Source organism: Cyprinus carpio, chromosome B22, assembly GCF_018340385.1.
Source record: "Cyprinus carpio isolate SPL01 chromosome B22, ASM1834038v1, whole genome shotgun sequence".
NCBI classification, from domain to species: Eukaryota; Metazoa; Chordata; class Actinopteri; order Cypriniformes; family Cyprinidae; genus Cyprinus; species Cyprinus carpio.
In genome coordinates, this window is record NC_056618.1 from 21,538,325 (window position 1) to 21,746,912 (window position 208,588).

At 36.0% G+C, this 208,588-nt stretch overlaps 8 protein-coding genes and 2 long non-coding RNA genes across 17 annotated transcripts in view; 6 read left to right on the top strand and 4 right to left on the bottom strand.

The window, feature by feature from the left end:
- Positions 1-1,586: 1,586 nt before the first annotated feature.
- LOC122141800 (protein phosphatase 1 regulatory subunit 29-like) lies at positions 1,587-127,123 on the bottom strand. Of its 5 annotated transcripts, XM_042749962.1 has the most exons (4): positions 105,096-105,198; positions 60,054-60,277; positions 39,932-40,080; positions 1,587-6,499 (listed from the first exon to the last, which is right to left on the bottom strand). In XM_042749962.1, the coding sequence occupies exon 4, from the start codon at positions 6,182-6,184 to the stop codon at positions 3,389-3,391; it is 2,796 nt and encodes a 931-aa protein (XP_042605896.1). In that variant the 5' UTR covers positions 6,185-6,499; positions 39,932-40,080; positions 60,054-60,277; positions 105,096-105,198; the 3' UTR covers positions 1,587-3,388. The 5 variants fall into 5 exon arrangements, 4 of the variants coding, with proteins under 4 accessions (XP_042605896.1, XP_042605897.1, XP_042605895.1 ...); XM_042749963.1 differs by lacking the exons at positions 39,932-40,080; positions 105,096-105,198 and adding an exon at positions 126,972-127,123; XM_042749961.1 differs by lacking the exon at positions 39,932-40,080.
- A 130-nt stretch (positions 127,124-127,253) lies between these two features.
- On the bottom strand, positions 127,254-142,371 carry mfng (MFNG O-fucosylpeptide 3-beta-N-acetylglucosaminyltransferase). Its single transcript, XM_042749965.1, has 8 exons — positions 141,784-142,371; positions 135,672-135,717; positions 135,488-135,590; positions 134,488-134,641; positions 131,370-131,455; positions 131,040-131,205; positions 129,044-129,129; positions 127,254-127,911 (listed from the first exon to the last, which is right to left on the bottom strand). The coding sequence occupies exons 1-8, from the start codon at positions 142,123-142,125 to the stop codon at positions 127,815-127,817; spliced, it is 1,080 nt and encodes a 359-aa protein (XP_042605899.1). The 5' UTR covers positions 142,126-142,371; the 3' UTR covers positions 127,254-127,814.
- On the top strand, positions 131,059-131,413 carry LOC122141803. Its single transcript, XR_006158114.1, has 2 exons — positions 131,059-131,164; positions 131,250-131,413. It is a non-coding gene; the product is annotated as an uncharacterized LOC122141803 (long non-coding RNA).
- LOC122141802 lies at positions 134,494-138,704 on the top strand. The gene is made up of 3 exons (XR_006158113.1): positions 134,494-134,610; positions 137,406-137,545; positions 137,628-138,704. It is a non-coding gene; the product is annotated as an uncharacterized LOC122141802 (long non-coding RNA).
- Positions 142,372-149,816: 7,445 nt separating the features above from the next.
- On the top strand, positions 149,817-152,927 carry LOC109083481 (amine sulfotransferase-like). Its single transcript, XM_042749189.1, has 6 exons — positions 149,817-150,053; positions 150,276-150,478; positions 150,559-150,685; positions 151,284-151,378; positions 151,500-151,680; positions 152,687-152,927. Exons 1-6 carry the CDS (start codon positions 149,822-149,824, stop codon positions 152,812-152,814), a joined length of 966 nt encoding a protein of 321 aa, XP_042605123.1. The 5' UTR covers positions 149,817-149,821; the 3' UTR covers positions 152,815-152,927.
- Positions 152,928-157,195: 4,268 nt separating this feature from the next.
- LOC109083480 (amine sulfotransferase-like) lies at positions 157,196-161,786 on the top strand. The gene is made up of 6 exons (XM_019098270.2): positions 157,196-157,414; positions 157,622-157,824; positions 157,895-158,021; positions 159,751-159,845; positions 160,472-160,652; positions 161,267-161,786. Exons 1-6 carry the CDS (start codon positions 157,249-157,251, stop codon positions 161,392-161,394), a joined length of 900 nt encoding a protein of 299 aa, XP_018953815.2. The 5' UTR covers positions 157,196-157,248; the 3' UTR covers positions 161,395-161,786.
- Positions 161,787-164,583: 2,797 nt separating this feature from the next.
- On the top strand, positions 164,584-170,250 carry LOC109083479 (amine sulfotransferase-like). 3 transcript variants are annotated; one of them, XM_042749188.1, is made up of 6 exons: positions 164,588-164,842; positions 165,037-165,239; positions 165,319-165,445; positions 167,606-167,709; positions 167,827-168,007; positions 168,210-168,564. In XM_042749188.1, the coding sequence occupies exons 1-6, from the start codon at positions 164,632-164,634 to the stop codon at positions 168,335-168,337; spliced, it is 954 nt and encodes a 317-aa protein (XP_042605122.1). In that variant the 5' UTR covers positions 164,588-164,631; the 3' UTR covers positions 168,338-168,564. The 3 variants fall into 3 exon arrangements, with proteins under 3 accessions (XP_018953812.2, XP_042605122.1, XP_018953814.2); XM_019098269.2 differs by having other exon boundaries at positions 164,590-164,842; positions 167,606-167,700; XM_019098267.2 differs by lacking the exons at positions 167,827-168,007; positions 168,210-168,564 and adding an exon at positions 169,551-170,250 and having other exon boundaries at positions 164,584-164,842; positions 167,606-167,700.
- Positions 170,251-171,155: 905 nt separating this feature from the next.
- On the top strand, positions 171,156-174,031 carry LOC109096668 (ribosomal RNA processing protein 36 homolog). The gene is made up of 8 exons (XM_042749315.1): positions 171,156-171,386; positions 171,715-172,079; positions 172,201-172,336; positions 172,708-172,774; positions 172,883-172,987; positions 173,073-173,147; positions 173,274-173,391; positions 173,623-174,031. The coding sequence occupies exons 2-8, from the start codon at positions 171,770-171,772 to the stop codon at positions 173,799-173,801; spliced, it is 990 nt and encodes a 329-aa protein (XP_042605249.1). The 5' UTR covers positions 171,156-171,386; positions 171,715-171,769; the 3' UTR covers positions 173,802-174,031.
- A 12,211-nt stretch (positions 174,032-186,242) lies between these two features.
- Positions 186,243-189,657, bottom strand: LOC109083478 (transmembrane protein 121-like). Its single transcript, XM_042749713.1, has one exon. The coding sequence runs from the start codon at positions 188,278-188,280 to the stop codon at positions 187,294-187,296; it is 987 nt and encodes a 328-aa protein (XP_042605647.1). The 5' UTR covers positions 188,281-189,657; the 3' UTR covers positions 186,243-187,293.
- Positions 189,658-207,211: 17,554 nt separating this feature from the next.
- The window catches only part of LOC122141717 (ribonuclease P protein subunit p21-like), a 3,541-nt gene continuing 2,164 nt past the window's right edge, over positions 207,212-208,588 (bottom strand). For both annotated transcript variants that reach the window (XM_042749718.1, XM_042749717.1), the window contains exon 5: positions 207,212-207,501. In XM_042749718.1, the coding sequence (XP_042605652.1) occupies positions 207,386-207,501 (116 nt within the window). In that variant the 3' untranslated portion in view covers positions 207,212-207,385. The remainder of the gene's footprint in view (positions 207,502-208,588) is intronic.

Sequence of the window (208,588 nt, forward strand, 5' to 3'; positions counted from 1 at the left end):
ATTTAATTTATTTTGGGAATCATATGCATTGAAACAGATTATTGTGGATCCTACTAGTATTATGCATAAAACTAAAACTGTCTTTGACATTGTATTGGTATCTGATAAGTCTAAGGTTTGTAGAAGTGGTGTTTTGGATGCTGGTATTAGTGATCATTGTATAGTGTATGTAATTAGGAAATCTAGGAGAGAGGCTATAAGGCAACATAATACAGTAAAATTCAGATCTCTTAAAAAAATACATTTTTTACAGAAGAACTTAGTAAGGTTGACTGGACTGAAGTGTTGCAGTGTGATGAGGCGGATATGGCCTGGGATAGGTTTCGGATAAATTTTTTAGAAGTTTTGAGTAAGGTTGCACCTTATAAAGAAATAAGAATTAAGCAAAGGACTGAACCTTGGATGAAGGATAGTATTGTAAAGGCAATTAAGGAGCGTAATGATAGTTTAAAGGTTTTTAAAAGGGATAGAAGTAATGATAATTTTGAGATATTGAAAGGTAAAAGGAATGAGGTAAGAGATAATGTAATAGAGGCAAAAAAAAAAAAAAAAATTTTAAGGATAAGATTAGTGAAATGAAGCAGGATTCTCAAAAATTATGGAGAATATTAAATGACTTAGGGTATCAGGAAAAGACTAAGATAAAATGTTCTAAAATTAGCCTTAATGTAAATGGAAGATTGATATCTGATCAGAAAAAGGTAGCAAATCATTTTAATATATTTTTTACAACAGTTGCAGAAAAATTGGTAAATGAGCTTCCAGCACAAATTGGTATACTTAATGATAAATTAGTTAAGGAGTATTACGCTTAATGCAGAGTTATGCCGGGAGGTTTGTTGTTTACTAAAGTAAATGGAGAGTAACATTTTTAAGAAAATCTTAATCTTAAAGGGATACTATCCCCAAAATGAACATTTTGTCATTAATCACTTACCCCCATGTCGTTCCAAACCCGAAAAAGCTTCGTTCCTCTTAGGAACACAATTTAAGATATTTTGGATGAAAACAGGTAGGCTTGAGACTGTCCCATAGACTGCCAAATAAATAACAGTGTCAAGGTCCAGAAAAGTATGAAAAGTATTGTCAGAATAGTCCATCTGCCATCGGTGGTTCAACTGTAACATTATGAAGCGACGACAATACTTTTTGTACACGAATAATACAAAAATAATGACTTTATTCAACAATTTGTCTCCTCTGTATCACTCCACATCAGCATAGTGCCATTTTGGAGAATCTGAACAGTACGCAGGCAGCTTACGCTCTTCTGTGTCAGTGGCGCCACAAGGATACATTTTCTGCATATATTTACATTTGATTTGAAAGAAAACAGCCCATCAGTGCAGCCTGCCTGACACAGAATAGCGTTTTATTCGTGTATAAAATGTATTTTTGTCGCTTCATAATGTTACGGTTGAACCACTGATGGCAGATGGACTATTCTGACAATGATTTTCATACTTTTCTGGACCTTGACAGTTTAATTTACTTGGCAGTCTATGGGAGGGTCACAGGCCTCCCAGTTTTTATTCAAAGTATCTTAAATTGTGTTCCGGAGAAAAACAAAGCTTGTACGGGTTTGGAACAGCATGTGGGTAGGTTATTAATGACAAAATTTTCATTTTGGGGTGGAGTATCCCTTTAAAAGTAGTAAAGCAACAGGGTTAGATAATATTTCGGTGAAGTTTCTTAAGAATTCAGACAACTTTTTTACTCCAGTGGTTACCCATATTATAAATCTTTCAATTTGTCAAGGTACGGTTCCTGATGAGTTAAAGCAAGCAAGAGTTATTCCCCTTTTAAAGAAAGATAGTAGGTTTGAGTGTAATAATTATAGGCTGGTGTCAATTTTGAGTGCATTATCAAAAGTGATGGAAAAGATTATTTTTAAGCAGACTGAAGACTATCTTCTAAAACATAATATATTGTATGAGTTTCAATCTGGTTTGAGGAGGAAACACTCCACTGAGACAACAATTTATATTTAATGGATTATATAAGGAAAGAAATTGATAAAGGGAAGTTAAGTGGGATGGTACTGATTGTCTGACCATTTCATATGGGGTACTGCAAGGGAGTGTATTATGTCCTTTACCTTTTAATATTATATATTAATGATTTAAAAATAGTCCGTTCAAATAAATTTTTATAATATGCAGATGATGCAGCAATAATTGTGTTTCATGAGAGGAAGGAAAATATTACAAGTGTATTAAGTAGAGAGTCTGAAGAGGTCTCCAAATGGTTTTGCCATAATAAACGATCTTTACATTTGGGGAAAACTTACATTTATTATTTGGCTCAGCTGCTAAATTGAAAAAAATGCTTTAGATTAGAGGTAAAGTTTGGAGATCAAATTATTACACCTAAACGAGAAGTAAAATATTTCGGTTGTGGTTTGGACAGTAATTTGATAGGAGAAAAGATGGCTGCTTTAGCTCATTCAAAAATTTGTAATCAAATAAAATTTTTAGCAAGACAGGCGGCTTTCTTAGATACTGAAATATTAAAAATGTTGGCTGGTGCATTAGTGCAGTCAAACTTTGATTATGCTGCAGTTTTTTGGTATAGCGGTATTTCAAAGAAATTAAAAAATAAATTGCAGACTGCTCAAAATAAGTTGTGCAGGGTTATTTTGAAAGTACATCCACTGATGCATTTGTGAGATGAAAATTATAGGTAATTTGTTTTGTTTTTTTAAGTCGAAAAAAGGGTAACTTTAAAAAAAAAAAACATTTGGTGATGGTGTTTAAGATATTAAAGAAAATGGTTCCAAAGTATCTGTTGGAATATTATGTATTTGTAAGAGAGGTTCACTGTCATTCTACAAGGGTGAGTAGTAATGATATAAATCCTTGTAGGTTTAAGAGTGAAATGGGAAAAAAATTATTATTACTTTTTTTATACTAGCTCGGTTGCTTGGAATAAATTACCTTGATGTATTCAAGAGATACAAGTTGATAGTAATTTTAGAAGGGAAGTTAAAAAATGGTTGTTTTATCATTGATGTTTTGAAGTTTGTGTGGTGAGTTTCTGAACTTGATGTGGATAGCATTCCATTTATGATTTGTCTGTCCATTTTTTCTTTAAATACAGAGGACCACAATGGAAATAAGCCAAATGCTTTTTTGTGTATTTTATCCTTGACAATTTTGAAATGTGTATGAATTAGTCTTTGTGGAATTTTTTGTATTATGTTTTAAATTTTGTCAAATAAAACAAACAAACAAACAAACAAACAAACACCTGCTTAATTCTGTCTCTTTCAGAACACTTGTCTCTGTGGTGGCCTATAGGGACCAAAGCACCTGCTTGATGGAGTCTCAAAAGTCATCGGTTCTATTCTTCACAACCTCTCCTCCTGCTGTCATGTCTCTCACAAGAATCACAGTTTCTGCTGTGCTGACACCCCCTTCCAGTAGTCCAGAATGTCATGGAGATCCTCATCCTTTGCAAACTGCACTTTCTTTCGAAGAGCATGGCCAGCGGCTATGTAGGCCTCCTCACGGGGGCTTTTCTTGTATGGTCGGAAGCGCTCCCAGATTTTAAGCGTGCTCTCAGAGGAGTACTCAGGGCTAGAGGAATACCCTGAGTAATTATGGTGGCGGGGAGAAAGCTGTGAATAGGCAGTGTCCTTCTTGGTGCGAGTGAGAGGCTTTAAAAAGGAGACTTTCTGGGCAGGGGAGTCAGTGGCACCCTCATAGTAGAGGGCGGGGAAGGAGTGTCGGTGCTCTGAGCAGTGGTAGTCTGGGTGCACCTCCAAGTGGTGCTGCTGAGCTGTGCTGCCCCCACCTCCAACCACAACACCACACCCACCCGAACCACCACTGCCACCACCGGCTCCCCCTCCACCCCCGCTGCCACCATCTCCTCTGCCATTACTGACTCCCTGAACCCCTATTAAGGGCAGCCTCTCCAGTGGTTCCCCGCACCGAACAGGGCTGCCTTTCTCAGGATACTTGCATGGCTCTGTGCTTCGAGGGTCAGGGACGTCCACACTGAAGACCCGAGCACTTTTGACAGAGCCACCGGAAGAAACGCTGCAGCGATTTTTAACAGAGTTTATAGGAACAACTGAAGCATCTGCACTGAGTTGTCTCTGCAATGGCCGTGATGCTGTAGCTGGGGGTGGGTCCCTGTAGGGAGGAGAGAGAAACCCACCTCCGCTGATGCCAGGCCGTTCAGAAAGGGGCAAAACAAGAGGAACAGGGGGTGGAGGACGGATTTTAGGGGACGACATGATCTGGCATGACTCTGTGATGGTAGGGGAAAGTGGAATTAGCCCCCTGGCTAAGGAAGGGACACTAGGAGTTGGTGGAGAGGCAGTGTTATCCGCTGTAGTTGCAGTGGCCGCAGCTGCTGCCACAACAGCTACAGAGTCTAGTTTGAGCGCATCAATGCAGTTATTGATAATCTGATTTACCTTGTCCACCTCCTTGGCAATGGTGGAGATCTCTGATGTTGAATCTCGGCCATCGTCATCAGATTCATCTCCTCCATTAAACCCATTTTCATCCCTTGTGATTTCATCCCCACACCTTGTTACAACTCCATCTCTTACTCGCTCCTCTCCTCCTGCTGACATTCTTACATCCATGTAGTTGCCCTTATTGGCAGCCATGGCTTCTGAGAAAGCTGTAGCCATCTTCTCCACTTGTGGAAGGGAAGAAAGTCGAGAAGAGGTGGTGTTGGCTGAACTATGAAGGATGCCCAAGCTGGAGGATGCTGACTGTGACAACTTGCCATGGTGGTGTTGATGATGAGACTGGTCATGGAGTTTCTGCAAGGCCGTAGGATCCTTGGCTGCTGCAGCAGCTGCTTCTGGCCCATAGCGCATCTCTAAGATAGTTTTCTTAACACTAATAGACTTTTCCTTTTCCTCCTGCATTCGACGCCTACGTAAGCAGTAGTACACCAAGCCCAACACAATGACCATCCCAAACAGGCAGCCTAGAATGGTCATAATGTAATGGGTGGTGGTAGAAGGGGTTGCTCGCAAGTCATCAGATCCAAGAGCCCGAGTTGCAAAATACAGACAAGTGTGATTGTACCGCTGGGAATTGCGAATGGAGGCAACACAAAAGGTGTAATTTGTGTGGGGCTTTAGGTTGTTTAGTCTGATAATCTCTTTCTTGTTCCTTAAGTTCATGACCTCTGACACAAAGGTGTGGTTATACTGCACTAGAATATACATCTTACTGTAGGGTTTGGGTATTTGAACCAAGAGGGATGCAGAGGAGAGGGAGACTGTTTGTAACTTAATGGTGGGGCTGTATGTTGGGTCTGTGGTTGATGAAGCTGTGGGCTGGTGATAAGGTCCCATCTGATCATAAATATCTATCCCCATCCCAGAAGAGTCTAAGTCAGGAGGCAGGGCTGTTATGCCACCAACAATCACTCCACCTTCACACATGGATGACAGGATAGAACGGGCATTTCTTCCATGATTACCTCTAGGACTCAGGAGAGGGTAGCCAAAAAGTTCTTTTGGAGTCTCACACTGGAGCCTGTCATAGGTGTGAGTGACGTTGTCAAATGCCTCTAGCCAGATAAGGAAGCCATTCAACTCACAGCCACAATGGAAAGGATTTCCAGCCAGTTCACACACTATTAGCCGTCCACCCAAAACAGTGAAGGTGGAGGAATCCAGCCTTGTTATTTTATTAGAGGAAAGATCAAGACTGCTAAGGCTTGGGCACTCCCAGAAGGCATTGGTTGCAATTACCTCAATAAGGTTATGCTGCAGATACAGGCACTGCATTCGACCCAACCCTCGCAGCATCCCCTCAGTGAGGTTGGTTAGCTTGTTATATCCCAACTGTAAGACCTGTAGATTGGCCTGTCCTGCGAAGGCACCATCCTCAATGTAGGAGATTTCGTTCTTGGTAAGGTTGAGGTCAGTAAGGTTGGTGAAGCGGTTGAGGGAGCTGAAAAAAATAGCTTTGAGCTTGTTCTCATTCAGCCGTAAGTCATGGACGGTGTTGTTAATATGCTGTGGGATTGTCTCATATGGAGGCTGGTTCTGACTGCAGATTGCCAGCCACACATAGCCTTTATCCCCCTCAATTAGCCAGCAGTCACCCCGGACAAAAGAAGGTGCATGGAGGAGGAGAAAAATAGGGAGAAAGAGGATGAGAACGCAGGGTGGAAAAGCACAAGATAAGCTGAATCTGCAGGCCATTTCTGAGCAAAAAAACAGGATTTGTTTTGATCAAGGTGGGAAATGAAAGAAGTTAGGGCTCAAAATAAGAAAAATGATCACAGGAGATGGATGGCCAATAGGATTACAAAGACACAGGTTCTGGGGGGGAAAAGTGTCTTGAGGGCAGTCACAGCTGTTCAGGGACCATAATGCCAAACATAGTCCCCATTTTACGTGGTCCGTGTTATAGGTTTATAGTGTCGCTTGCCACAGCTGTAACTCATAGTCTTTAATTTCTTGACTCCTCTCCTTTTGAATCGCTGAGCAATGCTTTCAATCTGTCAGTCTTTGGATCTGTACAAGAGACAAAAGGTGGGAAGAGAAAATTAAGAAAATTAATGATTATGCTTTAATTATAAACAAAACCAGGTTTAGAAGACCATTTATGTATTCAAATTTCTAAAGCCATGAAACTTTGTCTTTGCTGTGCTAGTTTTATAAGTCAACAATGTTTTATTATGCAAAACCATGCTGGTACAACTAAACAATAAAGGCTCAAAACTGTTCTAAAAGAAAGCATAAATGACAGCATAATTAGGGACCAGACTGTAAAACAGCCATTAGTCTTTGTAAGTCACTGAGGTATTACAGTGCCTCTGAGGATTCATTTAGGATTTCCATTATCCAAACAACACAATTCTACATGTCACTCTTTTGCAGAAAAAAAAAGTTGGTTTCCTTAGTTATAAAAATACATAAAACATCTTGGTAGCACAGCTAAAGTGGCTTGACAAAACAGCAATGTGCGTGTTTATATGTGCTTGTGAGTTACTTGGTATATGTAATTATGCACTGGAAAGTTTAGGAATTAGTAAATAGGAGGTTTAAGCTACAGTTAGTGTCATAGTAGTGTACAGGTAGTGTCATAGTAGTGTTCAGGTACTTTCTAAATGCCACAATACCAATACTGTCCCAGCAACTCCTTCTACAAGTATTACCAATAAAAAACAGCACAATGTTAACAAAACTTTCCATACTTGAAATGTAGTGGTATATTTTGGGTCTTTATAGCAGTTTGACACTATAGATATCAAGCCTCAGGTTAATTTTGTAACTTCAAAGAAATCTGTCTAATAAATCACTGAATGCTCAACAGGCCTCCTGCTAATGTTAATTTATCCATTTCTTTAGACTTCCTGAGACACCGCTCACACAATGTTTAATTCATGCTTTGATTTAAATCACACAGAACAAAATTTTAACAATCCTTTACATTAGACTACAAATATTGTCATGAAATCGTGCATAATAAAACCCAAGCCACACCGCACAGCCACTCAGTCTGGAATTCAAGCATCCAATTTTACAATAGTCACTTCTCATTCCTAAAGCCCTCACAGAAACATAGAACCCATTTCCCCTGGTGCCCATGCTCAAGATTGAAATTGACAGTTCAATTCCTTAACTGACGTCAACTGATTTACCACTGACCCTCAGAGTGTGTCATAACCATGGGATACTCTCGTAACTGTCAATCTTTCAGTCCCACAAGACTGAAATGTGTGTGCAGGTCTTTTTATCTCTGTAGGAACAACATTTGGTAAGGAGTTTTACAACTCTTTTACATCAGCCTCATTAAATACTCACAGATATAAATTACAACCAAGAAAATGCGATAGGAATGTTTGTATGCAATTGGGTGTATTTGTATGGCTATGAATGTATGCATGTAAACATGTTAGTTATGTCAAGGGAAACATGCAGTGCATGCACATATGCAGAAGACTTTTATGCAAATTGAATGTGAAGCGATGTAATTCTAAAGAGAGTATTAATTACCCCGTTGACGAGAAAAAACTTTACATAACACTACTTGAACAACCGTAATTGTGAAAGTTATCCTACAACAGCTGCATAATGTAACTTCAATATGCCAGATGATTGTTGCACATTAAACCAACAAAAGATATTATACCCAGTGGAACATCTCAAACTCTTTCAAACTATTAAATGTTAATATCCCACAATACACTGGGATAAACACGGAGTGATATATTAAATGTTGCTTGCTAAGGTTTTTCAAAATTCCAGCTGTAAGTATTAAATGCTGACATGCAATGAAAGATATTGAATATTTCCATTGTTGTTGACCAGAATTTTAAAGATATCACACTGAAGACCCACTGAAATAATACTGGGGCATGTTGTCACAATGGAATCTGCCAATAAACAGGCTTTTCAGTAATTCCATTTTAAATGGACTTTTGATTCAAAACCTTATAATTATAGTTAAAACTTCTCCTTGATACAACTATTACAGATTAACCATTCAGTTCCTCTCTTTATAGCTTTCGATACAATAACAAAAACCTTCTCATCGGCTCATTTTCATCCTTCTGTTCACTGAGCTCTGTCCCCGTCAGATAAAGATCTAATTAGTTAGTCTACTCGCCAATGCCTAGAGAAAACACTCCACCAGTTATTCTCCTCACTAAGAAAGTCTGTCCAAATACAAGGTCACTTCAATATTACAGCAGAGGAGCATCAAAGCAGCATTTTAACACATAAGATAACTATAATTCACTGCTTCCAGTGATTTAAATAAAGTAATAGTTAAAAGATCTCCTGTAACACTTTATAATAACTTTCATTAATAAAACATTAACAAACATTATGTAATGCTTAACGGATCATAAGTTCATATATATTCACATATCTAGAAATGTGAAATAATGTGCTTGTTAATGTTTACTAATAAAGGTATTAAACATGACCTTATACTTAACATTTAATGTTGAAAATCTACAAATGATTGTAACAGATGTTATACAGTATTTACAAGCTTATTTGTTAATGTACTTTTGAATGCTTACAAATGTCATTAAACTTCAGTTCACATATTAGCTAATGCTCAAGTTTACATTTACAAATGTTGTAAAAAATATAGCTTATAGGCACTAATGATCCGTTAAGCATTATATCAATTTTGTTAACAATTTATGAATGAAGCTTTAAATCATTGTAAACCATCTGTCAAAATCATATGAAGATTTAAAAATCCATGATCATATGAATTGTTTAATGACATTTGTAAGCATTTCAATTTAAATTAAATAATGATCTATTAATCATTTGGCAATGTTTAATTAGTTCTTTAGTTAACATTAAATAAAGCACATTATCTCATATTTCTAGATATGTGAATATATATTAAGTAAAGACTAGTTAAACACTTTATAATGTTTGTTAATGATTTATTAATGAAGGTTATTATAAAGTGTTACCGATCTCCCAAATGTACACAGCAGGTTTGAAAAAGCAACACATTACAATAAACACCATTCTGAGCTTTTCCTGACTGAGTGGGCTTTACAGCGCTACTGGCTTACTTTGTGCACTAGACGAGATAAAATGTGACCAAAAGAGGGGCAAAAAACCTCAAAACTTTAACAGCTTAGTAGCTTTTACAAGCAAATGACTATTAAGTGCCACAGCGTCAAGATATTTTTAGAAAAATCAAGCTACACATGACTAACTTAGTGTTCTTTGCTGGTATACGAGAACATTTTTTAAAAGCTTTAAATTAATCAAAGATGCAAATACATTTTGCATTCAAAATCCACTTAGCTCAAAAATCAAACCTCTGTTCAACTGGAAAATTACACATCTGTGCTTATGCAAAGTTGTATTCGCTATGCGCCTACATTTCTGTCCTCGTTCTTTCTTCCTGCCTTGTCTTTCAGTGGTGGCATTATACGCTAGGTGTTTATCGCTATTGTCCTTTCAAAAGACAAAAACAGCATGTGCTAGCAACAGCAAGGAAACAATTAAGACCCTCTCTTTCTTCCTTTATTCTGCCAAGCTCCAGGGTTTTGTGGAGACCTGAAACCCTTTCTGTTTTCTCACGTCGAGTTATCACACAGCGTATCTAAGGTTTAATTAGGACCAGAGGCTAATGCTAATTACAGCTTGTGAAAGCAGGTGGACCAGACTAAGAGTTACTTTAGAGAGACTTCATCGTCTAAAGATGAACCTCTCAGGGGAAGAGAGAAAGACAATAATAAAGTGAATGAGATCAGATGTACTCGGACCATTACATGCAGAGAGCACACACACACACACAAAAAACTTTCAGCTAAATGCTATGCTAGCCAAAGGTCAAACAAGAGGTGCTATGCATGTTGAGTGATGGGGAAGTTTCCTCAAAATGGCACTTTTCATGACATGAGGCAGCTGAGGCTAAAAATTTCCACCTTACCTGGCGCTTCTTTTGGGATAGTTAAAGCTGTAGCATGTAATTGCTTTATTTTTATTCAAATACTTATTTCTCCAGCTTAATCTGCAGAGACAACTATAAAGTAATCCATGCATTACCCAAAAAGTGTAAACACTGTGGAGTTTTTAAAATATTGTTTGTTTGAGCAGACTAGCCCAGCATAGCAACAGCGAATCAACCAATGGTGTGATTTTTGGGTGGGGCTGCTTGGTTGACCAATGGCAGATGTGCTAGGAAAACATGTTTGAAAACAATCTTCACTTGTCTCATTTTATTTAGGAGAACAGCAATTACACATTCACCAAGTCAAAAAAGTCAAACTTTTTCGCCTCGCATGACCAATTCTAATTTAAAATGATTTTGGCTTGTCACCGCAAATTTCTACCAGAGTGAACCCCTCAAGTAAGTCAGATATGATATCAATATCTAGCAGTATTTATTGCTTATTAATTATTTTAATATACACAATAACCCTCTCATTTAGGGGTTTTAATGCATAACTATCAAAACGTTGCTTTGTTTGTTTGAGCAGACTAACATGGCAACTGTGACTCAACCAGTGGTGTGAGTTTGGGGTGGGGCTTTGTCTTTGTTTAGACCAATAGCAGATGTTTTTGAAAAAAAAAAAAATTGAAAAAAAAAAAAAAAAAACAGTTTGAAGATCTTGCGTTTTGTCCTTGGGGACACATTTTAGTTTTCACCAAAGTCGAATTATTCTAAACTTTGTTGCCTTAAATCGCCATTTGAAATGACTTTGTCTTGTCACAGCGAATTGCTCCCAGTGTGAACGCCAAATCAAAGAGCTATGATATTAATATCTAGCAGTACTTTTTGTACAACAATTGATCATTTTAATGTGTAAAATTCAAAGTGAGCACTGGTTTTGGTTGGTTGATTTCCAGCTGTGGCATTATTCTGAAAATCACCACTATTTGCCATTTCAAGCTCTCTTAATTGCTTGATTTTTCTTTCCCCCTCATAAACCACTGCAGTGTGCACTTGTTAGAATACCAATTTTATCTCCAAACAGCAGCAACATAGACTGCCTGGAGTGGAAAAAAACTTTTCTGAAGGAAGGGGAAAAACATGAAACAATCTTAGAAAGTCTGTTGAATTTCCCTTTCACGTACCAACAAAGAAAACCCCACTGTTTTCCTGCCGACGCACTATATACGCAGCACGCATTCAGAGAAAGTAAAATCAGTTGTTTTGTCTGAGGCAGTCGTCTGAGACATCAAACACCCCTCAGGGTTGTGGGATCACGGAATTACCAGAGTTACGTTTCCCCTGAGAGCAAAACTGACATTGGAGGCCACAGGGGCATTCAAACAGCCAAGAAACAAATTTGTCTGTGTCAAAATGCCCAGATGCTGTCCTGTCGCTCTGACATCCAATGACCTACATGGGACCAAGGCCCCAGAGGGGGCAGCAGCTTTAACTTTCTGAATTATAATTAGTGGCTTCTCAACCTCCAGGTCTTGACTGAGAGGATTGGGTTTTTCAAAGTGCCCTTAAATTCTGCCTCATATTATAACTTAATATGTCTCGCCCTCTTCCTCTATTTCTTTTACAGTATGTCAGCAACATTTATGCCAGTTCGCTTGCCAGAAATTGAGTGCAGGGAGAGGATTTGAAATAATTGCTAAAATTCACTATAGGGTTAGGAAGCATTTTGCACTAACACACAGCGATGTCGCCCTTTCAGCACCACCTCTTTTATCACCTGCCAATTTCCAGAAACTGGGTACAAAAGAAAGTGTCTGAAAATCTCAAAGTAGTTTTTAGAAAAATGCTCAGTGGAATGAGATTCTTAGCCTTCAGTAAATGATTTGCAGTTTTTACAAAATCCATAACTGTCTAAATGCATTGTAAACCTTAAATGTACAATTTAAATAACACAAAAAAGTCAATCTGTAGTATTTAGCCTAAAATAAGCAATTTGGGACCAAATGCTGGTCAAAAACCACTTTTTCTTCAGCATTTCTTCTTCAAAAAAAAAAAATTAAAAATAATGACAAAAAAATCTCATGTGATTTCTCTATCTATACTATCTACTACACCTAACCATGACCATATGTAGGATCTTTTTTTTCCTTGGTGGACCACCCTATCAGGTACCCTGAGGCAGACATTTTAAAGTAACAGAGGTGATAATACAGCATCTCTACTCTCTTTCTCTCTCTTCCCATTCTGCCCTGAGGGAAAAATCTGGTAATAAAAGCCACTGAAGCTGCATACATTAGAAATGGAGAAGGGAACATGCCCGATCATATGCTGTGGAGATGTTTTAACGTATGCTGCACACTATAGAGCAAAATTATGATTTACATTTCACCAGATTATTCTGTCCAAGAGCCAGCTACTTAGATTGGAATATGCCATGTGACTAATATATAAAGTGACTAAAACTCAGTTCGCAGACATTTAGGAGTGGGTAAAACAGTACATTAGCACAATACAAAAAGAAACATTCTGGTCCTGGATGCTGACTGGTCAGGATTTAAACACAAATCACCTTGCTTATATAAAGTCAGCACACATTCAAGCACTGTTCATCTGTCTATATCCTTGCTTCCGGGTAACAGGCCAAAATGCATCCTTGACATCTTTGAAAACTGATGCATTGGATACAGCTACTCTGAACTTCATGCCCTACATGTAGAAATCTGACGTAATTTAGCGACAGGTAAAACGGTGAGGTCTCGTAAATAATCATAAGTGCGTACTTCTGCCCTAGCCTGTGGAAACCTCTTCAACCTCGTCTCTCCTACCCCTGAATGAGTGATACTGCACAAGCATCTGCCGGTGATGATAAAACAGCTCATCAACGGCCTCTTGTCTGGTTTGAGTGAGCATGAGTCACTATTTTACGACAAAGTACGATGAAACAGAAGCTTCATCCACGCGGCCCTTGTAGAAGCGCTCAATCGCACCTAATTTAACAAAAGCGATAATATCACAAACACTCTAAGGACATTGTGAGATGCCAAGAGCATCTGTGCATGTGTTTGGGGTATTCCACATAACTTTTTAAAGTAAGCTTGAGTAGAGTAGTGCCAGTGCTTTAACTCAAATGCTTTAACTAGCTACACCCAAACGATATACAATACAGTACATGGCAATATGTACTGTATATGGATGCAAGTGTTAATCTTGTCAAATAAATTACTGACAAAAACGTTTGCTACACTTTGCTAATGGGTTAATTAACTCATCCAAACATATCCTATACGTATAAGATTAATCAAATATATAAACTTTAATCAAATATTAAATTTTATGCAAAGCATGTGAACTTGGGCAAAGTTGCATGCTATTTAGAATACACAAAAGCCTGTTCACACCAATAACAATAACTGTAGAGACAATTATCCTGTTTTGACATCCACACCAATGATATTAGACGTGCAAGCTGCAGTTTTCTATTGTCTGCCGCTTAAAATGCACAAGATTCTGGTTGCCTGTTGATGTTTTTATTGCTCATCAGCTGCAAAAATAAAAATAAAAAAATTAATAAATGATTGTTAATGACATTGCTTCTCTTTGTGTGGATTCATGATTCTACAATAATCTTTCAAAACAATGTTATTTTTAGTAAATATTAAACGCAATTAAACTAAACTGTTATTTTCTAACTAAAATGAGTCATTTTCTATTTTAAAATTTTCAAAACATTTGCCTAATTTAAAGTATATTTTCAAAAAAGGACTAAAACAAACAAAAATGTCAAAATTATTACTGCTACCCATATACTTTTGGCCATTAAGTGTGATTCAAACATCTGTCTGCATTTCAATCCACAAATCAAAGTCAGCTGACAACCAGTAGACCTCAACAAAACCGCAAAGTGTTCACAACTGAGAAAGAAAGCATGCAAAAAAAAAGTGAGAATGCAGAGAACACTAGCTATACACAAACACACATGCATAAACACACAGTTTCTGCACACAGCAGACAGGATGTAGGTCATGTTTGGCCAAAGGCTGCGTTGGAAGGGTTGATGCACTCATTTGTGCTGGGCGCAGATAGTCTTGTCATGTTTCATCCACTCTTCCCATGAGACAGGCTAACAAAACATTGGGACTCAGAGAGGCAGGACCGGCAAAGAGGAAGTGTTCCGTGAAGGTTATCTGCCACCCGCAAGATTCCTGATCCACTTTGAGCTCTATATCCTTGCCGGGCTTGCATTTCTGTCCATACTAGTTGAGCCACTATAAATTTGGCTGAAGCTGCTTGGCAGTGGTTGTAGACTATGTTGAAACAGCCAATACACCTGACGACTGCAAATTGTGGTAGTTCGATACTAATTTGTGTGGTGGTGTGGCTTAGTAATTAAAGATCTAGAGTGGAAAGTCTGTAGGATTGAATGCCAGAACAAGTGATTCACGAGTTTGTACAAGTGTAGCATTGAGACAAAGTTACCCCAAATTTGACAGGGGGCACTGTGAACATGGTGAAGTTAGTCCGTGAAGGTGCAGTAATTTTTACCATTGCGGACAAAATTGAGTTATTCCAATTGGCATCCATGCAATCATGAGTTTCATGTGAGGGTGAAAAGAATTCCCCATTTGTTGGCCACTTGAATTCACCAAAAATCTAAGTTATGGCCTCCCATACAGAGATATTAAGTCAACTACCAACTAAATATAGACAAGAAAACACAACATGCTCTCACATGAAAAACCCATATGCTAGCCTGAGGATGGGAGGCAATCGTCTGGAGTTGCTGTGAATCTGCAACGAAGCGCTGATTCTTGGTGACAGTCAACATGGGTTCTCCAGCAAGTCGCATTGGTTTGAAGCTAACATGTTAATGCAACCAGATTTTAGAGTGGCAGACCCACAGAGCTGTTGCTTTTTCGCTCTATGAGCTTATTTAAATTCTGTTCCTAACTTTTTATTTTTAACATTTTTTTTATCTTTTTATTTACTGCTACACACACTAAATATTTATGAAGGATCTGAACATTCAATAGTAAATCGACATGCTGGATTTTCATGACTAGTTTTCATGAGACCACATAGTTGTTTTCTTCCATGAAGCACAAAAGCAAACATTTAGCAGAATGATCATGCTGCCATTTTTTCATCAAATATAAAGGAATATTTCAGCCAAAAATGAAAACCTGCTAAAAATGTACTCACCCCCAAGCCATCTATGATGAGTTTGTTTTTTAATTGGAAAAGATTTGGAGAATCTTAGCATTATATCAACTTCTTAACAATGAATCCTCTGTGGTGAATGGGTGCCGTCAAAATGATAGTCCAAACAGCTGATAAAAAAATGAAAATTAAAAGGCCATAATGAAGAACTTGTTTCTTTCAAATTTGTAGCTTTTTGCTCCACAAGACGTTAATTGATAGACTGGAGTTGTGTGGATTATTGTGATGTTTTTATCATCTCTTTGGGCTCTCATTCTGACGGCACCCATTCACTGCAGATGATCCATTAGTGAGTAAGTGATGTAATACTAAATTTCTCCAAACCTGTTCCTATGAAGAAACAAACTACTCTACAACTTGTACAGCCTGAGGATAAGTAATTTGTAAGCATTTTTTTTCATTGGGTAGGAAAGGCTAGTAAAACACTTTTAAACTACTGTACACTTCTTTTCAGCAACAGCAGAGGTTCCCCCTGTCATAGTAGCTCATGATGAATATCTCTGCATATCCCATGATCCTTTGTGACACATCACCTTGTCAGCGGATAAAACAATCAACTGTTTATGAAATTACCCCTCTCTGAAATCCATCGCTGATCATTTTCCGCCTTCAGTCACAAAGATAAAATCATCTCGCGACAGATGTTCACTTTAGATCGCAAATCTACTGAAACTCAAACAGAGCAATGAAGTCTCATGAATAAAAGAGAGTGTAATAAGAAAAAAAAATTGAGCAGGTAAGAATAGGTGAGTGAATGATCACAGAGTGTCGAAATGGAGGCCATCAGTCACAATAATGCTTATTATTTACATGGCTGTCATCTTATCCTCTGTATGACTTACAATGCCAGTGACTTACACTGTTGCCTTCATCTAGAAAAGAAACCACTTTTGACTATCAAGTTGCATTTGTTCTCATCATTCATTGACTTCTAAAACTAAAAAAAAAGATTATAACTACTTTTTGAAGCTTGAAAGCTCTAGTTTTTGCGCTTTGAATTTGCATGCAAAAGACGAAGCAGCACATTTATCTAAATATCTCCTTTTGTGTTTTACATATACAAGAAAGCCAAATGAGTAAAAAAATGGCAAGAATAAATTATGCCTCATTTACGGATTAACTATTCCTTTAATAGGCTTAATAATGGAGGATTTCACAGTTTACTATTCTGTATTATCTACCCTAGTTAAGCCAAGCTACACCGCTAACTGTGTTATACTCTGGCTGCACTGTATATAAACAATACCAAAATAAACCTGACTTAGTACTAAAATACTGAGTACTAAAGTGGCACAGCTGTTTAATGAATTAGACCGAGTGAATATTCAAATAAATTGTTTTTTTAACCAGTTCAATGAAACTTGCTAAAATCAGAAAGCTAGTAGCATCACTACCTTTTGCTAAGCAAATTCTGACAAGGACTTTTCTGACAACATGTGATACTTTTAGAAATTGCTCAGTCAATCCTTTTCCTGAGCTTTAAACTCAAAAACCTCACTACAGGGATCACTCTCACTAATTTCACTGATTAAATAAAAATAAATAAATACAATGACATTTCCCTGCTCTATTCCCTCCCTTTTATTGACATTCTGTAAGGTTTAAACTTCCATGATTCCAAACTCAATGAACTACAAAAGCAAAGGTTTCTCTCCCTATACAACCTTATATAATAAAATCTGTTCTTGCCGTGGGTTAGACATTTTGGCAAAGCATAATAATAACGTATAATATATAATATATTATAATAACGTATTATAAATAGCTATGTCGAGAGAGAGAAAAACTTTTAATAAAATTTGTTGTCAATATTGCAGCATTTTTGGCCTAGTTGAAAATAAAATAAAATAAAATAAAATAAAATAAAATAAAATAAAATAAAATAAAATAAAATAAAATAAAAAAAATAAAAAAAAATAATAAAAATAAAATAAAATAAAATAAAATAAAATAAAATAAAATAAAATAAAAATTAAATAAAATAAAATAAAAAGTGTCAACAGGGTAATCTTCAAAATATATTGCATGTAGGAAATTAAATATTCTATTTTCTTCAGGTGACTAAAAAACAGCAGGAATTTTAATTTGGCTACTGTTTCAAGGTTTGAGAGTGTGCCGTCCACAGTCTCATTAAAGAAGATGAATGAATGAGTGCCGACAGGGTGCTGCGTTGAACAGTAGGTGGGATCGTTCGTGTGGACACATGTTTGCATGTGTGTGCACGCTATAATTTTTCTCAATGTCTGTCAGGCTCAAACATTTCCTCACCCCTAAATCTAAAAAGAGAGGAAAGATCCAGGACAATCTTTTCATTGCATACTCCCTCAAGGCAAAGCTGACATTCACAGCACGCCAGGTGGACTAATCACAAAGAAAACAGTTTATTTTCTGCACACTTCCTTTTAACTTAACTAAGAGTAGCATCTCACACTGGCAAAGTCACGCTAGTCCTCAGCCGAGTCTCTCCAAGAAGTGAGACTGTGAAAATTAAAACACCCACTGACATGAAATATGGGTGACATTTATGTCACAGTGTTACTGTATGAATAAACGTTCCACATCTGAGGTTCCTGTGATGAAATAACTAAATGAAGATTTTAACATTTTCTGAGTGGTGCTTGACTGTGTAAAACTCACTGCCAAGATGCGACAGCCCTTTTCAACACAAAGAGTTTTTTTTTTTTTTTTTGCCTCAGTAAAACACAGTTTGAGGTACAATTCATTTTTGAAGCACAAACTGCAAGATTATGTGCAAAAGCATTGTATAAAACAAAAAGAAGCAATAGCAATAGACATTTATAAGAATGTGGATTTTACTAATTTAAATCGTAAGTATATTATGTGCAACTAGCAACACCAAACAGAAACGCCAAAAAAAAAAAAAAAAAAAAAAAAAAAAAGACAAACACTCTGCCATTGGTCAGACAAACAAAGAGCCCCGCCTCCAGACTCACATCATTGGCTGAGCCACTGTTGCTATGTCAGGCTGGTCAAGAAGAAACAACTGGCACAGAGCCAGTGTTTACAGTTTTAATTGGAAAACAACCAACAAATGGCTGACTTCTAGTTAATTATTGGAAGAAAATAAAAAAAAGTACTCCCTTAATTTAAAGAAATTTGAATTTTATAGTAGTATTGGTCATAAAACAGGACCAGAAGAATGTTAAGCTTAATTTCACATGTAAGAAACTTGTTTGCCATGAAGAAATCCTCACTGCCACATTAGCTTCTTGTTATATTAAGCTATAAAATATTTATCAGATTTTTCTTTAACAAATCCCCAATGTGTTTCAAATTGATACCAGGGGATATCTGGAGTTGTATCTAAAGCTGTGTGAACCAGAAAAAAAATATATTAAAAACAACACAAGATTTCATGACTCATGTGTAAAGCTGACATTATGGATAAACTGATCTGTTGGGGATAAATGCTAATATCTTTAATTTGCTTATTTGCTTATTGACAACAATCTAAAGTACATCAAAAAACCTACAGATGTCCACCATGTTTCATCTTTTCTCTGTTGAAAACTCAGACAGAATAAATCAGGCTCTCAGAAAGGCTCATTTACAGAAATAACCCTGAGCTTTATATGCTAATTAAGAAACAAAGCGCTACTTTAAATGATGCTATCAAGCTAGTTGGAGGAGTGTTTGTGTCTTAACACATATACAATTAACAGACATAGGAACTTAGAATTATTATGATGTTTTTATCAGCTGTTTGGACTCTCATTCTGACGGCACCCATTCACTGCAGAGGGTCCATTGGTGAGCAAGTGATGTTATACTGTACTTCACCAAATCTGCACTCATCTACATTTTGGATAGCCTGAGGCAGAGAAAATTTTTAGCAAATGTTCATGTTTATCTAAACTGTTTGTTTAATAAAATTTTCCTGGGAGAAAAAAAAATGCCTGTAGTTGAAGACGCACCTATTTATGTGTGCGCACGCACCTCAGTCTTTCACTGCATATCCAAGTCTCTCTCTACATCAAATATGTGAGTATTACTCTTTCTCTCACTGTCTCTCTGGCCTGTCTCTTTCTGCATGTACCCTGGCAGGATATTAATGCAAGAGGGGTGAGTCAGAGGCTATCTGGCCAACAGATAACTGAGGCAGAGAGGTGTGGTCTGTAGGGATTGCTTCGGATGTGTTACCCAACACTTTCTCTTGGATTTCCCTCTGAGGTGATTTATCACTGCAAAAATCAACAAATCATCCAGCACTTCCTTAACAAATACGATTATTTACAGATACACCGAATGTCGAAGGAAGCAACATACATAAGCTAGAACACAAAATGACTGACTGAACAACCAAAAAGATTGGTATAGTACTTCAAAATGACCCTGCGGTACAGACGTACACACACACACACAAATTATGAAATAAGCAGAATGCCTTTTCGTTATGTCTTCATCTGGGACTTGATCTTCATGTGAGTACTGGGTAAGTTTTAAGATGACTTGACATAAATGTGTGATTTTCCATTTTTCAAAGAATACATAAAGTTTTGCGTGCTACGTTAACAGATTCTCAAATCTACTCATTGTGTCATGCTGACAATTCCTGTAGATGTTCCAGGGTTTTTCCTGAAACTTATCCAGCCAATATAATTTACATCGATTAAAAGTGCACTCAGCAATTTTTGCTAATTAAAACGGCTTTACACAAAGGAACTAAATGTGCTTTGGAGAAATGTTTAAAATATTGTACATTCACATGATATAAAGACTCCATATATCAAAGTCATCCAGAAAAAGTTATTTTGTTCTACAAGTGTCACCATGTCATGGTCACATGACCGGCCGTTTCATGCAGTTGACAGTTACTACTACCAAAAAAAAAAAAGTGTTATCATGAAGCTTTGGAATCAAGAAAAGCCAGTCTAAAAAAAGATACCAGTATTACCGACTCAAATATCTTTTAGAACAATTTAGTGCATTTTAGTGGCTGTCGTATGAAAACATGACAATAAATGTTCCAAATTCATGAATAACATGGACAGCCTTGTTCCGGTACACAAATGCCTTATCTGTCTGCTACAAAAGCAGAATTTTGGCAGTACTCGGCTTGGGAAAGACAGGCTGCTGTTTACTGAAAGGTTTTGTCTGATGGTGTATAACGGAGTTTGAGAAAAAAACGCTGTCAGACTAACCACTAGTGGATATGTACAAAAATATCAATATCTTCAATACACAAAGAAACTAACATAACCACTTCATTTTCTCTTTTAAACGGTCTTTCGTTTTTAACTTGAACATTTTTCATGCTAATATTCATTCACCCACTTCATACTCACAGCTCTCATTTTCCCCCTCTTTCTTTTCTTTAACTACACTCAATCACTCGATTTAGGTATAAGAGGTATTTTTGTTGACATTTTGAGGTAAAAAGCGCCTGTAGTGGCATCTTCATTTGAGAGCTCTTGTACCATCTCTGAGGGGAACACAACAAGTGTGACAGAAAACTTGAGGAGATGCTTCAAGCTTCTTGCCGTTTCACTCGCTTGAGGTAAGCAGTTTTATGTTTTAGCACCATGTCGTGTTGATTTCATGTCGCATTTTTACTGGTTGTTCAGTAAATGTGGATCGTAACTGCAAACACACTGTGCGATGATCATGCTGAATTTCTGACACTGCCAGAAAATTATTGTATGCTATCTTTGGACTGTGACAACGGCTGTCTTTGAACCTCTCTCACTGTACAACATAGGACCACCGATTAGAAGCCACGATCACAGAAATTGCCACGATTGTGTGTCTCGGGCTTTAGAGCTGAAGAAAATTTGCACAAAATAACAAACATTGTATTCATTGATATAATACACACCAGTGACTAGGGATCTACTAACAAAACTAAATCGGCTCACTTAAATTTTGTGCTGACTTTAAAAGTGGCATGAACAAGTCAACTGGATCAGGCCACCACTCCAGTTTGCGTGAAAAAAAAAAATCAGCATGTAAAAACAAAAAGCAATGAAATACTAAAGTAAAAACAGGGCAGCTTTCTTGCTAGGTTCTGGTGCAGTGCTGAGTCCTGCTTTCATTGTGCCAGCATGATTTATACCTTGCTCAAAGAAGCCGTTCCCGAGAAGGACAACCTTTCTCCTTCAGCATCCAAGAAAAGTGGCAGTGCTACACCCTAGGTGAAGGAGCAGTGGGCCTTCTTGCTCACATTTTGGCACTTGACATTTCAAACCAAGTTTGTTATTTCCGACCCTCGTACTCTAGTCTGCATTATTCAGAATCTTTCTTTTACTTTCCTCTGCCACACTTGTTCTTGCTTTTTGTTCGTCTCCTGGCATTTTAATCGGCAGGTGTTGACATTTCAAAGTGCCACTCCAGGGTGCACCACTGCATGTCATGTAACAGACGGGCATCCGCTTATTTTCTATTAGTTCATTTTTACCTTGTTTTCTTTTAGTTCTCTACCTGACTTTGTACAATCTGTGCTAAACCTTTTAGTTAGCTAGTTTTGGAAACTGCTTGTCTGCTCTAGCTTTTAGGGTTACCTAGAGATTTGGCTTGCAGTATCAGTCATCTGGAACAAAATCTGTCTGCTTCCTTGCTTCTAAGGTAAACTTAAAAAGTGTACAGCAGTGGCTTAGGCCTTCATTTCATCTATTGTGCTGGGACGGTGTAGGAAATGGATTGAGAGTTGCCCTGCTGCTCTCAAAGCACAACAATTACTGACTACAAACACTGAGGAAAGCAAGAGGAATGTGAAAGACTGCTAAAAGTGACAAGGCAAATGGCAGGAGAAATGTGAAGGGTAACAATTAGGGATGGCTTGATACCACTTTTTCAGAACCGATACCAATCCGATACCAATAATTCGGAGTATCTGCCGATACCGATCCGATACCAGTGCAATTTTTTAAAATCAGTGTAGAATTTCTATACCTCAATGTGTAGGTCAATCATCACTCTTTTGTATGTTACACACAATCTACTAAATATAGACAGCTTCATTATAAAGAAAAAAAAATTAATAAAATAAATCATATTCTATGACAAAAATACTGTTATAAACTAGGTTAATGGATAATTAAGTAGCAAAAGTTACTCTAGTTACTAACATTTTCATCTTGGAGAGAGTTTCATCGTCTTGACTGTCATAAACGAATGCGATTTGCAGTTTGAATGGAGGATGACAGATAGCCGCAGTGGAGAGAAGAGTTTATGAGAATTTGACTTAAAAGGGTCATATGATGCAATTTCAAGTTTTCCTTTCTCTTTGGAGTGTTACAAGCAGTTTGTGAATAGATAAGATCCCTAAAGTTGAGAAGACTAAAGTCTCAAACCCAAAGAGATATTCTTTATAAAAGTTAAGTTCCACCCTCCTAAAATGTCTCGTTAAAACACGCCCCCACATGTCTAAGTCACAATGTGGGAAGATTTGCATAAAGTCACCCAAATGTTCATGCAAACAAAGAAGGCGTAACTTTAATTCTCGCTGTTGCCGCCGCTGCCATGTTGTGGAGCCACTGTTTCGTTGTGTAAGCGAAACTACTTTGTTTGGCCTTCCAAAAAAGGACACAATTAGAAATCAGTGGTTAAGTTGTATTTACAGCACTGTTCCAGAACAGTTCAACCCAAATATTCAGATGTGTGCAGCAGCATTTTTATGGAGGACTGTTTCCTGATCCTGGAAGAGAAGACTACAATGCCGGCTGTTCTGACTCACAGTCTGTAAGTACGTTTACATGTGTAAAGGATTTGCCACTGATGATTAGCCACTGATGAGTTTTGAGCAGAGCTTGTTGTTTGTCGTTTCTCTGATCACAAATGCAGACATGGTTTTATGTTTATGCGGCGCGATGCAATGCAATGCAACGCGTAAAAAGACAGTATAAGACATTATAATCTGTAATTATGTCCCCACTGGATGGAACAAATGGCTTGTTTGTAATGGGTTTTATTGTTATTGTCTTATGTGTCGGTGTTCTGAGCAGGACATGCATCACAGTATGGCTAAGAGGCACAATGCAATAGTTTGCTGGCCAATCAGAGCACGCCTCGCTTTTCAGACCGTTAAGCTTTGTAAAAATCGACACGTTTCAGAAAAGTGGGGCATAGAGGAGAAACAATAATGTACAGTATGTGGAACAATGTGTTTTTTTAACCTTAAACCACATAAACACATTTCATTAGACCAAATACACAAAATAACGTTCTTTTTAGCAACATAATATGACTCCTTTAAATATTCACCTGTACACATTAAACTTTGAAAAGACTTCAGAAGACTTAAAAATATAGTGCATGAAAAATGTATTGTGCTTTATATTGTTTATGCGGCTTTTGTGGGGCTTAATAATAACACAGAATAGTATACGCAGTATATTGGATTTGGATCGGTCTCATCTGACTGATAACCAGATCCAGCAGAAAATGGCAGTATCGAAGCGATACCGATACCGAATATCGGATAGGCCCACCCCTGGTAACAAAAGCACCCCTTTGCTGCACCTGGCAACTCTATCTAGCTTTTTTTACAAAACCTTAGCCCTCTGACCCTTGTCTATTCTGCTCTGGACCACTTTCTCTTAGAGACCTCAAACCTTCAGCTTCCTCACAGCAGCTGCTTGAACAATATCTTGGTTGGCCATTTTAATGCGATCTCTATAGCATCCTGCTTGCATCATGCAGCTATACAAAAATAATGTCATCTAATCCTTAAAAATCTGGGGATTTCAGTCCATCAAGACAGAAAATGACAGATAATATTTCATGCATATTATTTCCCAATAATATTCAAGTCTTAGATTTTATACAGCTGGTATTATCTGCTTAAAAGAGCAGGATCAGCTTATTAGGGGCCCTGGTAGATAATGTTTTTTTGTTTTTGTTTTTTTCATTGAAGGCCACATAATAGGCCTTAATACTCTACTCAAATCTGGAACCATTTATAAAAGACATTCATCTAAATCTACATAATGTAGCCAAAATGCTTTTAGGGACAACACTGTGCACACACAGAAGCAAACAATACAAGTAATTAATCTATTCTTCTCACATGACAGTCAGAAACTGAAGGGTACAGTAACTCAGGTTTCGCCAAATTTGGTGGAGGAGCTCCTATTTTGTTACTTTTTGTTGTCCTACATGCTCTCTACATTATGAAGTACTTCAGAGATGATGGGCTTTCCTGGTGAGCTTTTCTTGGCTCCTTAAGGTGTGTTGGCATTTCGGAATCTCTTTTAATTAAAACCGCTGTCATCAAAAGGCAAATCAATAAAACTGAACGCTGAGATGTGGAGGTGTTCCTAATAAAAAAAATAAATAATAAAATTAATTAACAACATGTTCCTCGTAGTTACCTGATTCCCCAGAGCTTTTCATTTTTTGCAACTTCCAGTAGCTGCTATGTACTGCTAATACTGCTAATCAATAAGAAGAAAAGAAAAGAAAAGAAAAGAAAAGACCCATAACCGAAAAGAAAAGAAAAGAAAAGAAAAGAAAAGAAAAGACCCATAACCCTAACAAAGTCATCAAAAAAAAAAAAAAAAACTCAGTGAAGAAAAAAGCAGTAATCCATTGCTGATCTTTCTTTCCTACAGGATCTCTTGACTGCTCTATAAATAATAAAAAAGGCTAGTCACTGGGAGTTGGAAGAGAGTAATAAAAAGATTGGCAACCTCGGGGAAATTTAGAGATGCTGCCAAAACGTGTAGTGCACTATCACCACAAGTAGTTTGTCCAAAAGTTCCTGGGAACCTGCCATCCTAGCACTCACTAAGGCTAAAATTACCACAAATAGGACACATCACGTTTTACTGACAAAAGCAGTAGAATGCAAGAAGAAGGAACCCTTGATGAAGGACATGGTAATGACGGGCTTATGTGATGGGGACATTCCCTTACTTCTATATGCTGCCATTTTACCAAATGTTGAATACATAAAGCAGCAGATGCCAGGCCTTTCATAGTTAAACAAAACGGGGAATTATAAAAACAAGGTTGTAATCAATGCTTAGAACTCTAAACAACCTGTACCCAAGTAGGTAAGTGATTTACAACACTTAAAAACACTAAGTAAACACAGGTAAAGTTCAGTACAAGTTTGATTTAATCCAAGTGTTGGTGTGATACATGCATAAAAAGCAACTGATAGAGGCAATACATATTAGAAGGTTTCATATATATTATGAAGAAAATTCAGCCACATGCAACAGAGATTTAGCAAAGCTAGCAGACCAGTGGACAACCCTGTAGCATAAGGCGAATGTTAGCATCCAGACTCGTCCAAGTTTGGCTCCTTGGTTTTCATTGAGAGTTGTCAATTTCAGGTAACTCAAGGAACTATAAGTGGGACAACAAAGTAGAGCTGAGTTCACCTTGAACAGCAACCACCAATGGAGTGCAAACCGTTATCTGCTGCCAGATACAGTTGGATAAAGAAGTCAATTAGGAATGCCTACAAGTGCAGACACTCGTCAAGCTCCAGTGATTTAATTGCTGTCAGTCGAGCATAGCTTCACCCTTACACTTTTCTCCAGTGCTTCAGCCGTGATGTCTACTCCTTGAGCTAGTACTTTCAAATGTTCATATATGGGGCCCAATGGGATTTCACTGACCTAAGTGGTTCAGTCTACTAGTGTAAAGAACATGTGTACCGTCCACCGTACTGGGAATTGAAAGGCTTGAAAGAGAGTTGTGTTTTCCATTCACATGCAATATGGAAATAATGGAAGCACGCTGGGCTGACGACATCTCGAGTCCTTGTACATGTCTCCTTTATATTTTAAGTCATTATGCTGCAGTCTTGTCCTCAACCTATGAGTCACAGAAAGCTTCATTTCTCTCTTTCACAGCAGGTTGTAGTCTGTCTGTTTTTCCTGTCTACTTCTCCCTTCCTTTTTCATTTGCTGTGTCACCTTTGAATCATGACCTCCAAATCCTGGTGAGTGACTCAGGTTTAACACGAGCTCTGGGCCATGTCGACGTGGCTCAATCACTCTGCGTCATCCGAGAGGACAGATGAGAAGTGGGGCTGTGAGTCAGCCCCCATTGAGCACCATTCACCTCCGCCTGACGAGCATCCTGCCATAGTACCAGTCACTTGCCCATCCGAGGGTCCTCTCTCTAAATCACTCACCTTGCCATCTATAAAACGAACCACACAGCGTGGGGTTTTCATGAACTGGGCCGATAACATCCTTCAGACTTAATCACCGCTCTTGGGGAACCCCACAGTGATACTCGCATCAGGGAGGCAGTGGAGACAAGTCAAAGAAGAGAGAGAATGGTATGTGAAGGAAGGAAGACTGATGACTAGGAAATGGAGGATACCTGGGGAAGTTTGTAACTAAGGGAATGGCTCGTGGGGGAGCTGGTCATCATCCCAAAAGTGAACATAAATCATCCCTTGCAATCAGATGTTGACCGAAAGAGTGAGCAACTGTGTGAAGTTTGGCATGCAGGGAGATTGATTGCTGTCTAACTGCCTAATAGCAACATCTACACCCTTATAAGTGTGTTTTTGACTTGTATGAGTATGTCATAGTGCTGTGATCGAGTGACCCACCTTGCCTTGCATCAGCACTGTACTGTCCTTTTAATGCAAGGGTGCATCCGGGAGTTTGGAAAACATGCCAGGATAGCCTCATGGGAAATATGTGCCTCTATATACTGTACATTTCTGCAAAACTGAAAAAACAAATATCACTGCACCTTCCTTGTACAGTCACTGGGGTGGTAACCATCAAGGGACAACTTTACAACTTAATTATCCCTAAACAGTTCATAGTACCAACTTACTGACACATATTACTTCACTAAGGTACTAATACACACTTTTTTGGGGTAGAAAAAGTACAAACATGTCTCTTTAAAGGTACTTTCCCAGTGACAAGCTGGTATACCCCAGAAGGTACAATTTTCTGTGTATAGTATGATTTTACTATTCCCCAATTTTTTAGTGCTCTTTAAAGAGTTAAATGGACTAATATTCACATCAAAGCTCTGGACAGTCGCTAGTGAAGAGATTGAGACTGTGCGTGTGCCATTAAATTGCATGGGAATGCTAACAAACATCTTTCTCTAGGTATTACATGCCTTTTTCCTCCGTGCCTTAACTCTCAACAAATCACAAATGAAGCTGGAGACTGACGGTTTGAGGAGAAGTATAGCTGCCTCATTTCCATGTACTTGGCTCAAGGGCAGACACGTCACCTGTGGAGTCGGCTCCTAACGGTTTAAGTCACAAACCTTTCTGCTGTACTACAGGACCCCCTTATGCTGTATTATAATACATATCTTATTCTCTGCCGCCTTCAATTTTCCAGTAAGTAACACTCCTCCTCAGAACAGATGAGACCCAAAAACACATTTTGCTCATAATGTGGAAATGTCTGTAGTCCAGATGGTACTCTTTTTTTCCAGTATGCACTGGGCTATATTTCATAACTATGGACTTATCATGGCTTTTCTGACCAGCTTAAATTGTGTTTTTAATAGTCAAAGAAAATATTTCTTTATGAAACCTTGTAAAATCAGGGCAGATGTATTTACATATCATTAATTTATGTATTCAAGCTTTGTTGAATATATCACCAAGATAGTAAGTGTATTCCTTTTCACTCTCTCAGTGGGAAAAGGGCAAGAATTTTTGTACTGGGTATTTCTTATTTGGCATTCAAACTTGCATCACCATTATAATGATGATTGTTATACAACTTGAGTGTTGGTGATGCCCTTTGCAACTGTTCTGAAAACCTCTGGCCATTTCTCTCCTGCGTTAAATTGCAGAGTGCCACGCTAGGCACACCAACACTTTGTATATAAACTTAGTCATCTTTCTTAACAAGGCACAGAGCAAGCAACTTCTCTCACAACTTTACTTGATACCTGTAAGGCACTTTTAAGCCATGATGTCCCAGCTGAAGGCCAAAAATGGTCATCACTGGGAGCTCCAAGCGCAACATGCTCTCAAAACAGCCTACATTTCTAATGCTCTCCTGCCGATGTTGAGTTCAGCTTATGGTAGTCTTGAACTTCACCAAAGTAGGTCACTGTTATCTGACAAATTATTTGAGTGCTGATTGACTGTCCATGGTCCCTAGCCTGCCAGAACACATGCCAGGTGCCTCGGTCACCCTTTGAGTTGCACTCCACTTCAGAAACAGCAGGGAAGTCTTGCTCTGGTTTTGAGGATTCTCGAATCTGGGGTTTTTAGCAAGTAAGTCTCAGCATGGGGTGAAACAACGGTCAAAAACTGTCGCTAGCAAAACTGTTTGACTTTGTAGTCTCCCATCACTTAACTTTCTGCATCACTTTTATCTTTCAAAGTTTAGCTTTGTTCCAAGATTTGTTTGCCTCGTAACTTCTGATCTGAACTTCATCATTATCTCATTGAGCCGCTGGTATTCGCAACCTTAGTAAAAAAAAAAAAAAAAAAAAAAAAAAAAACACAAACAAAACTCTTAAAATAACTGAAAAAAAACCCACTTTCCATCTCACAATAAAAAAAATAAAATAATAATACTTCCATAAATGCGCATATTAATGACACTCAAAGGATACAATGGCACAGATTAGAAAGATGGACTAGGTTCTTTGCATTCTAATGTGATTCACCATTGAATCGCTCTGATGCACACCCAAGTGTGAGATCTTAAAAACTGCCAGCAGCACATATCATCAATCCTGAGACGGATCCTTACAGTGCCCTTAATGTTTATAATGGAATAAACCAGCAGGCTATGGACAGAAAAAAAAAAAAAAGATTTGTTGCAATATAACAAGGCATATGCTGCAAAACAACTCGGATATTGCTGAATCTCTGGTTTCGTTGTCTTATGGTGACATAGCCATACAATCATCGCCATACCCTAATATCTTCATGCAGAACACACTCTGTCTGTCAGGCTTGTTTCTGAAAGATGAGTCAGTGGGATTTCCTTGTTATTATTGTTGCTGATGGCAGCAGAAACATGACGAGAATAGGCAAGTGATTCGCATATCACCCTACAAACTCGGAGGGGGACTATCAGCACCCCAGTTAACAACATTAGGTCATCGCTAACACTGTGATGCAAATATGACAACAGACATGCTTGGCAGATGGAATCTTGTATTGTACTTGTTTTGTAAGTTACTGTTAAAGACGTGTGATGTATTGAGACCTTGTGTGAAGTGTTATATGTTTTTATTGTATGTTAATAAAGTGATTTGTTTTATATCTGTCTCTTTGCTCACCCTGCCTTTGGCACGAACCTGTGTCCCTTAGCTTAGGACTGTTATGTCCCAGTGTATTCCAGGTGGCGTCATCGACTAGGATTTCTCCTATTATTGGTAACTCACAAACTCCTGATCGCTCTTTGCCACACAGGGGTTCCCAGACTTTTTTGTCAGCAAAACCTCTTTTGCCTAATATATTTACTTTACTTTTAAGGTAATAAGTTCATAATTAAGTAACTCAATTGCATGTTCACTGTTCTCTAATGTTGATTAATGGTACCATGACATAATTAAATATTTAAATTTTTAATAAGTGTTTTATTTTGATTGATGTTATTTTAAAATTATTCGTTTAAATTTGATAGTTTTATAATTTAGTAATTAGCTTTTCATTAAACTAATGAACATACTGCAGTTCCTTAGCAAACCCCAATTTGGGAAACCTTGACATAATGTTTAATATACTTCATGTTGTTAATATCAATAAATGGAATACATTTTCTTTTTCTTTGCATTTTTATCAATGTGGTAAAAGATTATGCTATTTAAATCAATGTGATAAATGAGTTAGGTCAAAAGTAATCTAAAAGTAATCAAAAAGTAGTCTGATTAGATTACCTAAAATGTGTAATGTAATGAATTATGTTACTAATTACAATTTTTGTAATGTAATTTGGATACAATAATGAACTACAATATTCAAATAATCTACCAAGCTCTGTATAATCACAGTGATTTTAATTAATTGTTTATTTGGTCACTATATATCTCAGATTTAAACTTCAGTAGCAAAAATGTCAGTATATATTATATATATAATATATATATATATATATATTTTTTTTGTGAATAATTTCGAATTGTCTCTGATAACTTATTCACTCGTATCATCATTTGAAATGTACACAGTGTCTGAATTAAATATTAATATAAATACTTTAATTAAAATATGTTGCCATGTAAATGAAATATGAAATAGTATCTGTTTATTATTAATTAAATGTTGGAAACACATTTAAAACTTTCTTTTTTAAAGGGGTCATTGGATGCCCATTTTCCACAAGTTGGTATGATTCTTAAGGGTCTTAATGAAAAGTCTATAACATATTTTAGCTAAAATGTCTCAGTGGTAGTGTAAAACAACACCCTTTTTACCCTGTCAAAAACAGCTCTGTTTACAGCAAGCCGTTTTGGTACATTTCCCTTTAAATGCTAATGAGCTCGGCTTACATCGCCCCTCTTTTCTGTGGGGTGATGTGCAGTTCTCTGAGAGACTTTAAACTTTAGCTGCATCTGAAACTTGCTAACTACATGTAGCACATTATTCGGAAAGTTGGTTTGCAAAATTTGTAAAAAAAAAAAAAAAAAAAAAAATATACTCACATCGTCTGGAGTTGAAGCTGGATTACTAATGATTTGCTCGAACATAGATGCATTTAGGTAGATTGGGTGCATTCCCTTCAAAAACAAACGTAATCTACTGCATCTTCAGCGGCTTAGATGTCAGGAGTAATTGACGACTGCTACTGTATGTTTATTTTTACATCCAACAACAAAACACCTCAATCACTTAGTCATTCTTGTCTACTTCTGCTCCAATGTCGAAACAGTGGTGGACTGTTGACAGCTCACTAAGAGCAGGCCTAAGGTAAAACGCCAGTGTCAATCAACTATCGTGGGAGGGGCCTGGGTCTGTGTGACGTCACAGTTGCAGGAATCTGAGAACGGCTGGATTTGAGAAAGGGGTTTGGATTTATTGAGATTTAAAAGAAGGGGGAAAAAACACTTGGTGGATTTTTATTATTATAGGGTGGTTATGTACACACTGCCAACACACATTTCAGTTCAAACAACATGTAAAAGTGAATTTTGCATCAGATGACCCCTTTAAAAAGAGAATTAATTGAAAAAAAAAAGGATATTGGTATATTGGCAATCACTAATTGGCATATTAATATTGCTATATCTTTCAGTCCTAAAACATAAAATGTACAGTAGTGGTTAATTTCAATATGATTTATGACTGCTTTCAATAAATGGTGAATAAATGAATCACAAGAGAAAATTAAAACACTTTTGCTAACCTAGCCACAGATTAGCTACCAGTAAAATGTGCAAAACCCATTTGAAACCAATATAGCAAAAAAGCTACAAAGCAAAATCCAATCAGTAAGCAAAAATGTGATTACCTTGAGCTCACAGTGATTGGCTGGTACCAATCTTTCATTTGCATAAAACTCAGCATTTTCTAACTTTTTAATGCTCTGTAGTTTCACTCTGCTTTCAATCCCAATGTACCTAGGCTCCCATTGAGAATGAACTTGAAAGCCTTGCTCACGATCCACTCATGCCGCATGAGTGGACAAGTACAGTATGAGTATGCTGGAAATATGGATTGCAAGATTGGCTTCTGGAACGCTTCAGCAATAACTCCTGCTGTTACAAAGAAAAATCCTTTTAGTTGCGACTTTCAGCTGTTCGTCTTCTGAGGTGAAGCGGGTGAGGTACAGGGTGGGTTTGCTGTTCATGACATTTCTAGACAGTTAAACAGCATTACGGCATGCAATTTGTTCATGACAGCGATCAAAGCAACTCGCCCTCAATAGAAGCTCGAGAAGATAATGAAATTGGGGCAGAGATGCTCCAAGCTAACAGCTACGGACAACAGCAAACCATAGAGAACAAAAGCCTTTGAAATGCATGCTAATAGATATGCTCTGCTGTTTGGGTACAAAATAGACAGCTTTCCATACAAATTAGACAGCGTCCAATCCAAGCCATTCCACCGACAAAGAGATGTCTGATTAGTCAAAGGGAAATGCATATAGGCTTATTTGTTAGCATTGAAGAAGTATATTACATGCTAATTCATCAAAGATATGTACTGTTCATCGTTGTTAGCCAATGTTTTTTTCATTTACACAATAGCTTTGTTAAACAGCCTGTTCTGAAAAAAAAAAATATAACACTACTGACACTACCGATGCAAACTGAATAAGAGCGACTAATCCTCAAGCTAACAAATTGAGCATATCAGTCAAACTGGGTGTTTCTTCTTAAATCTACAATGTAAAATCCTCAGATAGAGAGAATACTAATTATCTTTGCAAGTAATTTTACTTAAATTGGCTACAGAAGTGCATGTTTGCAAACTGAATATCATCAATCTTCTTTACTAGTTAGCATTACAGCTAGTTTTTTACTAGTTAGCATTACAAGCTAATTTGTTAGCTATTCTGGAACTTCAATAGATGTTAAAGCAACTCTAGCAAAACAGTTAATATGGATGTGAATGAACACATTTAGAATACACAAAAGAAAACAAGGTAGCTTTGTTCACAATACAGTATAAAACAGACCACGAAGAAAAAGGATGTTTTTGCTACAATATGATCTTAATACTGCTATGTCATTGAAACCCAGTGTAACGCTGTATATTACAACCTCTTTCTCTCTATCACATCATATTTCCACCATCTGAAATGACTATATACAGGCTGTTGATGAAAATCCTGATTGTACCTATGTTTGAGTTATTACCGCAGCACCTACCCGCCAAAACTCATTTCTCCCAAAGCTCGGAGAGAGGAAAAATATTTGGAGGCCTTCAGGCAAGGATTCTAAGGAAATGGTTTACATGAAAGCCACGCCTGGGTCTGTTTGGGTGTAAGCTGCAGAAGCCTCACAGCCTAATGAACTAGCTAAGCGCGCTAACCCTCTGGCAAGTTCAGCGTTTGGTGTTAGATATTAAGCATGCATCATAACCTTCAGAGAAGCAATAACAGTTCTCTCACTTCCAGTTTAAAATTACCACAAAACTGCTTTTGCAACCTATCTTACTTCCATTTCTGTGTGAAACAGCATCAAAACAATGGTAATAGCAAAGTAAGCTAAGTAGTTCATTAGAATTACAAATCAGTTCTAAGCTGGAAAACTAAGACTAAGAGTCATTGTCTTCCCTATTTTCTGAAATAAATTTCAATCTCAGAACCCTGTATCTCCTGACAGACTTTTATCCACAAACTGTACATTCGAGTTAGCATTGTGGCTAAAGACAGATTGAGGGGCAGAAAGGATCTTAACAAATGTATTTCACATTTCCATTAACACGTTTCATAGAGCATTTGGTTCATAACACAGATACGGGAAAAATGACTTTTAGCACTATCAGCAACCGGAACTAGAGACCAACACATTAGCTAGTGTTTTTAAACAGAAAGACGACTCCAGTGGAGCATTTCACGGCCTTCTGCTCTTTCTAAAATGACACTGAATTGATATGTTTACCCACAAAAACACAGTCCAGATGAGTCCAGACAGCTCTTTTCTTTAAGGTCATTAAGCTTCAAAAAGGATCCAGAAAATCATAAAACATTATAAAATATGATTTCAGCCTAACTTTATGCCATTATTCAGTGAAAATCTTAACATCCTATAACATCCTAGCACACTTTATCACATTCATAGCTCATGATAGAAATAGTAATTTGTAAATTAATCATTGTTTTGATTCAAATCTTTTCAATTATTCAGTTGCTCCAAAACCACCTAAATGATTCAATGATTCAAATTGGGGGAATTTCCCAAAGTAAAATTATTTTGCAATTGAACTTTTTATATTATTGAAACAAAACATAAAACTTTAGAAACTATATAAAATATTTTTTTTTTCTAATTCTTCTGACTCACTGTTAACAGCTCATTGGAGATTATTACCGAGTAATAATTCATTAATTTTTGGGTTAACTGTTCATGCAATATGTTTTTCTACAAACGTGTCATTAAGAGTTCAGGCAGCCAGTGTGTTAATTAATTTTAATTGTGAAATATTATAGGACACAACAGAAAAACACTAAAATACATTCCAAACCACACTCCTGTTTTCCAAACTCCTCCATTTTTTTCCAGTTTTTATATCCTATCGGCCATAAAATGAAAGTAAAAAATGTAATTTCTGACCCAGCCAATCCCAGAGTCCTCATGATGATCGTGACAGAAATCACGTTACGACTCCCCTGTCATCTGTGGGCCACCTGTAGGCCTGCGCCTTATTCATTAAAAATTATTAAGACATCAGTCATAGAGCCATAATAGAGGAATCCACAGCATTATATCAACAGTAGAGCATCTGCTGAGGTTACTGTCATTCAACGTGACAGTGCATGTTTGCATTGCTTGTGCTTATCAAAATACAATTTAAAAAATGTCTGAAGTCATGAAGAATTGTGTTTGATTTGCTTCAAGTCAAAAGTGGGAAGCTATATGCCGAAATACATAAATCTTACTTGATCTCTTTCCTTCCTTAAAGCTGAAGTGTCATTTTTCCTCAATGTAAAAACAGCCCTTTTTTGACTGACCCCTGTAAGATTATTTTGGGTTTGTGTTCCTTTGAAAGGACATTATATTCAGGAAGCTCTGGGAATGGCTTACCTCAAATTTGTTTGATCTCCATCCAGGCATTAGACTGCAAAGACAACAACCGATCTGGCATCGACAACAATGGGATTATGTCATAATGGGAAACAACGTTCTGAATTCAAATTACATCGTTTTATTTTCACTGTCTGTCCTTTCCTCTGCAGGACAAGAAGCTTTTCTCACACTAATAATGTTTTTCACAAAGTGTCCTCTCCTTGGACACGATCTTTGGAAGGCTTATGTTGTGTCGGCTCGAGTTTTCTTTTTGTCATGGATATTTATCACAAACACATTGTATATGATTAGTGTGTGTGCACGTGTCTAGGTAAAAAGCATGCCAGTTTTTTATGTAATCATTGTAACGCACACAGTTCACCTAAAAAAAAAAATGGATTTATTTATTCACCCTCATGTGATTCCAAACCTTCCAAGACTGGCTTCCAAAGAACCATAACAAGTCTACTTCAGAAAATAACTGAAGTGAGTTTAAGAGAACCATGTAAATAAATATATGTAAATAAAACCATATTATAATATATTTTACTTTTTTTTTTTTTTTTTATTTTTTTTTTTTTTTTTTTTTTGAAAAAAGTCAATCACTTGTTTAAAAAATGCTCTGCTACATCAGACATGACTTTTATTCTTTCAACCAAAAAACAAACAGTGTTGCTGTCATGAACTATAAACACAACCATTTTAAAAAAATATTTAAAAAATATATAAATATAATATATATATAGATGAAAAAAAAAAATATTTAAAATATTTAAAACTTTTATTTAAAAATAATTATTGGCAACTTACTGTAAAAAGTACTAAAATTACTAAAATGAGGAGAAAAAAATTATATTAATAAAAACAATAAAAACACAATTATTATAACTAAAAATGACATAAAAATAAAATCTATTTCAAAATAATTATTTATACTATTATAGTACATAATACTGAAATCACATTACTAATGAATCAAACACTTTATATTTATGTCAATCTCTAAAAATAAAATAATAAGATAAAGCAATTTTATGGTGCCTTTATGACATTTTTGTCCTTTTTAGAACTTGTTAGATGCATTACTATAAACTGCACGGAAAAGAGTTGCGTGAAGGACCAACAAATAAGTGTGACTAAATGACAACAATTTTCATTCTAGGGTAAACTATCCCTTAAAGTTTAAGGTATATTTCGGCTAAACTGGTGCAATTGATAAGTACTAAAATCCCACATTATTGTATTCAACTTTGACTAATCTGATATTTTAGAAGCAATGATATTCTTATTATCAAAAAAAATGGGCCAGGTTATATAACATCAAAGCACAGGCGTCTTCGTCTATCAATGTTATTCCTTCCCTCTCTTTGTACGTCCGTAGGTGTAATTTTAGCCATTATAGAAGCTTTCCAAAGGCATTCATGCATTTCAACGCTTCTGATGAAAGTCTCATTTAACATAATAGCCACCTTACATCCGTCTCCATATTGAGTATTCCGCCCACCTTTCTGGTGAAAAATGGCAATTATTGACTATTGGCTGTTTCATTTACGTGAGTCATTAGTATTCCCACACCATATTTCAGACTGTAGCCAATTCTGAATATCAGTGCATCTGTCTTTTTGTTTCTGTGATGTATTCTCTCCTCTCTTTCCACACCACAGCCGTGTCAAGGGAACCCAAGATGCTTCTAATTACAGCAAGACAGCAGCTTCATTAGCCAGGAGTCCTGCTGAAGAGATTTACACTTCAAAGGACAGCAAGAGAGAGCAAGGGACAGAGAGAGAAAGAGAGAGCACTGAGGGGAGGATACTTAGAATGACAGAAGCCAAGAGAACAAGTGCTGAAAGACACCGACTGCACAAGGGATACTAGGGATTGGAACACCGAACATAAGGTGTGAATGTACAGTACAAAGAAAAAAAGAGAATGCAAAGAGCTAAGAAAAAAGAACTGGAATCTGTTTAAAGGGAGAGTTCAAGTTTTGTCACCATTGAACTTACCCTCAGTGCTCAAAGTGGGTCGGAACGCAGTAAAAAATTTATAAATTTTAATCTTTAGCATACAGCCACTTCTCACATGTTGCCAGTAATACTGTGCTACTCAGAATAAAATTGGAAACACTTCAGGCATCACTAATAACTAACAATATTAAAAAAACCATTGACAATGTACAAGAATTCTGGTGCAGAAATAAAACAATCCGCCAAACACTGAAGGCCTCTTGAACATGCCAAAAGATAATGGATCGAAGTTGTCATATGATTGGTTGTATTCTACAGGAATTCTGGGAAATGCATGTGTCGCGTTCTTTAACATTCCGCCAGCTCATGGAAGAAGAAATTTTTACAATTGTGACAATGAGCTCTGTCAGGATCAACTAAACACTGGATTTTCAAAAGTATGCGAAATATGTAAAGTTCACAGGATAGACTCTTTAAAATATGTCTTAGAGTTTTACACACCAGTCTGTTATTGTGGGGACATTTCTACACCCTAAACATAATGCAGCACAAAATGAAATGTGATTGGTTGCTTAACCTGTCAATCATATTCTGGTAGACACGATTAACTGGTAAAAATTTGTTTGACCACTTGAGATTTTGGACTACTGTCTCTACTGCAGTTAAACGCCGTTGACACGCAAGCAGCAGCAAAAAAGAAGTCATTTCGCTATGTGCGCATGCTGTCTGAGATTCAGTTTCTGAGCGCTGTCAGCAAGGCGCACGTATGCGAAGGCAGTGGTCATAGTGTATTATTTTTTTCACTTTATAAGCCAAAATGCCCGTCTTTGCAAGGATCCTCATCAACACTGTAATTTAGGTCTTATTTGAAAGCAAACAGCTGAGAAAGAAAACACGTGTAACAGTATATTGCAGGGTTATTCAAATCTTGCCCTGGAGGGCCAGTGCAGTGCAGAGTTTGAATAACCCTGGTATACTGGATCCAGGTAGCTCTTAAAGTGACAGCAGTCTAATATTCCGGCTGTCTGTCATTCATGTTAATCAAACAACAAGAGAGACAAAAACTCACTACTCTTGACTAAATCACTTTTGTAACTTTACACAGTAGTGTTTTATACATTTTATTACTTTGTATAATGTATATAGCATTTATTTAATTTGTCCTCCAGTAATTTTGTGTCCTATTGTTTGTAATTAGCTTCTTATTCTTATTTAATAGCTGACTGCTTACTTGTCTTCAGTCAGCTTTAGTTTTTTGTTTTTTTTGTTTTAATTTAGGCTAGCATTAGTTTTGTAAGTGTGTGATACTGACACTGGTGTCAAGAATTATGAAATTTCTATAGTATCAAAATTTTTGATATCCTAAAGACCTCATTTAAAGCTAAAATAACTATATTGTGATATATATTGTTACCATGAAATTAAATTACTTATATCATGATATAAGATTTTGGTCATACCGCCCACCCCAACTTGGCAACCTGACAGCAATGAGCAAACAACCAATTTTAACACCTTAGCAACCACCCAAAAATGTCCTAGCAAACAATCACCCTCATCAGCTTCTCTGAAGTGAGCTACAGCCAATATAAACCACGCCCAGCATCCATTAAAAACACCCTAACAACCTCAAACACTAATAAACAATCCGAACACCTTAGCAACCACCTAGAAACAACCTAGCAACCACCATACACTCTAGTATCTCTGTGGCACATTTTAGACAAGCAAACATCACTCACATTGTAAAAATCAAACACGTTTTAGAAGTCTAATAAGACTGAAAATATAGTGTTTACTGAATGTTTTCTTTTAGAAAAAACAAAAACACTATAAAGTTTCTGTCAAGGAAGCAGCTCTGAATTAGTAGAGAAAATGTTCCCTTGTCGAAGCCTGAAAGTGTGGAAATAAGATAAAGGCCCGTGTGCTAACGATCCATTGCCGTGTCATTCCTCCGCTCTTTGTTCCTGCTACACTTTTATTTCTTTCATCCTTCCCTTTTTCAGTTCGCAGCTTCTTTGCAGTGCACTTCTGCCTCTCTTGCCTTCTTTCTGAGTCCTTTGAGATTTAGGAGCTTTTGATCAGATTTGTTAGAGGCCTTTCCTGACGTTCTCTCACTTTTCCCGCCCTCTCTTTTTCTCTGATTCCATGGACACTCCTTGCTCCTTATGTCATTTCTTTTTTCCCCATCTCTCTTTCGTTTCTATTTGCCTGTTCTCTTATTGGTCTTGTGTTTTTATTTCCTGCACCCTTTTCACCAAAGATACTGATGAAATTATTGCATGCATTGTTTCATGTGTGTCTCTATTTCTTCCCTGAGGAATGGATGAAGCACAAGAGAACAAATTTGCTCTTTTTCATGGCAGCTAATAACTATAGAGAATACATTTTGCAATCGTTAAGTAATTGGAAACTCACATGAATCCAATCTACTTTTAAAAATCAGAAATTATAGAAAAAATCTAAATACTTTTTTTTTTTAATCACACCCTACACCTACAATATATATATATATATATATATATATATATATATATATATATATATATATATATATATATATATATATATATATATATAATAAAGTATATGCTTAATCACATTTTGCACACATATTTGGGACACAATGCATTTTTGCTTCGAAAAACAATAGGTAAGTAGTTCATAAATTCTGTCAATAAAATAGTACATAAACACTATAATGGTGTGTGGTCTTGTTGCTTTATAATGAGTCCATGCAGGCTTATCTCTCACTGTGAGGCGGTGTGTGCGTCAACCCACCATTTTCTATGCATCAGCAGAGTGGAAGGAGTGCAATGTAAGGAGCCTTGCTCTTTCCTTCCTCGTCTTATCTATCGCTCACTCTCTCCTCCTTCCAGTCGTGACTGGCACAGCTCCAGCCACCTACCCTCCCAAGAACCGCTCTTTCACTGAGAGGCAGGAACAGAGAACGAGGCGCATAAAGGTCTAAACAAGCACCAGGCCACATATTCAACAGATTCAGAGATGTGAAACATTGCTAAGAGGTTGCTCTTTCTTAGCTCAGGACAGTTATGACTCATTTAACAGGGTCATATCATATTTTCCGTGGTCCTTCTGGGATTAAAAGAACTTGAGGTACTATAAACATTCTGTAACTTGCAGTCCAAATAGAGCATTTCTTGACTTAACTAAGCACAAAAGAAGTATCAGTATCAGATGTACAGAGAGTAGTCTAGTAGAGCACAACACAAAAAATCTTTAAACACAATGAAATCGCCATAACACAATGCATAGAACTAATTTTGTTGTGTTGTACTAATTCGCTGTGTTGTAGCTTGTTTGCATTGTGTGTGGCTTTTTTCTGTCATGTTGAGTTAACTTTGTGTTTTTTTCCATTGTTTGGTGCTAATTTCATTGTGTTGTGGCTTGTTTGCTTTGCGTTGTGTTAATTTCTTTGTGTTGTGGCTTGTTTCTGTTGTGTTGTGCTAATTTTGTTGCTTTGTGGCTTGTTTCTGATGTGTTGTGATTTTTTTTCCATTGTGTTGTAGCTTGTTTCCATTGTGTTGTGCTAATTTCTTTGTGTTGTGCGTTGTTTCTGTTGTGTTGCGACCTGTTTCCGTTGTGTTGTGGCTTGTTTCCGTTGTCTTGTGCTAAATTCATTGTGTTGCATCTTGTTTCCATTGTGTTGTGAAGATTTTGTTGTTTGGTGCACTACTGGGCCACCGCAATTATGCTTATTTGTTAATCAAAATTGGATAGATTGGATTGGATAGATGCTACTATTTAAAAACAAAACCAAACCAAACCAAACAAATTTTAACAACACAAAGCAAAGCAAAGCAAAACAAAACAAAAAGCTGCAATAAGGTTTCCAAAAACGTATCATTGTCATTCCTGGTCTGTGTGTAGCACCTACAGCTCTGCATATTCTGCTTTAGGGATCACAATGTAATAAACGTATGGTTGGAATACATTTTTACCAAGGTTCCTGATCATTTTAAGCTGATTTTAACAGTTTGCGCATCACATTTTGGTACAGGCCATTCTGTGAATGTGTCGAACTTTTCTACGGCTTTGCAAAGAGGCTGTAACAAAAGCTGTTCTGCAGCTGCAAAAACAAACAGCTTAATTCTGAGAGACAAAGAGAGGGTGAAAAACTAAAATAGGATTGTGATTGGCACAAAAATAAATACACAAAATATGTATATAATTTTTGTGAAATGTAATTTTACATGCAGGAAAAGTATAGGTCTATTAAAGCAGAAAAATAAAAAAATTAAAGTGGATAGCATAAGCACAGCTCAAATTAATCTAAGTAGTATTAGAAGAAAATGTTTTCACAGTAAATACTGTGTTCTCTGAACTAGCCTACCTCTTATCATCTCTAAAATACAGCCACTTCATTTGTGCCATTTGGGAGCTGCATTTTATTCTGCTTTCGTTTTTCTTATGTATTTTGCAAGGGATTCCCAATTACACCCAAATGAAGCAGATCCTGAAATGATCATGAATCAGATATATATGCATTCTGACAAAATACCACTAGTGAGAAACTAGGAGACCAGGGAGACCAGAAAACAAGGCTTCGGCGGGTATGCAAAAACACACACGGTGGCTGAACTTGACTTTGTTATTTTAATAGACTCTACCATGGGTCACTGTTGTAATGAGCGCGCTGTAGAATGAAACAAGAATGTAATGTTCGAGCTTTCCATTACAGCCATTCATCTCGTTAACTGTCTCGTCATCATAGTCTAATTTAAGCAAAACACACCAACTCGGATCGCCATGTTGCTTGGTAACTAAAACGTTGCTCTGGCAGATTGCCTCTATAAAAATAATAATTGCTTTGACCTGCGATGAAGCGTAACGAATAGAAAGAAGAGATTGCAAACAAAACTGGCATTAGTATAATCATAATTTATCAAGGATTTTTGCTATTCTAGATATTTTAATTTTATAGATGTCTCCTCTGCTAACCAAACCTGCATTTATTTGATCCAAAATACAGCAAAAACAGTAAAATATTTGTATTATTTAAACAAAAGTTGTATTTGAATATATTTTAAAACGTAATTTATTTCTATGATTTCAAAGCTGAATTTTTAGCAGCATTACTCCACTCACATGATCCTTCGGAAATCATACTAATATTCTGATTTGCTGCTCAAAAAACATTTATTATTTTTATTATGTTGAAAACAGCTGAGTACGATTTATTTTTTTCAGGTTTCTTTGAAGAATAAAACAATTCAGAAGAACAACATTTATCTGAAATGGAAATCTTTTGTAACATTAGAAATGTGTTTATCATCAACATGTAAAATGTGGATCATGTGGCACTGAAGACTGGAGTAATGATGCTGAAAATTTAGCTTTGATCGCAGGAATAAATTATGTTTTAAAATATATTCAAATAGAAAGCAGTTATTTTAAATAGTAAAAATATTTCACAATATTACTGCTTTTGCTGTATTTTGGTTTAAATAAATGCAGGCTTGGTAAGCAGAAGGGTCTTCTTTTTAAAAACATTAAACATCTTAATGTTCAAAAACTTTTGACTCGCCAGTGTGTGTATAATTAGTAATAATTATTCTTATAAAATATTATGATATATCTATATATATATATACACACACACACACATATATCTATATATATATATACACACACACACACACAGCACACACACACATATACACACACATACATATATATATACACATACATACATATATATTATAGATATATATATATATATATATATAAGTAGTATACACATACATACATTATATATTATATATATATATATATACATATATATATATATATATATAACACACACACACACCACACACACCGTTTATATTTAAACGATATATACACATATCTTATTTTGAATATATTTTATTTTAAAGGGGGTCATGAAATGTGAGAAACCAAATTTTGCATCTTTTGGAAATAGAGCGTCTTTGTACCATTAAAGGGATAGTTCACCCAAAAATCAAAATTATGCATTAATGACTCACCCTAAACCCGTGAGACCTCCGTTCATCTTCGAACACAGTATAAGGTAAATTTTAGATTTAGTCCGAGAGCTTTCTGTCCCTCCATTGAGAATGTATGTACGTTATACTGTCCCACGTCCAAAAGGTAATAAAAACACTTCAAAGTAGTCCATGTGACATCAGAGGGTCCTTTAGAATTTTTTGAAGCATCGAAAATACATTTTGGTCCAAAAATATCAAAAAACTACGACTGTATTTCAGCATTGACTTCTCTCCCGGGTCTGTTATCAGCGCGTTCACAGCGAGCATACGGTTCGCGACCGAATCACTAGATGTAAACGGATCTTCTTGAACCAGTTCACCAAATCGAACTGAATCGTTTGAAACGGTTCGCGTCAACAATAAGCATTAATCCCCAAATGACTTAAGCTGTAACTTTTTTAACATGGCTGACACTCCCTCCTGAGTTCAAATAAACCAATATCCCGGAGTATTCATTTACTCAACAACAGTAACACGACTGAACCGATCCAGATAAACGAACGAACCATTTGACTCGTTTCGAGTCAAGAACCGTTTCTGTCGGACGCGGTGCGATTCGAGAACCGAGGAGCTGATTGACACTGCGCATGCGTGAAGCAGACTGACACACAGCGCGCGCTCTGAAACCGAACTGGTTCTTTTTGGTGATTGATTCTGAACTGATCTGTGCTAATGTTTATGAGCGCAGGGTAAACCGAAGGCTTGAATCAAGGGCAATCATCGCCAAATCATTACGTCGAAGCGTCGCAGGCAAAAGAACTGGTGAACCGTTTGTCGTGCAACGGTTTATTGAATAAACTGTCCGAAAGAACCGGTTCGCGGATAAGAACAAACTCTCCCATCGCACTACCGGTGATCCGGAAAACCGTTGCAACCGGTTCTTGCTCGAGAACGAGTCAATGTTTCGTTCGTTATCTGCTCGGTTCAGTCATGTACTGTTTGAGTAAATTGAATTACTCACCATATTGGTTTATTTGAACTCAGGGAGTGTCAGCCATGTTAAAAAAAGTTAACAGCTTACTGTACTTACACGCGAACCGTTCAAACGATTCAGTCGATTGTGGTGAACTGGTTCAAGAAGATCGTTACAATCGATGTGATTCGTTCTGCGAACCGATGTGCTGTGAACGCGCTGATATGACAGACCCGGGAGAGAAGTCATGCTGAATAAAGTCGTATTTTTTGATATTTTTGGACCAAAGATGTATTTTTCGATGCTTCAAAAATTATAACCGGTACCCTCTGATGTCACATGGACTACCTTGAAGATTTTTATTACCCATCAGGTTTTTCTGGGATGTGGACAGTATACCGTACATTACATTCTCAATGGAGGGGACAGAAAGCTCTCGGACTAAATCTAAAATATCTCTTATACACTGTGTTCCGAAGATGAACGGAGGTCTTACGGGTTTGGAACGACATGAGGGTGAGTCATTAATGACATAATTTTGATTTTTGGGTGAACTATCCCTTTAAAACATCCTGCAAGTTTCATAGCTTAAGACGTCCTCCCCATTATAAACGAGCCATTTATTTAATCAAGCTCTAAATACAGCTCGTTCCGGAGCCCATGGTAAGAAAAGTGACGTCACGGTGCGAAGTGACGTTTCCAACCATTTGCATATGCCCGCCTCCAGCACAAGACAACTACCGCTCATTTCGTATCGTTTGTCGCGCCGCGCGCACTCACAAGTGTTCAGTCGACGGACAGCGAGTGGGTCTGTGTACAGGAAAATACAATGCCACGCAGATGTGCTCAAACATATAAGGTTTTATCATTGCAAGAAGCCATCGCTTCGATGCATTCACCCGCTAATAAACAGTTACGCTCATCGCAAATGTTCTGGCTGGGGGTGTTATAATTGATCATAGGTCACTGTCGTTAGCAATCATAACAGTGGGCATAACACTGAAACTTCTTAAAGGGGAACCAACCCTAAAAACAGGACTGTTTGAATATCAAAGGATAGAAACAGGGTGGGAAAATGTCCATAATATTTTAAAAGTTTTTTTTTTTTTTAAATAGTCATCGTAAATACTATTGTCACCTAGGGAACCAATAATAATAAAACAAAAAAACCATGTAGGTCGACCCCTTTAAAAATTATACTAAATCAATCAGTATTAGATAACACACACTATATTATATAATTTTAATATGTAGTTCACATATAGACGATATAGTATATAATATATTATATATATATATCTATAATATATATATATATATACACGACACACACACAACGCAGACACACATATCACCTAATACATATATATATATATATATATATATATGGACATGTTTTTAATGGATCAAATGAGAGGTCTAATTTGTTGGCTAAGACTAGCAGAAAATACTTGCTTACAACAGAAAATGCTTACAATAAATGTATGTTTGTTTATGATGCTCATTTGCATAAAGCTGAAGTCAACTTTGTCGCGTCGCCAACTGTCACTGCACCTTGCCAATGCTCTCTGAAAATGATTGACTTTCAGTTGCTTTGTCACTGAAAATGGCTATAAATGTAAACAATCTAAAAAAAAGAAAAAGTCAGTCCACCTACATAATTATGCATATATTTAAGGGGTGAAATTGAATTGTGTCTGAGTGCTCATAAAAACAGCAACATACCAGCCTGCAGTCTGTGCGCGATGAACCGAATCTGAACTGCCATACAGGCAGCAGACAGCCGTTATTCCGCATCCAGTCAAGCATCTCCACGGCCTCTGGTTTAACATGATTAAGCACTGCATAAAATGGAACAAATCTCGCTGTCTGGCTGACAAGCCCTGCTCGACGTATCATAAACCTGCATTGTTGCATTCATTAACCGCAGCTTGTTATGTGATGTGGAAGAAATCTGCAGGGAGAACAGGCAAAGGATTTTGTCTTATTAAGCAGTGGTTGGATATCCAGCTGCGCAGTTTTAAGACCACTACAATAATTGTAAAGAGGCCTGACAGTGGAGAACTGCTGGCGACTGCAGAATGAACCTGCCGTGAGCTTGGTGCAACCACCTACTGAACCACTCGCAATTAAGCACCACTGAAAGCCAGGAAGTCTTTTGTTCTCAGAGATTTTATGGAGTTTCATTCAAGTATCAAATTAATTTCCTACAATTCCTTAAAAAAAAGATATGAGTCAATTGTGGAAATATACAAGTCTACAGAGCTATAAAACTAATGTGTAATTAATATCAAAATCTTTTGTCCAACCAGAGCACATTATTATGGAGATATAGTTTCTTTTTCTTTAGGAGAATCATCTGAGGACGAAGAGACTTACAGGAGCAGTTCATCTAAATAATAAAAATGGATGAAAATGTACTCATTCTCAGGCCATCCAAGATGTTGATGAGTTTGTCTCTTCATCAGAACAGATTTGGGGAAATTTAGCATTACATCACTTGCTCACCAATGGATCCTCTTGCACTGAATGGGTGCCGTCAGAATGAGACTCCAAACAGCTGATCACAATAATCCACAAAAAAAATCCACACCACTCCAGTCCATCAATTTATGACAAAAATCTGCATTTATAAGAAACAAATCTAATATTAAGATGTGTTTAACTTCAAACTGTTGCTTCCGGCTGAAATATGAGTCCATAATAACACTTTCCCCAGTAGAAAAAGTCTATCCTTGTTGTCCTCTCACATCAGAATCCACCAACATATTTGTTTAGAACAGTTTTAGACTGTTATCTCTCGTAAACTGTGTTTGATCTGTGCATATTTTTCTCCTTTTTCAGGTGAGACGACTTTTTCACTGAAGAAAGCAGCATTATGCATAGAGGACTTGTATTTAAAAAATGAAATGGTTTAATGTTAAAAACATAAAAAATTATAGATTTGTTTCTAACAAACTTCAATTGATGTACTGGAGTCTTGTGGATTACTGTGATTTTTTTTTTATCAGCTGTTTGGACTATCATTCTGACGGCACCCATTCACTGGAGAGGTTCCATGGGTGAGCAAGTAATGTAATTCTAAATTTCTCCAAATCTTCTTTGATGAAGAAACTATAAAAAAAATGTAGTTATTAAATGTATATTGTTTAGAATCTTTTTTTCTGTCAGATTTAAACATTTTGTCCACAAACTGTCTCTTAAGTAAACCTTCACACGTAATGAAGATTAGCCTCATAGCAGCTTTGTTTCTCCTTTATAAAAAAAAAAAAAAAAAAAAAAAAAAAGCCCCTCATTACATTTATTCCACAGGATTTAGAACATTGTGAGAAAGATATAGAAGAAGAAAATTACCACGGACAGGGAAAAGTTGTGTGCATATGTGTGTGTGTGTTTTAAGTGTTGTGTGGCCGTGTGTGTGTGTGTGTGTGTGTTTAAGCTTAGGTGTCTAACTGCTGATGTGTGTGTATGAGATTAGGAGGTAATCAGCCATGGTCCAGGTTTAGCCACAAGACAAGTAATTGGTCCCAGCCGTATCAAATGTCACATACACACTACCACACACACACTACATTCAACACAGATGAAGCAGATGAAGTTGTTTCAGAACATCACCTGACCCCACTGCCCACTTCCTGAGTCTAACCTGAGACACTCACCTGCACATGAAACAACTTAACGCATGACCAACAACTAGATACTGTGACTTGGTAATGCTGTAGCAACTGAAAAATCAAGATAACCAGCTTAAACATGTTTGCAAGTATCATTAAACTTGATGTTAGCTATGCAAAATATGCTAGTGTAAGTTTGTGGCCACAAACTGAAAAGTTATTCTAATTAATAGGTTTTCAAAACTTATTATAAGTAGTATAAAACAGCTCTCAGATAATCTGAATATGCTCGATTACAAGAACAAAATTTTCTTCAAAAAGCCAGTGGCAAGGTTTTAAAATGGCGATAACAACAGCTAGCAGTCTCCTAGCCGGGTTAAATGCTCTTCACCCATGACAGAGTCACCCTGAGCTAATCATTGTGATTCAGCTCGGAAGGAACAGGAACAAAGAATTAATCAGATCACAAATTACGAGCCACAGTCCTGAAATACTTTCATTATTACTCAGCAGTTCTTAACGAAAAATAGCAATACTTTTCTCATTTATGTCCACACTAAAGCAATCTTCCTACTCAGATGGGAGGTTATTCTCTCGAGGCAATTTTCTAAACATATAAATAGTTTTCTTTGTACGCATTGATGAACAATCATCTAAGCTAAAACTGCTAAATAGTATGTGTAAACAAACTCCTTGAAACTTGCTAAGCTTACACAGGATCAGGGGGAAGAAGACAGTAGTAGAGATGCTACAAACTTAGTTTTCAGTAGCATTGCTGCATGTTTTTCAAAACTTATGAGATTTAGCGGTAACAAGCTACTAGACGCAGGTTTAGCATGACAAACTATAGTTTTCTGTCACAGTGTATTGCATTAACCACATTAGCCAAACAGCCATGTACAACACACTCTCGTAAAATGTTTCAAAAATGGATAGAAGCATTTTGTTTATAAAGACAAGAAAGCCGTTTACTGTTAACTACTATTGACCAATGATCAAAATGCTAAATCACAGTTTGCTATCATAGTACGGCAGCTTGTCAGCGAACTACGACTCTGTGTAATGTGATTCATCTGGGATTATGAACACGATATTGCGTAGCTTGTCAGCGAACTACGACTCTGTGTAATAAATGCCGCTCCATCTGAACGCACGTGATGGAGATTTACTACTAATCACAGAACCGGCTTTACTGAGGAGATGCGCATGACAATCACATGCGATTTATCGTGCAGCCCTATATCATAGCATATTGCGCCAATAGCATTAGCCAAACAACCTGAGGTAAAAATCAAACACGCTCTCCTAAAATTGCAATAAATGGCTTTAACAACTGCTTGTTTTAAAGTAAACAGACAAGAAAGATCAATGCCATGGTGTTAGTTTTCTGTCACAATGTATTGCTCTAACAGCACTAGCAAAGCTTGAGGTAATAATCAAACAAACTCTCCTTAAATGTCTCTTAAAATGCAATAAATGGCCATAACAATGGTTTGTTTTAGTGGTAACGGACAAGAAATGTCAATACCAAAAGTTTATGCTATTTGGTGTTAGCTAATATTGAGCAAAATAGATATCTTAGCATATTGCGCCAACAGCATTAGCCAAACAATCTGAGGTAATAATCAAACACGCTCTCCTAAAATTGCAATAAATGGCTTTAACAACTGCTTGTTTTAAAGTAAACAGACAAGAAACATCAATGCCATGGTGTAAGTTTTCTGTCACAACACATTGTGTTAACAACATTAGCCAGACAATCTGAGGTATAAAAAAAAACATTCAAACACACTCTTCTAAAATGTCTTCTAAAAATGCAATAAATGGCTACAAACAAAATAGAACTTTTGGAAATGATGCTGTTTGCTGTTAGCTACTATTGGCCCAAGTAATATTAAAGAATTGAGATTTGTCCATCAGTTTTTAGTTAGCTGCCATAAACTGAGGAGTAGGATCGCATAGTGCAGCTAATGTAGCCAACCGTGTTTAATGGTTAACTTGACTGTAGCTTAACAACTTAGTATAACTTGAAAAGCTACAGTTTTAAAGTAGTTCCTCCAACACTGGATAAAGTTATGCATTTACTCCATGGCCTGTTCCTAAGAAGGAAATTGAAGCATTTAGACCTCATTGACTTTTGTGAAATACCCCATTCTTCTGGCTCCCTGCCTGTCCGTCCGCATTAATGAAGAAGGAGAGCAGAAGAGCACACTGGGATAGCTTTTGGAGGACCAGGCCCATGGGTACATTTGGGTACTTTTTTGCCAGTTTGTTCATGTCTGCCGATCCCACTGGTGCCCATTACTGAGTGAGGATGACAACAACAGACTTCTCTTTCTGGGTGCAAGAGATCATCTAGCATCACACTTTACAACAGAAGTACTCACATACGCACTTAAACACCAAGATACACACACACACACACTTGGTTCTCATGACACAGCCCATTATGTGTGACCTTTTTCATAAAAAGCCTCCTCCGGGAGCTTTTCACTCAAGAAAAGATGCTTCAGGACCAGGTCCATATGCCATATCCTCCTAGTACCCGAGGTCTCTATTCATTCAGAGAGCCTTTAATTGGTTGGTTGGGTCACTCCTCACTCATTCCGAATGTTAAATTAGTCGTTTGTTCGGTGATAACCTATAAAAGTAAGTCGTAAGGGAGCAAAACGTATATCAATTAACGCCTCTCTCCCTACCTTTCACCTTTTCTTCCTCTCCCGGTGGAGTGAAGAGAGAGGTGGATACGCATGCTAATTATTCAGCGTAACGATCGCTCGCTCTAGTTAAGAAGCAAACACACTCAGCATTATTGACAGGGCTTGAAAATGAAAAAAAAAATCAGTCGGTTCACTCCGAGCAGAATCAATATTTTAACGGTTCTGTTCTTGCGTTCCTCTGATATTATTACCGTTCCAAAACCGGTTCGGGTGGATGAAATACCGGTTAATGTTGTTATTTTTTTTTTTATTTCTTTGCCTATAATTTGCCTAATAATAATAATAATAATAATAATAATAATAATAATAATAATAATAATAAAGTACAGCGTTTTCTTCACTCAAAAAAAAGGAAAAAAGAGAGATCTGGTAACCAAATTTCCAATATTAAATGGAACGAAAAAATAACGTTATTACGTTATTAATGGCCATTTCAAATTTTCGATTATATTCGGAACTAAAAAATTGGATTTAGTTTCTGTTCCTGTCACAATTTAGTTCATTTCTGGTTTTCCGGTTTTCGTTTTCGTTCCTTGAACCGGTTCAGAACCCTGGTTATTGATGGCTTGACCAAAGAGGTGACGGGTGTATTTCACAATGACAAATGGTCAATACTCCTTTGAGGACAAATGACAAGAAAACACAGTGAAATGGTATATAGAGGTTTTGCATTATTTACTGTGTGATGTACATCATTTACACATGTGATAACATGGAAAGATGGAAAAAGGTGAACATATAGATGTCAAAAAAATTAATGTTTAGGTATACAGCAAACCATCATTTAGATGCAGTAATGAGGTAGAAATAAACTGAGACGGATCAAATTTTATATTTCTGTGAGTATGATAAACATTATGCAAAGTCCAATACTGTATTTTTCCTTGTGTTTTTATAAACTATAACAATAAAAAATAAACGTATTATTATTGCTACTATTATTATTATTATTGATCATATAGCATTTAGGTTTCAAAACTTTGAATAAATAATAATAATAATAATAGCAGCTGCTAATAGTAATAATAGTTATAGTTTTTTCTAAAAAACTTTCATTATTATTATTATTATTATTGTTGTTATTGTTATATAACAAAAACTAATTACTTCTAGCAGTATTATTATTGACCACTTAAATCGCAAGAAAAAATTGCATTAATAATAATAATAATAAAATCTACAGTTAGTAACAATTATTATTATTATTATTATTATAACAGTTGAAAATGTAAATATTGGCAAACATTGATTATAATTCTCTCACTGGTTAATGGCTGCCATGAAATATGACCATTATAACAATGTCTTTGATGTTTTTTTTTTTTTTTCATAATTTCGCCATAAGTGTTGCAGTTTTAAGACAGAATATCGAAAAAGTCAACAACAACAACAACAAAATAATAATAATAATAAAGAAACGACCTTGCCTCTAGTCCAAATCCCCTGTACTTTATTACAAGTTAGGTCAAAATTCTCATGAATAAAACATAAATATAAAGCGCTATTGAACTTTGTGATGCAGGGGGAAAAAAACAAGCTTGCACAAAAATAATTTATTTGGAATAACAGCAAAATCAAATAATACTTTTTCTTCAAGCATCAAAATGCTTTTAAAATTCAGTTACTGTAGATGCTCAGGATTTGATGTCATATCTTCACCCCAGGCCTGAGGAGGAGGAAAAATGTTTTATTTTTATTTTTTTCTTCACAGCAGATGAGAAGTTGAAGGGGAGAGAGGAGGTTAGGGCCATGGGGAACTAATGATGAGAAATCAGCGTGCAATCTCACCGCCCAGAAATGACCAACTGATGAAAGCCGGAAGAAACATATGACATATAACCGAGATGAGGCGGCCACCCAACACCAACTGTTAATAATTAAATGCATGCAGCATCTGTTCAGTTACTTGCTCTTGTACACATTCTCTGATCTTGTAGATGAAGTCACAATAATCATATTCTAAATATAATCATTATGTAAGCAGATGAATATCAGAAATTCACACATTTCAGACAAAATCTTTTGATCACTGGATCTCGTATGTTCTAGGGCTTCTAACAAACTTTCAATGTGTAAGTGAGAGAAAACATCTCCATTACTAGCCAAGGGCTCAGACGTTATGCTAACAAGTTACAAGCTAAATGCAAGCTACAGTCTTGTTGCAAAAGTTTTTTATCATGTTTGCTTTTGTATTGTGGTGAGGATATGACTGTTGGTCTAAAATTAAGCTAATTTATAACCTCCAGGAGATCTGGGATTACCTCTCTCTCAGATCCAGCCCATGGTTCTACACATTTGAGAGTTAAACAAGGATGTAACTGCCTACAAATAATACATAAACCTGTCCAAAAACAAAGTAGAACACAGTGCCTCTATGCCCTACAAAACTGACTTTATTCATTTAAATATTGAATATATATATTTTTTTATTTGGTTGGTTGGTTGGTTGGTTGGTTGGTTGGATGGATGGATGGATGGATGGATGGATGGATGGAAAGAGAATGACAGAACGATAGAACGATAGAACGATAGATAGATAGATAGATAGATAGATAGATAGATAGATAGATAGATAGATAGATAGATAGATAGATAAAAAAAAAATAAAAAAAAAAAAAAAAGACAAATATATTAGTTATTTATTTTTCTCTCAGCAGCAGTGCAGTCGAGACAAAAAATACAATATTTATACACAAAATATATATCGAATACACTACATATTTTTTGCAAAGGCTCAAGGTTTATGGGGTGGATAAAAGTATCATGTTATTGTTTACAGATCTGCTATTGAATCTATAATATCTTATGGCTTTACAATATGGTTTGGCAATTTGACTGTTAAACTTAGATCACAACTTCAACTTTTGGTAAAGTGTAATTGAATAAGTGTATTGTTGTATGTTTGATCTGCTCTCTGGATTGCATAAGACATTTTTTTTTTTCCTGAGGGACATATTAGAAGAGAAGCTTAACTTAACTTACTCAAGAATGCGAGTACAGAAGATACATGATCATACCCGGATGTGTTCTTGATATCAAGGATGCATTGAATCCTGGTTAATATACTGTAAGCAACAAAATCACAGCATATCTCAATTCTCACAAAGATGTGTTCCGAGTCCTTAGTCCTTCAGAGTTCGTTCTTTCAAGGTATCCTGGCATGACTGGCCTCCACAAGAACGCAAGTCCGTTCTATGCATTCTTGGAATTGAGAAACAGCCTTTTTCTGGCTATTTCTTCCAAATCCACCTGCTTTTATGGCCCCAGTCCATGTTCCTTTCTCCTCACCTCCATCTTTTCATTTTAATCACCTGCCCTCTCGCTCTTTATCATCCTTTTCCTCCTCTCATTTCCTCTCCCATTCAACTACCTTCCATCCACCTGACTCATTCTTTTACTCCCCCATTGTTCACTCCCATTCACTTCTGTAATATTTCTTTCTCATATCTTCTCTTTTTTGCACCCTTTTGTAATTCCAGCAGTGCGACCAGACAGCTGATGAGAACAAAATCAGTGTTGTCAAAACCAGGACCACCCACCAGCTGATCAAACCGGCCTGAAAATAGCCCCCTTAACCCCCCGCAGCAGAAAAAAACGTGCCACTCCACAGCTGCATTGTTGCATGCAGCCTGTCAGAAACGTGCTGTGCCGTCTGTCTCATTATGGTTTTGATGTGCCGCCATTGTGATCATCATCTCCTCCTGTTCTGGCCTCTTTATTGCGGCTGTTTTTTTTTTTTTTTTTTTTTTTTGAGAGTATCGTCTCTACTTTGTTATATTTTCACAGTCTTTCTTAGTCACAGACAAAAACAGACACAAACACATACTGAGAAAAATATGACCAGGACTTTGTGGGGGGTGCCAGTCACACTTGTGAGTGTGCCAGTCGTGACTAGCAGAAGCGAGAGAAAGCCAATTATAGAGTGATACTAATACAGTCCAGGATGATGTGATTCCCTCAGCACAATGTGATTTAAACATGTTCCGAGAACAACATCCGTTATTGTTCCTGGAACAATACCTTTCCTACCTCTCACCCTAACTCAACCCCTAAAATCCAATGACTGGCCAGTGATTTGATTATTGTTATGTCCTATTTGTGTAAATGACGGTAAAGTGTTAGTTCATCGCTATTTGCTCATTATGTTATTACAAATCAGTACTATTGTCATTAATGAAAACTAAATGAGAACACTAACATTACCTGAAATTAAAAAACTACTGGGAAAAGCTGAAACTAAACTGACAACTAAAATACATTTTCATGAATTTGAAACTAACTCAAAAGCCAAATATGGCCAAATATTAATTTTAGATTTTTATTTTAAAAAACACAAAACATTTACAACCCACCTGCATTAAACATGAAAGCACTACTAAATAGCAACAGCAATACACTGTGCTAAAAAAATAAAAATATAATAAAAATAAAAATAAATGAATGAAATAAACAAGTTTGAATGCAATGAAAAAATAAAAATCTCTAAAAAAAAAAACTGGAACTAAATTATAGAGTGCAAACTAATGTAAACAAACTAAAGTTAAAAAAATGCTTGTATATATATATATATATATATATATATATATATATATATATATATATATATATATATATATATATATATATATATATATATATATATATATATATATATATATATATACAAACACACACACACACACAGCTAAAATAAATTACAAAATTAATACCTTTTTAACTATACCACTTAGCACATTAAATCTGACAGCCATAAAATACTAAAACTGTAATAAAATTTAAATAAACTTAAAATAGAAAATTCTAAAAAAAAAAAAAAAAAAAAAAAAAAAAAACTAAATTCAAAGGAAAAATAAAATATAAAACTATAAAAAATCCTGTTTTCAAAACCCTTAAAACATGAAAGGTGATACTGTGCAGAATGTCCAAGCTGTTTGTTTCTATCCAATGAATGTCAATTGTGATGTAAACTGCCAAGCTCTAAAACAGATAAAAAAAGATCTACACACAATAGAAGTTCCATATGATGTGTGCCATATATTCATATGACAACATACAAAACCAAAAATGTAATTACTGAAAATTTTAAATCTTTTCCTATACGCTACACTTAAATGTTTTGTATAAAACTTCATTTGTGGACTACAACAAGCTGTTCTGGGAGGAGTTTATGCAATTACTAATAATCTACACAGTGGGGTAGAAGAGCAACTGACCCCACATCAGTCTTCAATTCTACAATTCCCCTTAAATAAAAGTGACAGTGCAGGGATCAGAGTGCTGGGTAATGTGGTCTCTGCTTGTGGTCATCAAAAGCACAGCTGTAATTTACAGCGACTGTTTACAAAGTCAAGCAGAATTCAAGAGGTCGAGTGGCATCTTCAGCTCAGACCCATCTGGTCATTAATCACTTTGAGTTGATTCGCTCCAACCAAAAAGAATTACTGAGAGCAGCAGGACAACAGTCACGTGTAAGCCACAGATGTCTGAGATGTATTCTACCCCACAGCTGCCACAGAGTGAACTGGATTGATTTTTAACCGTGTTCTGCATTGCTGGTACACAAAATTGTGCTATTTGTGCAGCCTCAGACAGCCCGTTCACACGAGACATATCGGTGTTATTATTTAATTGTCTGCTTATATGCATAGGACATCCTCTGTGAGTGGGAATTAACTATAAAACGTTTAAATATGGGACAAAATACAGCTTGTATCAAAAATAAAGTTCTCTGCATTCACAGAAACTGGTTGTAAAAGACATGACAGATTCAAGGTAGAAATAGCAATCACTAAACTCACACAGACACAGGGTTCCTAGTAAAGATGAAAAAGCAGGCCAGTTTATACGCTAATAACCAAACTCAATGAGAGGTAATTGCGTGTAATACAAATTCATTTACTATGGTTTCAAAAGCACATCATATCTAAGCTAGCTGTTTGCTGTTTTCAATGCAGAGGCTTTTAAACGTATGAGGAAAAAAGGTTGTGAACCACTGGCTTACTCCCTTTAGATGGGAGAAAGAGAGAGACAGGAAGAAGGAAAGCTACTGATGTGTTTCCCCTGAGAAAGCAATGATTTAGAAAAGCCTTCAATTGAAGCAAGGGAAAAAAATAAAAGATATGCAACACTGAGCCAGGAAACACGCAAAAACGATTTGCTCAAGCACATGACAGGTAAGGATATATTACGTTGAACGTGTACTTAAGTGGAAGACCGGTCAAATTTTCCATCCTTTCTGCTTCCTGTCTCCTCATCTCTTCTCTCCCCCTCTATATCCTGCGGCTCAGTGGAGGGAGGACTGTATAATATGCAGCATCACGTAGCAGCAGGCAAAAATCCTGCAGGATTCAATAACAAGAAGCTAATAAGATTAGCAGAACGCTAATGCAGATGAGCCACTGGGGTGGAGAAGCCACAGAAGATTTCCCCATCCCTGGAAACCAATAGAGGATGCCAATTTACACTGATCTGGCACCAGCCTATTCCCTCACACCCCAATGCTGAGCAGCAATAGCAACTCTGGTGCTGTACAAGAAGGTGAAGACCCCACTAAAGGGGAAGTGCAGACATTTGGCTTAAGAAGCGAGGTTAAAGGGGGGAAATGTAAGATGGACGTTTATTGAAGAGAGCGGTTGGCACACAATAGGGTTGCCTACATGCCTGACTGATTTGCTGGAGAGGGGAACTAGCACCTGGCAACTAGTGCTGGCTAACCATTGACTAGAAAGAGATGGAATAGCTTAGCATGGAATCCTAAGGGCCCTGGGTGGAGCTCTGCCCGGTAACTCCCTCTCATTGGTCCCCAGACAGGTGTCTTAGCCAATGATTGAGCAGTCAATGGGAAAATTCCACTGGGACTGGCAGGGTTCCACTCCATCAGGCTTGGCTCGGTTTCTCACACAACAAACAAATGAACAAACAGCAAAGCAAGTAACAACCTACTGCTCTCATTAACAAGTCTCAAAGGAGTTTTGGTTTGAAGAACTGGGCAAGTCTTTATCATGATAGTCAAATTGGTCTTTATCGCTCCAGGGCGAAGTAGCCCTCGGTAAGACGTCCAGGTAACAAATGCCGCCGTGGGCCTAAGGAGTCAGGACAGAAGTAGAGAGAAGAAAGGAATTGGCCGCCAACACAATCCCATACAAGCCTGAATTTATCTTGGATAACTCATTGCACACAAAAAGTCCCAAACAGTCTGTCCGAAAGCTCCTTATCTTCGGTGGAGCTGCCGAAAAATGAAACTAGCATGTATCAGCTGTTCCCATCAGAGCCACACACATATGCTCGACTTGCCAAGCAGTCTCTCTCACGCAGCAACACACACTCAGGAGCACCTCATTGCACAAGAGGCAACATGTCGCCAAGGCAATCTGGGGTGTCGACAAGTAGATTTGACAGGAGCACTGGTGTACGGTAGGAGATGGAGACGATACACAGTGAAGAGAAGCCACTCATACACTCACAGTTACAGTGCTTTCTCTGAGAGTCTCCGTCAGCAGGTCATCACAGTTGAGTGTAACACCCCAAATCTTTACCCGCTAGACCTTGCTCAGTCCTTTGAGATACTCACTAGGAGATAGGGGTTCTTAAAACTGTCCAACATAGCGGTTAGTCTCAGCTTCAAGTACTAGACTCACAGAATATGCATTCTTCAAACAAAACTGGATTGGTCTTTCACAATCTGACAAGATATAATCTGATTGGCTGGATTTCTGCAACTTTTGTGATTAAAGGCACAGGTTTTTCTATCAGTCAGCTTTGAAACCAAATCATGTTTGCAATGTACCAGATTGATTCAACAAGTCCTTCTGGAGAAAGAACTAATTACTGGATTTTCCAAGGCTCACCAGATTACACAAAAGCAAATTAAATTGAGCTTGGTAGCTTTACATGTCAGTTAGGCCATCTCCTTAGGCAGTTCTTGTCTAGAATAAACTGAATGTGAACCAGATTTGGTCAAGACAATCAAATGGCTAAAGCTGGGCTGGTAACTAAAAGGTTGCAAGTTCCTTGCATCCTTGCAAGTGTTGTTCTATCGCTGTTGTGTCTTCAGCACACTCTGGTGCAAGACAAAATGGTGATCGATCACTGATCAACACTTGCAAAGATGCAAGCAACCAACAACCATTTTGTTTTCAGTCCACTTCTTATTCTACGGTCCCTGTAAAAAGTGTACCTTCGGTGGGGATAAAAATCTGATCAGAATGCTTTTCTTTTCACCTATTCTCTCTTGGCTCTTTCCTTAGGGACTAAGTGAATATATTTTCAGCATGCACAATCCACGTTATTGAAACGTGGACTGACTGACGGTTACCCTACAATGACCGGCCCTTTGCTTCTGAACCCTCAGGAGAAGCTACAAACTCTGTCAAACAAAAGAAAATCCCCTGAAGCAACTGGAGCTAAAGACAAGCAAGCAAATAAATCCAGCCTTCTGGAACCACTGTGAATCAAGACAAATGTGAAAGCACTATAACACAGCAGAAAATGAACAAATTTCGGGTTCTCATTTATGTGAAATGTTTCCCACTGCCTTACGCACATACAAGCCATTATTGCAGTCAGTTATGACAGCATAGGTTAATACCTACATTACTTACAATGTGGATATATGAGGTATATTAGTTTTTTTGCTCTTGGTTTAACTGAAGATTCTATTGCCATTGTGCAGGCTGTCATTGGAACAAAAAACACAATGGTTTTTATTGGACATTATATAGCTGGAAAAGATTTTAACACATTTTTCTCTTTATTAAAGGAGAACAGTTCATTGTAACACTACTTCACTACAGTGTGCCGAACACACACAGCACCAACACACCCTTACACACAGACTGTACAGTAACTGTCCCCCCTTGGCTGGCAGACTTTCTCGGTTGAACTTCAGAGTCGGAACAGAAATCACAGCAGGAGAACAGCAGGGACTGTCTGGCGATTTCTGAGAAAGTGTGTATCTGTATGTGTTGAGCATCAGACAAAAAGTTATCACATGACTGCCTGACAAATACAGAGATAATTTCAACGAGAGAGATGAGGCAATACAAAGTATTCCTAGCCAAGCAAATTGCACTGGGAATCGAGTATTAATGATTTGTATAACTTTTTTTAAAGGCTTTTGAACATGACACAGGTAGAACACTCTACTAAAGTACTCAAAATAAAATTAACTTCTAATTATTACTTAAAAATTATTGATCGAAACAGTACACATGTACTTTAGTCATTGAATCTGAACTGTACTTTCATCTCAAACATTGTTATTTTTACACATTTAATATTATATATGCAACAGCACTTTGGATGGGCTGTGGTTTACAATGATGTCCAATATCATTCAAATACAAGCCTCTACGCAAAAGCTAATTATATAAGCAAACATGGTGTAATACAAACCTATGTAGTAGCACATAGTGCTTAATCATTTAAGTCAGACTAAAATGATTAAGCACTATTTGCAATTACATTCAGAATAATATGCAGAGCTGTAGGTGCTACACACAAGAACATCACAATATTTAGCACAACATTTGCACCATTATCATTAGTTCTGATGTTTAAGAGCAATAGCATCTATTCACTTTTTTTAAAGTTACAAGAGGTTTGTGGTATTTAAAAAGTTCTTACCTTTTCACTCTAATAAATCAGCATTCAAGGTTTTAATTTGAATTCCATCTTTATAGGATATTTTGGATGGTTCTGGAGGCTTCTTGTTTCAATAGGACTCTGCTGCCACTTTTCAGATCCAAAGGCCAGTTATGCCACAGTAACAAGCTTTGTTTACTTAGATCTTCACAACCAACCAGGGAAGACCCTGCCTTCAAAACACCCAAATCTTCTGTGAATGTCCACTGGGGGAAAAATGAAGGAAAAGAAAAATAAGATTTTGATTACATTTCAACAATCATACTGCATGCAATATTCCAAGCGATCCCAATTTGTTATCATGCACACACAGACACACTTCATTCTATGGCCTGAAGATTTGACAACAGCATCAAAACTGTTTTTTCTTTTCTTTTTATCCTTAGCATATAAGCGGTGATTTTCCCAGAGTACAAAAGCACACACAATCACGTCTGGCAGTAAACATAAAAAGATTTGAAATTTAGACGGCAGATGAGAACGAGAGATGCTTTCATCTGAATGAATACTTGACGAGTAGCTGTAACATATACAAATGAAAAAAAGCAAAGAGCTAGATTAAATTTACTGTGGCGAAACTGGCCTGTTCATATCAACAAATTGGAAATGCATTTGCACTATTTCCTAGACTGCCTGCCTCTAACAGGCACAGTCCCACTGTAAGGGAGAAAATGGACTGGACTGTTTTACTTTACCTCTGAAATGTCACCGCAATACCAATTAAGAGTTAGATAATTTGAAAACTATTTCAATTAGTGGTGGGCTATATGACCAAAATCAATTGAATTATATCAAGATATGAGTTATGAAATTTATTTCACATTAACAGTATCACGATACAGTTATTTTTGCTTTAGATAAGGTTTTTATGATATCAATATTTTTGATACCAAAGAAATTGTATTAATTCTTGTGGCCAGTGTCAATATCACAAAAAAAAATCTCACTGAAGACAAGTAAACAGTCAGCGATTATATAAGAATAAGAAAATAATTACAAGCAATAGGACACAGAAGAACAAATAAATATCAAATGCTACATACATTGTATAAAGCAGGGTTCCTCAATAGCCACATCTGGCCTATGAGAGAAAAATGTTTGGCCCACACTAATTTCAAATAATGTGGCATGAAAATTCAAACGCTGCATCAGAAAGCGACATTAACTTACATTGTGTGTACACCGGATGTGAGCGGAGCAGCGCAACACAACAAAATACAATAGAACCCATTATAATCAGTGATACTGTCTACACTGGCCGTGACGTCACAGAAAATAAAAACCATTTTTAAAATAGAATCCGTGTCACTGTCGTGGGTGGTTAGGACAAAAACTACATGGAAAAGATACTTTTTATCACAGCACGTTGCATCTGGTTGTCACACACGGTGTTACAGTTGGTGTTGTTGGCAGAATTCGGCCCTTGGCAAAAACTAATTGAGGAAACCTGGTATAAAGTAATGTATAAAAATACTGCATATTCTTCATTGTATGGATTAAATATATATTTCTTTCAGAGTTACGAATGTGATTTAGTTAAGAGCAGAAAGAGATTTTCCCTCTTTTGTTGTTTGATTAACATGAATGACACACAGCGGGAATATTAGACTGCTGTCATCTTAAGAGCTGCCTGGATCTAATTTACTGTTACATATGTTTTCTTTCTCAGCTGTTTGCTTTCACTTAAGACCTAAATTGCTGTGTTTACGATTATACACAAAAATATGAATATTTATCCATTTAAGGCCTATAAAGAGGCAAAAATAACTAACTGTCTCCACATGCGCACATCTCCCTGACAGAAGTCAGAAACAGTCTCCCAAGGCTTATAAGTCTCCCAGAGGCACAAAATATACTAAATAGTTTTCTTTCACTGTCACTCAGCACTTTAAAATCATGTAGCACAATGCAAACATCACATAAGCGTGTAACTGCAATAGAGACAATACTCCAAAATCTCTACCGGTTAACAAAACTTGAAAAAAACTCTAAACAACTCTACACATATGTACTTCACATCACATCCTTTTTCATCAACCAATGTGTCAGGAAGAAACAGAAAGAGATGAAGAGGAAACTATTATTAGAGGGAAAGTGAGAAAAAGAAAGGAAACAGAAATGTGTGATGTAATTTGAATAAGGCAGATATGAAAGGAAATCAGAAAGTCAGATAAGACAGAATGAAAGATGTAAAATAAGAAGTAAAGAAGTACAGTGTGGACAAGCAGTTTGTTTTTCTTTTCAGCATGTGTTATTCTGAAGTGACCACAACTAATTTCCTTTTTGACATCTCGTAGTTTACCAAAAGGATTTATCAGAGCTCTTTACATTGATTTCCACACAGAGATAAAGTCAGTGACAAAAAGAGAGAGCGATAGATAGATAGATAGATAGATAGATAGATAGATAGATAGATAGATAGATAGATAGATAGATAGATAGATAGATAGATAGATAGATAGATAGATAGATAGATAGATAGATAGATAGATAGATGAAAACAAGCAGGGCAGGATGGAGGTGGATGTGAGCGAGCTGAGCATAGATGAAAATTATGTTTCGATCCAGAGTGGCAGCAATCAATGCCGAGCAGAGAGCCATGACCACATGGAGAACGAGCAACGGATGGGGTTTAGAAGAAAACATAAGTCTACGACAGATAGGAAGTGAGTAACTGAATGACAAACAAGATCAAAAAAAGAAACCAAGTACAGTCCGCCTAGACAAAAAGATTATACTTAGAAAAGAAGACCCAAGCTACTAAGGGAGGCATTTCAGGAAGAATTATTACAAGGGTAAAAGACCTGTAAACATCTAACTCAACAGTATAGATACACATAGCAAGATCTCTCTACCATCTCAACTGTTCTCCTAGAATGCAGTGATATTAAATTCAGAGCAAATGGAGTCTAATGTTTCTCATGTTTCTCCCTTGTAATCTCAAATATGCCTTCTGTAGAGCTTCGTGACATCTTAATATCTCAAACTGTGCTCAGATTTGTGACTGTGCTGACTAGCAGAAGGCTTCATATTTATCTCTACAGTGCTGTCGATGGCAATCACCCATACTTGCTATTTACCCTCTGTTATTTTCGATCTCTCTCACTCGCTTTCTGCACTCCCACTTGTCGCACTTGTCTGTTTATTCTTAATTTCCCAGTCCAGTTCCTCTGTCTGTCTCAGAACCCCTCGAGGAAGGACCCAAACATCAAGTTAAAATCTCGGAGGACCAGCTCTATCCTTTTGCGATGACTGTTTGTGTCACAACAACCCCTCCATCTTTCTGTCTTTTTCTGTTTTTACACCAACTGCGGTGCAGTTAAATACCTGTGTTTCCACAAGTCAAATTATTTACCAAATATCTTGCTAAAGATATCTTTATCTCATGAGAACAATTATCCCACTTAGTTTGATGATAGAAACATTACTAAGGTTTCATCAAGATAATTAGCTGTATTTTTTTCTCATGTGGAAGATATAAGCATCCAAGGCCAAAGAGATCTTACATAGCTAGAACAGAAGGAAGTATCTAGATAAATCTAGTAGCATCGGCCGTGCATTGTACAAATGCCTGATTATAAAAGCCCTACTATAGCTAAAGGCTACTTGGAAAAGTTTTCATTTATGCTAAGCAAAGTTCATAGGTGTTATATTTTCAGATCGTTCCTGCATCAATGCTTGAAGGCGAACAACCTTCCTATCTAAGCTTTACCATGTCTTTTATGTCTCCTACACACCTGCCTCCACGTCCGACCCATTCTTGCAAACTTACGGAAGACCAAGGATTACTTTAACGACAGCTAGTGCGTCAAAAACGCCCACTACCCATCAAATCTTGACGTTAGCAATGTAAGTGAATTTTCTCAATGCCAATGAGATTGTATATGAGCCTAATTACAGTATTACGGTAATAAGAGCAGGCGGTGGAGTTGACGATGACTCACAATGAAGTGTTCAACGGGCTGTAGCCACAGGGAAGTAGACAGTATCACTCTAAACAAACATGCTGTGATTGAACATCAATCATTAGAAAAAAAAAAATCACCCCCATTTATGTTCCATCAGAGGACATGAGCAGGAGTGCTATACCGTCACTTCATCGAAACTTCAGGGGCAAATACAGTCTTTGAATATGGGTCATGTCCTGCTGTTTCACCTTGCCGATGAATTACAAGCAGATAGGTATGATTTAAAGCTTTGTTTACCTAAAAATGATTTGTGTATCCCAGATTAAAGCTCAAATGTTTGACTTCTCACTTCTTAGGACGTTTGATTCAAGGAGATTTGATTGAAGAGATGACATGGAACATCTTTGTAGATGCATTTAAGTTTTTCAGTACATTCATCATCATAAAACAACTGTCATATGACCTTCATCATGATGACTTTGAGATGTTTACTGTACGTGCCGGGTATCATGTAGCCTGCAGCAGCTACGGATGTCAAGATGTCTCTCTATTCCTGTTTTTACTCTGTTCCACTAGACGTACTTGATTATCTGTTCTTCACCCAAGAGACATGCATTGTCAAGTGTCATGCCCATTCAAACCGGTGTGTGCCTCCTTAGATATCTGCAGCAAGTGGATTGCATGTGGGATAGAGTGTCTAAGCGTTATCTGGATATACATAAAAACTTTATTTAAAATAAAAAAAAGTACAACATTCAAACTTAGGTCTTTTATTAACTTGTACATGTTTTTAGCTTAGCTACGATGGCATATTGTGTGTTCATAGGAAGCACTGACTATGAACTGGTGTGGAAAAATCAATAAAAGGTCAACATGCAGACTTCCTTACTGCAGTGGCAGATGATTTTTGGTTGCTCTGTTGAAATAAACACCTAGCTAAAAGAGTGAAAGAGTTAAGGTTTGGGGAAAAAAAAAGAGAAACAGCATCCTTGGCAATGCTTATGCAATATAATTTCTGTAGGATTAAGAAGCAGCTTTTCAGGTAATGGACCTCTATGGTATCTGGAATCAAGTTTAGTGTATTTTCTGCTCTGACAGGATTTGCACACCCACAACCTGCGTCTTATACATCGCACATTTGGCAAAGCTAAAATACCATTCTCACTTTTATGGTGCCATATGTCAGTCATGATATGAATTTGAGAGTGCGCCACTCGCCTGCTGTCTCCAGTTCGCACCCAAACCTTGAACGTGGAAGTGAGAATTAACATATACAGAGACAAAAAAAAAAAAATACACAATCATTCATAATCATAAAGGCGCTGAGAACTGGAGTAGAATGGATAAGACCCACAAACAGTTTAAACAAAAAGTCCCACAAACAGTTTTTCTGCTCATGGTGATGCATTAATGTGGAACATTCAGTGAGCTACTGAGATGAAATGATGACTTGCCTGATAAGTTGGTGGAGCTTGCAGGCATCTGCTCAGTGGAGAACCTTGAGATGCAGTGATTCTGTCTAAACTAAAACAAAAATAAGGGAAAAATCAGTCCAGTGTGACAAACTGACAGCAAACTTCTCAGTATAGTCACAACTTGGAACTAACGTTAAAAAAATGGTCTCCGGAATGAGTCCTATCTACATGCTAAAGGAAGTACAACTGATCTGAAAACACTGCATGTTGGGATCATGGGGCGAACGGGGGGAATATAGCAGCTTTGGAGGGCCTAATGACTGTGTGGTTTTCTGGCGGCTGGAAGGGCCTGGATGAAGAATTACTACAAGCTTAAAGTGAGCAACGAGCCGCTACTCAGCTATTATTGCAAGCCAAGAAGCTGTCAATTAACGGCTGATAAAGTGCCATGGCAGCTGCTTCGGACATTTATGTTGGAGGACCACACATGGAAAATAATGTAAAATGCACACACAGTCACAACCTTTTGCTGCATATCCTTAAGGGGACTTCATTCTAATGTTTTTTAATGTAAGCTAATTACAATTAGTAAACTAACTCCAGTATGCTTACTGGGTTGTTTAAATTTTATATTATTAGCCTTGTTACAAATCCTTCAAAGGCAACATATTATTGACATGGAATATCATACTGTAAATCACTGATCTGAAACTCTTCATAAGCAGCTATGTTGTTAGCATGTCGCTAAGCTAACAACACTAAACTCAAATACAAAGCAAACGCTAAAATAGTGGTTTACTTTGAATCTTTTAGAAATACATTCCTCTCGACTTTCTCACTATCTTGGATGTTTTTCATCTCCTCACAGAGCTTGCCTAAAGGTATTATGGGATTGCCTTGTGCTGCTCTAGAATTTGGCCAAAGGAAGGTAGCTTAGAAGGTAGAATATTTTTCCTGCCTATCTTTTGAAACAGCCTTCTTTTATGACTCTTTCTAGATGGGCAACCAACTAGGTTTTGGAAAACAGTTATTATTTAGTCTGTTCATGAATCTTCTAAGACAAATCCCCACTAGGAGGTTTTACTATCCTTGAATTTCAATCTAAACTGGATAGCAAAAGCTGTGCAGTAACAGACACGCATATTTCTACCCTCCACCTCTCTTCACTTTCATCGACTTGACCTCTTTCTTTCCTGCCACAAGTGCTTTGCTTCTCAAATGATTTCCCATAACGGGTTTTATCACAAGTTTGAAAAAAAAAAACACCAAGTTCATTTGCACTCCCGCACCCCAAGAAATCATCCTTTTCAGATCATTATCTCTATTACTCATCACCCACAATGCTGTGCGGCTCTCTTATTTGCATAAAGCAAAGTGCAATCCATTGTTTTCCATTTTGTCACATTACACATTTGCATACGGATTTGCATGGCTGTTTGTTCGAGTTGATGTTGCTCTCTTTTCTGATAACCTTGATTTAATGGGGTTCCTCCGCCATGAGATGGGTCTCGCCTCAATGAATTTAAGACCTTAATCTGGTTGGTTACTTTCATTAGCTATCTTAAGAAAATAAATAGTGAGGAGTAATAACGGCATCTGCAAAACTCCCCTACACAATGATTGCTAAGAATGTAATCAATCCTTATCTAAATGGAACAAGGCTAGCTGATCTGTAATCTGATGGTCATTAAATCGAACAGCCCAATAAAGAATATTCAAAAACTCTGTCAGCTTATGTTAGCATTTCACAGGCTAACACTGATCTTAGTTTCCCCATTCGGAACATTTAGAATGACACAAATGATTCAGACAATGTAAGCTTTGTACTGATTAAGGGTTATTTTTTAATCATTATATATGTCAGACAAAAGATTACTTTATTATCTTAAAGGGATAGTTCACCCAGAAATGAAAACTGTCACAATTTGTTCACACTCATGTCACTCAAAACCTGTATGAAGTTTATTCTGTGGAACAATATATTATATATATATAATATATATAAATTATATATATATATATATATATATATATATAATATAAAAAGAATGACTTTATTTTGAGTGAGCTATGCCTTTAAAAGTAAAGTTTTAACTTTTGAGCTACCAACAGGAATCTACTATTCACACAACAGAGCCCCACCCCCACCCACCCACCCACAAACTCATTCCATTGGTTGAACCAATATTGATAAGTCAGGCTGATTGGGATGCTCAATCAAATACAATGTTTTGATAGCACTGTAACCTCAAATTCACAGTGTTTACACTTTGAGAGAAACAACCTTTACAGCTGTATTTTCATATTAAACTGACATGAGTATTGTAACTAAGAAAATTACAGACTTCAGTTTTAAAAATGTTAAAGATTAAGGGTTACAACCTGTAAAATCTAATTTCCCATATTTGAGAGAAAACACACACACACATATCATCAACATATTTGACACACACACACACACACACACACACACACACACACACACACACACACACACGTTGAATAAGTGAGGATTATGCATTCATTCTCTCTCTATCTTTATTAACAGCTCCCACCAAATGTCATATCCCTGTATTAGGCTCAGGTTGATTAGTATCAGCCACAAGCAGTACAAAAGCAATAAGTTTCCAACTAAAGAGCTGCAGCTAATAAGAGAATATGATGAAATGAGACCGATAAAAAAAGAGAAAGAGACAGAGTGCATCCTGGAGATTTATGAACAACAAAATTGTGGGGTACTTAGTCCCATTATGCATCCATACTGCAGTTCATCCTGCACTTCGCCTATACAGAAAGAATCTTTTGCCTTGACCTTTATCACACACATGAAACTCTCTGTTTGCCTAAAAGGCATCATAGCGAGGAAAATGAGGAATTGGTGGATTAACTGGGTCAAGTGTTTCAGTTAAATTCAAAACAGCATATTACTCTTACATAAAGCTTTCTAGCTCTAAATAAAAAAATAAAATAAAATAAAAAATCAGTTTGAATGTTTTAGATAAAATTCAATGCAAATTTCATGCGCATGGCCACAGGATTTCTCACATATCATTCATATTATTCAAGAGGAATTTAAGAATGGAAGGGTTTAGATCTCCCCAAAGTGTTTAGGCAATTAAAGCTCTTTTAAAAACCAAAATGGTGGAATTTGTATGTTCTAGCCTAGTTGGAAGAGATCTGGGTTGGCAAATGAAAAATCATCCTTGAGATTCCGAAATAAACACCACATTGCATCAGAAGGACCTGCTAGTGGGTGGCCTTCAATGGCAGCATCGCACACTGCTAGTTTCTGAAAAAGATTTCTTCTGGCCTTGTTTGTGTGGTGAGGAATAAAGATTTCATTCCATTAGACAGAATCGCTATACTACTACATGTGGCCTTTTGACAGCTCAACTCACAACAACTCAAAAGCCTCAATATAGTCTGGATCTCTGACGAAAAGTCCACATAATTCTAAAGGTTTAGATATCACTTCAATGCCAGAACCTATAAATAAGACAGAGTATTTCCAGTGAAGTTACAATAAGATTCACAACTGTCTGTCCTAAGGAACAACCTTTTCTGTCTGCTTTTATAAGACCCAGATGGTTCCCCAGAAACTGAAATCAGCAGGTCTTATAAATAACAAAAGTGTATGCATCAGTTGGAATAATCCTGAAGGCTCTTGCCGGGAAATGAGCTCATGTCTGAGAGTGATGTTGGGAGAAGGAATAAGGACCATCTTCGACTGTACTAAGAACAAGTGTACAACTCTGCTAAAGGAACAGGGACCAAGTAGTTGAACATGGGCCTGCTTATCTGTAGGACTGTGTGATTTTAAGGCTTCCAGTTCCACCTAGAGTATCTACGTAACAAGAGAGCCAATGAGATCTGTACATTTTGAAGACAAAGTGAGTCTGGATTGCCTATGCAAAACTCATAAGCATGATGCCACAGTGTTGGGGGCAGGTTCCAGAGCATTGAGGGCAGGGGTATCTAATCCTCCTCCAGGAGGGCCACTGTCCTGCAGAGTTCTGTTCAAAGCCTAATTAAACTTACCTGAACCAGTTAATCAAGGTCTTCGATTTAGAAACTTCTAGGGAGGTAAGTTGGAGCTAAACTCTGCAGGACGTTGGTCCTCCAGGAGCAGAATTGAACACTCATGATCTAAGGGAATTATTCACCCATTCCATCATCTAGAAAACAAAAAATACAAGTCTGATCTCTAGGAAAAGTACCAATACAACTCTCCTCAAACAGCCACACAATTTGAGGTATTATTCTCTATCGTTTGTGCTACCAACATGAATGAGTTACTCACCAAAGTTTAATACTTAGGGTTAAGGTCTGTACAAACACTAGCCTTATATGAGCATTGGTAAGCATGATGCTTGCCTTGGCTTCTGTTCTCTTGGGTGGCTCTCCCAGTCCCTGCAGATCAGCTTCCTGTCAGTGGACGGTTTATTTGCAAGGAAAAGCAAGAGAGAGCAAGAGCTGTCTTTGTGTCTATCTGAGCTCACCCAACAGAATGGTGAGTATGTGTTCCCTACTACATTAGAACAACACCCACCATTAGATCTGCTGTGGGACTGTTCGTGTGTGTTTACGAATAATGAGACAGACAGCAGAAAGGAGTCTGAAGCAATACTCTGTACACTGTCAAAAATCCTCAAGCCTTTCGATGATGTTCTCCACACAAAAGATTTCCTGGCACAAGTCGCTTCATGAAGAACTGAGGCTCTCTCTGGCAGAGTCTGCAAAATAAAATCACACTCAGGTACAACACAAAGAAAAGAAAGTCCCTCTGATCATTTTTGGCAAGTTACAACCCTGCTGAAAAGATCAGTGCAGACTGACATGACTTTCTATTGCTGGTTAGTGCTGGTTTAGCTAGTCCTGTCAAAAGTTGTCAAACAAACTTTCACTAACCTTTTAAGTTATTTTTATGGGTTTTTTTTATTTTTTATTGAGATAGGACAGTAGAGAGATGACAGAAAAGTATTTGGTAGAGAGCGATCATCAAAGGACCTCGAGATGGGAATCGAACTTGGGTCGCCGTGAGCACAGGTTTATGTCAACGCTTTAATTATTAGTGCCGACAACATCCAAAATAGCGTTTGCTGATTTTTTTAATTTATTTTATCTAGAAGGGAGACATAAATTACACTTAATTTTGCAGAACTAATGCATTTTCAAAAATTAGTTTTGTTAAAGGCCCCTCAGATATGCACTGTAGTTGTTTAACAATTCCTGTTGAGTCTCCATCCACCAGTGTAGCTCAGTTCTACAGTTCCCATCAAGGTCACCAGGCTAATTACGGCAGAGTTTGGAGGCTTTGCAGAATGTAAAACTGGCCTGTTCTGTAAACACAACTGTCAAATTGGATCATTTAGCTTGCATGGAGTGTATTTGCCTATTTGCTGCTTTAAGACAACTTTCTGGTACAATACACACATTTTCTGCACCATTTCAATGAGGGTGCCAGTAAGTCAGTGGTGGGAAACCGAACAACAAAATCTAATTTGTTAGCAACCCACAACCCCAACATCCAACTAACAAGGGAAGCTTCTTTTCAGTTCACAGCCTTTGAGTAAAAGCCCTTGGGATTAAACTGTCCTTAAACAAAATGTGGGAGTATAAAATGACGTTTTATAACCCAGAAGGTTATAAGTTGACAATAAACAACTTAAGTGATCGTTAACGTGGGGAAATTAGCTGCTCAGCAGACCATGCTGTTCTCGTCTCGATAGTCCAAGGGAGGATATTTACACAAGGAAAGGCCTATCGCTGACAGGCTAATCTCTCTGTTGATGTGCTCTGCCAGTCAGCAGGGTTATATTCATAAACACTATTATATATTCCCAGCACACTAATTGTTAGGCTTATTACAGTTATCTTCCTGAAGATGAGGGGAGGGTGGAAGAAAGAAGGGAGATAATTGGTGTTTCCAAAGGAGACGGCAAAATGTGAAGAGGTCTTGACCCTCCAGTCCGTCAGGAAAAGATGATTTTGGCTATGTTCAGAGCAGCATGTTAATATGCTGATATTACTATTTCTGGAGTATATAGATTGTATACCTTGCACATTGCATAGAAAGTACAGTGTATAATCTGCAGTCAATACTAAATTAGTAATTCTGATTGAAGGCATTGTTCTGGTTCATTTATTAAAAAATTGGTCCAATTTTGAAGGCTGATAATGAGGTTTGCCATTACTTCATCATTACATATGAATATATTATTTAATGGGTGAAATTAGTACTCTGCGGGAAAGTGCATAGTTGATGGCTACTGACAGATAACTTTCCATACACAATGCAATGGCCTTATGAGACCAGTTAATTAACTTCCACCGAGTCCAAATACAGTAGAGGACCCTTATTATTAGGGGTCAAAGGTCAAATGATCAAACTTGGTAAGTTATTATTGTCATCTAGCATCTCAGGAGATACCATTATCCATAACTCTCATTGCTCTTTAACAAACTCCCAATGTATAAATAATTTGAGTTGCCCAAGCTTCTGGAATACGGACAAACCCCAACATAAGGGGGTAATCAGCCAAAAGCTCATACATACAAAAATAATGTTTTTTTTTTGTTTGTTTGTTTGTTTCGTTTTGTTTTCTATGTCCAGTTGCAATGATATCATCATCAAGTTGATAGCAAACTCTTCCATGAATCCTGTTTTGCAATTCTGGCACAATCAAAAGCAGTTGAAAGAGCAAGATGCCAAGATTCACTACGTAGATGAAAACCAACCAGAATAGGGCAAGTCACCATGGAGACGTAAAGGAAAAATCAAGTCCCAAATACCCACACACACACAATAACGCAAGTATCTTCTCAGCACTCTCTCTGCTAGTGGTCGATTCTCTGTCCTGTTATCTCTGTGATAGGCCTTATTAATCTTTCAGGAATTTATCTGGCACATGTTATAGCAGTCCACACACACACACACACCTAAGCACAAACACAGCTAAGCATGCCAACATGGACAATATTTACAGCAACAAAGATGCTTTCTGAAAGTTCTAGGTGCGCTTTGTACATTGTGTGTCATTCCATCTATCGCCAGAGTCATTAGAGGAATTAAAACAGCCCTGTAGCAACAAAGTGAAATACCACAATAGGAAACGGATCCGAACTGTTCAAGCCAGCAGCTTCTAAAAGAACCTCATCTGATAGTTATAGAAATTTCCAGACACTAGACAGTTTGCGTTTATGTGTGCTTCAGTGTGCTCATGTTGGCTCGGACTGGCAGCCAATCTGTTTAAGCATTCTGAGCTCATCTGTTTTGACTATGGTAAACAGATAAATATTTAACTGGCTTGTTCGCTAACATTGGCCAGACTTGATAGGCACCCATATGAATATATATCTAGATCTGGCTCTTATTCTGTCTGGCTCTTGACTTCCTTGTTGTTCCTTCTTTTTCCCATTTCCTTTGTTTTCATTTTGTCCTTCCTTAATAACTATCTACACTTCTTCTTCCCGTTTCTCTCCCGTTTCTTTCTGTGACTTCCTTCATTTCCTTCCTCCCTGTGTTTTTTCTATCTTCAGGTCCATACTTTCCTTCTCTTCCTGTTTCCCTGGCACCCTTTCTTTGCTTTCCTTTGCCGATCCTTTCTTCCTACTTCCTTACTAATTCTTCCTTGGTTTTCCTTTTGTTGTGTATTTTTTCAAAACTTTGCTTATTTCCCTTTGAAACACTTTCTTACTCTAATAGATCAAGAAAGTCCCCTGGTTGTCCTCTGTAATCACTGCATATCTAATAAGCAATTCTGCATATTTAAGAGCCCCAAATAGTCATGTCATTCATAATACATGAGTACCTTTCTCAGATAATAAGATAAGGTCAAGAAGAGATAATCTCGCAAAAACAGCACAATTAATAAACAGTCATGAAAAGGCAGCTTTACATTCCCCTTTCCCTTCAGTATTTATTATGGAAATGGAAAATTGGGGGATCGGATTGGGTTTCTCAAGTGGACCCTGCAATAAACTCACCTGGCTTTACACTCACAATCATAAGTCTGTGCACCATCTGGACTTAAAAAAAAAAAAAAAAAACCTTCCAGTCTCGATAGTAATTCCGTAATTCCTCAAACCATTTTGCCTGAAGCCACTGTCATATTCTAAATTCCCTTCACACCATTCAGTTTATTTCACTGCCATCACACATACGACTCTCAAAATTATCACTTCAAGTTTCTTCAATCGCTAATTAGCACACTCAAAATATGTGACTGATTCCCCCGTTTACATCTTAACTGAGAAAACTCCATGCAAACAGACAAAAAACTGTTATAGAGACTAAAAGTTAGAAAAATTGAAAAAGACAAATAGAGAGGCAGAAATCGTGACCCTAATGGCTCCACTGGTCTTCCATCTCCCTGGTTTCTTCACCTCACATGCCTCCTTGCTTCCCTCGATACTCTTTTTTTAGTGCTGTTTATAGTTCACTCTTGGCAACTTTTCCACTCTCAGTTTCTCAGTCCACTTTTAATATAATTTTCAGTAACACAAAACACATATCACAACATCACATATAAAAATACACCTCACAAAAACACACAAAAGACACACACAAAATAATCAACCACAACAAAAAAAAAAAAAAAAGAAGCGGTTTTACATTAGTGCTCCAATAAAATATTGCTGAAAATCAAAAGAAAGTGATCTAATACTCTAAAACATGTTTTTAAAACCATATTTCTTTCATTCAACAGTCAAACAATAACTATATGTATCAGTGTTATTAACATTTAGAAATACTATATAATGCAGACCATTTCTTCTGTATAAATCAATACAACATGCTAACTACAGTCTCCATCTGAGTGACATCATACTAATTCCATCTATTACAGCTGAAATGTTAGATTTCTTTAGCGAATGGAATACTGCACCTGCAGTGCAGGCAGTGAGCTGTTTTAAATTACATTTAAATCCTATTTATCAATAGAATTTGGTATAATTCTGACAGGTGCACATTTATAGACATTTATTAGAAGAAAACTCCTCTTGTGGTAACCATGTGCTGCATAAATGGGCTCTTAGAGATAATTGGAGCATTATGAGCTGAAATCTGAGATGGAGAAAAGAGGCAGGTTTTTTCTTTTTTCTTTTTTTTGTTTAGTGAGTATGAATGGAACAAAAAAAAAAAAAAAAAAAAAAATAAATCAGATAGATCATACCCATTAGCAGTTCTTATGGAGAAAAGATTGAAAGTGTAACAGACTACAGGGTTTATAGCAAAATTTATAGCAAATTTACCTATACTTCTGAAACTCTGGGATAAGCAGTTTTCTAGTCTATATATATATATATATATATATATATATATATATATATATATATATATATATATATATATATATATAATTTGACTAGAAAACTGGATGTTGCTTTTGCATTGCAAAAGCAATTACTATTATATTCAGCATGTCGTTATGCAGTGACTGGTAATGTGTTCTGGGGATGGTTGCACATTGTTTGTGATATTACAGCATTTGATATGCAGATCCTAGGGTGTTCAAAAAAGCCATTGTAAGTCTAAATGGTACCTTAACACCCAAAATCACAATATAGGCTAATTTTCATTTGATTGATAATTTTCCACATATTTTGAGGCACTATTCATGCTCATAGCACAAATTGTGTGGGATGAGTTACGTGCCAATTACGTGCAGTTAGTTAAATACACTATGAGTAATAGTTATAGTGGTGCTTGCCTTAGCAAGTACCGCTTATGACTCATTTCCCTAAAATAAATCAAATACATGATACAAGTTTAAGGCTTCAGTATCTGTATGTGTGTTTATGTCATAGTCTCTATGCTTCCCGTTCCAACAGGGACCTGAGGAAAAAGCTGTATTCTTTGTTTTCTGCTTGGCAGTCATTCAAAAATGTGAAATCAATTCCTCCATGAGCAATGCTTTTTGTACCGTTTTTTCCTGAGACATGACCTCTGCTGCCCTTTCTCTCGCTCTCTCATGGCTTGTGTTGTGGCCTTCCTCTGCTCGATTTATTGTGTTGTGACAGGCGGTGTCTCACTCTGTAAGGCAGAACTACTCTGCCTGTGTGCATGAATATTTGTGTATGTACTGGCTGATATCGCTGCACCCGCTAGTTTGTGCATTCCTCGCTGGTTAGCTACAAAGACCTCCTGCTTCTCTACAGCCCATTCTAATGTATAATTAATTACGAAACTAGCATTTAGCTGATGCCTTTATCCAAAGTCCCTTTAAGGCAAGTCAAATACTTAGCACACAAATTGGAAACACCTCCTGAAACCAATTTTCTGTGAATGCAATAAGCATCTACAGCTCTTATCTACTTGAATTGGAAAAGAACGTAATCCCCTTATCAAGTGTCAATAAGATATTTTAAATCAGCAATAAAATCGACAGAAATTGCATCAGATTTAGCTCAAATGATGGTACATTTACAGTACATATACTACAGAGACTGTAACACTGGAACAACCTAGGGTTAAGTGTGTGTTACTATTGAGTGCACCCAGATAATAGGTTTGATTCCCAGGGAACATATGAACTGATAAAAATGTATTGTAATGCATAAAGCTACTTTGGATAAACACTTGCACAAAATGCATAAATACAAGTGCTGTGCCTAAGGTATAGAAGCTGAAACACTTCTAAAATCCCCATGCACACTCTCCACATAATACTTGTATGCATATCATATTTACCAGGTATCTTCTTGGTTCTTGTTCTCCCTCCCAAGCAACTTCTTGCATTGGAGATGTATAGCTTAATCCCAGTTTAATCCTTTTATACATTCTCCAGTCCTAAACTAATACGCCCAGCGGGGTCCCCTCAGTGTGCGGTCCAAGTGGGCAGAAGTTAGATGCCACTATCTCAGTACTTAAGAGCATTACCACTGCCTTGATTTAATTTATCCCTCCCCTTTCCCACCCCACATTCTCCCTCTTGGGCTCTTACAGTCTTTATATGCTCAATCCCTCTGTCTGCTTCCTTTTATATGAACAGCATAATGATAACAGGAACATTTAGTTGAAAAAACATTCAGGTGGCTTAACAAAATATGACTCTCGAAATTGTAACACCATCATGATACAGGAGTAAAACAAATGTAACCACAAGAACACACAAAACAAAACAGGAAATATACTGAATCATAACGAGCTGACTTCTAAATTTTATTCTAAATGCAGCACCACAAGTGGCACAAGTGTTTAAGTGAATGTTTTGTTCAAGCCTTTGTAGAAACTACAAGGACCATCATAATCAGGTGCAGAACTGCTTCCAGGAAAATACAAGATGGTAACAATCAAATGTAGAACTATCAATGTATACATTACCCTTATGAAAATTAACCATGCTTTTACCACAAATTAAACCAAAAAAATCATGGTAACTATAGTTTAATCATGGTAACTACAAATTAACCATGGGTTTGCTACACTAACCATAGTTTAACTATGATATTTGTATTAAACCACACTTTTACTACAATAAAACCACAGGTAATTTCCGTAGCCATTAACAAAATTACAATTGTATTAAAGGGGTCATATGATGTTGCTAAAAATAACATTATTTTGTGTATTTGGTGTAATGAAATGTGTTCATGCGGTGTGACGAGACAAAACCAATAAAACCCATTACAAAACAATTACCCATTACAAACAAGACATTGTTGCATCCAGTGGGGACATAATTAAGGATTATAATGACTTATACTGTCTTTTAACGTGTTGCGATGCATATCACGGTGCGTAAACATAAAAACTTGTCTGCATTTGTGATCGGAGAAACGACAAACAACAAGCGCTACTCTGCACTGCTCAAAACTTGCGTTTGAATTGTCAGTGGCAAATTCTTTAAATATGTAAACGTACTTACAGACTGTGAGTCAGAACAGCCGGCATTGTAGTCTACTCTTCCAGGATCAGGAAACAGTCCATCATAAAATGTGCTACACACATCTGAATATTTGGGTTGAACTTTTCTGGAAAAGTGTTGAAAATACAACTTAACCACTGATTTCTAGTTGTGTCCTCTTTTGGAAGGCCATACAAAGTATTTTTACCTTTGCAATGAAACACACAGCATCTCCATGACATGGTGGCAGCGGCAAAAACAATACTACAATGAAAATAAAAGTTACGCCTTCTGTCTTTGCATGAACATTTGGGCGGCATTATGAAATCTTACCACATCATGACATAGATGTGGGGGGGGGGGGGTGGTGTTTAAACGAGGCGTTTTAGGAGGGCGTGGACAAGTCTTATTACTTTTATAAAAAATATCTCTTTGGGTTTGAGACTTTAGTCTTTGCAACTTTTGGGATCTTATCTATTCACGTACAGCTTGTAACACTCCAAAGAGAAAGGAAAACTTGAAATCGCATTATATGACCCCTTTAAAAGGGCATTCAATCTAGAAAATACAACATACAGTAGCCAACCATCAGGAATAGAACCACTAATCTAGACACTATAAGAACATCAGATTCAGGGACAGACAAATCTTTAATCTAAGATAAAATTTTTTCATTTAGCAGATGTGTTTATCCAAAGCAATTTACAGAAGATAAAAACAAGCAACAACTATAAAGCACCTACTGTATGTAACTATAAATAGCTGTATATCTATATACTGTGTGTAGTTTCTAGACCACAGAGAACCATCGCTCTAGAAACTACAAAAACATTAGAATCAGAAGAACCACCAATCTATATAGACTCTACAAGACAGTTAGAATTAGGCATGGAAGAGCCTTCCACTAGAAGGTCCTTATGGTTTAACAGAAACTATTAACCCATAAGAATCTAGAGTAGAAGCTCTCTAGAAGCAAAACTTTTCGAATCAGAAGAACCAATCAGTCTAGACACTATGAGAACATTAGAATCAGGCCTAAAAGAACCTTCCACCTAGAAACTGTTAGGCCATTACAATCAGAAGTAGAAGAACCATCAGTCTAGACACTAGAAAAGTGAATCAGGTGCAGTTTTATCCAAAGTGCCTTACTTACAGATGAGGAACATCACAATAACTAGAATGTACAAGACTAATTCTCCAGATTCTGAGGGTACTGAAACTACAACAAACCATCACTCTGGAAAATACAAGACCATTAGAATTAAAAGAACCACCAATCAAGACCAGGGATGTCTAAACCTGCTCCTAGAGGGCCATTGCCCTTAAACACACCTGAACCCAGGTGATCAATTGCCTTGTTCAAATACCCACACTTGTGGTCTTTGCACTTGGCCACTTGATTACTTATATGATGTATTTCCTGTATTTGGCCCATGTGTTCAAGTGAGGATGAAGACCACAAGTGTGTGTAGAACTTTTCATGCAAATGCAAAAAATGCAAGAGTTTACATTGCTTTATTTTGATTTTAAATACTTTGCATTTTAAAATCGACTTCTAAATGTCTGTTCAGTAGTCCCTATAACATGACAACTTAATTTGTGGTACTTTAAGTGATAAAAAGCAGTTGCAAATATTGGACAAAATAAATATCACCACTAATCATCTTTGCACCAATAAAACGTGCAACACCAAATTCTATGTAATATCTAATTATTATATTAATATTTAACTTGCATCAAAAAGGTTTCCGTGACCTCTGGTGAGATCTCAGCAAAAAGTCTCACGATTTTTCCAAAACATGATGGTATACATAAAGCCTCGAATAGCACTCCGGAGTTTGGATTTAGGGTTAGGGTTAGGGTTAGGGTTAGGGCACTGCGCTTTGCCGTTTTGAAGACCTGGGACAGTCTTGCACACTTCCTGTCACGCACACATGCTCTCAAGACCGCAAGTGTGGGTATTTGGACAAGGCATATGCAGGACAGTGGTCCTCCAGGACCAAAGTTGCCCATCAATGATCTAGACATCTAGATCAGGGGTGGCAATCTCTGGTGCTGGAGACACAGCCCTGTAGAGTCCAGCTCCAACCCTAATTGAAACTCACCTGTCTGTAGCTTTCTAGTAACCCTTCAGACCTTGATTAGCTTGTTCAGGTGTGTTTGATTAGGGTTGAAGCAAAACTCTGCCGGGCTGCAGCTTTGCCACCCCTGCACTAGATCATTAAAATCAGGCATAGCATAACCTTCCACCTAGAAATTATTAGATCATTAGAATCAAGAACAGATGGACCCTCAGTCTTTTAGTTACAAGAGCATCACAATGAGAGAAAGAAGAATCTTTGATCTAACAGTTTCTAGAGTTTATTTAGTTCTTAGGTCTGAAAACAATGATTGATTGTAGTTCTTGTAGTTTCTAGAATGATACTTCTCCATGGTCCTGAAACTAAATCAGAATAAGATTAAAAACCACCATAATGTACGATCTGCATCAAATATTTAACCAATCTAGTCTTTAATAATGACTTTAATTATAGCTGATAGCTTCATGCAGCATGTTCATCAACTACAAAACTTGAAAGTAGGACTTTTGCCATGACATATTGTGTTTTTGTTGTCTTTCTCTTTCCTTCCTGCCTGTTCTCTCTCTCACCTTTGTGTCCCACATTGCTGTTAACATCTCTGGATCTTGCCAAGCTTGTCAGATATGTTATGGAGGTGTCTCTCCTATCAGTTGAAAAGAGTTGTTTTATCAGTGCTTTAAAAACACATACCCAGAGCTCTTAACACTGAGAGCGATCTCATCTCCAATCTGCACCTTTCTGCACCTCCACGTCAATCATTATTAGCGCTGAATTACCTCATGTCACATATTTCACTTCTCTTTTCTCGCCTTTTCTCACATACTCTCAAAAAGCAGCATTTACACTTAATACCAAGCTGTTTTTAACATGGAACCATGTTCAGTTTAAAATATTCAAGTCCAATTATCCTGATACAGAACATTGGCTGTTGTAGATCAATACGAAAACACTCAAAATCTATTAGATACCAGCAACTAAGGGAATGACAGATCAGACGAGAGACACTTTCCCCCTGATTTTTCTGAACCACTGATTTAAAGTGTAGCTGTGATTAGGAGCACTTTTCCTTTCTTTTCATCTCTTTTCTATTTCTCTTCTTTTCCATCTGTATTTTTCTGCTCTTTTATAGCTACTTCGCTTGGGAGGAGGAAAACCATTCCAGAGTTGCTATGCTCAAAAGCATAGTTATTTATTTTACAGGGATAGTTAAACAAAATATGAAAAATTTACTCACTGTCATGTCACTCCAAACCTGTATGACTTTATTTCTTCAGTGGAAAACAAAAAGAGAAATACTACACAGCCTAGCCGTAATGTGCCGCAGACATGTGCGGTGCTAAGTTTTTCGAAATATTCCTTTTATGGCCGTGTCGGAGCCGTAATGTACCACAGACACCAACAGTTCAAATCCTATCGAAATATCCCATCCGTAATGTGCCGCAGACATGTGCGGTGCTAAGTTTTTCGAAATATTCCTTTTCTCGAACTGCCTGAAGCAACTCACATGAGCGTAAAAACTTTTTTTTCCAAGATATGGGAGTCTTTGAGAAGTTGTCATGTTTCCATTGGGTGTATTTCAATTCGCAATTTCAATTTATGCAACTTGAGGGGTAATGGATATGCAGCTACACAAACAAAAAAAAACATGCAACAAAAACAAAAATGCAAACATACAACAATAATAAAAAAAACAAAAAATAAATATCATTCTTTAAAAAAAAAAAATATATATTTTTTATGTTTATAAATATATTATAATATATATATATATATATTATATATATATATTTTGGGTTGAACTTGAAAGAACATAATGATGAACAAATGACAGAAACTTACATTTTTGGGTTGAACTTTCCCTTCAAAGTGTCTTACTGAAAGAAAATAAGAAAACTAAAACTCAATTCTAATGCTATTATCTTCAAGTGTGTCCAGGTAGTTTTTATAATTAATATTGCCTTACTTTAATGACCATAATTATTATTATATAATCATATTTCCATTAATAAACCTCTAAGGCTCGACTTGCTTTTTATATTTCCAACTATAATCATTTATCTAAAATAAATTACAAACATGTACATGCTTCTGCTGTACCACAAGTGTTCTGATCCACTATGAACCAAATGGCTGACGTAACAGCCGGACTTCCTGCGTGGTCACTTGGAAAATCACAGTCGCACATTCCATTGATTTTTGCAAATGATCTCATCCATGATAAAACACCATCCCGGGTGAGTTATCCAGCTGGTTGTCACATTATTGAACTAGCATCTGAGCCGCACCAGCAACAAGCCTGAGGAACATGACCAAACACTGTCAACAGGGACGATGTGAGTCTGTAACCCCCACTGCTCAAACGGAAAAATAGAGAGTAATAATTTGCTCTGGACATAATGTAGATGCATGACGGGAACCGCTGTAAACATCTAGGGAATGACTGTGCCCAAACACAAACGACAACAACATATAGAGCCTCAGTTTATTTGGGGCAGTCATGGCCTAATGGATAGAGAGTCAGACTTGTAACCAGAAAGTCGCGGGTTCGAGTCTCATGTCCAGCAGGGGGAGTGAATAACCAGCGCTCTCTCCACCTTCAATACCACGACTGAGGTGAGACCCTTGAGCAAGGCACCTGCTCCCTGTGCACCGCAGCATATGGCTGCCCACTGCTCCAGGTGTTTGTTCATGAAGTGTGTGTTCACTTGGATGGATTAAATGCAAAGCACAAATTCAGAGTATGGGACACCATACTTGGCCACACGTCATGTCACATCACTTTCATTTTCACCTTTAACCAGCTTGTGCAAAAGTGCATATTCAATAATTTCACATGACAAACAGATAAAGGAAATGGGTGAGGGTGCCAGACACTGTTTTTCCAGTTTTAGCAGCAGAGAGACTAGGGGGCCGCAGTCACCCACCATTTTGGCTAGAGTCCCGAACAAGAGCTAGGTAGTCAAAGCTATTTGTCAACCTGCTGTTTTGGACAGATGAAGTAAACAACATAACCTTGTGTACATCTGAGGCCCGTCAGTTTATAATCAGCAGGGGAGTGAAAACATGCATGCTGTTAGAAAAACAGGCGCCAGCCTATTAAACAGGTTGTTGACCGTGGCGATGCACCCGAAGAGACTGGCTCTAAACGTTGTGTTACCTAATGTATGCAAATACAATTCTTTGAAATGTTGTAGTTTGCATTGAATATATAATAAAATAAATAAATATTTTAGCTGAAGTTGATGTTTGTGAAATTTCTAGTTTGCATTTTGCATTGCCTAAAGTAAAATAAAATAATATTACAATTTTTTTTTTAAATGAACAAGCTTGAATATTTCAATATTCCACTGCCAATATAATAAATAAATAAATGAATATATAAAATAAGTTTAAATGTTTAGATAAATGATATTTTTTTAAATCATTTTTAGTTTTTATTCTCAAATAGAGTTAGACAGACAGATAGATAATTTTACAATATTTTTTAGAAATGTTAAAATATTTTAGATCTAAAGTGATTCTCTGGAATTCCAATTTATATATTTATATATATATATATATATATATATATATATATTTTTTTTTTTTTTTTTTTTTTTTTTTTTTTTTTTTTTTTACAGATAAATTAATAAATAAACAAACAATTTTCACTACTAATAAAATAAGTAAATGAACAAAATAAGTTTAAATATTTAGATAAATGACACAAACAGCAGATCTTTGTGAAAGCTTCTAGTTTGCATTTTGCCTTGCAATATTTTTTTTTTTTTAAATAACGTTAAAATATTTAAACAAGGTATACACAATCTAGTGTAATTTTGCAAAGTGTAACAATTAAAATAAATTATCTGAAATCCAAGTTATAAAATCTACAAAATATAAAGTAAAAACTGCAATGACAAGAATTTTCTAGACTGTCAGCGAGGACTGAGGTGAAAGTAACGCTACAAATGCTCATTTCCATTTTGTTGGATGGATTAAAATAAACCTCTTGGTCTCCTCTGCAGGAAGTGGAAGAGAAGTCTGCAAATCACCCCACTAACACCTTCGCTTCTTATTAATGGAGCGTAAAATTAAATTTAAGGAGAAGTCCATGAGAAAATCCTTACAGGAAACCACCAGAGGAAACCAGGAAGAGAGAAGAAGCTCAAGAAAAACCAGGAGTTAGAGAGAGTTTCCCTGTGAATGATGATTAGGCAGGATGCTAAAAAAAAAGAAAGGAAATTAAGCACAGATTTGTTATTGTCCTCTCAGAATATCTCCAAATAGCCATAAAGATCACGGGAGCCCCATATACATCATTATTATTACGCTGCATCACTGCGGCCTTAATTAGCACTTAAAGGGACAGTTGCTCAAATTAAACCAGTCATGGATCCAAAATTACACTTGTATGTGTTATTGCTCCACTAGGAAGAAATTAAGGCTGAGGTCCAGTACTTCAGTATCATTCAAATCGTATTTGCAAAATAGTATTCTAAAATGTACATATGTGACATTTATCACAATGTTCCTTATAACGTCTTTGAAAAGCTGATAATCATTTATCAGTGAAGAAATTGCAAAACTGACCTTTTCATTCTATATATGCTGCTTCAGATGCTTATTTTATGTGTGGAGATCAAAATGCTGTTTATGCTAATTTCATTTTGATAAATGTTTCATGGTCTGGGGAGGGAAAAAAATCTTGGTATCTGGATTTGGACTGTGGTCCGATGACCTCGGCTCTATATTCAAAAGTTCACAGACTCTGGGAAATCTTGACATTTGGTGGCTGACACTTGTTTTCTAACAGCCCATATCCATGTGTAAATAAAATTAAAATAAAATTAAAATAAAATTAAAATAAAATTAAATAAAATTAAAATAAAATAAAATAAAATAAAATAAAATAAAATAAAATAAAATAAAATAAAATCTAAAGTGATAATTGCACTGACGAGAAAAGAATAGGTCTAGCGGGAGGATTCACTGAGCACAAATCTGACTCACGGTTTTAGTTATGCTAATTGCCTCTTGTTTCAAGCTGTGCAGCGTAATTACCGTTCATGATAATTGCATAAATTTTAGAAATTAGAAAGGCAATGCAATTAGCTGCAGACACATGTAGGCTATAACTTGTTGCAAATAGTTTGCAAATAAATTTCTTCCTGCAACGTACTGCTTTGATTTTTGTCTTCTTAGTAAGCCACTAAACAACATGCTACATGTGTAGTTTTGTTTGGACACTTGTGTCCCAGGGTTTGTATTTTTGATTAAAAGGAACAGATTTTCACTTTGGTAAATTAAGTTTGTTTTTGTTTTTTTGTTTTTGTTGTTTTTTTTTTGTTTTGTTTTTTTTTAGGCTTGGGGTTGGGTCAAGAGTAAAATAATAAATATTAAAATTAATTGAGACTAAATAACTAAATAAATAATTTAAAAAAAATGTTTTTTTATAATTAGTTTCTGATTGAAGGCCTGGGTCAAGGCTGGGTTAAATAAATAAATAAACAAACAAACAAACAAACAAACAAATAAATGAAAACAAACAAACAAACTAAAAAATAAAAAAATAAATAAATAAAAAATATTAAAATATTAACATATTATCAAATTATAAAATTATAATTTTTGGTAAATATTTATTTTAAATAAATTCTAATATTTTTACAAATATTTAATACAAATATTATATATATATATATTTTTACACACACCATTAAAATTAAAATGCCTGGGAATCAACTGTCAAATTAAAATAAATATAAATAAATTATTTTAAAATAAAAGAAAGTTAGGCTAAAGAACTGTTTGAGTCCAAGTTTGTATTAAATGTTTTGGAATAAAACCACAAACACATAAATTAAATTTCAGCTCAAGGTCTTCGACTACTCCATTCTATTTTTAATAATTGCCATTTCTTTGAGAATATAATTTTGTCATGCCTTTTGTCACGGATAGGCAAGAATTCAAACATAGTTAAATGGATAACAATGCCAGCGCTCTATTTGTCACAGCTTTAGAAGCAGCCAAATTAAATTCCAAGACACCTGATAAAAAGGCATATATTATTAATTTAGATTCAAACGCTAACCTTGTGTTTCTCTTTATATCATAAAAAACAAAAAGAACATTCTGCTGTGCTCCAATTAAAAAATGACATCAGTTCAATAGAATGCAGGCCCACCTAATCTATTCTTAGAGGCAACGTCGACTTCCTCAGCAACACAATAATCTATAGTATAACTCCAGCTATAATAAATACATCAAACCTTGCAACATTCTCACAGTCACTGTGCTTTACGAGATTGAACATAGCGACCATTACCCAACACAGCTGTTAAAATTAATAGGGCTGCTCGGCATCCTCTTGAACGTTTACTCTTTTAAATGTCAGAGTCAGTGCCTGAACGGACAGCGATGCAGTCCAGCCCCATTGACACGGATCAAAAGGTGGGAAAAGGGCAGTACAGTCATTATCACCATGGTGAGGAACTTTCAGTTGGGTTAGAGGCTTCGGACTCGGTTACAATGAGAATGGAAGAGCCACTTGGGACCAGTGACCTGTGAGAGAGGCCTGGACCACTGGAGGATGACTGAACACCTCAGAGAAGAACAACTACACTCTTGAAAAAAAAACATTCCAAAATCAGATTTTCACAGTGAAGCCATAGAAGAACCATTTTGGTTCTCAGGTTCTTAAAATAAAAATTTTTTTCTCAGTGTGAAAAACATTTTAATAATATAAAGAAGAGTTTTCCACTATAAAGAGCCTGTTGTGCAATGAAAAGGTTCCATGGAAGTTATAGGTTCTTCACTGAACCATCAATGTCGATAAGAAATGATATTTTAGGAGTGCATGGCTAGAAAGCAGTGCTGACAAATAGAGAACTCTGCAGTGAATGGGTGCCGTCAGAAAGAGAGTCCAAACAGCTCATAAAAACATCACAATAATCCACAAGTCTCCAATCCATTAAGTGAAAAGCTGTGGGTTTGTAAGAAACAAAACAATCAAGGTATTTTAATTTTAAACCATTTCTTCTGGCCAAAATAAGCCATAACAATGCTTCCTTCAGTGAAAATGTCCATCCTCTGTTGTCCTCACACATCAAAATCCACCAACATATTTGTTTAGAACTGTTTTTGCTTGTAAACGGTGCATGCATATTTCTCTCCTGATTCAGTCAACAAGCAAAAAGGATAGGGAGCTCTTAATAATGGATTTGTTTCATTAATTGACATACTGGAGTTATGTGGATTACTTGTGGAGCATCCAGATATTTTTATCAGCTGTTTGGACTCTGAATGCACCCATTCACTTTTAAGGATCCATTATTGAGCAATTGATGAGATGTTCAATTTCTCCAAATCTGTTAAAATAAAGAACCAAACTCTAAATTTTGAATGGCCTGAGGATAAGTAAATTTGAATTTTTAAGTGAACTATACCTTTAAGAAGGCATCCTAAATGACATCATCTTTATCCAATAACACTCTTGATTCAGTAACCTTGGAATGCAGAAGAAGAACGTTGGCATTTTGGGCAGGGGGCCTTCTGGCTGCTTTCCGTGTCCACACCATGATGGAAATCACAGCTTCTAATTGGACCAGATGGTGAGGAGAATGTAGCCAATTATGGTTGACTGCCTACCCACACACACAGAGAAAGCCACGTCCACATCCGTTCATGGGCGTCCACCTACACGAACATACGTAGGAACAACAACACAGCAGTAAAGGTGTGCATGCCAACTCAGGCTGGAACACAAACATACTGAAATATTTGTACTGTGGGATGTGTAGGAATCTTGATCATGGTCACCCCACACAAACATGATTTGGTCTGGGCCACAGAGTCGTTTCAGCACCACGGATAGCACCAGTGAATTGTGCTACGGGGAAACGGGTGAGCAATTGAATTCAGCACCATGGACAGTTCCTGCCAATACCCACAACTTATTAGCAGCAATGAGGCTTGCCTGAAATGACACTGTTGTAAAAAAAACACTTCTAAATTGTAAAACTTTATGAATTAAGTTAATTAATTAAGATGGAAGAAAGAAACAATCTGAATGATATGCACAACTTGAAAAAAGTTCAACTAAAAACATATGATTGATTACTTTAATAAATACATTCATTGTTTACCTATTTAGCTGTTTTAATATAAATTATTTAAATAATTTTTGATTGGATATTACACATACAATTTAATATTAATAGTATAAAATCAATAAAATGTATAATATATTAAGATTCAAGGGTATGTAAACTTTTGAGTGGGGTCATTTTTATAAATTCAGTTATTATTTTGTCATCCAGTTTTCAAGATCAACATGTGTTATGTGAAATAGCTTATTCAAGACAGTACTAAATAAAAAATAACATGCAATTTTCATGATCCCTTTTATTTTGTTTCAATTATTAACATTTTGCACATTCTGCAAGGGGTATGTAAAAGCAGCAATAAAACTATTGATTGTTACTTATTTTATTATTATATACATAAAATGTATAAAGAATATGCATAATAATATACACCATATACATTACATTTAATTTCATATGACTGAATTATAATTTTTGGTAAATATTTATTTAAAATAAATTCAAATAATAATATATATATATATATATATATATATATATATATATATATATATATATATATATATATATATATATTATATATATATATATATATATATATATATATATATATATATTTTTTTTTTTTTAATCACACTAAAGTATATATACATACACACCATAATAAGCCATACTGAACTTTATAATCTCAAGTTAATATAGGCCTATCTATCTATCTACTGTATCTATCTATCTATCTATCTATCTATCTATCTATACATGCATACATAAATATTTATTTGATCCCCTGCTGATTTTGTAAGTTTGCCCACAAAGAAATGAAGGGTCTGTAATTTTTATGGTAGGTTTATTTTAACGGATAGAGACAGAATATCAACCAAAAAATCCAGAAAAAACACATTATATAAAGGTTAGAAATTGTTTTGCATTTCAGTGAGTGAAATAAGTATTTGATCCCCGAGCAAAACATGACTTAGTACTTGGTGCAGAAACCCTTGTTGGCAAGCACAGAGGCAAAACGTTTCTTGTAGTTGGTCACCAGGTTTGCACACATCTCAGGAGGGATTTTGATCCACTCCTCTTTACAGATCTTCTCTCTAAATCCTTAAGGTTTCTTGGCTGTCATTTGGCAACTTGAAGTTTCAGCTCCCTCCACAGATTTTCTATTGGATTGAGGTCTGGAGACTGGCTAGGCCACACCATAACCTTAATGTGCTTCTTCTTGAGCCACTCCTTTGTTGCCTTGGCAGTATGTTTCGGGTCACTGTCATGCTGGAAGACCCATCCATGACCCATCTTCAGTGTTCTGGATGAGGGAAGGAGGTTCTCATCCAAGATTTTACAGTACATGGCCCCGTCCATTTGCCCCTCTATGCAGTGAAGTCATCCTGTACCCTTACCAGAAAAACAGCGCCAAAGCATAACGTTTTCACCTCCGTGCTTGACTGTAGGGATGGTGTTCTTGGGGTCATAGTCAGCATTTATCCAAACACGGCGAGTCGAGTTAATGCCAAAGAGCTCAATTTTGGTCTCATCTGACCACAGCACGTTCTCCCAAGCCTTCTCTGAATCATTTTGATGTTCTTTGGCAAACTTTAAACAGGTCTGTACATGAGCCGTCTTGAGCAGGGGGACGCTGCAGGATTTCAGTCCATTGTGGCGTAGTGTGTTACCAATGTTTTGCTTGGTGACTGTGGTCCCAACTGCCTTGAGATCATTAACAAGCTCCTCCCGTGTAGTTCGGGGCTGATCCCTCACCTTTCTCATGATCATTCTCACCCCATGAGGCGAGATCTTACACAGAGCTTCAGACCAAGGCCGTTTGATGGTTGTTTCGTATTTCTTCCATTTCTGAATAATCGCACCAACAGTTGTCTCCTTCTCACCAAGCTTCTTGCTGATGGTCTTGTAGCCCATTCAAGCCTTGTGCAGATCTACAATCTCGTCTCTGACATCCTATGACAGTTCTTTGGTCTTGCCCATGGTGGTGGGAGAGGATGGAATGGAAGATTGTGAGGACAGGTGTCTTATACACCTAACGAGCTGACATTAGGAGTAACTTCTTAAAGTGACAGGACTAGAAGATCTGTGTTCCACATGGGCACATAACCCAATCTGTGGGAGCCAGAATTCTTGCTGATTGGTAGGTGATCAAATACTTATTTCACTCAATGAAATGCAAATTAATGTCTAACCTTTATATAATGTGTTTTTCTGGATTTTTGTTTTTGGTTGATTATGTCTCTATCTTTTAAAATAAACCTACCATAAAAATTACAGACCCTTCATCATATAAATATTTTCCCCACTGTATATATAGGCTATACACACACACACACACACACATACACATACAAAGAGCTATTGTTTGAAATCATAAAACTGCAGGGATTTAAAAAGACTCGTCTGTTTGACACAAAAACCTAGAACACCCTTCTCTGACAGTATGAACACGCACACCATGCATGAAACGCCGACATGCTTTTCCTTTTTCTGGGACAACTGCGATAAGCCTAGGTAATAATGCAGCATATGCATCTCTGCACATAAAAGGTGAAATTATGACTGTCTGAAAAAAAGAAATTAAGTTTCATTGTGTGTGTTTTTTCTCCCTGCTATTAGACATTAGCACAGTTTTAATTAATGGCACATGCTATGCCTGGAGGCTGAGAGGAGATTGCAGTGCACTGTCATGAAATTACCTCTCCTCATGTGTGCTTTGAAAGTTAATGAGAGAAACGCTGAGGCTCGGGGCTTCGATGCGGAGGAACAAGGGAGCTTGAGGAATGATGGATCTGCTAACTGTAGCGTCCACAGGAAGTGATAACAGGAAATGGTGTAGCTGATGCATGTAATTTATGTTCAGATTCTTTCTCATACACCAGTTTGGCTCTATGATGCATTCAAATCATTGCTCTGATGGTTTTGGCACCCTGCTCTGCCAGTAGTGTGAGTTTGGGGTGGAACTATCTCTATGATATGAACGACCTATCACGTTTACAAAGAGTTTATCAAAACAGTCTATCCAGTTTCTTTCATTCGAACCTTCAAAAAGCCAGCAATGATACTACTCCGCCATTGTTTTCAACTTTGTAAATGTAACAGCTTCACTGGTTGCACATTTTAGAAGTTCGGAACATTCAGACACAGGAAGTGAGAAAACAAGAAGTGTATTTCATAGCTGAAACATGCATATTGCTGCATAATGGAGAAATATTTAATTTGTTGCTTCAAATCTTGAGATATGCAATAATATTACTATCAACATCATCATCATCATAAAATAAATTTAGTTTTATGTTTTCTGTATTTATTTTTCATGCAATCTTGATTAAGGTACAAAAAAAATCTAAGCATAGATAGTAATTATTATTATAAATAGTATTTTTTTTTTTTTTGGTTTTGATGTTTTTGTTGTTATTCTTGTTTTTAATGAATGAATCAAATATATTTTATATAAATTAATATTTTTTAATATTTTTTTCAGAGTTTGTTCTTATGATCTCAACTTAAAGTAAAAAAGCCATTTTTAAGCAAAAATATAATAATAGATAAACATATTTCTGTATAATAGAGAAATGTTTAACTTACTGCTTCAGGTACATCATTTGATATGCAATGGGAATTATTATTATTATTATTATTATTATTATTATTATTAAATGATTATATTATTTAAATGAACAAATCAGTATGTAGCAAGCAACTAAATATTTAATATTATATTTATACCAAATTTCTAAGCATGATATATATGTATATTGCTGCATAATTAATGGGCAAATTCCTTTTTAGAAACTGTAGTGACTCCTGTGAGTCAACTTCATTGCCAGCCAGATTTAAGACATCTGCATGCTTACAGAATGACGTTTGACAGATGTCAATTACAATGTTCATCTTTTTCTTCTGGTCAGCCAAAAACTATTTATTTGCTTATTATACCCAACAAATACTATACTGAAAAAAGAACTAACTATTACACTGAAAAAAAAAAAATTAACAAGCTGGTAAGTACAGAAAAAAAAGAGACAATCAGTGGTCTGAAGGAAAAGTGTTAAACCACACAAACACACACACACACACAGACAGATGTCTGGAGTCTCTGGCTGGTCTAAGTCATCTCTCTAATTGCCATGAGTCAGCCTGCACCAGGGCTGGACCTTACACCCCCAGACACACACTGAACGAGACACACACACACACACACACACAAGCCTCAGCGTTTCACCCAGCCACTGCGTGCCCTCCATAGTGAACAGACCAGGATCTGTGTGTAAGCCTTTTAGTATGCAGTGAGAGACGGCAAGAGAAAGAGAGAGTGTGTGTATGTGTGTGTGTGTGTGTGGTCAAAGCTGGCCAAGGAGTTTGCATTCGTTAATGAAATTTCAGAGGTGATGTTGACAGTTTACCAGTACATGGATGTGTTTGTGCGATTATGACACCGGGCCTTGTGTTTAGTTTCCTCTACTATCAAAAAATATCAGAATTGGCAAAGAATACAAGAGCGCTAAATGACAAATCTCAAAAACTTCATTCGACAGAACAAAATATTTTGATTTAAATTTAAATTGAAGTACAGATGACAGACAGACAGACAAACAGATAGGATTCTTACAAGTCATTTCCACTAGGTTTTTGGAGCAAAGTTCAACTCATTACCCTTCAATTCTTTAGGCATGTTCGTTCTCTAGCAGCTGTGAGATTTAAACCACAGAACTTCCACACTTTAGACATTTAACCTTTCGGCTACAGCCTCTATTAGTCACAGCCTCATTTGCAAATGTGTCAGATTTTCACACTTTTCAGAGCTTGGAGTCAAATTCCACAAAAAGGGAAGATGTAAATATTTAAAATGAGATTTGTGTGTCTGGGTGAGATGGAGGGCACTGCATTGTTCAATACGAAGACTTAATTTCACGATGAATACAAGGTTTGTACAGTATTGAACACAAAAACAGAATATCCTGCAGAAATGTCACATCACAGAGATAAATGTTAAGGTCTGCAAAATACAATAACTATAATAATAATAATAATAATAATAATAATAATATATAATTATTATTATTATTATTATTATTATATATACACACACACACTAAATGAAAACTCTCTAAACTTAATATTACAATAATTTCCTTATGTCTTGAACTCCAGTGCTTACATTTCATGATAAAAAGTTTAAATTATTTATGTTAAACATTTAAACATATTCATTATTTAATATTAATTTTCTAAGTTAAATATTTATCAAGAAATTAAAGTATTAACTGAAATATTAATTCAATATTATTCAAATAATATTCATATATAAAACTCATAACAGGATCATTTTACATTTAAATCAGTACCTCTAATGAAGCAGGAGGCGGAGTCTGTTTCAAAAAGGTTTGAAATTATTAAGATGCTGTAGCTCAATCTCTCTCTCTCTCTCTCTCTCTGGGTGAGATAATCCACACCTCATTCTCCCCTGCCGCCCACTCTCATTCCTGCGCTGGGGGACCATCTGCTGTTCCCAAACCTCTAGACACTCCACCAGTAAAGAGTCCAAGAGACAGGCAGACAGAAAGACATGATGATTCAACTCCCCTGAGCTTCCAGCCAACATCAGCTTGCGCCACATCTTGCCTCTTTGCAAATCCATAGACAAGTTTCTTGAAAGAAAAATAAGGATTGTAAATATAAGAAAGCCATGGATCATTGGTCTGAACCTCCAGATCACAAATCAGGTGCCAATTTGCAACCTACACAATGCTGTTGAGGAATAACGAACTAGAACTACTAACTCTCAAAAGCTTGGATGTTTCAAAAACAATGTAGATTATCCTGGACCAAACTATGATTTCTGATGAGTCACAGGTGTAGTGAGTATGCATTCTGAATAGCAAATTATTGCCTCGTTTTCATTTGATTCCAATGAATCAAATGCACAAAACGTGTTTATTCTACTTTCTTTACATTGTTATTGTTTAATAAATAGTAAAATTAGTAATACAAATAAATTATACATTCAAAATTATAAAGTAAAATTTAAAAATGTAATAAATTGAACAAAAATAAAACTTATTAGAATGTTAAAATTATATATATATATATATATATATATATATATATATATATATATATATATATATATATATATATATATACCAAATAATTTTAATTAAATTAATTAATGCTTATTTAAAATATTACAATATACAATATTTTATCATTTATTTTAGATATTTAAAAAATAATAATACATTGAAAAAAATACATAAAAAATAAAATAATGATTAAAAATACTGAGACCATATCATGAAATTAAACAGCATCATTTTGACAAACAAGCACACACACACACACACACACACTTTGGACAAGTGATGTTGATGTTGAAACCAGGTGGTCATCCACGGGTGTCTCCATGGCAACATCTCTGGACAGACAGATTCTCCAATTGGTCCTGGCAAGACTGCTCGCCCCCTGCAGACACGTGTGACTGACAGGTGAGAGGGCGAAGTGGAGAAGACTCTTGGCAGAGGAAGCAGCCATAAGTGACCAGTGACAGGTTTAGTGATGAAGACGGTAAACGAGACATGAAGACAATTGAGAGTTGACCACCACGCATTGATGGTCATTACTATTACTATTAATCACACTTAAAGGGATAGTTCACCAAAAAAATGAAAATTCTGTCATTGATTACTCACCCTCATGTCATTCACACCCATAAGGCCTTCGTTTACCTTCGGAACACAAATTAAGATATTTTTAAGATATGAAATCCGAGAGCTTTCTGACCCTGCATAGAAAGCAACACAACTGAAATGTGCAAGGCCCAGAAAGAAAAAACAAAGTTAAAACAGTCCAACAAACATAATTAACTAAACACGAAGCTTATGAATCGATTTCCCACTCCTTGGTTAACTTCAAATTCAAGGACCACCTATATGAAATTTAAGACCAAACCTCTGATGGAAATCACACATTATTTGACATACAGTACGTATAATGTAATATTTAATTTGCTAAATGTCAAATGTACTTTTTTTTTTTTTTGCAATGTTTAACTGTGTGTGTGTGTGTGTGTGTGTGTGTAATGTTGAGGTACCATTGTAGTAGATTTGTGTGTGCGTGAACATCATGGCAACATACAACACAAAGTACTTTACGCGGGAAACACTTAACGTAACGCGTAAATGCGCGTAACTAACATAAATCAAGCAAGCTAATATGCATAGGCCACGAAGTGTTGGCGAAATAAAACAGAAGACCGAAGGGAATAATGTTATTTTTTTTTTTCAGAAAACTTCTTGCGCAAAATAAACTCAAGTACTTTCAAGGACCTGTATCTATGTATGCTTATTTTCAAAAACTTTCCAGGGGCTTGATTTTTTTTTTTTTTTTTTTCAGATTCACAAACTTTCAAGGATTTCAAGGACCTGTGGGAACCCTGTATGAAGCTACATACGAGAATATTTTTTGCGAGACTTTTTTCCACAATTTCTTCTCTTCCATGTCAGCACCACAACGTTTTTGTTTCCCTTGCACACAAAAAGTATTCTCGTAAAAGTCATAAAATTACAGATACCAGTAATGTCACATGGACCGTTTTAATGATGTCCTAACTACCTCTCTGGGCCTTGAACATGTCAGTTGTGTTGTCATCTATGCAGGGTCAGAAAGATCTCGAATTTTCATCAAAAATATCCTATATATGTTCTGCAGATGAATGAAGGTCTTACGGGTTTGGAATGACATGAGGGTGAGAAAAATGACAGAATTTTCATTTTTGGGTGAACTATGCCTTTAGGAACCTTCCAGGATCATTTAAGCTCAGTCAACAGCATTTATGGTATAATGTTAACTAATTAATGTGGCATAATTATTTTTATAAGGTTACAGTGAGGCTCTTACAATGGGAGTGAATGGGCCCAATTTTTTGAGAGCATTTAAAACTTGTTTAATTTGAGCCATAAAACAGTTTAAAAACTATTTTTACAGTTGTTTTATGGCTTACAGTTTTGTAAAGTTGCATATAATTTCGCATAGATAAGGTTAGTAATCTAATCATTTTAAGTAATCTTTTAAGTAATCTAATCATTTTCATTGTTTACATCTTGTGACTATACTATTTAAACTGTATTTATCATATTTTATATATATATATATATATATATATATATATATATATATATATATATATATATATATATATATATATATTTAATATATATATATATATAAAAAATTTCTTTCTAAGAGGTTACAGTGAATCATTTACGATGGAAGTGAATGCGGCCAGTTTTTGGAAGATGTAAAAGTGGAAATGTGAAGTTTATAATTTTATGAAAAGCTTAAACAGTGCTGTTACATTGGCTCTAACTTTACACAGAAAAGGTTGCAAGCAATTTTGCTTCCATTAGAAGTGCCTCACTATACAGTAAACCAAATTTGCAGTCAGACCATATTTAGGTACTAGAACATCAAAAACATTGGCTTTTCCATTTAGTCCAATAAATGGCCACCTAGCAACCACCCAAAACACCCTAGCAACCTACTAACAAACACTTGAAGCAATATTGCACCTTCAAGTGCACTTAGAATTAAGGAAATTCCAGCGAGGAGATCACAATTATCACTTTCCCAGTCCCACCAATTACAACACCTGATGAAAGCACTTCCACCTGCCCATGAATTAACCTCAAGAGCTAATTAGTGAGCTCAAATACCATTACCATCTCAAACGAAGGCACAATGATGGGAAGAGACTTTAAATGGCTTAAATAAATAAATTAGTCATGCGTGGGTCACATCCTGACTCGTTAAGATGTGATTTAATGAGGGTGGGGTGGCCTCAATGAAGGGGGGAGGGCGTTTCTGCCCTCTGATGATTAATTATGGAGATGACGATAATTAAATACCCCCTCTCTGGGATGTGTGTATTATCACATCATGCATCTCGGCTGAAGGGTGGACATCAATGCACGCTCAGTCATTACACACGCTCAGAGGAACGTAGGGAGGAGCTGTTTACATTCTCGAGGACACACACAGAAGAATGTGGACAAATACACAGATGCTCTCATGTCATTCCAAACTAATTATTTACCCAAGCTTCATTACAGACTGAGATTAAAGATGGTATTTTCTGAAATTCATCTGTTCTGTCCTAACTCTTAAATCAAGACTGATGCCAAAGACACCAAATGGCATTTGTTTTTGATCGAAATAGGAAAAAAGTGGGAAAATGAAAGCTGATATGTAATACAATTCAACGACCGCAAATGAGATGTACACAAACTTGCCAAAAAGTTCTTTACACAAAAGAACAAAAAATGAAAACAGAAAGTTGTTCACTCTGAATTTAAAGCTGTCCGTAGAGTTTTAATTTTACAAGTGTGGAGTTAAAAACCTGTCAATCGGCCAAACAGATATGATTATCAATATTGAAATCAAACTAGCTACGATGAGGATATGAATGTCAAAAAAGCTTGTGTGGTTATTTGTTAACTAAAATTATTAATTTTATTTTATTTTTGACTAAAATAAGGCTGCTATAAAATAAAAAATAAATATTCTATGAATGATTTTAAGTTAAAAACTTAAAATCAGAAAAATAAAAGTTTAAGTTTAGGTTCTAAAATGGAATAAAAGATTAAATAAATTAAATATAAAAAAAATTCAGAAGCACTACAATGAAAAATTTAAGGGGAAAATATAAAAATAAAAACAAAATCTAAATAATAATAATAAATAATTATAATTAATATTTATGCTATAATACTATATAAATAGTACTAAAATAACACTACTTGAAACCAATAATTTATTGTTTTTTTTACACTAAAACACCGCTCATACAGGTTATTTAACAAACACAATAAAAAATTAAATAATGACTTTTGTTAAATTCACATAAAGCAGGTTATTCACTTCCACTAGTTAGTGATGAATGAAATAAATTAAATATTTTCTGCATATAGTTAAAATTCACAAAAATATATATCATTAAAAATTTGAGCTCCACAACGAAAGATGCACACAGAGCTGACATGCAATTAAAGACATTAGCCATCATTTAAACAGCACTCTAGAGTTTGAATCTATTCATCAATAAAATCACTTCAGCATACTAGAACATATGCTTAGTAGGCCATACAAGCTATCAGGTATAAAATTAAAAAGGCCTCCTCCAGTGAATCCATTATCTATAATTATCATTACAGCTAAATTTAAAGCCACAGATTTGATCAGCTGTGAGATTGAAACAAATGCTGATTTAGAAGAATGAAAGAAGAAGAAAAAACATGCATTGATTTGACTGGGTCCCTTCTTCCCAAACCTTTCCAACCTTGCATATGTAAAATCACGTTGGTAATTGTGGCCATGTTTATACTGCTTAGAAGAAAATGAAACTGGGGGAAACTGAAACAGAGGAGAGACAGAAGAAGGAAATAGTTCAGTTTTGCGTTTTTTTTATCTTTATTTTAATCTTTTTTTTTAAGCAAGCTGAAGTTTTGCAAGGTACTAAGAGTTTACTAAAACTTTAACTTCTCAGAGAACCAAAAGTAAGAGGGAACTGTGAGAATTGAGAAAAAAAAAAAACCCTCCTTGCCCCAAGCGATCTATTTAAGATTGTTAAAATATTTCTGAGGTGTTAAAAGTTTCACTTTGAGTACTACTTTTGTTTCTGGTGAAATTCACATTACTGTGCTACAAAGTGTGGTGTACAGACATTTTCTACTTCAAAACCAATTTTATTCTGCAAAAAAAAGGATTTGATTTAAGGGACAGAAGCATTAAATTCTGTATTCAGATTGCCTTAACATGCCACATTCAATGCCAAATTGCTATTTAGTCAGAGTAAATTAAAAGCTAAATGTGAGACACTTAATAGTTAGATTTTTTTTTTTTTTCTGAGAGAAATTTCATTTCTTGAATAAACAGTAAATCTTTTTTATTTTTTTTTTATTTTTATTTTTTTAACCACAGGCTATTAGCTTTATAAATTAAATTACATAGCATGTCATTTTAAGTTTGCTAACCAAAAGGACCGTGTTACGTGCAATATTACTTATCTAACAGAAATTGAAGAGTGGTAACTGGCCTCCGGTGTTCCTCAGGGCCATCTCTTGGGTCCTACTGAAATAGTCTGACAGTATGACTCTATTAGACACAAATTAGAGCTAAATTAAAGCTAGGCCTCAGATATGCATGTCTACTGAACGGTACGGGTTATTGCATTGCTCTAGAGTTCATGGTCAGTAATGCTGTAGACTTTGGGTCAGAAGTTTCTTTTTATATGTATGGCTTCTTAAAACTGAACAATGTCTCTATGTAAAGGATGTGAAACATTACATGACAAACAATTTTTTAACTCAGCAGTGTCAAATACAGCATTTTTATGTTGCAAGATGCAAAATAAAATACAACATCAAAAACATAAGATCGTATTAAATTAATTTTAAGATGATTCTCAGATAAGATTTTTTTTCTTTACCTTTTAAATAATCTTGAATGCTTAAAAAAAAAACAGTTCACACAAAACTGAAAATTTCCTTAACTTGCTCACCTTCTGGCCATCCAATTTTGTTTCATCATCCGAACAAATTTGGAAAAATGCTTCAAATGATTAGTTTTTCACTTGAGAAAGTAATATAATGGATAGAGCACTCATATTTTAGCCAAGAGCAACACTTTGACGTAAAAAAAAAAAAAAAAAAAAAGTAATTTTTGTAGGCAATGCTTTTCAGTTTATGAGATGTTAAGTGATGGACTGGAGTTGTGTGGATTACTTGTGGATTATTTTGATGTTTGGACTCTCATTCTGACGGCACCCATTCACTGCAGAGGATCTATTGGCGAGCAAGTGATGTAATGCTTAATTTCTCCAAATCTGTTCCCATGGAGAAACAAACTCATATACATCTTATAAGCCTGAGGGCAAATAAATGTTTAAGCATTTAAAAAAAAAAACAAGAGAAAGAGAAAAAAAACATTAGTAGTTTATAAGCATCATAGTAATGCTTAGCACCAGGGATGCACCGAATTTTCGGCTGCCGAAGATTATCTGCATTTTCAGCTTTTGGCCAAAAAAAGAGGAAAACAGACGAAAATTAGCCAAAAATATATGGCGCAGCGCACCGCCCGGCAGTGTTCAGCGCACAGGTTTCACTCTCTAACTCTCATCACTTTGAAGCAAGATGATACAAAAAAAAACCTGGTTGGGAAGCACTGCTATATGCATATGCCTTAAAAAGATCGTCTCAGTTCCTTCTTCGTCTCTAGTGCTAAGTGAGGAAGAATAAAAGAGTGAGGTCAGTTCTGAACTCATTTGCAACTACCAATAGTATCCTAACTTCAGTGTCATTAATGTTCAGTGACCACGACATCATTGCTAAATCCATAAGATTGTGGTAATTGGCCAAACTTCTTATGCTCCAAAAGACCAGTCAGAACATCACTCAGCCTTAAAAAAGCAGATAAGAAATATTGACCAAAAAGATAAAAAAAAGAAAAAAGAAGGAAACTAACTTCTGCAGAATTGGCTAAAATAATGTTGCAGCCTTTGTTATACAAGAGAGGGAACTGGGCTTTTAACAGTTTTTCCTGTAGTATTTGGGAGGAGAGTAAATAGGCAGAATGAATGGAAATGCATTGGGAATGATCTAGTCTCAGATAAACCGACGTCCAAGAGCGAATGTGCGTCTACACAGCTGCATGTATAAACATCTCACTGCAGGCTGCAGACCACCCTCGGTCCAAATCAGCACTCAGTCACACCTGATTTCCTCAACGCTAAGCATATGCGCAGATACTGGCCCCACACGCATACCTTATCAGCTACAACATATTTCATCCTCTGAGCTGGATGGCTCCACTCTGATGGCCAGAATCCCCACTGGCCCTTAGAACTGTGAACACCTCATTGATTATTTTCACTTTAGATTAAAAGCCATTAATTGCCTCCTCTCACCTGCTCTCCCTTCCCTCAGTCTATCACTATTAGTACAGATGCCAGCTGTCTTAAATGGTCCAGACTAAAGCCTTAAAAATAATGGTTCTAATTAGAACCAAGAGGGCTTTACAGCTTGATTCCATAGCAGGACAAATAAATGTAAATTTATGACGCTATAGGAGAACTTTGTACCGAAAATCTGGTAAAGCAAACAAGGTGCTTCTCTGTTAGTGGATGATGCCAACCTGAGGAGCCTACAATCTAACATCAAGAACTTCTCAAAGAACAAAAACAGACATTTGGTGAAAAATTGCAACAACAAACAACATTCTGAAAGGAAATTAATGTAATAAGCCTAATACTGCATCTAAAGGTACCTAGATTCAACTTAACCTAAGAATTCAAATTTGAAACATTTTACCAAGTTTTTATATGATGCATAAATGTAACATCAATAACCTGTGTAATCTTTAAAGAAACTAACATCCACATTAGGAACCCTATGAAATAAAAAAGGGGACACAACTAGAATTCAATGGTTAAGTTGTATTTACAACATTGTTTCAGAACAGTTCAACCCAAATATTCAGATGTGTACAGCATATTTTATGGAGGACTGTTTCCTGAACCTGGGAAGACTGTGCTCAAAGGTTGTTTCTATAAAGTGGGGCAATTCCAACTTTGCAAGGACAGTTTGGCACTTGTGACTCACAGCCTGTAAGTACATTTTCATAAAGAATTTGCCACTGATGATTCAAACCCGAGATTTAAGCAGTGTAGAGCAGAACTTGTTGTTTGTCATTTTTCTGATCACAAATGCAGACATGGTTTTATGTTTACGCGACAAGATACGTAACTTAACGTAATGCGTAAAAAGAGGGTATAAGTCATTGTGATCAGTAATTATGTCCCCAATGGATGCAACAAATGCCTCGTTTGTAATGGGTTTTATTGGTTTTGTCTCGTCGCACCGGGACACGGCATCACAGAATGGTAAGGGGCGTAACATTTCCGTCACACGCTTGAGGTATTCGGCCAATCACAACCCACTGGATAGCTCACTTTTCAGAACAATGTGCTTTGAAAAAGTCGACGCTTTTCAGAAAGTTGGACCATAGAGGAGCAACAATAATATACAGTATGTGGAAAATAATGTGTTTTTTGAGCCTTAAACCACATAAACACATTGCATTACACCAAATACAGAAAATAATGTTCTTTTTAGCAACATCATATGACACTTAAAAAGGTCTTTAAAGAACCTTTCAATGAACAGTTTTTATAGGAACACTTTAGAACATTTTAATAATCTAAAGAACCATTTTCCACTTTAAAGAGCTCTTCGTTCAATGGAAAGTTTCCATGGATGTTAAAGGTTCTTCATGGAACCATCAATGCCAATAACTCAAGAACCCTAAAGCACAAACATCGTTCTTGATAAGACAAGGATGAAACGATAACACACAAAACCCTTAACACACAGCATTGTAATATCACAGAAATTAATCAAACCCCCAAAATGTCAGAACGGAAACACAGTCATTAATATTCAGGATGTTCATTCAGATTTTGTATTCAAGAGGCTGTAGTGATGGTATTACGAATTAGAGAGGGTCAGTCTGTCTTTATTAGTGGGCATGCTTGGGTCACAGACATATGTATATCAAAGTATGAATTGTGTGTGCGATTTCCTGCATCAAAACCCTTCTACATCTTGCTTGTTCTTTCATGTTTTGTACCTGCCACACTCTATCTGAGCTCAATATGAAATGGATATACCATTGACCAGCCTACCATGCGCCTATAGCTGTCACTACACACCTGCTGGCAATATTGCATTGTGTGTGTATTCAGTAAAACAACACAGAAAGAGTCCCGCAGGCAAACGTGCTGGGGTGGACGTGTGGGCATACATTCTCATTTCATTTAAACACACCGGCTCTCGTAAAGGTGTGCCTTTAAACAAGGAGCCGTGTGACTCACTCCTGGCACCTGTGGATGTGTCTAAAAAAAGGCTGCAGATAAATCAAAACCATGCAAACCGGGCTGCAAATAATGAAGTCACATACTCCGCATATTCAGCCATTTAGTAAATGTCTTTTTCATTCAGAAGTTTTATATTCATTTATTTATGTAGAATATGTGCTTTATGTAGAATACTTAAATTTAGATCGCCTCAAAGGTAAAATGATTTTTCTAAAATTAGTAATATTTTTTTTTTTTTTTTTTTACTGGCTCACGTGAAGGTTTGTCTTCAACCAATCAGCCTCGTGACTTACTCCTGGCACCTGTGGATCTGTCTAAAAAAGGCCGCAGATAAATCAAAAGCCTGCAAACCAGGCTGCAAATAATGAAGTCACATACTCAGCATTGCCATATGGGGCAAATAGGCTTTGGCAGTGAGGGGTCAATTCATCATCTTTAAATTCATCCACTGTGGTTTAACCCAAGAATCAGCTTCTCATCCAACCCGTCATTAAAACTGCTGCAAGCTCAATGTAAAGCCAGTGTAAATTTGAAATAGACCCAGTTTAGTTCTAGTACACATTCTCTGTCTAATTGCACACTATTTAATGTGGAATAGTATTTTTTACTTTTTTTCAAATAATCATCAAAATAACTTGCTCTGCTTCCAGAATAGCTTTCCCTTCTGAGTGACATCACTACTCAACTCCACCCCTTTTTACAATTCAGTCACTTTTAATGGATAAAATGAAACCTCACACAAAATAAATAACTTACATTTACAGTAAAAAAAGGCAGCTGTGCTTGTAAACTTTACAGTAAAAATACAGTAGCAACTTTGAGGTTTTACAGATTGAATTTACAATAATGGTTTAAAAAAAGTGAATAATATTAATATATTACAATTTCTAAAACTGCGAAAATACTGTTCACAAGCAGTTTTTCCACAAGCTGAGGTAAATACCAATTTGCAGAAAGTGTGAAGTGTCATGCATGACACCAACATAATAAAATATAAAACATAACAAAACAAAAAAAATTAACTGTAAGTAGAAATAATTATTTCAATAAAAGTCAAATAACATATGAAATAAAATAAAAAAAATCTTATGTGAATAGTTAGAGAATTCTGGGAAATCAATTTACGGTTTTTCCGCTGTAAATAATAGGATGACGTTGTTCTTTTTCACTTCCAAAAACTAGATTTAACAGTATTTTATTAAATTGAAATACCCATTACGTTCATGAAATGCCCATTAGATCTATTGCAGTTTTTCACTGAACGTACTGTTAACCAGTTACAGTAACTGCAGACTTTTACCTTTAAAATTACCATCATTACTGTTACAGTGTACTTTTATCATGTTTATCATGCAATTGCTTTACAGAAGCAAAATTGGTGTTTCATGTTCACTTTAAAGACCTAATGACAGTCGTTTCCATGCTTAAGTATTCTTACAAAACAGTAGGCAAATGACAGCTAATATCAGATAAAAGCAAAATAATGCGGTTCCAGCCAATTGTTTTACAACCGAACAAAAGCAGTTCTACATATATATTTTTAACTGTAATAGAAAAATACATTGCATTTCATTGTAAATGTTCCTATAGATTACATTTTAGATGCCTAAATATAAATGTTTATATGAACTTTGATACAATATGAAATTTGATATAATACAAAATGAATACATAATATGATGTACAAAAAGTCAAAGCACAAATTGTCAAATTTTGTAGTATACGATCATCCAAACAGCTTCAAAGCTGAAAAAAAAAAAAAAAAAAAAAAAAAAAAAATACCTCGACTAAAAGCCACAAGACTCTTATTTCAATTGCATGTGGTTTTAATGCTCGGAGCTCGCAGATATTCCAGCTGCCGCTGTGTGCTGTAATGAAACAGGTGTGGTTGTAGTGTAGCTCCCTAATCACATTGATTTCTCTCCATGCTGTGGTAAAGAGCTTTCTGAAGCCCTTGCAGAGGGAGCTATTCTGTCTTTTATCAGTATTCCGGTGTAATCGGCGTCTGCTGTTAAAATGACAGCGAGTCAAAGCGGGGACCCCAGGCTTCGGCAGTCGCTGCGTATTTGTGAGGTTATAAATCAAACGATGGCGCTCTCCCCCGTCCCGTATCTTTCCCAGCACCCCCTCTCTGTCGTTTACATCCATCAGTACGTTTTATTTCCAAAGACAAAAAGATGCTCTGGTGAACGCATGCCAAGAAGATTCCCTAAACCGTTCGCTCTTTTATTATTATAAAGACTCGAATGAAATATTGTACAAAAAGTAGACAAGGATAGGGAATCTCATTTTTGCACTACTTCTTCAAGCCTGTAACAGCCAATAAAACAAAAACACATATGCAGAGTTATTAAATGTATAGAAATATCAATAATCTTCAGAAGAAAAAGCTGGAAACACCATCTGAAGTCTATACAGAACACCTGTTTTTGTTTGTACGGTCCTCGTATGGGTTTTATAAATGCCCTGAATCTGGTTTGGGATGCATTTCTAAAACCTAACCATCTTCTGAAACTCTGATAGTGCCAGGGAAGATCTGATAAAGCCGCGTTATCTTCAGCTGAAGGATGCAACACATCTCACTAAACCCCTGCTCACACAGATCAGCATGCAGGTGGCTTTCCAAATGAATCACTTCTCATCAATGGAGGGGATATTGATCAAATAAATTGTAAAAAAAAAAAAATCTCACGGGCTTGGTTTCTTTAGCAGTTTTACACATAAATGATTGAATTCGGAATTGCATTCCTACCTCTGTGGGCTGTTCCGTTGACCACGTATTGCTGCGGAAAAGCAGTTTGTTATCCCTTGCCAGCGCTGAGGACTCAGACCGACGGAGATACGGACTGAGCTGGCGCGCGCGCGCGCGCGCGAGAGAGAGAGAGAGAGAGAGAGAGAGAGAGAGAGAGAGAGAGAGAGAGAGAGAGGAGAGAGAGAGAGAGAGAGAGGGGGGGGGGAGAGAGACTGAGAGAGAGAGAGAGCAGAGAGAGAGAGATCAGAGAGAGAGACCTGCAACTGGATCAGTGTAGCCTGACTCCTCAACGAATGACTCCTCTGAACTGGTTGCTTTTTAGTCAGTCAAACGCAACTAAAGTAATGACTTTACGACTCTTTTTTGTGTGTGTGTGTGTCTGTGTGTGTGTGTGTGTGTGTGTGTGTGTGTGTGTGTGTGTGTGTGTGAAACGAAAACATACAACCCGGTCAATTTAGTCCGATTATCAAACTAATAAATCGACTCTTTTTGTGAATCAAATATAGGTAGCCTACCAGTGCAAGTACAGTTCCCAAGCAAATGACTCTCATGAGTTGGTTCTTTTGATGAATCACTTAAAACAGCGGTTTAATTAACGGAATATGCACGTTGACGGCTGGAACCAAAATCGCGTAGCCTACTCTCTCTCGGGCTTTATCACAATTTTTAACCCTGGGTCATTCTAAACTCTGGGTAAACAGAATACATCATACTGTTCGTTCATCGCTGCTCATAATTTTCCCGGGGTTAACAATTAAACCTGTGTATTTAAAAGATGACACTTGTACACTGCACATAAACTCCAGGTTCCCAGCAAACACAGAACGTTCCCCTAACGTTCCCGTATGGTTCCCATTTGGTTATTTTTTTGGGAACCAAACAAGAACGTTCTAGGAACGTTCCCTGTAGGTTATTTTTAGGTTATATTTTTATAACCTAAAGGGAATGTTCCCGGAACGTTCCCCTAAACTTAAGGGAACGTTCAATTTACGTTAAGAAAACTTTCCTGGATAACCAATAGGGAACGTTCTTGGGAACGCTCTGGGAACCAAAAACTAACGTTCCCAGAACGTAAAATTGTTAGCTGGGTTAACGTTCTTTGCCACTGATTGGATGAACGAAGCGGCACGTGATCCCTTTACGTAAAGGCTCTAGCATTGCTCATTAGTAGGCTACAAAGTTTTTCCTGAATCGACTTTTCGAAAAAGGTAAGAACAAAACACTCCAGTTTATTTGTTTTACATCACAATTTAACACTTTTCCCCTCAAAAGCTAAAACGGCTGTTTATGTGTGCATTGTTTTTCTGGGACTGAATATGAGTTTTTTTTAATCAAAACATTCCAATACTGGATCTTTTCACAATGAACACGTTTGTTAAAAATGAGGATAACCCTGCTCCGGAGATGAGATTCATAACATATCACTTTTGTCCACTAGGAAAAAAAAATGGTTCTATAGGCTATTAACGCGCGTAGTATGAATATAATCCAGACATAGCCCATTACATTTATCATGTGCTGTAACCTATACTGTAGCTATATCAGTGCAGTTCATCCCCTCCTGTGGCCTCTGGATAGCGTCCACTGGATGCTAAGAATCTCACTAGAAATGGCAGGCTATCTGGTGACTTTTAACCTGCTGTTTTCCCTCTTCACATACTGTTTTTGTCTAGAGGATATTGTAGGGAAGTATCCTATTTCGGACTCTTCAGAGCCTGTTCTTTTAAGTGAATCCAATCCATACCAGTACTCCGAATAACAAATGAGCCGGATTCCTTTTAGTAAACACTTTAATTGGTTACTGAATTAATCTGACTAAGGTGTTGTGTTGTAAGGCTCCTGAGACTTAAATTTGTGTAACTATAGTTACTTACTGTTCACATGACAACCTCTAAGTCTAGCTAAATAGGACATTTGCTTTAACAAGTAGGCCTAGAAAATTTACTCATATGAAGAAAAAAAAAGTTAATAAAATGTTCATTTTTCTAAGTATTTTATTTAATAGGCTATATATGTAGGTCAAATTATTGAATTGTATTCATTCTACCTCAAAAGTCTATTTAACCTTTTGCAAAAATTTACATTTATTATAAACCATTACATTTACATTTCTCATTTATTGATCTCACATGTGGCAACCGACTGCTGATAATTTAGACTTTCTTAATATTTATTCTTCAAAAGTACCAAACAAATCATTCATGTAATCTTTAAGGAATTGGAATCCAAAAATCATCAAATTCCCTACGATCCAAATCTCTTAATTCACATAGGCCTACACTTTGACGTTGTGGGAGTGAGAACGGGTTAATATACATACCGAATAAAAGCACAGATGGTGCACAGGATCATAAGAATCCATATCTCAGATTATATATATATATATATATACACATATACACATACACACACACACACACACATACATACATACACACACACACACAACACGTTATTATTGGATTTACTGCAACGGCTTATTTCTTGACCGTAACATCTAAACTGGAGATCCACGAGACGCGCATGTCTCTTAATCCGCATAAATTCATTTTTCATACAGCTTCGGGTTTTTATCCGTTGTCTTTTCCAGCGGCCACCAAGCACATCTGTTTTCTCACTCTGAGCACGTAGCGCGCCTCTGTCAGCGCGTGTCTCTACCCGCGCGAGCAAGCGCGCGCCCACGCGAGCAGGCAGGAGCCTTTGACGTCATAGAGAGGCACTCCGCCAGAGCGCGAGCAGCCACAGCTGCCCGCATGTGTCAAATCAATCTTTCACGTGAATGACTGTGCAGCTCCCCCTCTGGCATCCTGAAACATCCTCAGAGAGATTTCAGGCACTGAATATAGGTGAATGGAGGGTGAGAGAGGCTCATTCACAAAAAGTCTTGCCTAGTGTTTGCCTACACTGGACCTGTTTTAGATTTTAACTTGTTAGAATTCGTTTAGTCGGCATGAGAAGTGAACTAAACAGGATAACCGACCATCTTAAGTGGGAGTACAAATAATGGGGAGTGCATATTCAGTCCGAAAGGCACAGTAAACATCATAGGAAGCTTATTATACATCTTGCTGCCTCACAGCAGCAAGTCAATCACTAAGCAGGTGGTGTTTTGGAAATAAAGGTTACTATAGGAACCTTCTATAGGACTTCCAAGACACCATGCATGTCACATCTATAAATTCAAGAAAACATCAAACATACTGTAACTATTTAAACATATAAGAGACATTAGTGACTGCTTGTCCTTTTACTCTGGATGCAAAAGTAGAAAAATAGTGCTGGAACTACCTTCAAACACATATGCTCACAGATAGCAGAGGAGCTTTGACATATCTGGCTTGATGGATTTACAAACTTTCTACAGGATCAGTGCTACTGATGCAGGGACTCACAGGATAGCTTCTATAAAGATAGAAGCTCCCTCAAGATCAGCAACATATGCTTTTAGGAGAATGATTTGCAGCTGTAGGAAGCATAACTGAGCTTTCTTTTGCATCTCTGCGACTTGGGTTAGATTTGAGATTCTGTTGGAGCTGGAGTTTAAATGGATAATTCACCTAAAAATGAAAATTCTGTCATCATTGCTCACTCTAATGTCAATTCAAATCTTTACTAAGCACAAAAGAAGATATTCTGAAGGACGCTGGAGCCCAAACAATATTGTATGCCATTGGTGTTCTTTATATAGATAATACAAGTTTGGAGCAAAATGATGGTGAAAAGTATTTTCTTTTTTGAGTAAACTATCTCTATTAAAGGTCAAAAGGTGTCTTCAAAGGTTAAGAAAAACAAACATTCTAGACAGAAAGGATTGAGAAAGTACGAGAACCTCTCGTTCATTCAAAACATTGTCTATTCAACTTATATCAATTTCAGCACCATGGACAGTGCCACAGCAGTAATGCTTAAGGACATCTATTGGCCAAAAGAGTTAAAGACACAGGGGCTCCACAGCTCTAAGGACATCAAGAAAAATCACAAAATACCATTCTTAAAGCATCTTGGTTTATTGGCTTTAGATCTGACTATCCCAACCAAACCAACTCCAGTCTCTTCCTTAAAGACATACACCAGCATTCACTTCAACAGAACTGTCAAAATTACTTCCAGTTCCAATTTACCCAAACACAAAATCTACTCCTCATACTCAGCCTAACCAACCTTGAGGTCTAGGAGCTTGTTTTACTTTAACTTGCCTCTGTCTGCAGCCATTTTACCAGTCTGACAGTCTCTTCATGCAAAATATTTTTAAGCTGTTACATCTGACTGCATGTTTTTTTTTCCTATTATAGAGATCTTAAAGAGCCCTGTCAGCCTCTGTTTTTTTTTTTTTAGTTTTACCATGTTAATCCTCAAACCGATCTCCTCAGTTGTTGCCTCACTACCCTGCTCCACAAAATAGGGCCAAGCACAGACAAATGATCCCCTCTTTAAGACAAATAGCCACTCTTTTAAGACCGATAGTGTGGAGGAAGGAGAGTCCCATCCATATACTTCATAGCATCGACCCCAGTTTAAGTTGATTGGGGTTGATCTGGGTTTGGCGAGCCGCTCTTTGCCCCTTGGCTCAACAGTCATTTATCCCAATGGCACCACTAGCATGCAAGGAAGAAACTTGTTGATGGTAAAATCCCACTGCTTCTCGGTAGGAACGTAGTTAGATGGTAAATGCTTAACTCTAATAAAGATCATATAACCTGTCAGATCTTAAGAGTTGTAGATAATTGGACTTTAAATTTTGGCGGGTCCTTTCGAGGGGTTCTCCATCTGCCAAGCAACTCCCATTGAGATGAAAGGATAGCTTTCTCCCTCACTTGCTTGGGAAAATTGTTGGCTTACATAATCTCACTTAAACCATCTCCCTCCCTTTTCCTTTCTAGTCTAGAAACTAATGATTCCTTCTTAAAGCAATTAAGATATTTGGGGAGGGTATGTTAAGTAAAATCGCACATGATATGCAATGCTATTTAAGAAATCAAAAGCACGTCTAGTTTATCCTAACAAAAGCCCAAACTGGATCCTCAGGTGTGATTAGAACTGACAAGAGAGATATTTAACAGTAATGTTAATTCTCTGTATTAAAACTACTTTTTACACATTGAATCATAAAACTCATGCGTTTATCTTTAGTCTACCTTTGTCTTACATGAATCATACACCATGGCAACAAGAATCTAAATTTGGAATATTGGACATTTCTGTTTTCTTGTAATTGTTTCTTGTTAATAAACCCCTGGCCTTCGTTTTGAATCTCCCCAGGGCTTGGTGTATTGGCTGCAGTTGTGCTATTACTGCACAACTTAATGGCCCAGGATCTATTTTTATCCCTCCGTCAGGGATCCTTTCGAACTTGATTATCTAAAGATGCATGGGCAGTCATTGATTCAATTTATCTACCACTTAAAACTGAGGGAAGCAGGCTCTTTCATGGGGCAATGAGAATGTTTAAAGCCTTTGGTGACCTTTGCAGACATGGTCATGTTGCTCAGCATGAGTGACAAATGAAGTGTCAGCATGAAGGTAAAGATAGAGTCATTTAAAGGAATGGATGTTCTTCTTGTCTGGGGTGGAACAGGTGGGCATTGCAACTCTTTCAGATTGTTTCAGGAAACAAAGACCTTTACACTTAATTTGAAATATGCATATTAAATAACCTCCTACTTTGACCTAATCGAAACCAGTAGTTAGGGCTGCACGATTAATCGAATGTGATTGGCATGCATATCTTGTCAGTAAAGTCAGTTCTGTGATTAGTTGTAAACCTCTGGCCTTCGAATGGAGATTAACTACTGATGCATGACAATTGCAGCTTCTACCTAATCGCAATTTATGGCCTTTGTGATTTAATTTTGATTAATCGTGCAGCCCTACCAGTATTAAATTAATAACATACATGCAGACATAAATTTAAAAAAAGTATCATCACATTTCATTAACCCTTAATTGTCCCTTAATGAGGGTTTACTCCAAACTTTTACAGAGCGATTGCTTAAGGAAATATACATTTTTTATATGATAAACTATATATCTTTTTTTTCTTTTTTTTTTGCTTCAACTATGCATTTATGCTGTATTTTTGTGGATATTTGGTAGTTTTTTACCTATTTACTGCACAATTACTTAACTATGCCATGAATCACTTTAATGATGACCTTAATTAAATCTAAATTTAAATCTAAAATAGTATTTGGAAATTGCTCTATGTGTTAGGGATAGAATACTCCCATCTGTCTGTGGAAAAACTTTGGGAATTATAGTTAAAGAAAGAAAGTGCAATGACCACATATCAAGCAGAGGTCAATAGGGACTCACAACTTTATGATATATATTTTGTGAATATATATTTAAACATTCTAAAATACATTCAAACTCTGTATTTTTGTTGTTGTCTGATATATTTTGAATTGTTTTCTTTTGCAAATGATTATACATAAATTTGCAAAAATGTTACAAGTAACCACTAAAAGACATGACTGTAATCACATACTATTTATTTCAGCAAATTATTTATCACAGATGATTTATTTTTTAGAACAAGAGATTAATTTTGAAAAGTAAATAAAACCGACACAATACCAAACAAAACAACAGCACCAATAAACAGTAATGAACAGGAGTAAAGAGTTCACAGAACAATAAAACTCTCTCTCTCTCTCTCTCTCTCTCTCTCTCTCTCTCTGTGTGTGTGTGCGTGGTGTGGTGTGTTATGTCTACCCCTTCACAATGTTGTGCATGTCTGATTTTATTTGCCAAAATCTAAAAAATGCCCCAGACACCTGCATGTGTGTGTGAGAGAGAGAGAGAGAGAGAGAGAGAGAGAGAGTGAACATGCTTGTTCCATGTTGCCTTTGTGCTCTAGTATTAGTCTTTCATTTATGTATGGACATTTTTCAGATTTATGCCAGTTTTGTTGATTTTATTTGCCAATTTCTATAAAAATGCTCTCTGTTGAAGTCTTACACGTGTGTGTGTGTGTGTGTGTGTGTGTGTGTGTGTGTGTGTGTGTATGAGATAGAAGGTTCATTCCACTTTGTGTTTATGGTCTAGGACCAGACCTTTATTTAAATGTAGAAAGATTTATACTGGATTTATTTGTTTATTTTTGACAAATGAAATGATTAAAAAAAAAATAATGTTTTAAATTTTCCCATTCATTTTCAATGTAGGGTCAGTCGGAACCCAAGGACCTTAAACTGTATTTTTTTTATTTTATTATTTTTTATTTTTATTTTTTTACACACCGTTAGAACAACCAAATCAAGCCCAGATTGTGTGCATGGTAAAACAGATTTAGGAAAAGTCACAGAGTCTCATGCCCCTGAGATGAAGGGAACACTTTTTAAAAATGAAGTAATCTTTCAATGGGGTCAGCTGGACCCCAAGGACTGATTAAGGGTTAAATAGGCTATATTTTTATAATTGTCCATTTTAGTAGTCTAAATGCAGTTTACAAAATTTATAAAACCTAAACAAACCCAGAATCTTGCATACAGTAAATACTAGGGTTGGGAATCGTTAGAAATATTCCGGTTCCGCCTAACGGTTCCATTTCCATTAAAATCATTAAACAACTATTAAAAAAATAGTGGTAAGAAAAAAAGAAAAGAAAACTCACCTACTCAATGCTCAATAATGTTTATTATTTACTGTCAACTTAATTTAAAGGTTGGCAATGTCTAAATTCAACATATATTACAATATACAGCTCTCAACTCTTCATAAGTAGGGTTGGGTATCGTTAGAAATTTTCCAGTTCCGATTCCAGTTCCATTTAAATTAACTATTATGTTTTTTTACTAATTTACCTTCATTTAATGTAGTGTTGCTGGAAGGTAGTAAGTAATGTTGAGTAATGCTAGTCCATCAATCAGCATGTGCTTCAAAGTTGATGTTTTTTACACTATCAATAACATTTTGTTTTTCAAGCAGGAATAAGCTGGTTTGCCAATTAGTCCCTTGAGGGCTAAGACACTTGCTCATTTCCCCAAATTAATGAAATAAACTGTTATACTTATAACCATGTATACACACACACTCCATAAAGCCCCTATTTTACAAATAATAATGCAGTCGGTAGATGGTGTGATGCAGTGGTTTCCACATTTATAAACATTTAAAATGCATGAAAATAAATATTTTCTATCACTCTGTTTATCACTTTTGAAATGACCTGTACACTAAATAATCTAACCCTCATACTTGCATAACAATATCAGTTTATTTATTTAGTGGTCCAAGTTGAAGTCATTATGTATATTAATGACAATATGTGACAAATGTAATGTAATTTAGTGGCGGCAGGTGCTGCATGCTGCTGGTACATGCATAGTCAGACAAAACGACGTGCACAGCTATCAAAGGCGCGAGTGCGCGTACAGTGGTGGAAAACGATGTGTTCAGCAGTTAAAGACGCTGCGCGGCGCCTCTGTGGAGTGCGCATCATGGAAACAATGTGCTCAGTCAGTAATTAAAGAGGCAGGGCAGCATTTCTGTTATTTGGATTGTGATATTCTTTACAGGAAACACCGGCGCAAGGCTGCTCACACATCTTGGTCATGTGTCGCACCAGAACCGAAACTTAGAAATTGCTCAAGGTTCCGGTTCTTTTCAAAAAACAGAACTGGTTCTGAATAAGAACCGGTTCTCGGTTCCCAACCCTACGAAATTCACTGAGAAAACTCAAATAACCAAAGCAATACAACATTTGCAGAAATATTTTTCCGTTTTAAATGTCCTAATTTACATAAAGAGCGAGAAAGACAGGCGGCGTGCATTGCTCCCTTTCCTTTGTTTCTCTCTCTCATTCTCTCCAACACACCCTCACGCTCACACACGGAAATGCTTGCAGCCACAAAAAAAAAAAAAAAAAAATCTACCCACATAATGGAGGTCTGAAGTCAGGCTCTGTTTTGAGCCTGATCTGTTTACCATTTAACTATTCGTTTGCATAAAAAAACCAAAAGACTGCTATAAAGTGTTGAGGATAAAGGCAGGCAGAAATGAGATAGGTCTAATCTTATTTCAGCTTTGACTAAAAGACTGATAGGACGTAAGAGAAAATAAGGAGAATTCTGCATGATGTGTCTAGCGCTCCGAATTGAGGAGGATATCACTTATGGATGTACATTAAATATTGACAGCAAGCAAACAGATGCACCAAAATGGACATGCATGTTTGTGAAGACACTTATGCTGCAGCAATTTGCATATCTGCAGACAAGACCTTTCATTTTCAGAGTGATGGTGAGATGCTTGTGCCCCCTCAGATTTCTGAGTCAAGTGGATCCAATCAAACCTTATCTTTCTGTTACATCAAGTTGGGATTTGAAACCCGGTTTTCTTGCATGCTAAATGAATACAATATTACTACACAAATAGGTCTTACACTTACATAAAGAATTACTAAAGGGATTTCTGTTTTGGTCATATCTTATCTCATCTAGGTCACTAAGTGAGCCGTGTCACTTGCAAAGATTGGCAAATCCACCAACTAGTAATTTTTCACACATTGAGAGTCTTGAGAACTTATAAAAATGGCTTTACAATCCTGGTGGACTCAACAAAACATATGCACCTTACCTCCCAGAAGTAGTGTTGATGTCTGAATTTGAGATTAGTGAGACAGTTGATAAAGGCATGATAGAAAAACTTGAATAATACTGATCCCAGATGCACCAGTTTACACTATAAATCTGTATCAGGGGATAAATATATACCAACCCTACTAAAAACAGCCACCCTGATGTATGAGGATATTAGTTGGACATTGTGTTGAAGTGTTATGGCATGTATGGCTCTCTAATACAAAATAAAACTGAAGAGGAGAAGCATTGTCCTTGAGGGAAAAAGTTTTACCTCCAAAATACACTGTTAAAGTCGGTGAACTCACAGTTCTTATTGAAGTTACAGTCCCTCCAGTGTTGTAAGTCTCACACACACTGACAGTGTCGCCACTAGTAATCAAAGACTCAGAGAGCTCCATTCAAAGGATTATGGGCTTGTAATTTTCACATTTGCTCAGTGCCACTGGACAAGCCACTAAACAGGGTATATCATCTATTGAGCTGTGAGCAGGTAAAGGGGCTTATGCTCTGAAAATTGCTATTTGCCTCCATCCTCCGAGACCAAATGGGGATTAATTGAGTCTAATTAAAGCACATCTCCACTGCAAGCACTAATGTGGTCAATATCTATCCAGTAAGAGAATGTCCTCAATTATCCCAGCTTCACAATTATCATCATCATTACAGCAGTGTCATTTTACGCCAGTATTTTAGAGTTATCTTTTCAAGACCTGTTTCCTGTGAGAAAACGAGAAAGAATTTTATTCCACCATTGCATGTCCCTCAATGCCATTTCCCTTTTCTCATTTGTCAGTTTTCCTCTCTCCTTCGTTCCCTCCAACTTTCAGACAAGGCCTTGTCGGCAGGTGATGGATTGCAAGAGTCTCTCGGTTATCTCAGGAGTCACAGGTAATCTGGAATATGCCAGATGAGACCCAGGTTTGCCAAATGAGCCATTGCAAACACACATATGCACGGAGACACAAATACATTTACTATTGATTCAACAAACCAAATGCCCCATCACTCAACTGATTAAATACAGCCCTATCCAAGATACCACTCTCAACACCAGTCTCCCTCTGCACCCACTCTTAGGTGATGCAATACTGCATGGATGGTTGGGAAATATTCCACCAAAAGTTCTGCACTAAGGGAGCACAGCATGAGCACTTGTGAGCACCCTTTTGAATCAGAAAATAACAAATGGGATACCCTACAAACTTAAGGACTTGTGAAAACGAAGGCTACAGCATTGCATTAAGTATGCTGTTTGGGACAATGTAATGCCCTCTAGTCAAAAAACCAATGGACAGGCACTTGAATTTACAGCAGGCAATAATTAATCTATTCACCTGGACAAAGACACTTTATGGAAAGTGAGACTTTGCTTTTTTTGAAGAAGGTGGGTTAGCAAGATGGGAATTAGCTTATGGGTCATAGAAAGCTGTGATAAAAATGACTGCAACAAATACATGTTGGACCTTCAATGTAGTGAAATTGGACAATTTTTATTTGTTTAAACAGTTATCTGAAACAACTTACAGTACACTTTTACTACAAGGGCAATTGTCCAACCTGGGGCACCTTGCTCAAAGGCACAATGGCTGTAAATCATGAATCACCACTTTGCAGTTTAAACCCATTAGTTTCGGATTACCAGTCTGGCATTTTCCCTTCCTGACATTCGAGAATAATTAATAACCCAAGTTCTTAAAAAATGAGTCTTACGGTCACCACAACTCAAGTCATACTGCTAATCCTCAACATCTGGGACAGAGACAGACCCGCTGGGGGCAAATTGCTACAGGTTTAGCTAGCACAATCAACAGAAGAAGTTTAGGCCAGCACGTACACTGGCTCCTGTTGACTGAACCATGACACTGGCTAAAGAAAACTTACAGATTGAAACCAGTGGGCAAGAACCACCTATAGCTTAAAGCGACACTAACTTGGTCTCCTTGGAAAAAAATTTGAATCATCAGTTGCAGAAGTTCCCAGCCAAAAAAAATAAAAACATGTAGTAGGAGGTTCTGAAAGGCAAAGCAAACAATTCTTTACTGTCAATGGCATTTTTTACCTTCCAAACTAGCCAAGGCAGTATGGTTCAGTGAATTGAGGTGGAATGAGAGAATGAGAGGAGTAGTTCTGAGTTTTAGTGGCTCATTGTAGATTTTTGTGGCAGATAAAATGTGTTTTAATTTGCCAAGTGCTAGAGGGGCTGTTGATAACTCAGATGCAGGAGAAAGCACCAAAAGGCGGGATTGCTTTCTCTCTCTCTCTCTCTCACTAGCTTTCGTTCTTCGCTCACATTGGCGCTCCTGCATGTTTCCATGGTAACGGAGCACAGCAGCGATGCAAGGCGAGTCACATGCCAAAACTGAATGAGATACAAATACAATACAAATACAAATTCTTTCTATCTATCCAACCTGTCCATCTATGTCTCGCATGAACACCTCAGCCATAAATTGAGTGTGACAGATAAACAGTGCAAATAAAATGATGCATGCAAAAACTGGAAACGGAAATGTAATCAGAACTTCAAATTCTGAAAACCAGCATAGTTTTGCATTTGCATCCTATAAATAGAGTATCAGAATCTATCGTACCAATTTGTACTAGGTATTGACTTGATCCAAATGAGATCATCACGTTACCCAGAAGGTGAAGGCTCGGATCAGAGGAGGATGATGCACGTAGTGTTTAGAAGTTCTAAAGTATATTGGAACATTCACAATCTCTCCGGCCGACCGAACAGATTCTACAAAAAGCCACAGTCGGAAAATGAGATGTCAAGTGTGATTAATCTTCACACCATGAGAGGAAGAGAAATGTGGGAATTCTGGGGTGAAGAACAAGAAAGATCTGGAATATCAATGAACGAGCTTGACATTCATCCATACTTTTTGCTGTGAGGTTCTGAGACCTTAAGGATGTGTGTGGCATTCAGGTTAATGCACACATTTGTATCTTTTACGGTTGTAGACTGCTTCTGTTCTAGAACATGTAGAGATTGCCTAGTGAAGCTGTTCTTGTACGGTAGGATAAAACCAGTTTTTATGTCTCTGCTTGTCAAGGGAATTTGGGCTCAAAATGAGGACCTCAAATCAGCTTTAAATGAATTTAAAACTAAAAATGACAATTGACCATTCGGAAAGACCCCCCGGACCAAAGAACACACTGACAACACGCCAACAGACAAGACAGAGCAGGCTACTTTTTGTATGAAACAAAGTCTCAGCTTTTGTCATTTTGTAAGAAATTCAAACAATAAATACCATTTGTGGTCCATTAATATGTCATGATAGATCACTCTGGTGCCTCAGTTCAAACGGCACTTGAACTGATTACCTCTTCCTCTTTTACTAGTTATAGCACAAAATAAACATTAATGAACATCAGAAGGTATAATGTTTCAACCGCGGAAAGACGTCAATACACCATTTTTCAATTTCAAGTCCACCAACGTTAATCTACTCTCCGGTCTGGTTTGTTTATCAGACAAAAATGGCAGATTTGGCTAGGGCTGTGTAATTAATCGCATGTGATTGTCATGCGCATCTTGTCAGTAAAGCCAGTCCCATGATTAGTAGTAAATTACCATCACCTGCTTTCAGATTGAGCAGCATTCACTACACAGAGCCTTTGTTCACTGACAAGCTAGGCGATTCATCTGCGATTATGAACGTGATATTGCCTAATTGTCAGTGAACTATGGCTCTAGTAAATAGTAAATGTAGTAAATGCTGCTCCATCTGAAAGCAAGTGATGGAGATTTACTACTAGGCTTTACTGATGAGATGCGCATGACAATCATATGCGATTAATTGCACAGCCCTAGATTTGGCGTTATGATTGGTCAGATTGCCTGTCAATCAAACTCCTATGCGACTAGTCAGTCAATCATACACCAAACCTGGGTCCTGGTTTTTGTGCAGTGACAGTGGTCATTTTATATTTGATTTTAATACACTAATATAAAGCTAAATCGCGGAGTTTGTGAAATGGGTGCTTGAAAGAAAACCTAATAATACTAATTGCCAAAGAGTATGGATCAATCTTTGGGGGTCAAAAAGTATTTTTTCACAAAATTTTTCTCCAAGATGAGTGTTTTGTGTTTTAAGCATAACGATTTGTTAGCTTAGCATCTGATACCTGTTGGTCCTTCGTGTCACAGCTTTTATGTTGTAAATGTCTCTTCCTCATACAAAGCTATAGCAAGGATTACTTTCATTGTCCTTTTAGTGCCGTTGAAACTTGAAGTAGTAGTCACTATGGACTCTCATGGGTTAAAAAAAAACCCCTATGCATGAAAAATATCTGCATTTGTTTTCCACAGAACAAACAGCAGCATACAGATTTGTAACAACACAGAGGTGACAGAATTTCCTTTTGTGCTTGCTCACAGAACTCACACATAACGAATATTATATTGTGCGAACATAAACAGGGTCAAGTGTTCATAATGCAGTGACTTGAAATCTCCTTGTGCAGATCCCCACTTAGTCACTGGCCTGAGAGCAGTGTGTAATTATCATTCACACTTAAATGATTTGTTAATTGAGACAGACTTGAGATCTGACATGGAGGACCAACAGGGAAAGTAGTGCTATGTTAACAAACTGTTGCGCCTTAATTTGCAATACTAACACAAACCACTAATCTGAGAGAAAACATTGCAACAGTTCTGCTAGGCCCCTGAAGAATGAACCACATGCTATGGCAAATAATTCAGCACACACACGGTTCTGAACAATCTGTTTCACAAGAATAGCAATACTAGCATTATTTTAGCCTGAACCACAATGCAGTCACTTCGTCACAAGTCAAAATTAACGCTAATGAATTCAACCCAAATGAAAGCTGTTTTGTACATATGTGCTCCAGTTCTTACTGTACACAATTCATCAGAACAAATTATTATATCTAAACCTCAGATTTGTTTTGTTTTGTTTTTTATCTTTAAAGAATCAAAGTTTTGAAATATCTCCAATTACAGCAGTAAAATGGCCTGCAAATGCCGTTTCATATCTCTGTAAGTGTCTTTCATCCAACCAAGGCCATCCATCACAAGCAGCATATGTTTTGACAGATATGGTTATGTCACACCTGGGGAACGATGTGCTGATGGTGATTCAATGTGTTGGAGGTCAGATTTCTTACTGATGTTTTATGTCAGCCGGTCATCGAGGTTAAAAGCTTTGTCAACGAAGGGAATTACGGCGTGCTAACCGGCCATCCCAAACGTACCTTTGAATCAAGCTGTCACATTTTCCAGGAGAAGGCCAAAAGCAAAGAGCTGATTCCTGACACTTAAGCAAAATGCAACTGACAGGTCTGTAAACACATTACTTTTAGTGTCATGGTCCATTAGCAGGAAGCAAGGACTTGAGATATGGATCCTCTTGCTGATTGTACATTCCAAGTGGTCTAGTTTGGCTTATCATGCAGTTGAAATCCATCTACATATCGTTTTATTTTTAACAAATACATGGATTTTAAGATAATCATTATATTTTTAGTGATGATGTGCTGCACCCTGGTGGTTAGTAGAGGTACTGCAGGCTCTGTACTGAGAGATGACTCACTGTTTTGTTTTATGACGATGGGATCTCCCCTTCCTCCCCTCTCACCATCTGTCTGGGAATTCTTCCTTCCTGAAATTCACCTAAACTGCTTCCCTCCATCCTTTCCCCCTCAGCCTCATCTTCTCCTTTAGCTGCAATTGTTGCTAACGTTCCCTATTAATCTACAGTGCCAAGTTATGGCGTGCCAAGTTATGGCGTGAGCGTCAAATCCTGAGCTTCAGGGTTAAAACCACAGTATTGACCCTACAGGGACAGGGACAAAGACAGCATGAACCGAGTCACTGTGAGTCCCCTTGAAGAGACAGAAGAAAATACATTATGACAGCCATGTGTTTGTGTGACATCCATGCCAAAAAATAAAAATAAAAATCAGTCCTTTTGCTCTCACAGAGTCGTATTTTTTGTTTCTGAGGCCTAAGATTCCCGCTTTGGAGGACTACTTCTACATCACGGTTTGTCCAGAATTAATTGGAACAAGGGTTAGAGGGTCAGTGCTGAAGAAATGACCTCTGCTTCTTCTATCTGGCTTGAGAAAACAGGAAAAGTCCCATTTCAGGCAACAGAAAGAGTTTCAGAGTGAAGGTGATTGGCAGTCCTGCACTTGCTATCTCTCTGTGGAGGGCTATCAGATGGAACAGGAGCTATTCTGTTCTCTAGAAGAGCACAAAAAGCCTCTGGATGGGTTTATAGAGGCAATACGGTCAGGCTTTGTTGTTGTTGTTGTTGCACAAGGTCCCCAATTTAACTTTCCCCTTAGAAAAAAACAACAAAAACTCACAGTAGAGTTATACACATCCACACTTACACACATATCGGTTTTTATTACATCATTCTTCTAACAAAAGAACATGTGATCATTAAGTAACCAGTCGAGAGTCATTACACACAATCTCACACTGATTCGGCTTAATAAACCAATAAGTCATGTGATCACCTTAAAGAGTGCTCTTTAATCAAGAAAATGTCATTAACAGGTTTAAGAAAAACTTGGTTTGAAATCGATCTGCAGTCTGACATTTTATTTATTGGGTCTCATCTATTAAACATGAGCAGAACAAATTTGCGTAAATCGGTTGTAAATAGACGCAATTAAATTTAATAGCAATTTACGCAAAATTAGTTTTACGAATTACACAGAAATCTGTTTAGCATGTTTCACGAATGAGGTGCAATGTGTGCATATATAATGGTTTTGGCATCAATAAAAAAAGAATTTCACAACTTCATGTTATTACACAATTTTTTTTGTGTGTGTTGTTGCTTTATTTGGTTTTAAACCCTTAAAATGTGTTTTATAAAGTGGTAAATATTATAAATAAATAAATAAATAAATAAATAAATAAATAAATAAATAAATCAGATATATATATATATATATATATATATAATATATATATACACCCCGCCATATATAGATATAAATATTAATTTATTATATTTAGTATTAGTATATATTACTAAACATTATAAATCACATGTACATATTTATAACAATTTATATTGCATTACAACTGCAATTAAAAAAAAGCTAAAACGCTAAACCTAAAAAGATTTTATGAGTGAAATATAGATTAAAATATTTAAAGATTAAATAATAATATATGCAATAAGTTCTGTTTAATTTAAGAAATAATAATTAAATTTTTAAATAACATTTATAATTGCATTTATTTTCATTAATTGAAAATCTGAACTTAACATATTTTATACATTTAATGTGAATTTAAATATTTATAAACTAAATAAAAACATGTAATAAAAGATAGTATAAATAATAAAATGTAAAAACCGATTTCATTTCACATGTAATTTATATCCTATTTTTACATATCAAACAAATCAAATTTTATTTGTTTTTATCAATTAACTGGAAAAATATTATTTATAAAGTAAATATACATATAAATCTTCATTTATAAATATTATGAAACATTTGTTTTATTTTTCCTTGTAAATAATTTTAATTAACATTTTTGCTATTAATGAAAAATCTTAACACAACACAAAGTCTCACGAAAGGCTCACCTAAACCCAACACAAATGCCCTGAGGATGTGTATATTTTTAAGATATGTGCTCACAATTCAAAAAAGTTCAACATAAGCTGATTATAAACAGAAACATTGAGGGTTTTTTTTTTTTTTTTTTTTCACTCTCATAGAAAGGTCTGGTTCGAAGTCGGCGCGTGTCTCTGGGACTGTGAGTGCCGTTGAGAGGAGGGCGGTTCCAGAGATGAACCCTCAGCATGCTCTCAGAGAGTGAGGGCCACTCCACGGCTCTCTACTCTGCCTCTCACTGCCCCCTCCATTATCAACATCAACTGATGGCCACTACGCCACAAACGGCCCCTCACATAAAGGAGAGCTTGTGTCTTCATTGAGATCGCATTGATTTACCTATTGATTGTTTTGTAGGGGGCTGCTGGGGTTCATGCAGGTTCAAGGCAAGATGGCTATTGATTCCCAAGAGCTGCAGCACCACACAGCTTGTCCGTGTGAAGCGTGGCATTGCTAAGGTGCTTTCAATACAACCATGCTTAAGATACCAGGCTTTTTAAAGCAAGTTTAAACAACAAATAACCAATGTGGTCGCTTTAATATCTCAACTATTTCTCCAAGCCAGCGACAAAGCAGAGATACCTGATCTTTCTCTCGAGAAACAGAACTTGGAAATCTAATGTATTTAATGTATCTAGAGTTTGGGAAGAATCTCAAAAATCTCTCAAAACACCAAAGTCTGCAAAAAATCTGAGACGTTGTTATAAACGTAATTATATTTCTCCTGAAGACTTTCAAATTTAGACAAACTTTATTGAAATCTCATGAGCTCCGGAAGAGCAATAAAACTCAGATATGATCAAGATTCTGGTATGTCAACATGTTCATCAAATTTCAGTTGTCATGGCAACAGCAGTCTAGTCATGTACCATAAGCACCAGTAATAAAAGATGAATCTCAAGAAGGAATTAATTTCAACCCCAAATCATAAACTATTATTATTATTATTATTATTATTATTATTATTATTATTATTATTATTATTTAAATTAATAATTTAAAACTAAATTTAAAAGAAAAATGGAAATTAATTATTTGGATTATAACATTTTTATGAATTTACTTTACCATTTTATAATTATTAGATTTTTAGGACCATTCAATTATTTGGACAGTAACTTTTTAAGAATATTGAAAATCGGGAGAGAAAAAAAAAAAACTTTACAGCCTAAATAATGTATGAAAATACAAAATTTAAAATAAAAATGATAATTTATTTGAATTATAATGTTTTAATTAATACTGACAATGTAATTTACAATTTAAATAATAACAATAATAATAATAATAGTGAAAATTATTGGATTATTGGAAATTTTGAAATAATTTAGTTTTTTTTAAACCATTAAATTATATTGATTGTAAATTTTCATGAATATGTATTATTATTATTATTATTTTTTTTTTTTTTTTTTTTTTTTTTTTTTTGAACAATTGTTTTTATTAAGCAGACATTCCAGTACAATACAAATTATGAGACACCAATCTAGACTGCGGCCATACCCTCCACCCACCAACCCACCAGGCAGACCCACCCTGAGAAAAACAAGATACTGCAAAAGTTCAAAGTGCAATACTCAAGCACAAAAAAAATAAAAAAATAAATAAATAATTAAATAAAATAGATAACCAAATTAAAATCCAAATTATACACAAATTCAAAATAAATTATACATCAAAAAGAAGATACAAAAGATTTAACAATGTCAAAGATAACACTCCAGGTTTTCAAAAGTTTTTGTCGTTGCTCTCATGAATAAGACGAGCTGTAGATGTTCCATAGAAACAATGTCAAGCAAAGATAAGCCCCATACATGTCTGGTCATTGAATGGGGAGGAACCCAGGACCTAACAACTGACATTTTTTTTGCAGCAGTAAGAGCAGCTAAAAAGTAAGTTTCTCTGTTGTGGAGACAGTGACAATGTTGAAAAATTATTTAAAACAGAAAAGAAATCTGGAGTCAAAACCACAAATCCCTTTCTAATAGGAATGCTATATCATGAGCAAGCTGAGACCAGAAAGAAGAAAGTGCAGAGCATTCCCAAAAAAAATGTAAATATGTACCGAGTACCCCTTGTGGACATAAATTGCAATTTGGGGAAGGTGACACATGCATATAGAAACGTTTTAAAGGGGAACAGATAGAGTGTCTGTGTAATAATTTCCAATGGATCATCTGATGATTTGGATTTTTTCGAGGATGATATGATCGTCTCCCAGATTTTGTCGATCAGAAAATAAAAGTTTGTAAGTCACCACTGATGTCCTTAGACCGATATTATTATTATTTATTATCTGATTATTATTATTAGTTATTATTTATTATTATTATTAAAGTTAAATTATTAAATAAAAAAAAAAACAAATAAAAAAAAATTAATAATAATTTAAAAAATAAACCATTCAATAAATAAATAATAATAATGTTAACATATATAATCAATTTGACATTATTAACATTATTAAAAACAATATTGGATTATTATTAGAAATTATTAAATAATAATTTACATTTTTAACCATTCAATTATTTTGTTGTAACATTATACATTTTAATGAATATTGAAAATGTAAAAATGTATTAATAATAATAATAATAATAATAATAATAATAATAATAAATGTTTTTGAAAATGATTAAATTAATATTTATAAACACATTAATTGGAATTGCAGCATGGGTTAAAATGAAAGGTGTGCTTCACAAAATAACACACACAACACAAAAAATATAAAAATATATTACACATATAAAAATTTCTTATAAAAAAAAATTATTTCTTTTTTTAAACTTAAGTTATGGCCCAGACATCTTTTGGCAGTTTCCTTCTCAAATAAACATGCGCATGGATGTAGCCTATTGAGAACTCAAGCTTTCAGTGCTAAGTACACAAACACACATAAATACTGTTATCAAGCTGTAGGGCGTTCATTGACCAGCACACACGACATCAAAACGCTGCACCCACTGAACCCACCTGCCCACATACACAGGCCTGTCAGAGCAGAGCCATTATCCAAGGGGCTAAACTGAAAGGAAACAGGCAGCCGCAGAGCGTGTGAACCCGTGGAGTATAATTACACAATCACCCTCATCCTCTTTCCCTCTGTCACCTCTGCTTTCTCTCCTCAACCTGATAGAGCCACTCGGAATGAGCAATTCCCTACAGCTGGATGTCTTTACACAACAGTCTTTGAAAAAGAGGGGTTAACGTTAGCCTGGTGAGTATAGTCACGTTCGCCCCTGCTGGTAAAATTCGTAGCTACACCATAACAGAATTTAGTAAAAAATAATAATAATAATAATAATAATAAAAATGATTGATCCCAAAGCAGCACTCATATAAATATAAATAAATATATATATATGATTGTCTTTTCTGAAATAAAGAGCATAACATTATTTATATATTATTATAATTGTATATTAAATAAATATATATTATTTTACCTTGAAAAAAAAAAATTGACACTTAAATATATTCTGCAATACACATAATGTAATATAATAGTTAAAATAAACAATTTTAATAGGGCATTTAAAAGCTGGACTTTCTTGTGGTACTGTGGTGGCATTATAAACCTACCTGTGTCTGACTACAAGATGAATACGAGTATGTGGGGGCTTTTATTATCTCCAGCTGCTTTTATGGCCACACAGATCAGGCGATGAGCAGACGGCAGAAAATGAGATTGCAAATCTTCTTCTCTGGTTGGCTTGATTTTGTCTACTGAATGTCACAGGTAGGCATAAAGACTTGTGGGGCTGAAAGAAAACTTCCCAAATTTGTGGTGTAAAACAAGTAAAAGGGGTCATTTAATACTATACTGTAATACTTTGAGGTAGAAAGTTCATCGGAACTTGATGAAAAAACGACTATGACATTTTTCATTTATATGTACACATACTGTATGCTTAACAGATCAATGGCATGCATTTATGCAAAGATGTCTATAGTAATAGTTATATATATAGCACACTCATCTCAAGGTTGACAGGTTTGAGCATAATGTTGCCAATAAAATAGAAGATATAGAATGAAAAAATTAATTCAAAATATATAAATTTACATAAAATATAAGGCAAATTGATAGTTATATATTTTTATAATATTCTAATTTGTTTTATATTTTATATAAATAAAAACATATCAAGCATGATTATCAGATAAGCAAAAAATCTTGTGGGGTTCATGTCAGTGCTTCTGTAATTGAAGCAAAAATGTATGTTTACTCAGATTTGGCTGCTGATAACGTCACATGTAAAGAAAAATAAATAAACACTAAATAACTAAAAAGTATTTGCACTAGTAGATTTAGACTATCCACCAGTTAAAGAAAACATGAAGATGGCAAGAAAAAAATTAAGTTACTAGTCAAACACTCAATCAATCAATCAATCATCAACAAACTTATTAAAATGCTTAATAAATAACATTCAATCAGTTTTCCAAAGGTCCATCCACACGATCAAAGTGCACTCAAAAGTTCGTCAAAAACTTTTCAACACTAAACAAGTCAAGCCAAGTACATACTCAACTAATCCAACATATAAACAAATACAGGCCAATATTTCAAAGTTTTCAGCTTCTCCAGCCCAAACATGAGCAGTTCAAAGGGTAATAATCAGCCACCAGCAGACATAACACAAAGAATCAAACTTACTCAGGGAAGATGTTGTGATTGGTAAGGCCTTAAATTTTATAATCCACACTGGAATTATGCTAGTTTGTTTGGTGTACCGAACTCTCAGTTTGTTAACAATGACCACCTCCCACTTGATTGCTTGATTCATTTGATTGGCAGGTGGTCTTAAAGGGCCAGAACCAACAGTCTGTCAAGACCATCTTAAAGGGGCAGTGCATGATAATCTGTCTAATTTAGAAAAACACATACAAATCCATCACAATACATATATTTGAGTTAGGAAATAATTCAGATTAATTATGCAGGAAAATACCTTTTATTTATCTAAAACTGTACAAAATCTCAAAACATATTTTATTGGATATCCACTTAAGTGCTTGGTATAAATCATACAGTACAAATATATTACAGTAATCAAAATGCTACAGTGCAAATACAAAAATTCGAGTGATAATAGAAAGAAACAAATTTGATTACTGTTTCGAAATCTTTTGATTTGAAATTTTTCAAAACAAATTCATCAAGTTAAGTGATTTAAAAGCATTTTACACTTACAAACAAATAGTGCATTGACAGAGATGTGTTATTTAATAATTACAAATATATTAAGTATTCAAGGAATCAGATGATCATATAATAACTAAAATGTGCAGCATGTAGACAGAAGTTACACTTCCAATTTTAATAACAATGTTGGCTCAGTTAAAGGTTGAGGTTTCTCAGTTTCCTCGTTTGACCAACATGCAGTGCTTTCGGCTATTGTTGGCTTCTTGGACTTTACAAAACGCCAGTGTTTTGTAAGGACACTATCCATTGAAAATCTCACATTATACATGATTATTGTCCATTTAGCCTATTGCATCAAGGGAGAACATGTTGATCCCATGACAAGGCGCTTTTGAGGGCTACAGGGCACCAACTTGTTGTAGGATACAGAAGACAATGGACTGTCCTGAACCTGAAAAAAAAAAAACAGAACAACATTAGCTAAAAACATCTTAAAGGAATAGTTCTCCCAAAAATAAAAATTCTGTCATTAATTACTCACCCTCATGTCAGTCCAAACCTGTAAGACATTTCGTTAATCTTCAGAACACAATTTAAGATATTTTTGATGAAATCCAAGAGCTCTCTGCCCCTACATAAACAGCAAGGGTCCTCCCACAATCAAGGCACAGAAATGTAGTAAGGACTTTGTTAAAATAGTCCATGTGACATCAGTGGTTCAACCGTAATTTTACGAAGCTATGAGAATACTTTCTGTACGCAAAGAAAAAAAAAATGACTTTCTTAAAATTACAGGGTCAGAAACCCTTGTATTTCATCAAAAATATCTTAATTTGTGTTCTGAAGATTAACGAAGGTCTTGGGGGTTCGGAATGACATGAGGGTGAGTAATTAATGACAGAATTTTCATTTTTGGGTGAACTAACCCTTTAAATGCATCATGTTTTTAAAGAAAGAAAAAAAATGTTTAAAAAAGGAAAGGATTAGTTTGTCTTATGAGTTATGCTTCAAGCTATGGTTGAAGTTTGAGAAATCTTAAGCAGGAACCGAACTTTACTTGGTCTCAAAAACAAGTAAGGATTATCTCTTGAGGAAAACGCAAAACCTTTTAGCCTGTGAAGAGTTTGGCAATACATACAGACAAATGTATTCAGATTAAGCAGATTAAGATGTACAAGGAAGTGCTTTTAAACTGCCCGTAAGAGATGTCTGCTCACGAAGTGTGTAAGCATGGATTTGTGGTGATAACAGAAAAAGCTTGGATGCTTAATGCTAGCACAGGCAGAAAGATGTGTGAGAAGATACCGAACTCACTGTGGTAAGCATATTTTACAGATAAACATACAAATATTAGCATGAAATTAGATTTCAGGGACTTTAGTAGAAGGATAACATGCTTTTACATCAGTTAAAGCGGCTTTATCTTACTTTAACTTCAATTTGACTGATAATTTGTCTTGAATGAACAAAGGAAAGTAGAGTTAGCAGCAGTATGCGTCATGTTTTAATCATAAATTACAAATCTGTATCCACAGGGCCTGTGGGAGTGTGAAGGTGTGTGTATAGGTGTGTGTATGACTAACCTGGACGGATCTTCATCTTTGGTAAAAACTCCTTTTAGCTCAACACTGTTCATTTTATTCTCGAACCATCCATAGCTGAGAGTCACCTTTGGTGTTAGAGGTCGAGAAACAAACAGGAAGAATAGAGAACATGCTGTTAGAATTGAAAAGTAGTCTGATTTTAACTAACCATCTAATTTTGGCCCAAAATGTATTTTGACAGCTAAATGTATTAACATCCAGTTCTATGAGATAAAATATTAGCCTTCAGTTCTTTGAGGAAAAATATTGGCATCTAGTTGTTGTTGTTGTTGTTGTTGTTTTTAATTAGCATCCAGTTCTTTGAGGTAAAATACTAGCCTTCAGTTCTCTGTAAAATATTAGCATCCAGTTCTTTCTGGTAAATTATTAACGCTCAGTTCTTTGTGATAAAATATTAGCATCCAGTTTTTTTTGTTTGTTTTGTTTGTGGTAAAATATGATCATCTAGATTTTTCTGATAATATATTAGCATCCTGTTCTTTGAGGCAGAATATTAGCATCCAGTTCTTTGAGGTAAGGTATAGCATACAGTTCTCTGTGGTAAAATAGATTTTGTGGTATTATATTAGCATCCTGTTCTTTGTGGCAAAATATTAACACTCAGTTCTTTGTAGTAAAACATTAACATCTAGTAATTTTTTTTGTGGTAAAATATTAGCATCCAGTTTTGGAAGTAAAATATTAGCCTCCTGTTCTTTGATAAGTTAAAAATTTTACTGTCAGTTCTTTGAGCTAAAATATTAATATCAGTTGTTTGAGTAATCTTTAGCATACTGTGGAAAGAAAAGAAAACTTTTAAATTTTAATTTTAATAGTTTTTGTCTGTGACAAAGTTGCAAAATATGCTTTTGTGATTGTTGTTGTGATTGCTTGCCTGAGTGATTGTTAGCACTTTGCTAGGTGGATGCTAAGGTATTCTATAGTAGATGTTTCTAGGGCATTGCTAGGTGGTTGCTAGGGTAGTCTAAGTGATTGCTAGGTGGTTCAAAAAATACTTAAATGATTCTGATCATTTCTTTTCAACATTTAGCATGATTCGAGCTGTGGTAAAGTTGCTATATGCTAAGGTGTTGTGAATGCTTGCCTGAGTGCTTGATAAAGTATTGCTAGTAAGTTTCTTACTAGCCTAAGTCAAAAGATACTTTTGTCAAAAGATTGAAAAATTAAACACTTTAATACTTAAAGGGTTAGTTCACCCAAATATTAAAATTATGTCATTAATGACTCACCCTCATGTCGTTCCAAACCTGTAAGACCTCCGTTCATCTTCATAACACAGTTTAAGATATTTTAGATTTAGTCCGAGAGCTTTCTGTCCCTCCATTGAAAATGTATGTACGGTATACTGTCCACGTCCAGAAAGGTAATAAAAACATCTTCAAAGTAGTCCATGTGACATCAGAGGGTCCGTTGGAATTTATTGAAGTACGTTTTCATACATTTTGTTCCAAAAATAACAAAAATTACGACTTTATTCTGCTTTTTCTTCTCTTCCGGGTCTGTTGTGAACGCGACTGCCGTGACTGTTGACGTACGACGCTGCTGACGTGTTTTCTGGTGTGCCCAATAACAAAGAAAACACGTCAGCAGCGTCGTACGTCAGCGGCGTCACTACAGTGTTGTGAACGCGCTCACAACAGACCCGAAAGAGAAGAAAAAGCAGAATAGAGTCGTACTTTTTGTTATTTTTGGACCAAAATGTATTTTTCGATGCTTCTATAAATTCCAACGGACCCTCTGATGTCACATGGACTACTTTGAAGATGTTTTATTACCTTTCTGGACGTGGACAGTATACCGTACATACATTCTCAATGGAGGGACAGAAAGCTCCAGGACTAAATCTAAAATATCTTATACTGTGTTCCGAAGATGAACGGAGCTCTCACGGGTTTGGAACGACATGAGGGTGAGTCATTAATGACATAATTTTTCATTTTTGGGTGAACTATCCCTTTAAATACAAACATCTCACCTGTTTTGGGATATCGCTAGGGGCAAGAAGAAGTAGGTTTTCCAGATGAGAGTGGAACATGTTGCTATGGACCATTGAGATTCCCAGACGCCTCTCAACTATAAAGCCTACTGTACAATCATCAGGTAACATGATCACAGCGGAGGTCTGCTCGAACCTGGAACCACTGCAAATAGAGACATGCGACTAACACATATACTCTCAATTTAGACTCACTGCTGTCTAGGAGAAACAATTGAGGTACCTTTCGTGAACAAGGCACAAGTACCAACATATGCATGAAATGGCCTCAAAATCAAAGTCAAACACACACGCTGAATCAGGCCTCACCTTGCCCATTGTGCCATCTTTTCTGCCAGCTTCCTGCTCAGACAGAAACCAGCCCCTCCTGTAGCGAACCAGAAATGGACGTCCCTCTAAAACAAAACAGAGGGAAAAGCCAACCAGTCAGCTTCCAAATCAGCTCTATAAATTCTGCACATACATGAAAATTTCAAGAAAATATCTTGCATTTGCATGTCTTATCACTACAGTTCCTTATGAATAAAGAATCAAGCCTCTAAAACAATCTTAAGTTCTAGTGGTGCAATCGGTCAGTGTGTGAAAGTTGTACAGCAGAACATGTGGAGACTCGCTGAGGTTTTGAGTATAAAGCCTCACCTAAAGAAGGTATTTAAGCGAAAAGACTTGCAGATGAACCTCAAAGCAGATTTCTCAGAAAACTTTGAGCAAAGCGTAAAAAATATACAGTAATTCTTACATTTCATACATTTGAATCAAAAAAATACTTATGGGAAAATTATGTTGTGTAGAGTAATTATGTAATTTCATATATTTTAACTAAAATATTCATTTATAATATCAATACTGTATATAATGTAAAGTGTCACTTATTTTGTTCCCGAATAATTTAGTGCTCATGAATGAATCAGTTTATTTAATGATTCATTGGCTCATTCATAAAAAACGGTCACCTCTTTTGTTCATTCATGATTCAGTGTTTTTGAAAGATGTTGTTTCATCAGCTCATTCATATAGACAGTCACTGTTTTGTTTCTTAATTATTCAGCGTTTTAAATGAATGTGTTGCGTGAATGATTCAATGATTCTATTATAAATATTATACGCTTGTCTTCATTACTGAATGAATCTATGCTTTTGAATGAATCGGTTGATTCATAGACATTTGTCGCCATCCATAAATACCCACTACTAAACTGTTGTATAAAATGTATTTCATTCCATTTTAATGTTCTTTCCTTAAATTCAAATTTAAATCACTTTCAACCATGACTTTCTCTCCCTCTGTAAGCTTTTCACTCCTCTTCATATCTTGGCTTTCCTAAAATTGTGAGCAGGTTTGTTTTCCTCTGGGATTCTGTGGAGCATCATAAGCGACAGGGGCATAAATCTGAGCATGTCCATCTACTCGTCCCCCCATTCGTTTATCCCTCATTTCATTCCTCCATGTGGCCATTACCCTCAAGGTAACACGCAGCCCTTTTCTGTCCTCTCATCCTTTTAACCGCAGGCCTATTCCTCCCCTGCAGGGAGCTGTGGCCTGTCCAGCCTGACATATAAATGTGGACATAAACAACACAGAGGACACGCAGAGAGCCAGACAGGACAGATCAGGATGTGTTCCCCAGAACAAAACAGCAGTTTAGATTCAGCAGTGCTTTGAGTGTCCAACTGAGAAAGATTAAGCACACAAAATAAAGTGGTAGAGAGTAACACCAGAACTAAAAAAGGGGGGAAATGTAATTTATTTATTTTTAATTAAAATGTTTTCAAATAATATATTTGAACGTGTTAATTAGATTAATTAATTACGGTGAAAAATAAAGTGTTAAAATTATTAACGCATTCAACGCACTTGTCCCGCCCCAGACCTACGTGGGTAATCTTACATTTCATACACTTGATTTATGACAGATATGAGGCAGGGCAACAGCTCACTTCGTGATGGAGCCTAAAATTCAAGATATGGGTAAAAAATGCCCCTGTTTGAGTTTTCGTCTCATAATTATATCAAATAGTTAAGCAATATAACAACAAAATATTTATTGTTAAAGTTACTTTTTGTAATGTCTGTTTGATGCTTTACACAAAAATGGCTTTAATTTATCTTTTGGGTTAAATTTGCAACTAATTAGATTAATTAATCACCTATATATATATATATACTTTTGAACAGTATGGAGATGTGCCCTTCAGAGGCTACATATATATTTGCTACAGAGAATATATATATATATATACTTTTGAACAGTATGGAGATGTGCCCTTCAGAGGCTACAGAGAAAAGTTACATGTTTCCGAGAAGACAAAATAAGTTCAATTTAACCTGATCTTCAAATTTAAAAAGTTTTCACCCCCGGCTCTTAATGCATGGTTTTTCCTTCTGGATCATCAGTGAGCATTTGAACCTTCTGTAATAGTTACATATGAGTCCCTCAGTTGCCCTCAGTGTGAAAAGATGCATCTCAAAATCACCATTATTGTTGGAAAGGGTTCAAATACACAAAAATGCTGGAAAACCAAAGAATTTGTGGGACCTGGATTATGTTTCTGAAGAACAGCAGGCAGTTTAACTGTTCAGGACAAACAAGGGACTCATGAACAACTATCACAAAAAAAAAAAAAAAAACGGTGTGGATCATTCAGGTAACAACACAGTATTAAGAATCAAGGGGATGTAAACTTTTGAATGGGGTCATTTTTATAAATTCAACTATTTTCTCTTGTGAACTATATGTAAACATAATTTATGTGAAATATCTTATTCAGGTCAGTAATAAATAAACAATAACATGTTGTATGATCCCTCTAATTTTGGTAGATTTGCAGAATCGGAAAGGGGGGTGTAAACTTTTGACCTCAACTGTAAATATGAAGCAGACATATTGTTTTTGGCAGGTTTTGTGTCCTTATCATCAGACAAAGAAACAAACAAATATACAAAATTACATGCAGAGACAGAAACAAAAAGGAACTGAAGGACCTTTCTTTCCAATGAACAGAGGTAGAGTCCGGCAGGGCGGCAGAAATGAAAAGACAGGTTTCATTTTTATTACCCAGGTGCCTCTGTGACCCAAGAGATTAGCAGAGCAGAGAAACATAGAGAAAGAAAGGATGAGGAAAGCTGAACTGAATGGCTTGTCTGTTTCTGCAGACCTCACACAAACACACACTACTGAGGGAGCAGCTCCAAAGACAGCATGACTACAAAAACACACACTCAAATGACTGCCATCACACATTGTACATGATTGGATTAATTCCCCCAACAGTATTGACAGTTTTTCTCTCAGGTTATACGTTAAAAGACCAGACAGGATTGTCCAGATCAATAAGCAATAAAGCTCTAATCACTGATTGATCCCTGAAGGAAAAGGCTCTTTTGCTTCACGTTCATGGCAGAAAAAATATCAATAAAACAACTGACCGTCTTATTTCCCTCCAGCAGCTCCTGGGCCCTCATTGGGCGATCCAGGCTTGGTTTTCCCACATAGATATCGCTGTCCGCTGGGAAGGCCCTCAGGAGAGACAGAAGGGCTCCAGGGTTCAGGTAGTTATCATCATCAACATGACACAACCACCTATGGAAATAAATAATAAAATCACAAGATGATTTAAAAGTTTAGACATTTCTAGAAAAGAAAGTAGACATTTCTCTCTCTATAGATATGTTTTCCTATCTGTAAGTCAAGTATACCCAGAGTTTCAGAGTTTCGCACTCAAGTTCACAGAGACTGAGACGACAGAAAGCGCATCCTATTTTACAAAAGCACAATGTTTTGTTGTTATTGTGAGTGCACACAAATAAATGTAGAGTCTTTACAGATTCGAAAGATGTATTACTCTTATCTGTATGACCCAAAACTGGTGGAGAATTTTAGGAGCTACGCATATTCAGCATTTTTTAGATGGACAAATATGACTGCTGCACTCATGCAAAGTTAAAAGAGTTTAAACTTTTAGAAAACACGTTGCGAATTTGGTTCGATTTTATTCCATTTCACTGTGTCTCATATGTTTTTAATGCAATCTGTGTGATCGGCGCTTCAGCTCTATGTATTAAGCAATACTTGATGCTGTTTTGTTCATAATTGTTTATGCAATTTACGAAATTATGTTTGATTTATATATATTAATTTAGACGTTGTGTATGTTTTTTATAGACAGTTTTTAAATTGCATTGACAATGTATATGATATTAAATAAAAAAAACATATTTTGTATTTATTGTTTAAATTTTTTCTTAGTATTTAAATGTTAAGTAAATATAAGTATTAAAACAGGTTAAAGGTTGTGAATTTCTTAAAATAAAATAAATAAAATATTAAAAACAAAAGCCAACATACACAATACATGTGATTAGAAAAAAATCTGTACCTGCATATGAAAAAAAAATAAAGTTCACATTATGTTATAGGGCGACTCACTTTTTTTCAGAAGCCATGAAGTGGTCGTACTCGGCTGCCATCTTGCAGGATAAAGCTTGATGGCTGTGCTCCGGCGGGCAGTCGGTAACGATCATGTTAAATCCTGAGAGCAAAGACACATGCATTGAGCTCAGGGCAAAGATTCATAAGCTCAGATCAATCCTGCAGTAGAAAGATGATATACCTTCAGAGGAGATGTCTTCATCTGGACTGTCTGTAAAGATGTATGTCTGTAGAAGTGAAACATAAACACAAATTCATGAGGCAAAATTGGCATATTAATTGTGGAATGGTGCAATGAGAGCCTGGTGGTCTTATGAGGAAAGAAACATCCAAACTCCCATCATGCACCGCTGTGAGACAACAGCTGGTGCACCAGGAGGTCTCAGAGCATCTGTGTTCCCGGGTTTTGCCATGAGAACTCTGGTTTGTAATTACCAATGTTGTCTCAAAGTGGGACAACAAAACTGCTGTTTGTGTGAAAGTGTCTAAAAACTACCACTGAGATGGGTTGGCAAAAAATTTAGAAACATTAAAAATATTATAAAATAATTATGTAAATGATTGTATGAGGTATGTTTGAAGCCACCTAGAGTAGCCAGATGAACATTAAAATAACCAAAGCAATCTGTCATGAGCCAATAATATTCGTAATAGGCCTATACAGTGTCAGAATGTAGATTAGCCTATATATAAGGAAGTTGTGGCCTAGTGGTTAGAGAGTTTGACTCCTAACCCTTAGGTTGTGGGTTTGAGTCTCGGGCAGGCAATACCACGACTGAGGTGCCCTTGAGCAAGGCACCGAACCCCCAACTGCTCCCTGGGCGCCGCAGCATTAATGGCTGCCCACTGCTCCGGGTGTGTGTTCACCGTGTGTGTGTGTGTGTGTTCACTTTGGATGGGTTAAAAACAGAGCACGAATTCTGAGAATGGGTCACCATACTTGGCTGTGTCACGTCACTTTATATAATATAATTAATGAAGGTTTTCAGTGTCGTTTGTAACCACAAAACCAAATTTATATATTAAAAAAATGGTCCCTCAACCAACTGAGAGGAGCAGATTTGGGAGCCATTTCCTGCTAGACAGCGACATCCTATCTGTGGTCAGCCGCGACCATATTCCTCTACTCATCCGTTTTCTCTCTCTCTCACACACACACACACACACACCTCACCCCTGCTAGAGCCTTTAATGTTCCCCATGATGCAGTGAAGATGTCACTCTGAAAATTTAGCTTCATTACGACGTCTAGGTGCTGCAGACGGCTCATATCGTAAGTCTACGTGCCGCTCCACCCTTGAGTACAAGCGGAATAATCGAAGCGCGCGGATCAATGCCACGGCCATCAAAGCCAATGGGCCAGAGCGAGAGGAAACAGCCCACTCAAACCCCGAGCTCCTTCATAAATCATAAGGGTGGATCTTTAGCACTCATTTCGGATAAAGTGAAGCAGCTGATGACAGCGGCTTATAAAACACCATCTGGAGATGTGAAACGGCAGCACAACTTTCCATTAGCAGCATAATGAAGTAAAACTCGTAGACTAGGCACCTACGTTTTGTAGGCTATTCTCAGCTTGAGAGGGAAAGAAATAAGCACAAATGGGATGAATGGGATAAGAAAAAGAATCTCGGAAAATGGCTAATAATGTGATGGACGTTAAAAGCAGATGCATCCAAAACATTTTCTGATTATTATAGGCTATCAAAGCCTCATATAGACATACTACTTCACGAAAACATACAAAAAAACAATATTAGTCTTTAAAAGTCTTTGCTCAGATGTCTGGTGTTTTTTCTTTCTAACATTTGTTAAAAGTGCCGGACTTGTTGTTTCACACTTTGTTCCTGTTTCCATAGCTTAAGACTTCCTCTGTTAAGATAGACTTCCGTTTTGTCATTGTTTCAAAATGCAGTCTGCGGCTGTCGCTTCCTCTTATTGGCACAGAGGCAAAGGGCACACAAACAGAAGCACCAAAACTGACAAGCACAAACAACATCCTGTGCTTAAAAACCCGCTGTTGGAGCTTGAAATGTAATTTGAACAACCCTAATCGTAAGCATTAAACACTGGTAAATAACTCTCATGGTTTGCTGTACTTTCCAAAGAAATCTAATTTATAACTTCTGCCCGACAGATCAAATGTAATGGAAGACAAAACTCAAAGACTTACACCGAACGAGAGACTGAAGCCACATCAACAGACTAGAATATCATAGAGACACCCCCTAGCGACCACCTACTATAAGAATTACACAGTTATAAACTTGAATATGACTTTTTTTATTTTCTCAGAATTTCGAGTTAAATGTGTTTAGAAAATCTGAAATTATGAGTTTATATCTCGCAGTTTTGAAAAGAATCAAAAAGTCAAAATCGTCAGATATAAAAGAGAAAAGTCAGAAATTATAAGATAAAAAGAACATCAACAAAAAAACAACTGCAAAATATAAACTCAAAAGGCAGAATTCTGGGGATTGTATTTCACAATTTTGGCCTTTTTTTAGAATTGCAAGTTCTTGTCATTCTGAACGCACGTTTTTGCAATAATTTGCTGTCAATTGACCCTTCGCAGGGAGCTTGATTGACAGGTGATCTGACCAATCACAATGTACCAGAAGTAACATACTTGGTCCTGTCTGACGGAGTTTTGTCAGTTTCCTCTTTACTCCATGATGTATTTTTTACTGTATAAGAACATGATGTGTGGCATAAGAGTGGCATGGCTTGTCGGACATAGCAACAGTAACAAAGGAGGGTAGGTTTTTTTGCGAAGGTTCAGTTGTGAGAAAATTTTCATAATTGTAAAAATAAAAGTCGCAAACATGCAATTTTTATTCCGTGGTGGGGGGGGAGGATGACAGAACTGCAAAATATAACCTCAAAATTCTGGGTGGTTTATCTCATTAGTTTGACTTTTTTTCTTAGAATTGCAAGTTTATAGATTATCTTAATTCTGAACACACATTCTTGTCGTAATTTGCTGTCAAGTATAATTATTATACTGTATGATTTGTTGTCTGTGCTGCAATAATTTATTGTAAATAAATGGATAATTTATTACAGAAACAATCTAACGTGTGTTTACACAACACCATTAAAAAAAAAATCTGAAAACGTTTTATGCGTTTTGGCTGTTCATTTATATGACAACAGTGTTTTAGGGGCCTGAAAATACAAAGATATTAAAACGAGTTTCAAAATGTCTATTTTTGAAAACAATACTGATATCGTTTTCATGTAAAATACGAAAATGTGAATTTGAGTAAATGGTGACAGCACACACGCACACATATTACATGTTTAATCTATAGAAATGACATCGCCATCTACTGGCCTGGCATGCATAATACAGCGTTTTTAGTCATTTTTGCAGATCCATGTGAACGTGTATCATTTTGAACAGGTACCCCAAAACTTTTCAAAAATGTTTTAGTACAATCGTTGTTGTGTAAACATACCCTAAAACACCCTAGCAACCATATGGCAATAGCCTAGCAATGGTATGGCAGGGATGTTTGCAAGCACAACTCATCAGAAAATTTAAATGTTGAGTAATAATATTTAAAATTAGTCATTTGTCTCCACATAGAGGAAAAGGAAAAGCTGAATCTTCAAACTTCAGATAAACACACTTCCTCCTCACACTATTGCTCATATACAAAACAGGAGCAATAAAGCAGAAGCAGGGATTTTTTTTATTCTAATGTATGAGAGCCAAAATCTGATGCAAAACCTCAACATCAAACCCTTCCAGTTTCAGACTTTTAGAGTGGCAAAGTGCTGAACGTTTGAGAGTCATTTCTTCCACACACAGAGAGAGAGAGAGAGAAAGAGAGAGAGAGAGAACATATTAGTATGCCATACAAGAGTAATTTTAGCCCCAAGTGTTTCACACACGTTCTCTTTGATCGTACAAGTATTTGGATCAGCAGTGGCACTATTTCGCACTTGTCGTCTTATATTTAGAGTGACGGCAGCTACTTTGAAAGTGTTACAACCTGAGTTGCACATTGGGAATTCGTTTTGACAAGCCACTCAGTGATAACACACAGCAAGTCCAATCACTAACATCTTCCCAAAGTCCTCCTTGTGTTGTTAGCGCCTGCCAAACTGTGAGTGTGTGTGTAAGCATGTGTTAGTACGTCAGTCCGGCTTTGTTCTGCTTCTTAATGTCATGTTACAGCAGGCCACAGTCAGATCTGATCATTTACAGTGTAAATGGAGGTCCATTAAGGGGGACGTTCAAGATTTTTTTAATCAATCTCTGTCATTTTTTTCTTTTTGGCAAGTATCAATAATAACCAACAATTATGTCTTACTTTCTCTGAATTAATGCCAGGGGCCAGGGCTTCACTCATAAACATTTTGTCTCATGCAACACAGATTTAAGCAACAACCAGGTCAAAGTAACACCAGAAGTGGGTGGGAAATCATATTAAATACCAGCTGACAAACCACTAAATCCCAAGGCATAATTAAATATGAGCATGAATTTAATGGCATAAAAAAATATATAATGAGGTTGTTGACAAATAGTGGGAAAATCTCACAAAAACATATTTGGGCCATATTTCAGAAAATAAATAAACAAATGCTTATAAACAAATATTGTTGAAGACATTTTTTTGACCATTAATATTTTTCGTGTTTTTAATTATTAATCACATAATAAAACAACTAAATTGATATTTAATTGAATATAAAATATGTATTATTTATATTAATAATAACAGTTATTATTATAAATACCATTATTTTAAAAACAAGTAAATACTATACTAAACGTTATTTTAATTCAAACGTTGTTATTGTTTAAAAATATTTTATTAATATTTTAATTAATTCACATAATAACAAAATATTAAAATAATGTTTATAGTAAAGATAGTATTTACATATACTAGAAATAAAAAAAAGTCAGTTATGACCATTAATATTATTATTATTAGTAAAATAAGTAAATATTATTTTTATACCACAATACCACGACTTAGGTGCCCTTGAGCAAGGCACTGAACCCCAACTGCTCCCCCGGGCGCCGCAGCATAAATGGCTGCCCACACTGCTCCGGGTGTGTGTTCACAGTGTGTGTGTGTTCACTGCTCTGTGTGTGTGCACTTCGGATGGGTTAAATGCAGAGCACAAATTCTAAATATAAAAAATAATACATAACACTTGTTAACTAAAAAATCTCTTAAAAATACTATATTTCCTATAATATTTAAAAAATATTATATTAGATTTGTTACTTGGAAACACTTGTGAAACAATTAAGTGCTTAATTGATTTAAAAAAAAATAATGTCATAATGTCAGAGTGCAATTTTTTTTTTTTTTTTTTTTTTTTGGATATTGCGGTGAAATGTGGCCATGAAATGTCACAGGTCTTTTGCATGAGATTCACCGAACCGCTATGTTGTAACCACACACTTGGTCTGGTCTTTTAGATCTGTCGAATCAGACATAGTTTCAGTATCTACAAGCCTTAACCCAGAACCCCTTGGTAAAACCCCTGAGCTTATTTGAGTTTAAAATGTCTTTAATTCACCGCCACACCAAATCTTTTGTATTATAAGAAAAACGGTGGCAGAAACAAAACTTGACTTCATTAAAATGGCCTTTCAGTCAGTCATCTTCATTAGTTTATCTTTCAAAGGTCACATCTGTGAGCTCTGCTTCTTGTGACAAAAAGAGGACCTAAAAGTCCACCTCAGCCCTTTGTGACAAGGCTACTGCTGAATTAGAGAACACAGACAGGAAGTGCTCAGTCTATAAACGGACGAAACAGGAAATGGGGCAGATCGCTGCATTTTATTACAGATGCACTCATTCGTGGGCCAATCTTTGCGGCATGATGCCAACGTTAATAAAATTAGCTCATCTGTGCTTGTGAAAAATTACTTTATTTGCAGTGTTTAGCAATGAAATACAACCAATAACTCCATGAGGGTTGCAGAAATGCATAAGTGCCACTTGTGAGACAGTCATAACAAACCTGTTTGGTTTTGGCATCACACAAGTCTAAGGTTTTGCACCGGTGCTTTCACAAATGCGTTTGCACACAACTTCTAGCTGATGCCACAGGATGTGCACACGTCTGCCAGATGTCCCGTGACATCAGCAGCGGTTGTTAGGTGAGACTGTCTCTCAAATCAAGATTATGACATATAAAATGATCAAGGAGGAACCATCATAAACACTGACTGGTGGTTGATCATCAGTAAGGGTTTTCTTATATTTTAACATTAAATCCTCTTAATTTTGAGTAATTAGAAGTCAAGGAACACTCACGTGATGTTTAGTCGTGGAGATCCAGGTCTCCAGAAGAAGAGCAAGGCGGGTCTTGTGGAACCGGCCAGTGGTTTTCACTGCAATGAAGATGTCAGTGAGTCCTAAAGGTGGTTGTGGCTTCATCTCCCTCCATTTCTGAAGTTTTGGCCTTTGTTTATCATTAACAACGTCTCTGTGTTGGTTCACAGCCGTAGTTCTTGATATAGATGGTGTCTTTTCGTGCGCAAAAGACGCGGTGGGTTTTTGGTCACTCCGGGTGCGCAGTTGCAAATCCAGCAAAACCAGGATGAAAAGTGTCAGAGCGAAGACAGGCAGTATGTGAAGCAGCCTCCTTACGATCATCTTCTAAATTCCTTAATTCGCTTTTGGCCGCATATTAAACTAGTATAGCAGGCGACATCTGGGCGAATTCACGCGTGATTGTTTAAAAATATAATAATGAAATACAATAACCAGTAAGTCCCTGTGTGGGTTGGGATATGTAGTTCAAATTCATTGTGATTCCGTTAAGTTGGCATTTGGTAATTCCGCTCGGGTCCTGCCTGATGCCCCTCATGCGCTCTGTTAAAGCGGAGGATGGATGATCTGTCATTCACTTTCAGGCTGCGCAAACTTTTTTACGCCCCGCCCACTTTCCGCAGTCACGCTCTGATGGTGAATGATAAAATAAGGTGTATGCCTGCAAATGTGCAATTAAACCATATTTCCTGTTGAAACCTTCTTCTTGAAGGCAAACTCATTCTTTCATGTATGAGTGTATGAGACAAAAACGAATGTAATAAATGCTTAAATCAAATGCATTTCATATATATATATATATATATATATATATATATATATATATATATATATATATACCCTTAATATATCTTCGAAATTAAATAAAATGTATAATCCTACATAAAAATATAAAATTGCACCTATGATAAGCAAAGAGCGAGTAAAATAGCCTATGTATTTCACTGTTTATTGTGACAAATTTGTGATTTCAGTTGTCACGTAATTTCTGTCAACCAACATTTTTCCAAAGAAACAAAGAAGAATCAAGATAAATATCAGATGAACGGATTATGATTTTTCATAATTTCAATCAAGTTGTAATTTTGTCAAATTAAAATATTATAATACAAAATAAAATTGTATTATTAATAATAAAATAATAATTGCATTATATACACCATTTATATAAATATATACTTATATCTTTAATAAGTATCCTTAAAAATATAAAATTGCACCTCTGATAATATAAGAAAAGAGTGAATAAACAAACTATTCCAAAATTTATTGTCACATATTTGTGGTGTCAGTTGTCACGCAATTACCATCACAACCAACAATTTTCAAGAAAAAAAAGGGAAAAATACAGATTAGAAAATAAAATAATATTATTTGCTCTCTCACACCCCCTCTCTCTCTCTCTCTCTCTCTCTCTCTCTCTCTCTTCCAATCTTTCCTCTCTTTCTTCTCATTCTTTTCTTTCCAATTGCCTATTTATGGACCTAAATTCAAATGAAAAGGACTTTGGTTTTAATATTTTTTTTTATCTGGCACTGCAAAATTAGTCATTTGGAAAACAAGAAAAAATAAACTTATAGGGTAGGATGCAATAAGTGTGGTTTCTCTGTTTTTGGGACTTGTAGCAGCTAGACTAAAAGTAGAGTTTGCTTACTACATGTTAGTGGACTGTTTACCAAAGTTTATAGATATCTGGGGTGTTAATGAGGTTTTGTGTACTTTATATGAGAACAATGAAATGGTGTTGACTTTTGAAACATGTAAGTGTATATATATATATATATATATATATATATATATATATATATATATATATATAGATATATATATATATATATATATATATATATATATATATATATATATATATATATATATATATATATACATATATATATAAAATGTGTTTCTGAATGAAGTGTGAATAACTATGTTAAAAGAAAATTGTTATAATAAAGATATATTTAAAATACAACTCTCTCTCTCTCTCTCTCTCTCTATGGAATTAGCATTTGCAAGACAAGTTGCTCTTGTAAAATAGTATGTCATTGTAAAAACATAGTATGTCATTTGTAGTGCTTTGAATATATATATAGTATATATACTGGTATAGTGCTTGGGGGAAGTCGTGGCCTAATGGTTAGAGAGTCGGACTTGCAATCCAAGGGTTGTGAGTTCGAGTCTCGGGCCGGCAGGAATTGTAGGTGGGGGGAGTGAATGTACAGCGCTCTCTCCACCCTCAATACCATGACTGAGGTGCCCTTGAGCAAGGCACCGAACCCCCAACTGCTCCCCGGGCGCCGCAGCATAAATGGCTGCCCACTGCTCCGGGTGTGTGTTCACGGTGTGTGTGTTCACTGCTGTGTGTGTGCACTTTGGATGGGTTAAAAAAGCAGAGCACGAATTCCGAGTATGGGTTCCCATACTTGGCTGTATGTCATGTCACTTTCACTTTTTTCACTTTCAATAGTCAATGAATGATGACAACACATGAGAATATATATTTGTTTAGGCAATGTTTTCAGAGGACTCCCTCCGAGGGAGGTTCCCAGCTCTTTATGTCCTGTTTTATTTCTGGTGGTTCACTGTATGACACTGCAGGCGTTCTGGCATCTGTCCTGAACTACTTTATCGTTTCACTTTTAACTTATGCCAGAGAACTGCATTATCCTTACTGTTATCCCAAGCACTTATTGTCAAGTAGTCAAGTGTACATGTAGTTTAAATGTTTATTGTGTTTAAACAGTAAACACTTTTTTGTTATATTCTGGCTTAAACTCTTCCTCAGGTCAAGAGGATTTAGGATGACATGATCAACACAAACCTCACAGTAACCTTCATTAGCACCTTTTTTTTTGTAATTTCTCAGCATTGACTTTCATCCATTCATCCATTGCAACCAGTAACCAGCTGCATCCTTTTCTCTCGGTGGCCCCATGGACGGGCGTCTGGTCCCTTAGGTAAATCAGAGATGCCCAGGCACGTCCTGGCCAGGAAAGGCCCAGGATCGGTTTATGGCCTACCTGAAAAGATCCTTTTAAAACGGCACATTTACATTTAGCTATCTTGCAGATGCTTTTACACAAAGCGACTTACAATTGGGGGCAATGTACGGCAAGTACATTGCTCACTACTTTGAACAATGGCAGACCTTTTCAGACTCTTTATGCATTGAAAAGCCATTTACGTGCCTCTTGACTTGCTGTTCTGAATGCAAGATTTATTGTAGATAGAGCAGTCAAAGCAGGCTGCATAAACACCTCAGATCCTTCAAAAACAGCAGAAAAGGCTTGGATCCTTCAAACTCAAGTTTACAAACAAAAACCAGTGTCTGCAGATGCCAGGTGTGTGGGGGACCATCAACAATCTGAAGAAACCAATCAAGTTTCTGATTGTGGAACAGACCCTGCTGAAAAATCCAGCATAAACCAGCATGAATTCCAAGCTGGTCCATGCTGGTTTTTGCTGGTTAGTGCTGGTCCAGAATGGTTTATGCTGGTTAGTGCTGGTATAGTGCTGGTCCAGGCTGGGTGACACTGGTATAGTGCTGGTCTATCTGGTGGACCAGCATATCCATGCTGTTCTCAAGCAAATTGAGCTGGTGATGTAGGGTTGAGTGTCAGTAGGCCAGCTGTCTGTATGCAAGTAGTGTTTTAGGGACAAACATATTTTTTGCTTGCATATTTGTCTATTTAACACATTAATGATGTAAAGGAAAAACAATATAAGGCTAAAACATATGATTTATTGAACTGTATGATAACTTTGTAATTTAATTTGCTCCCTCTGTTGAAAGTAGAACTGAAAATTTTAATTGATTACGTTATGATTTCATTATTAATCAATGTCACTGGTAAACTAGTAAAATGTTTCAAAGCATCAAAGGAATTGTCTCCTGCTTCATAAGATCTGTACATATATCAGTTAAAATAAGTTAAAAAGAGCATTTGTACATTGGATAACAGGGGTTATGAGAAGAGCTCTTTCAGTTGGACAGTTAATAACAACTTCATAGAGAATTTTCAAAAGTGAACGTTGTTGTTTTTAAAGACTTTCATACTTATCTGGGAAGTCACATATGTCCAAATGCAGCTATCAATCACTGATTTCAAAAAGTGCACATAGTAAAAGGTATGTCAGTGCATACAGGATAGAGTGCACTTTTAGCAATTGCTGAAACGTGAATCATGTGACCCTTCAACGGCAGTGCACGAACGGTCCTTCGCTCTGCTCACTCTGTCAAATCTACAATCCTGATAGTAAATTTCGAACCACGGTCAAGGACAATCGGAAAAGAGTGATTGAGAAAATTAATTAAGAAATCAATAAAGAAAAAATTCAATGATTCCACCATCAACAAAGAGGATCTCAGTGGCGCCATTGCTCATGGTATCAAGCAAGCACTTAAAGAACAGCAAAGTACTTTGGATTCGGTTGTGGCCTCGACAGTAAGAGATGCGATAGACTCTGTACTGATCCCGGTATTGCATGACCTACATATGGACATACAAGCGACCCATCAATTCTGTAAAAGAGCTAAAAGCAGAAGTTGAAAAGCTAACCATAGTGGCAAGCAGACACATGTCTGGGTCGATCCTGTTCAAGCAGCTGCACGTGAGGACAGGAGAACAGCCACGAACCTGAGAAAACAGCTAGGACCACTTACCGATAAAGTGACGAACATGGAGGATAGGAGCAGGAGAAATAACGTATGACTGGTGGGTTGCCAGAGGGGGCAGAAGGCTCCGATGCAGCCGGCTTCCTCAGAGCTAATCTTTCCAAGTGGATTCCTGCATTAAAAGGACGCGATATTGAGATTAAGCGGGCTCATCGTGCCTGTGACGGAAGAAAAAGTAACTTTGAGCGGCTGCATACTCTTATCTTTCGTGTGCTGAGATGGCAAGACAGGCATACCCGGTGAAATATAAGCAGGATAATGTCACGCTGCTGTTTTTTCTTGACTTCAGTTCAGCCACGTCTGCCAGGAGAAGGAATCTCAACCCAGTCCATAAGAGGATGACAGCACTGGGTCTGCAGCCATTTCTCATCTACCCGGCGATAATTAAACTACGGCATAATGGTGAGCAGATGATGTTCGACTCTTTTCAGAAAGCAGAGGATTTTATCAGCTCACTGCAACAGAAGAAGGCATCTTAACTGCCCAGGAGAGGAGAATAACAAGGTGGACATGGACATGATATTCTATCCTGCAAACCTGTCTAGTGACTGATAAGCATTGCAATCTTTTCTTGGAGCTAATGGAGAGAAGATTTGATTACTAGTTCTTGACAACGTGGGCTTTTTGGGGACATGTTTTGCGTTGGAGTGGATTGGTCACATATCCAAACATTTGTCCGTTTTTTTTTTTATATTCTTGGTATTGTGCGGTCTGTTTTGGTTCTTGTTCAAAGTTGTTTGTCGTTTCCTTTTTTGTGCTACTTTTATTTAATACAACAGACATAAATATCTTTATTTATTTCATTTGAATTTTAAAAGGATTGTGCACTCGGGTGGTTTTGCACATATAGTTAATTTAAGGAGATCTCATTCTGTGTGGGATTGGATTGCGCCATTTTCTAGTCGACCATCTGTTTCCTTGGCGTGTGGTGGAATTGTTGATTGCATTACAATGCCTTTCTCTGTCAAATCTGTTTGGAATCGGGAAATATCTGACCTTAATTTGTCTGTCAACTTGGGAGAAAGCCTGGTCTAACCTCAGTTTAACCTCTAAAAACTTGGCTCATCGTCTTATATATTTCAAAGTTATTCATAGAGAATGTATAATAACTCCTTGCAAAAGATTAAAAATGAAACTAAAAACCAAATTACAACTGCCATTTCTGTAATACTGCATCAGCAGGTATTACTGTTCCTTCATAAAATGTAACCAAAACAGTGATATCTATATCTATTTATTTATAATCTAAATATATCTAAATATCCATTAAGGAGTCTTTGACCTTTCCAACGATATATAGATTTAACTGTAATATAGTAGTGAAGAATATAGTAATATAAAAGTAAACTTCTACCAGAGGGACGGTAACAGTTAAGGGGTTAAAAAATGTGGTTAAACACATTTTTAAACATCATACTTTTTGATATTAATTGTTTGCTCTGTGTGACAAATATTGATATAATTTTTTTCTGTTCATGCATGATTCCTTCTTGTTTTTAATAATGTTATATTTTGGGAATTGCACTGAAGGCAATTAGGGTCAATTTGACCTGCTCCATCAAAATCGTACCCAGAAATCGAACATAATACAAGGGTTAAACGGTTAATTAATTTGCCATCATTTTGCTCAGAGACACAAAACAGTGCTGTGGTTGTGTTTGGAATTATAATTTTTTTGTTCAAATAGAGACAAAACAGGCAATATGGTGTCTAAAATATAGGACTCTTAATTAAATTCTTGTTTATTGAACTGTTGTAAAACATCAATATCACATTTGAAATCATGATAATTTTGGGAGAAAAAACGTGTAATATTGAGTAACTATATGAATTATATAAATATATACATTTTCTGCATACATTTAATTTGTGTGCATTCTAAATGCATTTTAATAGACTGAATCATGTCGTGAAAGAACACACTGCGCACTAGTCTAACCTATTAGACCTCATCACGTAATGAATGCATGCACTCTGTAGGTGCTTTGAATGGTTTTTGCGATATACACAATAATGTCAAATCGCACATCATTAAAACGACAATTACGATATTATCACAGACGATATATATCACTCACCCCTACTATAGATCAGGATTATACGGAAACTGAGCAGTGTTTGTTTAACACTGGGAATTTTACAGTGTAAACATGTAACCAGCAACATGTGTTTTCTTTATTAAATAATTTATTACAATTTATTTGGAAAATTGTCTTGGTCTTTATCTACAAACACTAATCAATTTCAAAAGAAATGTGATATGTAACATACACAAGTTTTGTTGTGTTCTTGCTGGGATCATACCAGCACCCAAAAGACAACAAATGCTGGTCCACCAGCACACCAGCATCCCAAGCTGGTCCCAGCATGCAAACATACTTTATGCTGGTCAACCAGCACACCTGCTTACCGTGCTGGGGACCAGAAAACCAGCAACCAGCATCCCATGGCATCCAGCAAACCAGCAACCAGTATTCCAAGCTGGTCCCAGCATGTAAAACATACCTTATGCTGGTGACCAGCAATGCTCAAAGAAAGAAAGAAAGATATCCTGACATCATTTACTCCCATCTTACTCATCTCTCAAGTTGTTCCAAACCTGTATGAGTTTCTTTCCACTTTTTAACATAAATTCTAGATTCAATAATTTTTTTAACCAGACACTAGATTCAATCAATTGACTTTCATAGTATTTTTTCTTCAACGCTATAAAACCATTCTGATATTTCGAAGATGCTTTAGTTCCACAAAATGACCAGTGGATGTCAGCGAACACCATCAAGTTCAAGTCATAAATATACAGTTAACAGGCCTAGAATAATTCCAGTGTCAAACCATTTCAACACTAAAAGTCAATATGTTGCTTATGTTCCTGATTGTTTTAAATGAAGTTCATGTTTGTGCATCAATCTCTAAGATTGCTTCATAGTCTTATCTACGTTTAACACTACAAAGTGTTCTTATGATGTGGTTAACCTGGAACAAAGTTAATAAGTTAATTCAGTATGCCAGCACTCCCAGCTTCTGTTAATAAAATGGGGGAACCCTTAATGTCAAAAAGGTTAAGAACCATTTATCTAGAATATTATTGAAAGTATAGCTATAAAAATTAATGAAATGCAAGCAGAATGTGTGTATTATACTAGTCTTTGCATTTATTTTGTAATATTGTTGACCTTCTGAATATCACTATGACATTGATCTACAAAGGCAAAAAATAAAGAGTTAGGTTAAAGCAACAAATCCAAAGGTTGGCAATGAACCATGCAAAAGTAAATGACATTTTAACAGACCATTGTGCAACAGATCTTTTCTCAGTGAAATCAGGTCCTAGATAAATAAATGCTTTCTCGGCTATTTACACTCTTTACTAGTGTTCACTTCATTTGGTTCAGTAAGATCTCAAACATGGCTCAGCAGGAAAACAATATGCTTGGTGACAAAATGATCACCTACAAAGGAACTGTCATAACTTTGGCTGACAATCATGATATTACTCCAGAATATATTGACAGTTTAGAGGATTTTGAAACAAAGGATGATGATGTCTTTGTTGTTACCTACCCCAAATCTGGTAAGTGAGATGTTAGGCTATATTTATAAAATGTCTATTGAATGTCTAAACTGAACCTATGTAGTACAATATTTGGTGTACTTTGACTTTGCCACTGTTTGAACTAACGGAACAATGTGAACTATGCATTAGCACGTAAATGTTTAAGGTATTGACAAAATGTTTAACATTATTCAGTCAAGCCCCTAGTATTTTATGCTTGACTCTACATCACTCTCTCAGGTACGGTGTGGACCCAACGGATCATGACCTTAATATATGCTGAAGATTTCCCGGACAAAGCCAAGCAAATCACCCATGACCAGATGCCGTGGCTAGAGTATCGAGCACTGAAGACAAATTACAACACACGTCCATCTCCAAGACTCTTCTGCTCCCATTTACTCCAGCCGCTGATGCCCAAAATGCTGCAAAGAAAAGGAAAAGTGTGTACACATTTATCAATCGATTAATGAACTCTCATGATGTCATGAAAATTTTTTAATAAGTCTGTCTTTGCTGTCAGGTCATCTATGTCATGAGAAACCCTAAAGACATCATGGTGTCATATTTCCATTTTTCCAACAACATGAAAAACCTGGATTCTTCCAATAACTTTGATGAGATGCTGGAAAAATTCTTCACAGGATGGAGTAAGTGCCAAAACCAATAGACCTAATATATCCTTTTCTTTTCTTTTCTTTTCTTTTCTTTTCTTTTCTTTTCTTTTCTTTTCTTTTCTTTTCCGTTTTTTTTTTTTTGTAAATTAGATAACATAAACACAAAAAAAACAGTGTATATATAAATTTGTAATTTGTAATTAATTACACAATGTAGTGATTAATTAATCTACTTATTTAAATATTAGTCACACACAACTGAAAAAATACCTACCCAAGATCATTTAAAGTGATTATTACATTTATAATTTTTGGGTGAACTATCTGTTTAATTAGTTTTGACTATTTTCCCTCCTGGTGGAATGACCTGCCCAAATAATTCCGAGCAGCTGATTAACACTCTAACACTAGCTTGCTCTATTCTTTTTCTATTCTATTGTTTATTATATAATAATAAAAAAAAAACTAGCAAGCTATGTGTACTGTGTTAAGCTAACTGAGACTTGTTATAGCATTACTCTTTTGTTGATTTTGATTGCTTACATTGTCCTCATTTATAAGCTGCTTTGGATAAAAGCGTCTGCTAAAAGACTAAATGTAAATATATGTAAATGTTGTGTCTGTTTTGTAGTGATTGGTGGCTGTTGGTTTGATCATGTTAAAGGATGGATCACAAATAAAGACAAATACAACATCCTGATCCTTACTTATGAAGAAATGATCAAGGTGAGACTGGTTTGGTTTATGACCCTTTGCCCTTTCCATCAAACCTATTTTGATTTGTTGTATTTTTCTTTAAATATAGAGTATATGAATATCTATATGAAATGTACAAATCTTTTATTAGGACCTCAGATCTGTCGTTGTGAAAATCTGTGAGTTTTTGGGAAAGAATCTGTCAGACGCAGCGATTGATAAAGTGGTGGAGACAGCAACATTCAATCACATGAAGAAAGACCCCATGGCCAACTATGAATTCCTTCCTCAGTTCATCACAGACCATCCAAAAGGACTTTTTTTGCGCAAAGGTCAGACCAAAGTGAAAAATTAAGAGTTGGCAATTTAAGCATTATCATATATCTAAACATTATTATTTCCCATGCATGTCACATTCAGGTCTATTAATGCAACATCTCTTCACATTAGACCTTTGAAATAGTTCATTATATAAAAGTTCATTAAAGGTATAGTTCACCCAAAACTGAAAATTCTGTCATTAATTACTCACCCTCCCGTTGTTCCAAACCATAAGACCTAAAATCATCAAAAAAACATAAAAAATATTTTTTGATAAAATCTTATAAACCACCAATCCACAAAACTATGAGAATTTTGGTGTACAAAAAAAAACCAGAAAGGTACCAAAACATCAACAAAATAGTCCATGTGACATATGGTTCAACCGTAATTTTATGAAGCTACGAGAATACTTTTTGAGCAAAAACACAACACAAAAATAACAACTATGCAACAATTCTTCTCCCCCAAGTCACCCTCTGCCTCCATTATGGAGAGTACCACGCCGTGGTGCTGCTGACATAGAACATGTATGTACTGTGCCTTGTTTATGTGCAGGGAAGCACGAGCATGCATTGTGGTTCTCTCTATAATGGAGGCAGAGGATGACTCGGGGGAGAAGAATTGTTGAATAAAGTCATTATTTATGTTTTTTTGCAAAAACAACTCTTCCTAAAATCTTCATAAAAATCTTCAAAAAGCTTCATAAAATTACGGTTGAATCACTGAAACAACATAAAACACTTTCTCTATAACATTGTAACACCCCTGCTCCCTGAATGTTGTACGACCCTTGCTTTCTGTGGAGGGTCAGAAAGCTCTCGGATTTCATCAAAAAAAAAAAATCTTAATTTGTGTTCCAAAGATGAACGAAGGTTTTCCGGGTTTGGAACGGCATGAGGGTGAGTGACAGAATTGTAATTTTTGGGTGAACTATCCCTTTAAATGTGGTAAATGTGACATATCAGCTGCAGTGGGAAAATGTTATATTAACGTGTTCAACCTGCTGTGTTACAGGAACCGTTGGGGACTGGAAGAACTCTTTAACTGTGGCTCAGAGTGAATGTTTTGACCGCATCTACCAAGAAAAAATGAAGGACGTTCCTCTTAACTTTGTATGGGACATCTCTGAACTGCATGGCTGAAAACACAAGCTGTGACATCCATTTTACAAACTAATAAAGATAAAACATTATCACAGTAATAAAAGGAAGGCATAATATTGTGAGAATAAAAATTAAAATAGCAATTAATTTAAGCAAAATACTGTACTTACTTGTCTTGAAACTCTCAACCAATTACTCTACAAATTTAGTTCTCGGTGGTGTAGGATTTGTTATATTAGGCCTAGACTGTAGACCAGACCTGAAATCAGATCTTCTGTAGTCTGAGAGAAGTTTGCTAATCTTAGTAGCTTTGCATGATGGGCTCTCCAGAGGAAGGATTAAGTGACCCATGTTAAAAGCCCTAAAACACAATAATAATGCAAAATATGTGAATGGATATGTTGGCTACACAACCAAATCAAAACAGATAACAAACATGAAGTGATGAGGTTATTATTGGCATTCTGAACTATACAACATTTAAATATATAAATATATATATTTTAGGCTCACTTCAATAATCACGTGTTGTGAAAAATGAATTTTTAAAAGACTATCTTGTCTGTTTGCAATTAAATCTAGATGAAATGAATTGTTTAAATCACACTGTCCTTTGAAAATCTCTACATGAACACACTTGCCCAGAAAAAGTGTGGGGAGTGAATTTATGTTTTATTAAAAGTGTGTGTGGTTAGGGGGTTCCATATTTTTTATAACTGATTGTAGACCCTTCTGATATCTCTAGATCTGCTTCAGTTCTCCAAAATGACCAGTAGATGTCAGCAAACACCGTCATGTTCAAGTCGCAAGTCCATAAACGTACAATAATTTCAGTAACAGATCATTTCAAACCTACAACTAAGTCAACGAGTTGCTCATGCTCCTGTTTGTTTGCTTTTTAATGAAGGCAGTGTAGTTTGTACATCGGCCTCTATAATTGCTTCATAGTCTTATCTTTCTAAACTGCAAACAAGTGTTTTCATGATGGGGTTAACCTTAAGCCCTAGAAGTGAACTCTCTGCCCTCATCTACTACTGTGTGACTTTTAATAGTGTTGTTTTTAATGTTAGGTTTAAATTAGGCTTAAGCTATCCCATTTAAAGAAATATGACAAAATAAATCACATAAAAGCATTCCTTCTTATATTACCAATTAACATATTATTAACCTCTATCCTATCTTGTATATCAATATCACTCAACCAGCAAACTGAATACTGGGACCCACTGGCGGTCCTCAGCAGAGGGCCACAGAAAGACTATAAAAGTATTTTAATTAATAAATTATTTTTAATAAATTAAAATAAACTAATCTAAAATAAATTAAGAACATAAAATCAATGCAAACTTAAAACTTCTGGAATCACAAAATGAATCACAGTTTATTAATTTAATATACAAGCATTCTAAGTTTCTGTTAATATAATGTTAAATAAACAAGAAGTTTCTGTTAGGAGACCTGCATTTTAGACACCAAATGCCTATTTTTGTTCTATTTTGCCAACAAAAAATGGTTCCAAATAAAGCTACAGCGATGTTTTGCGTCTTTGAACAACATGCTGGTGTTTAGTTTTTGTCAATATTGCACACCCCCTGGCTAGAGGTCTAATTCTTCTTTGCTTATTGTTTGGTACACATCTAATTCACTGATCAAAATAAGCTTTTATCCTAGCAATAGGTTTTATCAATGATAACGAGGATAAGACAAAAAAAAATGGCTTATGACCTTTTGAGCTTTCCATTAAAATTTCTTTGGAGTTATTGTACTTCTCTTCAGATATACAATATATGAATCTATGTAGACTCACCAGTGAAATTAATAAATCTTTCATAAGGACCAAATCTTTGAGTTTATGGGAAAGAATCTGTCAGACGCAGCGATTGATAAAGTGGTGGAAACAGCAACATTCAAGCACATGAAGAAAGATCCCTTGGCCAACTATGAATTCCTTCCTCAGGTCATCACAGATCATCAAAAATTACTTCTTTTTTTTTTTTGCGCAAAGGTCAGACCAAAGTGAAATTTTCAAGAGTTGGTCATTTAAGCATGATCATATTTCTAAGCATTATTATTTTCTCTGCATATCTCATGCAGGTCTATAATGCAACATCTCTTCACATAAGACCTTTGAAATTGTTCATTATTTAAAAGTTAATTATTAAATGTGATACGTGTGACATATCAGCGGCAGTGAGGAAATGATATATTAACGTGTTCAACCTGCTGTGTTACAGGAACAGTCGATTACTATTACTGTTTGTTTACTTTCTGTGAACAATTCATTCATTCACCTTATTCACAAAGAACAATCTTTTCTCTTTATAAGTCTTTTCATTACATTGAACTATTGAAAATAACTTCTGAAATTAACTGTGACTTTTCAGAATCAAACTGCTATCGATTTAATCAAAATGGGTTGTAAATCCTGTTTCATTAAGACAGTGTTGCTTTTTATTTATTTTATGTTATTATTATTTTTTTTAATTTATTACAAAAACTGAAACTTTGTACATGCTGAAGCAGGCTGGAAATAAACTTTCCAGGAGAGTGGGTCCCTAGGAGCAGGGTTGGAGACCTCTGGATTAAGTTAAAGGAATAGTTCTCCCCAAAATGAAAATTTTCTCGCCCTAAAACTGTCTGTATATGTATATGAGCTTGTTTTTTTAGTCCGTAATCCACAATAATGCTCCTCCAGAAAATAAATCTATCCTTTTATCCTCTCACATTAAAATACACCAACATATTTGTCTAGAGCTGTTTGGGACTATTTTTGCATGTAAAAGGTCTTTGGTCTGTAGCCTACATATTTCTCTCCTGATTTAGACAAGATGACTTTTCAGAAAGTATGAACTCATATTTTAGCCGTATTTAGTCCTAAATTTATGCAAATCTGTTCCGATGAAGAAACTAATGCATCTACCTTTTGGATGGCCTGAGGGTGAGTACATTTAAGCAAATTTTCATTTTTGGGTGAGCTATTCTTTAGCAATTAATTGAAATGAAATACTTCCACGACTCTGGCTTGTTTATCAAACCTGACAATCCTCGTTTTAAACCCAGGCTTCAAGTAAGACTAAATCTAAAGGGTGACCAGACGTTCCTGTTTTCTGGAGACAACCTGGGTTCTTGGTGTCTGTTTCCGGGAAACATAGTGTATGCAGAATAATTGACTATATTCCTTTCATAAAGAATAGAGCCAAAAACATTGTTTTTGTTTAAAAAATTGTATTAAAAATATTTTTATCAACACTTGAATGTAGGTAAGTTTCATTTTAAAAAGCAACAATTTGAGTAAAAAGCTGAGAAAATTTATTCATTCTGTAACATTATGCATTTTTCATTTACAGGTGCTGTGCATAGTGGTTCTTGAAGCACTGACTCCAGCTGCAGTCCACTCTTTGTGAATCTCCTCCACATTTTTGAATGGGTTTTGTTTCACGATCCTCTCCAGGGTGTGGTTATCCCTATTGCTTGTACACTTTTTTTCTACCACATCTTTTCCTTCCCTTTGCCTCTCTATTAATGTGCTTGGACACAGAGCTCTGTGAACAGCCAGCCTCTTTTGCAATGACCTTTTGTGTCTTGCCCTCCTTGTGCAAGGTGTCAATGGTCGTCTTTTGGACAACTGTCAAGTCAGCAGTCTTCCCCATGATTGTGTAGCCTACAGAACTAGACTGAGAGAGCACCTGATGACTGTGTAGTTGTGCAGTAGTTTTGTGGTGGTGTACATCAATCTCTATAATTGCTTCATAGTCTTATCTACATCCAAAACTGCAAACAAGTGTTTTTATGATGGGGGTTAACCTAAGACAAAGCCCTAGAGTAAACTTTCTTAAACTGCCCTATGCGATAGATCATTTCAAACCTAAAACCTTAAAGTCAATAAGCCGCTCATGTTCTTGTTTGTTTGCTTTTTAATGAAGGTAATGTAGTTTGTGCATCAATCTCTATAATTGCTGTATAGTCATTAGAAAATAATAGAAAATATCTTTCTAAATGGAAAACAAGTGTTTTTATGACGAGGTTAACCTATGACAAAGCCCTAGAAGTAAATTTCCTAGAAGTGTTATCCCATATAAAGAAATTGACAAAAATATATCACATAAAGCATTCAGTTGTTGAAACTTCTGGAATCACAAAACTTATCACAGTTCATTAATTCAATAAACCAGCACTACCAGTTTCTGTAAATAAAATGTTAAAACAAGAAACTTTATATATACTTTATTTATATTTGTGATATTGTTGGCCTTCTGAACTTTACTACTACATTTATGTACACAGGCTGATAATACAGATTTAGGTTAAAGCAACGAGTCCCAAGGTTGGCCATGAACTTGTCTATGCAAATTTTAACTAATGCTTTAACTGACTGTTGTGTAACAGCAAAGATAAGAATTTTTCTCAGTGAAATTTGCCCCTAGGTTTTCTCCACTGTTACGCTTGTTGGTTTGGTTCAGTAAGATCTCAAACATGGCTCAGCAGGAATACAAAATGCTTAGTGACAAAATGTTCACCTACAAAGGAACTGTCATAACTTTGGCAGAAAATCATGATCTTACTCCAGAATACATTGACAGTTTAGAGGATTTTGAAACAAAGGATGATGATGTCTTTGTTGTCACCTTCCCCAAATCTGGTAAGTGAGATGTATGTATAAAATAAATTACCTCTGTAGTCAAACTTTACTGTAGTATACTTTGACTTTGCCCATTTAAGCTACAGTATAACGGAAAAGTGTGAACTTTTCATTAGCACATGAATGTTCAAGGTAATAACATAAATGTTTAACATTATTCAATCAAGCCCAGTGTATTTTATAACTGACTCTATGCTGGTTTCTCAGGTACGGTGTGGACCCAACGGATCATGACATTAATATATGCAGAAGATTTCCCGGACAAAGCCAACCAAATCACATACGAGCAGATGCCCTGGCTGGAGTATCGGATAACAGGGAGAGATTACAACACACGTCCATCTCCAAGACTCTTCTGCTCCCATTTACTCCACCCGCTGATGCCCAAAATGCTGCAAAGAAAAGGAAAAGTGTGTATGCGTTCCATCAGATGATGGCTTGATGTCATGCATGTTTTAATACTTCTGTATTTGCTGTCAGGTCATCTATGTCATGAGAAACCCTAAAGACGTCATGGTGTCATATTTCCATTTTTCCAACAATATGAAAAACCTGGATTCCTCTGAGAGCTTCGATGAGATGCTGGAAAAATTCTTCACAGGATGGAGTAAGTGCCAAAACAATACAGCCAAAGTCTATATATCATTTTTTTGCAAAACAGATGAAATACCTATGGGCAGATAATTGACAGTATGGACAGTATGACTGAGAGCGACTCTTGAGCTGCTACTTACAATGAGCAAGTTGGACCTTTCAGAGGAACAGGAAGTGGTGCGGGTCCCTCAACAGTCCCTCTCAACCTCAATCTTTCTATTAAGCATTTAAAAGGGTCATATGATGTTGCTTAAAAGAACATTATTTTGTGTATTTGGTGTAATGCAATGTGTTTATGTGGTTTAAGGGTTCAAAAAACACATTATTTTCCACATAATGTACATAATTGTTGCTCCTCTATGCCCCGCCTTCTGAAACGTGTCAATTTTTACACAGCTCTTCATTCTGAAAAGCGAGTTGTGCTCTGATTGGCCAGCTATCCAGTGCATTGTGATTGGCTGAATACCTCAAGCGTGTGACTGAGATGTTATGCCCCTTACTATACTGTGATGCGTGTCCAGGTCAGAACACCGGCGCGACGAGACAAAACCAGTAAAACCCTTTATAAACGAGGCATTTGTTGCATCCAGTGGGGACATAATTACTGATTATAATGACTTATACTGTCTTTTCACGTGTTGTGTTGCATATTGAGCTGCGTAAACATAAAACCTTGTCTGCATTTGTGAGCTGAGAAACAACAAGCGCTACTCTACACTGCTAAAAACTCGCGTTTGAATCATCATTTGCAAATTCTTTAAATATGAAAACGTACTTACAGGCTGTGAGTCAGAAGCGCCAGACTGTCCTTGCAAAGTTGGAATTGCCCCACTTTATAGAAAACAGACACCGTATTGTAGGCTACTCTCCCAAGAAACAGTCCTCGTCCTTCATAAAATGCGCTGCACATATCTGAATATTTGGGTTGAACTGTTCCGGAACAGTGTTGTAAATACAACTTAACAACTTTTCTAGCTCTGTCCTCTTTTAGAAGACCAAACAAAGTAGTTTAGCTTTCACAACGAAACACACAGCGTCTCCAGAACATGGCGGTGGCGTGGCAATAAAACTACAGTGAGAATAAAAGTTACGCCCTCTTTCTTTATGGAAACATCTGGGCGCCGTTATGCAAATCTACATATCTTCTTTATGAGACATGTGGGGGTGTGTTAGAACGAGCCGTTTTAGGAGGGCGTGGCTGACTCTTAACTTTTATAAAGAATATCTCTTTGGATTTGAGACTTTAGTCTTTGCAGCTTTACATATCTTCTTTATGCACCAAGACCTTGTAACACTCCAAAGAGAAAGGAAATATTGAAATCGCATCATATGACCCCTTTAAAATTAGTCTTAATGTATTTCACAACACTTCAGCTTGTGGTTCTTAGATGGGGTCATGTTTCAGGATTCTTTACCTTAGCAAAGTCTCTAAGAACCTTCTGAAGGTACTTCTGAAGACTCCAAGTAGTTTGCATAACTATTTATTAGTTATTACCTGTTTAATAACTACACACATCTGAATATAAAATGTTTTTCACTTCCATCCCTCATTAATAAAAATGTATATCTTATAAATGATATACAATGGATGATAGTTATTAAGATTTCTGTGATTTGGAATTAGTACAATGTGCTATAACTTTTATATATACTTTTCAGTGTAGGTTAAATTAGTACAAAAATAAAGCATTTTGAACCTGTTGTGCAGTTTGAAAAGCACTAATGTTGTGTCTGTTTTGTAGTGGTTGGTGGCTGTTGGTTTGATCATGTTAAAGGATGGATCACAAATAAAGACAAATACAACATCCTGATCCTTACTTATGAAGAAATGATCAAGGTGAGACTGGTTTGGCCAATGACCCCTTGACCTTTCCATCAAACTTTCTTGTGTGTGTGTGTGTGTGTAAGGAATAATTGATGACGGGATGTTGAATGGTGGTGATTACACCCAATAATAACGCTTATACTACAGTTACCTGTTGTTGTTTTTTTTAGTTAGTTGGTCTTTATGTTTATGTGTGTCTCAAGGCTCCTCCCTGGTTGAGGTGAGGTTGCTAATTCCAAAATATAACTTTAGACCTAGTAATGGGTGTGAATTACCTGAGTCTATGCATCTCTCAACTTCAGCAACGTCTCTACTGCTAGAAAAACTGTAAGTTCATCTTCTTCAAGAACAGCGCCGTTATTACCTCTCTAGTGAAAAATGTTCTATAGCTTTTAAGTTGTGAAGCTATTTACTGATAAAAATGTCGGAGCAGCGCTGACAACATGTTTCTGTGTGAGTGTGTGTCCGTACTGTATGTGTGTGCATTTGTTAGAGAGCAAGAGAAAGATGGTATTTGCTTTCCATAAATAATAAAACATAATATTGGGGCACAATGAAGGAAATAATTTGTCATTTTTATCTTATTGTTTACTATATTTATTATATATATAAAATGAGATGCACAATTCTTTTATCAGGACCTCAGATCTGTCGTTGTGAAAATCTGTGAGTTTGTGGGAAAGAATCTGTCAGACGCAGCGATTGATAAAGTGGTGGAGACAGCAACATTCAATCACATGAAGAAAGACCCCTTGGCCAACTATGAATCCCTTTCTCTGACTGCTGCAGACCGTCCAAAAGGACTTTTTTTGCGCAAAGGTAAGACAAGTAGTGTCAAATAAAGCATCAAGATACAAATTTATAAATGTGTCACCTTCATGTTAATAACATTTTTGCATATATTATTGAAACATTATTTAAACATTTATTATTAAATGTGATAAGTGTCTAATATCAGCAGCAATAGGAAAATGTTATATTAAAGGGATAGTCACCCAAAAATGAAAATTCTGTCATTAATTACTCACTCTCATATTGTTCCAAACCCGTAAGACCTTCGTTCATCTTCGGAACACAAATCGTCGTACTTTCGTGAATAGCGGTGGAGAATAACCTGACAGAGAACAAAATCATAGAAATAAACTGTTATTTTTGTTTTCTTTGCACAAAAAAATATTCTATTCATTGTAATATCATTCGCTTGATAATATTACGGTTGAACCACTGATGCCTCATGGACTATTTTATCGATGTCCTTACTACCTTTCTGGGCCATAACATGTGGTAGTTGTGGTATTATCAAAAATATCTTTATTTGTGTTCTGAAGATAAACTAAGGTCTTATGGCTTTGGAACGACACGAGGGTGAGTAATTAATGACAGATTTTTCATTTTTCATATCCCTTTTATGTTTCCAACCTGCTGTGTTACAGGAACAGTTGGGGACTGGAAGAACTCTTTAACTGTGGCTCAGAGTGAATGTTTTGATCGTGTCTACCAAGAAAGAATGAAGGATGTACCTCTTAACATGGTCTGGGACATCTCAGAATTGCAGGGATGAAAACTCAAGACGTGGCATCCATTTAACAAACTAATAAAGATAAAACACTATCATGATCATAAAAGGAACACATAATGTGAATGGATGTGTTGGCTACATGACCATATAAAAAGAGATAACAATCAGGGATTAATGAGGTCAATACTGGCCTTCTGAACTTTATGTGGTGTGAAAAATGAATTTTAAAAGTCCAAATATTCTAATGTTCTTAAGTTTTTTTTTTTTTTTTTTACTTTTTCATTATTTTTTTTTAGGTTCACTTCATTGGTCATGTGGTGTAAAAAAAAATAAGCCTTATTACTGTTTGTTTCCATTCACCTTATTTACAAAGAAAAAATGTTTTCTCTATGTAAATCTTTTTATCTAAATAAATCTGAAAATAACTTATGAAATTATCTGTGGCTTTTCACTTTCACAATCAAATTAATCAAATGGGTTGCAAATCCTCTTTTATACAGTTTGAAATAAAATATCAAAATTCAAATGTATATGAGCATGCAGTTAACAGTCTGTCTGTTCGATTAGTGTTCATTACAAAACTGTGGGGGGACAAGGAATACTGTCACCCAAACAGAAAATAGCAATTAGCCTAAGTTTGAAGCCAAATTTCTTGAAATCTCAACCGGACTACGTTAAATTTTAGTTCTCAAAGGTTGTAGGATTTGTTATCTAGATTGTCGATCAATCTAATCTCGTATCTTCATTAGTCTCTGAAAAGTTTGCTAATCCTGGTCCTCCTGTATGTGCATGATCAGCTCTCCAGATGATCAGATTAGGAGATCTTTGTGTTTGGGAAACGAGTTGATAAAGTGAGAGGGAGGAGAACAAGCGCTCGTGACCCATACTTTCAAACTCAGGCTCTATGTAAGACTATCCGAGGTGTGCATCACACACTTAATTGGTCCCGTTGCAACGATTCAGCCAATTTTTTTGCCAAATGATACACACACCCTAGCCTACTATATCGCCATTTTATTTTCTGTTCGATTAGTGTTCATTACAAAACTGTGGGGGGACAGATTATATTATGAACGTTAATCATTGTAAAACTTTGTAGACATTGATCTAGAGTCTATTAGTTTAAAAAGGCTATTACCACCCAAGGCTATTCCTTCCATCCTCCTGTATGTGCTTTAAGTCTTCGAAGTAGACACAAGATCATATTAAACCACAACATACGTACATTAGATTCATGTCAAATATCAACTCCTGTAGCTTTTGCAAAACCATCACACAATCTTTTGTCGGTGGACAGACTGTAAAGCCACAAGATGCATGACATCACAACAGATGGCGGTTATGAACAAATTTAGTTTGTGATCTAGTCAGAAAAAGATGCTGTGCTACTTCAGTGCATTACAGGTTCGTGGCTCGTCAAAACGCAAAACAGATGTAGCGTTTGGTCGTGCTACACTGCTACTTGCTGGAAAAAGTAGTTAGCTACTGGAAAAGCTACACTGTTTTAAAAGTAGTGTCGCTAATGTAAAGCTACTGAAAAATGTAGTTATGCTAGTAGCGTCGCTACTTGTAGCTAGCTACTCCCCAACACTCTATTTCTAAGATGCTTCAGTTCCCTAAAATGACCAGTAGATGTCAGTAAATGCTGTCAAGTTCATAACATAAACACAAAGTTTGGCAAAAAGCAGATTTGAACTCTGATTGATTGCATAAAAATGACTACAGCAGGAGCTTTGTCATCTGTGCGTCTGTAGCTGTTTTATAATCTCTTTTGTAATGTTGACTATCCTAATCACATGTTGGTGGGCAGAGTTAGTGTAAATAGCCACTACATAAAGGGCCATTAATTTTACATTTAAAAAATTAGAATAATTAAATAATAATTTCTTTGTGTGTGTCTGTGTGTTTTAATGAAGGTAGTGTAGTTTGTGCATCAGTCTTTTTGCTTCAAACTTTCATAGTCTTTATCTAGGCCTATGTTCAAAACTGCAAACAAGTGTTATGATGATGGGATTAACCGGGACAAAGTCCTAGAGTAAACTTTTTTAAACTGCCGTCATCACTTATGGGTGACTTTTAACAGTGTTGTTTTCAATGTTAGGTTAGGAATGGGCTTAAATGATCCCATATAAAGAGATATTTACAAGATAAATCACATGAAACATTTCCTTCTGAGCCTGTTATGACCATTTCATTGATGTTTTATTCTCTCAGTACATCTATTGGTGCTTTTCCACTGCATGGTATGGCTCGGTACAGCTTGGTACAGTTCACTTTTTGGGGGTTTTCCACTGGGTACAGTACCAAGTACCTGGTACTTTTTTTAGTACCACCTCGGTTGAGGTTCCAAGTGAACCATACCGTTACCAAAACATGATGTGTAAACTCCACTGATCACTGATTGGCCAGAGAGAATCGTCACTCCCTGCATCACTGAACTTGAAACACAAACACAAAAGAACCTCTAGATTTAAATCAGCACAACCAGCATAGGATCGAACGGAAATGTTTTGCAGAGGAGCGGATCCATTGAGAGCTTGATGGGGCGAAGCGGAATGAAAACAATTTTTTAGGAGTCGTGGCAGTAGAGGCGGCGCAACTATAATGACGTGAATAATCCCGCCCACTCTAAAGCGATACTAAACTGCAGTGGAAATTCGAGCCGAGCCGTGCCGTACCATAGTGAGCTGTGCCGAGCCGAGTCGTACCATGCAGTATATATATCAGCGGTCATCAACAGGGGACTGGGGCCCAAAAGAGGCCCTCAGCAAACCTCCAAGAGGGGCCACAGAAAGACTTTAAAATATTTAAATAATCAATTATTGTTAATATATTTAAATAATTTAACTAATCTGAATTAAAATGCTAAATCACATAACAATAATGTAGCATCTTTGTTATAATTACAGCAGAAATTCAGAAAATAGGCATATTTTAGCATACAGTATATGGTGGCCCTTTGAATATTGTGTTGCACAACAGGAGCAGTTAATTTCAAGGTTGAGAATTACTTATCTAGAATACTGTTGAAAGTATAAAGATGGACCAAATGCAACCACAGTTTGTGCATTACACCATATCTTTGCTTTAATATTTGTGATTTTACTGGCCTTCTGAACTTAACTACTGCATTTCCCATTTGAAATGATAATATAGCTGCGAGGAGTCCAAAGGTTGGCCATGAACTACCCAAAAACAAATAACACTTTAACTTGCTATTATGTAAGAGCCCTTTTCTCAGTGAAATCTCTGGATATATGAAGGTCTTCTCTACTATTTATGCTCTTAGTAGTGTTGCTGATCTGCCTCAGTAAGATCTCAAACATGGCTCAGCAGGAATACAAAATGCTTAGTGACAAATTGTTCACGTACAAAGGAACTGTCATAACATTGACAGAAAATCATGATCTTACTCCAGAATACATTGACAGTTTAGAGGATTTTGAAACAAAGGATGATGATGTTTTTGTTGTTACCTTCCCCAAATCCGGTAAGATGTTAAGCTGTATTTCTGATGTCTATTTCAAAGTACTGTACCTCTGTAATCAAACTTTCAGCACACTTTGACTTTGCAACTGTTTAAAACAGTAGAACAATTTGATTTATGCATTACCACATAAATGTTTAATTAAAAAACAAAATCAATCAAGTTGAATGTATTTTAACTCTACGCCTGTCTCTCAGGTACAGTGTGGACCCAACGGATCATGACATTGATATATGCCGAAGATTTTCCAGACAAAACCAACCGAATCACAGCCGAGCAGATGCCCTGGCTGGAGTATCGGTTAACATCGAATGATTACAACACACGTCCATCTCCAAGACTCTTCTGCTCCCATTTACTCCAGCCACTGATGCCCAAAATGCTGCAAGGAAAAGGAAAAGTGTGTATGCGTTCATCAAATGATTAAAAAAACTGGCTTGATGTCATGCACGTTTTAATACTTCTGTATTTGCTGTCAGGTCATCTATGTCATGAGAAACCCTAAAGACATCATGGTGTCATATTTCCATTTTTCCAACAATATGAAAAACCTGGATTCTTCTGAGAGCTTTGATGAGATGCTGGAAAAATTCTTCACAGGATGCAGTAAGAGCCAAAACTTTATACATTACATGCATTTACATTTAGTCATTTTGCAGACGCTTTTATCCAAAGCGACTTACAATTGGGGAATACATAAAGTGATTCTTCTTAAACAGGCAAACAGACACAGGAAGTGTTTGTAATACCAAGTTTTAGGCATTTGTTCAAATAAGTACAAGCTAGAAAGAGAAGGAATAAATGAAGAGAAATACTTTATTTTAACAATGAAGTCAAGTAGCTTCAAAAGAGAGGAGTTTTTAGCTGTCGCTTGAAAATTGTCAGGGATTCAGCATTCTGGATAGGGGTGGGAAGATCATTCCACCAGCCAGGAATGGTGAACGAGAATGTTCTGGAAAGTGATTTTGAGCCTCTCTGTGATGGTACCACGAGGCGTCGCTCACTTGCAGATCTCAGACTTCTGGAGGGGATGTAGATTCATGGTAGTGAGTGGAAGTAGGTGGGTTCTGAGCCTGTGGCTGTTCTATATGCAAGCATCAATGTCTTGAATTTGATGCGAGCCGCAACCGGTAGCCAGTGCAAAGAGATAAAGAGAGCTGTAACATGGGCTCTTTTGGGCTCGTTGAAGACCAGTCGTGCCACTGCATTCTGAACCATTTGTAAAGGTTTGAGTGTGCTTGATGGAAGTCCAGCCAAAAGAGCATTGCAGTGGTCAAGCCTAGAAATGACAAGGGCCTGGACAAGAAGTTGTGCAGCATCCTCCGTTAGAAAGGGCCTGATGTTGTGCAATGCAAACCTGCAAGATCAAGAAGTCTTTGCAATGTGGTCTTTGAAGGTCAGCTGATCATCAAAGGTTACACCAAGATTTCTGACTGAAGTCGATGGGGTAATTGTAGAAGAACTCATGCTGTTAAGTTGGCGTGGCAGGGAAGACAAGAAGCTCAGTCTTTGCCAGGTTGAGCTGTAGGTAATATTCTTTCATCCATGCCGAGATGTCTTCCAGTCAGCCTGAGATACGTGCAGCTACCATTGAGTCATCTGGTTGAAATGAAAGATAGAGCTGTGTGTCATCAGCATAGCAATGGTAGGAGAAGCCATGTGCATGTATGATGGGACCCAGTTATGTAGTGTTTATGGAGAAGAGGAGCGGTCCAAGAACTGATCCCTGAGGAACCCCAGTGACCAGTTGATTTGGATACCACCCCTCCTGAGGCCATCCTGAAAGACCTACCAGTGAGATAGGATTCAAACCAGCGAAGTGGAATCCCTGTGATGCCCAGTGAAGAGAGGGCAGACAGGAGAATCTGATGATTGACAGTGTCAAAAGCAGCAGACAGATCCAGCAGAATAAGAACTGATGATTTGAAATCAGCTTTTGCAATCCGCAGGTCTTCCATGACTGACAGTAACACAGTCTCAGTTGAATGGCCACTCCTGAAACCTGACTGGTTAGTCTCCAGTTTGTTGTTCTGTTAGAGAAACAATGATATCTGGTTGAAAACAACTCTTTAGAGGGTTTTCGCTATGAACAGAAGGAGAGAGACAGGTCTGTAGCTATCTGTAAGTGAAGTGTTTAATGTAGGTTTTTTGAGTAGAGGGGTTACCCAAGCCTGCTTGAATGCAGTTGGGAAGAGATGTGTTGATGATGTGTGTGAGTGCTGGTAAAAGTGTAGGAGAGATTGCCTGGAGAAGGTGTGAGGGGACTGGGTCTAGAGGGCATGTTGTAGGATGGCTGGAGAGGAGAAGTTTTGATACTTCTGCCTCAGTGAGGGGACAGAAGGAGAAGATGGGAGTGGTTGGTTTGAAGTCCTGTGTGTGCGGGGCTGAGGATTGACTACTCATTGTTTTGTCTGTGAAGAATTTGGCGAAATCATCAGCTGTTATAGAAGTGGTGGAGGGGGACAGAGGAGTGAATTGAATGTTTTGAAGAGATTATGTGTGTCTGCAGCACTGTGGATCTTGTTGTGGAAGTATGAAGATTTGGCAGTATGAATTTCAGCAGAGAAAGATGAAAGCAAAGACTGATACATACTCAGGTCTGACAGATCCTCTGCTGCCCTAAATATTATATTATAGCCCTAAATATCATTTTTTGCATAATAGATGAAATACATGAAGAAAATTAAAAAAAAAAAGGTTTTATGGACAGATACCTTTTCTTCTCAACCTGTTTTTGTGGCCCTGCTGCCTGTTTCTCTTTTGTAGTGATGGGTGGCTGTTGGTTTGATCATGTTAAAGGATGGATCACAAATAAAGACAAATACAACATCCTGATCCTTACTTATGAAGAAATGATCAAAGTGAGACTGGTTTGGCTTATGACCCTTTGACCTTTCCATCAAACCTATTTTGACCTATTGTACTTCTTTTTGGATATATATGACTCTCTATAGACTAACTGGTGAAATGTATAAATCTTTCATTAGGATCTCAGATCCGTCGTTGTAAAAATCTGTGAGTTTGTGGGAAAGAATCTGTCAGACGCAGCGATTGATAAAGTGATGGAGACAGCAACATTCAAGCACATGAAGAAAGACCCCTTGGCCAACTATGAATTCCTTCCTCAGAATTTCACAGACCGTCCAAAAGGACTCTTTTTGCGCAAAGGTTAGACAAAAGTAAAAAATGAGTTGAGTCATTTAAGCAGCATCAAATAAAGCTTCAAGATATAAATATATAAATGTATCACCTTCATGATAATATAATTTTTCAAATGGTTCATTATTTAAAATTGCATTATTAAATGTGATAAGTCTGACACTTCAGTGGGAAAATGTTATATTAATGTTTTTAACCTGCTGTGTTACAGGAACCGTTGGGGACTGGAAGAACTCTTTAACTGTGGCTCAGAGTGAATGTTTTGATCGTGTCTACCAAGAAAAAATGAAGGACGTACCTCTTAACATGGTCTGGGACATCTCAGAATTGCAGGGATGAAAACTTAAGACGTGGCATCCATTTAACAAACTTATACACCATTTATATGTGAATGGATTTGTTGGCTACCATATCAAAATAGATAACAGTCAGAGAGTGATGAGGTTTATTGACCTTCTGAACTTTATGATTTGATTACATATAGGCTGATAATAAAAATTTAGGTTGAAGAAATTAGTCCAAAGGTTGGCCATTAACAACACAAAAATAAACAACTTTGACGATTGTGTGATGGCTCTTTTCTCAATGAAATCTGCCTTTGGATATATCAATGTATTCTCCGCTATTTACAGTCGTTGGTTTGGTTTAGTAATATCTCAAACATGGCTCAGCAGGAATACAAAATACTTAATGACAAAATGTTTACCTACAAAGGAACTTTGGAGAACAATTATGTTCTTACTCCAGAATATATTGACAGTTTAGAGGATTTTGAAACAAAGGATGACAATGTCTTTGTTGTGACTTCCCCAAATCTGGTAAGTGAGATGTTAGGCTCTGTTAAAATTACCTCTATTGTCAAACTTTCACCATACTTTGACTTTGCCAGAGTAGCGGAACAGTGAACTTTGTATTAACATGTAAATGTTTAAAGTTATACCAATCAAGCCCCTAGAATTTTATGCTTGACTCTACATCACTCTCTCAGGTACAGTATGCACCCAACAAATCATGACATTAATATATGCTGAAGATTTCCCGGACAAAGCCAACCAAATCACACCGAGTAGATTTACCCCAGCTGCTGATGCCCCAAATGCTGCAAAAAAAAAAAAAGTGTGTATGTGTTTAGCAATCGATTACAAACTGGCTTGATGTCATCCAAAGTTTTTTCTGACATCTGTCTTCGCTGTCAGGTCATCTATGTCATGAGAATCCCTAAAGATGTCATGGTGTCATATTTCCATTTTTCCAACAACATGAAACACCTGGATTCCTCTGAACGCTTTAATTGGATGTTGGAAAAAAAATTCACAAGATGCAGTAAGAGCCAAAACCAACATATTGCATTTTTTATATATCAGACACTTAGTTATTCATTATATGTATGTATGTCTCTCTCTCTCTCTCTCTCTCTCTCTCTCTCTCTCTCTCTCTCTCTCTCTCTCTCTCTCTCTCTCTGTGTGTGTGTGTGTGTGTGACCCCTTGACCTTTCCATCAAACTTATTTTGAGTTGTTGTAACCTACTTGAACTGTATAATTCTTTTATCAGGACCTCAGATCCGTCGTTGTGAAAATCTGTGAGTTTGTGGGAAAGAATCTGTCAGACGCAGCGATTGATAAAGTGGTGGAGACAGCAACATTCAATCACATGAAGAAAGACCCCATGGCCAACTATGAATTCCTCAGGCCTTTCTTCATCAGAATATCACAGACCATCCAAAAGGAAAAGGTTTTTTTTTTTTTTTTTTTTTTTTGGCACAAAGGTCAGACCAAAGTGAAAAATCAAGAGTTTGTCATTTATGCAGTGCCAAATAAAGCAAGATATAAAGATTTAAAATTCAAAGAACACTGTTTTTTCAATCACCTTCATGCTAATATAATAATTTTCATTATTATATTAATTTCATTTTCCCTGCCTGTCTCATTCAGGCCTTTGGACAATCCAGTCATTATTAATGCAACATTACTTCTGTAGGAGTCACAAAAGACTTTTGAAATAGTTCATTATTTAAAAGTTTATTATTTAATATGATTTGTGACAAATCAGTGGCAGACTCTTAACATGGTCTGGGACATCTCAGAATTGCATTACTGAAAACTCAAGATGTGAAATAAATTTTACAAACTAATAAAGATAAAACACTATCACAATAATAAAATGAAGGCATACTATGTAATTGGATGTGTTAGCTACACAACCATATCAAAACAGAGACCAGATAAACTAGTCTTGATGGAGGTTAAATGGTTATTGTGAACATTATGTAAAATGTGCAAACAATATGAATTTGCGGTCTGTATTTTTCAACCAGTTTTATATCTGATCAATATAATTATTTTTGTATTTAAGTTGTAAATGTTAAAAAAACATAATAATAATAATAATAATAATAATAATAATAATAATAATAATAATAAAATAAATGAAATCCTGGTAGTTACATTTAATCTCAAAATTTATTGTCTCTCTCTTTATTGTTTTGAAAGTCTAAGAAATATATATATATATATATATATATATATAATATATATATATATATATATATATATATATATATTATATATATATGTAGTCATTTAATTTAAATATATATATATATATATATATATATATATATATATATATATATATATATATATGAAGTCATTTAATTTAAATATATATTAAATATAAATATTAAATATATATATATGAAGTCATTTATTTATATATATATAATATTAAATATATGTAATCATTTAATTTAAATATATGTATGTATATATATATATATATTATTATTTTTATATATATATATATATATATATATATATATATATATATGAAGTCATTTAATTTATATATTAAATGTGTGTGTGTGTGTGTGTGTGTGTGTGTGTGTGTGTGAATTAAATGACTTCATTTAGAACGTTATTCTGGAAACTAAAATTAGAATTTAATCTATCTTTATATTACATTTAATTTCAAGACACTGTTAATATAATTCTTACCTTTTTATTATTATTATTATTATTTGGCTATAATCCTGATTATTATGAATGAATTTACAAAGCTATCGTATTAAATGCAATAAACGCTAATATCAAAGCGTCTAAAAATTTGTTTTACAAAAAATATAAATAAACTGGGACTTTTATTTTGATAGGCGTGTTGTGACGCGCATGCGCTGTTCTCACACTTCCACGTGCGAATGGGAAGCGCATTTCTTGCTAATATTCATCTCTGCTAGTTCTATGACAATAATTGTTCGCATTTTTGTTCTTCACGTCAAGTGGCACTACGTTACATCTTTAAAAAGCATGTCTTGTTAAGATTTTCTTCATTCTATCGGAATGTTTGTCTGTTTTACCAAGGCACAGATGTCTGAATAAAAACAACACCACGGTAAGTACGAGCAATATACTAATAAACAATTTTAACGTTTTAGGGAAGCTTTTCATATATTGCTTACTGTAACGTAGTTGAATGACAACAGGACATTCATATTGCCATGTATAAATAAATCTATAATTTGATATCATAATTTTGTACTTGACGCAACCTTATTCAGACCAGTTTTAATGCATTAAAAAGATTAATCAGAATTCATTTTATTGATCTTAAGTAATTATTAACAAGTAAGTTAACGTTAAATCGATTTATTTGCATATTTCATTTTATATGTTCTTAAATTTCGTCCTTTTAATTACGTAACAATGCTTAACTTCTACAGCTCATAGACAAGCTACATAAAAGTAAGATTAAAAAAGGACAAAAACCAAAACATAATGCCTAAATCAACAAAGAGTCCGGCTGAAATGGAACATCAGAGTTCGGATGATGAAGAGGACGTTTTAGAGATGGAGAGAAACTTTGCTTTACTTAGTAAAAAGAGCACAATGCAAACTTCAGCAGAGGATGAAGAGGAAATGAGAGATGAAGATGCATCTTCAGAGGAAGACGAAGCTGAACCTGAAGAGGATGAAGACAATGGTGATGAAGATGAGTCAGGGAGTGATGAAGATGAAGCAGATAGTAACCCTGAAGATGAAGGAGTCAGCAATGACCCATCACACACGGAGGGAAACCTTAAAAAAGGTACGATCAGATATTTATGTAACCCTGGCAATGGTTTTGTCATTTTAAGTTAATATTTAACTGCTGATGCTGTTTAAAAGAGCAATTTTACATTTACTCTCATGTCTTTGTTTTTGTGTAGAATTGTCGACCATGTCCTTTGAGGAGATCATGAAGCTACAGAATAAAGTTGGAACAAAAGCATACAATAAAATCGCTTATGGTGCCACAAAGACTCAGAAGAAAACCGAGCCCATGAAACGATTAAATAAACACAAGTACCTGCAGTGTTTAGTGTTATTTCCATCGCTTAATTATTATAGGATTTATCCATGTTTCGATTTTGCTTTTTTACACTTGTTTTTCATTTCAGTTAGTTGTCAAGGCAGCATGTCCAAGTTTTCACATTCATAATATTAACATTCTATTAGATTTGTTTCATTTCAGTTAATGGAAATTAATTTTTAATAGTTTTAGTTACCAATAACAACACTGCCCTGCTCAGCTAGGCTTTTTAAATATTTAACCACTTTTGATAACTGTTTTTAGTGGTGCATCATGCTAAAAATATAATCATGTATGTGAGTTAAAGTTATTTTGTATAGCTGGTTTTTGCTTATGATTTGTCTAAAAACGATATGTTTCTTAGACCTCAAGAGATTTCTGCAAAGAAACATGTGCCTTTCCTCCGAAAAGTGGTTCCTGTTAAGAAAAGGGTGCGTTTCAGGATTTTTTTTTAATTAATGATTGCTCATACTTAGGCTTAGGTATTTGAACAAACTGTGAAGACCTGATTTTTCACTTTTTAAACATTACTTTTTCAGATTTCAAGGGACCCTCGCTTTGATGACCTCTCCGGGGAATACAAGCCTGAAATTTTTAATAAGACGTACAGATTCATTAATGACATCCGAGAAAAGGAAACAAAAGTCTGTAAAATTCTAAAATGCCTTACTGATTCCTGTTTGTTTTCATTATATGCATTATTTTTATGCCCACCGCTGTTTGTTTCAGATAGTGAGGAAGAAACTCAAGAAAGCCAAATCAGACTCTCGAAAGGAAGAACTGAAGGCCTTGCTTAAAAGAATGGTACAACACTTTAAACTTAAATAATTTAAAGAAAGCTATATAAAACATCATTACAGTTGTGATGACCTTAATATTGCAGCTTATGATGTGCTTTATGTCTAATCCGTGTGTGTGTGTGTACAACAGGAAAACCAGCAGAGAGCCCGACAGAGGCAAGAGCAGGAAAAAGAAAAGGAACTTCAGTTCAAGCGGAAACAGAGAGAGCTGGTTGGCCAGGGACACAAACCTTTCTACCTAAAGAAATGTAAATCTGTCTTTGTTCTTATCCGGTTTCATGACTTTTTACCTTGTTCACATATATTTGAAGTACATTTAGAAGTTCTTTTTTATAAGAACATTTGTTGGTGAATGTCCTACTAGTCAGTTTTTTGAGCACCAGTGTTCATAACTATGTGTTCTTTAAAAAAACACATCAAATAATATATGGTATTATGATGATTTTGAAGTTTATAACAACTTTAAAACACTTCTACAGCTGACATGAAAAAGCTGGAATTGGCTGAGAAGTACAGCGAGCTGAAAAAGAGCGGGAAACTGGAGAACTTCTTGAGTAAGAAGAGGAAGCGTAACGCCACAAAAGATCGCAAAAAGTTGCCCAATCAGCACAAGAAACGCCAAATATGGACCAATTATGGCTCATCTGTGGCACCTTGAGTTGGTTATTTGTCTGTGTGTGACATAATGCAGAATGACGTCTGCTGAAAAGTAAATCCTGCTGGACTATGATGTTAAAAGCAGATTTGGTATGATTTGAAGTGTACATTTCACCTACGTTTGCACAGTTATGGATTACGATGTGTTTTGTTAACAGGTTTGACATTTAAGATGTTTATCTTAAGTATCCATTATCCATTATATTTTCTTTAAATAAAATCTTACATTTATTCTCTGACGCCCCTATTATTTACCACAAGATGGAGCTACTGATTCTTCAAATGAAGAATCTGCATAAACCTAATTTTTTGCCTCAGCAAACCTCAGTTCCAAGCCAGCAGAAGTTAATATGCAGAAAATCAACTATCTGAACTGCCACCGTATGACGTTAATCCAATTTTTTGACCTCAAGGGCACTAGACATAAACCCGTTTATACAGACATCCATCAACAAGATGAGTCAGCTTGCATTATATCTGCCCTCTCAAAATCCAAAAATATTTCTCTTTCGTCTAGATCATGACCCATTTACAGCCTGTTTAGGCCAAGGTTGTTTGTGGTGACTCCATGGGGTTTCGAAGATGGGCGTATCTTGAATTTGCTGTGATTAAGACACGAGCAGCAAGCACCCTGCTCAAGAAATCACATTTTTCAACAGTGACATTGTTTAATCCTTAAAGGGGTCATATGATGCGATTTAAAATTTTCCTTTCTCTTTGGAGTGTTAAACACAGACGCTGTGTGTTTCTTTGTGAAAGTGAAAATACTTTGTTTGGTTTCCCAAAAGAGAACCCCACAAGAAATCAGTGGTTAAGTTGTATGTACAACATTGTTCCAGAACAATTCAACCCAAATATTCAGATGTGTGCAGCGCATTTTATGGAGGACAGTTTCCTGATCCTGGGAGAGAAGACTCCAATGTCGGCTGTTCTGACTCACAGCCTGTAAGTATGTTTTAATATTTAAATAATTTGCCACTGATGATTCAAATGCGAGTAGCAGTGTAGAGTAGAGCTTGTTGTTTGTTGTTTCTCCGGTCACAAATGCAGACATGATTTTATGTTTACGTGGCGCGATGCAATGCCATGCATAAAAAAGACATTATAATAAGTCATTATAATCTGTAATTATATCCCCACTGGATGCAACAAATGTCTAGTTTATAATGGGTTTTATTGCTTTTGTCTCGTCGTGCCAGTGTTCTGACCAGGACACGCATCACACTATAGTAAGGGGCATAACATTTACATATCACGCATGAGGTATTCAGCCAATCACAGCGCACTTGATATCTGGACAATCAGAGCACACCTCGCTTTTCAGACCGATTATCTTTAAAAAAAAAAAAAAAAAAACTACGCGTTTCAGAAAGGCGGGGCATAGAGGAGAAATAATAATATACAGTATGTGGAGAATTATGTGTTTTTTGAACCTTAAACTGCATAAACACATTTCATTACACCAAATACACAAAATAATGTTCTTTTTAGCAACATCCTATGACCCCTTTAAGTTTTCAGCTTCTTCTGTGTTCTTCTGGATTAACCCACTTTGTAGCAAGGATTTCCTAAAACCTTGCAATGCTGGAGAAAAACACCCCTTGGTTCAAGCTGTACAAGGGTAAAGACCTCACTTAATCATTTAATTTGCATCCTTGAGTAATGGATGGGACTATCATGGCTATATATCTTCCTAACCTGCTGGACCATGTGCAACTAGAGTCCATCATGTCCCTTCAGGGGTTGGATTTAATGCAGTCTGCAAATTTTAAGAAGGGCTTGATTTCAAAGCAGGACACTCCAGCTAAGACTTTTGTGTTTGAAACCATCCTCACTTGAATACAGAACGGTGGATTAGTGGCCTTCCGTAACCTTTGGTTATATGTTGGAGTCATTTCTCTGCAGTTAATTCCTTTCTTTGGGTCACCAGAGGCTTTTAGCAATCTTGTCTTTGGAATCTAAAGTACACAATCCTTTCCCTTTCATCCTAAATCTGTCTTGTTAAAGATGCAGTCGTATTTCCGGTATTAATGAAAAAGAATCTGACGCTTTGGCTAAACAGAAGATTGTAGCATTTGTCATATGCTCTATGGCCGTTGGGCCACCCGAAGGAGCGATTAATCCACGAGTTATGATATTGCTACTCCTTCGTGCACAGGGAAGTAACCCAAGGCAACCCGAGACTCTTTTGCAATATAGGCACAGAGGACAGATTTGCATTTTATTACCAACTTGTCACTTTGTTGATGTCTTCATATTTATGAATACAACAGTGGAATGAGTGGAGTGGGATTGGGAAATGAAACACACCAGACTCAAACCTCACCAAAGGGCATCAAAACAAAGAACGTGTTGATACGTGATTTTAGGACTATTAATCAACTTTTGTTATACCAGGAATCAATCTCAATCTCAGTCCTCAACCTTGAAATATAGATTGATAAGAATGGCGTACATGCACCCAAACCTAATTTCTAATACTGTGATAGTAATGTTGTCCCAGGACCAACATGTAAATGTATCCTACTTTGCAAAACCATGGTCAAAGGTCAGTGTTCAAATCATTCTTTGAAAATTTGTACTTATGATTAAAGAGTGATTTCGGTTGAAACAAAATTACTTGCCGAACAATTTAATAATTCCTTTTTTTTTTTTTTTTTTTTTATGCCAGTACAATGTAATGAAGTGCAAAACATGCATTCAAAGTGTATAGGGTGACCATACTTATTTTTCCCAGACATGTCCTGGCCAGGATTTCTAAATTGCTTAAAATGTCTGAGTTTAGCCTTTGATTTCCTATCGTTTTCATATTTGCTGAAGGTAATGACTGAAAAGTAGTTGGACCAATAACACGCAGCAATCAAAAAAAACAAACAAAAAAAGGTGTGAGGAAAGGAGGGATCTATAGAGAACAGTCAAACAAAAAGAAATGTGTGAAAATATGATGTACAAAGACTACAGAGAGTATGTCATTAGGAAAACAAAGCCAAAAGCAATTTAAGTATTTCTGTTAAACTCAGTTAAACGCACATGAATATCACCACAAAGTCATAATTATGAAACTTGAATTTACCAGTTTTAATTACGGATGCTATGTATGCAACGCATGTATTGACAGTAAAATTGTCCCATTGGAAAAATGTTGGATAATGGGAAATGTACAGTTTGTTTTGTTTTTGTTTTTTCACTTTTTTCACTAATGTGTAAAGGCCTACAAACTAAGTAGTCCAGTCTAAATTTGCATTATGACTTCTTATGATCAATACCAATATCTTTCCACCACAAGTGTGTAATTAATAACTTAAACTCATAAAGGCCAAAGATTCCCACTGGTAATTACAACTTTAAAGTGGCATTTGTGCACACTTAACTCACAAGTAGGATCACTCTGACTTCAAACTTCTTCATCAAGCAGATGATCATTTTAACACCTTAACAATCAAAAGAGAGCGTCTTTTCATTTTTTTTTTTATTTTTTTTTAGTTCTCCCCTTAAAGATTTCTAAGATAGAGTGGTTTGCCTTGCCAAGAGCCAACAATCCATTTCAGGGGTGGCCTGCTGGGAAATCTCCTGCTAAATGAGGAGGGAGCTGTGTGCCTTACAGACGCTGACTCCGCGACACCTCCGCCTCGTCCCCTGACACATTACGACAGTCCTGTCCGTAATGACATTAGCCAACTGAGTGCTGAGAAGCAAACTGCCACCTGGATTGAATTACCGCACCCTGCAGTTTCTCTCGCCTGTCATATTATCCATCTGATGACCGTCGGAGGGAAAGTGGATTTTCGAGATGCTGCCCAAGTCTCACATGTCTGCTTTCCAAGGCTAAAGATTTGTTTATGACTATGGATATTTGGATTTTACAAATGAGGTGGTGGAGGGGAATCAAGGACACGTTTAGGGATGCCACATGGTGCGGATGCGATTGATGTTGTGTCAGGTTAGAGTTAACTGCATTGGTAATCAGGGATTTGAGCTTGGATGTTTGACAAAAGAACATCGCAAGTGCAGGTGAACTTTTAACACTGTTCCAAGCAAAGCCATATTGCTTGAATATAAAATGGTTATTTCAGGCTGAAACACTTGAAGGTTAAATCGCATTTGGTTTAATCAGCCCAATGCCATTGGCAGCAAACTTACAAAGGTCTGTATTTGCATAGCAACTAAGCTTAGAGTGTGAAACACAGGACAAAAGAAATGAAATATTTAGGCTTTGCATTCAATATGGTCACATAAATATAAAGTCATAAATATAAATACAACAAATCTTTCCTTATTCAGACAGACCTCTTGTAGATTCATGAAACAGACTTTCCTGACATTTCTCCTTTAATTTTAGATTTCCAAAAGGGCCAAAGAACAACTAAAGGACTAATTTATTTAAAGGGGTCATATGATGCTATTTCAAATTTTCCTTTCTCTTTGGAGTGTTACAAGCTCTTGGTGAATAAAAAAGATCTGTAAAGTTGCAAAGACTAAAGTCTCAAATCCAAAGAGATATTCTTTATAAAAGTTGAGACTCATCCACACCCCCCTAAAATGGCTCGTTCTAACACACCCCCACATCTCTACATCAGTATGTGGGAAGATTTGCATAATTCACGCAAAGAAGTCCCGGCCACGCCCAACGGACGCTCCCTCTTACAATCAAAAACAAAAAACACAACTCTTCCCACTCAATCCCACCAAGAAAGCAAAACTACAATGGGTTTTATATTTTTGTCCAGGCCAAGGTGTGCGACGCTGTTTCATTGAGAAAGCAAAACTACTTTGTTTTTGCCTTCCAAAAGAAGACACGTAGAGAAATCATGTTTACATCACATTTATAATGGGTTTTATATTTTTGTCCCGTCGCAATAATGTTCTTTTTAACAACACCATATGACCCCTTTAAAGGTCTGTGTAATTTCTGCATCACTGGCGGCATAAAACAGACATGCTAAAACTAGATTTTTAGAAAATGTAGCTTGTGCTTGCCCAGGAAAACCTTACCAAATCTTAGAACAAAGTGCATGGTTGCAATGTAGTTGCAATGGTATTTTGTACGGATTCTTATGGATCTTCAGGGTTGCTAGGGTACTTTCTGAGTTATTATGTACATCACCACGAATGTTCTGGGTGGTTGCTATTACTTATTTAATTCTCCTTTTCCATATAATATTGGGATATGTAATTATGTTTGACATAGATCCATGATTCATTATCTTTCTGTCTGCATTCATACCATACAAAGTGTCTGATTTAATTCTCCTTTTTGTAGAATAAAAGATAGCTCCTCTACAACTTCAAACAGACATTTACAGCAAAGCCGATTCAGTCACCTCAACCGTCCTTGGCCATCAGGAAAAATCCATAATTAGTAAAGAAAATCTGGCTTTACACGCAGTTCTATCTATCTATCTATCATCCGTCATCCCACAATGCCTCAGCTTTTTTCTGTCTGTCTGTCTTTTAACTAAACATCTTACAGATTCCGCGTGGAGCATGTAAACTCATGAGCATATAATGGTGCTTGGTTACATAAAACAAACTAAGCCATCCCACAATGCCTCAGCTTTTTTTTTTTATTCATATCAGGCAACGATGTCAGGGTTTAATATGACAGATATGTGTACAAAACATCTTATGCAGAAAGACGAAGGAATTTGAAAGAATCCTCAAGAGAAGTACTTCTGACAATGTAAACAAGTCTATGACAATTTTTTTTTCACAGCGGCTCTGTCTTTCTCACATGTTTTTAAGCACAAATGGAGTGACTGATTCATCTTTCACTCACTGGACTGAACAAATCAGTTTAAGCTGAAACCATCATTTTTATTGAATTTTTATCTAGACTTCTATACCTAGTGGAAAGTAATTATACACTATCAAAAGTGTTTAATTATTATTATTATTTTTTTTAGTGTTTAACATTCAAAGGCAGACCGCTTTGTGTCTTGACACTGATATATTCATTTCATATCCCCGCATAAAACAAGCCCCATATGGAGTTAACAATGGGATGAATGCGTGTGGAATATTAAGATGCTTAATTATATTCTAAATGAATTTTAAAAATGAACGAACAAAGCCAAAGACTGATTAACTGGCCATATGCCTTCAAGTGTCTGCATTACACTTTAATCAAATAATGTCTGATAATGGTGCAATGAATTGCCTTTCAACCCATGAAACAATGCAATCACTGACAACAGTGATAATGTAGCAAGAAAATATGGAAAAACAAAGGCGAATGGTATTATGACATCCTTAAATTAAACTGCAATCCATCTTAAATGAAGTCACACATATGTTCCACCCAGAAAAACATTACTTTATAGAAGTAAAAGGGGTTACAAATGTGGCTTAATGTTGATTTTTAAACAGACATTGCTTTTACAACCGTACTCATAGAGCATGATTCATTGTTGACTCTTCTTTAAGTCTTTTCGCATTTCTTTTTTGAGCATCAGAACAGCAATGGTATCACCTGAGGCTCATGTTGCCATAGGAACTCCCTCAGGTATGAGGCAGCAATGACATCTGCTTCTCAGTGTTGCGATGGTGATGTTACTCTTATTTTTAACTTCTAGGAGAAGTATCATTGGTTAATCAGCTCACTGTTTAAAATACCAACTATTTTATGTAATTTGTTATAAATAATCTGCTGGTTTGATCATCATGATGTGTATATGTAAGAGCTGTTTTTACTATATCTTATTTCAGAGATAGATGTGGGGATAGAAATGAAATTCAGCCAGGTTGCCTGTGTAACGTGTTTGAATAGTTTTTGGCTCATTGTATAATTGTAAATAAAAGAAAATAAGATCTTGAGCTTCATTCAAATAACGAAAACCGTGTCATAACAAGTGGCGATGCAACAAAATTGCAGTGACAAGCAATTTGTCATATACACTGAACACAAAAAAATGGGACGTGATGCGGCGCCAACCAATCACAGAACACCTCAGAAAACTTCTCAGCCAATCAGAACACTTTTCTCTTCACGCTCTCACAGTGGTAACGCACTATAGCTGAAGAGTGTAAACAAAAAGTTACCTTGTATTTTGCCGATTTCCGTGATGGCTCTCCAGACGGTAGGCTTTTTATGATTTTCAGTAACTGGGAGGATTGAAGGATATAATATTCGATACTTTCACAAACTCGTTTTCACAAACATTTAATTATTTAATTTATAAATGAAAACTAGTAATAAAGTGTACAATAAAGTACAATCAAATTCTTATATTATAATCACATTGCACTTGAATAAAGTTAAAGGTGTAATCGATTGTCCTGCAGGTGACCGCATAAATATATCTTCTTACGATGCACTTAGGGCTTTACGATTACTTCAGAGCACTCATAGATCTACGATGATTTTCAAGTTCTACTTAAGTTACGATGCTTTTGCGAAACAGACCTTAATATTAAGATCAGTCATACAATCATTTTTAAGAACGTCTTAAACGCAGCCCTGCACGATGCGAATCGAACTAAATCGATCTGAGAGGCTCTCGAGTAAACAACCAACCGACTCATTGAACTGAAATAGGGTGAAATGTATTAACGTTTAAAGCATGTATTAAGACCATAGACTGTATAAAAACATAGATGTAGTGTCCGTGATATTACCCGTAGTTTTCTGAAGAGCGTTTTTGAACCTCAAAGTGGGCAAAGCAGGCCATCACCATCTTGGCAGCGCGTCACCGCGCGTCACTCCCGGATAATTGAAAATGGGCAAAAAGGCGGGAGCTGGTTGCTGAAGCCATGCCCACCTAGCTTGACAGCAGTGTCAGCAGCAGCAATCCACCTGTCACTCAAGTGGCCACGCCCTTAATTATGCAGAACTTTAAGGCTTAATATAATTTAAATGAAATTTTTTTTCTAAAAATTCACCCCCTCACAGTTGTCATGAAGGGCAAAATTAGCTATATAGACCAAAATCATTTTTTGTACCAAGATGTAAACTTTTTTTTTTTCTGCTGTAAAGTTGGACATTTTAACATGGGGAGTCTATGGGATTGACTCCCTTTTGAAGTCTGCCTATGGTGGCCAGTCGATGAATTGCAGTTTTAGTGACTTCCTTGTTGGCTTCATGAGAGAGAGCAGGAGGTTGCCGCTTGATTAGGACATAATGCAAAGGTGTAGGTCTAATTATCCTTCACAGAATTGCTGGTTTGTTCAAAAGAGTCAATTCGTGAAAATTATTCGGACTTATTAATTAATTGTTGACTCCTTAAATCGAACATTATCAACACCAAAGTGTGTGTAATAGCAGAGCTACACATGCACAGACATGCAAATATACACTTTCCAGGTTACTTATTCAAATGAAAATATATAGAATTGTTAAAAATTTACCTTGAAATGTTGAACATTTTTATATTAGTTTATGTACTATTCACTCACTCAGGTGCATTTATCTAACCACATTATCCCTGGGGAAGTAAACAATCTCAGCTAAGAAGAGCTAATAAGAAACTTTAAGAGAGGAAAATTGTTAGTTATTGAATTACCAAATAGTCATGGTAAATTAAGCAGAGTAACAGATTGACAGCATCCTTGAGTAAACAAGCAGAGTGTCTGGATGGCGCATTCTGTTTTGGTCTTGTGTGGAGGTCTGGGCACTGGGGTGGCAAAGAGGCCAGTTGAATGCATTGTTAGACTAATTGAAGTGGAAACAAGAGGACTGAGACCTCCTGTAGGTTCAGTGGCGGGAACAAAACTCAACAATTGTATAATTCAAGAATCCAAATGCGGTGTCGACAGATAATGATGTGTCCAATTAAATGCGGCTGAAGCTGTTCCAGTATATGACTGCAGCCGCAGTGTGTTGAAATGCCATGTTCTTCCAAATGCAGCTTAATTGCCACCCACTGGTTCTGTCAACAGGTGCCAGCGGCTCTGAATCACAGTGGGGGAAGTGTGTTAAAGCTTTTCTATGTTTTCATCGCAGATTATGAGTGAATTCTCATTAGCCGCGTACACAGACGAGTTTTAAACAAATGCTATCAATCGCGAAGTGATATAATTTTTTTAATGTAAAATTCATATAATGTAAGCAAAAAATGTCCCTGTATGGGCTTTTGTTTTTTTATATTTGTAGGATATGATATAGTTCAGTAATATCACACAAGAGTGCCGTTTTTCTATTCTATTTCTAATATTAGTGTGTGAGCAAATGTGATATAAATTTTATGCAACAGTTAAAAAAACAAGAAGTTAATGTTGAGTGAGTTACATTTTAGTCATAATACGGTCTGATTTTTTTTCTGTTTTGCAAACGGAAATAGTTCCAAACAAGGCGGAGCAGAACATTTGCACGTCTTCATTCCTTAATGAATCTGGTTTTTAACGAGTCAATTGTTCAATAATCCATTCATAAAGACAGCCATTTGCTTTGTTTTTAAATGAATCGGCTTTACTGATTTGAATGAGTGATTCAATTAATCACTCATTATTCGCTCATAAAAACACACTAATCAAAATATCGTTTTAAGGGGGTCCTATTATGCTCTTTTTACAAGGTCTTGATTTTGTTTTGGGGATGTACTAGAACAGGCTCTCATACTAGGTTGTTCGAAAAACATTTTTCACATATTTTACATTATTACAACACCTCTCTCTCCCCAGTCTGGCATGAACGGCTGGAACAGTTCCTGTATCAAATGAAGGCCCGCCTTCTGAAATATGAAATGCGCTGTGATTGGTTAGCTGGGCCAGTCTGTGCTGTGATTGGTTAGCTGGGTCAGTGTGTGTTGTGATTGGCTCCATTTGGCACCTGGTCGAGAAATGTCATGCCCCTTACCATAGTCACCTGCTGTGAGCTTCAGTGTAAATATTGCATAAAAATCAAATCAATTTGAGCGCGATGATTGTAACCACTCTAAGTTCATCTGCCTTGGGAAAGCTACCGTGTCTCTGATATAATGATAACACTAGTTGCCTTCTCTAGTGCAACTCAACCAGGTCTTGTCCCATTCGTCGATCTTTGTGATATCACAAATCCCGGAAAATATGCGTTGTAGTCCAAACGAGTCATTCGTTGTAGTTTTTGAAAAGTGATTTCTGTTAAATAAAATATCTCCTTTTGAAGTGGAAGTGGAAGTTATGCTCAAACAGCAACATTACAGACGAACTAAAGTTGAAAAAGTGAAAAAGCATAATAGCACCCCTTTAATTATTGTTGCTGAAAAAATCCCCAAAAACATTGATATAATTTTTTTTGTCAACATCGCACACTCCTACTAGCTATTTATCTGCATACCGATAACTTTTCTCAAATCCTGAACTCCACTGCCTTGAGACTTCTTATATCCACACAGAATCACACTAATATGTGCATATCCAGAATGCCCAAAGAGAATATTTCTTTCTTTTTTTTTATGCTGTCCTCTATTTCTGACTTTGACTTTCATGGCTCCCTCTGGGTGCGTTTATCAGCTGCGGGTTAGTAGTTAGCTGCGCTAGAGCACTGCTGGCAGCTGCACCATGTCTTTACAGTCCATTTTTTCATTTTTACCCACATTAGGACTGACTGACACATAATCCCTTGGTGCAGCAGTGGCCTCCATTTTCTTGGCAAATAGCAGCGTGTTTAATACCACCCTCTGTCCAAAATAACAACTCACACAATTTTGCTTCTGTAATTGGGCTATTATCGTCATGGCGTGAGGGCTGTATTCTCAAGCAGCCTCACCAAGTTGTTACTTAAAAGGTTTTTCAGCGGTCAGCTATCAATTGGTTATAAAACTATTTGGCCAGTCTGCTATTTGTAACAATTTAGATTTAGACCTAACTGGTAAAGTGTTTTTGTTGTCACTGTTTGGCTTACTGGTTCTTTCAAATGGGACCACAAGATAACATAGAATTATTCAAGACAAGGATTAAAATAAGTTAAATCAACAGAAAATCAAAATATGTAAAAAAAAAAAAAAAAATGTAATTCCTTATCCAGTGAATTATGATCAGCTTGAAAATCATGCAGTCTTCATATACTGTAGTGCACATTTGGGCCCTTGGAGTCAAATAATATGGATATAAATAATAAGCTTCAACTAAGCTTAAACGTTAAGTGTAGTTAAAATTTTTATTTTTTTTTAACAAATATTCATATCAAAGAAACTTTCCCGACCCAGTGGTTCTCAAAGTGTCCTTTGCACCCTCTAGAGGTCATGTGAGAGGCTTACCTGGTTGTCAGATCTCGAAAATGTACCACATTGATAATACTCATAAGAACCGATCAGGTTTGTGTGCAGTTTATCTCTGCTGCATTCTTATGGAATGGCGCCAAAAAAAGTGAATGTTTTTCTTCTTTCAAAATAATGGACTACTGTCTAAAACAGTGGTAGTTTTTCATTTTAATCAATGTCTTTTAATAAAATTCTATTATTATAGTTTATTTTACTCTGGCATACAATTTTAGTAAACAAGTAATTTAAGTTGGCAATGTGCAGTATGCCGGAAATAAAAACAGACTGTGTTGTGTGAGATTCAAAACACTAAGCTACCATATGACTTCAGAAGACTTGAAATATAGCGCACAATTTGACCTACTTTTATGGTGCTTTTTTGTGATTTTTGCAGCTTTAAAGACCAAGTCCCATTCACTCAAGTAAACAAGGGGAAGTGAAAGATGTCATTTTTTTCAAATGTGTATTCATCAAGTGTGAGGATTTCTGTATTTAGATACAGAGCACCCTACAAATTAAATGGCAAATTAAATAAACACTCATAAATTACTCACTGAAAAAGACTGCTTTGATGAACTGGTATCGATTTACTTATCTTGACAGGTAAAAAATATGCAATTATATATTTGTGTTTCTATCTGGCACAGAAGCAGATATGGTGTCACTGAAGCAATAAGAAGCTGTCAGGTGTATTTACTGAGAATTTTCAGGTCTTTGTGCTATATTTGTCGACTGTGCTAATCTAACAGTAGCTATAGCAACATGCTAAAATTATAGCTGTGGGTATACGTTGTCATGAAACATTTTAATTCACCCGAGTCACACAGTCTTTTACTTCTTGTTATTGAAATACTGCGTATGGCTGAGCTCAGATTTTTGTATGTAAATAGAAAGCCCTCAGAGATTTTGAGTGAGTTTACAATAGCTAATAATTTAAGAGTGGAAGACGAAACGTTGCTAAATTTGCATTTGATTATGACAACTTTATTTAATTGAGCCGCCTCCAATTCTAGATTTGTAGAAGAAAAAGACAAGCTGCCTTTTATCATCATGTTCAGCTGACAAGATAAGAGTTCAGAGCCTTAAGAACGGAATAATCATACTGAATAACATGATTGGATTTGCTCCCCACATTGTGGATGTTTGTGCTTTTAGCAGACTGTTGCTCAAAAAGAACAAGGGATGATGAAGTTCCAAATAATAGAGGTCGCTAGGTGCATTGCTAGGTGGCATAGCATCATTAAAAAAGAGAAAAACAATGTCAGATATCAACAAAAACATTGTTTTAATAACAAAATATCATCCACTTGGTTCTCATAAAACATCAAAACAAAGAATATATGAAGCATAATTCCATCAAATATAAATCATTCACATTGTAATGCGATAACAGAAATGCATTCTAGTATGAGTTGTTTCAAAACACAACTTTTCACCATAGTTATTAAATGACTGCAAAAATATGATGATTTTACTGCAAAAAAACACAATGTACCACATGTATAACACCCACCAGGAAGAACGAAAATAGATGATATATTCGCAGCTGTCTGTTATTGTACAATCATCGGGTCACTGAGAGTTCTTTCAAGTGTGATTTGCTTGGCATTCCACTTGTTAATTAATGATGTTCATAAACTATTACATTCCAGAATTAAAGAGTTTTTTTTTTTTCTGGAAATAAATGGACCCCAGATCCACAGCTGCCTTGTGTCTTCATTTCACAAATAATTTATCTCATCAATGATTTTAATCACATTTTTCACTAAAACTTGGGTGCACACTATGAATTTTGCCACTTTTTTGATGTCAGATACTTACACAGTCTTTTTTCATTTTTAAGGAAAAATTTGTGATTAGCTCTGAAACTGAGAATGGTATGTGAACTGCACTGATTTTTTTTTTTTATCAATATTTCGTCTTTTTTTTTATTACATTTATTTGCCATTACCCTGTTAAAGTAATTTAACAGTGCGGTAGGATTAATATTCAAAATATAAAAATTAATTTTAAGTAGCCTAAATGAATTTTGTTTTAAGGATGTTTATATATTTCTACAGGGAAATAAAAGACAAAAAAATTATTAAGTGGTGCTTTAAAATGCCAGGTCAATGCAGCTAAATGTCTGGCCTATGTGCAGAACATTCTGGTATGTATCCAATCATTAACATCATCATACAATCTGATAAGAAACATTCTTAAAGTAGGAAATCACACAGTGTACACCCACATTAACATTAGGACAAAATATCTCAAAGCTGTTCATGTTGTGCATTGTCCAAGTATCCTCAGTGCAAACTCTTTTTATTCCCCCTTTTGTCATGTTTCCTCAAGTTCGGGCTCTTCAGGAAGTGTGGTGAGATCTTGTATGACTACCTGCGGAGTTGGCATGGTGACGGGCATGGGCATTACGACTGGCACTGCCCCTCGAGAACTTTGTGGCACTGCATCCCTCTGTAGTTCTGGAGCGAGAACATGTGTTGGCGCCTCCTGCAGGTGTCTCCGGTACTGCACGAAGCTGCACATTTTCAGGACAATGGCGAGGACGTTCTTACCCATTAGTATTCCAGACACTCGGATGTCCCTATAAAACACCATATTTCCTCCCCGTATAAAAATCGTAATAAAATTAATGGCGACCAAACTGAGAATGGGATACAACAACATCTTGTGCGGCACAATGTTCACACCTTGCATGCTAATTTCACTTAGCGACACACACGGCAGAATCAGAAGTAGTATGTAGCAGTAGAAAAAAGTAAGGCCCTCCACCCATAGAGGGAGCCCTTTTCTCTGAGGCTCCCATAGGCTGGCCTGAATGTCCAAGATGTCGAGAAGATCCACCACAACCCAGAACAGCCGACTCCTCAACTCCTCCCTCTTCTTGAGCGGACGAACGTATTCCATGTGGTCGATGGCTGCCAACGTAACGTAAAGTCCCGGCACAAACACGGAAAGCAGCACCGTAAAAGCCTTGCAGGTAAGAGCGTCCACTCTCTCGCCTTCTGCCTTGTAGTTCTGGTAGACAAAGTATACCTTGATCTCCAGCACAAAGACGTAGAAGAACCAGAGAATCATGGCGTAGCCGCGTTTAGCGGTTCGTACTTCAGCGCCGACCCATACCGCAATGTACCGTAGTACAATGAGGAAACACACGTCCCCTACCATCACCATGATGCAGATGCCCACCTTCCGTGGACCTTGATTCTGCTCCACAAGGTAGGCATCCAGCAGCGCCATGCTACTCATGATAAGCACACACGAAAGGCAAACGTGTGGCTTGTTGGAAGGGGGCGGTGGGACCATGTTGATTATGAGAGACAAGATAAAAATGATGGGTGGTTGAATGTTCAATCAGAGTTTTGTAGACCCATATGAGTTGCCTTAACTGTTCATCCCAAAGGCACAGCAGTCCTGGAAACAGTAGTTAATCTAAATCTGCTTAATAGCACAGCAACCTGTTCCTCGAACTGAGGCGTGATGGGAGGAAGAAATAATGAGGAAGCAAGAGAAAAAGATCAAGAATGAGCCACACTTGCTGTTTCTAAATTCAGCCAGAAGCAAACAAGCTAATGCACAGGATGTACTCCATAGTACCTCACAGCTAACCTGATTCCTCTGTCAGTCATTAGTCCTCTCACCTTAACTCTCTCCCACAGTTCTCTGAGTGAACATAGGAAACCTGTGCATACAGCCGCTTCGGTTTTCATTAATCGTTAATTGCATCGTTCACATCCAGAGTCTTAAATATTTCAGTTCTCCCGGTCTGTAAGCACAACCGCCGGCTCTTATTTTCCAAAGAAGAGTCTCACGGCTTCAAACGCGAGAGGAGAAGGCGAAATAAACCACATGCTCTCTGAAAGAGTGGGTCAGGAATGATCGGCTGTGATAAATTTCTCATTTTATGCCAGAAGTGAATCCGTTCCCAGCACTATTCCTCAGAGCGCCGCACATGAGACTACAGCTGACATGCTTCTCCTATGAGGCTCATGATTCCAGATTGCACTGAATAGTAAGTCTTCGTGTGGTTTACGTATGCATGTTTTTTCTCAGAAAAATTGCAGCAGAAGATGTCTTTGAAGCCCCGAAGTCTCAAATCCGATCCAATCCTCAGATCTCTCCCTCCCACAAAAATCGATGTTGGTTTTGAAAGGTAAAGTATTTCAAAGTAAGTTTATCTATAAGAAAATGACCTCTTTTCTGAAGGATTAAAAGCACGGCACTCCTCCACAGTAACAGTCCTGTGCCTCCTGTGGATTAAAATCCCTTTATTCTCATCTCCTCCCCAGTATTGACGCCAGAGAAGTCAATAAGTTTCCACTTGCCCTCACCTCCGAAATCTCTGCAGCGATAATCTCAATCTTCCCCCTTTCATCCTTTCAAACTCCAGAGCAATGTGCTGTGCACAGCCTGTGGCTCCTCAACATAGAGTGGTTAGATTTCACCCTCCTCCTGCTGTTTTTCTCTTCTCTCCTCCCTCTCTCTTCTCCCCTCCACTTATGCGCAGTCAGACGTTGGGTGTCAAAGAGGGACGCTCAGCAACAGCTACAGATAAAGACCGCGTGAAGCTTTCATTTGATCAGAGCTGCGCTGTCACAACTAGACCATGGGTCTACATACAATACCTCTCTTAGAGATTCCCTTTATCAGACCTTCAGTTCTTCAGAAGTTCTGCTTCAAATCATGAGCTGTGCAGTGGTCCAGGGGACTTTGATCTGATATAGGAAATCTCAGAGAAACTGTGACTGAAACAATAAAGAGAGCGAGTGAAGGTTTTCACAATGCTGAAGCATCCACTGAGAACATCAGGACAAAGATAGCTGGTCTAGATTGTAGCCCTTATTTGTGAAAAGTCTTGCAAAATTCAAGAATTTATATTTAATTTAAAATAAAGGTGAAATCAGTAAAATAATAATAATTTGCTGCTCAAGAAACATTTTATTATTTTTCAACTCAATGTTGAAAACAGTTGTGCTACTTAATATTTTTGTTTTGTGAAAAATTATAATACATTTTTGTCAGAGTTCTTAAAAATAGTTCAAAAGAACATGATTTTTCTTTAAACATTAAACAGTAATTCAACTTTTTTTGTAACATTACAAATGTCTTTACTGTCACATTTGATCGACTGAATGCATACTTTTGCGGAAATATGGTATGAAGTATTGTTTAAAGTACTGAATTAAAATTAGTAGTAAAATATTAATGTTTTAATTAATTTAAATTGTACAAATACAATACAATGTGAACTTCAGCCAACGCTAAAGTTCAACTAAATGTTTAATTGTCTGTCTGCCAGTGAAATGTATTCTATTCAGTAAATGCTTTGCTGTGTAAGTATTCTAACATACTACATCACCAGATATTTAAGTGAATGATTTAGAATGTATGAATAACGAATAAATTTGGTATTATATATAGGTTCTTCAAAAGTCAACATGAAACTTCTGTAATAGCAAAATGTAGCCAAAAATATGTCCGACACAAAAATGATGCTAGCTTTTCAGATTAATATATATGTTGATGTTTGTGTGCGTACTAGGGAGGTTCTCCAAAGTGAAGAGGAAACCGTATGCAAGCTATTATGGAAATGGGGAAAAAGAGGTAAAAATTTGATTTGTTTCCAGGGCTGAGGGGAAAGCTTTCATTTATGAACTAAAAAGGAAGAACAAAGATTTCTGATAGAGATATAAGCATGCAATGAGGAAAGTATAACAAGATTTCCTTGTTAGCAAAAGATCTACCTGCATGTTTAAATTCACCGAAGCAAACCTGAACCACAAAATTACAGGTGTTTTAGAGCAAATTTGGAACCAAACTAAGCTTTTTATGGCTGTTACTCCATGTCTGTTCTATATGTTCTGATTATATCAGCAATTAGTCATAAACCTTCAAATCAAATCACCACAATGATCGACAATCAATTAAAAATGCACAGAGCCTTTGTTGTTAATTATAAAGCGTGTTACTTATAAATGTCCTCCCAACTTAGATTACCAGAGCGTTAGACAGTCATGAATATTTGACAAGAATCCAGACCATTAGTTCCAACAATGCGAGGCAAATCTCTCGCCTTTGTTAATTGGATGTGTTTGATCACTTTCCCTGCCCACTCATTAAAATAAATCGAAATGTGCCACTGAGATCTATTACAGTAGGCTGAATCGCCTGATAGATTGTAGTTTGTACCATCGATGTGTCAAAATGTGCATCCATCCACAAGCACCGTGAGACAGAGACTCAGTTGAGTACATGGCCATAAATGACCATTAATAAATGATTCAACAGAGTGAGATGAACTTAAGAAGAGTCTGTTCAGAGTGGCATACTAATGTACTGCACTCTGCTGTTGTGTAGTATGTAAAACAGAAACGGCACTGATAGGAATTTTAAATATCTGTATATGTATGAAGCAAAATTGAGTATGTTGCATGCAGTTATAATTTTGAAAATAGTTATTTTGCATTTTTAATTTAATTTTGTGTACATTTTTTTTTAATTTTGGTAATTTATTAAAGCAATTTTGGACATATTTTAATTTTGGTAGTTTATAAAGCAATTCTGGTAATGTTTTAATTTTGCTATTTTTACAATTAAAGACACTTAAAATAAAAAAACGTGGTTGCTGTTATTTATGGGTCATTTGTGAGAGTGTGTGCATTGCATTGTGGGATACAGTACCCAGTGCAGTGTGCATAGTGTAGTGGTTTATATAGTATATTATTGGGTAATTTAATGCCTACCAAAATTTGAATGCAATTATAGTATGCTTAACTTTTGGCTGTCTGAAAAAATATATAAATGTGTACTGCACACTTTAGCAAATCTAGTAAGTCTTCCCAGTATATTCTATGCCAAAATTTGCATAATGCACACCTAGGCTACTGTAATGTATATATATATATATATATATATATATATATATATATATATATATATATATATATATATATATATTATATATAATATATGCCATTCCGAACATATCAAATGCACCAACTAGGGAATCAAATGGGCTGCATCCAAACTTTTCATTCCGAAAGCACATTTGTCTCGTTTAATGAGCCACTTCAACACAAACTTGGCAAGGAGTGCAAAATTACTCTCTGCTTAACCTGAGCAATTACAAGTCCCAAACTTGCTGCATAATATACTGCACCCCGTAGCGTAACGAAACTAAACATACCCTTTATGTCTCTTAATTAAATCTGCTAGCTGTAACTGCAAGTGACACTGAGCATGTTCTATGTAGTGTAGACGGAGGCATAATTTCATTACTGCACCATACCGGGAGATGCAGATGCATACTGGGAGCATCTGTAATCGTATTCGATCAGAGAAGCAATAAACTGTGAAAGTAATATAACAAGTCCTAGGACCTAAGGAACATGCATTATACATGGGACCGGGATGCTCTAAGATGAAATACAGAAGTTTTCTGCCTTCTGCTGATGTGTTAATGTAAGCCGTGTAAATCTTACAAGGAGTTTGCTTACAGAGAGCCCCATTAAATAAATCTTGCCCTTGAAGTCTTAAAACTCGGAATAAGAGCTGGTACTGCAGTAACGCACACATACAATGCCTGGATCATTCCTGCTGTGTAGTGCATTTTCATGTTTCTATAATGGATTAAATATTAAACTCACAAATTTTAAAGACTGAAGCCATGTTGATTAAGTGAGCATGGAATGAATTTTAAAATATCTAGTAGGAAAACAACTACACAAAAGTATTAGCAATGCATTTGATCAATTGTGTCATTTTTTGTGGTAGTTGGTTTGGCTTTGACAAAAAAAAAAAAATAAATAAAATAAAATACAAATTTAAAGCATGGTTAAAAATAATACAATTATTCAGACTGTTGACAACTTTATGCAAGCCAAAGTTCAATAATAATAATAAATTTTTACACTCAGTATTTCAGCACAAATTACAATTTTTCAAATTATATTTAAAAAAATGGGAAATAGAAATAGATTTTTTTTTTTTTTTTAATGATCTTGCATAAAAGTGTAAACTGTTTTAAAACATTACACAATTTATCAAATGCATTGGTAAAGTTCCTGTGGCTCAGTGGTAGAGCTAAATGCATAATTGTAAATGTAATACTTTCTGATGGTTTGTATATTTCTTTTCCCTCCAAAATGATGTCACTTCCTGAGGGTTTTGTCAGGTATTCTTTTTTTCCCCCCAGAATTCCAAAAGCATGTGCAAAAAACAACACAACAATTTCTTAGTGGATTTCTCTCACAGAGTTCAAAAAGTACAGAAATTATCCGTCTATCGATGAAAGGAATGATTGTGTCTGCAGAAAATGATTGTTTTTTTTTCCCTTTGTGCGCACAGAAGAAGCATTTATTTTCTTGAATCTGTGAGTAAGAGAGATCAGGCTCCAAGTGTTCATTTTTAGCAGTGGCCTACTTCTCTGTCACCATGAAGAATTGTCCCCGGGCATAAGACCTGTTCCACGTACCTCTCTCCTTCCGTCTTCCCCACTCTCTCTCTCCCTCAACCATTTTTCTTCCTTTAAGTTTTCACCCAAATCCACAGAGCTATCCAGTAGAGGCTTGTTAAAGGAATAGCTCATCCAAAAATCAGGAGTCTGTAATTATTTACTCACCCTCTAGACCTGTATGTTGATATTTTTTTCTGCAGAGCAAAGGTATTTTTAAAGAACTGATGCATTAAAACTTTTGTTGACATGACAGATGTCCAAAAAAATTAAACAAAATATCATAAAATATTAAGTGAAGTTGTGAAGTTTCAAACCAAATAAGTATTACTAGACAGTATTCAGTTTAGGATATGATTTACTTTGGGACAATTTTCACTCAAAATTGCTAGTATAAATCTTTTAAATAATTACAAAGAAATGGCAAGTAACAGAATAGAAAGACTGAAACAGTATTTTGTTGTAAAACATACTCTGATTTTCTTTGTTTTATTTACAACTTCGAAAAATCATTTTTTACAATGTGTACTGAAGGCTAACTGAAAACTTGCTTTAGTAATATAATGTGATATGATTAAAAGACGTGAATAAATACACAATTTGTTAAGTGATTTTCTGTAATTTCTTATCAGGCACCGAACAGAGTACCAAAAGACAGATACTTACACAAGTTAAGAAAAATACATCATGTACACATGCAATGGAGTATATCTCTGCATTATTTAACATAACTTGATTGTGTGTGTGTGGTGTGTATGTGTGTGTGAGCTGAGTGGGAGTTCGATGTCTCTGGTTTCTGCCTGGGTAACTGCAGACGGAGATTGCAGACTATGTTGCCCTCAGGCAAATCGACTTTCATTTCAAATGGTTCACCCACAGAGGCAGCTTACTGTACAGTACCTCTCTCTCCAATAATAACTCGTCAACACATTCTGTTGGATTTATGGCTAGCAACTGCAAGTTAACATATTGGTTCATCTCATAAATTCCCAGCATGTTTATGGAGACATTGTAGGTCCATACGTGAATCAGTCCATTTGCTGATGAGCATCGAAGAGAATGTCTGAACACTGAATATCTGATTAGAATAGCATGACATAGGTTGTTTGCATAGGGAGTTTTTTTTTTTTTTTTTTTTAACTGTTGGTCTATGTGCATATATCTTTGGACATTTTTTCCATGACTTAGGCCTACTTTTTTCCAGTCTGTTATTTTGGCGACATTTCCACACCCCGAAACGTGCCGCTGAATGAAACTAACTGTGATTGGTTGTTTGACATGTCAGTCAAACGGCCTCATGGGGGGGCCTTGGCCAATGAAAGCTGCCATGAATTCCAGACCTTCAGCCGTCAGTCTGAAGGTCTGGCTATGCAACCAGTCTGACTCACGAACGAAGGACTCTAATGACCTGGTTCTTTTGAGTGAATCAAAAACATACAGCACAAACAGTCTGGTGAAGAAATAATGTAATGAATGTTTTTTAGTGACTCAAATGCATGTAACACAACCAGTCAATTTCCCAAACAAATTATTCTAATGAGTCAGCCATTTTAGTGAATCAAACACACACAGCTCAAACAAGTAAGTCTGTTTGCCGAAGGAATGACTATAAATGAATCGGTTCTTTTTAGTGAATCAAACACTTGCAATGCAACCAGTGTAGTCTGTTTCCCAAATGAGATCAGTTACTGTATTCTTACTGACTGGCTATGCATTTGACAACATACATAGTTAAGGATAAAGATAGTTGTTTGTTTATTGTTAAAGCAAATTATTGGATTATTGATATTGATTCAGTGCACAATGCTGCCCATATGGCTTGCTAATTTGCTAATATGGCCATGCTAAAATGTGCAGTTTATGCACTTCTAAAGAATACGGAGTAAAAAATATATTAAAAGTAATTCAACTTTTAAATAAGCAATTCAAGATTCCGGCGCTTTGTTCCATTTAAACACACACAAAAAAATAAAAAATGCATGCAGTGTAAATGACACCTCAAATTGACAATATCAGCATAAATAGCATCCAAGTCTATGATTATTGCTCTGCAATTAAATGTAAAGCAATCATGTGGATGTTGAGAACCATCACATCACAGGCAGTTTATTTTTAACGAGCCTACTTGATTAATCGCAGTAGATTCTAGAAGTCTCTATGAAGGCTGCCTCTGACCCACAAAAATAATTCCAGCCCCCATCTTCTCCCAAGTTTTATGGTGCTCGTATTAAAAAGTCATGAGAAGACTTGCTAAAAATGCATTCGGCCACATCAAATTAGCCCAATTAATGCTGGAAGCTCAGGAGCATGCATGTGTTCCAGCATGCATCACTGCATTCTGTATTGCTTGTGTTCTGTCTTCCTCTAGAACCTGATCATAGCCCACCGCCGTAACCACCGCTGGGATTCAGCAGCAGTTGAAAAGACATGCAGTGGCACCTATACTGTAAGTGTTTGGACACATAAACTATAGTTAAAAATGCATGAATGTCTTTGCATTGCATAATTCAGTATCAAAACAAGTGACATTTATTTTAAAGCTATCATTAACATTTCACATAAAGACGTTTGTTAGGTTTTAAAAGGTAAAACAGTAGATACCCTTTTGAAAAAGAAGTAAAATTTAGCATAGTTTTAAAAAGAGTAATTGGGTCCTTTAAAAGAATATACTTTAGTGTGAACTGAATATGTTTTCAGGCATTGAATTGCATGTTAATTGCAGTGTTAATTTAGCATTACATCACTTTCTCACCAGGGGGTCGTTTATGCAGTAAATGGGTGCCGTCAGAATGAGAGTCCAAAAAGCTGATAAAAACATCACAATAATCCATAAGTAATCCACACGACTCTAGTCCAGCAATTAATATCTTGTGAATCCATAATATTGATTTCTCCAATGAAAAGTCATCTCGTCTGAATTAGGAGAGAAATACGTATGGATCTGTTCTGTCTAATATATCTAGTTTTGGCCAGACTATAAGGGAGCATTGCATGTAGTCTTCGCAGAGCAGGAAAACCCATAACACTTTGAGATAAATTGAGTGAAAAAAATAACAGAAAACTAATCTAAAATGGCAGTATGGAAGCAGATTAGTCTCAAATATAATTCAAGCAAAAAACACGATTCACACATGCGTAGACAATTTCACATGCATGAAACCTAATTCACGTACACACAAAAAAAAAAATTCACACAAAAAAAAAATTCACAAAAAGCAAATTACAAGTGCGTGAAAAAAAAATATATATTCATAAAATACATTTCACAAATGCCAAACACAATTCGTAGATATACAACTGTGCACAAAAACCTTTGAATGTTTAAAATGTACGAGTGTCTGAATGTACAAATCGCCATTTACTACGAATCCACTCGGATTTGTGTGTGTGTGTTTTTGAGACTTTCCTGGCAGAGCTCTCTTCCCACGTGGGTCTGTCGTACTCTTTAGCCAATCAGATGCGAGCTTACCATTCAACCAATCATATAATAAGCCACTGAGAGTGCATTCAAGGAGCACGATTCTGCGCACCTTTTGCGCAATATGGATTAATTAGAACAGAAAATTAAGCCTTTACATCAGTAATCCCATAGACAGTAAAGATAAATGGACACAGCGACCCAACTGGAACTCAATTGAGACAAGTGAAGCCCATTTTTAGCGATTTTTAGCACTTCCGTTTCTGACGCGCAGACTCAAGCTACGTCAGCAACCTGTCTGACAGATGTAAATCTTCTAGTAGCTGTGCGTGCAAACTGCAGAGCTTGCAGAGACGGCGAGCTTGAGCGGGGAGTTCTTTGGCGTGAGTGAGCAGGAGTAAGTATTCTGATTAAATTATTTTGTATAGTATTTTAAAATGTAACGCCAGGGCTTCTATGGGCTTCTCTCTTGACGTCTCCCCGATTGCCTGCGAGCTTCTGAATGCACTCTCAGTGGGCTTATGATATGATTGGTTGAATGGTAAGCTCGCATCTGATTGGCTAAAGAGTACGACAGACCCACGTGGGAAGAGAGCTCTGCCAGGAAAGTCTCAAAAACACACACACACAAATCCGAGTGGATTCGTAGTAAATGGCGATTTGTACATTCAGACACTCCTACATTTTAAACATTCAAAGGTTTTTGTCCACAGTTGTATATCTACGAATTGTGTTTTGCATTTGTGAAATGTATTTTATGAATATATAATTTTATTTTGCGCATGTGAATTTCTTTTTGTGAATATATTTTTTTTTTTCACGCATGTGAATTTTTTTTGTGTGTACGTGAATTAGGTTTCATGCATGTGAAATTGTCTACGCATGTGTGAATCGTGTTTTTTGCGTGAATTATATTTGAGACTAATCTGCTTCCATATGGCAGAAGTGTATATGGTAACTGTTCAATAGTTCAGTAGTTTTAAAATTGATTATTTTACGTAATATTTATTCAGTGTTTCCATCACCCTTTATTTATGCACATTTTAAAGTATCGCATCAGAAACGAGTGATGGAAATAATTGAATAAATTGAATAAAAATACCTTAATTCAAAAAAAATTTCTCACACTCAATTTAGTTTTTTACTTACTCGAAAAAAAAATAATTAAAACAAATAAAGAAAGAAACAAACACATTTGACAAGTAAATTTCTCCATGTGCATCAAAAAAGTCATGTGACTTTGCCCTATAGGACGGCAACAACTGACTAACCAGCGGACTGATCTTGTTCCATAGCATCTGAAATGTTGTTATGGTAATTTTTAAATGTCCGAGCAAAGTCTGTCATCAGAGTATTTCTGTAAAGTATTATATTCATTGGCTTCTCCTTCTTTTCTTAATGATATTTATAGTGCCAGTTAGTTACAGTATGATTTGTTCTCTTCAACTCGTTGGATAGAAACGGTGCTTATTCACAAATGTTTTGTGATATTTCAATTTTGTGCATAAGTTAAATTCACAACTTTTGATGGAAGCCTGGTTAATGTATTTGTATGCTTAGTATTTTGTCATTAGCTTAGCAACATAGTAACGGCGAACTCCACTGAAATCAAATGTGTGCGGAGTTGCCCCTGTAGAACATTTTAAAGGTTTTGAAACTGAGTTCAAACGCATTTTGACATGTTCTTGTTGTCAAATGTTTGGAAAGCCTGAGGGAAAACACAAACAATCATCTTGAGATCAGAAAGTCACTGCAAAAATGGCCCAGACAAGTGAAGTCAGTTGTGAAAGGTCTTGCAGCATTTGTTTACAAATGCCACTCATACATTTTTAACTAACTTTACTCTAAACCTCTGACTTCAGTGTCCAAATACTTTTTGGGGCCACAGTAGTTTGAAGTGGTCCCAAAAAACTGCTTTGAGTGTTGCTTCAGTATTCAAGCCGTATTTTTAGATCGTGTTTACCTAGCAGATCAGAAAACACTGAAAATCTTTGATCAAAATATGTCTCTTCCTCTGACATTTTGATAGACAGGCTAAGTTGCAAACGTTTGACTGAGTAACTGTTATTTTAGATTTAATCAGAGAGATTTGTTTGTGCAGGTGTGTGTGTGTGTGTGTGTGTATATATATATATATATATATATATATATATATATATATATATATATATATATAGTTCATTAAATGTGATGATATACAGCCAGAAAAACAAAAATCGCATGTGTGGGAATACCATTAATCACACATATGTAATCATTGATAACTTTTGCTCTAGCTGAATCTGACTCATTAACTCTCCAGGGACGCTGAGCGCGGAGGCCCAAGCAGATGTTTACCAAAGCATGCTTTCCAAACTCTTCAACCTTTCCTTTCCCCTGTACTTCGACTTCAAAGCTCGGAGGGGGCAACCACCCACACATTATCATAAAACCTCATACCTGAAGGAGCATGTTAATTTGACGCAGCTGTTGGCATAAGTGAGTAAAATTAAGGAGAGGAGGGAGGACTTCCAAGACCTGTTGCTGGAGACGAATGAATGGCTGTTCCCCTGTCAAGGGACAATAAACCACTTTGGATGGAAATTCACATTTTTTAGACATGAATTAGTGGCAGCTTACAAAAGTACATAACAGGGTCTCTTCACAAATAGGGCAGATTTTTGTAGTGAGAGTTACTAGATATAAATTATGCAAATATGTATGTGTATATATATATACGGGTCAAAGACGAAAAAGTGTTTAAGCATAAAAAAGTGTAATACTGCTTTAAACTGTTGTAGTTTTTCCCCTAAAAAATGCAAAAAGTTTTCTGTTTTATTTAATTGCAATTTTGTTTTTGTTTTTCTGAGCAAAAAATAAATATCATACATTTTCCCCTGATTTACAGAAGACACCCAGTAAAATGTCATTCAGTGTAACAATCTTGTCAGCCATATTTATAACAAAAATCAATTTATGACATATTAAAAGACTAATTACTTTCACCCCAAATACTAATGAGTTGTAATTTTACATTTTTAACATTTGCCACTATCCTAGGTTTTGCCCATTTGTCAGTAAGAATATTTTACTAATTTAAAACACAATAAAATTTTATATGGCTCCATTATTCTTTTAGATATTTTAATATGTACACGTCAGAATAAGCATGTTGTTTGAATTTTTGCATAAATATTGTGTTACACTGAATGACAATGTAACATTATTTCAACCAAATTTTGACATTTTATTCTCCAAAAACTTATTTGAAACCTTAAAAGTACACATTTTACTTACATTTAATGTGCTTTCTATGGACACAAAATCACTTTTGTACATTTCTTTTGATGCGGACATCTTAACGTCTTTGACCCATATATATATAAATATATATATATATAAATATATATATATATATATATATAGGCCTATGCTATAGATAGATAGATAGGCTAGATATCATTCAAATGGCTGATGATTGATTCAGGAGTGAAGTAAATGGTTCTTTATGAATGGTCCATTGAATCATTAGGCTTGTTCGACTTGAAGAGGATCATCACCATCAGATCGATCGGTGTATGACATCAAAGTCCCGCGAGAGCAATTTAAGAGCATAAGGAGCCGTCTGCTCTCTAATCGCTCTCGCAGGACTTTGATGTCATACACCGATCGATCTGATGGTGATAATCCGCTTCAAGTTGAACAAGCCTGCCGGTTTGTGCAGCGCCGCTTTAAATGCAACGCGCCAAATGTTTCACCCAGTTCGTACTATACCTGAAAAAACACAACAAAAAATACAAAACTACTTAAAGTCTTTATATTTTTGTTGGCAAAATTGTGCAAAACAGACAACATTGTGTTTAAAATGACACAATATTAACTTCTTACTTACTGAACCTAGATCAGCATCACATTTGCATTCGAGTGATATTGCTTAAAGGGATACTCCATCCCAAAATGAATTTTCTGTCATTAATCATTTACCCCCATGTCATTCCAAATTCGTAAAAGCTTAGTTTGTCTTCGAAACACAATTTAAGATAGTTTGGATGAAAACTAGTAGGCTTGTGACTCTCCCATAGAAAGCCATGATGCTTTTCATATTTTCCTGGACCTTGACACTGTTATTTATTTGGCAGTCTATGGGACAGTCTCAAGCCTACCGGTTTTCATCCAAAATATCTTAAATTGTGTTCTGAAGACGAACAAAGCTTTTACGGGTTTGGAAAAACATGGGGGTAAGTGAATAATGACAAAATTTTCATTTTGCGGTTAAGTAACCCTTTAACTATATGATGTAAATATGAGATGAAAACTCAAACGGGCATTTTTGCCCCATATCTTGAATTTTAGGTGCATTCTATCTACATTCTCTAGGCTCCATTATGTAGTGAGTTGTTGCCCTGCCTCATATTTGTCATCAACCAACCAAATAAAATCCCATATAACCAACCCTAATAGAAACCTGATTAAAAAACATAAACCTATGGCTAGATTATTAGTGGAATACAAATAATTAACTAATTAATCTAATTAACGCGTTAAATTACCAGCCCTAACATATATCTAAATTAAATTACAAGCCCCAACATATAACATATATATATATATATATATATATATATATAAATCGAGATTAACCATATCTAAAATACGTTTTTGTTTACATAATATATGTATGTGTACTGACTGTGTATATTTATTATGTATATATAAATACACGCACATGCATGTATATATTTCAGAAAATAGGTTATATATTTAATATATTTATGTATAGAAATATATACTGTATGTGTGTGTATTTATATTATATATACATAAATATACACAAAACACATATATTATGCAAACAAAAACTTATTTTGGATGTGGTTAATCGCGATTAATCATTTGACTGCACTAATATATATATACATATAAAGATACATAGATAATATATAGATATTATAGATATATAGATAATTCATTAATTTAAAAAAATATAAATTAAATTAATTCAGTATATATATACACACACACACACACATAAAATTACAAATTATATAGTAATATAAGTATAGTAATAATCATGTAGTGTACCATATACATAATATGCATATAGTTATAAACAATATCTATAATTAATCTTATAACAAAAAAGAATATATATATGTGTGTGATGTGTGTGTGTGTGTGTGTGTGTGTGTGTGTGTGTGTGTGTGTGTGTGTGTATGTGTATATGTATGTATGTATATATAATATAATTACACACACACAGTATATATTTATATACATAAATATATTTAATATATAAACAACCTATTTTCTGAAATATATTCATGCATGTGCATGTTTTTATATATACATAATAAATATACACATACATATATAAAAAGATACATAGTCATAAATAATGAGAAACACACACAGACTTTTTTGCATTTTAATGCATTTGATAAAATTATTACTTATATATCAAGTCTCTTTCAGACCCTGTTTTGTGTAAAATGGCAACCAACCACAGTTTTGTTTCTCTCAGAGGTTGATATTAAACAGACAAAGAAAATATTGCTCCATAAACTCATCCAGAAGAACATTCACAGCTTGCTCTTCGTTTAATTGCTCCTCATAAACTAAAAAGCCTCGTGTAGTAGATCTCATAAAAAAGGCAGTAATCACGCTTATGAAAATGGCAGTTTTCCTACAAGACCTTCTTCATTGTCCAGTGCCTATCTTCAGAAAATACAATTGATTTTGCACACTTCTATATTTAAAGGATATTTAAACACAGAGATTAGCGCCTGACGCTTTCACATCTGTGCATCCTCCAATACATTCTCGCCACATTTTCCTATCTACTTTTCTTGTGACTAATACCACTTGCATACGAGTGCTTATGGATAATCACAGTTGGCAGCCTCGGCTGTGTTGTGGATAATCTTTTTAGCTCTTTTCTTGTTCTTGTTCAATTTGTAGGAGTGCTGTGGATCCAAACCAGCCAACAAGCTGGCCAATATTTGCAGAAATGTTTTGTGAGGGCTTGTGGAAGCCTGGCTGGGTTTTATCATTTATCAATAAATGTAAATTATTAAAGTGTTTATGGCTTACTGACACTCAGTACATCGCACCCGAGTCTGTAACATCATTACAGTGCTGCCAAGCACAGAATATGTTTTGTCAAGGCTTTTATGAAAGTATTTATTCATCCTGCTGATGCAACTTGGGGTGATGTGCAGAGCAGGTACTGCATTGTGCAAAGAAAAATATTGCTTATAATAATCTATAATATATAATCTGCTTTGAAAAACTGGCTACTTTATGAATCATGTTATGCATGTCTGTTTTGTTTTGTTTCTGGTTTATGATCTGTTCATTTATTATTTATGTATGTCATTTTATATTGTGTAGATGACCTTTAAATGTTTGGAACAAAAGTAATAATAATAATTATTATTATTATTATTTAATACTACTACTATTACTACTCATACTACAATTTCATTTTATATTTTATAACATGCCCTTCAATGTTTGAAAAAAGCCAAGTATTTATTTATTTATTTGTTTCATATTTTATTGTGTAAGGTGTCCTTCAGTGTTTGGAAATAGCTGATGATAATAATAATAATAATAATAATAATAATAATAATAATAATAATAATAACTATTATTATTATTGTTATTATTATTATTATTTAGTAAATCATTTATGTAATTTTATATTGTTTATGTCCTCTTCCTGTCTAATTGGATGGTTCTTTGTCAAAAAACACCTGCAGTGGACCAATCTTAAAGCTCAAATCGATGTGCGCATGGTATAATACCAAAAATGTTTACCTCAGGTAAATGCAGTATGATATTTGTGGCCCAATATTTTGTGCTCTAATATTCCTGTTTTTGTCCAATTCCCAGTGCTGCCAAAAACGATATCAAGAAAAACAGCTATTGGGCATGCATAATATTTCTGACAACATAGAAATGGTTTTGTTTTCCCTCCGATGGAACATGGCAGACTTAAGATCAGTCACAGAAATATCATATGGCACAGAGGAACCACAAGCACGGGTCAGGTAATTTCATGGAGCGCATTTTCACAGCATATCAAAAATTCATGCACCAACAATATATATTGGCAATATGCACCCTGCAGAGGATACCAATGACTTAGCATCTCTAGAGTCATATGTGTGCTTACACTTCGAAGCATGCTGCAGTATAAATGTTGTTTATTAATATCAGCCTAACAGACATTCTAAATTTCCCCTTAGGGGTCAATAAAGTGACTTTATAAACAAATCCAGTCTCACTGGGTGAGCCAAATTCAAAGGCATTTGTATAAAATGACCGATATGTGCATGCATGGCCGCACCTCGATTGGATTTTATATTAATATTCCAAAGCTGCTACAGACATTAGTCCCACAAAAAAATCCATGCAGGTCACATACCCAAAATCTGAAGCAGAAACACTTTTTTTAAATCAGATATTTCTTGCATAATAAAATAAGCCAGTTTTTCCATTGTGACGGTTAAGGGCATCTTCTCCCTAAACACTCATAACAGTAGTGTGATAAGGAATTTATTTTTATTTTTTTTAATTCAAGGGTATGTATGTATGTATGTATTTATTATAAATTCATATTTATATAGAATTGAATATCATTATATTTAAATATTGTATTATATAATTTTTTTGTGCATTACAGAAGTGAAAATTTGAGGTGAAAACAACAACTACTACTATTACTAATAATAATCCTAAAAGGGCTTAATTTCCTTTATATAAATCTAATTAAAAAAAATAATTAAAATAAAACACGTTTTAAAATGTGATGATGATGATGATAATAATGATAAGAAGGAGGAGGATAATTAAAAAAATTAGTTATTACATTTAAAGTTATTACATTTAAAAATAACAAAAACATATATAATACATTTACAAATGTTAGAAATGTTTTAATTAATATGCTTACTTAATACAACTTAAATATTTTATATTTTGTCGTATTTATTTTTCATTATAAATGCATATTTATATAGGATTTTATATTTATATAATTTTTATACATTACAGAAGTGAAAATCTAAGGTGAAAATGTACACATTAATAATAAGAATTATGTAATATTTTTAAAATATGAAAATGTTTTTATAATACTTATTAAAAATACTAAAACATAATACTTTTATAAATGTTATAAAATGTTTAATTAATAATAATAATAAAAATATAATTAAATAATTTATTTTCTTTAAATGTATTTATGTATTTACACACATAAACATTTTATATATTTTTGTGTTTAAAATAAACACAATATCGGAATAATTTTATACAACAATTAAAACATTTATCTGTTGTTTTATTTTTTGTATAAAATAAAAATTAAATAATTCCATAAATTGTTTAAATGATTAATTATACTATTTTATTTATATTTATTATATTGTGTAAATTATTAATTATTCTTAATAAATTAATGTGTGAGTAAATAACTATTTTCATTGTATGCAATGGAAATAAAAGGAAATTGAATATATATATAATTAGTAATCAGTATACATAATTACTGATTATAATGACTTATTTTGTTTTTACACGTTGCATCGCGCCGCGTAAACATAAAACCATGTCTGCATTTGTGATCTGAGAAACAACAAGCGCTATTCTACACTGCTCAAAACTCAAATTTAAAGTGACAAATCCTTTAAATATGTAAACGTACTTACAGGCTGTGAGTCAGAACAGCTGGCATTGTAGTCTACTCTTCCAGGTTCAGGAAATAGTCCTCCATAAAATGTGCTGCACACTAAATATTTGGGTTGAACTGTTTTGGAACAGTGTTGTAAATACAACTTAACCACTGATTTCTAGTTGTGTCCTCTTTTGGAAGACCAAACAAAGTATTTTCGCTTTCACAACGAAACACACAGCGTCTCCACGACACAGCGGCGGTGGTGGCGGCAGCAACAGCGAGAATAAAAGTTACGCCCTCTTTCTTTACATAAACATTTGGGCAAATGTTATGTTATGTTATATTTGTTCAATGTTATGTTATGCAATGTTATGCAAATCTTCCCACATCGTGATGTAGACATGTGGGGGTGTGTTTAAACGAGCCGTTTTAGGGGGGTGTGGTTGACTCTTAACTTTTATAAAGAATATCTCTTTGGATTTGAGACTTTAGTTTTTGCAGCTTTACAAATCTTCTTTATGCACCAAGACCTTGTAACACTCCAAAGAGAAAGGAAAACTTGAAATTGCATCATATGACCCCTTCAATTAACTACATGTACTTACTATATGGTTAGGGTAAGGATTAGGGTTTGGTTTAGGGTTACTTGTATGTAATTCTGTATAATTAATTGTTATTATAATAGTAAGTACATGTTTAAAAGTTGTGCGTTTAATATTGTATCCATTATTTTAAGACAAATATGATGGAAACATGTGATCTAGATCTTTTTCGACCTTTCTTTCACCTCTGATGCTCCTCGATACAGTTCCGAGTCCATGCCATCATTTAGCATAATTCCTCGACCACACGATTTTTATTTCTAATGCACTCCCACAGACATTATACGATGCAAATTGAATTAAATCCTGTCTTCCCATGCATCTCGTTCTGGCCTTCAGGGCAATTGATTCTGTCCTCTAATTCGAGGAACTGGGAGGGGTTCTTTGGCTTCGACGAAGCCTCTTGGTGCTACTTTCCGTTTTGACAACCCATAGATGCATATCCTCGGGACCACAGTTGTAATGCGTTTCGACAAGATCCATATCCAATCCAATTAACAACATCAGCAGTGACTGAATTACACTCATACATGTGTAAATGTCTTAATGTCACTTATAAATCATGACAGGGTGCAGCATATCATGAATATGCAACATCCGTTGTGCATCAAGATTGGAAGCGCGATACTCAGAGAGGTCGTGAACGCAAATTTGAATAATGCATGAACGCGCATTGCTGCGCAAAAAGAAGCCTTCTGTTCTCATCAAAAACTTCAAAAGTACAAATATCAAAACCTTTACACCCAGTACGTGATGTAACGCCTGACCCTAAGATCAAGAGACTATTAGAGATCAACTGACTGGAGAAAAAAAACACTAAGGCCTTATGAAGTTTAAAAAAAATCGAAACATTGTTCTGAAACGCATTAATAAGTGTAAGCCGCGTGTCTAAGTGAAATATCCACATGATGGTTTGGATAAAGAGGTAATTTATCAACAGTAGATCAATCAATTTTTATGCAGGCAGCTGAATTCCCACCAGGTTTCCATACGCTCCAGGCGATAAAAGAAAAAGCTTCTGTTGCAGGATGCCACGTGGAGTTCAATGATATTAAACCATGCATAAAAGTACAGAATAAAAGTCATTAGCAATGTAAATCAGCCACTTACAGTAGAATCACTTTATTGCAATTCAAGACATCCATTCAATGCGGAAGAAAAACAATATTGCACAATGTCAGAAAATAAAATATCTAAAGGCTAATAAAAGGTAAATAAAAATAAAAACACCAACTAAAAGTTCACTTTGTTTAGCTAGTTATATTAATGTATGTACAGTGTCATGAAGGTTTAGTCACATTTGTTTGAGCTGTAGGCGAAGTCTTCGCTGTCATGGATGCTGAGCCAATATCAGATTTCTTCTCTTGGGTTTTGGACTTAGACGAAGGACCAGCATCTGTAGACGGTAGAAAAAAAATATACTGTATTAATGTGTATTTTAGTGCTTGCAAGCGATTAATCGTGATTAATCGGATCCAAAATAAACGTTTTTGTTTACATAATATATGTGTGTATACTGTTTATATTTATTATGTATATATAAATACACACACGCATGTATTTAAGAAAAATGTTATGTTTATATATTAAATATATTTATATATAAAATGTAAGAATATAAATGTAAATACATGTAAATATTTTCAAAATATATACTGTATGTGTATGTATTTATATAATAAATATACACAGTACACAAACATATGTTATGCAAACAAAAACTTATTTTGGATGCGATTAATCATTTGACAGAAACAGAGTATTTACAGTATTAGACGTTAGATACAATGTTAAAGGTGAATTGTGTCATTTGTACAAAATTGCGTATAACGCATGTTGTCTTAAAGGGGTCATATGATGCGATTTTAAGTTTTCCTTTGTCTTTGGAGTGTTACAAACTGTTCGTGCATATATTTACGCAAAGAAAGAATGTGTCATTTTTATTTTCGCTGTAGTATTGTTGCCACCGCCGTCATTTCATGGAGACGTTGTTTTTCCAAATAAGGTATAAGGGGTGTAACATTTCCGTCACACGCTTGAGGTATTTGGCCAATCACAACGCATTGGATAGCTGGCCAATCAGAGCACACTGCGCTTTTCAGAACGATGAGCTTCATAAAAATTTACACGTTTTAAAAAGGCGGGGCAGAAAGGAGCAACAATAATGTACATTATATGGAAAATAATGTGTTTTTTTTTAACCTTAAACCACATAAACACACTGCATTACACCAAATACACAAAATAATGTTATTTTTAGCATCGTCATATGACCCCTTTAACTTTGCTTAGTGCTACGTTTAACCACTCACCTACCCCCCCCCCCCCATTTATTTATTTATATTTAATAAGTACTTTTTAATCATTCACAATGTATGTACAGTGCCACAATCAATCAATAATTAAATAAAAGTTTTCAATACAGATTATCACAAGTCAAGCTGCGATAAAGACCACTAAATCACCTGCCTTTACTACTATAA

Excerpts from the sequence above, each read along its gene's own strand:
- LOC109096668 (XM_042749315.1), top strand. The coding sequence starts at position 171,770 with ATGCCTAAATCAACAAAGAGTCCGGCTGAAATGGAACATCAGAGTTCG. Across the intron at positions 172,337-172,707 it reads AAACGATTAAATAAACACAA|ACCTCAAGAGATTTCTGCAA; the intron begins GTACCTGCAGTG and ends TATGTTTCTTAG. Across the intron at positions 173,392-173,622 it reads ACCTTTCTACCTAAAGAAAT|CTGACATGAAAAAGCTGGAA; the intron begins GTAAATCTGTCT and ends ACACTTCTACAG.
- LOC109083481 (XM_042749189.1), top strand. The coding sequence starts at position 149,822 with ATGCTTTCTCGGCTATTTACACTCTTTACTAGTGTTCACTTCATTTGG. Across the intron at positions 151,379-151,499 it reads CTTATGAAGAAATGATCAAG|GACCTCAGATCTGTCGTTGT; the intron begins GTGAGACTGGTT and ends ATCTTTTATTAG. Across the intron at positions 151,681-152,686 it reads AGGACTTTTTTTGCGCAAAG|GAACCGTTGGGGACTGGAAG; the intron begins GTCAGACCAAAG and ends GCTGTGTTACAG.
- LOC122141800 (XM_042749963.1), bottom strand. The coding sequence starts at position 6,184 with ATGGCCTGCAGATTCAGCTTATCTTGTGCTTTTCCACCCTGCGTTCTC.
- LOC109083479 (XM_019098267.2), top strand. The coding sequence starts at position 164,632 with ATGCTCTTAGTAGTGTTGCTGATCTGCCTCAGTAAGATCTCAAACATG. Across the intron at positions 164,843-165,036 it reads TGTTACCTTCCCCAAATCCG|GTACAGTGTGGACCCAACGG; the intron begins GTAAGATGTTAA and ends CCTGTCTCTCAG. Across the intron at positions 165,446-167,605 it reads AAAATTCTTCACAGGATGCA|TGATGGGTGGCTGTTGGTTT; the intron begins GTAAGAGCCAAA and ends TCTCTTTTGTAG.
- LOC109083480 (XM_019098270.2), top strand. The coding sequence starts at position 157,249 with ATGGCTCAGCAGGAATACAAAATGCTTAGTGACAAAATGTTCACCTAC. Across the intron at positions 157,415-157,621 it reads TGTCACCTTCCCCAAATCTG|GTACGGTGTGGACCCAACGG; the intron begins GTAAGTGAGATG and ends CTGGTTTCTCAG. Across the intron at positions 159,846-160,471 it reads CTTATGAAGAAATGATCAAG|GACCTCAGATCTGTCGTTGT; the intron begins GTGAGACTGGTT and ends TTCTTTTATCAG.
- mfng (XM_042749965.1), bottom strand. The coding sequence starts at position 142,125 with ATGATCGTAAGGAGGCTGCTTCACATACTGCCTGTCTTCGCTCTGACA. Across the intron at positions 134,642-135,487 it reads TTCATGGCTTCTGAAAAAAA|GTGGTTGTGTCATGTTGATG; the intron begins GTGAGTCGCCCT and ends TTATTTCCATAG. Across the intron at positions 129,130-131,039 it reads CTAGCGATATCCCAAAACAG|GTGACTCTCAGCTATGGATG; the intron begins GTGAGATGTTTG and ends CTAACACCAAAG.
- LOC109083478 (XM_042749713.1), bottom strand. The coding sequence starts at position 188,280 with ATGGTCCCACCGCCCCCTTCCAACAAGCCACACGTTTGCCTTTCGTGT.